General features: G+C 39.0%; 26 protein-coding genes, 2 long non-coding RNA genes and 1 pseudogene across 43 annotated transcripts; 12 read left to right on the top strand and 17 right to left on the bottom strand.

The window, feature by feature from the left end:
- The first annotated feature begins 12,447 nt into the window (after positions 1 to 12,447).
- On the top strand, positions 12,448 to 13,284 carry LOC131301112 (uncharacterized). The gene is made up of 2 exons (XM_058327263.1): positions 12,448 to 12,701; positions 12,817 to 13,284. The coding sequence occupies exons 1-2, from the start codon at positions 12,592 to 12,594 to the stop codon at positions 13,043 to 13,045; spliced, it is 339 nt and encodes a 112-aa protein (XP_058183246.1). The 5' UTR covers positions 12,448 to 12,591; the 3' UTR covers positions 13,046 to 13,284.
- A 5,042-nt stretch (positions 13,285 to 18,326) lies between these two features.
- LOC131299794 (ammonium transporter 1 member 2-like) lies at positions 18,327 to 47,535 on the bottom strand (annotated as a pseudogene).
- On the top strand, positions 31,696 to 35,939 carry LOC131301113 (uncharacterized). Its single transcript, XR_009191168.1, has 5 exons — positions 31,696 to 31,877; positions 31,995 to 32,356; positions 32,681 to 32,809; positions 32,987 to 34,521; positions 35,701 to 35,939. It is a non-coding gene; the product is annotated as an uncharacterized LOC131301113 (long non-coding RNA).
- A 10,356-nt stretch (positions 47,536 to 57,891) lies between the features above and the next one.
- LOC131301109 (GDSL esterase/lipase At5g33370-like) lies at positions 57,892 to 62,702 on the top strand. The gene is made up of 5 exons (XM_058327260.1): positions 57,892 to 58,353; positions 59,417 to 59,544; positions 60,250 to 60,492; positions 61,804 to 62,056; positions 62,186 to 62,702. Exons 1-5 carry the CDS (start codon positions 58,098 to 58,100, stop codon positions 62,416 to 62,418), a joined length of 1,113 nt encoding a protein of 370 aa, XP_058183243.1. The 5' UTR covers positions 57,892 to 58,097; the 3' UTR covers positions 62,419 to 62,702.
- A 762-nt stretch (positions 62,703 to 63,464) lies between these two features.
- On the top strand, positions 63,465 to 70,685 carry LOC131301106 (110 kDa U5 small nuclear ribonucleoprotein component CLO). Its single transcript, XM_058327256.1, has 11 exons — positions 63,465 to 63,638; positions 64,523 to 65,289; positions 66,393 to 66,461; positions 66,659 to 67,852; positions 67,946 to 68,044; positions 68,134 to 68,292; positions 68,516 to 68,601; positions 68,676 to 68,874; positions 69,267 to 69,377; positions 69,795 to 70,001; positions 70,279 to 70,685. Exons 2-11 carry the CDS (start codon positions 64,540 to 64,542, stop codon positions 70,375 to 70,377), a joined length of 2,973 nt encoding a protein of 990 aa, XP_058183239.1. The 5' UTR covers positions 63,465 to 63,638; positions 64,523 to 64,539; the 3' UTR covers positions 70,378 to 70,685.
- An 870-nt stretch (positions 70,686 to 71,555) lies between these two features.
- On the bottom strand, positions 71,556 to 74,241 carry LOC131301107 (basic transcription factor 3-like). The gene is made up of 6 exons (XM_058327257.1): positions 73,420 to 74,241; positions 72,987 to 73,054; positions 72,532 to 72,680; positions 72,386 to 72,442; positions 72,201 to 72,239; positions 71,556 to 72,060 (listed from the first exon to the last, which is right to left on the bottom strand). Exons 2-6 carry the CDS (start codon positions 73,052 to 73,054, stop codon positions 71,822 to 71,824), a joined length of 552 nt encoding a protein of 183 aa, XP_058183240.1. The 5' UTR covers positions 73,420 to 74,241; the 3' UTR covers positions 71,556 to 71,821.
- A 558-nt stretch (positions 74,242 to 74,799) lies between these two features.
- LOC131301108 (basic transcription factor 3-like) lies at positions 74,800 to 77,815 on the bottom strand. The gene is made up of 6 exons (XM_058327259.1): positions 77,657 to 77,815; positions 76,589 to 76,656; positions 75,666 to 75,814; positions 75,516 to 75,572; positions 75,330 to 75,368; positions 74,800 to 75,169 (listed from the first exon to the last, which is right to left on the bottom strand). The coding sequence occupies exons 2-6, from the start codon at positions 76,654 to 76,656 to the stop codon at positions 75,000 to 75,002; spliced, it is 483 nt and encodes a 160-aa protein (XP_058183242.1). The 5' UTR covers positions 77,657 to 77,815; the 3' UTR covers positions 74,800 to 74,999.
- Positions 77,816 to 79,579: 1,764 nt separating this feature from the next.
- On the bottom strand, positions 79,580 to 83,648 carry LOC131301105 (NADH dehydrogenase [ubiquinone] 1 alpha subcomplex subunit 6). The gene is made up of 2 exons (XM_058327255.1): positions 83,207 to 83,648; positions 79,580 to 79,961 (listed from the first exon to the last, which is right to left on the bottom strand). The coding sequence occupies exons 1-2, from the start codon at positions 83,417 to 83,419 to the stop codon at positions 79,776 to 79,778; spliced, it is 399 nt and encodes a 132-aa protein (XP_058183238.1). The 5' UTR covers positions 83,420 to 83,648; the 3' UTR covers positions 79,580 to 79,775.
- Positions 83,649 to 87,541: 3,893 nt separating this feature from the next.
- Positions 87,542 to 91,340, top strand: LOC131301104 (uncharacterized). The gene is made up of 4 exons (XM_058327254.1): positions 87,542 to 87,821; positions 87,955 to 88,158; positions 90,511 to 90,777; positions 90,876 to 91,340. The coding sequence occupies exons 1-4, from the start codon at positions 87,816 to 87,818 to the stop codon at positions 90,927 to 90,929; spliced, it is 531 nt and encodes a 176-aa protein (XP_058183237.1). The 5' UTR covers positions 87,542 to 87,815; the 3' UTR covers positions 90,930 to 91,340.
- A 2,788-nt stretch (positions 91,341 to 94,128) lies between these two features.
- LOC131301103 (U-box domain-containing protein 9-like) lies at positions 94,129 to 96,932 on the bottom strand. The gene is made up of 2 exons (XM_058327253.1): positions 96,442 to 96,932; positions 94,129 to 95,443 (listed from the first exon to the last, which is right to left on the bottom strand). Exons 1-2 carry the CDS (start codon positions 96,739 to 96,741, stop codon positions 94,361 to 94,363), a joined length of 1,383 nt encoding a protein of 460 aa, XP_058183236.1. The 5' UTR covers positions 96,742 to 96,932; the 3' UTR covers positions 94,129 to 94,360.
- A 4,382-nt stretch (positions 96,933 to 101,314) lies between these two features.
- On the bottom strand, positions 101,315 to 111,544 carry LOC131301102 (uncharacterized). 3 transcript variants are annotated; one of them, XM_058327249.1, is made up of 13 exons: positions 111,364 to 111,544; positions 110,684 to 110,722; positions 110,501 to 110,592; positions 110,291 to 110,414; positions 109,110 to 109,196; positions 108,290 to 108,392; positions 107,845 to 107,952; positions 107,019 to 107,119; positions 106,372 to 106,437; positions 106,199 to 106,286; positions 104,903 to 104,963; positions 102,589 to 102,652; positions 101,315 to 101,624 (listed from the first exon to the last, which is right to left on the bottom strand). In XM_058327249.1, the coding sequence occupies exons 2-13, from the start codon at positions 110,714 to 110,716 to the stop codon at positions 101,499 to 101,501; spliced, it is 1,053 nt and encodes a 350-aa protein (XP_058183232.1). In that variant the 5' UTR covers positions 110,717 to 110,722; positions 111,364 to 111,544; the 3' UTR covers positions 101,315 to 101,498. The 3 variants fall into 3 exon arrangements, with proteins under 3 accessions (XP_058183232.1, XP_058183234.1, XP_058183235.1); XM_058327251.1 differs by having other exon boundaries at positions 111,330 to 111,506; XM_058327252.1 differs by having other exon boundaries at positions 111,342 to 111,506.
- A 3,491-nt stretch (positions 111,545 to 115,035) lies between these two features.
- LOC131301101 (uncharacterized) lies at positions 115,036 to 129,937 on the bottom strand. Of its 2 annotated transcripts, none has more exons than XM_058327247.1 (9): positions 129,420 to 129,937; positions 127,855 to 127,946; positions 126,966 to 127,666; positions 126,060 to 126,130; positions 124,881 to 124,970; positions 124,566 to 124,757; positions 124,346 to 124,447; positions 122,462 to 122,597; positions 115,036 to 115,675 (listed from the first exon to the last, which is right to left on the bottom strand). In XM_058327247.1, the coding sequence occupies exons 1-9, from the start codon at positions 129,801 to 129,803 to the stop codon at positions 115,512 to 115,514; spliced, it is 1,932 nt and encodes a 643-aa protein (XP_058183230.1). In that variant the 5' UTR covers positions 129,804 to 129,937; the 3' UTR covers positions 115,036 to 115,511. The 2 variants fall into 2 exon arrangements, with proteins under 2 accessions (XP_058183230.1, XP_058183231.1); XM_058327248.1 differs by lacking the exon at positions 115,036 to 115,675 and adding an exon at positions 121,913 to 122,333.
- Positions 129,938 to 132,919: 2,982 nt separating this feature from the next.
- LOC131301100 (uncharacterized) lies at positions 132,920 to 134,636 on the top strand. Its single transcript, XM_058327246.1, has 2 exons — positions 132,920 to 134,168; positions 134,218 to 134,636. The coding sequence occupies exons 1-2, from the start codon at positions 133,744 to 133,746 to the stop codon at positions 134,240 to 134,242; spliced, it is 450 nt and encodes a 149-aa protein (XP_058183229.1). The 5' UTR covers positions 132,920 to 133,743; the 3' UTR covers positions 134,243 to 134,636.
- Positions 134,637 to 135,504: 868 nt separating this feature from the next.
- On the bottom strand, positions 135,505 to 144,710 carry LOC131301099 (protein PELOTA 1). The gene is made up of 16 exons (XM_058327245.1): positions 144,421 to 144,710; positions 144,117 to 144,199; positions 142,400 to 142,475; positions 141,026 to 141,100; positions 140,889 to 140,945; positions 139,725 to 139,770; positions 139,470 to 139,545; positions 138,673 to 138,748; positions 138,543 to 138,575; positions 138,377 to 138,445; positions 138,063 to 138,169; positions 137,644 to 137,716; positions 137,459 to 137,497; positions 137,000 to 137,094; positions 136,427 to 136,533; positions 135,505 to 135,943 (listed from the first exon to the last, which is right to left on the bottom strand). Exons 1-16 carry the CDS (start codon positions 144,469 to 144,471, stop codon positions 135,870 to 135,872), a joined length of 1,137 nt encoding a protein of 378 aa, XP_058183228.1. The 5' UTR covers positions 144,472 to 144,710; the 3' UTR covers positions 135,505 to 135,869.
- Positions 144,711 to 146,397: 1,687 nt separating this feature from the next.
- LOC131301098 (uncharacterized) lies at positions 146,398 to 150,965 on the top strand. 2 transcript variants are annotated; one of them, XR_009191166.1, is made up of 5 exons: positions 146,398 to 146,541; positions 147,594 to 148,873; positions 148,986 to 149,107; positions 149,209 to 149,329; positions 150,608 to 150,740. XR_009191166.1 is itself a non-coding variant. In XM_058327244.1 (4 exons), exons 2-4 carry the CDS (start codon positions 147,595 to 147,597, stop codon positions 150,824 to 150,826), a joined length of 1,620 nt encoding a protein of 539 aa, XP_058183227.1. In that variant the 5' UTR covers positions 146,398 to 146,541; position 147,594; the 3' UTR covers positions 150,827 to 150,965. The 2 variants fall into 2 exon arrangements, 1 of the variants encoding a protein (XP_058183227.1); XM_058327244.1 differs by lacking the exon at positions 149,209 to 149,329 and having other exon boundaries at positions 150,608 to 150,965.
- Positions 150,966 to 153,091: 2,126 nt separating this feature from the next.
- LOC131301097 (probable UDP-arabinopyranose mutase 5) lies at positions 153,092 to 156,642 on the top strand. 3 transcript variants are annotated; one of them, XM_058327243.1, is made up of 3 exons: positions 153,092 to 153,315; positions 154,949 to 155,078; positions 155,307 to 156,642. In XM_058327243.1, exons 1-3 carry the CDS (start codon positions 153,199 to 153,201, stop codon positions 156,359 to 156,361), a joined length of 1,302 nt encoding a protein of 433 aa, XP_058183226.1. In that variant the 5' UTR covers positions 153,092 to 153,198; the 3' UTR covers positions 156,362 to 156,642. The 3 variants fall into 3 exon arrangements, with proteins under 3 accessions (XP_058183226.1, XP_058183223.1, XP_058183224.1); XM_058327240.1 differs by having other exon boundaries at positions 153,285 to 153,416; positions 155,167 to 156,642; XM_058327241.1 differs by lacking the exon at positions 153,092 to 153,315 and adding an exon at positions 153,329 to 153,466 and having other exon boundaries at positions 155,167 to 156,642.
- A 591-nt stretch (positions 156,643 to 157,233) lies between these two features.
- LOC131301096 (sterol 3-beta-glucosyltransferase UGT80A2-like) lies at positions 157,234 to 169,180 on the bottom strand. Its single transcript, XM_058327239.1, has 14 exons — positions 168,765 to 169,180; positions 167,061 to 167,236; positions 165,878 to 166,120; positions 165,250 to 165,361; positions 163,773 to 163,943; positions 162,499 to 162,562; positions 162,185 to 162,242; positions 161,901 to 162,078; positions 160,890 to 161,020; positions 159,990 to 160,092; positions 159,790 to 159,866; positions 158,464 to 158,511; positions 158,221 to 158,370; positions 157,234 to 157,678 (listed from the first exon to the last, which is right to left on the bottom strand). The coding sequence occupies exons 1-14, from the start codon at positions 168,958 to 168,960 to the stop codon at positions 157,493 to 157,495; spliced, it is 1,893 nt and encodes a 630-aa protein (XP_058183222.1). The 5' UTR covers positions 168,961 to 169,180; the 3' UTR covers positions 157,234 to 157,492.
- Positions 169,181 to 174,204: 5,024 nt separating this feature from the next.
- LOC131301094 (uncharacterized) lies at positions 174,205 to 184,185 on the bottom strand. Of its 4 annotated transcripts, none has more exons than XM_058327235.1 (6): positions 184,045 to 184,185; positions 183,180 to 183,280; positions 180,345 to 180,422; positions 180,111 to 180,182; positions 176,476 to 176,573; positions 174,205 to 175,258 (listed from the first exon to the last, which is right to left on the bottom strand). In XM_058327235.1, the coding sequence occupies exons 1-6, from the start codon at positions 184,072 to 184,074 to the stop codon at positions 174,723 to 174,725; spliced, it is 915 nt and encodes a 304-aa protein (XP_058183218.1). In that variant the 5' UTR covers positions 184,075 to 184,185; the 3' UTR covers positions 174,205 to 174,722. The 4 variants fall into 4 exon arrangements, with proteins under 4 accessions (XP_058183218.1, XP_058183219.1, XP_058183220.1 ...); XM_058327236.1 differs by lacking the exon at positions 184,045 to 184,185 and adding an exon at positions 183,373 to 183,551; XM_058327237.1 differs by lacking the exons at positions 183,180 to 183,280; positions 184,045 to 184,185 and adding an exon at positions 180,535 to 180,667.
- Positions 177,476 to 179,549, bottom strand: LOC131301095 (uncharacterized). Its single transcript, XR_009191165.1, has 2 exons — positions 179,413 to 179,549; positions 177,476 to 178,980 (listed from the first exon to the last, which is right to left on the bottom strand). It is a non-coding gene; the product is annotated as an uncharacterized LOC131301095 (long non-coding RNA).
- LOC131301093 (uncharacterized) lies at positions 184,048 to 188,174 on the bottom strand. Of its 2 annotated transcripts, XM_058327234.1 has the most exons (4): positions 188,158 to 188,174; positions 186,969 to 187,098; positions 185,849 to 186,581; positions 184,048 to 185,689 (listed from the first exon to the last, which is right to left on the bottom strand). In XM_058327234.1, exons 3-4 carry the CDS (start codon positions 186,503 to 186,505, stop codon positions 184,484 to 184,486), a joined length of 1,863 nt encoding a protein of 620 aa, XP_058183217.1. In that variant the 5' UTR covers positions 186,506 to 186,581; positions 186,969 to 187,098; positions 188,158 to 188,174; the 3' UTR covers positions 184,048 to 184,483. The 2 variants fall into 2 exon arrangements, with proteins under 2 accessions (XP_058183217.1, XP_058183215.1); XM_058327232.1 differs by having other exon boundaries at positions 184,048 to 186,581.
- Positions 188,175 to 194,348: 6,174 nt separating this feature from the next.
- On the top strand, positions 194,349 to 206,359 carry LOC131299793 (uncharacterized). Its single transcript, XM_058325370.1, has 7 exons — positions 194,349 to 194,946; positions 195,919 to 196,037; positions 196,138 to 196,654; positions 196,985 to 197,080; positions 202,789 to 203,256; positions 204,947 to 205,065; positions 205,167 to 206,359. Exons 1-7 carry the CDS (start codon positions 194,668 to 194,670, stop codon positions 205,684 to 205,686), a joined length of 2,118 nt encoding a protein of 705 aa, XP_058181353.1. The 5' UTR covers positions 194,349 to 194,667; the 3' UTR covers positions 205,687 to 206,359.
- An 8,388-nt stretch (positions 206,360 to 214,747) lies between these two features.
- On the top strand, positions 214,748 to 219,283 carry LOC131301092 (F-box protein PP2-B1-like). The gene is made up of 3 exons (XM_058327231.1): positions 214,748 to 215,311; positions 216,845 to 216,963; positions 217,064 to 219,283. Exons 1-3 carry the CDS (start codon positions 215,027 to 215,029, stop codon positions 217,581 to 217,583), a joined length of 924 nt encoding a protein of 307 aa, XP_058183214.1. The 5' UTR covers positions 214,748 to 215,026; the 3' UTR covers positions 217,584 to 219,283.
- Positions 219,284 to 219,444: 161 nt separating this feature from the next.
- Positions 219,445 to 227,476, bottom strand: LOC131301091 (uncharacterized). Its single transcript, XM_058327230.1, has 8 exons — positions 227,306 to 227,476; positions 226,848 to 226,871; positions 225,679 to 225,784; positions 225,481 to 225,549; positions 222,361 to 222,854; positions 221,286 to 221,547; positions 220,409 to 220,617; positions 219,445 to 219,579 (listed from the first exon to the last, which is right to left on the bottom strand). Exons 1-8 carry the CDS (start codon positions 227,308 to 227,310, stop codon positions 219,513 to 219,515), a joined length of 1,236 nt encoding a protein of 411 aa, XP_058183213.1. The 5' UTR covers positions 227,311 to 227,476; the 3' UTR covers positions 219,445 to 219,512.
- Positions 227,477 to 228,755: 1,279 nt separating this feature from the next.
- Positions 228,756 to 234,627, bottom strand: LOC131301089 (uncharacterized). Of its 4 annotated transcripts, none has more exons than XM_058327226.1 (9): positions 234,451 to 234,627; positions 234,220 to 234,368; positions 232,513 to 232,615; positions 232,279 to 232,341; positions 231,569 to 231,631; positions 231,255 to 231,455; positions 231,082 to 231,166; positions 230,706 to 230,923; positions 228,756 to 229,111 (listed from the first exon to the last, which is right to left on the bottom strand). In XM_058327226.1, the coding sequence occupies exons 2-9, from the start codon at positions 234,333 to 234,335 to the stop codon at positions 229,019 to 229,021; spliced, it is 942 nt and encodes a 313-aa protein (XP_058183209.1). In that variant the 5' UTR covers positions 234,336 to 234,368; positions 234,451 to 234,627; the 3' UTR covers positions 228,756 to 229,018. The 4 variants fall into 4 exon arrangements, with proteins under 4 accessions (XP_058183209.1, XP_058183212.1, XP_058183210.1 ...); XM_058327229.1 differs by having other exon boundaries at positions 234,220 to 234,350; positions 234,451 to 234,609; XM_058327227.1 differs by having other exon boundaries at positions 234,220 to 234,347; positions 234,451 to 234,606.
- Positions 234,628 to 237,425: 2,798 nt separating this feature from the next.
- On the bottom strand, positions 237,426 to 240,655 carry LOC131299792 (receptor-like protein 7). The gene is made up of 2 exons (XM_058325369.1): positions 238,027 to 240,655; positions 237,426 to 237,874 (listed from the first exon to the last, which is right to left on the bottom strand). Exons 1-2 carry the CDS (start codon positions 240,653 to 240,655, stop codon positions 237,426 to 237,428), a joined length of 3,078 nt encoding a protein of 1,025 aa, XP_058181352.1.
- A 7,228-nt stretch (positions 240,656 to 247,883) lies between these two features.
- LOC131301088 (uncharacterized) lies at positions 247,884 to 248,547 on the bottom strand. The gene is made up of 2 exons (XM_058327225.1): positions 248,383 to 248,547; positions 247,884 to 248,285 (listed from the first exon to the last, which is right to left on the bottom strand). Exons 1-2 carry the CDS (start codon positions 248,447 to 248,449, stop codon positions 248,128 to 248,130), a joined length of 225 nt encoding a protein of 74 aa, XP_058183208.1. The 5' UTR covers positions 248,450 to 248,547; the 3' UTR covers positions 247,884 to 248,127.
- A 1,279-nt stretch (positions 248,548 to 249,826) lies between these two features.
- LOC131301087 (isopentenyl-diphosphate Delta-isomerase I) lies at positions 249,827 to 256,003 on the bottom strand. Of its 2 annotated transcripts, XM_058327223.1 has the most exons (6): positions 255,621 to 256,000; positions 253,745 to 253,800; positions 252,139 to 252,230; positions 251,086 to 251,188; positions 250,852 to 250,989; positions 249,827 to 250,475 (listed from the first exon to the last, which is right to left on the bottom strand). In XM_058327223.1, the coding sequence occupies exons 1-6, from the start codon at positions 255,899 to 255,901 to the stop codon at positions 250,222 to 250,224; spliced, it is 924 nt and encodes a 307-aa protein (XP_058183206.1). In that variant the 5' UTR covers positions 255,902 to 256,000; the 3' UTR covers positions 249,827 to 250,221. The 2 variants fall into 2 exon arrangements, with proteins under 2 accessions (XP_058183206.1, XP_058183205.1); XM_058327222.1 differs by having other exon boundaries at positions 250,852 to 251,188; positions 255,621 to 256,003.
- A 4,229-nt stretch (positions 256,004 to 260,232) lies between these two features.
- On the top strand, positions 260,233 to 263,434 carry LOC131301086 (tyrosine-protein phosphatase DSP3-like). 2 transcript variants are annotated; one of them, XM_058327221.1, is made up of 5 exons: positions 260,233 to 260,576; positions 260,697 to 260,790; positions 261,744 to 261,801; positions 261,952 to 262,041; positions 262,084 to 262,812. In XM_058327221.1, exons 1-5 carry the CDS (start codon positions 260,302 to 260,304, stop codon positions 262,293 to 262,295), a joined length of 729 nt encoding a protein of 242 aa, XP_058183204.1. In that variant the 5' UTR covers positions 260,233 to 260,301; the 3' UTR covers positions 262,296 to 262,812. The 2 variants fall into 2 exon arrangements, with proteins under 2 accessions (XP_058183204.1, XP_058183203.1); XM_058327220.1 differs by lacking the exon at positions 262,084 to 262,812 and adding an exon at positions 262,874 to 263,434 and having other exon boundaries at positions 260,235 to 260,576; positions 261,952 to 261,995.
- Positions 263,435 to 265,361: 1,927 nt separating this feature from the next.
- LOC131301085 (protein METHYLENE BLUE SENSITIVITY 1) lies at positions 265,362 to 266,027 on the top strand. Its single transcript, XM_058327219.1, has one exon. It carries the CDS (start codon positions 265,494 to 265,496, stop codon positions 265,809 to 265,811), a length of 318 nt encoding a protein of 105 aa, XP_058183202.1. The 5' UTR covers positions 265,362 to 265,493; the 3' UTR covers positions 265,812 to 266,027.
- Positions 266,028 to 271,234: the final 5,207 nt, after the last annotated feature.

Here is a 271,234-nt window from a genome sequence, read left to right as displayed (position 1 = left end):
TTGATTTTTTTCATAGTACAACATAAGTCGAATGCGGATCAAAAAAAAAAATCATAAGTCGAACGAAACAAGCGGTAGTTCATTTATTTATTTATTTATTTTTGATCCGTTTGAGCTTTGTTCACTTATATATATAACAAACCGATCTTCAAGATCTCAAATTTAAACTCAAAGAATTTGGTTCGTTTGTCATCCCTACGTCCCGTATCTTTGTACAAATAACCGTACTAGTATTATTCTTGTATTTGTATTATTACTATTTTTTTTTTAGGAACACAAACATAACAATATTTGTATTATATTAATTATGGGATAAGTAGAGTATTAGCTCAGAGAAATTCGTACGGTCATGTTGTGGTCAAAGAAACTCTCGTGAATCTAATTCGTTTCCATTGGAGGAAACAGCTTTCAGGGTCAAGATTCTTGTCATCCTCTGTCCTATTTTTTAAATACCAATATTAGTTTTTTCGTTTTTCAAGATGATCCACTAAAATTTTAAGAATTAGTGCTTAATTTTTTATTTTTTAATAACCAAGTATTTGAGCCAACTTGACCATCAATGAAGGAAATGGCTTCTCTGCTGTCTGGATCTAGATTCGAAATATAGACTGAGCAATCCGTGTAATCTCGATCATTGTGACAGTTTACTTTGGTTTTCGATTAATCTCAGTAATTAATGCGTTTTGGGTCTTGACATTTATTCCATCCACGGTGCCTCCATATTGCCAAAGCCAAGACAGAGATCCCCATCTTTTCAACCCATGCTAGCTATATCTTCTTTGAATACCATGATTGCAATGGCGGAGCCAGGTTTTAAAGTCGGAGGTGGCACTAAAAAATATTAGTATCACTAATATTTAAAAAATGTACACATGTTTTGGATCCTAAAACTTTGATACACAAGTCCTACAATATCTGCAGTTCAGATCAAGGGGATTCGGGCACACAATTGTCTAATTTTTCTTCAAAGTTCATTCAGATTCAAGGATCCTAAAATCTTTTTGAAAAATTGGATAAAGTACTTACGATTATCGAATCGGGCTAATTTTTTTGTTTTTTTGAAAGCCACCCAATCAAGTATTTTAAAATAGTTGAACGGTTAGGATCATATAAAGGTAGAAAAAATAATTTTTTGGGTCGAAGCTGACCGGGTGATGGCACGTGCCACCCCGCCCCCTTAACAGCTCCGCCACCGTGATTTTAATTCTTACGAATGAGTTTGTTCTTTTGTCCAAAACGTAAACACAAATTTATGGTCTAAAATGCCCATCTAATGCTCTGAACAGGGGAGCTATATATAACCTATATGTTGGTGGTTTTACTATTTAAACTTATAATTTATTAAACGAAAAGGTATGCCTAAATGCTACTAACATGCAAGCGACGAACCATACATAAAGTTGGAAGGCGCGCGTTCCTACAGTTTGCTACCCACGGTGACGGTAGGGACAAATATGGTAATTGGCTATTCAAGTTGACGTTCTTTCAAGCCTTATAAAATCATGAGCAACACTACGGGCATAGGCGTGAGTGCATAGATACAAGATTGGATCTCTCTTAATATGAGAAGCCAAAGACTTGCAGGGCATGGTAACAATATTCCTTGGCACATCTTGTTTATTACCTCGTTATGGCAGCTTTGGAAAGATCGAAACAAAAAAAGCTTTGATAACATTGACATCCCACCGCTTACCAGTGCCAAGACTATTATTGCTTATGCCCAAGAAATTGTGGATGCTTTTAAGTCCCCTCTCACTAATGGCTCGACAAGAACTTGTCTTAATTCTTGGTCTAACCCATCTGCAGGAAATGTCAAACTGAATACGGATGGATGCTGGTATGAATCGAATGGAACAGGAGGGTTTGGAGGATTATTTAGAAATCATATAGGAGATTGGATCATGGGATACTATGGCAAGCGAAGCTTTCATTCAAGCTTGGAGGCAGAGCTATGGAGTATATACAAGGGGCTGGAAGTCATACTAGAAAGGAAGCTGGAAAATGTGAAGATTGAATCTGACTCTCTCGTAGCGGTGAACCTCACCATGGAAGGAAACCCAGGCAACCACCCCCAGAGTGTGCTGATCAATGAAATCCATGGCCTTCTGACTCAGACTAACACTACGATTGGGCATATCTATCGTTCGGCCAATCAATGCGCCGACCACCTTGCCAGGATGGGTGCGGAACGCACAGAAGAGCTCGTGTTTGTTATGGACATGCCCATCGCGATAAGGGAATTTGTAATTAGAGATAGCCTGAATATCAGGCAAGTGCTTGACTAGGTTGCGAGTTCTTGTGCTCTAGTTTTTAAAACTCTGGTTGTACTCTTATGTGGTACTCTCTTTAAGTTTTATTGAATTTTCCGCTTGACCGGAAAAAAAAAAGATCCACACGCGGATGTGTTCAGGATTATTTAATTCGAATGGATCTCACATTATACACGTGAGCTCCCCCCGTATCGAACGGCTTCAGACATATCTGTGTTTGGATTTGTGCAATTCCGTTTGTGTCTGAAGCATTTTTGAATCATGAAAAATGATTTCTAAGAGGTTGGTTAATTCCTTTCTAATTCCATGGTCTATGTTGACTTATTATTCCTGAAATTTCGAGTATATTTTTAACACATGTACGTGTTTGTAGTTCAATAATAATTTGGTCCTTTGAATATATAGAGTCACAGTCCCTTGAAAAAAAAAAAAAGAAAAAAAAAAACAAATATAGTGTCACAGTCACCATAACTTGTCACGATTTCCACCTTAAAATTAAGTTGTTCAATTTCAGATTAAAGTACATTGCTAGTACAACATATTAATCGGTACCAAATCGTAATCACTTGCGTTTACCGTTAGCCGCATAATAAACACGAATATTGATATAGTCAAGTGGATCGTTTGAAAATGAAAATTGAAATTTCTACATTTGAAATGGTTATGTATCAAACCGACGAGTTAAATTAGATTTTTTTTAAATTTCTTTGATGAACTAATTAATTTGTTTTATTATAAACTTCTCGGTTTAATTAATTTAATGATCTTACCTAACGTAAAAAAGCAACCAATTCCTTGGGTTTTTGAATTCTGAAAATAACAAAAATTCTCTCATTTTCCTTTCCTTGTTCTTCATTGTCTTTTTTTTTCCCCTTCTAATTTTGCCGCAGCTAATTAATTGGAGAAGATTCAGTTACAAAACCAGCAATTAAGTACCTTAGATTTTTCATTTTTTAACTAAAGCATAAGTTAAAATTCCAATCCGTACCCGTAGTTACATTTACGACTATATGCGTCTAGTAGAATGAAAAATGTAGTAAAGAAAAAAAAATAAAAGAATGAATTACCATTGACAGTCAATTGTACGGTGTGTGTGGGGCCCCATGATGAGCGTAAACAATAGAATAATGGCTCGTATCAATTAATAAAAGAGGTCGTATCCAACCCGAAATCGTCCACGAAAAATTTGGTTGAGCTCGAACGAAAAACGAGAGAGAGCACTACTTATGAAAAGTTTAGCAGATGGAATCCATGAATTATCAAATTGATTCTTTTTTATTTACCGTTAAATCCGACAGACCTTGTTCGAAGTCTTGATAGATTATTGTCTTGTGCAGCTGCGAATCGACCGCATAATTGCTCGTGATCGGTGACGTTAGCTGATAAGGATTTTAAAAAGAAATTAAATGAAACGGGCTAAGTATTTTTTTAGTTTGTGGAGTTATTTCCAGTTCCATATACTAATTTTTATGCATATATTCTTCTACCGTTTGAAAAAAAAAAAAAAAAAATTGATGACGGTCAAGACAGTGATTAGTATGCAATTTATTACTAGTATTATTTGGATGGTTGGTGCCCTTTAGAGTTATTGATTAGGGAAATAAGCCCTTTGCGTGTCTTTAGGGGTCACAGTTGACTCTATTAGCCTACTTGTTTACTATTACAGTGTTAGATTATGATGATCACAGATTAGGGAGCCACAACTACTCCAGAATAAGATATTGAGATGTGGATTACTAAATAAATCACCCTCAAAAAATCTTTCTTCTTTATGTGGTTTTAAATCTATTTTAACATTGACGAAACATGCCAAGAAATTAAGTTTCTCAACACGATCAATCTAGCCAGGGCGATTGGCCAGCCGTGTAATGCGTGTGAGTCTCGTATGCATTGTGTGAAACCCACTTGCATTGGACGCTTCCGAGAACACATTTGTGTCTAAATCTTATTTCTGTAGCGCTATTCGCACTGTATGTACATAATCTTGCATTTTTGAGTTATAACATGTAACAATACAGAAATGAATGTCATGAAATTAAAGCTAGCTTTTTGTAGGATTCATTTTTTGGCTTCAGAAATTACTACTTCTGAAGTCAAACTTCAAAAACATCTCGATCAAATTGTCAACTTGCCCACCTAATATGTAACTTAAAAAATAGTAAAAATGACGAAGTGTAACTTGGACAAACTAGCAAAATTTATTGGAATCCCTTCTGGATCCTGTTGGCGAGATTAAATTAAATAAATATAGTAAAAAAAAAAAATGCACCTTAGAATCGCTATCCGTTGGCCGCGCAATTAGTCAGCGCAATACATAATCGTCCGCATCATTTGAAAGTGACATGGCTCCGGAAAGGAAAATAAGTGCTTATTTTTAAGAAGACAATTTCAAGTTCAAAAATCATGTGCTTACGCAAATTATTTTCCTATGAATATAGATTTTGTTTGATAAATCTCATTCAGATTTTTAATACGATGCAAAAAAAAATTTGAAAAATTATTTTTCATTTACATTATTTTTAAGTTTGAAAATGTGAAATAAGTACTTATTTTTTAAGAAGGTGTTCTGGAACGGGGCCTTTTTAGTTTTAAACACACGGCTTCTTTCGTCGGCTAGACAGATACTTTTGAGTTGAAGATTATTGTATGTTTTCTATGAGTTGATTGTTCAATTTAATTTACTTCTCATAACACTCGTAAATTAAACTTCTTTTGCTGATTGAAAATTGAAGAAGAAAAAAGCAAATTTACTTTGTTCCTAACGTGCAACTGGCTTAAGCCTTGAAATCACAAGAAGTCCAAAAAATTATAGAAAAATAAAAAAATCTCGATAACTAGATCAAATACGTCTTGATAAGTGGTCAACTTCCAATTATCTCACAATAAATAAACAATGTAAAGTGGCGTTTGCATATCATCAGAGGGTGTTATGAATTAACAATTAGTGGTAAAATAGAAAACGGAGTCACTTCCATTTGTCATGTGATGAACTGCCGAGCTAGTATAGTTGGTAAAGTTCATGTCTCGCTTTTGTGGCTGTCTAAGTTCAAGCCTTACAACGGGTGAAGTTTAAGGTTTTAGGGATCTTATATATTTTTAGGATCTTATATATATATTTTTAGGCTGTTTATATATCAAAAAATTAATTATGACCCTTTAGAATAAAATGATCAAAAAATTAAAATTTTCGCACCGGTTGAAACAGGTTGAAAATTGAAACACTTGATTTTTTTAGGCTGTTTATATATTAAAAAATATGGTAAAAAAATTAAGTGTTCAAATTTTTAATCTGTTTGACCCTGTGCGAAGATCTTAATTTTTTGATCATTTTATTCTAAAGGGTCATACTTAATTTTTTGATATATAAACAACCTAAAAATATATAAGATTGATTTTTCTCTTCCATGGTTCTTTTACGGTTCTCATTGAAAGCCTAAAGTCAAAAAATTAATTATGACATTTTAGGATAAAATTATCAGAAAATTAATATCTTCTCACTGGTTCAAACGGGTTGAAAATTGAAACACTTGATTTTTTTAGGCTATTTATATATTAAAAAATATGGTAAAAAATTTAAGTGTACAAATTTCAATCTGTTTGAACCTGTGCGAAGATCTTAATTTTTTGATCATTTTATCCTAAAGAGTCATAATTATTTTTTTGACTTTAAGATTTTCAATAAGAACCCTAAGAGAACCATGAAAGAAAAATATCAATATTTCCAAATTCCAACCAAACGACACCGTTTTGAGGGAGAAAGGGGGTGAAATACCAAGCTTGCCCTTGGTTTTGACGGAGGGAAGGAATGGCGTCAGCCGCAGGGACCATTTAAAGACAAAATTGATACTTTAGGGATGCAATGTTAGCAATTGAAATATTGGGAACTAAAATGGCAAGGCGGAAATACTTTGGGGACCAAAAAAGTCAAAAAGTCGGGGGTGAAATACCAAATTTGCCCTTGGTTTTAACTGAGGGAAGGAACGGCGTCAGCCGCAGGGACCATTTAAAAACAAAATTGATACTTTGGGGATGCAATGTTAGCAATTGAAATATTGGGGACCAAAATGGTACAGCGGAAATACTTTGGGGACCAAAAAAGTCAAAAAGCCAAAAAAAAATTGAAAAATTATTTTTCATTTATATTATTTTTGAGTTTAAAAATGTGAAATAAGAACTTATTTTTTAAGAAGGTGTTCTGGAACGGGTTTTAGTTTAGTTTTAAACACACGCCTTCTTTCGTCGGCTAGACAGATACTTTTGAGTTGAAGATTATTGTATGTATTCTATGAGTTGATTGTTCAATTTAATTTACTTCTCATAACACTCGTAAATTAAACTTCTTTTTGCTGATTGAAAAATGAAGAAGAAAAAAGCAGATTTACTTTGTTCCCAACGGGCAACTGGCTTAAATACGTCTTGATAAGTGGTCAACTTCCAATTATCTCACAATAAATAAACAATGTAAGGTGGCGTTTGCATATCACCAGAGGGTGTTATGAATTAACAATTAGTAGTAAAACAGAAAACGGAGTCACTTCCATTTGTTATTGTGGGCATGCGTGCCCCTTTTTCTTTGCTAGGAAGGGAGATTCCATTCTCCTTCTAAAAGAGAAAAGTGCCGGTTTGCGGCAGCGCTTTTAAGCTGGACGACAAACGCTCGCGAAAATACAGAGTCGCCACTAGGGTTTTGAAGGTTCGACACCCAAGGAACCGTATTTCGAAGCACTTGCCGCGCTGTTTGATTTGAAAAAGTTAAGGAACCAGTCCGTCATAACCATATCTAGGTTCGGGAGCCAGGTTACGAGAGGGGAAGGATTTTATGGCACCCCTCTCGCCCAATCCGAAGATCGGTTTCTACTTAGGCATTTGCGAAAGATGTTTGTTTGCGATTCTTTTTGATTAATCAATTCTTTAGCTAATTAGGGCAGGGGAGCAGTCAATCGGGATTTAAAACTGTAACATTTTGCAGGGTGTGATAGTTAATAGCATGGATGGATGAAATGACGAGAAACAAATGAGATGAAGTCAAAACACTGAGATTAGATACCAAAACAGCGTATGTGTGTGGGTTTGATATGATCAATGGCCAACTTACATGCATGGATTTGCCAGCATGCAATCGACCATCGCGCATCAAACCCACTCCATCGCGCGAGTGTTGGTATCCCACCAACAGGTTGAATTTCACCCCCTTCTGGGCTCTGGAATGGACCAGTGCACACCCAGGCCAAACCAAGCAGCTTTATATGTACTGAAGCGAATGATTATTACAAACAAGATTAACAGAAATAAATGTGACCCCTAAACAGTGGGGGATATTAAAACCAGGGCCAAGAGCCTAACTGCCCATGCAAGGGCAACAACTGGAAATAGAGGAATCATCGCGTGATGGAGTCAGACCATCGCGCGAGTGTCCTGACTGGATTTCCAGAAGCTGCTTTACATGCCTGGGCTCTGAGACATGTTCATAAACAACCTAGGGGCATTCCAAAGCAAGTAAAGGAAAGAAGTAAGTTAAGCTGATTAGTTTTAGCATGCCAAACAGTGAGACAACTTTAAATATATTTCACAAAAGGGAAGAAAAATCCTATAAATGAGAAGGACCAGGATCCCATCCCCGTGAGGACCATGTCGTGCTGACTAGAACAGTCGCGTGACGAAGTGGGTCACTCGCGCGTGGGAGAGCTGATCCAAGGCAACTCGTAACTTTGCTAGCTTTAGGACCAGGACTGGTATTGATTACCAGCCTTGGCCCTGCCAGCCCCCCTCAGGGATCAAAACAGTAAACAGTAAGAATTATACCTTTGCTTGAGTGTCTTGAAAGTGGCTTGAATAAGGTGGTGTAGATCGGAAAATGGGTATGTGGGAGTGATTTGAATGGAAGAAGTGCTTAGGCTTGTGTCACTTTCTCTTCCTTTTGAAAATTTTGGTAACCCTTTGAAAAATGGATCATGGGGGAGTACTTATAGAAAGAAGTGTTGGTTGGTGGCTAAACAAGGCAATGCAACTAGCCAACAAGGCTGGTTGCAATTACTTAGTGGAGAAGTGGGGTGCCAAAGGTGATGGGAGAGTGGGGGAGAGGTGGTGTAAGGGCAGCCCTGCAGAACGCTGTTTAGTCGACGAAACGGGGTTACTCAGGCCTGTAGCCCCCTGATCATCACGCAATCCAGCTGGAAAAAGGTGAAAATGACAGGTGTTGACCATCGCGCGAGAGACGGGTACCATCGCGCGAGTGTTTGACCAACACCGCGAAGGTCAACAGTCAAAACTTTGACTTTGACCACCACCTGGCAAGTAAATCATCGCGCGAGAGACCCAGTGGATAGCGCGATTGTCAAAACCGAGGCCAGGGTTTGGTTTTAAGGGTTTTTAGGGTTAAAGATGGGTTACCCACACTCCAAGCTCAAGCCATCTCATTCTCTCAAGACTGTTTTCGATCTGAATCATCATCGGGGAAATAAAAAATCGAAAAACGAAGTAAAACGATCAGGAAATCAGATTGGGGTGTCTACAGTCATGTGACGAACTGCCAAGCTAGTATAGTTGGTAAAGTTCATGTCTCGCTTCTACGGCTGTCTAAGTTCGAGCCTTACGAGGGGTGAAGTTTAAGGTTTCAGGGATATGAATAACCTTTGAGCTTCCGTTGACTCATATCTTACTAACTCCCGCTAACTGTACAATATTGGCAATAAAAAAAGGTAAAAATCAATTACGGTACCTCATCTAATCCCTTTCTAGTTCGGTCAAAGGCATGCTCTACATGCCGGGACATAGGAAATTTTACAAGAAATTACTTTTTGCGATCTAACGCCAAAAATCGGACTATGATTAATTGTGTGGAAAGCAAACCCATCAACCAACCAAACTAACCCCATTCAGGTTTTCAAAACTATACACGGAACCCTCCGTTAAAAAAGATATTTGCGTGGCCCGTGATTCGTCGAGCTGCAACCCTCCTCCGTTGGTTCGTGGGCTTCCTGTCTTCTCCTCGAGTCCTGCATAATGAACGCACGACTAAGACCTGGCCGGGGTTTACCCGGCAAGGCCCTCCGGCGAGAGGATGAGAGAATGTAGAGAATCAAGAGAGAATTTAGGGTTTTTGTAAGCGTAATGTCCGTACCTCCCAAAGTAATCATCCTTTAGTATTTATAGAGTCTCCCCAACTTGCTCTCCAAGCATCATCATGTGCCTTGCACAAGCCAGATGGCGTCATCGCGACCTCACATAATAGATCCGATAACCGTTTTGGCGTGAGCTGGCACCTTTCATGCGCGCTTCATCATTATCCTCTAGCATAACCGCTTCCGTCACGTGAAGGGCCACGTGACCCAGCGGGTGGCCGAGCCTTGTAATTAACCGAACCCCATTCCCGGCCGAACCTGGTATACGGCCGAGCCCGATGGGCGGCAAGTGTGAGGAATACGTCGACGAGTACGCCACCGACGGTGGCCAAGCTTGAATTACATACGGTGCCAGAGCTCCCTGAAGAATCTTCCCAACGGATGAGTCTCGGCCAGTAGCCAAACCTAGTTCAAGCATGGTAGTGTCGGCCGGCTGCGGGTGGTTGCGTTCGGTCCGCTACAATATTCTCAAGGTTGTAGTATTGCACAGACACATCACAGGAAGGAAGAAATTTCGTTCCTCTAGATACACGAGAAAAAGTCAAGAAATTCATTTGAATTATTTGTTGTCTATTTCTTGTCTACCACAAATAAGAGTGGATTTTCACTAATTCCTGTAAGATGCAAACTATGATATTTCGATGGCAACATTAACAGTGTCAAGATCCTCAGTCACGTAATTCTTCAAAATGTCACGTGCTTTCGCTTTCAATTTTCGCATTGTGCTCACGCTATTAATTCTCCCTTTTCATGAATCTTAGTGGCCTGTGATAGGTTTCAAAGGCGTTTTTCACATCGCACTCGCACTCCCGATTTTGCTCACGCACAGAAATTATGTGACTTAGCTCAGACCATTAATCTACTGTAATTATTCTGAAAGAGATTCGTGTCATTATAATTGAGACAGCAATTATAGTTGTTCCTTAGGTGGCCCTTCCACAAGATGAAGAATCTAAATGAGAGATGGAAAGTCCAAAGGGCAGCTGTGCTGGCCATTGCTGCCCATGTTCCTTTTATCTATTGACATTCTCTTTCTTTTCTTTTTTTTATGTCTTTTATTTATGTAAAATTACTAAACTATCCTTACCTCTTGAGTCACATTTTCTACTTGTAGGGTAAATGGATAATTTCACGTGAATAAAGACAAAAAGAAAGAAAGAGTGCCAAAATAAAGAAAAGGGTTCTCTCCCACAATATAATATATAATTCATGCAAACAATCAGGCACATCTCAAGTCCAACATGATTTTGTTTTAGAAACCATAATCTCCTATGAATTCTTTTCATTGCATATCCAGGGCCTAATAGCTGAGCCGCCAGTAATTTCAAGCCCAATATAAGGCCCAACCAAGGAATGGTTAAACTCTAATTAGTCACACAAATCGTGTGCGTGAAAGGGTGCAGGATCGCGAGTACGAACGTGAAAGCGTCTTTAAAATACATTCGAACCTAATAAAATTTGTGAGAAAAAAATTGATAGTGCGAGAATTGGAAACGGGAGCGCATGACATTTGGAAGACAGCAAAGTCTGGGCTTTCAGCTTGAAGGATTCCCAAAGAGTGTGTCTTTACTAAAAGAGAAAAGGGCAAAGTCTGGGCTTTCAGACAGAATGACATTTGAATGGATAAAGAAAAAGGGCTGTGTATTTTAGATCGTGGGCTGGGAAGAGAAGGAGGCCCATGCAGTTAAATTCTAACTAGAACTGCAAACGAGCCGAGCTACCTTTAAAATGTCCAGGTTTGTTAGGTTTGGTTTAATTAGATTGTATTCTAGAGTTGGAAATTTTATGGGAAAATGACGGCCAATGAAGTGTTTTGATAATTAATACCCGTCAAAAACATGCTGAGAACATTTATTAATGCAGAAAATGTTATTGGCAGGTATTAATTATCAAAACACGTCCTTAGCCGTCATTTTCCCATATTTTATTTGAACCTTCACGTGGAGATCACCATTAAGACAGTGAAGCCCCGTTCCGTTAAGGTTCTTTTTTTTTCAAGTACTTATTTTCGCTTTCTGAGATAGGCAATGCTTTGTCTTGCTCTTTCCTAGATCATATGTAGCCATGTAGGAGCGGCTACAGGATTTTTAACTCCGCGGTAACAAATTTGTATGCAAATTTGAACAACATATAAAATCAATATATATTTTTTTCGATTGAAAACTTATCAAGCCATGTTTATTGTATTCTGTTGAGCTACGTGATCTACTCGCTCCCAAATTTAAGTGAACTTTCATTTATTCTGGCTTTGGACGAACGATTCAGTGCAGTAAAAAAAATTTCAAATTATAGGTAGAGACATACAAATTTTCAGTGCATTTTCGCCCCTGATCATACGTTGTACTATATTTCTATTATTTTCATCTGTTTTGACAGAGAAAAGATACTTTAGGCCCCCGCTAGTGAGCAGTGAATTCGTCACTCAGAGATAGAAAAAAAAAGAAAAAAAAAGAAGAAGAAGAAGATATGAGGGCAACGGCTAGGTCGCGTTGAAGGTATGAAATAGAACCCATGTCGGCATTCAGTGTGTACAGTCAAAGTCAAAATTTTAATATCTCAAATCAACTCTTTGACCACCAGTACTATCCCTTCAGCATCTAGTACTCCTATTAATTACCAATTTTTTAGAATAAAATCAACATGTAATTTGTTTTTTACCAATTTTTTAGAATAAAATCAACATGTAATTTGTTTTTTCATGATGTATTATTATATTATGTTCTACATAAAACTACATTAAAAAAGCACCCCCATCTTGACATGTTGGATGTAAAATAAGTTTAAGCTCTCCAATTTTGGTCCCGTTCCGTAAGATTTTTATTTTTTAAGTATTTATTTTTCGTTTTACGAAATAAATCATTCTCTCACAATACATCACTTTTAATTTAAAAATAAGAACTTATTTAAAAAATAAAAACTTATTTCCTTTAGCGGAACGGTATGGGTCCTTTTCTTTTCTTTGTATGGCTTGTCAATTAGCTACCATTTTTTCCATCTCCATCAAACATCCCATTCTTCTGTTCATATATGCGTGTCTCTTGTTATATATATTCATACACACCAACACAAAAGGAAAAGGCCCAAAGCCCACAAAACATCAATCTCATTCATGTAATCCTCTCTCTCTCTCTCTCTCTCTCTCTCTCTCTCTCTCTCCCCTTGCATGCAAATCTCATTTCACTTCATTTTCTTCTTCTTTCATGGCATCACCCACCGAACCATGTTCGAGTACTCCCAGCCTCAGTATCATAGTCGAAAGCAATCCATCCAATTCGCGGTTATCCGAATTGGGTATTAAGTCATGGCCAAAGTAAGTATATATCCATTCACATGCATAATTTTAATTTCTTGGTTTTTTTTTCTTTTTCTTTTTCTTTTTTTCTTAATTTGTGTTTCTCTCTTAATTACTTCAATTAATCTTTCAGGTGGGGTTGTCCTCCTGGGATATACAAACTGAAGTTCGATGCAGAAGAGACATGTTATCTGGTTAAGGGAAAGGTTAAAGCCTACCCAAAAGGATCAAAGGAATGTGTCGAGTTTGGCGCAGGAGACGTTGTGGTTATCCCCAAGGGACTTAGTTGCACCTGGGATATCTCTGTTGCTGTTGACAAATACTACAAGTTTGAATCTTCATCCTCATCATCAACTTCTTAGATTCCCAACAAAATGGATTACCCAGTCGACGTTTGTAAAAGAGGCCTCTTCGAAATGTTCGTTGTCAATACATTTTGTTACGCTTCCCTTTGTTCAATGTAACGTTTCGTAGTCGTAATATTTGATGTTTGAAGAGCCTGCTGCTCTCCCTGGGTCTATCGATCTTTCTGCCTTTGTAATAGGTGTATAAGCAGGAAAACTAGCTCAATTCATAATCGAATTAAGATACTCTTTGTCCGGCAGGATCCTTTAAATTTTAAGCCATACGCTTTTGATTTGGCGTGGATTAAGCAGATTGCATCTTGAGTTATTGTGATCAAGGACGGAACCAGAATTTTACCCTAGCAGTGGCGAAATGTATACTAAAAAATTTTAGTGGTGGCGAGACTATATAAGTTGGGTAGAAATTTTTTTTTACATATAATAATTGTATTTTTTAAAATTCTTGTCGTGGCGGTCGCCGCCACTAAACCCCCCGATCCCATCATTGATTGTGAACATGATCCAAGTATTGAAGAGAATTGTAGGACTACTCAAGTGTTTTTTTTTAAACGGCAAGAATTTATTGAAGAAACTTGATAAGTTAGTGGCACTGTCAACTTAATTTATTGAATTTGATGTACGCAATTTCTTTTAACCCTGACACGTAGGTTGTCATATCGAACATTATTTTGCGGTGTTTTTTGCAGACAATTGAAATGTGTCTAGGGCCTAGGCTATACCCTTTTGAATTAAACTTGTTAATTGTACCTTTTGTTGGGTATGAATAGGTTTACCATCTCTCTCTAAAGCTTGTATCCAGTATTGATTCCAAATATGAAATCTCCGGTTTTCTCTTGTAAAAATTTTCCTTCTACCTTAGCCTCTTTAGTTCTTTTATCCATAGTAATATTTTCTGCCATCTTCAATGAGAGACGTACAAAGCCTACCATAAATGCTGAGAACGGAGATACACATCCTCTGAAATTTTGGTTAGAAATCGATGCTTCGAACATTTTGGATCGAACCTTAATTCGAGGGAAGCTCAATCGAAAGTAACCCTTGGTTTCAGAGGGGAGAGGCGGGGCATTTGAGCTCACAATGAGGGTTGAATCCCATTTGTATTTAACTTACTAATTAATCGACGAATATCCTCTATATCGCCTGGCCAAAAAAATATGGAATGGAAATTTACTACCGCCCAGTGGTCCTAGAGCATGACCTAACGTAGTCATGAGGCACTGATCTATCAAGTGTCTGAAATAGAGAAGAAAAAGGTCAATAAGTCAACACTATTTTGAAGACTTTATAGGCATGCTTTCAATGTTACTTTGAACCGGCCAAAGGCCTTGTAGCCCGGTGGCTATATCTCCTCGTTCTCTCACAGAGGAGACTATGGTTCCAGCGGATTGGGAAATTTTATAGTGTAAGGCCCTACATCACATCCTGTAAAGCGCACACGGGTGATCGATTTTGACAATGAATTGTTGAGATATGATTTTTAATTATGACCGGTTCACCGGTCATAATTAATTTTTGATCTGAACCGTTGATTGATGAGATCGACAGCTGCGTGTCACCCTACACATGCACTACACGGAGGTGCACAATAACACCCTCGGATCCAGTTCGAACCTCGTTAGAGGCGTTTAGAATTCAGAACTACAGACAGTTTCTGGACTTTTCTGTGAACTAACTCACTAATTTTGAAAAGTTACTTTGACTGTCAGCTACTAATTAAGTATATTTTGAAAGATGGGAGACCCATAATTTCCTATGTTCACAAAAGGCTCATAATTTCCTATGTTCACACTTGACCAATTCCAAACAATGACTAGCTTCCAAATGAGAGTGAGACAGCGTGTGCATTGTCCATATTCAGATGAAGCATCTTGAATCTGACAAACAGTGTATGTAAGGGTTCTTATAGGGAGTGGTTTTAGTAAGGTACGGATTCAGAAATTTGTATTAATGAGAGCAAACAAATTAATAAATTTAACCTGAACGTTTATAATTCTTTAATAATATATTTTTTGCTTGAAAAAAAAAACAAATTGGTGATTTTATATGTACCTTCATCTTGTAATTAACAAAAAGAGGGTGTGTCTGCACAAAGAGTGGGTGTGAAATTTTAGCGCTCTAAGAAATAGATCAAGACAAATATCCTCGTTAACAAAATCTAGAACAATTTTTGTAAGGGCAAAATTTTTATGATTGTCAATGGCATGCGTCAAAACACATTCGTCTGTGTAATTGCGATTATTTGATTATTTGATTATTGAGTTGTATTTTATTTATTTTGTTTTTAAAGTGTCTGTTTAGGAAGTGGAAGAAAATCAATATTGTGTATTTGAGGGTGAGTGTTTTCGTATAGGTAGAAAAGGAAAGAATTGCTCTCGGGAGAAGAAATTGGTGTATAGGTAGAAAAGGAAAGAATTGCTCTCGGGAGGAAATTGGTGCTCAAGAAAAGATTTGCTGGACATGGAAAGGATTTGCTGGACATGGAAAGAATTTGCTGCACATGGAAACGATCAATCGGTAATTAATATAAGCAATTTATTAAGGCACGAGATAAGGCATACTGCATGAAAAACGTACATTTTTGTTTTTGGGGACTTTTCAAATACAGAGAAAAAGAGGTAGACAAATGACTTGCTATTGATTATTGAAGAAACAAAAAGAAAGGTGCTGTACGTGCAATACATATTGGGTTTGAAGTTCAAACAATATGGTGGGGTTATATCTTCGAATCTTGGAGTAAAAAGGAGATTGATGAATCTTTGAGCGTTCAATACAACTTCAAGAGGTTTACAACATCAACTCAGTTAATCTCTGGGCAAAGTCCTTCTGTGGATTTCGGGAGGCAAACGGAAGGCTTGTGGATTCAAAGCAGCGGCGGTCAAGCACTGAGTGTGGTGAATGTGGATTCAACAAGTAAGTCTTAGGACGATTTGTGAAGATTCAGAATCGTAGGTAAGATTACTTGTAACCGCACAATGTTTTATAGTGTTTGATTCATTCCCGTGATTTTTTCCCATTTAGGATTTTCCTCGTATATCTTGTGTTCATCTCTTTATTGTTACTCGTTCGAGTGATTAGCTTATAGATTAATTGGTGGATTGATTTATTAAAAAGATTAAAAAAAAAAAAACAAATATTTATAAGCCTAGATGATCTAGGAATTTTCAATTTTATTAAAACATTGTCATAAATTGAGTGGGGGGCGTCCCCGGAACCCCACATAGATCCGTTCCTGTCTTCCTGATTTCATTGTTGCCGACGTGGAGAAATTTATAAAAAATGTCCTTAGTCTTTATTGAAATTAGGTGATACCCTCGAACATTTTTTCTTCTGTGATCAATCGAACATTTATCCTGTAACTTGTTCTGGACTATTAGCTTGTAGTACTATAGTTTTGATATTAGTTTTGATATGGGATCAATTGTTCAAAACATCACAGTAGGACCCGAAACAAGATTGAGTGTCAAAATGGGTGTGAGCGAAACGAGCCCCTTTTGATATATATTCCATCACAACATTATGCAGTCTGGTAGGGGGTCCGATCTCTTCTGCCCCGAAAATCCCTGTGCCGAGAGTTTTTCGGCTGTTGAATTTTGTAATTATTTTTAATATTTTAAATTCAACGGCTAAAAAATCTCTCGGCATAGAGAATCCTGTTTCCCTGGTGGGTAAATTCTCCCATCATCGATAGTTCAAGGCAAAATTAAAGGAGGCCGTGAAAAACATGTCAAAAAATGTCTCAATCGACAATCTTGAATGGGTTAGGTTGAGATCTATCTTATCTTGGACGTATATACTAATTAAGTTCAAAAAAATAATTATGGTTCGAATGTGTATTATGCATGCAAGACATGTGCACAATTAATCAGATAATACGATGTGATTTTAGACTAATTATGGGAGGCCTGACGACTCTTACCCTGATACTTGGGCTTTGTTTCCACTCAACTAAAAGTGGTAGTACTTTTTTCGTATTTGTTCAAAATAAATCGTGTTAGTTAGTTTTGCGCTAAATTTTTTTAAATTACTAGTTTGTCTCGATGAGAGGGATCAGAAAAGTAAAAAACTACGTATGACATTTACCCAATTTTCCTTGGAAATATCCTAGAAAAAAATCCAAATATCCTAGAGAGAGAGGGCTCTCGTAGGCGTTAGGGTATCCACAATCGCATAATCAAAAGTAAATAGGGTTTCTAAAGTTAATAATATTGGTGCAAAATATGACTCATAATGATATAATTAAACTTAGCAAGACTAGCTCCTTAGAAATAATCAAATTTTGGTTTTTAGATAACCAAAACTAACAAGTGTTTGCCAATAACTAAATTTAATAGACCCTACATATTCTCAATCAAATGCGCCAAGAAATCGATCTTAAGTTGTTTTCGGCGACTTTGAATTCTGGGCTTAGAACACTGGGGAAACTAGTTCCCCCCAGGAAATGAACCTTTAGTCTAATACATGTGATTGGGAGGAGAGAATTTTGTTTCACAAAACGCACAAACACATTATATTATTACAAAAATTGTGATTCAATAAGAAAAAGAAAAAAAACAAACTCGTAATTTACATACCACTTACATCCATGTACGAGCCTCAAAATCAAATATTGTGAGAGTCCCACATAAATATGAGCGTGTCTGTAAATATGTGTATGATTTTCGACGTTCGTTCTAATGACCCGAATTTTCAAGTCAATTTTTTTTAGAATAAAATAAAATATTTTATTATAATTCTTTTATAAAAAAATTGTTTTGTCATTCATTAAAGTGTTTGTATTATTATTATTTAACTCTGGGAGTTAGCCATTAAAACCCCTTTGATATTATAGGATTTTTTTTACTATTATAGAACCCTAGCCTTCGGTCCGTAATCCTAAAAATCTAGGATAAGATTATATTGGATTTTATTAGATATGATTAGGATAAGATTAGATTGGATTGGATTTGATTGGATAAGATTTGATTGGATTTTCTAAGATACTATATAGATTTTGTTAGATATTATTAGATTATATAAGATTTTATTACGATTATATAGGATATGGTTAAGATTTTGTTAGGATTATATAGGATATGATTAAGATTTTGTTAGGATTATATAGGATATGATTAGGATTTCTAGATAAGATCTAGATTGTTCTTCCACTAGTATAAATAGGAAAGTCCCCTCCCCTCCATTCCACACACCACACACAATAGAGAAAAGAAAGAGAAAATAGATGGGGAGAAAGAGAAGAGGAAAAAAGTTGGTGGGCTATTGATGAATGTGAAAAAATAGTTTAAGGCATTGATTCATAGACAATGCGGCCGGTCATATTTGAGGTAATCTGGAGAGTATACGATATGCTTCCTACTTTCGGAATCTTTTCTTCACTCTCACCTTTGTACTCCTTTTGATTATCTCGTGATTTTCGTTCAATCCTGTGGAATATTGTTGAAAAGTGGAATAATTGATATTGAATATGATGTTGTTGATTGAGTACTATGGAATTGTTTCGTACATGGATCGAGTGAACTCATGCACCAATAGCCTATCCAATAGCCAGAATGGATCGAGGATGACCCGGTGAGGAAGGAGTTGGGGGAGGATCATAGATCATATACTGAGGAGGACATGGTATAAGGTTTCTTGTGATTGTTGCTTCGACTTGGTCGATTATCGTATCTTGATTCCACTTATGAGCTTTGTTATTCTGTTCTATCATATACTTTCCGGATAATTTCTTTTTCAGGTGTGGAGCCGGATTAGTCGAAATTGAATCGGAGCATTTAAGGATTAATTTGGAGATGTCTTGGAATAGTTGATAATTTTGGAGCATCTAAAAGATTGTTTAGAAGGCGGCTTAAGTTTATTTTGATGATGTAATTTATTTATGGAGAAAATAGGGGCCTAGAAGCATTTGAAAATACAATGTATTTTGAAATTTATTTATAGAAAATAGCGGGGCGTTACATTCGTACTTATTCCTTCTCATACTTAAGATCCGACATCTGGGCCAACTAAGAACATCCATATTATTATTATTGGCATGTTATTCTAATTTCGAGTGACCCACTGAAACCCAACAACCCATAAGATTCGATTTGAGTTTTCACAGCAACGAAAAGGATGGTGGATCATTATAGGGACTCGAGCTCATGGGGTTGATCCTCTTCCTTGGAAATTGATCAGGTATGGTTGGTTTATCATCTTCATCGTGATACGCGTACGCACACCCTCCATGGCTCGTGAGATCCATTCCCGTCATCTCGTCCTCCCGCGATATCCGCAGTAGCTTCAACTTGTGGAGTATGTAGAAAAGTGGGGCCATGGTAACCATGAGGATCATTATAGGGACTCGAGCTCATGGGGTTGATCCTCTTCCTTGGAGATTGATCAGGTATGGTTGGTTTATCATCTTCATCGTGATATGCGTACGCACACCCTCCGTGGCTCGTGAGATCCATTCCCGTCATCTCGTCCTCCCGCGATATCTGCAGTAGCTTCAATTTGTGGAGTATGTAGAAAAGTGGGGCCATGGTAACCATGACCCAGACGAAGACCATCAAGATCTGTATCATCTGCGCCGCCAGCAACCTCACTCCGCCTCCCATCAAAAACCCAAACGGCCGCCCCGGTGCATACACCTCGCTCACATACCTGTTTGAGAAAATGATAATTTCAGATTCAAGTTCGTGTAAGAAATTCCTTGTCATTTGGCTTCAATGGAATATTGAAATCCTAAGTTGGCATTTTATTGGATGTTCTTGTTTGTTTTACAAAATTGTAATGATGAAAAGACTTTTTTTCCGGTTCATAAGATGGATTAATTGCAGGGTACAATTTGTCCGATCATAGATCACACCTTTAAAATTTGAACCCATGAATTTTTGAAGATTTTAAGAAAGTTATATTGCAAGACGTTATCAAATAATTTCGTTTCATTTTTCTTTTTGATTATTCTCAAAGGAAATAAATGATTTTAAGAAAGTTATATTGCAAGACGTAACTATGTGGTTGGTTTTATTTATTCAAGAGATAAATAATTTTTTTCATGAATATATAATAATTTATTTCATAAGATGGAACACCCATGCTGATCAAAAAATTTATTTCACCATTTTAGGCATTTTGAATTTTTAGTCTATTTGATTCACTTGTTTATTTTCTTTAATTTATCCCGGTCTAATAAGCAAGCAAATCAAACAAGCGCTTAGCCTACAATACCTTTCTTTGGCAAACAAGCCGGTGAAGAGTACACCCCACATGCCGCATCCGCCGTGGAGCTGTGCCGCCTCTAGCGGGTCGTCGTACTCCATCTTCTCAGCGAGCATGTTACACCCAATCAAAACCCAAGCCGCCACGAACCCACAAATAATAGCCGTCCACGGTTCCACCACCGCGCACCCAGCGGTAATCGCCACGAAACCCCCCAATAAACCGTTACAAACGTCCGTAAGATTCCAATGCCCAACCAATAACCTCTTGCCAAACAATGTCGTAAGCCCCGCCGTGCACCCAGCCAATGTCGTCGTGACAGCTGTCCTCCCGACCCCACTCCACTGCCCGTAAAAAGACCCCGTTGGTACCGTATGCAATCAAGATGGTTAAAAACGAGCCGGGGTTGAACCCGTACCACCCGAACCAGAGGACAAACGTATCGAGGACGACCAGTGAAGCACTGTGTCCTCGTAAGGCTACGGATCGGCCGGTTTTGTCGAACCGGCCAATCCTGGGGCCTTCAATAAAGGCACCCCACAGGCCGGCGAGGCCGCCGACCATGTGGATCACACCCGAACCGGCAAAATCAATGACGCCGGAGCCGAAAAGGAAAAGGAGGTTGCCGTCGGTTCGGAACGCGCTGGCCCACCCATCACTGGACCAGAACCAGTGGGAGACTACCGGGTAGACGAACCCGGTTAAGAAGGAAGTGTATATTAGATAGGCTACGAATTGGGTACGCTCAGCGATTGAACCGCAGGTGATTCCTGTTAGGGATTTGAACACTATAATCAGTACAGTATTGAAGTATGAACAAATTACATATAAAATGCGTATGTACATGAAAAAATGCGTCCAACAAAGATATTCAAATGTAAGAAAACATTCAAGGTAGTGGGACGTCATCCAAGTCGCGTTCGGATTTGTCCGGCCATGAGGACCCGGGAAGGGTGATTTGGCCTATTGCTCCGGTAAATCGTTGACAGACGTGCTATCAGGAATGTTTCCTTTCATTTAAAAAAAAAAAAAAAAGGCTGGATTATGTTATAATGGAATATGTAAGCACTAACACACCCATCTCAACATGAGAAGGCTATTTCGTTCTGATAATGATAGAATTAAAAATTCTGAATTAGTAGAATATGCTAATGTGCAAGAACAACTAAATTACTGGACAATTCCTCCAGTTCGTCATTCTGTTATATACAGGCATGGAATGTTTGAATTAAAAAGTAGCATGGCAATTAAAACTGTTGAAAGAACAGAAAGCCTGGAATTGAATGATAAGATAATTAATCTTATGGATCGCACTGATCTACTTGCACACATGCAAAATTATAGGTATGTTCATATAGGTTTAGTGCAAATCGCCCTTAAACCTTTAACATTACTAGGGATGGACACCTGTTTACAAGTCACTTTGCGTGATGGAAGGTGTAATAATTGGAGATCCTCAATTATTGGGGCAATTGAGACCAGCTTAAGTCATGGTCATGTTTATTTTAATGCTTTTCCTGATTTATCTCTATCTCTTACTGATAGGAATATAGGAGAAGCCTTGAATTGTAGAATCCAGACTAGAGGTTATGATTTCTTGCCTGGATCCGAAGTTATTGCTGTAATTTATAGAATTTATTACAAAGTTATGAATACTATGAATCCCAGGGTACGAATGATGCGCCCTACAGATAGAACTGTTTTAATAGAATCTAATATGTTGACTTCAAATGTTGCAACTAATAGATTGATTAATTGGGAAGAAATTACCTTTCCTGATAGTTGGACTATGCCTAATGCGGTTTCTCCTAGACCCATTAGTAATACAATTGAACAAATAGTTCAAGATAATGATGGCACGGTTTTCTTAAATTTTAGAAATTCTCAGGCCAGTAGCTATACGAGAAGTTTGAGTTCTCGTAATAATCAAACTCTATATAGAGTTAGCATACCAACTACCAGTCGACATTCGACATCAGAAATTCCAGAATCACATCATCCGGTGGAGGATGACAATTTGATTGGGATAAGATTATCCCAAAACCAAATACCTCATGGAGTTTATACTCACCAGAATAACACAGTAGAATCACCTACTGCTAGTGAAATGGCGTTTAGTCTTAATAATGATAATAGGGGCTGAACTTAGGAAGGAAATTAATGCAGAATTTCAACTCCCAAAATACAAAGAGTTTAGGAGTTGGTATTTCAATAAATATAATTCTGGTCAATTACAAAAATTCAAGAATGAATTTTATGATTTCCTTGAAAGCCAACAAAAAATTATACCTTTCACTCAATGGTTTTATGGAAGGTATTGGCTTGAATGTGATAGATCCATAAATGTTATACAAGATTATCATAGGAATTGGAGGTCTATGACGGGAACTGTGATTCGCACAGTTCATCCTCCAACTATACCTTTGTTTATTGAGGGCAATTCTGAGTCTGATCTACCTTTGGAACTGCTGCTTTTGTTAGACCCACAAGCACAGATCCAAATGAAAAAGTTTATAAACAGAATAATCATACTAATGCTTGTCTTAATACCATTGGAGACCAATTGGTCAGAATGGAAGAGCAGATAGCTCAAACTAGAGAAGATATTAGACTAATAAGTCCTAAGACCGGAAACAAGGAGGATGAGATTTCACCATCTAATATCCGGCCACCATTACCAATAACTGGGTTTAATCTCACAAACCCTAATAAAAATTCTGATTTACTTAAAGAATTACAAATGAGATTTAAGGGATTAACCCTTAATGCTATCTCTGATGACCACGACCAAGAGATGTCTTCTCAGGATGTGGTAGAATTAGAAAATTCTTTTCTCCAGTTTCAACATGAGACTATTAACAAAATTCAATATCCTAAAAATTTTCCTTATAGTGGAGCTGATAGGTATTATTATCCTGGACCTACTCCACAAGATATGCTTTATGAAGAATCTGGTTTTCAAAAACAGATGTCTTATAGTGGCAGGACTATCTATGAATGGAACATAGATGGTATGACTGAATATCAAATTTTTGGTGTTGCACATCAAATGATGATGCATAGCACAATTTGTACTAATAATAAAAATGAGGATAAGGAAGTAGCCGGTTGGATCACAGTTGGATTCACTGGTATGCTTAAAGGTTGGTGGGATAATATTCTAACCACAGACCAAAGACAAGAAATTTTGAATGCAGTAAAAACTACTGAGACTGGCACAATAAAGCAGGATGCTGTTTATACTTTTGTCCAGTCAATAATTTTACATTTTGTTGGTCATTGAGATAACCAACGAGAAAGAAGTAGGGAGCTACTTCAAAATTTAAAATGTCCAACGCTAACTCATTTTCGTTGGTATAAAGATGTGTTTCTTGCAAAAGTTATGCAAAGAATTGATGCTAATAGTGAGCATTGGAAGTCAAAATTTGTCGATGGTTTACCTTATTTCTTTGCTGAGAAAATCAGCAAGAAATTGCGTGACCAAAATAATGGTTTATCTATTGATTATAATAGGTACACCTATGGCCAGCTTATAGCCATTATTATTCAGGAAGGATTAACTTTGTGTAATGACATAAAGCTGCATAATCAATTGAAAAAGCAGAACCTAACCGGTAAACAGGAATTAGGACAATTTTGTGACCAATTTGGTTATGATCTTCCCCAGTATTCTAAACCTCATAAGAATAAGAGTAGTAATAAGACTACTCGAAAATATTCTAAGAAGAAATATGGGAAAAAGAAACATAAGGATAGGGATGAGCCATCAAGCTCAAAAAATCCTAAGAATACTGCTAGAAAGCAGAAAAATGAAGGTAAAAAGAAGGTCTTTGCCAAATGTTATAAATGTGGCAGAATAGGTAATTATGCAAACAAATGCAAGACCAAAAAGAAATTAGAAGAACTTCAATTAGATGAAGGGTTAAAGCAGACCCTTTACAAACTTTTAATTGATTCTAATGATTCTGATTCAGAAGATCAAATTAATGATCTCTCTGAAAATGAAGACACCTCTTCCACTTCAGAAGAGGAAGGAATCACTAATGACTGCAATTGCAATGGTATCGAGTGTTCCACTTCTGATGATTATTGGAAGGCAATAGTGGAAATGAATGGTCTCAGTGTGAATGTTCTAACTGAAAAACAACAGGGTCTTTTAGAAGTTATTGATCAAATTGATGATCCCCAGCTTAAGATGAGAGTAATTGAAACTTGTATATCTTCAATGAAAGAAGAAGAGGAAGAAAAACCCCAGCTTCCTAATGAAAATTATAGTTTGAAAATTATTCTTGATCGTTTAGAACAGGTGGATAATTTTAAACCTGTTACAATTCCTGATCTAAAGAGCGAAATTAATACTCTGAAGGCCGAGATTCGGTCATTGAAGACTTTTCAGAGCAAAGCTGCTCAAGAACTTTATGATATCAAGACAAGATTAGTTGTCTTGAAAAATAAAGGCGAATCAAGCAAAGTTGATGATTTGGCCTATTTAAATTCCATAAACAAAGTGGTTTACCAAAAATGGCATATTAAGGTTAATTTGGTAATCCATAAGGAATACACTATCAACAATATTATTGCTTTGGTTGATAGTGGTGCGGATATGAATTGTGTCCAAGAAGGGATTATTCCAACCCAATATTTTGAGAAAACTTCTCAAAGTCTCACTAATGCCAGTGGAGAAAAAATGATAATTAAATACAAATTCAATAATGTTTACATTTGTAATAAGGGAGTTTGTTTAGAAACAACATTTCTATGTATTAGGAATCTTCAACAGGAGTTAATCCTTGGAACTCTTTTTTTATCAATGTTGCTTCCAATGAAGACCAGCACGGCTGGAATAACTGCTCAGATAGGTGATCATGAGATATTTTTTGAATTTGTCTCTCCACCTGTTTACAAAGAAATCAATGATATAATGAGAAAAATTTCTCATAAAGATAAACAAATAAATTTTCTCAAAAAGGAAATTCAAATAATGAATATTGAAGAGGTTTTACAAAAACCCTTTTTAAAAGAGAAAATTTCTCAAATAGAAGAGAGTTTTAAAAATGAAATTTGTAATGATATCCCAAATGCTTTTTGGGATAGAAAGCAGCATGTTGTTTCATTACCTTATGAGAAGGATTTTAATGAAAAGAGAATTCCTACAAAGGCTAGACCTTCTCAAATGAAACAAGAATATTTGAAATTATGTCAAAATGAGATTGATAGTTTATTTCAAAAACAATTGATTAGAAAAAGCTATTCTCCTTAGAGTTGCACAACTTTTTACGTTAATAAAAACGCTGAAAAGGAACGAGGTGTTCCTAGACTGGTTATTAATTATAAACCATTAAATGAAGTCTTAATGTGGATTAGGTATCCCATCCCTAATAAAAAAGACTTATTGGATCGACTGAATAAGGCAGTCATTTTTTCTAAATTTGATTTGAAATCAGGATATTGGCAGATTCAAATACAAGAATCTGATCGGTATAAGACTGCATTTGCTGTTCCATTTGGTCATTTCGAATGGAATGTTATGCCTTTTGGTCTGAAGAATGCACCTTCAGAATTTCAAAATATTATGAATGATATTTTTTATCCCCATTCTGATTTTGCAATTTGTTACATTGATAATGTTCTAATATTTTCTGAGAACATAGATCAACATGTTAAATCTTAGAATTTTTAAAGATGTGATAAAAAGAAATGGTTTAGTTGTTTCTGCGCCTAAGATGAAATTATTCCAGACTAAGGTCAGATTCTTAGGTCACAACATTCACCAAGGGAAAATTATCCCTATTGATAGAAGTATAAAATTCGCTTCTAAATTTCCAGATGAAATTAGAGATAAAACCCAATTGCAAAGGTTTTTAGGAAGTCTCAACTATATAGGAGACTATTATAAAGATTTGGCTCAGGATTCTGCTCCGTTATATGACAAGCTTAAGAAGAATCCTCCTCCATGGTCTGAACAGCATACTAGGGCTGTTCGAAAAATTAAATTAAAAGCAAAGCAATTGCCTTGTCTAGCAATAGCTAATCCTGATTGGAAAAAAATTGTAGAGACAGATGCCTCGAATTTAGGATACGGAGGTATTTTGAAACAATATAATACTAATTCTAATAAAGAAGAATTAGTAAGATTTACTTCTGATTTGTTTAAAAATGCTCAAGCCAATTATAGTACCATAAAGAAAGAAATTCTTTCTATTGTTAAATGCATACATAAATTTCAAGATGATTTACTCAATCAACAATTTTTAATCAGGGTTGATTGTAGTGCAGCTAAACAAGTGTTGAAACAGGATATTAAAAATCTTGCTTCAAAACAAATTTTTGCTTTTTTACAGTCTGAATTATCTGCCTTTGATTTTGAAATTGAATACATTAAAGGAGAAAATAATTCTTTACCTGATTTCCTTACCCGTGAATTTTTGCAGGGATGAATCACAATAATTTTGTTTTGCAAAGAATAATATTTTTGCAATATCTAAAATTGCAAAGAGCTGTTTTCAACTCCCATGTGGAAATGACAATTTTAAAATGGCCTCATACTCGTAGTAATGTTCTACGATGGGTTCATACCAGAGAGGCATTATTGCGGCATTATAAAAAATATGGATCTGATGATGATGAAGACTGGGATATGGAATTTCTCCAGTTGACAATTGACAGGCTTCAATCGGAGCTAACATTATTATCTACTGCTTAATTTTGCAGAATGAACAGACCACTAGATAGAGGACGTGGTCGAGGAAATTCTTCTCGTGGCAGGGGTCGTCCAAAGGTGACCCAAGCAGAAGTAGAAGCCTACTTAAAGGCTCAGAGATTGCAGTATCCATCTCTGCAAGAGGCTAATTTTGCCTCACCATCATCACCTTCAATGGCGGAGGTCGTTCAAACTGAAGAAATCTTCAGAACCTCAGAATTGACTGAGACAATTATGATCTTGGAATCTCAGGATGAACAATTCAAAGATGATCCTTGGGAAATTAGGTCCCGATACATGGATATAATGGGATATCCAGTTCCTGAAGGAAAATATCGTTTTTGCTTTGAGCAAATGCTTATTCAGACAGGATCAGTGGAATTTAGCCACACCTACGAAAAAGTGGATCAAAAGAATGGTCCAATCAGTTATAGCAAAGCCATAATAAAGATGGTTATTCCAGTTCATAGATGGAGAATTCACCCACAAAAGTCAAGAATTTTGACTATGAAAAATGAGCATGGAACATCCACAGTCCAATATAATTATTGGGATTATATTGAAGCTTGGACCAAAGCATTTTATTATCAAAATCCCAAGAAGAAGCACTATTGGTTTTTTAAAATATGTCCAAAATCTGTTGGACAAAATGAATTCCCAAATTGGTTTATATCTTGGTGGAACAAATTTGGGCCACAACCGGATTATCTTCCACAAGATTTACAGGAGGAAATTGAGTCCTTTATGAAATTTCAGTCTCAATTATGGGGACCCAATATTTCGAAAGGAAAATTATTCCTTCAATCTATGGCATCTTGCGGAATCCCATGGATTTGGAGATGGGATATCCAAGTTGCCAAAGATAATTTTGGCTTCCCAATTTTGGAACGATTCTATCAGTACAAATGGTGGAAAGGGCTCCAAATTGAGGAGCAGCTGTCAATTATAAAATTGAAAAATCAAGAGCTGGCGAAGCAGGTTCAGCAGAGGGAAAAACCCTCAATCAAGAATCTGTTTTTGGAAATTTCGGCTCAAATTCGAACCATAAATCCATCCCTATCTGATGAAGAAATTGTTATTAAGACAATGGATTATATGAAAGATCAATTTTTACAATCGGTCAATCAAGCTTCCGATGATGCGTCCATGACATCAGCCACCAGCAATGAGGCTGACAGCAATCCTTTTGCTTGTCTTGCTGGTGAATCTCAAGACCCCTATGAAGAAGATCAGCATGAGCCCACATTGGGTGACTTTTGGGACAGTATGGTTGAAATTGTGACCACCCAACGCGTAAAGGAAAAGAAAAGCGGGATCAATAATGGTCGCTTAGACTTCAAATCAAAGGAGGCTAAATTATTGATGGTACTCAATAATAGAGTACACTTTAATTTTTGGTGAAAGGCTCAATAATGGAGTGTTTTCAAAGTTACTCAATAAAAGGGTAACTTTCGGTTTTAGGTGGAAAGATTGGGTGTCAATTATTTCCACTATTGTACAGTTGTATTGTAATAATTTATTTTCCTGTAGAGTCCTCTATATAAAGGACGCTTCTGCTTTTGTTTAGGCAGGTTTTTGGTTTTGCCCTCTCTCTCTGTAAAAACCAAGCTCTCGATCTCTCTCTCTCCCTTGTAATATTTGCAGTCTCTTTCCCTTAATAAAAAGGTTAGTTCTTTTCCGATCCTCTGTATTGTTTTCATTTCAGTAAATGATTAAGCTCAGCTCATTAAAGCTCGAGTTGAGCTTGATCTCAAGTTTTTGGCTCTTGTTTAGTAAACAAGCCGAGATCGAGCTTGACAAAGCTCTGCTCGACTTGGCACTTTAACCTTGGCCAAGAGTGTGAGGTCTCAAGTTCAAGTTAATGGAACAACATTGGCCTGTCGTAGTAATCTAACATACTAACATCCTACCGTGTGGGGGAAAAAAAAAACAGCAGAATGAAATCAGTCAAGGCTTCTTCCACGTACAATACCTGAATTAAACTTTTTTTTTTTTTTTTTGTTTCTGGTAAGTTGCCTGAAATAAACTTAACAACTTAAAAAACAATCCTATATATATGGTGAAAACAAATAAACTGATAGCAATAACTATTAATTTTTATTTTTGACATAATTTGACCCATTAAGCTCAGGGGAAAGAATTTAGACTTCTTTTAAAGATGAGAGATGCGGGTGATTTTATATATATTTTAAAAAATTATTTAATAGTCTTGAGGCATCAAATAATATTTAAAAATTGTACCCGCTCTCGACATATCGTGCCTTTAGTTGGACTTGGAGTCCCTGCAGTGCTCTAAAGAGCTGCAACTTGCAGCGCTTTAAAACGGCGCTGTTTTGGGCCAAGATGCACACAAATCCTCTCTCTGACCCATTTGTCCCCCCCTCCTCTCTCTCTCTCTCTCTCTCTGTCTCTCTCTCTTGTCAGACCCATTTGTCCTCTTCAACTCCAAACCAAAAATGTATAATTTCTGATCAATTTTGGTCATCAAGCAAATTTTTTTTTTTTTTCCTTAAACGACTTCAATTCTAAATCAGATATGGGAAAAATGCTCCTAACTGACACTCATTCCACTGGCACTCAAAGGACTTTTATGACTTTTTTTTGTCATTATTTGAATTTTTTCTCGTTTGTTAGTTTTGTGCCAAATTTTTTTTGACTTTTTGATTCGTCTCGATTCGGAAAAGTAAATTTTTTTTACTTTTACCGAAATATTTTGGGAAATAACCATTTTTAAGTAAAAAAAAAAAAAGGATTTTTTTGACTTTTTTTTGCTAAAAAAATGGTTATTTCCCAAAATATTTAGGTAAAAGTAATTTTTTTTATTCTTCCAATTTGTCTCGTCGAGGCGAATCAATAATCCACTAAAATTTGAAATAAAACAAACAATCGCAGAATTTTTTGAATAAGGACAAAATGTTTTCTAAAAGAAAAAGTTCTTAGCGGAACTTAAGATTAATTTGGAAAGGAACCAATTCATAAAATCTAGTAATTAAAGAAAGAGATCCAAGTAACCAACCCTTTTTTCATGGAGTTTATATTCTCGTTTAGAATCTCAGCAAACTAGAGTGAATCACAAGAATCCATAGAAAAAACCCAATCAACTATTAAAATTCATCAAAGCTTTGCTAAAAGTGTTCCTGTTCCTCTTTAGATATTACCATTAATTATAAGAAGCCGTTCCACTTTTTATATAAACCTTCCTTTTAAAAAAGAAAGTAATTTCAAATTCAAAAATTATGTTTTTACGCAAATAATTTTTCTACCAATATAGATCTTGTTTGAGAGATCTCATTGAGATCTTTTAAATAGTTCAAAAAAAATTGAAAAATCATTTTCCATTTTGATTATATTTGAGTTTGAAATTATTGTTTTTTTATTTGAGTTTGAAATTACCTTCTGTTTGAAAAAAAAAATTTTTGAAGAAAGCGAAACAGAGCCTAACTGCTCACGAACCTTTTAGAGTGGAGAACGAAAATTTGCAGAAGAAATCAAAAAGAGGACAAAGGGTAGAGAGAGAGTCTCGATATTAGAGAGAGAGAGAGAGAGAGAGAGAGGAGAGAGAGTCTGTGCGTGTCAAACAAGAGAGGGTAGAGGGTTTGGACCAAAACGGCACTGTTTTGACGGGCTGCAAGTTGCAGCTCTTTTAGAGCACTGCAGGGACTCCAAGTCCGCCTTTAGTTATCCCCTAACCCCACCAGTTAACGCCGCATACTGTTAAATTGTTAATGATGAGAATCAAATAAATTAGACAAATTAGGCTAGAAAAAAAAATATCAAAAGAATCGCTGAGCCGGTTCGAAAAGAGCAAACTTCTACATTCTAAATCGGATCCGTGGAACAATGGCTTGGTGGGAAGAGGTCCACTCCAGTTTTATTTAAGTTCAGTCCGATCCAATTTTGGGCCGTTGTGAGATGAGTGTCTATAACAATATCGAAATCATTTATTTTTTAGAACTCATCAAATATGTCATTCACGCAAAAAATTAACTTGATTAAACATTGATAGCTACATAAACGGAAACATACTTTTACAAGAAAAAAAAATGGGCAATTGTATAATTGCCCCCTTTTTCTGTATAAATCTATTCCGTTTATGTAGCTATCAATATTTAATCAAGTTAATTTTTTGCGTGAATGGCATATTCAATGAGTTTTACTAAATGAACGATTCTGCTCATTATGGAGCCCGCAACGAGCTAAAACTATACCGAACTGGACATTATCAAAACACGTTCTGGACCGTCATTTTCACCTAAGTAAAATGACCTCTTAGTAGATACATTTGAATCTCTTTTCTTGTGCAGTATATATGTTTGATGAACTTCTCAGTAGCTCCTGATGGTGGTGAGACCTTCCTTAGGACAAGTTCCTAGTGATACACGTGTTGGGTTTGTGAAGTCTGTTTTGCTTAGGATTGACACTTCTATGATGGGTTGAGGTTTGTGAAGTCTGTTTTGCTTAGGATTGACACTTCTATGATGGGGTTCAACCGGGGAACCACACAAAAAAAAAAAAACTTTTTGTTGTGCTTCAACGACAATTGACTTCGATGGTGGTGATGATTTCCACAATATTCAAAATGGTATGGTATTTGGCTTCAAACAAGCAACCAAAAAATTTTGCAATTTACCTCAGTACAACTGAGTTTTCTTCCGAACAGATGATCTTAATTTATTTGATACCCGATATCAACATTTACAGATGTCATATCTCAACACAACTTTGACCCCGTATCAACATTTACAGATGAGCAAACGGGGGTTTTTCACAATTGCGGACTCCTTCCGCATACTTGTTTATCTTGTCATACTCATGCTGCTCCTTCAGATGAAAAAAGAAGACCCCTGAGCCCCAGCACCCCGAGTACGAGGAAGAAGGCGGCTCTAAAATTCTCCTTTAGATGGAAGGATGACCAAGCTATTCCTACGCTATGTAAGTGTTGCTGACTCCTTTCCGTTTCTTATGTTAGAATCTCACGATGCACAATTACCATACGATATATGGAAAATTGGTAGAATCCATTGGTGAATCTATTTATGCTCAAAATAGGTGATGAACTGGTGAATCAAACAACTATGATCGTTGCATGTGGTGTTGTGAACTAGCGATATCTCTATCCTTTAGGAATCCTATGGGTACTTCTGTTTTTGATATATCTCAAAAAGTCAAAACTAACACAAGCTTCTTATCATGTGTCATTGCCCCGTTTCAGTGTCACCGAAGGCACTTCTGAAAAGACCTACTGCAGTGACTGCAGGCACTACTGAATAGACTGACTGAAGGCATTTTATCCTTTTGGTGTTGACGTATTCTTATCTCCATGCAAAATTGATCATATTGCTCGTTTTGTGGAACTGCCCACCATAAATTCCTCCGGAGAAGTCCCAGCTATACTTGTGGTTAATCTTCAGGTAATCTATTTCATTATTCACTCATCACTATGTTTTCTACTGCGTGTCTTATCAAACTTGTGAATGTCTAAATATCCGATTATGTAAGTATTACAGCCTAAGAAGCTTTATTAGACTTCTGTGTGAACAACCATATGTCCAATGAGAATTGGAAACATATTCAATATAATTTCATATTTGGCAGCTTATAAAGCTGACCTACACATATACAATGAGGAACACATACATATAAAGCATTTGGGATTTTGATTGACAGGCCTCTTGTTTCCCTTCTTGTTTCTCTCTCTCTCTCTCTCTCTCTCTCTCTCTCTCTCTCTCTCTCAGATACCCTTGTATCCTGCTTCAATCATCCAAAATGAACATGATGGAGAAGGAATGAGTTACGTTATGTACTTCAAACTGTCTGGAAATTATTTGAAAGCTCTTCCACTTCACTTTCAAGAAAATATCCGGGTAAGACAGACATCTTTCTACTTCATGCTTCACATAGATGTTTAAGGAATAGAAAATGTTCTTCATAAGGACCATTGCATTGTTGTGTTGTCGAACTACAAAATACCCTTTTGTGGCTATTACTTGTTGAGTACAAAATTTTGTAAGTAGTTTTGGTCCATGCTATTTCCACGACAGGTTAATTGATGATGAAGTTGAAAGGATTAGAGGTTTTCCTTTGGATACAGTTGCACCCTTCAGGGAAAGACTGAAAATCTTGGGTCGAGTGGTAAACCTAGAGGACCGTCATTTGAGCGCTGCTGAGAGGAAGCTTATGAATGCTTACAATCAGAAGCCTGTTCTTTCGCGTCCTCAGCATGAATTTTACTTGGTAAGTTTGTTTTGTTAAACTTCTCAAATACCTTATATACATTTGAATCTCATGCGTGTGCATGATTAGTAAGTTGAGCTTTTACGATATGTTGTGGAGTATCAAAAAGCCTCTGTTTCATTGAGTGGTTTTACATCTTTGAATCCTAGTACAAATGCTGTGAGAAAGAAGCCACATTCACCTTATATCTCATGAAAACTATGTCTGCCAACGAAAAAGTTACCTCTTACAGACTCATAGTCCATGTATAAGACGAGCCTTTTGCATCTCAATGATTGTCCCAATGCTTATGTGCCAACATAGTGCAGATAGTTCTAGACTTGGAGCTCTGTATCTCTAGGTTCAGCACTATGTTGTTGTTTCTGCTGGTGGACTATTTTGGTTGCTCTTTCAACTCCTAGATCTAGGGAGGCTAAGAGAGAATAGATTTATTTATGTACTCTTTGGAGGGCGAAGAGTTGTTCTGTTGTTTCTGGGCTTGGAGTTCCTTTGTTTTCAGGTTCAGAGCCTCTGAATTTGGAAACTAATTTCTGTAAGTTCACCCCTTTTGCTGATTATGCTGCTATTTGTTTCTGGACTTGGAGCTTTGTGTCTCCAGGTTCAACCTTGAATCTGGGGCTGCTGTTTCCTGTTGGGTACGTTGATAGCAGATGTTATTTGAGTTGCTCTTTCAACTCCTAAATTTAGGGGGGCTGAGAGTTCCTTCTTTTCTCTTATTTTGGATGAAGACACTTATACCAGTGCTGGTGCTTTCTGCCTCAACTAATTGGCATTATGACATGGTTATACATAGCTTTTCTCAGTAATTGTTTGAGTCCCACTTATTTCTATTGCCTATAATCCTTTAATCATGTTCATGATTAGTCTTCCACTTCAAAGAAATCCCCTTCTCTATGAACTCAATGATCAGTGTTTAAATAACTTCTGTTGTTCCACCGATTGCAGTCACATGCGGATTTTAATGAAGACCAAGTCGATGCTTTTCTTTGTGATGTCATGTGACTGATGATCTCTGTGACATAATGATGCCGCCTTCTATTAATGTTACTTCCTTGTAAGTGTGGGCTATAAGTAATTGTTTACTTGCGGTCTGGAAACACATAAGGGGGAAGTACATCAGTACATGGTCATCTTCTTCTTGTTTATGGTTGTTTCTTTACTTCTGGTTCAAACATAGTTTTTTCCTATCGTGTTGGGGAGTTCTTGTTTTGTCCTTGTTTCATAGAGTATGCCATCACTGCTTTTATGAAACACCTAACATGTTAAGCAGATTTTTATGTTGTCTGCAGTTTGTCTAAAGAAGATGCACTTGATACTATTGAATGTCAAGAAAGTATTAAAGGTAGCTATTGCTTTGTGTTGCTTGACATAGCCATCTTTTTCATGCTCTTTTTTTTTTTGAAAATTGCTACGATGGCGTATTATGGTGTTCTCAATTTGCAGCCAGATGGTCACGTTCTTTTGTGAGATTATGCAATAGGAGATTATGGTCAACTGTCCAAAATCTATACCTATTACAGCTTATTACTCCCTCCGTCCCAAAAAGAATGACAATTTTTGAAATCCGTATTATTTTTCATCACTTATATCTTTCAATCTATAATATTTTTCATAAGTTTAAAAACTTTGTATAATAGAATTAATCGAGAAGTATCAAACAAGATCCATATTGCATATTTTTTGAGATCCATATTGAAAGATATAAGGAGTTGAAATTGACACGGATATCAAAAATTGACATCCAATTTGGGACGGAGGGAGTAATACTTGTTTCCCGCACTTTTCCTGCTCACTACTAGTATTGTTTTATCAATGCTGTTCACACATATTTCTAACCCGCATGATGCACGAGACCACACAAGATACATGTAGACTCACACAACGACAACATGGATATATTTATGCCCCAATCATTTTTTTTTGTTTAAGGTTGTCTCCCAATCATTACACTTGGCCATGCTACACATGTGTAAGTAGAGAGAAGGGGGATAAGTTTTGGATAGGGGGTGTGTGTCCAAAATTAACGAGGTTGGAGGGGATTAAATAGTCCGGGCTCTCTTTTGTAAACAAACAAGGGATATAGCCTACGGGGGATATGTATATCCGGGAGGAAAGCCATGTCCCCCTCCTTATGAAGCCACATTTGGATCTCCTTTGTTAACTTGCCTTTGGCGTAGAGGCAATATGGTCATCCTACGACTAGAACTTCATGTAGAAAGCTATGAACCAAAAGAGTGTCGGACATGTGTTTGAAGTGTGTCCGGAGCGTGTCCATGTCTTGCACGTTTCCGACACCGATACTTTGATTCTGGCGAAGTTTTGTTGTTACGTAGGTTACATATAATTGATATTATGTAGAATGACATCAAAATTTGGGTTGGGTAGCTCGCTTAGCCACTCAAGAGTCATGTCATAATTCGTCATATAATAACTTGGAGCAAAATCTCTTTCTTTTTCAAAACCTTTCGTAGGCTTGACATGTTACATAATTGCATTTTTTTTTTTGGGCAATTTTGTACAGGTAAGTAAGGAGATGTAGTTGCTTTTTGGCAGTATACCAAGATATAGTTGAAGACTTTTTGGTAGTTAAATGGAACACTCTTTTTGAGTTCTTTTTGTCATTAGACACACCATGGATATGGATGGATGTTTTGTAGTTTGAGTGATGCTGTTAAGTTTGAAGTGGTTATTGTTGGAAGATGAATGTTTTGAAGGGTTTTGAAGTTGGATAGTGAATGTTAACTTATTGAATATTTGATTTGAATGATATTTTGCTTTTACGCAATTTAAGTTTTGCTAAGTTGAATCATAAGATACAAAAAAATTTGAAACTTTGTAAGCAGGTGAAAATAATGTGAAAAAGTGTGTATTGCTGCGAAAGTCCTATTTTTTGGTGACAAAAGGGATTGTCACTGTTGTGTGTTTACTACTACGATAGATTATTTGTGACACACAATTGGTTGTCATGGTAGGTATTTTTAGTGACAATTTTTGTCACAGAAAAATCTCTCTTCGTGACAGCACGGTGCTGTCATCATTACGTTCTGTGACATAATCACCTTTGTCGCAGAAAATCTCTCTTTCGTGACACTATATTGTTGTCACTGTTACTTTCGATGACAATTGTGTCACGGAAAATCTGTCTTCGGTGACACCAAATTCTTGTCACCGTTGACAACATTCTGTGACAATTACACAATTTTGTCACCCTTGACTTTCAGTGTCATGGATACAATGACACCTCTTCTTATATCACCAAAGATAATAGGTGACAAAATTTGGACTTTCGGTGACATTTTTACATGTCATCGAATGTGTTTTTTGTTGTAGTGTTTATTTTTCGTTTTACGAGATAAATTATTCTCTCACAACACATCGCCTTCATTTCAAAAAATAAGTACTTATTTCCCTCGACGGAACGGAACTTTACTTCACAATTGATCACTAGAATTTAGAGTGTAACTTCCCCCAACTAGTACCATAAAACTTAAATTTCCAACAATTACCTGCGAGGGCGCTGACGAAGGCGGATTGATAGAGGAAGAAGCTGTAGTCAAAAGACGGAGAAGGGACGCCGCTGAGCCCAAAGGAACTGTGGCCAATGAGCCCGTTGGAGGAGGAGCCGAAGGCGAAGGCAAAGCCGAAGAGGTAATAGAAGAGGCCGCCGATGGCGCAGTTGATGACGTTGGTGAGCAGGATGTTCATGGTGTTTGTAGCAGGCCGAGCAGAATGGCTCGTTCCATTCCGAACGTGATCTAGTAACCGTGGCCGAAGGTCGGCTACCGTGGCCGAAGGTCCCAGAACATGCTCGGTGCCGAGCATGGCTTGGCCGACGGTCCAGCTCATCCGCGTCAGAACAGCATCCATGGCTATGATGATGGTCGTGACGTCATCTGAACGGTTATGAGAACAATGATGGTGGCACGTGAAGGTGCCAGCTCATCATGAAAACGGTTGCAAAACCCTAAACGTGATGCAACAATGACATCAGCCGACGCGTGTCGAGCGTTGGTGCAATCTTGGGGACCAAGCGAAGGGTTTCCTATAAATATCCCATTATGCCTTCTTGGAAGAGGTACGCACAAAGAAAAACCCTAGCTCCCAATCTTTAACTCTTCCTTGCAAGAAAACTGACTCTTGCACCGGAGGGCCATCCCGGAGAACCTCCGGTGTGGTCTCTTAGTCGTGCTTCGTTTTGCAGGACTGGGAGAAGGAGACGAGAGCTAACCTCGAACCACCATTCAAAAAGGACGAACCACCTAACATGGAGCCCCACAATTTGGTGAACCCGACGTGAACCTTGATTTTCAGATCCACGGCGGCTCCTCCACCACCAGTCTCCTCCTAAGAAAAATGGGCGGAGCACCACCACCACCTCCTCTCTTTCAACCCCTCAGCTCCTCTTTGCACATCACCTCTGAAACCGGTATCAACGCTGCCTCCCCATCTCACCCTCCTGGATTTACTCCTCCAGGCGTAAGCTCTTCCATCCAGCGTCCAGTGGGCCTAAGTGAAGATGCTCTAGCATACGTACAAATGCTAGAACAACAACAAGAACAGACCAACGCCGATGTAGCCATCCTACGAATGGAGATCGAAAAGATTAAGGCCAAAGAACTTCCAACAGTTTCCCACTCTGGATCTCAGGGTCGGCGCCGGAAAGGAAATTTGCCGCCCCCTCCACCTTTGGGTACTGATGCATGGCCAAAAAGAATCTCAGTCCACGACCGCCTGGACCCACCATTGACAGACCATCGAACTGGGGACAGCGCTCGCCTTAGGCAGCAGCTCTCACCAGTTCATAAACGTCTCGGCAATGGTGCGGGACATACGGGCAGAGAAGGACGACGAGAGGGGAGCCCGCATACTGTCTTCTCCAGTTCATCGGCTGGAGACGAATACTCCCAGGGCTCCCAAAGCTACGATACCGTGGAATTCCAAGACAACGATCAGGCTCTCATCCCATACAAATTCGAACGACGAAGAAGCCGAACGCCGAGAAGAAACGGGAAAGGACCCCAGAGCCATCGGATCGAACAGAATGAAGTCCCTCGGGAAAAGGCCTATGAAGGACGAGCAACTAATTCAGTCAGCGCTCGGAGGCTAAACCGTGAAAGAAGCGTAAGTGTCGTCGTTCGGCAAGACGATCGCCCTAGCCGACGAAGAGTTTACCATACCGAAAATCTTCCAGAAGAAGACTACGGGAAGGTCACAATAGAAAAGAGGGAGAGGCGGCAGGATGAGAACGAACGAAAACAAAGAGAACAGGAATGCCGAGCATCAAAGAAGTCTCGAAACGCTCGGGAAGGTCTTCCCCCTCGGCCAACCCACGAGTACCAATTGAAAAAGCTGACAGAATCACCCTTCTCGGCAAAGATCCAAGCCACCTTGCCAAAGCCAGGTCTACATCTTCCAAAATTCCAGAAGTTCGATCCCAGCACGACCGAGGCATACACCCATCTCATCAGCTACAGAAGCACCATCTCATGCGTCACCGACGATGATGCCATCATGTGCAAAGCATTCCCCTCAAGTCTTGGGCGCCTCGGCTTGCTTTGGTTCAACCAATTGGAGGCTGGATCGATCCATAGTTTCAAAGAGCTTGAAAGAGCTTTTAACTATCGGTTCATCACTAGCAACAAGCAAGCTAAGGAAGAAGATGCCTTAGCCCAGATGAGAAAGAGGCCCGGCGAGACGCTTCGGAAGTATGCCGAACGTTACTGGCAGCTGTTTAACGAGATACCCGGTGTTGATCAATACTGGGCGGCAAGGAATTTTAAGAATGGTTTGGAAACTGGAAGCAAGATCTTGGATGAGCTGGCAATAAGGGCGCCTCATGGAATGAATGAGCTAATGAGGACGGTAGAGCAGTTCTGTTCCTACGAAGAGTTCCTCGCCGAGCGAGAACTCCAAGGAGGACAAAACTCAATTATACCTCAAAGCCTTCATGTCCCCACGCCCCAAATCGCACCACCGAAGCCTGTGGTCGCTGTCCAGCCAAAGAAGCAGGTCAACACAGTCAAGGTGGCAGACAAAAAGGGGCCGAAAGCTCATGACTATGTGGCTGAAACTACGGTTTTCAAAGAGCCAATTTATTTCCTCCTCCGTACGATAGAGAGGGAACCGTTCTTTGTCTGGCCGAACCCTCCCAAATTGAACACCGAAGAAGGAAACAATAACAATCGGAAGAGATGCTCGTACCATAATGAGCTCGGTCATTACACCACAGCTTGCGCTCCCTATAAGACACTTTTGGAAAATCTGGCGGCACAAGGACTTCTTGACGATCATATCGATTGGACAAAGACGCCGAGGAGACAGCCGAACGCTGTCGGACAAAACCTTATTCCGCGACCAGTCGGAGTAATCAACGTTATTCATGGATCAACAACAAAGGAGGCAGCAAGGCAGCTTCGGCAAGAGCTTGTCAAAGCTGAGAAAGTTACCCAAATTTTTTCCATCAATCGTGCTCCAAAAAGGGTCAAAATGCTTGAGCATCCTTGGTCAATCACATTCACCGAGCAAGATTTACAGCGTGTCCAAACACCCCATAGCGACGCTCTGGTGGTCACAATCCAAATCTCAACTCACTCTGTCAAAAGGGTGTTGATTGATCAAGGAAGCTCAGCAGAAGTAATGTACCTGTCTCTCTTTAAGGAACTCAAAATTCCTGAATCGTGCCTTCTCCCCGCTGAAGTTCCTCTGATCGGATTCAGTGGCACTCCCGTTTGGCCTCTTGGACGGATTACCCTCCCTGTTGTTACAGGCTCGGTTGCTTCTAATTTAGAGTTTGTCGTTGTGGACGCGCCGAGCCCATACAACGCGATCCTCGGCCGAAATTGGCTTCATTCAATAAAAGCCGTCGCCTCAACCTACCACCAGGTGGTCAGGTACATCGGCGCCAACGGTAGACAAGAAGACCTATTTGGAGATCAATTACAAGCCAGACAGTGTTACGTCTCGGCCATTGGAAGGTCATCATGCACCAGAAGAGTACATTGGGTTGAAGTCCCTGACAAACCTGTTCTTGAAGACGTCGGATCTCTTCCTGAAGAGAAATCAGTTGAGGATCTTACCAAATTCCCTCTTAACGAAGATGCATCACGTTATTTCATGCTCGGCGCTGGTCTATCCCAAGCCGAGAGTGAAGAAACCTTGCAGTTCCTAAAAAGTAACATCGAAGTTTTTGCATGGACCCCGTACGAAATGCCAGGCATTGACCCAAAGCTTATCCAGCACTCCCTCAAAGTTTCAAAATCAGCAAAACCTGTAATTCAGAAGCCTCGGCGGTCAGCCAGCATTCATGCCGACGCAGTTAATGAGGAAGTCGGCAAACTCCTCGAGGCAGGCGCCATCAAAGAAGTACAATACCCCACTTGGCTCGCAAACCCTGTGGTGGTGAAAAAGAAGAATGGAAAATGGAGAGTTTGCGTGGACTACACCAACTTGAATGATGCTTGTCCGAAAGACTGCCTTCCCCTTCCAAAAATTGATCAACTGGTAGATGCAACAGCGGGTCATGCTCGGCTGAGTTTCTTGGATGCTTACCGAGGTTACCACCAGATAGCCATGGATCCCGACGACATGGAGAAGACGGCATTCATCACACCCAGGGGCCTCTTCTGCTACCTAGTTATGCCGTTCGGCCTTAAGAATGCTGGTGCCACATTCCAAAGAATGGTATACTTGTTGTTCGGAATCCTCATCGGCGAAATCATGGAAGCTTATATCGACGATATGGTGGTGAAAAGTCTCAAGGCTGAGAATCACCTCTCTCATCTTGCCGAAGTCTTTGCAATCTTGAAGAAGCACAAGCTACGGCTTAACGCCGACAAATGCGCCTTCGGAGTCAGCTCAGGGAAGTTCCTCGGCTACTTGGTTACTCGGCGCGGTATCGAGGCAGATCCGAACCAGATCCTAGCTATTCAGCAATTAAAACCACCATCCACTCCTCGGGAAATTCAGAAGCTCACTGGGATGGCAGCGGCTCTCAACAGGTTTATCAGCCGCTCGTCGGATAAGTGCCATGTCTTCTTTCAAACGCTTATGCCGATGCTCTTGCTAGTCTTGCCTCGGCAAGCAAAGCATCTGAATACCGACATATCAGCCTCGGCGAGATCCTTGAGCCGAGCTTTGAAGTATCGGAAGAAGTATACAACATTTCCCTCGGCACAAGTTGGATGGATGAAATCATCTCATTTCTCAAAGATGATACTCTTCCCTCTGACAAAAAGGAGGCCCACCGTGTACGCAGCAAAGCAGCCTACTACTGGATCTCTGAGCTCGGCCAACTATACAGGAAAAGCTTCACTGGGCCATACCTTCGGGTAGTTCACCCAACCGAGGTCCCGATTATTTTAACCGAGCTCCACTCTGGTAGCTGCGGTTGTCACTCTGGCGGCCGTTCCCTATGTCAAAGAGCTCTAAGTCAAGGATACTTTTGGAAAGGAATGAAGAAGGATTGTGAAGAAGTGGTCAGAAGGTGCAAGCCTTGCCAACTTTTCTCCCCCATACCAAGGCAGCCCGCTCAGTCACTCCAACCTATCACTAGTCCATGGCCCTTTGCTCAGTGGGGCTTGGATATAGTAGGCAAACTTCCAACTGCCCCTGGGGGCTTCAAGTTCTTGATCACTGCAACGGATTACTTCTCCAAATGGGTGGAAGCCGAACCGTTAGTCACAACTACCGAAACTGACGTTCGGCGATTCGTTTGGAAGAACATTGTCACAAGGTTCGGCGTGCCTTATGCTATTGTATCGGATAACGGCTCACAATTCGTCGGTAAGGAATTAACTGGACTCTGTGCTGAATTTGGAATTAGATTCTTCAATTCAACCCCATCCTACCCCCAGGGCAACGGCCAGGCCGAAGCCACTAACAAGACTGTTTGCGCTGGCATCAAACGTCGGCTGGACTCTAAACGAGGAAAATGGGCCGAAGAACTTCCTAGGGTCCTCTGGGCCTACCGCTCCACCCCCAGACGCTCTACCGGCCAAACTCCCTTTGCAATGGCTTTCGGCATGGAGGCTGTCATACCACTGGAATCGAAGTTCCCGACCCTGCGCACCGAAACCTTTGATCTAGAATCTAACAATGATGCAGTGGCAACCGAGCTAATCTTAGCCGAAGAAAAACGAGACGATGCTCAGCTCAAGTTAGCCAACTATCAGCAAGAAGTCGCTCGGGGCTACAATCGAAGAGTAAGGCTTAAGAAGTTCAGAACCGATGACTGGGTCTGGAGGAAGGTTGTCCGAGCCAATCAAAAGACAAAATTCAAACCAAATTGGGAAGGACCCTACAGGGTGATTAAAGAGGTCGGCAATGGCTCGTACAAGTTAGAAGACAAAGATGGAAGGGAAATTGAAAATCCTTGGAATGCTCTGAACCTCAGGAAGGCCTACCTCTGAACACTCTCGTCGGTCGCACTCTATCACACCACCTATCAAGTCTATTACTTTTCCCTTACCAAAGTGCTGTACTTGTCTTGGCAGTCTTTTTAATGAAAAGTATCTCCTACTTCTGGAGTATCAGTGTTCTTCATATTTGATTACAATGATTCAAAATTTCAATCAGTACAAGCTCGGTATTCTAAACAGCTACAGCTACGTTCGGATTTCTTTACTGCAAACACGATTATGGCTCGGATAATTCGATTTCCAGCCACAACTCGATTAAACAAATTGGTTCGGCGATGACCACCCTTAGAACATTTACTTAACATATTGCCTTGGTACAAGGCTGGCATTTTGAGCCGAGCCTTATACCAGCATTGGGGCTGTTTCAAGTAAATCATAAACAACTCGGACAACTTAAAGTCCAAACAGAAAGCAATAGATGAACTCGAAAGTTTATCCTTAGTACGGCTATGTTCATAATTTGACTTGAACTAAATGGCCACATCAAACAATTACTCTACCTATTACCTTGGCATAAGACTGGCATTTTGAGCCGAGCCTTAAACCAAAGTAGGGGCTATCATGAGTAACTATCAAAACTTTCAAAGCAAGCCAAGGTTGCTTAACCTTCGGCAGCCAAAATCAGAAAATATTTCTAAGGCATGAAGAAATATTCAGTGCAATAACAAAGTTGAAAATTTTTCTAAGTCATTAAAACACAAACTTGAACTTGAAATTCAGAATCTCCTACCAAGAGGGCTCGGCTTAGTAAAACGTTCGATGCCGACCCCCTTTAAACTATTACATCTGGCATGGCAAAATCCCAAATGTTCGGTACCATCCAGTCCAAAAGCATAGTTCAAAATACTTTGAAAACAAAATAAAAACCTAGGGGAAATCCTAAACTGGGGTATCTTGAGCAGCCTTGTTTTGAACCTCGGCATGGCTCTCATCTCCTCCAGCCTTCTCCTGAGAATTTGCCACAGCCGCTTCAGCCATCTCTTCATCTTCATCGTCATCTTCAGGAGGCAACGGTAGGCACTCATCCTCGGTATACGGAAGCTCCAAATCAGGCACGGTCGGCTCCGGAAGTTGCTTTAGAAAGCCAGAATCGGCCTGAATGGCCATTACAGCAGCCATCGCCTCGGCTCCTGCAACATAACCCAGCTTGAAGAAGTCAGGAAGCCGAGCCTCGAGCTCGTCATTCACCATCTTGTGAGCAATCTGGGTGTACTCCAGCGCGGCTCGGTTTATTCCGGCCTCATAGCCTTTGGCGTCGGCAGCCTTGAGCTTCTCTTTTTCTTCTGTCCTCATCCGAGCAACATTGGCCTCGGCATCTGCCTTAATGTCGGCAAGCTCCTTCTTCAGCTTTTCCACCTCTGCTTCAGCATCCTTTGATTGCTGATCAGAGATCCTCCACTTGGTTCGGTAGGAATCTCGATCAGACCTGTATCGCTCTCGCTCGGCAGTAACTTTGGTGGCCTTGTCATATGCTTTCAAGGCAGCTTGCCCAGCCTGGCAATAATACAGAAGAAAAGACTTTCACTAAGAGGTTCCACTGTTAGTTGACAATAAACAAAGCAGAATGCAAATGATACCTGCACCAGATGAGAACACATCTCACCAAGACCCGGAAGAAGGTCGGTTGGAACTTGATCGTAATCCCTCGGCAAAGCCAGCCCTCTCAGAAGTGTGATAGCAAGGTTCGGCTCCTCCTTAACCGAGTCATTGTGAAGCAGAACCCTGCCATCAGGCATAGTGTATGAAGGGCTGAATTGGCGAAGGACAGCGGCCTCGGTGGCTGGATCAGTAAGATCAATGTGGGGTTCAACCAAATTCCCCTGATCCTTTGTTGAAGGGGCTTGAAGAGTGTCAAGAGGCACGGGTTGTGAGATGGTCGGCAGAACAACGTCCTCTGACGTCTTCTGTCTCTTCTCCCTCTGGCTTTGCTGCTCGGAAGAGCTTCGGCTTCGGCCAGGATTAGCCGTCTTCGTTGGAATCGCAGGCCTTGGAATGTTCCTTCTTGACATATCTTCGAAAGCGGGCTGGGGAAGTTCGGCAGAATCAAACGGAGTAAGCCACTCCTCTGCTGTAAATCCGATCCTCGGCAATCTCACCCCTCCTTGTTGCCTCTTCTTTCGGAGTCCGACAGAAAAGGAATCTCCTCTCTTCTTTTGAACAGCCTCGGCAGCGGGAGCACTGGATGTCTTCTTCTTGCTCTGAGCTACCTCCTTTCCTTTCTCCTTCCTCCTCAGCACACCTTTGTAGGAGGGTCGGTAATCAAGAAGGGTCGGAGCGTGTCGACAAACCTGGGCAAGCAGCGTCTCGTTTTCCTTCTCCCGAGAGTTGGTGTTGAGTACCTTGGAAATAGGGCCGAGCTCTGCAAAAAAATGTAGCAATTCAAGAAATACCCAAAGCAGAAGAGAAGAGAAAATAAAGCGTAATAGATAACTTAAGCACGTTCGGTCAAGTTACCTCTTGTATCAGCCACTTTTGGAACGGCGAACCGACGAAGTCCGTCGCCGAACTCAAAGTTTCCATGCACTTCAAGGTAAAAGTCAGCCCATTTGTCGGTGTCCGAGAGACCGTCTATCAGAGGCTGCTTTTTGGGACGCGTCGACAAATACCGACGGCCAGATTTCCCGTGTCTGGACATGGTATATGTGAAAAAGAGGTCCGTCGGGGTAAAGTCTAAATTGTGACTCTCGATCAAGGCAATCACCGACATAATGATTCGGTAACTGTTGATTGCAAGCTGGTGGGGTGCTAAACTAAATTTCCAAAGAATTTCCCTAAGGAAGGGGTGAATGGGGAACCGAAGCCCGGCCTCACAAATGGCCATTAAAGGCACGGTTATATGTTCGGGACGGTGATCCCTATGGTCTTTTATGTCTGTGCTTCTGACTCTATGAATCAGAACATCCTCGGGAATGTTGTATTTCGTTCGGAAAGCTGCATACTCTCCAGGGCTGCCGCTGAAATAATGAGCATAGGGACATAACAAGCCCTTGTCGAAAAGGTCGGCATCGCTTACAACCGATGTCGAAGCCTCGGCTCCTGACATAAGCCTTGACTTGGCTTCTTGACCCACTTGTGGGTCGGTTTCGGATTGGGTTTCTGGAGAGAAGCTTATCTCAGGCTCCGTAAGGAAGTCGTCGGCAGCGTACTCATAATTTCGCTCGGCGTTGGAATCGTCGGACACAGGAGAAGTTGCCGACATCCTTGTTGAAGAAGATACTACCGCTCGGCTATTCCTCAACCTACGCCACTCGATGAGTTCGCTGAGGAACTGACGATCGGATTCGGTTTCCGAGCAACCCGAGTCTGAAGACACGTCGATGACCTCGTGAGCCAGACCTAGGAAAAGAACAAAGGGGAGTTAAGCTATTGAAATATTCGTCGGCAAATGAAGCCGTTTGGAAGTTCGGTTCATCTTATCGGCTCACGAGTCATATTCTGATCTATACTGGGCTCGGTACTCCTACAAAGACTCCCTACGTTCGGCAAAATAAGAGTGTTGGGGAACGTTCGGTAATTTACCCCAACAAATAAATCGTTCGGCTGAGCCCCAGATGTCCTATGGGGGCTCGGAAGAACAGGATGAGTTCAGGGATGAACATCATCGTTCTCCCCAGAAATCCACTATTCACTAAGTACAAAAAACCCCAGAGTCATCCCAAAAACCCAGAAAATAAGCATGGAAAGCAAGAGAAAGAGTAAAACGATAAGAATCGATGACATACCTGGAGATTTCAGTTGATTTGGGGCTTGAAGTTGAGGATTTGGATTCAAGCTGAGCTCTGGAACGGAAACGAAGAGAGAGAAGGTCCAAGCGCTAGAGAGAGAAAGTGCAGAAGAACTTTCTCTCTCCTCCCTCACCGGTATTTATAGACAAAGCAGGCCTTTTCGAATTTCCCGCCCATCATTTCACCGCCGAACCCTTCGCCAACCTCTATGTGACACGTGGCGACTGAAGCCCTAACCCATGCCAGCCGTCTCCTCGTCTGCCTAGATGTCTTTTCAACTGACACACCCGTTCGAATACTCGACAGCTGTTACCCAATGTGGGGCTCGGATTCTTCTGCCGAAGGCTAAAGCTCGGCCAAGTTTTGAATCAACCCATACCGAGTGAAAAGCTTCGGCACGGGTTGAGGGGCTATTGTAGCAGGCCGAGCAGAATGGCTCGTTCCATTCCGAACGTGATCTAGTAACCGTGGCCGAAGGTCGGCTACCGTGGCCGAAGGTCCCAGAACATGCTCGGTGCCGAGCATGGCTTGGCCGACGGTCCAGCTCATCCGCGTCAGAACAGCATCCATGGCTATGATGATGGTCGTGACGTCATCTGAACGGTTATGAGAACAATGATGGTGGCACGTGAAGGTGCCAGCTCATCATGAAAACGGTTGCAAAACCCTAAACGTGATGCAACAATGACATCAGCCGACGCGTGTCGAGCGTTGGTGCAATCTTGGGGACCAAGCGAAGGGTTTCCTATAAATATCCCATTATGCCTTCTTGGAAGAGGTACGCACAAAGAAAAACCCTAGCTCCCAATCTTTAACTCTTCCTTGCAAGAAAACTGACTCTTGCACCGGAGGGCCATCCCGGAGAACCTCCGGTGTGGTCTCTTAGTCGTGCTTCGTTTTGCAGGACTGGGAGAAGGAGACGAGAGCTAACCTCGAACCACCATTCAAAAAGGACGAACCACCTAACATGGAGCCCCACAGTGTTCTTGGCTCGGACGGAGCCGGCGAGAGCATGCCGAAGCCGAGCTGCATCGCGAACACGAGGTACGCCGAGAAGAGGAGGTACGTGTTGTTGACGCCGTAGGTGGTGTCGGAGAGGTTGGCGGAGACGAAGGAGAACCCGCCGCAGATTGTGTTTGCGACGGCGGTGGCGTTGGCGACGGCGGTGCCGAGTTGGGTAACGAGGTCTGTGGCGGAGCAGGTGAATGCCGCCATTGTGGGGAGAGCTAGAGTGTTTAGTTTTTTTTTTAGATTAGAGAGTGTTTAGTTTAGTGAGGAGAGAGAGAGAGAGAGAGCTGTAGTGTAGACATTTGGAAGCAGAAAGTTTGCTGAGTGTGGATTATATAGAATCCAGAGAGGAGGGAGTAATTATTCAGCACAGAAGTGCTACATTATATTTTATGCGGACGCTGACTCCGGATTCCAGAAAAATATTAATAAATATTAAAATATCATTTTATGATGCCAAACCAACTCTAGTACCCTAAATTCAAAAACTATTAGATCAAAGCTGAAAGTATCGAATCGAATAGTGAGAGCTAGCTATGAAGCATGGATATTTTGAAATTAGTCGAGTATGGGTATCAGATGTCGATACGCACCCAATATGCCTCAATACATCTCTTGCATTTAAATAAATGTTTTAAATTTTGGATAGTGATACAGCAGGATACAGAGGGGCCGGGTTTAAATGATTTTATTTTTTTTGTTTAGTTAAGGATCAAGTAAAATTATTGGGTAAAACATGTAATAGTAATACTGCATACAAAAAAAAAAAAAAAAAAACAGAAAATTAGATACAGATTGAGATTTGAGAGAATAGATCGATAGTACATTCCATGGTAGAGAGGCCTAAGCACAAACCCTAAGCCTGCTGGACCTCAGTCTATTCCCATATTCAGTCGTTTCAGACGCAGATGGTTTCAGATAGAGATGCAAACGAACCGAGTCGCTCGTGAGCGACTCGTAGCTCGACACATTAGTGGCTCGTTCAAGCTCAGCTCGAAAGTTAAATGAACGAGCTTGAGCTAGGATAAGCTCGGCTCGAGTCGACTCGCGAGCCGGGCTATATATACTTAAGTTTAGGATTTTTATTGTTATTTCATAATTTATTTTTTCCGTTTTCACTTTCTAGTCAACCAAGGGAAGCGAGAGCACACGCGTACCAGTACACCCCCTCTCCATAGAAAAATGAAGGATATATACCTTCACAATCAAAATATTTTTGATTGTATTAGGCCTATGTGAGGATATGTACACATTTTTCGTTGGTTCGTTAAGGCTCGTGAACAAACTTGAGCTCGAGTCAGCCAAGGCCTGCTTGGCTCGAGCTCGAGCTCGTTAAGTTTTCACTAAGCTCGAGCTCGTGTTCGTTAAAAACTTAATAAACAAGCTTGAACACCGTAAAGCTCGGCTCTGTTCGTTTGCAGCCCTAGACTTTCACATGTACTCCCTCTCGCAGTCTCTCTCATGGGGCGTTTCCGTTAAACCAATAGATTGACTAAGTGGACTAAAGTACACATTTTCACGAATTTTTTGATTGGTCATTTTTCTCACATACATCAACTAAAATATCATCCAACGGAAACAATTTTAGTATTGATATTAACCTGTAGTCCAATAATAGCGGAAATGCACCTTTAATTAGTATCTCTCTCGCACTCATACGGTCCGACTTTATGTTTGTAATGCTACGTACACTCCTACCGACCACACCTCTCTCACATATGTGTTAGCCCCATACATTTAATTGTGGAATGGGTCTCACACATATGTAAAAGAGGTGTAATCAGAGAGTGGTCGATATGAGTATTCTTAAACTTATTGTGTTCATATCCATAGATTGGCGCACTTTACATTACACAATATCTTACACTTAACACAGCATACACCGCACCTTTAATTCTTTCTTTATAGCAAGTGAGACGGAGCCCAGCGGTAGGCACTTTGTACTCACATGCATTTGATCGGGGTTCGAATCTCACTAACTACAACTGACAACTATTGACGTTCGCAAAAGCCAAAAACTAATCAACATTTTGTATATGTACAACCAATGTACGCTAAGTACTATTGACGTTCGCAAAGCCAAAAACTAATCAACATTTTGTATATGTACAACCAATGTACGCTAAGTACATATATAACTCTTATATGTTTGTTTTTTTTCTAACAACAAAAAAAGAATTTTATTAATTTTTGAAAACAAATTATAAAAATTAAAAAAATTCGAACCACAGAGGCACCAGAAACCAAAAAAGAAAAATTATCACCCTCAGATGGCAAGAAGCCAACCAGGGCGTACAACCCCAAAGAAGAAGTACCACACCCCAAAATCCAACAATGGCAAAAAGACAGCTAAAAGAAAACCCAGTCATTATGTTGAGAATATAACTCTTATATATACATGCATATATGCATTGTTGTATGGAATGACTTTTTTCTTTGACATCTGCTTAATGCATGGGATTAACAATCCAAATACTCTTTTATTTTTATTTTTGGCTATATTTTTATGCCTAGTAAAAGACTAATAATAATGAAAATATACAATTTACACAGACATATCCCAAAGTATCTGTATCGTATTTTTTTGATTTTGCTGTACCATCATATCCTTGTAGTGCCGTATTCATATCTCGTATCTGTATATGTGTGCTTCATAGGTTGAGAGATTGCTCCAATACCAAAATTGAGAATTTGCCACACCATGTACTTTCGATAATTGATTAACCATCTCTTCACCTAAACTAATAAGTTCAAATTCCAATGTATAACATGATAAAAATAGAGAATTGTACAAATTCTTCAAGTAGTTCAGTTTTACAACTATATATATGGTATATATGTTAAAGTCAAAACACTAAACAATATCATAATTGCTTGTACTAATTGATAAAAGAAAACGATGTCATTTCCGAAGTACCAAAAAAAAAAAAACAATATCAAAATCCGATATTGTTGGCGAAAGTTGGGCAGAAAAAATGGGACCGGGAGAGTGTGCTGCACAGCTACGTGCTATGACCGGGGGAGTGCAGCAGTGTGCTGCACAGCTACGTGCTATGACCGGGGGAGTGTGCTGCATTGCTAAGTGCTGTGCGGCCACCGATGCGGCCTTGCCGACATCGGCCCGACGATCGGAGACGTCCACTGCATAGAGCTCATCGAGTACTACAAGTGTACCAAAAATCAACCCAATCAAATATTGTTAAGTACCTCATCGGAACACATATAATTCGAAAATAATGGATTCATTGGTTTTGATCAAGTGTTTCGTATCCTTTAGGATTCATTTTTTTCCAAGTTATATGTATTCCGATGAAGTACTTAACGATATTTGATCAGGTTGATTTTTGGTACACTTGTAGTACTCGACGAACTCTACATAGTGGACGTTTCCGATCGTCGGACCGATGCCGGCAAGGCGGCACCGGCGGCCGCACAGCACGCTGCACAGCACGTAGCTGTGCAGCACACTCCCCCGGTCCGAAAAAATGATAGAGATGATTAATCATAAGTTTAATTAGTAGAATCGAAATCCATGAATTATCCAACTGAATATTAATAAATTTTTAATGGCACTCTCTTCCTCCGGTCATATTACAAAATTAAAATATCGATACTGGTTACTAATCGGAGACCAATATGTTCCCAGGACGACTTTTTAGACGTACTAAATAATAAAACAAAACAAAAAAGTATTTAAATTCAACAAACTTTGATTTGAGGCTATGATTGAATTTTTTTTGTTGTCCCGCTGCGTATCATCCATGTTAGCTTGTAATTAGTGAGATCGATCATGATCATAACGATTTTATCTACTAGATTAATGAATTTACTCTCGAAAAACTATCGTTGGTGAAAAAAACCATATTAATTACTCGCTCGCCAGCAACACCGACGAGGCGAGATGTGGCTCTTAGTCCATCTGGTTGTCTTGGGAAGGTCCAACATTTGAGTCTGTGGAAAGACGTCGAACCCTTTAGGTTGTTAACTTATTAATTCCCCCGCTAACTCCTACTGATGCATTAGTATTGGGAAAATAAATAATATATATATATATATATAAATAAAAATAAAAAAACCTCATTAACGTTTTCATTTCGTTTACCGTTAACGTTTGGCACTTAACGTTTAGTCGAAAATGGAGATAAAATTATACTAGTAATAAGTATAACCAGGAAGTCCAAGGGTGCGTCTAGGTGCCGGCCGGGCGGCACCTTGTCAGTTGTCAATTAGTATAACAGTAAAAGGAGTGATTAGTGAATCATATGTGATGATCTCTTTATGTGAGGCAAAAAAAACCAAAAAAACTAGTCGCGGTCTTATTTGACGATTCGAGCCGTCCATTTTGCATATCATAAAATGTACATAATTAAAAATCGATTGGATAAGACATCCGTAAATCAATGATAAAATCATACAGTTTTTTTTTTTTTGATAATAAAAAAGAATGGGAGGGGACAACCAGCATAGCAACTCTCATTGGGCGTGACTATAGGGGCTCCCTACCCATCAATAGAATGTCCGATTCAAGCCATAGCTACCGTCCGGGAGAACGGGCCATCACCACAGCATCACTTTAGTGCATAGCTGGTGAAAAGTCCCCCTTTGGTCCGCAGACTGATTTTGAGCACCTGTCGAGACTCCAACCTCCGTCTGCGTTAAGAGGAGTAATGGCGAGAGTAGTAGCCCTCACCAACTGGGTTACCACATCGGTGGTAATCGTATAGTATTTATTGGAAGAGTAATTATAATTAACGATCAAATGCTAAATGTTTGTTGCTCTTAAGGCAACGCAGTCCATTCAAATAACCACGTCCCATCAATCATATCTGGATTTTTTTTCCAAGCAGTATATAATAACGAGAATTAGTAAGTTAGTCCACATGAAGTATAAAGGCTATACATAACTTTGAATCACAAATGCCCTCAATAGAATTCGAACCATAACCTCCTACAAGGAAAGGACCAGGAAATAGGGATGATTTGCACATAGAAAAAAGTTTGAAAAAATGAAAGGCTTGAATTTTCTAAAGGGACCGTGATGGATCCCATTCAACTTTGCTATCATGAGTAAAAAGGGGTACAAACTCCGCATATATATTGCTTTGGGACCCATTTCGAATTTTAAAAAGATGATCCGAACTATTCAGCTATAAAAATATATCTGACTGTCACAAGTGCAGCTATGAAAATAATTGCAGCGAAAGGTGTCATATAAAACCCTGTCTCCGTCACACCACAGCTTTAATTCGAACCTACATTAGACCAGAAGAACAAATCAATGCCTCATGATACAGAGAAGCCAAAGATATCATTATCAGACAATCACACTCATAGTTCTGAATACCGTTTCGGACAGAGTACCGATTTTTCTACTGGTACGATACGTACCGGTACCGGTCAGGTACCGGGTACCGTTTCGGATTTACCGCAACTACAATATATATAATAATTATATATAATTATAATTCAAAAAAATTCCCCATATCATACAATTCATCATAAAATATCTCTAGTCTCACATTGCTTAATTACAAAACTCTTTTCCACTTTAAATGACTTTGCACACTAGTGAACTTGTACATGAGAACCCAATAAGAGGTCTCGCGCGCTCGGAAAAATGTGCCGTGGCCGAAGACAATTTGGAAAAACTGATTCGGAAACCAATTAACCGGGTACGCGTCACGGGTTATTCGCGCGCAGGGGGGGTGCAAATCCCGGATTTGAGCCTCGCGCACGTAATATGGTTAATAACTATGGAATCACACTATGCCTCGTGATACAGAGAAGCCAAAGATATCATTATTAGACAATCACACTGGATATAGTTAAGATATCCAATAGCTTAACATGTTAATGTGCCAAACATCATAGGAAAACAAAATCGACGAACAATCCCTCAATCATACCTACACCCTGAACAACCCATTTTTTCCCTTCTGTCAAATGATTTACCCAATTGAGGGTCCTAAACATCTTTTATATGAACTTTGATGGGAGCTTCCCCACCAAATGGATATGAAGGTAGTCACCGTAAAGAAATTGGCGCAATAATATTCCATCTTTAAATTTTCGCCATGAAAGTAACTATTAGTAATTGGGGACTACATGGATTCTGTTGTTGTTGTTGTTGTTGTGAAAGCAACTATTAGTAATCGAAACTTGCAGAAGCGAATTTGTGTTCGATTTACCTCTGGTCCGAAATCGGGATTCGGGTGAATAGCATGCTTAGTCTCCAAGTATTATTAGTCTCCTGCAGCGAGGCAATACTACCAAGAGTATTTTCTTTGATCCACAGTTCAAAGGCTTTGATTTTTGTTTTGGAGAGAGAGGAAAGAGAGAAGGTATGCTCCCATTGTTTGTTTCGATTCCTGGAAAATGGTCTGCTACATGGGCAGAATTCACAGCTGACTCTCATCTCCAACCCATCACTTGTTACCCGAGCCAAAAAATGATTTTGTTTCCACCTCCATTTTGATACTTCTTACTCCCTCTGTCCTTTTTTAAGTGTCTTACTTCGTAACTCTAACTTATTAAGAAAACATATCATTATACCTTTTACGTTAATTTTTACCTCCACTTTCCCTACTTACCCTCTATGGAGACATCATCATTACACTTTTACTCACTAACTTTTCAAAATGGAATCTACTTTTAGGGGCAAAATGAAAAATGTATCAACTTTTACCCACTAACTTTACAAAATAGACACTTATTAAGGGACAACCCAAAATGAAATACGGAACTTTAAAAAGGGGACAGATAGAGTACAAAAGTTGGTGCCTATATTACCTTAATACATCATTTCTCTCTCTCTTTGGGTGAAGATGATCAAACCCAACCCAGATAAATGCATACGCAGGCATCACTCCAATCAACAAAAATCAACATTTATACACAAATCTATGAATAAAAATCGCAAAAATCAAACCTATATGCACCAACTCAGCCATGACCCACTCAGTCAACAACGCTATCATATCGGTTCATCAGAAAATCATTTCCTACATTCCATATCCCAATCAATGTAGGTGAGTCAACTCAGTCAATCAAACCCGTAATAGATAAAACGGTGGATACAATAGTTTTAGTTCTTTAAAATAACACTTCAGATTTTACTTAAATTCCATCTTTGTACAACATTGGAATATGCAAAATTTGAGTTGCGCCTATGGTTACTGGAAGATTTCAAATCTATTTGACAACATTGGAAGATGCACTTCAAGGGGATACACAATTGTGCTAGTTGAATTGGCATTATATCATGGTTGATGAAGCTCATCTAATCAACAGAAATTATAATCATTCAAACTTGATGTGTTTATATATCAATGATTATCGCCTTCTTAGTATTACGAGTACTGCAATGCAGGTGCGAGACCCCATCAAAGAGATCTCAAATCGATAGAATGTGGAAAATATGAGTTACATATGAACGATAAGAGTTATTGTATAACTCGAGGTTGATCTTTTGAGGCGCATGGTTAGTCTAAGGGTAGTCGTTACAGTAGGTATATCATTTCCTTCTTTTCTCCTGTCTCAATGTGAAAACTCTATCATGCCCTTCTGAATTCTCAATGAGCATACAGATTTGCCGTGATGAGAGATTTGGAAACAAATGAGAGTAATTAGTGTGAAGGAAGTGGATTGTATGCAAAGATGGATGATTTATATTATGAAACAAGAGAGTAAAACTTCTTGATCTTTTGGTTGATACAAAATGGCAAGGCTCATCCTCTATTTATATTGTTCCATGGATCATTCTAGTCCATTGATACTTTCTACAAGATATCAACTTGGGTGTATTCGAGGTTCAAGATATTTACTGTACATGAGATGAGTATCTAGATTTTTCTATGCTAATATCTAGATACCATAAGTGAGCCTCCTCCAGAAGCTAGATACATCTCTAGAATCTACTCTATCTTGGGCTTTACTTCTTTGGGCTTCTCTTGTATTTGGTCTCCTAAACCTTGGACTCCTATTTGGGCTTAACTTCTTAACACCTTGGGAAAATGACGGCCCGAAACGTGTTTTGATAATTAATACCCGCCTAGGACATTTTCAGTATTAACAAATGTTCTCAGCGTGTCCTTGGCGGGTATTAATTATCAAAACACATCATTGACCGTCATTTTCCCTAACACGTTCTCTTAATTCATAATATTCTTCATGCATTTTTTAAACCGTGAGAATTTCTTTGTTGATTATATCTATTACTGCGCCTTGGTATTGACAAACTCTAGTTGGATTTTCCCTTCTGTGTCATGTCTCTAATGAAGTGATGTCGAAGTTCAATATATTTTGGTCTACCATGAAATACAGGATTTTTATTGATTTCTATGGCTTACATGGTGTAACAATAAATAGTTGTAGCACCTTCTTCCCTGTGCTAGCTCCATATGATAGTCTTTTGCTTTTTAGAACTCTAAGACATAATGTTTGATCCAAGACAGAAAGCACATCCAGATGTGCTTTTGAGATCATCCGGTGAGCCTGCTAATCACTGTCTGCAAAGCCATTTAGCTTTTATGTCTGCTTCTTTCAGATATTTGATGAAAAGTTGGTCAAAAGTAGACCGATTCATACAGGGCCGGCTTAGAGGAGAAGCGAAGGAACCAAGCGCTTCTGGCCTTCAAATTTTAGAACAAATTTGGGGCCCCACTTCGATATAAGTTATCTATAAGCATTTGAAAGATTCCATGGACTCTCTTACATTGTATACTTTTAGGTTAGAGTTTTGTAACTTTTAGTAATTTTATTGTGCTTTTAAAATAAATTTTTTAACATGTAAGGGGCCCAATATTGGGAGTTCGCTTCTGGCCCCAAATAAGTTCGAGCCGGCTCTGGATTCATAGATCATCAGAGCCACCAAGGCTAAATCACATTTTCGCACGCTTCTACACATTTTAAGTTCCATTCGGCACTCATATCCCTAGTTCTAGAATTTTCATTCATTCTGTAAGAGTTTCACAGAGTTCATAACGCTTTCTACACTTCGTCAAATAATCAGCTACTGTTTAATCATGGGGATTCGCCTAAGGTGATGCTTGTCTAGTCACGAAGCCAAATTTGGTTGTCTACAACACTAACACTATCACTTGACGTAACGCGAGCTGCTAACCCTAAGCATAACCACATGGCTCAAAAGCTATAACTCAAAGCTACAACTCAAGTTAACCGTAGTTGGTAATATACAACTCAACATTTCTAGGGTATTGCCTAATATACAACTCAACATCACTACGGACAACAGGTGCGGAATTCTCTTCAGGAAGGATATCACACTTGACCACTACGACTACCAAACCACCTCCACCACCACCGTCATTTAGACTCCCCTTTACCCCACCAGTATGGTCCCTACCACCACGACGATGGACTTCTCCGTAATGCAATAGAAGAGTCACAGTCCAGTTCCCTGGGCTTTATCCCTTCTCCACCAAGACACGATTGTCGCTCTCGATCCTCCAGCTTCTTGAGAGTAAGATCTAGTACGTTCCCCTGAGGGATCGATAAATACTATTAAAGATAACAAGATTTTCTATTTACCTCGGTTGTTACACCTAACAAAGAGTGATTAGTGCCTTCTGTGTCCCTTTTTTTGTCCGGTTCTTCTCCGTCTTGTCCAATTTTGCTTAATTAGTTGGTTGTTGAGTATTACAGAATGGAAATGGAAAATTAAAAAAAAAAAACAAAACAAGAGACTTGTTACACCTAAAAGAAGAGTGATTTAGTGCCTTTTTCTCCCCCTTTTGGCTTTTCTCCGTGTTGTCCAATTTTGCTTAGGTGGTTGTTGAGTGTAATGAAATGGGAAAGGGAATTCTAAAACAAGCAAGTGGAGGAAAAAGTTCTTCGTTAATGACTTGAGAAATTACTCACTACGTACTCTTGACTTTTGTATGCAAATTTACTAGGTTTTTTTTGTAAAAGAGTGTGAATACTTAACGACACCGGTATCCAATTGGGTTATGTACGTATATATTATAACACGAGAACGGTAGGATCGGTTGCCCTGTTTCATTGGGTCCCCGCTGATGAACGGTAGGATCGGTTGCCGATTTAGTGGTTGTGAGCCGAATAGAGTCATAACAAAATAGTCCCAATTGGGTTATGTACGTATATATTATAACACGAGAAAGAGTAATTAAAAATTAATTAAAGGAGTCTTATAATAAAAACATCACAAACACCCAAAAGAATATAGTAGTATAGTTCATACTAACATACTAGAAGAATCCGGACCCACTTTGACAATTCAGGTGTTGGCAATTTTGGGATCAATCACACCATACCTACTTTTAAAAAATCGGGGGACGTCTCAATTAAAGTCAGAGGAAAGCGCGTGATATCTTCGGACTAACACAACAAGGCCCCTAGCTTTAGTTATGATGATACACACACGTGCATACCCATGCAGTACCCTGTTATTTAGTGCAAAATTATCTACGACTACTATTTAAGAACCTAGTTATCCCACAAGCTGCACCGCAGATTTGAATAAACCTATCTCCCAAACAACTGTTCCATTAAATATACACTTAACCTGTACAAAGATCTTGCTGTGTAGATTTTGTGGTCATTCTTAAATGGTCCTAACTGTGGTTGCATTTGCCGTCAAGTTAGTTTCATCTCTCATGTGAAACTACTGCACCCCCCCACCTCTTGTTTTCCAAGGCACTAACACCCCCTAGCTAGCTACCCCAAGAGTTACTCTTTCTTTTGTCTTTCCAAGGAAAATTTTTTCAGCCACCTCTCTCTCTCTCTCTCTCATGGCTGTGTCATCAGTAATCCTTGATTGTCTTCGGATGATTTCGTTGGGTTTGATTTTGGCTGTGGGACTTGTTGCTCCACAAGCCGAGGCCGCCAGGGCATTCTTCGTGTTTGGAGACTCTTTGGTGGACGCCGGCAACAACAACTACTTGGCCACCACTGCACGCGCGGATTCGCCTCCTTATGGCATTGATTATCCGACGCACCGTCCCACCGGCCGGTTCTCTAATGGCCTCAACATCGCTGATCTTATCAGTTGAGTACTCTAGTTATAGTACTTCTTTTTCTTTGTTTCCCATATCTATATAGATACCTTAATCACCTTTTTCTATGGAGCTTCCGCGTGCGCGGATATGCATGCATGAATGTCCAAGCATTTCAATTTTTCATCTCATTTTTAGCTTTTGGTCAAAAAAATTGGTACTTGTAAAGAAGAGAAGCATGCAAAATGTTTGTTTCCAAAAAATACTAATCGGGATTAATAATGATCGTTCGTAAAATTTTTGTAAACAATTTTTTAAAAAACTAAAAGAGTGGGTGTTAATGCTCTGCTCACCTTCTCCTTTGAACATTAGGTATTGCTGTTTTGTACTTTTCTCGAACATTTAAATTTGTCATTGATTGTGACCTAAGACACATACGTAATGCGCTTGCGGGTAGGAGTGTGCATGCAAGCTCGTGCATGACAGCTTCTTTCAAAAACCTCCCAAACAACCACGATTCCGTAAGTGTGCTAATTGAGAGCGACAATTGAAAGCAGAAGCGAATGCTATTTTAAAAGATTATGTACCTGAGATTGTGACACACTTAATGTCTTAATCCCAGTTGGTAATCTTAGGCCCACGCAGACATCACTAATATCCAAGAGTAGTATTAAATTACTGGATTCGCTGATGAATGCCACTTGATTGACAAACAAAAATGGTCAACTAACAATTTGACAAAAAGAGTAATTAGGGTGTGATCCACCATGGTCCCGTTTGACGATTCGAACGGTTCATTTTACATACCGTGATGCATGCATTATCATCGGCCCAAAAATCAAATTGAGTGAAAATCGACAAATTGAAATGATCGAATTTTACATATTTGTCAAAACAAAAATTAATATTCGTAACCTGACCATCCAGTGACGCCATAACATACCTTCGTACTTTACTTATATCTTTTCTGCGGTGTGCCTAGAATTTCGACCCGGTCGATAAATCCTTGGGTACATATAGTCCCGGTACGTCGACATTTTTATTTTATTTTTGACATAGAAGGATTTGCCAAGCATATTGAACCATGGTCCATTCCTTTATGCTTGATTTTGCAGGCCAGCTCATTGGTTCCCAACCCACATTGCCTTACCTGAGTCCGGAGCTAAGGGGACAGAAACTACTTGTCGGAGCCAACTTTGCTTCTGCTGGAGTCGGAATACTTAACGACACCGGTATCCAGTTTGTAAGTTTAACATTCCGCCCTTTTTTCCTTTGGTTTTTAGATAACTTGACTGTCCGGCCGGGCCAGCTCACAAGCGCCTCGACTGATCTTGGAGGACTAATTCCACCGCCGATTGCACCCTTGTTCCTTTGTTCTTTAATACTGTCTCCAAAACCAGATGTTAACTTCACCTATAAGAAAGATACTTGTCCTGGTGGCCCAATGGCCTTGGCATTTCAAATAGCATTCATCACGGTAGCCTTTTATGTCAAAAACAACAAAATCCCAGCAACAACGCTCGGATCAACAACACTTGTATCCAAAATCGTCTGACGTATATTGTACGTGCGCATCTGATGATTCCGAATAAAACAAGTGTTACCGGATCCTATCGTCCAAAGTTGTGTACTCCGAGCATTGCTCTGCAATTAACGCAAACGATCAAACTAGCTCCCTTTCTTACTCGCCACGATTTACGCAAACGAGTATACAAGCTCCCTCACTCGCCACAATTTATGCAAGCGAGTTCACAAGCTCCCTCACTCGCGACATCTGTATCCAACTATTCTTGCGTGGGATCCACACAATCTACGCGAAAGTTTTTTGTTTTTTTTTTTTTTTGGAACTTCTATGTGAGAGTTTGTATAACTATGCGTCTGTAGTAAAGTTGTTTGAATCGTTACACTTTTACCCTGGATTGAAATCCGAATTTATCGATCTTGGCAGGTGAACATAGTAAGAATATACCAACAGCTAGCAAACTTCCAACAGTACCAGCAAAGAGTGAGTGCTTTGGTAGGGAAAGACCAGGCTAAGAAGCTGGTAAATCAGGGGCTCGTTCTGATCACCTTGGGCGGGAACGACTTCGTCAACAATTACTATTTGATCCCTTTCTCTGCTAGGTCCCTTCAATTCGCTCTCCCGGCTTACATCCCCTTTCTCATCGCTGAGTACCAGAAAATTTTGCAGGTAAACACTGAATACTATTCTGCATCTTTTTCTTCTATCGCGTTCCGAGTTACTTGGTCCAGTTTCAACAATTTTGTATGCTCATTTGAACTTCTGTGGATATTTTTGCGATCAAAAGTAGTATGGTATATGGTATCGCACCATGTAACATTTGGTAATGTCAAAAATCCTCTGCCCTTTGATTTTAATTTAAAATGGAGGAATTCAAAAGATATTTAGAACTAGACAGACTCACAGCAACGCGACTTCATATATCCACTTATCTTTCAAGAATATATCTATGCAGTCGCTCATTGATCGTAGTCCAAATAGACAGATTTTTTTCGGAAAATGCTTGTCATGAAAATAAATCCCGAACCAATGATGAAATTCATGATTCCACATCGACTCCAAATGATAGAAATTTTATGGTAAAAACTTCTCGTTTGAAACATTACGGTAGAAAGGAACGTGCAACTTAAGCGACACGATCCATTGCGGATTCTTGCATCCGCTGCTTTATATAAGAAAAAATGAAGGTGCTCGTGGCTCGACGTACACCTAAGTAGGTCCTACAAGAAGTGATAACAGAAGAAATCAGTACAGTTCAAATGACCATGGGTCACGTGAAAGTAAGAAGACCGAAGAGAGAAGTCCTCCATGTGATCTCAAACAAAGCATTGCGTGGTGAAGTAAATAGACTTGTGAATCGCTGAGGCATGTAAGGCTGCCTTTTACCTGTCTTTTGTTCCTCTGTTTTTTCTGTTTTAGACTTGTGAACGACTTCATTAGACCTGCACAAGTTATGACCCAATTCACCAGAAAGTGCATGCTATATGTTTTGGTGTCGTGGCGTAGGTTTTGAGTCACAAGATTCGTCTCTGTTTCCATAAGAAGTATGTGTACCGCTAGCCTCTGTTTTACGATGAACATATGGATCTCTTCGGAAGAAACAGAGAAGACTGATCAAGATCTCGAAGCGTCAAAAGGCCCAAAACTAGTTGATCTTTTATTGCAAGTCTTGAAATGATTAAGCGAACTTGGAGAAAACTCGTGTCAATTTATAGAACTGTTTGGTGAATTTTGACTTTTATTTCAAGGAATTGTTTCATTAAATATTGAGATATCAAATCCATTTAAAATCAAGGAAAGAGAAGTATTTAGTCTCAATAAATCCTTTTAGAGTGACAATTAGAGCTCATTTTCTTAGCGTCCGGCCCGAAGGTAGGACACTAGCAATCCTTTTCGATCATGTTTAGTCATTTCAACTTGCCTTGCTTTCCAATTGTCTTTGAAAATGGAGCTAGCTTTTGAATTAATCCAAATGTGCAGAGATTGTACGATTTGGGGGCTCGTAGGGTGCTGGTAACGGGGACAGGACCGTTAGGCTGCGTGCCAGCAGAACTGGGAATGAGGAGCAGAAACGGGGAATGCGCGACTGATCTCCAACGGGCTGCAGCCTTGTTCAACCCGCAACTCGTCCAAATGGTTACTAACCTCAACAACAAAACAGGCAGCCATGTCTTCATTGCTGCCAATGCGCAGGAAATGCACATGGATTTCATCGTTAATCCTCGAGCATATGGTACGTGTATCCGCTTCTTCTTCTACTACTAAAACCCAAGTCTATTCAGACCCAGAAAGAACAATATCAATACCATTTTATTACAATAACAAAATCTTTGGCTTTTACCCTCGATTGATTGTTGGGCAGGATTTGTTTCATCAAAAATAGCATGTTGTGGGCAAGGACCGTACAACGGGCTCGGACTATGCACGCTGGCATCCAACTTGTGCGCTAACAGAGAACAGTACGCGTTCTGGGATGCTTTCCATCCGTCAGAGAAGGCAAACAAGATCATCGCACAACAGATCATGTCGGGGTCGAACAAGTACATGCACCCCATGAATCTCAGCACCATCATGGCATTGGATTCTATGGCATGAAAAATGTGATTGATCTCTATTCTCTAGCTAGCTACAAGAGAAAATCTCTCTCTACCTCTTTGTTGCCCAATATCTTTGATGATCACTCCCAGTTTGTTCCTCTACTTGTTTTTATCTGTTTTCTCTGTTTATGCTTTCTTCTGGGATAGCTTGCATTTGCTGGTTTTTTCCATCAATAATGGAGATATGTAGCAACAAGGGAGCAACAACATTGATGAACTATTGAGGGGATGTGTTTATCTTTGTTTTTTGGTCAATAAATAGCTCTAATAATGCTTCTCTAAGTGATTCGTGGGTGCAATTTATTGTTTAGAAATTGATAATTTCCATCTCATGCATTTTGTAATATTAGGTCCCGTTCCGCTAAAGGAAATAAGTATACTTATTTGATTATTTTTTGAATTAAAGGTGATGTATATTATAAGAGAATGACATGTCTCGTAAAATAGAAAATAAGTATTTTTAAAAAAGAAGAACCTTAGCTGGACGGGGCCTAACTATGTTGACCTTGTTAATAAAAACCTGGGAAATTCGCGAAGTGAAATTGAAATTTTTTTTGTGTTGTCTAGAATGACACTTTCACGAGTTTTGTTTGGAGAATTTGTGGAGAAAAAGGATGGATAAAGAAATGAGGCGGTTCCGGAGATATATATTTTAACACATAAAATGACACTCAATAAATCAGAGTCCCATGTTAATAATCGGAGCCGTTCAATTTGTTTGAACATATTTTTAAGGGTTCCAAACCAAAATCAACTCATCCGGATATCAGTAAGGGTTGATCGATGCATTTAGTTTTTTGTCCATAAATTAAAGACTAAATGATCAATCAAGCCCTTAACGATATCAAATGAGTTAAATTTTCACGGGACTTATCAAAAATATGTTTTAAACAAATTTAACGGCTTAACAATTCTTTCGTTTTCTTTGGAGAAAAAAAATGTACGTAATTAAATAAGATTAGCGAACCGACGTAGTACAGTCCAGTTTAAAATCTTAGCCGTTGATCTATCTGGATCTTAACCTTTGGATCATTCCTGTGACTACGCGTCACACACAACTAAAACCTCAGAAGCGCAGATTAGACCTAACCGCTCTTCTCAGTTCCTCTCCTCGTTCTGCTTCTCTCTCTCTCTCTCTCCACTCTCTCTCTCTCTCTCTTCGCTGCTTGTTGCGGTCCCGGCACCTCCTCCGCCACAACAGCGCCCGTAACGTTGAAGGTATGCTCTCTCTCTCTCTCTCTCTCTCTCTCTCTCTCTCTCTCTCTCTCTCTCTCTCTGTTTTAGAGTTCCATCTCGCGAGTATTGAGCTTGGATTCAGCTTCGGTAGATTATCCGCTAGTGTAGCATTGTGGCGTTCTAGGTTTAGGGTTTATTGTTGTTTCCTAGTTATTGCTGGGAGTGGAGAAAGTAAATTTGTAGCTACTTGCGGAGTTCGTGTTGCGTGGGGGTTTTTATCATCGAAAGATAAATTAAAGCGCATTCATCAACATCTCTTTTTAACGGTAGATTAGGTCCTCCACCACCTTTTAGGGTTAGATAGATTGGTTCTATTGGGCGTTGGATGGTTTTTTTGACCCTTCCATGATTCGTGTGAAGTAAAATATTTTGGTTTGCTAAATTAGGTTCATGAAAGTATAATAAATGAGATGCTTACGGTTGGTTTATTTTAGCAGAAAGCGATCTGTGAAAACATTTATATGTCTCCTAGAGCTTGGTTCAACCGAAAACAAGAGTTCATTGTAAAGTGTTTCTGCAGTGAACGGGGAGTTGAACTTGGTGGGGAAACGAGTGGCAAAACGGTTTTTTTGGATCGATGGTACTAGTACTAGGTACTACTACTACCACACCAGCACACAACACCACTCAACGATAACCACCACCCTGTTACCCACTTGTCACTGTCGTGTCCAACATCCGGCACCCACATCACTACCGTAGCCACTGGCACTATCATTACTAACCAAATACGAGAAACCATTTTGCGTGGAAATTTTCAAATAGATGATTTTCTTGGAAAATGTTTGCTCGCCGGAATGAGGTGTCATTGAGTCACTTAATTTTGTTGCCTGAAATAAGATGTCAATTGGTTGTTTTTGTCGCAGATTTGAAAGTAAGTACCATGGATGAAAGCTTGTACGATGAATTTGGGAACTATATCGGACCGGAAATAGAGTCTGATCAGGAGAGTGATGGGGTGGAAGCAGAAGATGAAGACCTCCCTGACAAGCATGCTGAGGAGGAAGATGCGTCCGACGGTGAGGATGCCCCGGGTGGTATCTCCAATGGGTGGATGACTACCACTAATGATATCGATATGGATAACCAGATTGTCCTTGCCGAGGACAAAAAGTATTATCCCACTGCGGAAGAGGTTTATGGGGAAGAAGTTGAAACGTTGGTTATGGATGAGGATGAGCAGCCCCTCGAACAACCCATTATTAAACCAGTCAGGAATGTAAAGTTTGAGTTGGGTGTTAAGGATTCATCTACGTATGTGTCAACCCAATTTCTTTTGGGTCTTATGTCAAACCCTTCCTTGGTTCGCAATGTTGCCTTAGTAGGACACATACACCACGGGAAGACTCTTTTCATGGACATGTTGGTTGAGCAGACCCACCACATTTCGACATTTGATCAAAATAGTGAGAAGCATATGAGGTACACGGATACGCGGATAGATGAGCAAGAGAGAAGAATATCCATCAAGGCTGTTCCTATGTCTCTTGTTCTTGAGGATAGCAATTCGAAATCATACCTGTGTAACATCATGGATACTCCTGGTCATGCAAACTTCTCTGATGAAATGACTGCAGCTCTCAGGCTTGCCGATGGTGCTGTCTTGATTGTTGATGCTGCCGAAGGAGTAATGGTAATTATCTTATATTCAAGAACTTTTGTATATTATATATATATATATATATATATATATATATATATATATATATATATATAACTTTGTTGCTTCAGGTTTTTTGTGGAAAAGTATTTTCGCTTAGTTGTATCTTTGAAGTCGCTCTTACTAGAATTTGGTTTGGGTTTATCTCTTTATACCGCTTACTGTTTTCCTCGATGATTGTACTTAAGACTGGCAATTGTTCCCTAGTCCCATTGTGTTGCTAGTAAATTACATGCCCGTTTGTACATTTTTACATTCTCTGTTTGTTGATTCATCTCCATCTGGTGGAAAGGAAGACGGAGGATTAATCTTGAGCATTTGGTAAATGGCAATTGGAAATGCAATTGTAGAGTGTTGTGCATTTTGTTATGATTAATCTTGAGTGTTTTGTAAATGGTAATTGGAAATGCACTTGTAGTGTGTGCATGCTGTTATGGCTTCCTTTCATTCACCTTTAGTCATGCTATAAATCTAGATGGTGCTCCCTGCTCTTTTTGTTTGCAGCCTTCTCTATGAATGGTTTTCCCTATGAAGTGTTACAACTTCAATGTACGAATACTTGTAATTGTCTTTCGTTTTGTTCATCATTACTCCAATTGCGTGAAGTTCTTGTTGTAATGGCTTTCAAGTATTAGGAGTGTGTGAAACACAAATAAAGACAGTGGATTCAACATACTTATTTGTTCCTAACATGTAGAATTCCCAACATTGTCATATCATCTTCGAAACAGAAGACGAAAAAGATAAAACAAAAGATGCTGAATTAAAACTTTAACAGTTCCTGCTAGGAGGGGTAATTCATTTTAATTTCTTTTGGTCCCTTGGTGTGTTATTTAGGCAAGCTTGTACAATTGGTAACCCTTCACATCCAACTACATGTATAGTTTCCGGGTGCTCATTGGCTGTTACAGGCAACCAACTCTATTACATGGAGCCATGCCTTAATTAATTGGCATTGTAATAGCCTTTTTCGGCAGCTTTCCATCATATAATCCGTATTTATATTTCCCGCTGGCTTTGTGGACTGAATGTGACTGCTGCTTGGCTTGACTTGTTTTTATTTCTTGCTTCATCAGGTTAATACAGAGAGGGCCATACGTCATGCCATTCAAGAGCGACTTCCTATTGTAGTTGTGATTAATAAGGTCAGATTTGATGCTTTTTAGTGATCAGTCCGCTACTAGTCCCTTTGATCCTACCGAAAATTATCTTCTTAGTTTTTTATTGTTCTTTTTAAGCAATAATCCTCCATAAACTTCAATCGGCTCTTGTCAGTTGTCACTATGTTTTCGCAGTGTATTTCTTAACTTTTAGGTTGACTTCGGTTTTTTTTTTTTCCCAGGTTGACAGGCTGATCACTGAACTTAAGTTACCCCCCAAGGATGCCTACCATAAGCTTAGACATACAATTGAAGTCATCAATAACCACATCTCTACTGCATCTTCAACTGCTGGGAATGTTCAACTTATTGACCCGGCTGTTGGAAATGTTTGTTTCGCAAGTGCTAGTGCAGGATGGTCCTTCACACTGCTATCATTTGCAAAACTATATGTCAAGCTCCATGGTATACCATTCGATGCAAATAAATTTGCCTCTCGCCTCTGGGGCGATAACTATTTTGATTCTGATGCCAGAGTTTTTAGGAAGAAACAACCTGCGAGTGGTGCAGAAAGGTCATTTGTCCAGTTTGTGTTAGAACCACTCTACAAAATATACAGCCAAGTAATAGGAGAACATAAGAAGAGTGTGGAGACAACTCTTGCAGAACTTGGTGTGACTCTCAGCAATGCATCTTACAAATTAAATGTTAGGCCTTTGCTTAGGTTGGCTTGTAGTTCAGTTTTTGGCTCCGCGACTGGATTTACTGATATGCTAGTTCATCATATTCCTTCGGCACTAGTAGCTGCAAGTAGGAAGGTTGAACATATTTATACTGGCCCCATGGATTCGTCTATTCGCAAGGCCATGGAAGAATGCGATCCGTCTGGCCCCCTGATGGTTAATGTAACCAAATTGTATCCTAAATCCGACTGCAGTGTTTTCGATGCTTTTGGTAGGGTTTATAGCGGTGAAATCCAGACAGGGCAAACTGTACGTGTCTTGGGAGAAGGCTATTCGCCGGATGATGAGGAGGACATGACAGTAAAAGAAGTGACAAAATTATGGGTATATCAAGCTCGTTATAGGATACCCATAAGCAAGGCTCCACCTGGTTCTTGGGTTCTCATTGAAGGTGTAGATGCTTCTATCATGAAAACTGCCACACTTTGTAATGTGGATTACGATGAGGACGTGTATATTTTCCGGCCCCTTCAGTTCAATACTCTTCCTGTTGTAAAAACAGCTACCGAGCCTCTAAATCCAAGCGAGCTGCCCAAAATGGTGGAGGGTCTAAGGAAGATCAGTAAGAGTTATCCTCTAGCCATAACTAAAGTTGAGGAGTCAGGAGAGCACACTATTCTAGGTACTGGCGAGTTATACTTGGATTCCATCATGAAAGACCTTAGGGAGCTTTATTCAGAGGTGGAAGTCAAGGTATGTTCAAATTTAGCTTTTATCTCCCACTGTTTCTTTCATTAATCCTCTGGTTCGTGTGTACTGAGTAGGTGTTGATGCATCAAAATGTAGGTTGCAGATCCTGTTGTCTCATTTTGCGAAACTGTTGTGGAGTCGTCATCGATGAAATGTTTTGCTGAAACACCTAACAAGAGAAACAAAATAACCATGGTATGGAAGTTTATTCTGATTTAGGTCTATCGAGAATATTCAGTTTTTCTAGAGTCTTGCAGTATGACCATGTAGACTTTATCTTCTAGATTGCAGAACCGTTGGAGAGAGGACTTGCTGAGGATATTGAGAACGGTGTCGTAAGCCTTGACTGGCCCCGGAAGAAAATTGGTAATTTTTTCCAGGAAAAATATGACTGGGATTTACTAGCAGCACGTGGGATCTGGGCATTTGGACCTGATAAGCAGGTAAAGTATATGCTTTACATTGTTGCTTCTTTAATAACCATGATTACAATACTCAACAAAATTATGCATGAGCCTCATTGTCTTTTCTTGTCCAGACCTCAAAGTGTTTTTCAATCTTCTCTCCTTTTTTTTTGAAAATAAAGTGTTCTTCAGTCTTGGGTATTGTTTTCCATGGCCCAAGTTTGTGTTTCCTTGTATAATCTGACAAATGTAGTTTATGTAGGGACCTAACATTCTGTTGGATGACACACTTTCAAGTGAAGTTGACAAGACATTGCTGAATGCTGTTAAGGATTCTATTGTGCAAGGGTACACTTCATTATCTCCCTGTCTACTTCATTGGTATAGATTTTGTGATTTTAATAAAGGATTATTCTGAGCAGATTCCAGTGGGGTGCCCGAGAAGGTCCACTTTGCGACGAACCTATAAGAAATGTTAAGTTCAAAATAGTTGATGCGAAGATTGCACCTGAGCCGTTGCACCGAGGTAGTGGTCAGATCATTCCAACAGCTCGACGGGTGGCTTATTCAGCATTCCTTATGGCAACACCACGGCTTATGGAGCCAGTATATTATGTGGAGGTAAGTACTCCCAACTGCTAAGTTAATCAGTAAGGTTGTATTTAGAACCTTAAGAAAACACATTCTAGCAACTTAGATGAAGCTTGAGAATCTGGAATTGTAGGATATTCGTCTTTCAATTTCCCTTGCAGCCATTGGACTTCTTTCCAAAGCATGTTGTAGCCGTTTATTAAGCATCAGCAGAAGGAAATTTTGTTTTAACTCTATTTTTCTTAACTAAAAAAAACTTATTATAACTTTCTTATCTACAAATCTCAATGATTTCTTCGTCCCAAAGGTGTTTTTTTGTCCATGATGGATCTTGTAAACTGTTTCAGCTTGGATCTGGCACATTCTCTTTGTTTAGTTTGTAGTTGGTGATATAACAAAGTAATCTTTTATTGCTGTTTCAGATACAAACACCTACAGATTGTCTGTCTGCAATATACACAGTATTGTCGCGCAGGCGTGGGCATGTCACAGCCGATGTTCCTCAACCTGGAACCCCAGCTTATATTGTCAAGGTATGGTTGTATATTTTCCCAAATTGTTAGGCACTTAGGCTACTCATGTTACTTATAATATGCATGGAAAGTGAGGATAGCTGATGACCTCAATTTTGCATGTCCTCCACTGCCAGAATATTCTAAGATGAAGGAGACTGGTGGTAGAAATTCACTACATCAGTCTTTTCTTTTTTTTTTAACATGTCACTACATTAGGTTTTTCCCCATTATGTAGTCATTCCTAATTTCTTACCCGTTAAAATGAATCTATGGGAATCTGAAAGACAATGAGCCATCATGTTCCCTTTTTTTTTTTTTTGATCTTCTGAGCCATCATGTTCTTTGTTTTGATTATAAAGCTGAATGTTCCTGTTTGAATAATAAGTTCGAAAGCAATCTCATTTATGTTTTGTTCGTTTTCCTTTGAAATTCCAGGCATTTTTACCTGTGATAGAATCGTTTGGGTTTGAGACGGACCTGAGGTATCACACCCAGGGACAGGCTTTCTGCCTTTCTGTGTTTGATCATTGGGCAATAGTACCTGGCGACCCTCTTGACAAGAGTATTGCCTTGAGGCCACTCGAGCCAGCACCCGTTCAGCACCTTGCACGCGAGTTTATGGTGAAGACAAGACGTAGGAAGGTATAAATTTACTTTATCGTCCCCATCCTTTCCCCATTCATAACTTGGAGTTGCTGTGTTTCAGTTGTTCGCGTACGTTGGTTTTACTATGAAACAATTTTGTGTTGTAATGTCTCACAAGATGTGCTCCAGAATGCACTTTCCCAGAACATGAAAGTGGATTCTCATACAAAATGGATGTTCTCTATAGTTTTTTAATGAAGTTGACATGAAAAGGATTTGTTGAACAACTAACGCATATGAGAGTGCTGAGTTGTTTGCATTTAATATTTGGCAGGGGATGAGCGAAGATGTGAGCATCAACAAGTTTTTTGATGAAGCCATGGTTGTGGAACTAGCTCAACAGGCAGCTGATCTTCATCTACAGATGATGTAAATGGGAGATTCTACGTTCTGTGCTCATCTCGTTCCATGTTTCCAGCAGACCTTATGTACTATATGAGTGACTCTTGCTTTATGCATCTCTTGTAGTCTCTCTTTTTTTCTTCAAAAGGCCATCTCTTGTAGTCTATGATGTACCGGCTTTTTAGGTTTTTTGTTATGACAATTTATGATACTTCATGTAACTGGATATAGGAGGAATGCAGGAAGAGCCAGAATAGATCTCAGCGTGATTTCCTTTGTACTTGATGTAGCAGTTGGCATATTTTACCATTTGGTTTATATTGAAGGAATTTCATGGCAGTGTTCTTCTGAATTTGCGATGATATAAGTTGCGGAAGAACAATGTTTCGGGCATGTCAATTTGTGGCGTAACACTTCTCAGGCTAACAGAGCGGTGAAAATGTACTACCTCAGGCCAACAGAGAAGCGAAAACCTGCTAACGTGCTGTGATCGGTCTGAACTTGAGGCCAATCAAGACCTACCCGTGAAAGGTTTTCAGTCCCGTTTTTGAAAATCTTTTTTCCAATACGTGCTCTCCTGGTATTAGGTTGAATGTTTTTCCCTTCTAGTCGATTCTAAGATGTCCGGCTTTTCTGCCTATAGAATTAATCTCGCTATTTTTTCCGGTGAGGTGTTTGACAGAAATTTAACTAAGTTGTTAACTGTGTAATTAATGCTAAAAAATCAGATCTTCCATTCTCAAGTAACACCTGAATTACTCGTGTGAGGTAAATTTATCAGAAGGCCAAATTGGTGTCCAGAAATTAGGATTATGCATTTATAGTTTGTTGTGGAGCAAAAAAAACAGAAAAAACAAAAAGATCAGAAGAGGGAAAACTATGATTGGTACAAAAACTATTGTAGGCTCCATTAGAATATCAAACATTTCAACAGAAAAACTAAAGAACTAAGAATGCAACTTATATTTTGATAAAATCCATCCTATCCACAGCACAGATGATGAAAATGATTGCCACTAGATGGAGGACCTCAGAAAAGGATCCCACATCTGACATCTCCTTGGACCTTCAAGCAGCGGTGAGAAATGATCTCGCATATATCTGTTGATACTAACAAGTTCCAAGGGAACTCCAAAACCCATGTCGAGAAATTTATATATTGGGCATAGATTACAAGTAAGCGAAACAGAAGAGAAAGCAAATCTGAACTTGGGAAATTGATAACTGATCATTATGATTCATTCTGATACATAGGGCTGATCCATTTTCGTTCGAAAGACCAACATGATCCTCGGAATTGATAACCAAGAGCAGTTGAACTTGAAAAGGCAATAGTTTTTACCACTCAAAAGATTGAACTTCCTAGTATGCCACATCAAACATCAAAGGGATCGCTTTTACCTTAAAACAAAAAAGAACAGATCCGAAAAACACTGAATACTAGTAAGAAATTGAACAAAATTATATAGAACTCCCTAAGTATGGGTGTGGCCCTCATGGGTGTGGCCCTCATGGGTGTGGCCCTCATGGGTATGGCCCTCATGGGTGTGGCCCTCATGGGTGTGGCCCTCTTCAGCAGCTGCTTCAAAGGTCTCACCAGCAACAAGTTCAGGGACCTCATCATCTTCTTCTTCTTGTATAGTGGTTGCAGCACCAGGAACCTGCTTCTGGAACTGCTCTGCCAGCTTCCTCAAGTTGTCCAAGTTATCTGGCCCTGGAAAAAAGAAAATACAGAGCAAGCATATTAAGCAACACAAATCACTCCGGTGTTGTCAAAATCTTATTAAGCCAAAAGCACCATGAGTAAAAAGAATTCCTTAAAATAAAGATACTGAAAGAGAGAACAGCGCATACCCAATTGGTTAATAATTCCAGGAAGAATATCTTGCAACTCTGTGGAAGAGGGGAAAAAAGGTCAAAGTAAGTATCTGGTTGCTGGTCGGGTCTAAAACTATCAAGGGATAACAGGATTTTCTAGGACCAATAAACATTTAGAGAACAATAATAAATGTGACGGGTAGAAAGCAAAGAAAACATACTCTTTGTTTGAGGAGATCCACTAACAACCCAAGTGTTGGCAGCAATAGAAGCTTGGACTGAAATATACAAGAAAAGCAATTAGTTACCTACGAAAGTGAGAGACAAATCTACAAAGCACAGGAACTTACAATCGAGATTGAATTACCTTTGGGATTAGTGAACTGGATAACTACGTCATCCTTAAATATATTGACCTCTTCAATTGCGGGTATGGCATTCACCCCTATTCTCTTCAACGTGCTCTGGAGCCTTTTGTCATCTGTCGTGGTTGTCTTGTGGACAGCCTTCTTCTTCCTGTGGTTGAAGACACAAAAGTATGCCACCACATATCAGCCATAGGAATACCACAATACTTCTCACAACAATTTCACCGTCGATAAATATGCAAAACGTTGATATTATTTCCAGCAATTAACATCATCTGATTGAATAACCATCGAGTAGGCAAAATGATTTCCACACTCCATTTCCAGCCTCCCGCACTCTGGGTTCTAGCCTCTTACAAGGGCCATACTTTGGGCTAAATATCGAGTGCAAATATCATTTCCCTGAACTAGTAGATATAAATTTAGAAAGCATGAAGTACATAGACAAACAAACCTTCTCATGCTACCCTTCCCGCCGGTGCGGACCGCACCGGCCATCTTCTTAAGCTTCTCAACATTCATCTGCAATTTTCAACATTGGATATAATTGAAAAAATGTACACTGATGTCCATAGTAGAGCTCGCATAAGATAACGAATGGGTGGAACAAATTTTAAAAACTTAAGGCATTTTTTTTTCATCTGCCCCAACAAGAACTCTATAGAGAAAAAGTATAATCCACTCTATAATAAAGACCATAAATAAAACACAACAAATGGGTAATCACCCAAAAAAGGGGGGGAAAAATCTAGAGAAAATACGGTGAGTTCAAGCAAACCCAAGCGTGCCTAGTTCATTTCCAAGTATCCATACAAAGGGGCAGAAAACGAAGATAAAATCAAACAAACATACGATCATCTACCAGAGAGAGAGAGAGAGAAGGGTACCTGTTCGATTAAGGACTTCTTCTTTTTTTTATCGCCGTCCGATTAACGATTAGGGCTGCTGCCTGCTGCTGCTGCTGGTTGCACCGAAAACCCTAGGCTGCGTACAAATTGGATATAGATAGGAGAAAATGACATATTACCCCTTAAGCTATCACTGTGTTTCATCTTACCTCCTCAAACTATCAATCGTGACAATGTTTCCCCCAAACTATTCAAATCCAGCAATGTGGACCTCCGGTTGGTTGTCTGTTAGCCAAATTGACGGGATAAACGTTGGGGCCATCCACAATACATTTGGGACATAAATAGCCCTCTAAAACTCTACACGACAAGATTATAAGATGCTTGAACCCTCTGAGGTGTTTTCCGGAGCCGCCCCCACGAAAAGGGTAGTCTTGAGGAGGGTGTTTTGGAAAGCTTATTTTTGCACATTCTTTGTATTTATGTACACCCGCTTAGGTTTAGACACTTTTGTATATATTGTTGATTGGATATGTTTGACATCATGGATGTGATGTCTTTTCCAACAATTTTCCATTCACTTTCTGCAGAAAAATGCATCTCAATTACGGTTTCTTGGATTTCTCAGGTGATGGAATTTGACACAACTGAGGAATGAAATGGGAAAGAGATCAGTTCGAGTATCTAACTATCTATATACAGACAAAAAGCTTCGAACGCTAGCAGAACCAAGCAAGGCTAAATTCTTTCGACCGGACCCGAGGATGATGACGAACTGGAAGATGTATGAAAGAGTAAAGCCTGTACATTAGCAAAGAAGAAAGCACATCAATATGACCAGCCCTTCTGTTTCAATTCAAAGGCAAGGTTTGAAGATGAGAATCAAGCCATGAACCGAAAGACAGTTAGAGAGACAGACAGAACTGTTTCCTCTCTCTCTCTCTCTTTTCAGAACGTTCATTTCATTAGTAAGTGAATGATCTTGGTCCAAATCATCCAGCAGCCCTCGAAATAAATGCCAAGTATGCTGCTTCAACCATTTTGGATAGTGAGAGCACGGTATCCACTATTCCACAATACTTAACACAACTTTTTCCTCGCATCAATCTCATAGGTCAAGCCAGCTGGTTAGTGGTTAGTCTTTACATAGACCTTCACACCACTTCGAACATTTTAATAGCAATATGAAACGCTGAAAATGCAACTAATTGACATATGCATGCTTTCAAATAACCACCATAAATGGAGGACGACAGGAAAGGTTCTTTGAAACCCCTTGGCCCGGCAAGCAAGAAATGATCTCCCACAAAATCTGCCCCTAATTCTAGCTAGTTGAGAATATCACGTTTCATAATGATAATTGTGCCGATTAATAATGTTCCACGAGACTCATGATCTGAAAAACAGTAGAGGAATCGATAGCCAAAAAACAGTTGATTTTTTCAGAAGGCAGAGTTTTTAACCAATCAAACGATCCAACTTAGTATGTCACAATAAACATCGAATGGATCACTTTAGCCTTCAAACCAAAAAAAAAAAAGAAAAAGAAAGAAAAAGAAACAACAGATCCAGAACACGGCAAAATAAAAAGAAATTGCACAAAACACATATCTAGCTCTCTAAGAAGTATGGGTATGGCCCTCTTCTGCAGCAGCTTCAAAGGTCTCACCAGGAACAAGTTCAGGGACCTCATCATCATCCTCTTCTTGTATCGTAGTTGCACCACCACCAGGCACCTGCTTCTGAAACTGCTCTGCCAGCTTTCTCAAGTTGTCCAAGTTATCTGGCCCTGGAAAAAAAAAAAAGGCAAATACACAACATGCATATTAAGCAACACAAATCATTCCAGTGTTGTCGAATCGTATCCAACCAAAAGCTCCATAGGTAACAACAAAATAGAAATCCCATTCCATGGAATAAAAGACACTAAGAGGGAGAACAGCACATACCCAATTGGTTAATAATTCCAGGAAGAATATCTTGCAACTCTGGGGAAGGAAAAAGAAAAAGGTCAAGGTAAATATCCAGTCACCACTGGATTTTAAAACTATCAAGGAATAAAAGGTTTCCAGGACAATAATAACATATAAAGAATATCATTAAGAGCCGTAGAATAGCAAGCAAAGAAAAAATACTCTTTGTTTGAGGAGACCCACTAACAACCCAAGTGTTAGCAGCAATAGAAGCTTGAACTGAAACATACAAGACAAAAAATGCCCATCAGTTACCAAGAAAATAAGAATCAAATGAACAAAAACCAGGAATGACAATTGTGGTTGAATCACCTTTGGGGTTTGTGAATTGAATAACTACGTCATCCTTGAATATATTGACTTCTTCAATTGCTGGTATGGCATTCACTCCTATTCTCTTCAGTGTACTTTGGAGCCTTTTGTCATCTGTAGTGGTTGTCTTGTGGACGGCCTTCTTCTTCCTGAAGTTGAGGACAAGTCTATTATAGTTATACAAGTTGAAGAAGAAGAAGAAGCTCAATGCCCCAACATGAAACGCTTAACATACAAGTTACACTATGCAATACAGTAGACATATCAAACAGCCTCATGCCAAGCACAAAAAATCAGGCTAGGCAGCCAAACGAAAGCTAAAATTCTTCGCCACAAATCACTGACAAATAACTAAGCGCTTAAGTCAACACCACAAAAAAGGATGAGTGGCCCATACTAACATAACTCCAACCCATTATGGCATCAGATTCTAGCATGTGATCAATATCAATGAGCAGATGTCACAAAAGCCATCCAAACTCAACAGTCCAGTGAATGTTCTATTGGGCTAAATATCAGACATAAGAAAAGCAGATACCAACAGAAAAAGAAAGGAAATAAGAGAAGCCTATGTTTTGATGGTGGTTAGAAACAAAAGGAACGAAATAATGAAGAATAGATCTTTGAAAATTTATAAAGAGACATATTTCTTTTAATGCAATTATCCAGCAGGGCATAGCACGCACAATAGCAAAGTTACTTATGGCTAATCTTTTCCAAATAGCAGAACATAGAACCTTCTAGCTTTTACCCTTAATTCGTAGAAATTTATATTCAGAGTTCCCTTCCGGCCTGTCACACTTTTTTCTTCCATGTTTTAGCCTTTTAAAAGGGCTATGAGTGGCTACAAGTTGAATCTGATTTGGATTGAATAGTTTAAAAAACATGAAAGCACACAGATAAAGTTCCATAGACAACTGAACCTTCTCATGCTACCCTTCCCACCGGTGCGGACCGCACCGGCCATCTTCATAAGCTTCTCTACATTCATCTGTAACAATAAGAACATTAAGGATATAATAAGAAATGTATACTGATGTCCATAGTATAACTCACATAAGATACTGAATGGGTGGAACAAATGTAAAAAGCTAAAGGCAAATTTTTCCAAATATTAACTTGTTGCCGCAGTTGTTGGCTAATGACCCGGGATTATTAAAAGATCTCTTTCTTTTGGGTAGCTTAAGCTTTTTACGAAAGGAAAGAAAAAGTCACAAGCGGCATAACACAGGCTTATACAATGAAATCCCTCAAAGGAGAAAACTATGTGATCAACCCAACAGAACACCCAGTCAAGAGCACGAAGAGAAAAGCTAAGTGTAGCACACATTAGTGAAAACCGTGCAGAACCCGCAACACTAGGTACAAAAACCAAAAGAAACGCAGGAGTTATTTTACCAAGCACACCTACAAGCATTCAAAAAAACTATTCGAAGAGGTTCTGGTTGGGCATATGTGAATATATGGTGTGAGGAAGGGCAGAAACGGGTAGCTGAGTTTGAGTGATTTTACTACTTTCCCATAACAGTTAATTCATACTGCAGTAAAATGTAGTGGCAAAATTTTGTTTCCAATTACGATACTATCAATAATCATTTTTGTGACACAGCTTCAATGAATTGTTTACAGGAACTGGTGTTCTCCCTTTATATATTAGAATAGATGTTCAGATATGTCAAGTTCTACTCAAAATCAGGCTTTTAGCAACCCAAGTAACTTAAACACAGTAATTACCCACAGAATCCATTTTAAGGAGCAAAAAACGCAGACAAAAAACCACAAAGATAAACCCTGCTATTTCCAGATAAATAACTATTAGAGGATCGTTGAGGGGTAATAACAATAACCCAAATTTCTCCTCAATCTATACATTAAAGCGATAGAAACCCAGAAATGCAAAATCAGATCTGATCTCTATTTACTTCCCTATAGCTACAGTTGCCCATGTAAGTGTCGACTAGAGAGAGAGAGAAGGGTTTAAGCTGAAGTACCTTTTGACAAGCTCTGGAGTGGGAGAGAGAGAGAGAGAGAAGGTCGTGGAGGCCAAGGAGAAAAGCGCGAACGGGGTTGCAAATGGATAACGTATGAAACCCTAGTCTCAGCCCAACACCTTCTTATTATACTGGGGGAATTACACCAACTTCCCATGAGGTTTGGGTTTAATCTCGATTGCCCCATGAGCTATTGAAAATTAAACTGCACCCCTTCTCGGGATTTGCCAGAAAAACGACAATTAACGAAAGATGTGAAGTTACGCCTTTGTCCTTCGTTACTGTATGATTCTCTCCCTATGTCCAAACACCGGCTCCAAAATGTTGTACTTCCCAGTAGTGAAGTCCAATTTTGTGACCTTGATTTAGAGAGCATTGGCTTTATGTCTACTATTTGTAAGTCAATTAAGTTTCATATAGCGATGAATTTTTAGGCTTAATGACACATGATATTTGAAATAATATGACTCACATTGAAGTGAATGTGATGTGATGTTAGAAATACAACACAAAAGAGTGTTTTTCTTGTGGTATGGACAGTGCTTGGTGGCTGATAGCTAGCAATCCAGGCAGTTAGATGGGGAATGATGGGTGGCAATTTATAGTGGTGGTGGTGGATGAGGAGCAGAGGGGAGGTAGCACACAGCAGGGTGGTGCTATGTGGCGAAGGCAACAAGGGTGGAGTGCGCGGGTGTGGAAAGAGAAGAAATAACGAGATGATTGAAAAGAGTAGGACAAAGAAAATATACTAGTAGTAGTTGCAAGGATAGAACCAAAATTTTCTTTTTATTGGTGTTAAACTTCCAAAAATTCAAGGATAAGCAACGTATTAGTGTGCAAAAGTAAACTCTCAAAATATGCAAAACTTAAAATTTTGCCAAAAAAATATACAAATTCAACAATAAATACTTTTGGTGTAGATATATAGTTCATTTTTATTTGATTAGCAAATAATAGAAGCCCAACTTGTATTTAAGATCTAAGCCATAATTACATATAACCCTATTTCCCTATACTAAAATTAGGTTGGGTTCTTATGAAGTGGGTTCCAATATTCTAGAATATTGATCTACGTATATATGGGGCATCATTGGCAATGCAAGGGATGGTATGGCACTTCACCCGTAAGCACTGATTCTCCACTTAATAGTTGGCCTTTGACTTTTTAGATAGGAAATTTGAAGTAGCCTCTTTTCATCAATCGGCCTTTGATTGTTTAAAGGGGTAGAATTAATCTTTTACAAATTCGAATGCTGATTTAAGTAATATCCTGACTAACCGAAGGGGCTACTTGAAAATACAATCATAAATCTCAAGGAGGGTGATGTAGTTTCCAATACATGAGGGATACTAATGACATCTGTGCTAAACTTGGGGGGAGATTGTTGTAATTCACCCTATTACAGTAGTACTGGTTTTGTATATAAATTGGCACGACAAGGGTAGTCTCGGTAGTTCACCCAATGGCCAGAGGGGTGACCTATTGACCTTCAAGCTACACACCCACCTTCTCTCTGCACACCCAAACAACTGAATTCGCTTTGCATTTTAGTAGTGATTTTTACTAGTTTAAGTTCCACCACCATTCCACCACCATCCGTGTCAAAAAAAAAAAAAAAAATGTTCCACCAACACGACCCCGGGCTATAGCATTAGCGGTATAACCCAAGTGGTCGTGGAGGAGGTTCTTTGAGGATGTGAAAAAAATCTATGGTTCAAATTGATGAGCAGTGTTACTACGTATGCCGACACATACCACAGATGACTTCATAGCAGTCCGATACATGTGAGACCCGCATTTGACAACTGTGAAAATATCAGTAGTTAAGATCTCTGGTCGGTGTCTCTAACATTTCCAATTCTAATATCCCTTGGTAGAAAAAGAAAACCATCAAAGTCCCAGAATGAAGTTCGGGGAAAAACTTGAGCATCATCAAAAGGTTATTCAGACTGAGGAGCGTTTTGAAATCTGAAATAAAGAACATGAATGTCTCCATCTAACAAGATTCAGAAAGTGCAACATTATTTTCGAATTCTACAGCCGAAACCACAACCCCATCCGAGGCAGGTCCCAAGCACAGCAAAATAAGGTTCAAAAGTTCTTATATCAAAAAAATGCCTAGAAGTAGTTGCCTTCGTAGAAGTTTTTGAGGAAATTGGAGTTGGCCTGATCCTTGCTTCCCAAATCCTGCACAAGGCCCCCGCTACCAACTACATATTGACCGATGATATGATGCCTCTGCTTTGCATGTTCGGCAACGTTGTTCAGCTCTTCTATCCCCTTGAACAGCAGCATGTCAATCACCTGCAGTGTAGTAACTAAAAGCAATCAGAAAGATGGCATACACTACTAAACTCCAACATCCCCACTAGGGCATATTAGAATTGCCAATTACTTCTAAGAAAGATGTACAAGGAAGTACAAGGGTTGCAAGCAAGTATAGGATGCATAGTGGTAGTGTAGCTGGGCTATTGGTCCTGGTGAAGTAGCTATCAAGTAAAGGCCGGGCGAGGGGTGATATATTAGAAAGCAGGTTCACTTCCGCAAGAGACCTGCCCAGCATTCCTTCCTAAGGTCTGCAATAGAGTAAGGGATGGGGTTTCTCTCGCTTTCGGCAAGACATGGCACAATCTTATGGTGCCACAATACTAGATGCGCACTGACCGTTATGCCCTCATTTAGTCAAATTGGTGCAGACTTTCCTCTCTCTGTTGTCTGGTACTCTCATTACATAGGACACCAAATACTCCTCTCTTCTTCCATCCCATCGGCTTCACCCACCATTGAGAGATGGTCATGTGCCCAGGCGGCAGCCTGCCTCTCTCTATCCTTTCTCACTTTGAAACCAACCACCAACCAAAGAGAAAACTTGAGGATGCCCTTGTCAGAATAAAGCGCAGTAGCACTATATAACCATGTCGCCGCATTAGCCCTCCCTTACTTCAAATGTGCATAATGCATTTGACAGATATCTATTAAGGAAGGCAAGCAAAGTTGTTGCAGTCCTCAAGTTCAAGTCAAAATTAACGAGTCAATTCCTCATAACTAATCATACTAGGAATGTAAAGCTTTTCCAACAAGCTGGGACTTCAAATTAAACCAAGTGTTTTATTTACTTCAACATCCTAAATGATGTAAGAGTCACATCTAAATGAGCAATCAGTAAGAAAAGAAAAAGACAAAAGAGACAAGAAAGAAAAATGCACACTAAATTGTAGAACTATCAATTTGGAACAAAAGCAAAAAATGATATTAGACACGACTTTTGAATTCGATGTATAAGAGGATTAGGTTTTACTCTTTACTCCAACAGCCCACAAAAAGGCTAATTTAATCAAAGAAAAAGTTCTGCAGGCAAATCATTACAAAAGAATCATATAGTAGTTTAACATCCATGTCTAGAAAAAACAACCACCTCCAATTTCACAAGGTATAATATTCACTGGATCCGGGAGATTTTCAATGATCATTACTAAAGTTGATTTATAATCTTCTCATTCTGATGTGATACTGATTGGTAGGACTAGTTATCTTTATGAGCTCATCACCATTCTTCAAACAAAGGACCACAGTCACCACATCCACCCAGGGTATTGGATTCTGCAACATAAAACACCATCATACCTAAGAAGTCCTCCATATTTGATCACCATTAAAACTTGTCGAAAGACCCTTTTGCTAATCCACCAACTACCAACCTAATTCCATTAACCAATCTGCTTCCTTTATGTGCTTGAAAAGCTATATTGACAACCGGAAATCGGACTGGGCATAAGGTTGCATGATAGGTCATGCCAATGTCAGATTGGAAAACGTATAAGTCATCTTCTCTTCATCTAGAGAAGTTTGTTTCATGTTTCATGTTTTTTTTCCCTTTTTGTCATGTAGGTGATGCAATTTTGCCTAAAACAGGTCGGAACTATGCACTTAAAACTAGGTTGGCTTGGGAGGTTGCCCATTGTGGTCAATATTAGATGAACTCAAATATAATCACAACCTCCAAGCATGAGACAATCAAGATCTGGATATAAGATACATTTCCAACAAGATTAGTTGAGTATGCATAAAGTTCAACCAATAATATCGAGGCCGTTGAGTATGAGACCGGACTGGAGTAATGAGTATCTTCCATTCACGTATGGGGATGGTTTTGGGAGATAATCCTAGAGTGGAGTCTTTTTGGCCGCTTGTGTCGAAGAAAATCGATAAGAGATTGGATGGTAGAGATACACCGCACCGCAGATACACAGTAGCGCAGTCCGTGTTGTGTAGCTTCTCTATTTCTTGTCCTTATTTACAAATATATAACGGTTGCAAACAAAACGGAAAACCATGAGGAATTTCAAATGGCTTCGTAGGGATTAAGGGAAACAATTCATTTACAAATAGGGAGGAGACTTCCATTCCAAAAAAAGAAAAAAGGGGGACTTGCCGTAGCAATAAACGTGAGAATCAACAATGCTATCCTTATCAAGTAGTCTTGAAGATTTCTCTTTGAGCATTAACCATTGTTGCAGTCCATTATCAAGAGTAAAGACAGGGTTCAAGCTAACGGGAAGATCACTAGGTAACCGAGTTCGGGATAATTGTTGATTGTCATAGACATCTAAGGCTAAGTTCAGTTCACCCTATACTTTTGGTATTTCTATACGTCTTTTACGAATTTTGTTAAATTCAAGTTTTATTTTTTGGGACAACCACTCGTCTCGACAATAGGAGTCTAAAAAGGAAAAAATTATGACACAAAGCAAAAAAAAAGGTTCATGAAAGACAAAAAATATCAAACAGCTGGTATTCTTTGTCTACAGTGTTGTCTTATCCGAACTTTTTTCAACTCCGGTCCACATTTTCGTACTTTTCCGATTTCCCTCGGCGAGACAAATGGTTTATACAAAAAATTACGACGATTAGCTAAACAAAAATTATGAAAGGAAGTTTTCGTAAATAAAAAAAAAAACTAAAAGACAAAAATATAGCGTGAACTCACCCTAACTCTCATGCCTTTCCCCCCTTTTCATGATTCTTATCCCTAAAGGAGGGTAACGGTGAGAGTGCCCGGGTTAGGGACAATGCTTTGATGCATGTTTCTTCTTTCCATGTCTTATTAGTCCAACATTTCTACTTTCCATTTGTTCCCAATAACGATTCCAACATTTCTGTGGCTTTTTCTCATTTGGCTTCAATTCCATGGAATTCTAATTTTGCAGATACCTTAACCATCATGAAACAGTAGAACCGATGTGTTTCCTTCAGACCCAATGTTAGTGATAGTGACAAATGAATGTACCACATAAAAGTTTCTCCTGTTCGATCCTAAAAAAATTAACACGAAAGAGAACCCACAAATTTTCCAAATTTAACAACTTGACAAGCAGAACACGTACAATCAACTGACTAAATACACAACTCGGAATCCAGAAGTCTGCCTGACCTAACAAAATACCAAGGGATTCTCAACAGAAGCGAACGGAGCCACAAATGAAGGCAACACAATACGTTATCTAACAGCACAACTACACATATATGCATGTAAATAGAGGAGGAGGTACCTTGGGGTTGGTGATGTGGGAGTTCTTGCGGATTTGGGAGGCGATGGAGGAGCGGAGCTGGGAGGGGGAGACGACGTCGTCGAGGTTGTAGATGTCAATGACGGTCGGGATGGATCTGCAAGCCGACCGGAAGAAGTCGAACACCCGGGTCCGAGCCTCCTCCAGACTCGCCGAGTTCGGCGCTACCTTCACGCTCCTCAGGGTAAACGACATCGTTTCTTTCCTTCTTCTTCCCTCCTTCTCCTTCTCCTTCTTCTGATGACTGATCTTTTGGAGAACCAGACGAAATGAAATCGAAATCGAAGAAATTGATTTTTGATGATGATGATGATGATGATGATGAGAGAGAGAGAGAGAGAGAGAGAGGTGTGGGTCGCTCAGGATTTTGGGGACTTTCTGGGTGCGTCTGTTTGGTCCTGTGATTGCCCCCCGTTTGGCTTCAGGGCTAGGCTAATTTTGGATTAAAAAGTTTTTATTTATTTATTGAATTTCTTTTTTGCAATTTTTTTGCTTTGCGTCAAACTTTTATAACTTACTAATTCGTCTCCACGAGAGAAATCGACAAAGTAAAAAATCATAATCGAAACTCATAAATTTTTTTCAAAAAAAAAATAAAAGGAGTAAAACTTTGCGCGGCAAATTCTTTACGGCCAAGAGTAATCTTCCGCGGTCAAGAGCAAAATTATGCGGCCAAGAGTAATTTTATCTTTTTAACTTATTTTTGTTTTTATTCAAAAAAATTTTACTTTTCCGATTCCTTTCGTCAAAACGAATCGATAAGTCACAAAATTTTGACACAAAACTAACAAATGCAAAAAAAATTAAATAAAAACAAAAGAAGAAGAAGCCAACTTTACTTTTTAATCCAAAACCACCCTTAGTAGAACAATGATTTAGAGAGTTTGTTTGGAACTAGGGAAAAGAAAGAAAAGAGAGATAATTTTTCCTTGTTTGGTTTGAGAATAAACAGAGAGAACGGAGAGAGGAAAAATAACAAAACAAATAATTAACACTCCGGTTGGGACTTGTGGAAAGTGTGAGAAAGAAAAGAAAAATGATAAAGAGAGAAAAATAGAAGAAAATCTAGAGGAAAATTCTACTATGCATTGAAAACTTTGTTTTTTTCTATTTTCTCTTCTTTTTTCTCTCAACCAAACAAGAAAAGGAAATTTTCCTTTCTTTTCATTTTTTCCCCATAAGTTCCAAAAAACTCTAAGCATAGTGAATTGTCATCTACACATTCCTCAAAATTTTAGCAATATCTTCTTCTTTTTTGGGTTTGAGAGGAAATAGAGAAGAAAATAACAAAACAAAGAACTAACGCTCCGTTTGGAACTTGTGGAAAGTGGGAAAAAGAAAGGAAAATAATTAAGAGAGAAAAATTCCACAGCAAGCTTTGATTTCCGTTTTTTTTCTTCTCTCTCTCTCAAGTTTCAACCAAACAATGGAAGGGATTTCTTTTCTGTAAGGTCCAAACAAATCCTAAGCACAGTGATTTTTTATTTTTTTTTCTATACTTTCCTTAAAATTTTCTCTTTCTTTATTTCCTCAAGATACAAACAGGACGTTAAGTTCGGGATTCGGAGATGACTAATCTGGGCTGTACGTTTCCAGATTGTGGCCCGGAACAAAATGGGATTGGATATCCTTGTTTGCATTTTAATTAAACTGGACCGGACAGTCCAACGGGATTCGGATATGATAGTCTTGGGCTGTTGTGAAAGACATACTGTCTCCGTCCCAATTTAATTATTACTTTTGAGAGTTCGTAATACTTTTCAATTGATTATATTTTGTAATTTATAATGTTTTAGGTGATTTTGAGAACATTGTATTATAGAACAAATCGAGATCTATCAAATAAGATACATATTTGATATAAAATTTATTATCAATTTAAAGATATAACTAATTTTTTTATCCAGTTAGAATAGAATTGGGACAAGTAAATTGGGACAAAGGGAGTATCTTATTAGCATGAAGCAGTTCCATTAGGAAGATTACAGATGGACTGGGCTGGCTTTGAATTTTTTGGGGTTGACGCGAACTTTTTTTAAATGAAACCTTTTATATAATTGACGAATAAAAATTGAAAGATTTAAAGAATACGATACGAGTATTCAAAACAATAATAACTGAAAGATTTAAAGAATATGATACAAACATTTATGTTGTGTTTGGATGAGATTTCAAGTGCTATCTTTGCCAAAATTCTATTACCGCTAAGATTTCTCCAAAGTCTGCATAAAAACATTTATGCTTCAAATTTAGGTCAGTTTGCGGGATTCGCATAGGTTTGGACTCCGGATTTTCTTTCGGATTTGATAAATTTCAGCAATACTTTAAATTAGGATTAGGAGCACTTAGGCCCCGTTTTCGAAAGAAAATAAATATTTATTTTTTAAGAAAATAATTTTAAGTTAAAAAATTATGTGTTTAGATAAATAGTTTTTCTATCAATATGAATTTTATTTGATAGATCTCATTGAGATTTTTTTACGATGCAAAAATAATTGAAAATTTATTTTTTATTTATATTATTTATGAATTTAAAAATGTGAAATAAGTACTTATTTTTTAAAAAGATGTTTGAAATGAAACCTTAAACAATTTAGAAAACGTGGTAGCCAGAGCCAGGCCCCCTACCTACTCCACTTCCCAACTTTCACTGACTTTTGTTTCTTTCTCACTCCAATTAGTCAACCTTTGCTCCACATGTACACACATGCACAAGTAATGGACCCCACTCCACAATTATCAAAATTTATTAGGTAAACAACTCATGATAACTCGTTGTGAGATAGCCTTTCCTATTCTTCTAAAATGATTACAGAAAACCATCATTTTTTAGAGTACTGCTATGGGTACCGACGGTACCCATAGGGAAAATGCACCGACGGCCACCGGACGGCCGTCTCCGGTCACCGGACGGCCGATCCGAGCCGTCCAAAAATTTTAAAAAATAAAACCGAGTGGCCTTACGCGAGAATCAATGGCATCCGAGGTGTGTAGGGTACTTGATCCGAGCACCCATTTTTCGTGTATATTTGTATATACGTGTATATACACGAAAAAGGGGTACTCGGATCAAGTACCCTACACACCTCGGATGCCATTGATTCTCGCGTAAGGCCACTCGGTTTTATTTTTTAAAATTTTTGGACGGCTCGGATCGGCCTTCCGGTGACCGGAGACGGCCGTCCGGTGGCCGTCGGTGCATTTTCCCTATGGGTACCGTCGGTACCAATAGGATTTCTGCATTTTTTAATGATGTTGCATTGCAATGGCATGTCTTTAGATATTAATCATTTTAACTCGAGGGGTACGTTGATCTGGTAGTTAAAGTTCGGGGTTTTCTCCTTACTAAGGTCTCAATATTCGAAATCTGAGCATCTCCAATAGCCTCAAGTGGTTTCTCGACAAATTGCGGAGAATTTCTCACTTTCACTAGCCACCAAATAACACAAACCCCAACAACCTAAGCAAAATAATCACATAAACCCTTATTTTGTGAACAACGGCAACCTCAATCTCAAAACGATGGCAATCAAAATCTCAGCAGAAGCAAGTGTTCTTACATTCACCGACAATGACGACGGCCCATTTGAGAGAGAGAGAAGAGGAGGAGGGCAATTGTTCTTACCTTTGCTGGAGCCAACGACGAGGGCAATTTGCGGTTAGATCTGGTGGCTTTGAAGGCGGAGAGAGAAGGGAGGGAGACGGTATTTTGGACGTTTGCCTTATCTAAGAGACGAAAAGGGGGAAGTGAGCTAGAAGGCTGCTGGAGATGCTCTTAGTTGCTATCAACTCTCTTAAAATCGGTCCATAAAAGTTTTGCTTTGTATTTAAATAGGGCCTCCACTAATAACGGTGGGATTCCATCAAAATTGGTCGAAACGCGTGTAAATTGGCTCCAACACTTGGTTATGAAAAAAAAAAAATCATTCAAATAAGCCTTTAATTTGCGTGAAGCAATAAGGGATGTACATCAAATCAGGTGTCTTTCATTTACGTAATAGTAAAGATTTTGTTCCTTTGAAGGTTTCAACGGAAATTTTTTAAAGTAATAATTAAAGAGATAAATAGATAAAATTTATTAGACACCGTGTTTACAGGTTTTAAGTTTCTTATCCCTGCGGGGCTGCTATAGCAAAATCGTTGAACTGGTATTATTTTGTACCAAGGATGCTTCTTTTACTTCTGTTATCTTCATACAGCTGAATCCGGCTAAACAAACCCGAAAAAGTCAAAAAGGTGGAGCACCTTTTTTCCACATTTTCCCATGCCAGTGGTCCAGGAGTCAAAACTAAACAACACTTTCTTCAAACTCTCTTTTTTTTATCTGACACTTCCTTCAACCTTCAATCACTGTCTTTTGTTCCTTTCTCTAACTACAAACAGTACTCTCTCTCTCTCTCTCTCTCTCTCTCTGTCCTGGCTCCTAGTAACAGAAGATCCGGCCAATCCACATACCTTCCTATTCAACACTTTAGCTCTCTCCCTCTCATCCTTTCCAGCAAACTCAACCTTCTTCTCCAACTTTTTTGTTGGTTTTGTTTTCTGGTTTAATCCTCTGCTACTTGCTAGCTTCCATACCAAAAATCACATTATGAGTGTAAGTAATTCCAGTCCATGGTTCTTTTGCCTTTTGTTTTACCTCTTCACTATGCTTCTTTTTTTCTCCGCTAAAATCAATAGTGTTAGCTGTAGTTAGTAACGTTTACGTTCGTATGAATGTATGCATACAGGAGGGGAAGGGGTACTACGTCGACAAACGGAGCGGTCAAATTCCGGCGTTTGGGAACTGGGAGTACGTGAATGATCTGCCGATCACACAGTACTTCGAGAGCGCTAGGCAAGCCGGTTTGTTTCGGTACAGCAACTCTAGTTCCGGCGAATGTGCTGCTGATCTTAATTATTTCAAGGAAAAGCCTACTCCTCTAAAGCAAAAGGTTCCTCTCCCTCTCATCTTATCGTGGTTAATAAATTATAATCATTCGTCTCAACGAGGTGTCTCTGCGGTCCGAGGTTGGACTCCTAGCTAAGAGCCCATCATGTGTAATTTTAGGTGGCCAAAAATACTTTTAATGGCTTATAGATTTGTTGAAAATTTCTTTCTGGAAAGAATAGATTCTTCCCCATTCCGGATGGTTGAGAATTTCTAGTGTAGTTTTAGCTGTCCATTGCTTTCCGATTGGTAGTAGTAACTAAATTCATTTCGAAATCATACCAACTTAGATTTTTGGCATGATATATGTTCTTGATGTGTTTTAAAAAGTGGACGGTTTGAATCATCGACGTGGGCATGAAAAAAGTCTGAGAGGGGGCTGAAACTGGATCGTCAAGTCCATTTTTAGCACCAGAGAGATCCGATCTGGTTTGTTGGCTTTATGGGGCCAACATTCACCCTCTACTTGAGATGTTTTCTGCTGATGTGGGGCAAGCATAGGGAGGACTAACCTCCTTCACCCCGTCGGTGTTGTATGGACAGCATTGCGAAGCGCTTCATGTATTTCTTTCGCTTAGTGCAGGGCTTTGCGCTGCCCTTTAAAGATTAACTTGCACCTTTCCCTAACAGTAATTGCTTTTAGGTGAGTTGGTTAGCATCTCATCTGATCCAACAAGTGGTATTAGAGTGAGGTTACGAGTTCGACTGCCAGATTGGTGCTGGGGGAGATTGTTGACTTTATGAGTGTCAGCATCCACCCTCTACTCGAGATGCCCTCTGTTGGAGCGGGGCAAGCATGGAGAGGACTAACCGCCTCCACCCGTCAGGTGATGCATGGACAGTACTGCGAAGCGTCTCGTGTCTACTTGTTGCTTAGTGCAGGGTTTTGTGCTGCCCTTTAAAGATTAAGTTACGTCTCCTCTAACAACAATTGCTTTTAGATGAGTTGGTTAGCGCCTGTTCCAACACGGTTCCAATTCAAAAAGCATCAAATTGGTGGGTCACTCGACCAAGTAATGGTACCTAATTGTGATTCACGTGGGCACCCAGCTCATCAGCTGGGCGTTGTCCAAAACTGTTCGGTTCAATGGGCCAATGGCCAATAATTGCCCTTTGCCCTGTAACAAGGTGGGGTTCGGCGTCTGACCTACTACTTCCTGGCCCATTTGAAACCATACAAGCCAGTTCATGGGCCTGGGCCCGTGAACACTTAACATTTCTTCTTCAACATGTGAGACACTTGGGTTGGAAAAATTCAAGGGTGAGCATGGTCCGGATTGGTTCGGTTTTATAGTAAATCAAGAACCAAACCAATACCTACAGATTATGAATTTAGAGAACCAAATCAATCCACAAAAGGCATAGAACCAAACCAATCCAAACCATATAAATACGGTTTGGTTTCGGTTTAAACCACAGTTTGCTTTGAACTAAACTATCATCTTCAAAAAATATTTAAAGTACTTAAAATTACAAAGATAAATTAAAAGAAAACTTGTATTAAAACCAATTCCATTCAAATTATCAAAACACACTAACTTCAACCAACTAATTAAGAGTAGAATACTAATAATTGCCCCAAGTCTTAAACTAAGAAAATGAAATACTGGTATATAAGTCACTAAATGAACAAACTAAGAATATCAACTATTAAAAATCTTAAGATAGTTTAACCAAATAAAATACCAAAGATAATTCCTAAAAACTATTGAATTGAAATAAGGCAGCAAAAGGGCAGTGGTAATAATAATCTACCTAATAAAACACAAGGGTGTGGGAACCATACAAACACAAGTTGAAAGAAGGGCTGAGATTCATTTGATCTAAAGGCTGATGTGTGCTCTTCAACTCTTTTAAGAAAACACCCACACTCTTACAAATATATTACAAAAAATGCCATCAAATGGTGGATAGTGCCGAGCAAGAACTAGTTAAATTATATAGAAATGTATTATACAGTTCGGATCAGTTTGGAACCATGACCGTGACTGTGAATCCACAAACCAAACCATATAAAGCGGTTTCTAATTTTTTTAAACAATGATCAAACCACACTACTAAAAAGCCAAACCAAACCTTTCGATTTGGACTGGATTCGCGGTTTGACAGATTTTTTGCTCACCCTTGGTAAAATCATTTTGATTAAAGAGGTGCGCATGGCGTAAGCCGGCTCGGACACCTGAGTTTAAAAAAAAAAATCCATTTTCATTAATCAATCGTGAGATAGTAATTTGTATCGAATATCTGCCTGTTTATCTATCCATTTGTTTTTGCCTTTGCGGTTTATTTCAAGTGGAGACATATAAATTATGACAATGGATGTTTAAGATGTGGGTTGTGGCTGGTAACATTGCAGACAAGGAGTACCCTTAGTAACAAAGGGTACCCCCATGTTGAGGATCAGAAGACGAATCAAGTCAAGAAGAAGATCAAGCAACTCGGTGACGTGACCGAACCGCCAAGGAAACAGCTGCACGAGTACCTCCCCAAGCACAACAACAACAACATCGCCGTACGTAGGCAATTACAAACTAGAAGAACCACCACCACACCCAAGGTGGTCAGAGCGGTTGATGAAGACCTTTACAAAATTCCGCCCGACCTCCTCCACACTTCCAAACAAGTACGGATATATGTCCGATATTAATTGTTCACTCTAAAAAGTTACAATGGTGACATAACATTCTTTTGGTTCCTTTTTCCTAAAATGTTGTGGTGCAGAAGAGAGGGCTGGGGATGTTCTCAAGATGCTTAGTGCCAGATTGTATGGTCTAAAAGTTTTAGCTGCAGAGGCAGAGTTGCTATTTTCTTGACAAATGACAGAAGCAGATGCAATATTGACAAGGCTTATCTGAGTTGCATCAAACCTCTTGTGAACAAGTTCTATCCAAATGCTTTTCCATGTTCAATTTTGATAATTGTCTCAACTTGTGATCTCACGCGATTGCAACTGCCGGTGATATTTGTTCTCTCTCTCTTTCTCTCTGTAACGTTTGGTTGTACCAGTGAACATAATTCCCAACACGTAGTGTTCAAAAAGTTTGTAGTAATCTTTCGTATGTATAATTATTCTCTCATGAAATTCTAGGGCTTGTAGTTACAACTGTGGCTGATATCCTGCCACAAGATAGAAACACTTCTACGTGATTAAAAATACTAGTTTTTATGAGAGATTTTACTACTGGATATCCTATGAATGTTCAAGGATACGAATGTCATTATCATCTTTAGACGAGGTGCGCTGAAGCAAATACAAACACTTTATATAGTTGTTTGATCGTTTCCACTCCCTTTGTAAATCTGTTCACTAATTTAAATCAAAACCCAAACCCAAAAAAAAATAAAAATCAAGAACAACTCCGAAACCACTCTTTACAAATGTGAGCGGAAGTATGCATTCTTCTGTGGAGATGAGGGACAGAGAATTGGTTGAAGCTTTTAGAGACATCAAAACTCTGTCTTCAACCAATGGTTTATGGCGAAAAGTCCACATTCACAAGTTGGTGGCAATGGAATCTTGTGGCAAGATAAGCATTTCCCTAGATGTTACACTCACTAGCATTTTCAAAAGGAGTAGTTTTAAAAAAAAAGGGAATATAAAGGTCCCAAACCATATCTTACCACCTTGCACCAATGCCATGGCATTGCTTGTCAAACTCAAAAAAGAAGAATAGTCCCACTTTCCATGGACCACCTAATCAAAAGCCCACAAATTAAGATAGGTTTGCTGACAAATCTACACATATACATGCAACTTTTTATAAATACCCAGCCCTATTAAATTGAGTAACTATTTAGTAAGTATCAGAGTACAGCCATGTGGTATTCTAAATCATTCCAGTACCATACGCTTGGTGGATTTGCTCCTTGGACAATTGATCAGGGTTCGATTCTGCGTTTGATCGGGCCGGGAAGCTATTGGGGATCTCATTTGCGTACCAACTCAAGATATGCTTATGGGACTTTTCTTGACATAGTTGGAAATTCCTATAACATAATAAAAAATTCAATAATCTTTGGAAAAGGAAACCGTTTAGATTAAAAGCCATAGTGCTGATACCTAAAGCAATGAACCAGATACCTAAAGCAGTGAATCAAATCATATTTCTGTGCCAATTTTTCCCTTTTCCCCTCCCTCTGAATCAAACTTTTCCTTGCCATAATGTTTTAGTTCCTATCAGTATCTATGATACAAGTCGGATCCTAGATGTAGAAATATAAGAAGATGGACCTTCTTCCCATCAAAAGAAATGGGATTATCATATATATTATATACCACATTATATACGATACGACACTAAATAAAAATTAACCAAATTTACCCAATGTAGAGGCAAGCAAGAAAGCTGCATAAGTGAATATATAACCTATAGAAAAGTGGGCTAATCCAACCAATCTTGCTTGCACAATGGAAAGTGCCACTGGTTTATCTCTCCATCGAATCAAATTGGAATTAAATCTTTGTCAAAGTTAGACAAAAATCTAGATGCTAATCTAGAAGAAAAATTTAGATTTTCTTCTAGATGAAAATCCGGAAGAAAATCGGATTCCCGTGGGTTTTGAGTTTCCTTCTTTGTTTATTAAATCTTTGTTAGATTTCAACAAAAATCTAGACAATAATCTAGATGGAGATAATACAGGATGGAGATTAGTTGAGGTACGCGTAAGCGGCTCGAAAACCCTAACAGTTGGGAGTAAAAAAAAGATGAATATACATACCCTTGGAAATCTACAAAGGGCCCAGGATTACAAAAGAAAACGTGAAAAGCTAAGGGGACGTTTGGTAGGGAAAAGCACCTTTCGGATGTCGAACTATGGAAATGCGGAAATCCAATATGTCAGTATGTCACTATCCCCCCATTGAAAGGATCCATTAGCAAAGTTCACCTTAGAAAATTGTATTGAAAAAAGATATGTAATTTACAGGAATGTCGCCCGAAGGTGGCAGCACTGGGCTTTAAAAATGGCATCCTCCAATCATCTCTCAACCCAACCACCGCGTCGGTGGATGATGACAAACAGCCTCACTCTAAAAGCAACCCTACCGATGCTTGACTGGCGGAGGCTTCATTTCCTTTTAATTTGCCCCAAAATCACTCGATATACAAAAGGGTATTCAAATCCTTCACTATACTTGAAGCAACAGTGCCTGGCCTTGGATTAGAAACAACAAACCAGGGCCCGTTTGTTTGACCAGATGGAAACATTAGATCGAATTATATATCCAGTCCGGAAGTTGAGTCCAGAAAACATCAGTGTATAGGCCGGTGTTACAAATCATCAGCTTATAGTCCGGAGTTGGCTGCTCTCACAGAACGTATAAGGCCTGTTTGATTGGTCGGAGATCTAACCTCACAAAGTATGAAATATACGATACCATGGTTCCGGTTGTGGTATTCCCTCATCACTATTAGTCTGATGCGATTACACATCTCATCACTATGAGTGCCGTCATACAAACCAACTCTAACTACTTTATTTTGGTCATGGCCATTTAATTCTTGATGTTCCACTCAAATCATTGTACAGGAGAGAACGAAGGAAAATTAAGTCTGGATACTCCGGACTCTGCCGACACTCAGAGATTGGCTGTGACAGCAATGGTAGAGACCCTACATGGTCCCTCATCCATTAAAATCATGTAATTTGGCTATAAATCTTATTTTGTGTTTCAATCAGATCATAGCAACAATATTAAACCTAATAAAGTAATCATAAGAAAGACCAATCATGTTTTTTTCCCCTAAAAAATAGCAGGTAAGCAGGAATCAGCAGAAGACTCGGAGAGTAGAACTCACCAGTAAGGCTATAGTGTATTTACCTGCACCAACGTTTTATGCTACAAGTTTCTGCAAAGAAATCAGATCATGGAAGAAGTCCTGTTTGCCACCCCCAAAAATTGAAACACAAAACAAGAATTATAGATATAACATAACATGTTGCAAGCAGGAATTCTCGGAAAAATTCGAAAGAGTAGAACTCAACAATAAGGCGAGTTTATTTATCCGATGCAAATAGAGTGGCAAGTACAAAGTCTCGTGCTCATAGCGCTTAGCAGGGTATTATTGTCAGGATAGTAAGAAAAGGAGGATACGTGATATTTTTACAGGTGAGAGATTCGGGATTCTTATGTACGGTGCCAATTGAAGAAAAGGGTATGCATAAAGAGCGAGACAAGGATATACAAAGGCTCAAGGGACTATATATCAAGCAGAAAGCGAAAATAATGAAGCAGTTCTATCCAGCCTCTCAAGGATACCAATTGCCTTCCTCTTTGCCCTTGAAGTTCCGGTTTCCGCAAGCCTAGATAGAGTTCCACTGGCATTCTCTTCTTCCCTAATCTCCCACAACTTTGACCGATCATTCAAACATATTGCGTGCAATATCACAACACAATTTTCCTTGTTGCGTTCACAAGTGTTCTCTTTCATAATGCTAAGCAAGCAAGAAATAGCACCGACCTCCCCCATTTCCTCAACAGCCTTCTGATGGCGGGAAAGAATCGCAAGAATGGCCAACAACTCATCAACAAGTACTCCGTCCATAATCTTCTTTAAGATCACTCCTATTGCTCCTTCGCGAACGGCCCTTCCCTTATTCTCAGGGACAAGGCATAAGTTGAAAATCGCCGAAGCAGCATCTTTTATGGCTAAAGGGTGCCCTATTTCTAAAAGACCAATTAAAGGCCCGAGAGCACCGGATTTCCCAATAATGTGCTTGTTGAAATCAAGAGCCGATAAAGTAAAGAGAGTCGCGGCAGCACTGCTTCTTGTTTCAACAGTACCAAATTTCAAGGACTCAATAAGCAGAGGTATGACCAAAGGATTCTCCGCAACAAGCTTCTTGTTATCGTCGTGGATCGAGAGATTGAGAACCGTTGCGATCAAATCCTCTTGGAGATCAGGATTGGTATTAGCCCTCCCGGGTGAGAGTGGATACAGCAACTGGGGAATGGCATAAGTGGACTCACTAAAAAGTGCACGAAACGACGGCATTCGCTTTGTCAGTAGCCGAAGCTGTTTTGCAGCCTCTTTTTGGTCGGAAAGGGAAGATGACATCTTCTCCAGCAGAGAATTCAAATGTGTCCGGTCTGAGCCGGTGATTACATCGTCGTCAGAGTCGCAAACGGGGTTTGGCGGGTCCATCCCATGATCTTTGCACCATTGCGAAATCATATCTCGAACCAAGTGATTGGGGGTGAGAACTGTGTGGGAGAGGACTTGCTGGGTCTGTGGGCATGTTCGTTGGCCATCTTTGAGCCACTTTTGAATGGATGACCGATCGTAAGTCTGCCAATTCGAAAATAGCATTTAGCGAATCGAAAAAGCTCAATGATATCATGAATCAGTATTGGAGTCTATTGGTTAGCTGGAACAAATGGCTGCTAAACAACACACTCAGAAATCAGAATTAGAATAGCTGTAAGGTTACTTAGTAGCTGGACCAAAAACCAAACGAGAAATTCAAGCAAGCAAATCTAACATGTGAATTCTACCAAACACACCATAGCATCAAGAAACAGTCAATCACAAGAAAGAATCCTGACACAGGAGTATATATCATTCAGGAAGACTTTTTATCACCCTGTACCCTTGCCTAGTCCATTGGGTCATATTTGTGACCCTGAATTCACGGACAGACAAGTGGGCCCCAAGGGCTATGAGGGAGACCTATATGTTACTGTACTTGGAATTTCATATCGTACATCATTTCTAAATTGTGATGCGTTAAGGATAGGCTTTCGTAAAATAGTAACAAAATAAGTACTTACGCTTCCAAGCAATAAGCATCCAGCAAAACTCGATAAAAATCCCATAAAACTTAGTACTATTTGCTAAATTATTCATACAGGACACATTTCTAGGAGCACGATGACCGGTTTTTCTTGTTTTTACATTTTCTCACAAAAATTCAACTCTCTTATATTTCTACCTTAACATTGATTTTATGGATAAAAACATTGGGATTGCTTTGAATGCTAAATTTACCGTCTTGGTAAAGCATACCATACTTCCAAACGTGCCTACCAAAACATTCATTCGCTAGGGTACTAGCGTTTCCTGCGCTCTGAACTGCCCATTAGAACAAAGCCACAGGCCCCCACTCTTTCTTACCCATGACCCTTGTCGTACGAAGAAATTGCTAAGTTAGATTTACGAATGCATGTTTTTCCTCACAAACACAAAAATTCAAAAGGAGCAAACAAAGAAAACGAACAAAAAACGGGGAAAACAAAAGCAAAAAAAATACAAAAAAACGGAGAACTATTCATAAAAGGGGAGGAAACCTGTCCGGTGGCCAAAACAACGGGGTCCCTCATGAGTTCTCCAGAAACAGGGCACCGGAATTCGTCCGGAACGACGGTGGTCGCGGCCCCGTCAGCGGCGGCGAGGGCAACAGAAACGAAGCGACGCTTCAACTTCAAAGCCTTGAGAGAGGACAGAGTCCGTAAAGCCCTATCGGCGGTATCAACGGTGCAATCGTCGCCGTCGATTATTGCATCAACGAGTCTCCGCAGCTCTTTCTTCAAGTACGATTCTTCTGCCGCCGTTTCGGCCTCCGTTAACCCCGCCCCTGTTTTTGCCATGTACAGTTAATCGCCGCCGCCAGTAGGAGAGAGAGAGAGAGAGAATTGAGAATTTGTCAATTTGTGATACTACTGGTGTGGGACTCTGTTTTTCTTCTTACGGGGAATGAACTTTGGGAACATATACATACAAATTGTTTCCGCCCAAGCCTGGCTTTTTTGGACCGTCCCTCTCCTTTGGCTTTTGCAAACGAGGAGTGATAGGGATAAAGAAAATTAGCAAAGAAAATATCTTTAAAGTGTACATGAACGGCTCAGATGCATACACTTTAAGGGTATTTTCTTTGCACCTAGCATTTCTTTTTGCAAATTACAGCACACGTTTGAAGAATTTTTGGATGCCGGGTGGGTACCAAGTGGTGTCCGTTAGGCGCATCCGGGCCATCTATTTTGGTTTTAATGGCTCGGATTTGGAGAGAAAAAGAAGAGAGAGAGAGTGGTGGGATGAGAGGAGAGATAGGATTTCAATTTGGACCGTCTAACACACTTTTGGATGGTCCGGATGGACTGTTTGGGCATCACGTGAGTACGGCCACGTGGTACCCACCAGGCATCCAAAAATTTATCATATTATTCTAAAGAGACATAATTAAATTTTATCTCTAAAGTTCTCATAATTACGTTTCTGCTCCATAAAATCTTAAATAAAAAGGCTAAGGGTTTTTTTTTTTAATTTTTTTACAATACGTTGCCGTTTTATGGGGATGGGTAGGGGCTTCTGTGCCATGGAACAACAGAGATCCGTGAAACAAAACGGTAAACATAGCACCGCAGATATTTTATTTATTTTTGGTCAAACGGAAATGGAGTATGTAGCACCCTGATATGTACTTGCATGAATAAAACACAAACATTCTCCAATTTGAAGAGCTGACAGCTAGCCGCACTGATAAATAGAGGTGGTTCATGTGTCAAAACCACTAGAGATTTTTCAGTGTCGAGCAGGTACCACGTAGGGTACTTGTCCGGTGCATTCGAGCTGTCCGACATATTTTTGGATGGTTCGGATTAAAATCATCTTTCTCTTTTCATCTTAACACTTTCTCTCTTCAAATATGAGCCATTCAAATACAGAATGGACGGCTCGGATGCGCAAGCGGGCACCACTTGATTCCCGCTCTGCACTGAGTTTTTTTTTTCCAAAAGCACCAGCAGGAGCCACGAAGACACGGGATTGAATTTGAGGAATCTCGAATTGTCAATTTCTTACTTGGGACTCTTTCTTTGATTTTTCTTTTTCTTTTTTTTTTCTGCGGGTGAAATCAGCTCGGTTCAGTTCTGTTGGGCTCCAAGGATTTGGTTACACAATGGCACTCCCTATGACCGCTTTAAAAATAAACTTGCGGGTGCGATATCGAATGTCATAAAAGACTTAATTGAAACCTTCGCTAACACTGATTGGTTTTAGGAGAGATGATAGAAAAACGGTCCGACAAGTAATATTAGAGCCAGAAAGTCATGAATTCGAATAGCGGAAGCGTGAGGGAGGAAAAACGGTCCGAGAAGTTCGGTTGGCGATTTCGGATATTTAGGATGGTACGGTCTAGAAATGATGAAAACCACTGAAATGTTTGTGGCGGTTCACTTTGGTCGGCTTTTCCGATTTTTTTGGGGTTGAATCTCAAGACTTCAAAAATATCAAAACCCCCTATTCAAGACTTAAATACCATAACTCCTGTCTAATAGCATCCACAGTAGACTAATTAAAATTGAATAATCAAAAGTTGGATTATCTATTTATGGAGTTGTTAAAGTTAATAATATAGATGTCTACAGTAGCATAATCAACATTGAATAATCAAAATTTGTCTCATCACATTTTCAACCCGTAAAAATCTAAAAATTGTCACCATATAAAACAATTTTTTAAAAATAATTTTCAAACTAATAAAAACAGGTTATTAGAAATAAAAAATAAATTTTTGAAAAATTTTATTTTGAAAAAACACTTTTCCGAAAAAGTTAAAAAAAAAAAACAGATTTTGAAAAAAAGACAATTTTTTTTTAAATAACAGTTTTTGAAAAAAAAATACAGTTTTAAAAAAAATAGTTTTTTGAAAAACGATTAGCTGTTTTTGCAAAAAAAAAATTTCTTTTAAAAATATTTTTCTTGGAAACATTGTTGAGAGAGAGAGAAAGAAGATTTTGGTTATTGGCAAAATCTTGCTATTTTTGATTATCCAATAGCCAAAATTTAATGAATTGCTAAGAGATTATTAAGTTTGATTATGCCACTATGAGTATTTTTTTAGAAAATATTGTTAATTTTAACAATTTTATTATTTTAATTATTCTACTGTAAATGCTCTAAGACTACTAAAATACCCTATCCAAAGACTATTAAATATCAGAACTCCTGTCTAAGACTGCTAAAATATTAAAACCCTTATTACTCTATCACTTCAATCGGTCCTACATGTATATTTCAGTTTAGATTGGTTTGGGAGTATTTTTAGATACCCGAGACCGAACCGAAAATTAAAATTTGTACTCTTCGAAAACCGAAATCCACCGGGACCATTTTCACCCCCTATTTTTAACTTGATTGTGGTTTGGAATACTCCTATTTGTCCCCAATTTCGTACATATACAACCAGACAAAACCTTGAAATTGGTCCTCCCCCCCTTGTCAAACGGGCTTAAGTTCTTTCTCTCTTTTTTCTCATCACTCAATGGTCGAACCTATTTGTCTGCATCTCGACTAATTTCGAAATTCTGAAGTTAACAATCGGACAAACTCTCCAATGGTCCCGTGACTTGGAATATATGGCACTGTAAGATTCGAACATGCAACTTTTATGGAAGACAAGTGGGGCTTATATAGTTAGTATGTACTAGTTCACAGTTTTGAAGCACCACCCGTGGTTTCTTGAACTCATTTGTCGGTGGGTTGCTTCAAGAATTTGAGCATATTTTCGTTGTGTGGAGGGCTGTAAATGAACCGAACAGTTTGCGAGCTCGGCTTGTTAACCCTCAGCTTAGCTCAACTCAACTCAACTCGTTTAGTAAACAAGTCGAGCTCGAGTTTTCGGCTCTTTTAGTAAGCTAGCTGAGTGGAGCTCAGCTCTTTAAGAGAGGCTCGGATTGATTAAAGAGACTTGTTTAATAGTAAATGACTAAGCTTGACTCTTTCAAAGTTAAAGCCGAGCTCAAACTCAAATTTTTGGCTCGTTTAGTAACAAATCGAGCTCGATAAAGTTCGGCTCGGCTCGTTTGCAGCCTTGTGCTCGTGCAACCCACGGAATTTAATATCCAGCTAATCAAATCTTTTACGCGTTTTATAATTTGTTAGACTGAGTGTCTTGAGTCTAGCCAATCGAATCTTTTCGCCCATTTTTTAATCAAAAGAAGCGTAGCCTACACTATTAACTACCAAATCATATCTTTCCATGTTCTTCTTTAGTTTACCAATATTGAGAGTCTGGGTCCATTTGGCCTAATTTTTGTTGACTTTTTGTCGGTGTCTTTTAAGTTATTTTCTCTTAATTTAACTAGATTTAAGTATAACTTTTACATCACAGCGTTCGGCTCGACGAGGGAAAACGAAGAAGCATAAAAATACATTCTAGAATTGAAAATTTTCATATAAAATAACCAAAAAATACTTGAAAGACTAACTTTCCGAGAAAGATAGTCTCTTAGTGTCTTTTTGGTCGTCTTTTGTAAACTTTTTTCAAATTTGGACTTTATTTTGATATTTTTCCGGTTCCTCTTGTCTAACCGAATCATGTAAGGTAAAAATTATATTAAAATCTAGCCTTTACTTAACTTTTTTCAAATTTGGACTTTATTTTGATATTTTTCCGGTTCCTCTTGTCTAACCGAATCATGTAAGATAAAAATTATATTAAAATCTAGTGAAACCTTGAGAGAAAACAATCACGCTAAAAGTTAGGCAAAAGGGGGCTCTCCAGTCAAAGCTTTTAGACCATTTTTAACCCAGAAGAGAACAGAACAGTTGCTAGTTGCTCCTAAAAGCTAGTAGAAGAAGATTTTTTACAATGCCAAAACAATTTTTGTTAGCGTCAAAACGTCGGTGTATAAGAACGTTGTACCTCGCCCATGGTATAATTGTTTTATACACTAAAAGTCTTGACATTAACGAAAAACAGTTTTGGTATTAACATTATCCGATTATGAAAATGTGCATTAGACGATGAGAAACAAACAAGGCTGGTAAAATAGGAACAAATGCGAAGAGAAATTAGCTTATCTTATATAAGCTCTCGTCGTATTGTAACTTTGCAATCGATCGCGTTTTCCAAATTCAATTTCGCACGTTAAATAACACTAGCATTGTGGGTAAATGACACTAGTTTCGATAAATGGCACGCTCGCTACCACTCTGATAACCTTACTCCATAGTTCGGGAACATTTTCAAGATTACGCACCCTTATTGGTTGCGCACACAATTGCGCACACAATTGACACCGCGTGTTCCAAACCAACGGAATGAAATAGCTTCTCAGAAACGGAATAATAAGGGCCCCGAGTAACGCCACCCCTTCTGGTCAAGATCTCCAGGCACGAATAAGCAAGCTGCAATCTAACTTGGTTATGGAACCGTGAATATGACTGAACAAGAAGGGCATATTAACAACAAAACCTCCGGAAAGTAACACCAGATGTGAAAGTACAAAACCTGCAGTATAATCCATACTAACCACCGATAAACATGTGGGCGAGCAATTGACGTCATTTTCCATCCAATTGGGGGAAAAAACATACGTAACCAAAAGAAACAATAATGAACACCCTAGCGACCCCTGGTTGGGCGACACACGTGATTTCGTTTACGAGCATGTTCTTCGCTGTGTAGCTGTGTCCGACAAGCATACCCGTACCAGCAATCTTCCCTCTGAGATGCATCTGGTGGTAGAAGCTACAACAAAATAAACAACACGGTAGCAACAATAAGATGCTATCATGCTAATAACGCACAAAAACCAATGTAGATGGATAAAGAAAAACACTTGGAAGCTAGCAAGGAGCTAATTCACATAATGAGCAATGAAACCATCATTACTTCATTAGGTAATCAGATACCACATTTGGATGGATAAATCGGATGGATAAATCTTCCCCGTTCCGCTAAGCCAAATAAGTACTTAAAAAATAAGAAACTATTTCAAGCTTAAAAATAATGAGCTTACGAAAATAATTTTTCGATTTTTTTGCAACGTTCAAAAGATTTCATCGAGATCTATCAAACAAAGATCCATATTGCATATTTTTATATTTTAGGAAGCCCATTATTTTTAAAAGGCCTAAGCGGAACGCACCCTAAGGAAGAGATTATCAAAGACTTGAAACAAAATGCAGTACGATGGACAACCAGAGGAAGAAAACACATCCGAAAAGATAGTAGCAAAAAGAAACTACAGAGTACAGTGATACAGATACACATCTTGAAATCACATCATTTTATCCTCAACTATTCTTTATCAGGGAACAAGAGATTATTATGCATGTCATTTTCTTTTCCTTTACTACAGAAGGCTAAACGTAAATATGAATTAGCAGTTTGGGGCTTTAGAATCCCTAGATATTAGAATTAGCAAGTTTAATATCTGTGTTTGGATGTGAAGGCAGAGGTCAGACGATAGTGGAGTGGGGAACCTAATCTCTCTCTCTGGCTTCCCTATCATCATTCTTTCCTTGGAAAATCCCTGCACAAAACTATGATCCGAGCAAAACCTAATGGAGGAGGGTCAAATGTGGATTGCCATCTTCTATTCTTAGATCCAAAGTATTTCTTCAAAATTGCATCGTGTTTAATCAACAAATCAATGAGTTCAATAATGATCAGCGTTAAATATAACTGCTTGAATTAGGAAGATGCATACATGTCTTGGCATTGAAACCCGGAACCAGTACAAGAGAAATGAAACAAATTTGTCATAGCAATCGCTGCAACCAAAGAAAAGAACAATCAGATGGCCACAAAAGAAGAAAAAAAAAGAGCATGCGACCAAAAAAAGAACACGATAATCAAAAAATACAAATTAAAACGCCAACATGAAAGCATTCAGAACAAACAAATCAGCCACACACATTGCCAAGTAATGCCATAATACCTGAAATGCAAAGGATGACCGAGTAGGGAAAATGATGAGGGATGATTCCAATTGAAAATGAAAACCTTTCATGTTGAAAACTTGGGTATAACCGTATAATGATGGTTTATAGCACTATATATGAACGGAATGAATAAACTTGACCACCAACTCATCTAATAAGCTGTTAGAGAAGGGTATATCACTATTCATATCCTCCCATATTTAGGAACTTCCTTTAGCCTGAGAAGGCATGAGCATGTGAGAACACACATTGAAGCAAGTGTGGTTAGCTGGTTGCAAAGATTGACTGTAAAGCTATGAAATGAAAACATCCTAAAACGGAGAGTCACCACCATGCAACACAAAGCCTAGAATTGCACGTCTCCAACCTCCTGACATCGTGTCAGATAAGTTTATGTGATTTTTTACATTGTGCAAGTGGCCCACCGATGCTGTTGAGCTCAGCCCTAGGGCTTGGGCTCTGCTCGTCGTGACAATGCTTTGATCCTCGGGAAATGAGGATGCAACATTAATAGGTGGTCGATGTGTCACCACCTTAGTTGCATGAAGCGGGAGCAGGTGCGGGGAAGCAAGGGCAGCTAGAAACTCCCGAGGTTGGGATTGCCTATATATGTTATACTAATATTTGACATTCCAGTTGAATAATTAAATAATTTAAACGTATTAGGGTAAATAACTAATGTTTACGTTTGCTAGGGGTAAAACTGAAGTACTAAACAATTAAGAGGATAAAAATTGAGGATCAAACTGAAATACTTTATAATTATAGGGTAAAAAGTGTCAATTTGTGAGGTATGTATATATATAGGGGCCGGTTCCGCTCACACCCATTTTGACACTCAATCTCAGCCGCTCATTCAATGGCTGAGACTAAAACACAATCTCTCCTCCCTCTCCCCTCCCCTCCTCACCCTATCCCTCCTCCCTTTCTCTGTAAACCGATGTACCCTCACCGACACCTCCCCTGGCCCCTCCATCTCTGGAGAGTCTCCTCTCCGGCACACCCATGCCCGGCGAAGGTCCTTTTCTCCGGTGGCTCCGGACTGTTCCTTCCTCCTTAAAATAGGAGCTACTCTATTTCATTGAGTCTGCCAATGAGAAGGCAAAACTGGAGACAAACAGGAGCGGAAAATTAAGAAATGGAGAAAAAGTTAAAAAAAAGAATTAGATCTTCGAGTAAGCTACGACTCTATTGGGCAAGGAAATCTTCATAGCCCACACAATTTTGGGGCCGTTTGGGGAGGAGAAAGAAAAAGAAAGGTGGAGAGAAACATGAGTTTCTGGGGAAGGTGAGGAGAGAGAGAGAAGAGAAGAGAAGAAGAGGAGAAGGGGATCGCCGGAATTTGGGTTGCCGGAAAATGAGGTGATGGAAAATGGGTTGCTGGGAAATGGATCGTCAGAAATGAGGTGCCGGACGGAGTGGGGTGTGTTGTGGGGAAAAGGTAGAGGGAGGAGGGATAGGGTGAGGAGGGGAGAGGAAGGAGAGATTGCGTTTTAATCTCAGCCATTGAAATGAGTGGCTGAGATTGGGTGTTAAAATGAGTGTCAAAATAGGTGTGAGCAGAACCGGCCCCATATATACATATATACATGCATATACGTAAGTGCGCGTCTCAGCCCTAAACGATCAGAATCGAAACCCCCAAAATCTGAAATCGATCACTGATCGGTGGCTCCGGCAACCACAAATCTGAAATCGAACAAAAGTCAGCCAACCGCTTCAAACTGAGAGAGAAATGTGTTCCTATCTCGACGGAAACGTGTTTTCGTTGAGCTCCCAGCTCAGATACGTTGATTCACGTTTCTCGATGAAAAGAGGCAGTACTTGTTTCCTGCAACTAAGGCCACCTCACAAAGGCAGACACGTGGACTATTCTTATTGGGGATCAAGCAACCGTGGTCATGCCACATGGAGGGATCTTGTGGGTGGAGGAATAACCGGGTAACCATCTGATGGGGGAATGCCCTTTGGTGGGGCTGGAGCCATAATTTCCAGTTTAGCCTTGAAGAAACGAAGATTGGGTAATGGTAAACGTACAGGTGAACCATCTGCAAGTTCAAAGGTACAAAAAAAACTTACTTGCAAATACGCGTTCCAGCATTCATCATCTCAGCATGATTCAAAGGCATCCTGGTAAGATCTGCAAGGAAAATAACGACATCAAACTAGAAAATAGTACTGAAAGTTGAAAGATTATGAACATACACCTAATATACTAGTAGATGGTGCCACCCGAAACAAGTATCCACACCATGCGTCAAAGTTTAAATGTGAAGTTCAGTCCCACAATACAACAAGACAGTTAACTATCAGCTTGGTAATTTGGATCACAAACCAGATTTGAAACAATTAGCGGAAGCAATAATTTGAGAATTTCTTACTCCCAAAGGACACAACACAAATTCACAACCAAGGAATTAATCATAGATCATAAAATGATAGTTCAGGAAACCATTTTTTTGTGAGAGAGAGTGAGAGCAACAGAAATTTGGACACACAGCCTCCGAGGATGACTTCAGCAAAAAGGAATTATCTTAAATGTTGTTAAAGGATGGGTAACAAATTCTTCATGGATGGACTGTTCTGCCCCCAACACACGCAAAATAAAAGGGTATAGTTCTGGCATTATGTGATAGTGCACGATGACATGTCTGACCCCATACCCTGTTCAGCAATTGGACTCTTGGCTTTATAATAGAAGTCTATTTTCTTGCTTCCGGCATAGATATGGTGATGAAATCCTCCTTTTCACATACATCCATCTACCCTCAAGTAGATCCCTTAGTAGTAACTCCTAAATTACAACACTCCCTCCATCCCATTATGTTTGTCCATCTTCTACAGTTTTGATATCTCAGAAAGATTTATCAACTTTGAAAAGTCAAAGAATACAAGTTTCCGAAAGTATCCCTAACAAGTAAGATAATGTGAAATGTTAACAAGAATGTCTTCAAGTTCCAATTCCCACGCTGAGCAAAAAAAAAAGTTCAAATTCCCATGCTTTAGTTCTTGTAGTTCAAATTCCAATGCATCAGTTGCATATCCCCATTAAAAAGTTAGAACTTCTAATAGGGACAAAATAAATTGAGTATCATACAAACTACAATGGACTTGAATGTGGAAGTCATTTCCATGTAATTGTATCCAACTTCTAGATACACATCCCTGAACTGTATCACAAGATTGGGATTTCAGAAGGCCCAAAGCTTAGATTCAAAATCACATATGCTCATACTACCCCAGTACCCCTACATTAGAAAATATTAAAATGCAGTTACTATGCATACTTCTCAAAGCATAAATGTGGTTACTTAATATAATTATAGTAACAAGAAGGAAAATGAAAAAACTGCAGAGAAAGAAACCTATGATTACCAATTTCTCTGTTGTTAAACTTCGTAATCCAATCAGAGATAACATCCTGCAATGTTTTCCCCATCTGTGTAATACACCTTTCTGTAATCTATAACCAACTGAATTGTGAGTCTATATATCCGTTAAAAGGTACAATACATCTGAAAGTTTGAAAAAACATATTAGATACATACATCTTGTTCATGCCGATTGTTTTCATGTGCGCATGATGGAATTCTAGTGAGGGTACGTTCTGATATCTGCATGAGCGTATAAAATAACAGGTATCAGCCTATAGCAGCACACTTAGCACAAAACTAATACACATATAACTTCTTTCCTCTTCTATGCCCCAAGGCCCTGTTCAGTTGCTAAGAAAGGAAAGGAAAGTATGGCAATGTTTTTACTTTTTGTATTTTTTAGTTGTTCAGCTAACTGGGCATTTGTGGGACCCATGACAATTAAACTTTTCAGAAATTTTATTGTTGAACTAGTTCCCTACACAATTAAACTACTAAATCTTAATTTTCTTCCAAAATTCTTTCATGAATTGAACACATACGTTTAGTAGGTGTATTTTATTTTCCTTCACTTCACTTCACTTTTCTCGGGAATACTTTATTGTACCAAATTCTTGACAACTGAATGGAGCCTAAGTATCAAAAATGGATATTCTATAACTCTATCACGCCATAGAATGAGAATGGTTCAAAGTGGAATGGGAATGCCATATCAGTCATCGACCATTCACATGACTATGGATCCCTAACCCACCGCATACTTTGTCCATAACAATGGTAGTTAGGTAAATAAAACACATCAAGAACAAGCTAGTGCTTACAGTTTTGAATGTCTCAGGACCGCAAACTGGATTAGAGTTACTTTCAGTAACACTCTGAGCATACCAATAAGCACCACAAAATGCCCGATCGCAACCCAAACCTGCAAGTTACATGGGAAATTAGAAAACATCATGTAAAACCTCACCGCTCTCACTTACAAGCACGCAGTTTAAACTACTAGACTAATTGCACTACAAAGTCAATTAAACATACCAGGGAAGACGGTAGAAAACTAAAGAGATTATCATTTGGGGCAAGTGTCAACCATAGATGAAACAAATTTGAGAATTCTCTATGAAATATGAGCAACATAAACCTGTTTGAAAAAAAAAGTGACGAGAAAATAACCTTTATCAGTTGGAAAAAGCAAAAAGAATGCTCTAGACCTTATCCTCTAGGACAACTCAAGCCCAACTTTTTAAGGTACTTTTTAGGCACTTTCAAGCATAAGGTAAACATCCTCAACCTTCACTATTTTAAAGAACCTCAACAGCTTTCTCTATTTTAATGAACATGAAGAGTTACACCTCATAAGCAAATTTCTGTACAAGCAATGAAAGAATAAATCAAAACTATTTCTGAACAGGACATAGTACATTGTGTGATAATCATCTTTACGACGGACAGAATGCAAATTAAATTGAAACAAAACCTCAATATGTTCTCAGATTAAAGATTTTGACGACACTATCAAATGAACAAATAAAACCATCAAACAATACGACAGCAATGCAAATGTCCTAAGCATTTATTCCAGAGCCAAGTAGGCTAACACGTCCTAGGATAATTTAAAGAACACCAATAAGTATGTCGATAAGAATTTACACTGTTGCGGGAATCTTGTATTGGTTCTAGAAGGCATCATCCCTCCACACGCTTGACACTGCAGATGGATAGTGTTCTCGTTGCACTGGAACCCAGCAAGCTCAGTAGCTGATGGATGCACAAAATAAGTTTTTTAGGAATAAATAACCAAAATTCAAGAAGGGTTGAAAATTACAGTGAAACCGGTAAGACAACCATGATCAATAGTTTAGAATCCACCGAATAGCATCAGTGAAGGCCACATATATGAGCCATGTTGTGAAATGTAAAAACACACTAAAGATCCTTTAAGGGATAAGTTGAAATTGGCAGATGGGGGAACATATACATACTAACCAAGTAAAATAAAAAATACATGTACAATGCATACAACTGCAACACACCACATAGTGTGCAACATGAACCATTGAGGATTTTCCAACATGAATAAAGGGCAGTTGTGTACCACACTGAGGGCATGAAAGATCTACAACGCCACTATCTTCACTATCTTCATCTCGTGCTGGACGTGCCCTCTTCCGATGAGCATTTCTTCCCATGCTAATGACCTGACATTAAATGAAGTAAAGAAACATAAGTAAGATTACCTAAAAAAAAGACATAGTTGAGAATTTAAAAGTTCAGTATTCTCAGAGAGTTCAGCTGCGACTTAGTAGGGTTCCAACCAACCTGCGCTTTTAAGTGGCTTGGCTAAATTATTTCTGCCCAGCAGGCTAGGCTTGGGATGTAATGGGTCTGGACAAATAATCAGGCAAAGAGACCCCAAGTCCCTTACTATTTTGTGGGCTGTTTTAAAATAGCAAAAAAAGTTCCACTTTAAGTGCAACAAGGGCGCAACCTCAGCACGCATTGGGTAAACGAAAGTCAGACCTATCATCACAGCTCACTTCTCGAACTAAATCTATCCACAGAAAGGAATTATCCTCAGATTTCTCCATTAGCCAAAACTGCAAGCCAGGTAACAATGAAAGCTAAGTTTGTACGTAGCTGTCTCTTCATTTATTCACCACGTCAAGCATAGTAGCTAATGTCCATGGCTTCCTCATCCTTTATGCCAACTCGTCCAACACTCATAAAATTGAGAAGTCAACACTAGCATCACCCAAGCCACACAAGAACAGGCTCTGAAGTCTGAAGGCTTTGAAGATACAATGTTCAAGAGTTCCAGAAGAGGTGACTTCAATCAAGGTACGTTATACTAATCATGAAAGTATAAGAAACCATGAATTCAACTCCTATGAAATCATTGATAATAGTACACTTACAAGAGGTGACTTTATTGATGCATAGGAATCTAAAAGTGCAACTTCGTCATCAGAACGTTTTAGGGAAGAATCAGCTTGCATAATATCCTGCAGGCAAAACGGAAATTACAGAAGAAAAGACACGACAACTAGATCCAAGAGCAAAGTTCTAAACAAGTACGTAGAATGACATGGTCTAAGAACGCCAAACCATTATGAGCATCGCCAACAATAATATACAAGAAATTTCAACCCGACAATCTAACCAGAAAGTGCGGAAGAGGCAAATTTAAAGCGAGCTGAAGGGAGCCCTTCTTCCAAAAGTAATAAACAAACATCAAGACCTCAAGTATTGACAACTACCGAAAGCTTTCTATTATGGAAAACAAAACATCCAAGTAAATTAGAAGTAAATAACAAATATCACCATACCAAATCTGGAAGAAAAGTAGAAATCTCAAGTAATATCAAATTTCAAGCCTCGGCCCAAATAATTGATTTGCTTCCACATCAGGTTTTATTGCTCCCTAAGCGATTAATATGGAAACCGACAACTGCTGAAGTTAGTATTCGTCTTAAATTCTTTCATACCATAAATTTCTTTAGGACTCTTTTCTTGATTAGACATTATCATACTTAAAGAGTTACCGTCCACAATCTTACATTAGAAACTTTACATAACTGCACATGGATCGCCTATGCCCCAAATTCTAACAGGTACATATTGTAACCTATATGGCTATATGTATCAGCTAAACCGATGTGATATGAAAAATCCCTTCAATTATGTAGCCAAGTCCCTATACTGTCACAGTTTCTAGCAATTTACATTCTAGTTATCCCTTCACTTTCAATATGCTTTGATAGAGTAGTTAATTTGCAAATGATTCCTACTCTAGGCATTAAGAGTAAGAGGGCATATTCCCTGAAACTAGTATCATTTCACTTCACACAATAACAATCTTAACTTGCTAACAATTTTTTATAAAAGCTCTAGGAAAAAGAAGGGGAGTTCCACGAGTCACATGGAGTTTTTATAAAATTATAAGTACAGACTTCTGCCTACACAACATAATCTTTTCCCTCCAACTCGACCTAAACAAATGCTTAAAATCTTCAAACAGACTAACCAACGACTGCAAATATGCCCCACAAATGAGGAAACTTAAGAAAAATAAAACAAGAGTAGAAGATGGAGCTACCTCCTCAATATTGTGCAAGAAATGATTCCTCGAAACAAATTGGACCACTGCTCTACATTGTGGACAAAGAACACTTGAATGTTTCTCCTGAGACCTTCGTAACCACTCTGAGAAACATCCATTGCTGGGGGGAAAATTCACAAAAATACGTTTTAGAAAAACAAAGGTCGAGGCAAAAAGCTATGATGAGTTCATGATCAAGTTACAAACCAGAAGTTGTGGAGGCAGGGGGCAGCCGTGACAACATCATGCCAGATGTTTAAACAAATACTGCATTTGGCATGTTCAACATCTAAAGAAATCTAGCATGAAGAAGGAGAGTTTCACAATTAGCATGCGCAGACATGCGTAACCTACAAACCAAATAAAACCACACTATTGATGGTCATTCACCTTTAGTTGTTTACTGGAAGATTCCTCGTCCATTACTACCTGTAGCAAATACACCAACCAACGGACACAATAAAATCAAGGAGAGAAGATACAATAAAACAACCATGAAACACTAGATAATATAAAGCAAAGCACATACTCCCAAACTAACGAACTGGAGAAATACCCATTAAGAAAATGTCTTTTCATATCCAACGCATTGGACATAATGGTAATTAGACCATCAAGGACATCCCCAAAATCATCCTAATCCCAAAGTCTCACATCCCTCAAGTCTCATCAACAAAACCGATATCAAATGCAGATATATCACACACTCGCGCGAAGTACAAGTTCTACAAATGCAAAACCATTACTTACAAAAAAAGAGGCTACTTTTTTCACAAAAGGACAATCTTTTTCCGCAGATTAAAAAACCCATTGATATCTAGTTAAAACCCACACAAAAAAAGTTTGATTTTTTTTATAAAATTCATTCCTTTTAAGTTCTCGTTTATGCGTAGCGGCCAATCTTTTTAGAACGGATAGAGTACTCAATTTTCTTGAATTTCCTTGCAGAAACTACATACTAACTGGACCGTTACAGACGTATTATATATTCAACAAAAATCTAGGTCGAAATCAAGTTGTAAAGAAAAACCAATACCCTAGTTTGTACCAGAACATTGAAGAAGACTTACTGGCGCGGGTTTAGGGGTGGGAGTTCAGATCGTACGGCCGGCTGTGGATGACTTTTCCTTCTCTGTTGCTGGTGTTTCTCTTCAATTTCCAGAAATTTATAAAGAACCCTTTTTGTGGAGTATTCAGAACCCGACCCGAAATCGAATACAGGAATTAACGGATACGTGCTATGGACGACTGACAATAAACCATATGAACCTTACCATTCGGCTAAATAAGTCAAGTAGTTTATATTTTTTGTACTTATTTAAATTTTTTTCAAATTTATTAGTTTTTCGTCAAATTTTTTGGAGATTATTGCATCGTCATGACGAGAGGAATTTAAAAAGTTAAAAAATATGATGATTGAAATCCATTTTTTTTAATAAAGACGAAAAAATTGGCTTATTGGCTTATTTTTATCTTTATTCAAAAAAATTAGGTTTCGATTATAATTTTTTACTTTTTATTAGATTCCTCTTATCATGACGATGCAATAATCTTCAAAAAATTGATGAAAAACTAATAAATATAAAAAAAATTTGAATAAGGACAAAAAATAAATCACTTGGCTTATTTAGCCGAACGGGTTACACTCATATGTGGTTTAATTATTTCGCAGGGTGTTTGGGCAAAATAAGTCACTTGGCTTCCCTTTTTTTTTGTCTCCATTCAAATCTTTTTCGTCAAATTTTTGTGAATTATTTATTAGTCAGAGGAATTAAAATCGCGAAAAAAATTTGATTGAAAAGGTTTTTTTTATCGTACTCCTACCTAATTTTTCAACTTTCAATTCAATTTTCAGTTTTATCAAACAACACCTAAGAGATAATCCATCCCCAAGGACAGACTAAGGGGCCGATGAGTCCCGACTGCCCTACCCAAGTTGTTAATTGTGTCCAAACTAGTACCAAGCACCTTTCATACATGAAATATTCACTCACCCAAATGTGATGATGGAAATGGCCGCATGTTCATCTATGCCAAATGTAACTCTTTTCTTCCTTGGTTTTGGACGTTCTTAATCTGACTTTCTCTTCTTGGGTAAGAGAGAATTTTTTTTTTTTTTTTCAACTTTTATCAATTCCTTCTCATTCAATGGTTTGAGGCACTTGGGGTTGTGTTCACTCTTCATTTTGAGGATGTGATGGCTTTCTTTGAGAAGGATATTGTAGGGGTGTTGTTGTGGGGATATTTTTATTTGAGACACCTGAGTTTGCGTTTGTTATTCATCGAGAATGTCTTTGAGGATGTAATGGTTTTCCTTGAGAACAATATTATAGGGGTATTGTTGTGGGGATATTTTCGTTTGAGACACTTGGAGTTGCGTTTGCTGTTCATTTTGAGGATGTAATGACTTTCCTCGAGAACAATATATTGTAGGGATATATATATTCGTTCGAGGGGTTTCGCGTTCGCTGTTCATTTTGAGAATGCAGTAACTTTCTTTGAGAATTTTTTTTTTTTCTTTTGAGAATTATTTGATGAACCTAAAAACCCAATGCTTCTTTGGACCCAGGGGCGGAGGGACGGTGGTTTTCTTAGATATTCTACCATAATGCCCTCATAGATGCTTGACTCAGAGGCGGCGTTACAGCTTGGCTTAATTGTTCAGTTAAACACCCCACGAAGTTGAACAGTCAATGCCCTCATAGACTTCTCTCTCTCTCTCCATTACCTTCTAGCCCTAGGTAAGTTTTCCCCAAAATTTCTTACATAAGTATGTTAATGGTTTCCATTAAATTGTTTCCATGTATTTGGTATGAATAGTTTTTTTTTATTATTATCAAACTTGTTACTAATATATAAGTTCTTTTTGTGATTTGAACTGTTGGTGCTAGTGGAATTTAATTAAGTACTATATGGTTGGTCCTTAGAATGAAGTTCAATACTTTTTGACCTTGCTAGTTTTTTTAATAGGAAAAAATATTCCATGTATAAATTTTTGTTCTTGAGTAATCTTGACCCACTAACGACTAATCCTAGCTCCGCTCCGGTTTGGACCCCTTCTTTCCCTCATTTCGTCACTCGAGCATTTATGAGTTCTATTGTTCCATCACGATCCTCTTCCATCATGTCGCCAACGGGAATAGGGTTCATAAATTGTCATTGGATCCATAATTTGAGTTGAAAAGTGTTTTTCCACGGTCTTAAAAAACAAAATTGCTATTAGCACTTACCTCTCCACAGATCAATGCAATGATCCCATGTGGCAGCGTCAGAAAGGAGGTCGATCGGGGCGAACCTGTCGGGTTTGACTACTGGACAAAGAAAAACCTATGTACGACAAGGCGTCAAAGACGCAATAGTAGAGAACGTTTGAAAAGAGGTAGCCCAGATTAAAGGGCTCGGAATATCGAAAGAACCAAGCCCAACAATCAGAAAGGAGGTCGATAGGGGTGAACCTATCGGGTTTGACCACTGGACGTCATTCAACCGATGACGTCTAGTGGTTCTTCAGTAAACACAGGCTTGGAGTGGACCATACAAGCACAAGGAATAAAACATTTCTTTATGTACTTGAATCCCATTACTTAAAAATGGACAGGTTTTTTTTTTTTAATGGGAAAATGGACAGGTTTATATCCTACACAAATCTGTTTGCACAATACAAAAGCATGTAAACTTTCTATAGAAATTAAGATCCCCAGAAATTGCTGAGAAAATATAGTGCTCATTCACAGGGATTGGGATTCTAGACAGTCAAGCTTGCACAGAACTTATGCAGGTAGAAAAGGAAATCATTACAAGAAACTCACCAGTTCAGGATGTTTTCCAATTCTTGAGCTTGTGTTTTTTTTTTTTTTTTAAATCTTTTGCCAGCTGCGTAAGCCTCCCAATCTTTTTTGACACCTACTTTTAAAGAAATAATTGAACCGCATTCCATTCAAAACTTGAAAAAAAAAAAAAATTTCCATGAATGTGCGAATTTTTCGTTAGGTTTGTCATACAGCCTACGAGCTTTTTGTTTGTTCCTTAATTGATTTACTTTTTCAGGCTGATAAGCTGTTTAGTTTGTATGTGAAGGTGAAAGGTAGGGAGGGACCTGAGGGGCCATGCTCCCCTAAATCTTTCTAGGAGTAAAATTTTTTCACTGTTCCTACATGAAATTTCGCATATTCAATGGCCCTTTATTTGTGAGGTTTACAGGATTATATATGCAGTTCAAGCTCGCGGGGAAGCTGTTGGATCAGAGTATGGCTGCAATTTGGCCCAAACCTAAGAGTAGTGCTACATGTACCGACCTCCCCGGTACCGAAATCGTACCGCCGGCCGCCGGTGGGCCGTCTCCGGCCACCGGACGGCCGATCCGAGCCGTCCAAAAATTTTAAAAAAAAAAAACGAGGGGGCCTACGCGGGAATCAACGGCATCCGAGGTGTGTAAGGTGCTTGATCCGAGCACCCTTTTTTCGTGTATATATGTATATTCGCGGGAATATACATATATACACGAAAAAAGGGTGCTCGGATCAAGCACCTTACACACCTCGGATGCCGTTGATTCCCGCGTAGGCCCCCTCGTTTTTTTTTTTTAAAATTTTTGGACGGCTCGGATCGGCCGTCCGGTGGCCGGAGACGGCCCACCGGCGGCCGGCGGTACGATTTCGGTACCGGGAGGTCGGTACCAATATCATTTCTGCAAACCTAATGGGAGGTTGGTAAAATTAACCCTAGAGAGAACTTGAAAAGAATGGTACATAACGTATTCATATTTCCTTTCTCAATATTATACATCGTTACATTCTCAGAAATTTACAAAGAGCCTCTTGGTTTCAGATTTCAAACCCCTTGGAGATCAGATCCGAAGCCCCCGAAATGTATTTATGAAGTAACAAAAGGACAAAAAATAACCCTAATTTCAATACAACTAAATTCAATACAATGTACAATCGAGGGAAATGTCCTCCATATCAAACATCACAATGGAATGACGTCCGAATAGATCTGTGACTAAACTAATCCCCCCAAGCAGTGAGTCGCCTCCATAAGCAGGATCTGGTAAATGGTAACTACCATAGTGACATATCCAAATGCACATCCTTCGACATTCCATAAATCTCGTCTTCCGAAGGTCAACTTGCAACACATTCTTTTTCTTGAAGGTTTGCAAAAATTTAAGCTTTATGGAGTTTCAGTGGCTTTCACTCCTTGGTAGTACTTTGCAACGCTATCTTTCGCTTTTTTCTCCTGAAGATGAGGCTTTCGTTGTTAAAGACTGAAGCATGCATTGAGCAGCAGCCAACTGCTCCCTCAGCATGACATTGTACTCGTAGAGACGGTCAAAGTTCTTTTTGATGTCAGACATACTGATTTCAGAACCACCCTTTAATTCTGTGATCGTAAACCAAGAAGGTTAATTGTACAAAGCATGAAAGCACATAGAAGTGACAGCCTGAGATAATTCACACATAATTAAAACAGTGAAGAACTATGATTGATACATAAAAAAACTCTTTACCATAGTTCAAGATTCCATTTTCCACCTTTTTACGAGAAAAGCAATTGTTCAAACTAGTATAATAGTATAATGCAAGTTGCTCTCAAGTCTCCATCTAATACTATACACCATATTAGCATTCAACTAAACATAATGCACAAAAAAAGGTATCTGGTGCGAGATACCGTTAGCAATCATGTAGTACAAATTTTACTGAATGATGCCTTCAATTTGGCATCAAATTTTGATATATTAACATCCTGCCTTGCTTCATATTCTGATTAGAATGTTGATTTATGTTCTGCTAAGTGATCTCAGAGATTGTGCTACACTGTAAGAAAAGGAAAAAGAGAGGATTAACTTCACCCATATTCACACGCGATGCCATAAGAATAGATTATCTGTACGCGGGTTTGAACCTTCACTGGTTGGGCAGTACAGCATTATATTATTAATCGATGGTCCAAAGTTTTCTCTGTTGCTGTGCTGCTATGTCTTGAATACCATAAGCACACGTCTTTGTTTCAATACCCAAGCATTTCTGACTTTTCTATTCTTCTGCAATCTCTCTTTAGTCTATAGTAATAATGTTTGCATTTCTTGAAGCATAACTTATGCACACTAAACGTGTTTTGAAATATTTATGGGATGAATATATCATGTACATTAGAATGTTCCGCAATTGTTTGCATTTCCTAGAATGCAATTAGTATGTCCAAGTTATCTTGATGTTCAAGTCTTGACCTATGAAATATATGGTCTTTCATTTAATTAGTGTTAGATTGCATATTTTTTAGTTACCTCAGAATAAATTGTTCATAAATGTTATAGATATACACTCCATTTTTCTTCAGATATATTCCTGTTAAGTTATGGGTTTATATGTAATTAGTTGTAGTTTACATTTAATCTCTTATGTAAGTAGATTAGGAGATAAGGGTCTAATGTGTAAATTAATGTTTACATTTGTATAACGTAATGAGAAATAAACCCTAACTTTTGGGTCTCAATTTCGGTGTCCACGTTTTCACATGGTATCAAAGCTACGATCTTGATCAAATGTCTCAAACAAACAAAACTCCTTACCTACCGACGATCTACGCTATGCCACTGATCCTCGCTGACTTTGTTTTTTTGCTTCTGCACCTCATGTTACCTCTAGAACTACCGTACGACATCCGACAGGTCTGGATCTTGCTCACTGAATTGTTTCCGACCACGAACAGACTCGTCTAACGCCGTACAACCCTCGAACAGCTGCTGTACGACTCGTTTCAACATTTCCACCGCCGTACGCCACTTTCCAACGCCTACGATCTATTGGGTAACCACGTAGGTGGGTTTTTCGATCAAGCCCAATTGTTTTTCGTTCAGTTCCGACGCCATACGACTCTCGAACAGCCTCCCAACGCTGTACGATCTACTGGGTAACCACAAAGGTTTTTTTTTTTAATCAAGCCAATACGTTCTCATTCAGGTCTGAGGTTGTTTTTCTGTCCACGTAGGTACCGTATAACGCACTGCTGGGGCAGAGTTGGTGATACCCATTTGGACTTGGTTGAGGTATACTTTCTGCTTTTTCTGGATTTTTAACTTGCGGCATTGTCAGGGGATTCCAAAAATGCTTCTGCTAGTACAAAGAATGAGTTAAGTCGTGTAGGAACTCTGGATAACACTCCTCTAGATATTTGTCATATTAAATTGGATGGTACCAATTATTTGGTTTGGTCTCGCACTTCTACTTTAGCCATCGAGGTCAAAGGGATGTCAGAGTTCATTGAGGGCTCTATTACTCCACTTGTTGAGGTTGTTGAACTTAAGAAGTCTAAATCTCAGAAATCGTTGGTCATGACCTGGTTATTTAACTCCATGAGAGCTGATATTTGCCATACTTTCCTACTTCTTGATACTCCGCATAAGATTTGAACTACTGCTGCCCAAACCTATTCGCAACAAGGTAATGATGCACAGTGTTTTGAGTTGAGGAAAAAACTCCGTACATTGGAACAAAATTATCGCTCTGTCGCTGTGTACTTTGCTGACCTGAGTAGAGCTTGGGGGGAATTTGATTATTATCAGGGCTTTCAAGCTGTTTGTGCTGTGGATGCTGCTAATTGGCTAAAAAGGATGGAGAAAGAGCGTGTTTATGACTTTCTTGCTGGTCTTGATCTGGAGCTTGATCCGATTAGAGTGCAGGTATTGGGTCGTGCTCCGTTTCCATCCTTAGGAGAGGCCTATTCTATTGTTCAGCAGGAGGAGAGTAGGAGGGATGCTATGTTGCAACCTCCTATTTCTAATCATTCTGCCCTGGTTGCTACTCCTCAGGATCATTTTGGTTCTGATAGTGGGCCTATTCTCCAGAGTGGCAAGTCTCAGTCTGGTACTAGCAGCGGGCCTCTTGATCGTGCGTCACTCCAGGGTGATTATTGCCATAACACTAGTCATACCAGAGATTTTTGTTGGAAGCTCCATGGCAAGCCCTCTCGTGGGCACGGGGGTGGACGCGGTGGCCATGGTCGTGGTCCGGTGCGTTCTCGGGCCCAAGCTCATGTTTCGGAGTCTACAGTTGGCACCTTGCCTGATTCTGGGTTCAGTTCTGGGATTCAGGCATCATCTGATCATGTTGGCGGTTTCTGGCTCAGGTTGATTCTCCATCTACTATAGCTTCCTCTTCCACAGCAGCTCCTACTTCATCCTATTTTGCTCACACAGGTATCTCGGCTAGTGCATTTACTGTCTCTTCTACTATTCCTTAAATTATAGATTATGGTGCCTCAGATCATATGACTGGGTGTTCTGGTAAGGATAAGGTCCGAATAGCAGATGGGTCATTCTCTGCTATCTCAGGGAAAGGATCCGTTCGCTATTCTCCCTCTATTTCTCTCTCTTCAGTTTTACATATTCCCAACTTTGCCACTAATCTTATGTCTGTTAGTAGCCTTACTCGTTCTGCAAATTGTTCCGTGACCTTTTTTTCTACTCATTGTGTCTTTCAAGAACTGGATATAGGGAAGGTGATTGGCAGTGGTAAATCACATGATGGCCTCTATTTCTTGGAGTCTGCACCTCGCCCACCCATGTCATGTGGTCTTGCTCTGCAAGCAGATACGGGTCCAGCTCTTACTATGTTGCATCAGTGGCATAGTAGATTGGGTCATCCATCCTTTGGAATTTTAGAGAAACTTTTTCCTAATTTAATAAAGTATTGTTCTATGAATCAGTTTTTTTGTGAAGCCTGTGAGCTTGGTAAACAAAAACATTCATCTTATGCACCTATTAATAAATGGAGTGCGTCTCCTTTTACAGTTATCCATTCTAATGTTTGGGGTCCTTCCCCTGTTACCTCTCTTAAAGGTTTTCGGTGGTTTGTCACTTTTATTGACTATTATTCTCGTGTTACTTAGGTGTATTTACTTAAGTCAAAAAGTGACGTCTTTTCTTGTTTTAAATCGTTTTATACCATGATACGCATTCAATTTGATACGAATATTAAAATTCTCCGTAGTGACAATGGGACTAAGTATATCGATAGGAATTTTAGGGCATTCCTATAAGAAAATGACATTCTTTATCAGACGACTTGTGTTGACACTCCACAACAAAATGGAGTTGCTGAACGCAAGAATCGTCATCTTGCTGAGATAGCTCGCTCTCTTTTATTCACCATGAATGTTCCCAGATTTTTTTGGGGAGAAACGATTTTGACTGCTACTTATCTTATCAACCGTATGCCATCTAATGTTCTCCAATTCAAAACTCCTATTGAGTGTCTTCCTCACAGTTCTCGTGTCACCACTCTCCCACAGCGGGTGTTTGGTTGTGTGTGTTTTGTTCACGCCCTTCATCCCTCTGGGGGCAAGTTAGGTCCTAAAGCCCATAAGTGTGTCTTTATTGGATACTCTCCTACTCAAAAGGGTTATAAATGTTATGATCCTCAATCTAGAAAGTTTTATGTCTCTATGGATGTTACTTTTTGAAAACAGTGTCCTTTTATTCTCCATCCACTCCATCTCTTTCAGGGGGAGCATCAGCAGGAAGAGATGTTTACCTCTTTTTATAATCATGGTGAGGGGGAGAGAAAACAATTTAGAGAGGAACCAATATCTGCTGAATGAGCAACTCATGACATTGGTGACAATATTGAGGAAATACCACAACGGCTGAAAGGGTCTAACCTAAAGACCTACATTAGACAGAAGAAAGGAAAGTCTTCATGTGTAATACCACCTTGTCAATTACAATCTCCTGCTCCAGTTCCGGATTCCTCATCTAACTTATTTGGTAATGAATCTTCTCCTATTGAACCTCCCTTTATTGAGTTTGATAATCTTCCTATTGCCCTTCGGAAAGGTGGTAGGTCATGTACTCAACATCCCATTTCTCAATTTCTCTTATGATCGTTTATCTCCTTCGTACCATGCATTTGTTTCGTCTCTTTCTTCTATATATATTCCACAGAATTGGCAGGATGCATTCATAATACCTAGGTGGAAAGGAGCTATGGTAAAAGAGATGACAGCTTTGAAAAAGAATGGCACTTGGGAGCTAGTATCACTTCCAGGAGGAAAGAAATCAATAGGATGCAAGTGGGTTTTCACTGTTAAGCAGAATGCTAATGGTACAATTCAGAGATACAAGGCAAGATTTGTTGCCAAGGGTTTTACTCAAACCTATGGTATTGACTATGAGGAGACATTTGCACCAGTAGCAAAAATGAACACTGTGCGAGCTCTGCTTTCTTGTGCTGCCAATTTGAATTGGCCCATTCACATGTGAAAAATGCATTCCTCCATGGTGAGTTAGAAGAGGAGGTGTATATGGACGTACCACCAGGTTTCTCTTCCTCTGAGACTGAAGGGAAGGTGCGTAGATTGAAGAAGGCCCTATATGGGCTGAAACAATCACCTAGAGCGTGGTTTGACAAATTTTCCGAGGCTATGTTGGGGTTTGGATACAAACAGAGCCATGCAGATTATACTATGTTCATCAAGGGAGGCGTTGGTAAGATTGCTGTCCTTATTGTGTATGCTGATGAAGTGATGATATAATAATGATAGGCAATGATGTGAATGAAATTCTTAATCTCAAAGAGCTCAAGAATTCGAGATTAAAGATTTAGGATCACTAAGATATTTCTTAGCATGGAAGTGGCAAGGTCTGATAGAGGTATTTTTATCTTCCAACGAAAGTATATACTTGATCTTTTGGAAGAAACAGGTATGTTGGGTTGTAGACCTGCAAATTCTCCTATTGAGGTGAATCATCATCTTAGTGGCAATGTGGGGGAGTGCACTGACAAGGAGAGATATCAGCGACTTGTGGGTCAACTGATATACTTAGCTCACACTCAACCAGATGTTACTTATGCAGTAAGCGTTGTTAGTCAGTTTATGCATGATCCTCATGTTTCGAATCTGGATGCAGTTTATCGGATCTTGAGATACCTCAAATCAACTCCAGGAAAGGGAATTCTGTTCTCTAATCATGGTCATTTGCGATTGGAGACATTTACTGATGCTGACTGGGCTGGTTCTATGGATGATAGACGCTCTACTTATGACTATTGTACTTTCATTGGGGGAAATTTGGTTACTTGGCGAAATAAGAAGCAATAAGTGGTCGCCAGGTCTAGTGCAGAAGCTGAGTACAGAGCTATGGCTCATGGCATTTGTGAGCTCTTGTGGCTCCAAACCGTGTTACATGATTTGGGAATTACTGAAAATGGTCCTATGAAACTCTACTGTGACAATAAAGCTGCCATCAACATTGCTCATAATCCTGTTCAACATGACAGAATAAAGCATATAGAGATTGACAAGCACTTCATCAAGGAAAATCTGAACGCGGATTTGACATGTATGCCTTTTGTGAAATCTGAAGATCAACTGGCTGACATATTCACAAAAGGGCTTGATAGCAAGAGTTTCCACCCCATCGTGTTCAAGTTGGGCTTGATTGATATCTTCGCACCAACTTGAGGGGGAGTGTTAAGTTATGTGTTTATATGTAATTAGTTGTAGTTTACATTTAATCTCTTATGTAAGTAGAATAGGAGATAAGGGTCTAATGTGTAAATTAATGTTTAACGTAATGAGAAATAAACCCTAACTTTTGGGTCTCAATTTCGGTGTCCACGTTTTCACATTTATTTGACTTTGTTAGGAGAACTTAGAAGAATGCCCTTCCTTTTTCTGATTTTCTTGTGAACGACTGCTGACTACATAGAAGGGCATCATGTAACTTTGCCTAATAAGGACAAATTCCAGAGTGAATTGTCCATTTTTCTTTAGTTACCTCAGTGAATAAATTGTTTGTATATGTGATAGATATACACTCTATTTTTCTTTCGAACAAATGCTAACAAGAAAACACAACCTCTTCGCAATTACTACCACAAGAAAGTAGCCCCTAACAGGCCTACCGTGTCATTCATATTTTCAATCACAGGTCAACGTGTCTTAGTCGTGTCGATGTTCATGTTTGTATAATTGTATCATGTCAAATGCCCATGTCCATGTTACTTGGGTTTGATCAGTTTCAGGATAAACAAATCTGCATTAACAAGGTAAATGGCAGGCTAAATTTATCTATCCTTTCAATTAACTAGCAAAAAGATAAATTTAAGGAAAAGAATGGGATGGGTAAAAATTACCCTTCAAATATTAAAGATGGGTCGTTACCTAATGTAGGAGGTGGAGGAAGCAAAGAACCGAGAGTAGTAGAAGTTGCTCGAGCCTCAGGGAGATTACCCTCATGCGAAGCATTATGTTCATGTTTTCCATTACTCACAGCTCGATAGACTTCACTTTCCAGAACCTGGAGCTCTCAAGCAAGATAAACAGTTAGCTTCCCACGTTTAAGCAACACTTCTCAATCATAAAAGCAATCCAGATTGAAGAATATGAACATGCATCCACAAAAATCAGCACTGGAATAACATTTTTTTTCTAAAGATTTTTCTTTAGGTCATTATCAATTGTGAAGCATTCATAGCATTTTCAGCCACTTTTCACTGAACAATCTAGTCCCACACTTCATTTCTGGCTCTAACTACAAGTTATCTCAACGCCCAGTTGAACAATAAACAAAATATTTCATCTAGTCCAGGAAGAGGCTTTGTGTTCCCCTTTTTCTTTATCGTTTTTTTCCTTTGTTTTTGAGGGTGGTGGTTTGATGAGTTGGGGAAAGCTATCAAAGAGTCTATCTTATCCGATTCCCCAGCCCACTCTCTTTTATAGGTCCAAAAGCTTCATAGAATTTTGTCGAGGTAAGGAATTTGCTAATTTTTTGAAGTGCCTTTTTCATTGCAGTGCTATACCTCTATGAAAGCCGTAACAACCATGCAGAATGATACCAGGGAGAAGCTGTAATTTGGCAGGAACAATAAATATGAAAAATGAAGACTTTACTCAAAATATAGCTGATTAACTTCTGTCATTTTTCAGTTCAACAAAGACAAAATATTTACGGGGGAGTGGGGAAAGAAATAATTAACTACCGGTCCACCCCTATAGATTGAACCCAGGACTTCACAATTGGGAGTCATAAGCTCCGGACAATGTATTTCATTAGCTGACAGCTTCAATGCCGATAAAGCCTTTCTAAAGCAGAGCAACAAAGAATATGCACCCACATTAGAGAGACCAGTACATATGTGGAAATCCCAACATGGAACAACCACCATAGCGACTCCTTTGGAAAACGCAAAATTCACTAATAAACGATCAAGTACTTTAAACGTCAAGATGCCAAGACACTACCAATTGCCAACAAAATACCCCCAAGAGAGCATCATGAAGTTCATTCATTATGGCACGACCTCCCTAATCTTCAAACACTGTGTTGATCCCCACTAGCAACGCCCACAGGAACATAATGCGCGATCAAAGCAACCGCCTAACCACTGCATCAATGTCAATTCACCAGAGTACCAATGTTCCAATGCGCACACTCACTATGGCAAACCACAAAGATCAACTTAAATTCTAAAGGCTCTCTCAAAATAAGAGAAAATAGGTGGACTATTTCAAAAGCTCTGAGAAATCCCCCAATTAATGTATGCTTTGAGATTGGTGCAACCTCAACAATGAAGATATGGATCCTTGATTGCAAAAAGAAGAAGAAGAAAAAAAGCAGCGGGACAAGGATCCTTAAAATTGAGTAACAAAAGAGAACCAGGGGTGGGGTGTGACACTTTTAGAAGAAATTTGGGAACACCTAATACAATGACAAGAACTGAGAAAATCAAGGGGGTGTAAACTGTGAAGACATAATTCCTAACAAAGAGGATTTTGCTTCCTGCAAAGAACAAGTCTGAAGATTTGTACAAGTCAGTAGAGCCCCCAGGCCAAAATTTTCAATGATGGCTGCCTTCATATAATGCCCAACACTTTAACAGATGCATAAGCCAGGAAAGAAGACAAATGCAGACTAAATTAAGATGAAGCTGGAAACTGCAACTCAAGATTTTGTTTTTCTTTTTTAGGGAGAAGCTAAACTTACAAATTCAATAAAAGACAGCACAAATAGATAGGAGACTGCAATGAAACAAGAAAGCAGCTCACCGGTTTCCCTCTTGAATCTGAAAGCATCCCTTCCATGTTTGAGGGAGATTTACCTACACAAGATTGTGCCGCTTGAGTCTGTATTTGCTCTTTAACAGCCTTCTGTGGAATAAAATTCCTTTATCTTATCAGAATAACAAATTAAATCTAGTAGGACAACATCAGTTCTGTATTGTGGCTAACCCTAGTATTACTATTAACATGAATCACCAACTATTACCTTCTCACTAGGCAAGATGACGTTTCTGTTAAAACTCATATTGTCCGTTCTGTTTCGTCGCCTTCCCTTAACTGATGATCCACTTTTGGGCAATGACTCAATCATAAGAGTGGTGCAACATGTCTTCCTCACATTGCTGTAATCATCATCCAATGTTTTGCTACCCCACGTGTACATAACATATTTTCTCAACTAGTTGGAGAAAACAAATAACTGTCAGCTAAACACAGAAGATAACAGTAAAAAAGAGAGCAAAAGGCTACATAGAAATTAAACAAAATACAATACAAACTAGTCTCTGAAATAAGAAAGTACTTTATCCCAGCGGTCTTGAGCTTTTCTCCGACTTCTAATCTTTCGCATCACACTATCCTCATTACGGAGCTTCTTGATTCTGTACTCGCACTACAAACTAAAAAAAGTCAGAAACATCTGGAAGAAATAGAATGTTCGAGATAGTTCTATTTCTGTTCATTTCGATAAATTCTACTTCATTCATTTCAAAACTGAAGCAACAACACACTAGAAGAAATTATGCATTTCTCTTTCTCTGACAAGATAAAACTTTGATTACCTAATGACTCCACATTTCCCCAAAAAAATGAAAAGTGGTGAGCTATGAAGCACCGACACCTCTAAAGGTCGAAGTATCGTAGTGTCAGGACACGGGGACACGGGGACACCGCGGGACACCTCGGAGATACGTACGGGACACGCCACGTGGCGTGTCCCATATTTTAATATTAAATTTTGAGGGGGACACGGCTGAGGACACGGCGGGGACACCGATGGGGACACGGAAGGGGTCAAACTGTAATTTTTTTTTAAATTTTGGGGGCCAAACTGTAATTTTTGAAAAATTTGGGGGTCAAACTGTAATTTTTTTTAAAAAAATTTGGGGCCAAATTATATTTTTTTAAAATTTCTGGGTGCTCAACTATAATTATTTATTTATTTATATATATAAATAAATAAATAAATATACACGTGGCGTGTCCCCCGCCGTGTCCGTGTCCCCATTTTTTTAGAATTCCCGTGTCCCGGTGTCGGTTTGGTGTCCGTGTCCGTGCATCATAGGTGGTGAGCAAAAGACTAAATACCCCAACACTGATTCCAAAGAGCTGACTACAATGCCATTTGAACAAAACTTCATAGTCATGCAAGGGGAGCATGCATTAGCTAATAGAAAAATCAGGTATGCTTTACCGATTATTAGCATTATGACACTGTTATATGTGTGGATACTCTTCAACGTTTGGCTCTTGTTTGTGAGGTTTCATCGGGATACAAGGCAGTTACCAGGTGATAAGATGTAAATCAGGTATAGATACTAAATTTCGTGAGGGTAACATCATTACTTCTCACTTCTTAGCAATACCTACTTGCACTATATTTCAATTGTTAACACCAGATCATTTAAAATCGTAACCATTAGAGACATGAGAAAGATCGTAACAATCACATGTGTAGGAAGAGAATTAAATGGAAACATACTTGCACCAAGAAGTAGAAAAATATCCCAATACTAATGCAATAAAGGCCACCAAGTTCAGCAAGGAAGCTCACTGCATTCTTCAAAGAAAGAAGATAGTATTAGATCATTGATTGGAAAGTACTACCTTTACTAGTAGTAATATTTAGAGCAAAAATTGGTTGCAATAAATGTAAAGCCAATCTTGAACATGGAAAAACTGAAGGTAGATAAGGCTTGGTTAGAATCGCCAGATGAGCAGATATTTCAGAAATTCTCCAACTTAAGTCTGACCTAATTAATCAAGTTCATAGGCATTACAATAGTAAAAGGAATATCAGGCTTGGCCCAATCTTTCACTTTAAAAATCTTTATTGTTAGAGGATGCACCATGATTTCGTCGCACTCATTTTCTCTCTGCACTAAATTAACTCTCTATTCTCTGATTACTCGCAAATATGTTGAACCTTACTCCATGACTTACCCCTATTGTCGGAAATGAATGGTTGGTTAAATCAAGATTTCAAAACCTGAAGTTAAAAAAGGGTTCAGTACTAGAAGCCATCTCCAAAGGAATCACGGACATCAAAATATTAGGAAAACATTTCTAGACAATGAAACCTAGAGATCCCATTTTCTGAAAAAGTAAAGTGCTTGCCTACCCAAACGAGAAAGGTGACTACAGATTGGGAAATCTGATACCAATCCTCTCATGGCCACACGAGATTCCAAGATAGCACGACTCCCTATAGATTGGTTACCTATGGCATGTACCACCTTTAGGAAAATGAGTGGCATCCCAATAGTACCCATGAAAAAGAAGGTTAAATTTGACAAAGAAAGACATAGAATGATGGTCAAGACTTTTTGAAATATCTGGTAAAGAACATAAATAAATATGAACATGTAAATGATCAGAAACTACTTACCAGGTCCCAAAATGTTCTGATTATCAACCTCGACGACATAGGCTGAGAGAAAATCAACGTACAAAGTGATATTGATTAGTCCGTTATTAGGGCTTTGAAGTGAAGCATGGAGCTGACTTATCTCACTATAGTATGAACCCGGAAGAAACTCGTGAAATAGTGGCTGGATGAGTTTAAGATCGTGCAAGTTACGGTAAATTCGGGGAAACAAATTAAACTTCAATACATTTGGAACTGGCCCTCTATATGTAACCGGTCTGTCTTCACTATTGCTTGCATTCTTTACCATCCCACTGACAAAACTCAAATGTTTTCCACTGGCATGGTTCTTTGCACTGAGGTTGAACTGAAATCCAACAGCAGCTGCAGGGCTAGTTGGAAGATCAACAAACAGCCATGATATATACGAATAGTCTCGAAGAAGCTGACAATTGTCACACTTCAACACTATAGTTGGTCCCATAGTGGTGTTCAGGCATGAATAGTTAGCAAAGGATGATAGAGGAGCAACTCTGTAGTCTATGAAGCCTGGGTTCCCAATGGCCAAAGTACCAATGCCACGTAAGTGTGAACAAGTCATACTAGAAACAGTTGTAATATTGAATTCCATGTCATTGGCGAAGGATAATAAATCAGGTGCATTTGTTGCTCTCACATTATGAACCTCAACCGTTCTCTTTGATATAGTTTGAAAGAGCAACCTGTGAAAGTAAAGAATAGTTCATTCAGCCGGATTCGTATTGATCTGGAATATTGGAATGGGCGAATGAATTATGAAGAAAAAGATTAAAAAAACAATTACATAATCCTTTACATGACAACACCACATCTATGGATATGATTCAACTGAACACCATAAATTGAGGAAAGAAAGCTATCAATTACTCACGTGGCAAATAAACCAATAAATAGAATCCAACTTGCCATTGAGAAAGCTCCACCAAGTTCCGTTTTCCGCTTCGTAACAACCTTCTGATCATCCTACATAATTAGTGATATTAATCTATGTACCTAAAAACAAAGAGAAATTACATTCTAAGAAAGTGTGTGTGTGTGTGTGTGTGTGTGTGTGTGTGTGGTGGTGGGTGGGTGGATTGTGCTAAGAAGTCACTCTGGCTATGAACATGATGGTTAACCACTGAAGACCAAAGCAAAGCGTCAATACAAAAGGAGAATTCAGATAGGGTAAAAAGAATAACAAAAGAAGACGTTTTTTGATTTTATGCAACAGAAATGGAGTCCCAAACGCACCAAATAAATTCTCTACCCAATTAAGCATTAATATCCTCCGTTCACAGCTAGCAAAGCACCAACTTCCTGCTTTACTCTTCTACATCAACTTTAAACACCCCCCCCCCCCCTTTTTTTTTTGTGTATGCATGTGTTTTTTTGCTTGGTAAAAAGAGTTCACAACAGCTCTATTACAGAGAACTGATAGAAGTTTCAAGTTTCAGCTGTCGTTTCTCAATTTCAGTGAATGTGCAGCCAAGCAAATAGACCATGAACATTTTCCCATCTTTTCTGAAAGTTCAGATATTTCTTAATTAACATCGACAGTGACTTCCACACTCACCTAGTATCGCCTCTTTTTTTGCTTGCATTTATTTATGTGAGATTACAACATTGTCATTAATAAATTCCTATAAAACCGATAAATTTGAAAGTTTCTAAGTACATTCAGAAGTTCCTCAATGTGCAAAATCTTAACCATCCCTATTGAGAAATGAATTCGATAAACCGTAAAAAAAACCCGAATATCAAACGGAAATCAGTCCATGAACTGAGAAGTAAAAGGTGGGGAGAGAGAGATTAGTATTGATTCTGCTCTGCTAAAAATCTACAAGTCTCCCAACTTTGTTTTTGGGTAATGTAGGGTGTCCGGGCCAGCTTTGCATGCACCTCCTCGGACTAATCCCTATAGCCCCTCCCATAGCCGTTTCACATGCTTATGCGTGGGGTGAGATGGCCCCAAGAGTTGCTCACAAGGAGAATCGAACTTGAGAACTTAGGAAGGAGCAAACCCTTGGGGTTATAAGTCTATTTGTCCCAAATTGGTAAGCAAGTTGAACAAATTGGGACAAAGAGAGTATCACAACATCTTTTTTCCCCCATAAAATCAACAAACTTTGAAGTTTCCAAGTAGATTCAGAAATCCCTCAACGTGCAAAATCTTTCCACAATCCCTAAAAAAATGTAAAATAAAACGGAAATCAGTCCAAGAACTGAAAAGTAAAGTTAACCCCAAGGGGTTGGACTGGAGGTCAAGTCTTGAGACTTAGGGGACTGCTAAGGTTTCAGGTTCGTAATCTCAAAGTGTTATGACTCCTTTGGGAAGCTTTGCTCCAACTTTAATTGGGCTCCCCTTGCGAGACGGCGGGAGTGCACGTACGCTGGCCGGACATTGTAGTTATAAAAAAACTGGAAAGTAAAGTTGGAGAGAGACAGAGAGAGTACGAGCCAATGGCGTGTGGCGAAGCAGATGTCCAAGCGGCTAATCCACCACCGGATCTGGAACCAGACGGTGCGCCCGTCGCGCAGCTTACCGAGCCGGACGAAGAAGCAGAAGGCGAGCCACGAGAGAAGGAGGACCAGTGTGGCCTCGAGGAACACGGCCTGGGACTGGGTGAACCTCTTGATCGAGTCGAACGCGAATATGGTCTCCGGGAAGGACAGGGTGTAGTCCACGCCGGAGGACGTCACCCACTCGTCGCCGAACACACGGAACAGCTGGCAGGTGGCGGCGGTGGCGTTGTAGAGGCACCCCGGGTTGCACGCGCACAGGGTTTCGTTGTAGGGGAAGGAGTTTGGTGGGCACGGAGGTGATGGTAGGGACGACATGCTTTGATTGGGTAGAGAGATAGAGAGAGAGTATGATTGGGTAGAGGGGGAGAAGGAAGGAATGAGAGAGAGAGAGAGAGAGGTGTTGAAAGAAGGATTTGCTGACTGCGTTGACGTGCTGTGGGAGAATTTGCGAGTTGCTTCTTTGGTCTTCTGTCGTTGGACCCCATTTCAAAGGCAGGAGAAAAATGGAACAAGGGAGAAATTTCGGAAGGTAAAGTGTATTTAGGAGTACAGAGGTGGTGTGATAAACGAGCCCGACCAGATGAGCTGGTTTGAAAATTTAACGAACTTCAAAACATGTCCGAGTCAAGACTCTCTTAATAAACTAGCCCAATGTTGAATGAGCAAATAAAATCGATCTCGAATAATTTGAATTATTAAAAGAATCGTACGTTGAACGAACTGCGTAATACGTTGTTTGAGTTGATTTGAAAGATTAACGAGCTTTGAAAATTTATTCAAGCTTTGTTTGTTTGTGTAACAACGTGATCTTGAAGGAACTTTTAAGGAACAAATACGTGCTCGAACTTGCATAGCGTCTATATTTGGTCGAATGGAATTATATTCAAATTGATCGCATGTGAATGGCATAGTAAAACATATATGATTTTAATTAAATATGGCTCATATACATAATTCTACAATAAAAAATGTATAATATGGAGTATAGTGCATGGTATTATTAGTAGATTGAAATGTTCAATGAATTTATTCCCTTTCAATATTAGTTCCGTGTTTAGTGTACAACACACTTTGGGTTGCTCGGGCTCTGATTTGATCCAAATCATTTTATTAATCGGTGGAATAGAAATATTCCTTATGCAACCGCGTAAAAGAGTTAAAGCTAAACAAAAAATATAATTAGATCCCATTTTGGATCCAAATGGGTGGTTGTTAATTACAGTATATACAAATAAATTAAATAATGTCCAAGATGGTTGCTCCCAAGGTATTATTATTATTTTGAGATACGCCATTAACAGTGTCGTAAAAAATTAATTATCTAAAGAATCAGATTGCCAATTTTTGAAGCATTTAACAGCCACGGGACAATTTAGTACTGTTTACTAATTTTAAATTCTAGTTGAACGCCACAATATATTCTTAGAGAGCCATTATTCACGGCTCTCCGCAATCTTAGCCGTCTAAAACACTTTTGGACGGCTGAGATTAAGCGCTGTAAATCTTATTCACGGCTCTTCCATGAATAAGATTTTCTCATATTCATAACTAATAAGACAACTAATCTGACTTGGACCATACTTTAGAACTGTGCTATTCACACCGATAAAGTGAGAATAGATTATCCATATGCTTTTTGCGGGGCTCATTTCGGGTTCCGCAAATATGATTTGAACCGTTAATTATTTTTTAAAATATTTTCTTAGGGATTCTTGAAAAAAATTATTCCAATTGGATATCAGTAAATATTTTCTTAGGGATTCTTGAAAAAAATTATTTCAGTCGGATATTATTAAGAGCTTTTTCAAAATTCGTAAGGTGAATTAGTTGGTTTCACACTACGAATTTTGAAAAAGACTTTACCGATATCTGATTGAAATGATTTTTACAGAAATCTCCAAAAATATGTTTTAAAAAAATGAGCGATTCAGATTATCTCTGCGAAACTCAAAATGAGCCCCGCAAAATATTTGTGCATTATCTGCGCCAATTTCCTCCGTGATTAGAGGTTTGAACTTTTTTATTCTCCTGCCTCATAGGAGCCACCTTGATATGTTCTGTACTCTGTACCTTTTCTTGATATGTTCTGTACTCTGTACCTTTTAAGTATTTTCTATTTCATTTTTTAAGAATCTTTAGATTTAGATTCTCGAACAACCCTGCTAACCACACATACATCTGTACACAGATTTTGTTATAGAGCCCACCATGGATTCCACACAAATGATTCGAACCGTTCATTAGATGTAAAATATTTTTTCAAGGGTTTCCGTAAAAAATAAGCCCAATCTAATACCTATGGGTGCTCGATCCAATCATCTAAATTTTCATTTAGATTTTCGGGTAATGAAAAATTAGATGATTAGATCAAATATCTATAGGTATTGGATTGAGCTTATTTTTTACTAAAATCTTTGAAAAAATGTTTTACATTTAATGAACGGCTCGGATCGTTTGTATGGGACCTATGGTGGGCCCCATAACAAAATCTGTGCACAAATTATCTGTGTGGACAGATTTACCGATTCTCAAAATCTTTTGATAAGAATTTTTTGCAAACACTCAGCAACAGTTTTTTAAAAGCTAAAATCTGCATCTAGAATTTTTCGTGAGTATTGCGCTAACTTTTTGGTAATTTGATTTTTGGTACTCCATTTTTTGATAAGCAAACTTTAATTTTTGTCTTTTAGTGTTCATTCAAAATACATGAACACGCGCGCGCGCACACACACACACTATATATATATATATATATATATATATATATATATATATATATAAGTGTGATTATTAATAATTGAAGTGTCAAAATCATTTCTCTAACTTTTTCTTAGATTTTAAATTGAAGATTGTTGATTATGCTTCAAAAATATGAAGAGTGTTTTTTTTTTTTTTTTTTTTTATCGACAACTATGAAAAGTGTTTTGTTGCAGTTTTGAATTAATCTATCAATTACTAATTAATTAAATTTATTATTTATTCTCAACACACTTAATTCACATTCACTAAACCACTGTTACCCATTTCCCCGAATTAAGCAAACTTTTTATCATCACATTTAGAAAAAAAAATATGACGATGAGAGCGCAAGAGGAAAAGCTTTGGGGAAAAACATGAAAAGCGATGCGTAGATGGGTAAATAGAACATTGCGGCAACCAGACAAAAGTTTGCGGTTATATGCAAAAGGTTTGCGGCCACAACTTAAACAGAAGCGTGTTTTCGGTTTACGTGTTCCGAATTAACAAGAAAGCGTGATGCGTAGGTGCGCTTAAAAAGTTGTGGCCACCAGCATAAAGTTTTCGGCAAAAAGAAAAAGTTCGCGGCCACCTGTAAAAAGTTTGCGGCCATAACTGAAAACAGAACCGTGTTTGCTGTTCACGCTCTCCGCATTCCTCCTTCCCACGACAAAGAAAGACACAGAGCTCCGACGAAATTACTTTCCTATTAAGAAACCCCACCCCAAAAGCTACATCTTCATTCTCCACTCTCTCTCTCTCTCTCTCTCTCTCTCCTACACAATTCACTACCATAATCAATAGATCTCTTCAGTATAGCGATCTGTACATGGAATGCTGCATTCTTTTGCATTTTTCGGTAAGTTTATAATTTGAGTTGATTCTGTCTTTCTAATTGAATTGGTCGGTTTGTTGAAGAAGATTGGAAAGCCACCACAAGGCTAGGGTTAGGATTATTAGGAATTACATATCGAATTCAATTGGTTGGCCTTTTCAAGAAGATTGAACGTTTCCTACTTTGGTAGGTTTTTTTTTTTTTACATAACTCAGGTGGCCGGGCCTTTGGGCCAACTTTCGTGCGCCTAGACTAATCTTTAAGTGACCGACCAATCACACCGTCAATTTGTAGGTCCCAATTAAAGCCTCTGTAGGTACTGACCCGAAAGCAATTTGATAGCACCAAAGAGAGACCTTAGGAGAGAGAAAATTCTTAAGTCTCAAGCATTGATCGGTAAGCCAACCCCCTGGGGTTAGGGTAGGCTTTGTTTTTCCTTCTAATTAGTCATATATGCATAGGGTTGAATTCAGTTGGTTGGTTTAGGGAAGAGAATGGAAAGCTAATGCAAGGCTAAGAGGCTGGGGTTAGGGTTTTTGGGTGAATTAATTTGATTCTGCATTAGCTTGTTTGTTGAAGAAGTTTGAAGAAGTTAACACTCTGAGGGAAGGCTTAGGGTTGTTAGGGTTTAAGGTTTTGACAGAACGGATTTTCGAGTTGGAATTGAATTAAATCAATCGAGATATGGCATCTTTGGATCCTGAGATTGTCGAAAACATCGAAGCAGAGAGGAATAGGATGGAAAAGCAACTTGCGTCCCTCACTTTAGCTGCGAGGAATAATATGGAAAAACAACTTGAGTCCCTCACTTTAGCCGCTCCGGACGCACATCTCCGCGAGCAGCTGACTCCTTTAAGTGACAAAGATGAGGAAAACTTTGATCCGGAGAGGAATAAGATGGAGAAACAACTTGCGTCCCTCACTCTAGCTGCTCCGAACGCACATCTCCACGAGCAGCTGACTCCTTTAATAGACAAAGATGAGGAAAATTGTGATGCCATGGACTGCGATCAACAGATCGATGTTCCGAGTCAGTTGCCAATGATGGAGCCAGCAAATTATCGTTACTTATCTGAATTGTCGAACGAAGAATTTGAGGATCTGCTCAAGTACACAGCGAGCAAAAAAAAAGTACACAGAGCCAAAAAGAAGAAGAAGGTGCACAGCGAGCATAAGATTATGAAACTTCCGCTCAGAGCCAAGACAAGACGCCTTCGGAGAGGGAAGAAACAGCTTTGAGACAGCTCACTGACGAGATGCCTTTGCAGAGGGATTGATGCGTGTCATTTCAACTTGATTGCATTACGCCGTTGCTCCTGGAGCCCGGAGACTCTCTACTCTCAATCCTGCCCTTGGTGAATGATTTGGTGTCTGTCTCTCAGAGAGTTCTACAACAAGATTCCGGTCCATTGACATCATCGACACTCTCGTAGTTTCTTCCGTCTAATTAACATCAGAATAGTCTTGTCTTGGTCAAGGTTTTTTTAACAAGTTGTTTTATGAGTTAGATGAGTGAGTTGGTTCGTCTGTGTACCCATAAAATTCAGTTGAATATTGAGCCTCTGGTTGTTCATGAAGATTACTTTGCCCCTGTTTTGGAGATTATTAATCTGACTTGAAGCCAGGATATGGTCCTTAACCCGTACATAATTTGAATGGAGTATCATATTCGTTATATAACTAGCTTCACTCAAGAAACATGAGCTCAAAGATACTGGCAAATCACGAGGCAACAAATCTCCTGTGATAACCAGATGACCGGACCAGCTTGCATGCACCTCGACCGATTCTGGGATCCTGAATTAATGACCGGACAAATCTTCCAGTGACTTAAATTCGGTCAATGTACCGGCAAAGCGATTAGAACATTTCCAACAGCTCTCCTTTCTTCCGTGTTTAATTATTTGAAGGTGTCAATATAGAACCCACCCTCCATTAATAGCATCCCCAACACCCCTCCTGAAATACCAAAGCGCAGCCCTGGCTACCTAAGGGGGGGGGGGGGGGGGGGGGGGGCGGTGGGGAGAGTCCTCTTTCACTCCTCACACATTACGGATACGTTTTATGCATTTCTCAAAACTCTAGCCCGAACTAGAATCTCGTTTTGGTCAAACATCGCCAAAGAAGAGAACAGCCTCTGGCCTCTGGTTTTGATATGCATCTCCCTATAGGGCACCATATGAATAGAGATGTAAAGCATGCGCGTGTGCATGAGGAATGAGTATGCAGATTCCGATTATGAACTTGAGTTCGTTATGGGATGGCCCCGTGAGAGGAGCTTTGTGAGGGCCATCGGCGATGATGGCAATGGAGGATCTGGCAGTGGTCTGTGTTGATGTGCAAACTAAGGTTTGAACAACGGAGGAGAGAAAGAGATGAAAAAAATAAAAACGAAACGAGAATAACACTTGAACGAAGTAGAGAAACAACTGCAACAAGACTGCAAAACCAAACGTAATTATCCACCAAATGGATTGCCAAATTATTGCAACTCGGATAGCTCACTAAATCAGTTAATGTACAACAAAACAGTGTATTTTAAACTTTATTACAATTAGGAGCTCACCAATAAATACCATCACTAAAGGGAAGAGGGGGAGGCGCCGAGGCAGCAAACTAGGAAGCTATGATACAATGCAGATATCCGATAAGACAACGAATGTTAATTGTCCCAGAACTACACATCCATAAGCTCCCCCAGCTTCACAAATAATACATCACCTGTATGTTGACTGTATAGAAAACCCGGTATAAATAAAAGCAGCACGACAGAGCATAAATGAGTAATAAGCTCACGACCCCGTGTTTTGTCACATCTCTATGTCTTCCAAGTCCGGCAGGGGGAAGCGAAGGATTGCTGCAATACCAGTCAGCTGCGCCAGTTCTGTGCCCCAATATGATCACAAGATTAGAGATTGGAAGCTAAGATTGGTGAGAAAAATGCAAATTGGAAAAAAAAAAAAAGCAAGAAAGAAAAGCAACAGATCTAATCACAAATCTTAAATAGCTCCTCTACAATAGAAATGCCTTCACAATTTACATCGTTATATTTCATTTTCATTGGGCACAAAGAAATAACTTCAAATAGATATAAAATCTACGAGCCTAACTAAGAGGTTTCGAATGTCGATGCCCTACCACTGGGTTGTCCCAAACCTCATTCAATGATGTCTTTGAAACTTCAGATCATTTCCTATTATCAAGGTTTAGCAATTCTAGCGGGACATATCTGAGTATATACGGGAACAATTGAATCTAATATACTTTGGTATATCACCAGCCAGGAATTCTAAACATGACATTGATGATTAATAAATCAAGAAATAACATATCACAAAGGTATATACAATGAAGAAAATCCACTTACGTTCCCCAGACACATGCATGGACGAGAATATGTGAGCAGTGCCCCCCGAGGCCTTCACTGATTTGACAAAATTGACATATTTTTTCCTCGTCACTACATCGGCATTCCTGTGAGCGAGCATTTGCCATATGAACATTCAAAAATAAGCGAAAAAAGTTGATATTTAAGAACTTTGTGAAATAGGGTTTTAGAATAATGCATGCCAAATTTGAAAGGAACGCTCAAAGATTAGGACAAAGAAAGGCGAAAATAGCAAGGTAAAAAGCTTTATCAAAATATGTGGTAGTAGGGAGTGACTTATGTTTGAGAAGTATATGGTGTGACTGTCCAAATTTTTTTTTTTTTTTTTGGGGTCAGTGTTACTGTCAAATGTTAAGAATACCAACTTCATAAATAATACAACTTGATAATAATCTTAAGCGGGAGAGGGTAGAATGGTTACTATTGAATAATAAGTAGGACTCATGGCCATTATCAATGAATTCTCAGGAATTATGTGGCCTTTGGAAGAGAAAATCAAGAGTTAATGCACTTATACATGTTTCTATTGTCTGTGCATCTGATATTACTGACCTGAAAAGCTCATCTGTGATGAGAAGGGTTTGGACAGCCATTCTTTCATGGGCAACCTCAACATGCTTTGGTCCATAGCATGCACGAGCAGGATCCTACAAAAAGCCATTCCAACATAACTGCAATTTAAAGAAAAGAAAACTTACGTACATTGGTTTAAGCACGCACAACACACAAATGTATAGAGTCCTAACGCCAATGCAAGTTGTTTCCAGGACATAAATACTACCAAATTAGTAACGAGTGCCGAATATGTTACTGTATACACATGATAGCTGGTACGCTTTTTCTTTACTAGTTGTTCAAACCCAGTTCCATGAATTTTACCTCATTAATGAACAACAGAACTGCCCGAGTCTTTTGACTTCAGGATAACTGTGTATGCATTTTTTGTTTGGCATCACATTGGCAAACAAACATAATGCAAGCAAAATATTCAAATCAAGAGTAGAACCTTACATTTGAAAGCATGGTGAAAAAATCTTTAAGGGCGCGGACCTGAATAATTGGAAGGAAGAAATTGTCACTATCCTGACCAATATGAACATTTATGGACAAAAAAAACAAAGAGAGACAGAGAGCGCTATCGAACAACCAAAAAAACCAAACCAAAATTATTAAACAAAGTGGGCCTGCTAAGCTACCTCTTGTGCCGCTTTTGTATCTTTTATCATGTTCATAACATTTGGAGCATCCAGAACCTCTCTCAAGCTATGCCTGTACAAGAAATGTGATATAAGGAACTATATGTACAAGCTTTACAATATATACGATCGATACCAGTAATAAACAGATGCAAGTAATATTTGAGATGTATCAAGCACTAGTACCACCCAAAAAAAACTACTGTTCAATGTTCTAAGCATCTAAATTTGATATTACCAATTAATGGACAAGACTTATCAGGAACAAAAACCAATTAACGCACAAGATTGCAAAATGTTCAGATAACAAACAGAAATCAATTCTAAGTGTCTACTTACCATATGACATTACAAAAAAAAAAAGAAGCTAATTAGATTAAAAATATTTAGCTTCAGAGAGAGAGAGAGAGAGATCATACTTGTATCCCGAGGTTGTATGCACAAGGATTATGCGTGACTTGTTCTCAATAATAGTTCTCAGTTGTCTCCTTTCAGCCTCCAACATTAAATGCCGATGAAACTGATCCTGAGCCACAAAAGAGAAACAATTCTCATATCTGGTAAATGCCCCCTACAACATCTATTTTCTCTCCCTTTCCATCCTCAGTATTCTGAATTTCTATCAATTTCCCACAATTTATGTTTAGAAAATAACAGTAAGAAATTCAGCCTAAATCTAATTAATTCCTTCCCTCCGCCCCCAAACAAAAAAGTGGAAAGTTTTATGGCAGACCTTTGTGAAACCTGGACTTGCAACCACCGCACAGCGAACAACCTTGAAGTCAATGTGTTTCAGGAAAGCCTAGAGCATATAAAAATGCATGTTAGCCATCACATTCAGTGACTTTATAACTCAGTAAGAATGGAAACGAATCACAAAGCAGGATAAATGATCTCACCTGTAAAACATTCTCGAAGAACTTATTCAAAGCCTGTAAAGGAAAACAAAAGTAGAGGTAAAAATCAGTATTCTTAATGACTTGAGAGACCATACTTCGGCTAGAACATTGCTAAAGCCAAGGAACATACTTTATCATAGCCAGCAACAGCAGGCCCATGTTTGCGAGGAATTGAAGCTTCTATTCGAGATCGTGTAGTTGTGACACTGTTGCAATATTAAGCCCTTCAGTGGTTTTGACAGTCTCGATAATGTAAAACAAACAACTTAGGCATCCTGAGAAAAATATCTACATCACAGAATCTAAAAACTTGCATACACAAGTCTACGCCACACAACCTAAAAAACATGCATACACCAGTCTTCATCACATGATGCAAAACTTGCATGTTTCATTCTTGACAAACCAGATTAATGTTTCATGTTTGGTTGCAATTTTAGAATAGCTTAGTTTATGTTAAAGAGTAAAGACCATTGGAAGGCCCTTAAATTTCACCAAAAAATATCTGATTCAATTTCCAAGCAGAAAAAGAACAGACACAGACAATTTAATCAACAATGCTATTGACTCAACAAGTAAAAATCTGCACAAGATTCTTACACATGGAGAATATGAAACACAAAAAAGAAACAAAACCAATGGTAACCGAATGTTACATTAACCCAACAGTCTACCTTGTTCAAAAACTACACGGTCTCAAAGTTCCTAACAGCATAATCTCATCAATGAAGCACAAACTCGTCATACAAAAGGTTATGCAGAAAAAAGGAGAAGAAGATAAATAAGAAAAAAAAGAGTCTGCAATCAACATAGCATGGGTGGTGTACGAATAGAAAACAATTGAAAAGCCAGTTGCCAAAACGAATCACTACTAAGCAACTCCTACGAAATTCTGTACCAGATGTCAATCACAACAAGTAATGCTACCTTTTACCAACAAGGAAGATACTTGCCAACCCCTCCTGCATTAAGACCACACCCAGATCGGCACTTGCAGTAGGGTCTGAAATCAGGAGAGAGAAAGCCCAAGTCAAGATCAGGGAAATCTAATATTAACCTTTGTTATGCAAACAGAAACATGACTGAGTTCGAATTGATTAAATGAAGGGTTTTCCTAAGATAACCAATTTTATGGTCTCAGCATTCAAACCCAAATAAAATTTTGATGTTGAAACAACATACCAGAGGCTTGACGGAGAACATCTAATGCCAGTGAGTCCCAAACCTCCTGGAGATTTTTTGACACAAAACTAGCGTCAGCACAACTATACTTGTTTCCTCTGTGAGAGGTACAATGCCACTTATACTTAAAACTCAAAATATTAAACTCAATTCCGGCCTCATATAATCAAAATAATATGGAAGCAATCGCAAGCTTGACTTATCAAGTTGTGGAGCAGGCAAGCTGTATGCTCCTAGTTTTTACAAGAACACTTTACCAAATTTTTTTATACCGTTTTGGCCTGTGAAAGTGATAGCACACCACATTTTACTGGGATAACAATGTAACGACCATTAAGGGTGAAGTCATAAGCAACAGATCTACTCGGCGAACAATAATGTGATCTAAGCAATACAAAATGAGGCATCGGGTTCAAATTATATCCTGAGCTACGAAGTATGATATGCAAAGGCACATCGAAACAATAAAAGAAAGGGAGATGCTGATATATGAGAACACGCACATGTAACCAGTAACATATTCATTCAAAGCAAGAGAGAGAGAGAGAGAGAGAGAGAGAGAGAGAGAGAGAGAGAGAGAGAGAGAGACATTTGCCTAGGATCCAACATCTTCCAAATACTCTCCAGAAATCATAAAATAAACTGGTGGTCCGTAACTCAGAGACACTCTCACTATCCTTCGTTCTTATTGAACTGATTAGGGTTTTGTTGGAAAGAAGGAAAGGCCCTCAAAGGTGGATACCTCTTTAGGGGTTGAAATCCTATGTCTAACCAAGAAATTGCAGGAGGTCTCTGACACCAATAGTGGTCGGAGATTTTGGCAAGTTGAGAGGTGGCCAGGTGGGAGCAGGGAGATTTCTGAAGTCAAGGTTTTCAATCATAAAAGGAGAAGACATCCATTCTGAAGGGTGGGATTCAGCCATCCATGGAAAGCTGCAGGCTAATGTTACAGTGATTTCCTTCCAATTATACCAAAGCATCAAATCAGAATCAGGGCTTTTTTTGTTTCAACCAAAACAAAAGAATATGAGTTTAAATAGTTTGAGATATGTCAGATTACAATGGCCTGTACCACAGGGCCAGCATGCATAAAGTGGCTAGACAAAGAATTAGGTACAAGTAGTTGGACATCAATATAATCATTAATCAACAACAGAAGCATACCTTTCTTACAACAAAAGGTCGATGCAGCTCAATTTCAAGTGTATGGAATGCCCCTATCTGCAGCAGGACATGGTATGATTACAGCAGCAGTTAACACAATTCCCAATATACATGTACAGTATTCAAGCCACGCCTACCTTAACATGCTCATTCTCTAGGATATTCTTGCCACGTATACGCAAGACGGACCCCTCTTTGTCATAATCCATAGCCTAAGGAATAATACACAAGCACAATCATTGTTAATCATAAGATCTTAGTTGGAAATGTATGAAGACAATCGGCAAGAAAGCGCAGCGTCAATGTCAAGCTATCAGCATATGCATGTAAATAAGCTCATATATCTATTTAGGTCATGTATAGCTATTACAGAAGTGTGAGTTCGTATAACTCTAGAGAAGATAGTGCAGACTCTAGAGAAGATAGTGCAGAGGCCGTAACTTGGGCATACTTTAGGTTGGAAAATTTTATTGAAAAGAATAAGAATGTAAAAGCATAATAAACATCTGCAGCATGTAAGATATAGCCTCAGTAATTCAGCTCAGGTCTGATGCCAATGTTGCGCACATAGACTTCTTTAAATCACCTCCAGGGAATCATAATGGAGATCCTTTTTCCCTATCACAATGATGTGGGTTGGAAAAAGATTTCGCACATATGCTAGACACCCAAGCAAGTTCTTGGTAACCAAATGGCGCAGCCCCGCGAAGAAATCCAATACAACCTACGACACTCGCAATGTATTTATCAAGCAAAACATTTCCATGTACAAAGACATGAAACCATATATAATAAATGCCATCTCATGCACTTATGACGGAGAGGACATCATGCTTTTACGTGTTCTAACAGTCGACCTAGGGGGTGCCTAGGCACTAGGCAGCCACCCATGCCAAGATTTTAGGGTCTGGGCGTTGATTAGGTGTTTTGTACATTATTAATCGCCTAGTCAGCGGTTCTACTTGTAATTTTAAGTATTAGGGTACGTGTGTGATATTTGGTTCAGTGTTATTTTAACAAACACAATATATATGATAGTCTTATGTCATTTCTTACTCAAACTTCAGGAGAGGTGAGGAGATATATTCTTTTGAAAAAATAAAAAATCTGACTAATCTCTAGGTCCCAATTAGTCCCCAACTAGTCAGCCTAGGTGCTAATTGCCTCTCTTCCACCCGACTAGCGCCTAGCGATTTTTAGCATACAGTGTTACGATATTCCGAAATTATAAAAATCCAGTATTCCTAGAAGTGTGGGAACTAAGGCTCCTTCTAAGCACTGGTTTTTACAAATGGCAGCACACATAACAACCTACACAATTGATTACTTCGATTTGGAAATCATAAGCCATCTTCTGTTATTTGCCAAGCTGCACTGACTTCTCTTTTTATCAACTTCATTCTCAGTGAATCACTCTTTACTCCAAGAATTTGTTCATAGTAATCAAACAAAAACTATCCCACATTCTGGCACTGACAAGATATTTGCTAATGGACTTAGCATTATCTCACCTCAACTTTTATTTCCAATTTCAGCTTCACACGTTCTGCATCTCGTCCTCCAGAGGCCGCTTCTCTTAGTACTTTCCTGCAACAAGTTGATCACTACATAAATGAAAACTGTTTAATAAAAACATGCTTAAATAAACCCAACGGGTTGAGTTCACAATCAAATTTTCTGTGCATATATGAATAAGCAGCAAAATATCAGTATTTCCGCAACATGAAAGACAAGAAGACAACATATAAATATCTTCAATATATCAGGAAAAGTTGACCTCACAATAGATACGAAAAAGTAGTTCAGCATATCATCCCAGAGTGCAACTTAAATGGCCATATGCAACATTAACCTACAACCTAGGAAACACAGACACGCGCAGAGAGAGTGTCTGATTGGTCAAACGGTTCAGATACTCCTAAGGTCCATGGATTTTGCTTGTACATGAGTGAGATGCAACTAGTGTCTTGGAACATACTGATAGTAAAATGAGGAGCGAAACAATTCATACCATCGCCTCCCTTGATTTCATGGATGCTATTCACAAAGCATTGAATTGAATTATGATCTTCTCACGGAAAAAGAAGATAAAAGTTCCATCCATTTTGCTTCTTTAGTATCCATTGAAATAAGCTGCTCGGTAAAGTCTTCTTTTATCAAGCATACTTGGGAACACAACTACACAAGTGGCTTTTTCCCTCCGTCATGCCCAATGAGTATTTTCCCCTCACTGGATACTATATTTCCCATTTCATTTGCAAAATCTGATTTGCTACAACAATTACACCTCCTGTATATATGCACTGTCTACAGGAGAAGCCCTCTGGCAAAATTTTTTTACAGAGGAGCAAAAATACCCTAAGAACTGGGGGGGAAAAAAAGAAGGAAAAAAAAGACAAATTAAATGAAAAAAGAAACAAAGACAAAAAGAGCAGATAAACAAGTAACATCACTTCAAGTTACGAATCAGTAACTCCACCCCTTGAACAGTTCATTTCCCGGTCACCACATCCAAGCCGTCTTACTCTCCCCAGGCAACCCCTACTTCAACTAGCTTACAACTTCCTCACCAAACATGGGATAATCTTAACACTTGAAACACAATTTAACTCCATACCACTCATCGAAGGTGTACGGGAAGCAATCCACACACAAAAGAAACACCTTGTGGACACCTTAGTCTACCAAATTCCTTTCAAGGAAAATAATGCTCCAAAACAACCAGTAGATGAAGTAATAAACTGTAATAGTGCCTGAACCTAACCTGCATTATCTGCTCCATCATATACCAAGCTAAAAGAACACTCTATTTACTACAGCCAATCCTGAAGAGTTAACACTAAAGTCTAAACACCCCCAGAATTGAAAGAGAGATAATCCTACACTAACATCCCACAATTTAAAAAACAAAAACCCACAAAATCCCTTCCCACAACAAAAACAAAGGGAATTGTTCGACAGGTATCATTGGCAAAAACGTAAAAAGGACCCCAATTTTATCCTTCCTCAGTTCCTCTTGGTCTTAAGAAAGCCAAGTGCTTTTGTCTTGTCCTGCCCCAAGTTTCAAATTTTCTAGTCTAGTCTAGTATTACAAACACTAAAATTTATAAATAAAAAAAAACTGTTATTTAGTACTGCACCCGAAAGCTTGAACCTTTTACGACAAATTCAAAGAGAAGAGAGAAACACATTTAACAGTAAATCTAGTAAATTCAAAGAGGGAGATACCTAACGGTAACGGCTAGGACAGTGTCGCCCTCAGCTATGAGATTGTAAGCAAGCCATAAGTCGTCTGCTTCATCTGGAACCATCTGCACACCACAGACAAAAACGAGAGGAAAAAACACCAATATCAATCAGTGAAAATTCACTACGCAACACTCTAATTACGAAAAACTCGAATCAAAGACAATAAGAAAAAACGACGGAGAAAGTTTCTGTTTTTTTCCCGGGAAATTAGACTAGCATGTGTGCGTGCGTGAGAGAGAGAGAGAGAGAGAGAGAGAGAGAGAGTTGGGAAGCATGTGAATACCTTGACGCTACCAGGGCCATCGGGAACGAGGTCTCTACGAACGATCTTCATCGGCAACAAAAACAAATACGCTGGTCTCTGAATACTGAATCAATCAAAACCTAAAGTAAAACTCTTATCTCTACGAGCGCAAGGTAGAAGGCACCGACCGACGCAGAGGGCAGATATATGCATATGGAGAGAGAGAGAGAGAGAGAGAGAGAGAGAGAGTTTTGCTTCCGAGTTTGGGTCGGGAAAGAAAACGATACCAGTTTGGTTTTGGAAAGGAAGTGACGTCACATTGGAGACCCAACTTGGTATCTGGCCGACACTAACCAAATAAAAGGTGCCCCTGGAGGTGTCAAATGGACCGGATTGTCACGGCACGGTATGAACAGGGCATACAAGTGGGTCTAGCACCGACACGGTTCTGACGGGCACGAAAGGGCATAACGCACAAAATACTAATTTTAAAGCCAAAATTTTATAAATTTCTTATTTATACTATAACATAACATTTTATATTTTTTGTGTTATGAATATTTAACACTTTACGGAGTTTTTTTCCTTTCCATTGAAAGTCGATTGGAGATGTGCCGATATGAACAAAGCACGAGACCAACACGATTAGGTAAAAGGGCCGACACGACACAATACGAAACACGGTTGACACGGAGCTTAACGGGCCCAGCCGTTTTGACACCTCTACCACATGCAAGGACTCGGCTCCTCTGCCGTTTCATCCTGTTTGTTCCTCTCAATAATTGAAGTTCTTTATTACAAAAAAAATTCTTCCCGGTACAAAATAAAAAATAATAATTAAAAATATTTTTGAACGATTGAGACTACACTGATTGTTCTCGGCAACTCAATCATAAACTCTAGAGAAGCCTGATTCTTTCCTCAAAGGAAAAAGCTAAACCAGCCTACATGTGCATGCTGAACTTTAGTTTTTCACATCGGCCCAACCCCAAAGGTTCTGTTGATTTGTGATTGAGTTGATGAATAATAATTATTCCTGATAAAATTTTAGCATAAGAGACAATAATTATTGCATTCATTTGGTAGAAGAAATTTATACGAAATTTGAGAATAATAGTTTATTTGTGTAAAAAGCTATTGTAAAAATAAGATTCTTACAAAATCTCGTGCTTTTTTTGCATGATAAGTTTTGAAAGAAAAAACATATAGTGAAAAAGGTTAGAAATGTGGGTTTCATAACTTTATGCTACATAAACTCATGAAAAAATTCAAAAAATTGGACATATCTGTACCTTTTTTCCCTTGCTTAAAACTTAAATGAAAATTGAGAAGTCCATGCAAGAAAGAGAGTGTGATGAGTCGATTTTTGGCGTGCTCAGTCTCGCCAACTTGCAATGGAAAATTTGACACTGGTGTGATGCGGCCAACAGCCCTCTAATAGCTAAGTCAGATTCTATGTGGAGAAAGATGTACTCAAACTCAAGTTTTATTCTCAAATGGTCACTTTTTTTCTAACAAATAAAGATTTGACATTGCCTTAAAAAATGGCACCGGCAAAAGGTAATTTCAAATCCATGTAAGATATGACCTTTCAAATAGCATTGGATTGAAGCTGGTGTTGGCTTTAAAAATGACAACTCTTCCGCATGTAGGATTTGATGATTCCATTCGAAGATGCTCCAAGTGTTTTTAATAATCGGACATTCAGATTAATTTACGCACGTGTCGACTCTTTTTTATTGTAATATTTTTTTTTATAATTGAATTTCCAGACTAATTTATACACTCGTATGACTCTTGTCCAACCTCAGACCGGGCAGGCAAAGCTTCTATTTTCAAGGCGTTTTTAGTGTTCCGTAGCCACGTTGAAATGCGCAATCTAATCCTCTTTCTCTCTCTCGGAACATGCACTAGATGCTCTGCATGCAGCTGCTCTCTGGCTTCTCCACTCCCTGCACCTGTCTTCTCCCTCTTTCCAACGCGTGTCACGGTAAAACCCCTCTCTCTCTCTCTCTCTCTCTACATGAGATGAACACAAACCCACCTCTCCCACCCTGATGTCCAAACCCCCATTTAGTTGTAGACTTGTTCTCTCCATCTCAAAAGCTCATTAATGACTTCAAAATAACTTGAGCTCTACTGCTATAACAACAGCATCAGGTACCGTTCTTGAGCACCCTCTGTTTATTTAGGCTGTTATCTTCTGGTAATTCGTTGTGAAATTCTCCGTTTCTGTATTTGCTGAACAAAAGCTGCTGATCAGTTGTTCTTCCTTTTCAATTTCGTTATATATTTATGTAGTTCCTCTGAAAGGAAGAGCTAGGGATGTATATTGTTTAATTATTTTCCGCTGGTAGATCATCGATCAAACGTAGAGGCTTCGAGGGTTGAGAACACTTGAGAGAATCTGTTTGGTTGGCAGATTTATGTTTTCGAGGGATTTTTTTTATAACCAGATATCTAGGCCAACTTATCTTCGGCTAATCCTGGGTCCATAAACCCATCGTCCACCACTGCAGGGGCCCACTTGAAGCCAGAGCAAGTACTCTCTCTTGACGGGCTCCAAAGTAGTTGAATCAATTGATAGCACCTAAGAGGTTCTGAACTTAAAACCTTTAGAGAGAGCAAATCCTAAGTCTCGGGACCACTAGGGATTTTCTATCTTATTTCTTTGGGGAAAAAAAAGGTTTTTTGGATAGAAAAGGAATTAAACAGTTCTCCCAATTTATTTTCGGTCAAACATTAATCGAGTATACATGCGATGGAGAAGTTTGCAAAAATGGCTTCTGACTTTCTGTAAAAGTTTGAGAGAGTGAAAAATTACTTCCAAAGAAGTAAACAAAGTTTTCAGAAAATTAATTATTTTTTGCAGAAAACAGTTCTTAAAAATAGAAAAAGTTATAGTTTTTATAGCAAAACAGTTTTCAGGAATTCAAGAGCACTTTTTGGGGGCTTTTTTCTTGAAAAAAGGGGATTTTATTTTACCGAAAACAGGTTTGAAAAATTGGTAACCACAAAATTTCTCCAATTTCGTAACTAGGAGATGGTTAGTAGAGAAATTTAACCATACCAATCCGGTTCGTTGGATCACGGATGGAAGGCCCAAGCGGTTAGCTGTAATGGTCCAGTTTTGTTTCAACATGATTCTTCGCAACTAAACAGAATAGAATGTTCCTGATCTGATGGATGACGTTGTTCTTTGTGTTTGGTAGGATGGACAATCCAAGTGAGGAGTGGGAAGTCCAGAGACACTCATCATCAGATGGAAGTAACAGCAAGGTGAGTTGGATTCTGCACAAGGGTCTGAGCCTGGGAAAGAAGATTGTCATCACCGGTGTCATGATCTCATCTGCTCCCTTGGTTCTCCCTCCGCTTGTGGTTATTTCTGCACTCGGGTTTGCATTCTCCGTTCCTTTTGGGCTGGTCTTTGCAAGTTATGCTTGCACTGAGAAGCTCATGAGCAAGTTGCTTCCTGGGCCAAGATATCCTCTTATGTTGGGGATTGGAACACCAACCAAAGGAGAAGTAGAAGAAGAAGAAACGGAATTTGGATTTGGAGATGGTGAGTATTGGCGAAAAGGTGATGAGATCGATGATCAAGAACTAGTGGAAGAAGTAGACAACGAAATTGTGAAGGACTTGGGGTATGATTTAGAAATGAATGCAGATGAATATGGGCGCAAAAGCATTGAGAAGGATGACGAAGAACCAAGGAATGGCGTAGATGAAATAGTCAATAAAGATGGGTATGAGAAAGATGTGGGTGAAGATGTAGAGGGAAAGGATAAGGAGCCATTGGAAGGGATTGAAGTGAAAATTGAAGGAATCAGAGAAGAGGAAAAGGACGTACCAGTAGTAGAAAGAAGCAAGTGGGAGAAGCCAGTAGATGTGCATCAAATTGAAGTTGTGGTAGGAAAAGCTGAGAAAAATGGAGATGTGATTAAAGGAGGAGTTGTAGATAGAGACCGTGCTGATAAAGTGAAACTTTCCAATGAAGAGGAGGATTTAGCGAGAGTTACTACAGGATTGTTACAAAAAGTCAGGGATGAAGGTGATGTTGGTGATCCTGTGGAAAAGGACAAGTGGCAGAGGAAAGAAATAAGTGATCATACTGCCAAGGACATGGATCAGAAGAATTTGACTATGGCTGCAGAAACAAAGAAACCATCGGAAGTCAAAGGTGTGAAATTGGAAAAACTTATTGGAAAGATGAAAGGAGGCAAGAAGAGAAACAAGGGGCCTAAACAAAATAAGGAGATTCGAGAAAGCAGAACCGAAGAACATGTGGACGCCGTATCGGGGGTGGTGGAACAAGTTGAAGCGGGTATAAAAGAAGACAACAGAGATGAAATGAAGGCGGAGAAGGTTGTGGTAGTAGAGGAACCAATTGGAGATATTAGTAAGCCAATAAAGGGGAACACACTTGTGAATGCTGATGACAGACATGGAGCCAGTGACGAGCGCTCTTACACAACCGCTGAGAATCCTGAAGGTATATAGAGTGTTAGAAGCAATGATGCCGTGTGATATTTCCTTTCACATTCTTTCTTGAATCTTAGTGTGGTTCTGACTTTCTCTGAGCATATGGCTCAAATCATCTGCAGAATATCAAAACATTTCAGGTCACACTTCAGAAGGGAATGCAGGTTCTTTGGAGCTTCATGTCCCGGCAGAGGATCCCAAGTCAAAACATGCTGGAATTGATATCGTTATGCCTGTTCGTAAGGTCAGTTCATAACCAATGTTTCCTTTCTCGTTTCTATGAGATGGTGAATGAAAAAGATTTGATAATGTTGTTTCTTAGCCTATTGTGTGTGAGCTGGGCAGGAAAACGTTTGAAAGTGCCACATGGGTCCAATAACAATTTTATAGTCGACGTCTCTTGAATATCCAGTTGTTTTGGGCTCATCTTTCACCTATGCCACATCTAGCCATGACGGGAATGTTAGTAAGTGTAACGGAGTATTGATTCTTCTTGTTCATTACGAGAAACAGTTAATCAATATTTGGGTATATTATTGTCTGTTGTTTTTTGGTGGCCAGTAGTCTTGGTCAAATATGCGTACAGTGTTGGATAGCTTGACATATATTATTGAACCGATTTTCTAATAGCTTAAGCTCCTGGTACAGTCGTGGGTTGACATGGCGCCAAGCTTTGGTTTCTGGAAGGCTTGGGTACATGTTTCTATTATTGGTTAGTTATTTGTCCCGGGGAAGGTTCTGGTTGAGCTGTTGAGTGAATATAATCATGCCCCAGTTACTCCCACATAATTGACGAGATCAGTATTGCTATGGAATCAATACGAAATAAGCACTAAAAATCCGCGTGAGCATCCAACATCGGTTGGGGCTGTCGTCAGTGTCCTCTCGCTTCGATCCATAACCTTATTTCGAAGCGATAAGAAATAAGTACAAAAGATTGGTGTTTTTGTGTGTGTCAGCCTTACAGATTGTCCTTGGCTGCTTTTTGACCTGCACTATGGTGTCAACCTCATGTAAAGGATTGCTACTTTGTGGACCTTATTTTGAAGTAAAGAACAGATAAGCACAACCATAGGCACGCTTTGTGTAGGCATGCTGATTCTAATACCTAGTTGCTGGTGGATTATGTAACTTATATCAGTGCCATCGGTTTGTGTGGTGTTTGCTAGTGACCTTGCTTGCAGCACCATACACTTGGAAATTAGCATATTGTTGTAGTTGAACCAAGCACTCCAGTTCCGGCATGTCTAGCAGTTAGGACATTTAGCTACGTGTATTGCCATTTACGTCGGATTTTATCATGGGAGACTTGGCCAAAAATCCTTCATATTTACGTTTTTTGAGCTCAAGGACAAACACATTTTGCAATCAAACATAAGGACAAATGTGCCTATGAAAGTGCCCAAACCACTAAAACCCTATAATAGGAAAGTGCACCCGAAAACCCTATGAAAGTGCCTAAACATGTTTTGGCCTTATGACTTAAAAACTCAAAAAGTTGAAGGACCTCCATTGAAAACTATTTTCCTGGTGTCCTTTCCTTAAATGAAAACTATTTTACAGTCCTTATGGCTAATTTTCCCTTTTATCATACCACCCCTGTAGTCTCAGAGCATAATGACCTGTCGTGGACTCATCTGATTATGTGGATCTCCATTCTTGTTTTTTCCTTTCTTAATTTGCATCATTGCTAAGACTTTACATGAGTATTTGAATTGGTTTCTGATAGATCATTCTCTTGTAGGTGCCACTAAGCGAGAAGAAAATATGGGAACATATCAAAGCACTAAGAGCGATAGTGGGATATAAAGCTGCACCCCATGCAACGTGCGTCGAGGAAATAAAAGCCCTCTGCATCTTCACGGGAGTAGAGCCACCAGCTGCCTCATTCAAAAACCCCTCTGATCTTGTGGAGGTGAATGACAGGCTCCAATTTCTCATGTCCATTGTTGGAGTGAAGTAGAGGTTATTGTTTCATTGTAAACTTTCTTGTCAGTTGTTTGTTAAAGTTTGTTTGCATCGTTGGGGTATTTGCGTGGAAGGACCTGAACACTGCTTGTAGTTTGGCTAAAATGGTGCTGCGGAAGGCTATTTGTTTGTTCTGTGCTGTTAATTTTTGGTCTTTTCAATCTCTCTTCCACATGCACTCACAAGTGCGCCCGTACACTTCTGCCTTCTTGCTTTTTGGATCGGTGAAAGTCAGTATTGTTAGAATAGTACCTTGGAAACCTCCTTTCTTTTGGCATAGGTGCCAAAAGAATGAACACCAGCCTTCATTTGGGAATATTTCCAGGGGATTGGTTCCCGGGTGTCCCTTGTGTCCACCCTAGGCTATAAGTGTGAGTCAAGAATATTCTCTAGAGATATTAGTTTTCCTATCATTCCTACAAACTGGATAGTTTGCGATTTCCTTGTCATCTCTCCGTTCAGTGTAACACTGTTGGATATTGAGGCTCCATTTGTTTGGACGTATAATATTTTTCGGTAAAATGTTTTATCTATTTTTCGGTGTTTGGTTGTGTAAAAAATGAGGAAAATATTTTACATGTAAAACATTTTCCATCAATTGGATGAAAATGACTTACCTTTATATCTCCGGTAAGTTATTTTCCGAAATGAACCCGCTGCCTTCTACTGCAATTCTCACTGCTCAGTTTCTTCGATCGTCAGTCCTGACCCATGTTCAATTCTAATAATCTCATATCTCTCTACCGTTTAAACTCTCCATCTCCCTCTCTATACTATTTTGTTGATTTCCAAAAATATTTTCAAGTGTCAACCAAACTCCGGAAAACAAAAGTTTGAAGTTCGTTTTCTGAAAAAATATTTTACATGAAAAACATTTTACATCGAAGCAAACGGAGCCTGAATTTAAGAATTTTTTAAACAATGAATTTGACAATTAAATGGTAGAAAGTGAGTTTGAAAACTTCTCTCTACTCATTAAATAGGGTACAATGGTTAATGGTGGGCACATACTTGTGAAAGAGGAGCAATGTCCCTCCTGAACAGGTTATTGGGATATAGATGTAGATGAAGCATTTTTCATTGTGTCTTTCTGGGGATGGAAATTAGGCACATATCGACTGTCGATGTGGGAGGACGATATACATCAATTAATAGATGCACTTTTCAAAAGCTTTGAATAATTGTCACTTTACTTGTCATTTCGGTTATTGAATTAAGCAATTTTTAAACCACAAAAAGTGGGAGTCGGAAAACTCCTCTTCACGTCAAATAAGAAACAAAAATAGGTTAACATTAATAACGGTTTTGTTCATTTGGAGTTTTCAAAATCACCACCTCTTCATTTGGGGTTTTTCAAAATCGCCTCTTTCACATCATGATTTTTCGATTTAAAATGTGACATTTCTATAATTTAATTATGCGGGTGATCCTGATACAAAAAACTAACGAGTAAACAGTAATGCCAAAAAAATTCGATCATAGTGGATGTTAAAAACACTTTACACCAAGTGCATTATACGAGGGTCTTATATATATTTAAAATATATTAGCTCTAACAAAAGCAATTTGACAATACTATTTTCCTATGGATAAAGAATAATGTTACGAACATAGACGAAAGTATAAAGATCCAGATACGAAAGTATAAAGATCCAAATGCAGATGTGATTGAAATTTTCTGATCCTTAGTCACATAGTTATTTAAAAATGGCCTTCACTCCCACTCCTAATTTCCTCGCACTCACAATTAAAAGCCCTTTCATGCTAGCGTGACGGGATCCTGTAGGGCGCATCTGGGCCGTCCATCTCAGCAATAGATGGCTTGAATTTTAATCCAAACAATGGACGGTTCGGATCAATAGGAGTTCAGATTAAATCCGAGCCGTTGGTGCTAAAATGGACGGCCGGATCAGCCGTCCTACACGACAGCACCGTAGGAATCCCCAATCCTCGCGGGACTTATGTCCGACCCAAGTGTAATTTTGTTCATCTTCCTTAATAGAGGATGAACAATACCCTTTTTCTTATTGGTTGAAAATGGTTTGGACCCCATCACAAAGTGATGTTATAAATGGTGACATTAATTTGTGATTGGGTCCACACTATTTCAACTAATAAAAAAGAGGGTTAAGTGGAAGGTGAACAAAACTCAACTCGTCCGACCCACATGTGCCCTCCCAATTCCCAAATTATGTCCGTACACCTAAAACGATTTCGGATTTTTACATCAAATCCGCACACCGTTAATGGATCTGGTCTGGTTGACCTTTTAGGCGTACACTTTTATTGTATTGTCAGCAAGAACCTCGAGAGAGGAGAGAGAGAGAGAGAGAGAGAGAGAGGAGCAGAAGGAGGAGACTCGAATGAATGAGAACCCCGCCTTCCCTAGTTTCGCTCGCGATTGACGCTGCCCTTATTAACAACCTCTCCAACTTTTCAGATCTCTCCCCAATCCCCGAACACATCCTTCTTGACCTCTTTCTGGTACCCCACTTCTCTCTCCTTCTCCTTATATATACCCATCTTCGCATATTTCCTTGCTTAATTCTGTATGCGAAATAATCCACGTTTGAGCTCTTGATTTGGTACAGTATTGGGTTTTGATTTATGAACTCTACTCCGCTCTCAGATTGAGGTTTTTCTTTGCATTATTTCCTTTCTGTTTGTTATTTGTTTTGGCTGGTTCAGATCTTGTTTTGAATGGATTATGTTCTTTTTCTTCTGTTAACATACATTGGGACTAGTTGAGTGTAATTGCACCGGTTTTGCGAGGTTCAAAACCCTAGAGGCCTAATCGCTCCCAATTTTCCCTCAGATGATGTTAAATTGGGCCTAATTAGTTACCCACTTGCCCTCGGTGGCTTTTTGATCCCCGATCGCATCTGAGGTGCACGCGGTTCACGGGTATTAAACTCCCTTTCACAGGATTGCCAATTAGCCAAATCTTGGTTGGTCACTGAGATCGTCACTGTTTTACTCCTATTGTCCCAGGAAGTTTGCTTCTTACGTATTTTTGTATCTCGGGTTGATTCAAATGCAAAATATGTTAGCAGCATGATAAGTTGGAGGGTAATTTTTTGAAGTGCAAAATGCAAATCATGAGTTTCCACTTTCCATGTCTTAACCGATCTCCCATTACATGCGGGGCATTTATAGGAGTAAGCGTTTGTGGGAGGCACACTTGTTGTAGGATGAAGGATTGTAATACATAACTGGCGTATGGATTAATAAACCGTTGGCTAAAAAACTGTTAATGTATTCTACCTTTTTGTGCAATTCTAATATGTATGTAGATACTAGATAGGATACATTTCAGTATCTCAGGGTACATTTTTTATCAAATGAATCCTGTTAGACTTGCTCTATTTTGAGAAATGTTTCTGCCATTTTTCTATTTGTCTAGTCTTTGAGTTCTTCTATGTTTCTGCTATGTAGAATTTATAGATATTCACATTTCCTTTTGGTTGGTGCTAATTCGGCTGAAGAATTTCCGTTTTTCTTGAATGATATGTCTAAGTTGATGGTGGCTAAAGTAGTTATCCACAACAACCATCTTTTAGGATGGGATGGGTACGGGGAAGCTGCACTTTGCAAAGCTTACTCGAACTAGACATCAGGTCTGGTAAGGGGGCACGCCAACCAGTAGGATAAACCCTCTTGGTCTTGCGCAGACACTTGCAATTTGAATATGAGAAAATGAAATAGGACCTGTGTATCGGTCAATTTTACCATTACATATGTTGTAGTTGCAAGCTCTCTCATGATACACGTTATTCAACCTCCTTTAATGTTCTTAATTCCTATGCATGCTGCTAATGCTTCATTGGTAATCTGAATACAACAACGTTTAGTCTGATTCAGTGATTTGTTTATCATTACTACTGATTTTTTTTATTTATAATTGGTTAGAGAATTTATTGCTTATAAATGACCCCACGTTTCCAAAATCCTGGAATCGCCACTAGGCCTCTTGATTGTTTTGAGAGTTTTGTGCGTGTACACCCCCACAGACATACCCACCCATACAAGAGCGTTTCTTTCTAGTACTGTAGTTATCCTCTCCCCTTCTGGTAATATGAATGTCTTTTCATAGTTTAGTTATAATGTCAATTGGCAGCGAACTTTGAGAGCTGGGAAGCTGACTGAAAGGATTTTGAACTTATTTATTGCAACTGGAAAAGAAGAAGTGCTTTCTCTTATTGAGTCCCTTAACATCCAGCATGTCCTGACTCCTGTCCTACCAACTAGTAAGTCGTTCATGTATAATATCCGCTGTACACCAATTCTGGGAGATTATTTTCTCATCTCTCTGACTGAGAAATTCTTTTTTCTCAGGATGCTCTGAGAAATTTTAATATTGTTGGACGCTCTGCAAGCACACTTCTGTAATTCGAACACAAAGCTAAATTTAGGTGTTGCTGAACAAGTTTTTCCGTCAGTATTTCTTTAACCCCAATATTTGACAATGTCTCAAGAAAGTATCATGGATAATGAGGTTGATATTGTTATTGGTGCTCTCCACTCTGATCTTACATCCTTCATGGAAGAGTGGAGGCTGATATTCTCACGATACCACCTCATAATTGTCAAAGATCCTGATCTCAAAGAGGAACTCAAAATACCGGGTGGTTTCAATCTTGATGTCTATTCCAAGTCTGATATAGACCGAACTGTGGGCTCTTCCTCCGCGACCCTTCTCTTTTCAGGGTACTCATGCCGCTACTTTGGTTATCTAATGTCGCGGAAAAAGTACATTATCTCAGTCGATGATGACTGTTCCCCTGCCAGGGACAATAATGGTGATTTAGTCGATATTGTGGCCCAGCACATCACCAACCTTTCAACTCCAGCTACTCCTTTTTTCTTCAACACACTCTATGATCCTTACCGCAAGGGAGCTGATTTCGTTCGTGGGTACCCCTTTAGTTTGAGAAATGGGGTGCCATGCACTCTTTCGTGTGGTCTGTGGCTTAATTTAGCAGACTATGATGCACCAACACAAGCCCTAAAGCCTGAGCTGAGGAATTCTCGATATGTTGATGCTGTTCTAACCGTTCCTGCAAGGTCGATGATGCCTCTGAGCGGAATCAACATTGGTTTTGATAGGGAGCTTGTGGGTCCTGCTTTGTTGCCGGCTTTGATGTTGGCTGGGGAAGGAAAGTTCAGGTGGGAGACAGTGGAAGATATATGGTGTGGAATGTGTGTGAAAGTGGTGTCTGACCACATGGGGCTGGGGGTGAAGACTGGGCTGCCGTATGTGTGGAGGAAGGAGAGGGGAGATGTGGTTGAGAGTTTGAAGAAAGATTGGAAAGGAGTGAAGCTGATGGAGGAAGTGGTGCCTTTCTTTCAGTCGTTGAAGTTGTCGCCAGATGCGATTTCGGCTGAGGATTGTGTGGTTGAGATGGCTGCAGCAGTGAAGGAGCGGCTCGGACCTGTGGACCCTGTGTTTGGTCGTGCTGCTAATGCCATGGTGGACTGGATCAAGCTATGGAAGGTGGCCGGGGCCCAATCTTCACTCAGTGTTGCCTAAGAGAGAGTTGGTGACTAATTATTTTTATTTGAAATCTTCTGATTTTCTTAGGTTATCCTTTGGATTCTTCACCCTCATAAATTAAAAAGATAGGTGGTGAATTAAAAAGATCACAAAATGTTCTGGTTTCTACTCTGGAAATAATTGCTTGCTCTTAGAGCACTCTTGTACACCAATCAACTATATCACAATATGTACTTCATGCGTGTGTACGTGTGGCAGAATTTGGTTGGTTCACGTGATGGTTTATCCTAAGAGCATCCACAGTGATTTTGCTAGTAGACAGATAATTTGGCATGCTACAGTATCCTGAATGTTGTAAATTTGACAATCCTGCTCTAATGGCAAATTTGCATCTCTAATTCAATTGGAATTTGGAAAGGTTATTTGCTGAAATTAGGAAATGACATATCAGATCGTACGAGAGCCTTTCTGTTGGGTTCCTGCTAAATATGGCCAATGAAAAGTGACAATGTAGACACTCGGATTGAAGTATGGTTTTTGCGGTGAGAATGTTGTTCTTTTGTTTAGCATTAAGACAACAGACAATTGCGATGTTGGTCTCATCCAGGATGTCATCGGAAGTATTGGCTACAGTGCCAAAGGTAAGCTTCGACAATTTCATTTCCTGTCTTTTCAGACATCACTTGATGTACATTGTTAAGCACCCCTACTGGTAACTTCGAAAATTTCATTTCCTGTCGTGTATCGTTGACAGTGTGCCTGCAGGTTTGATTAATTCCCTGTATTACATTTTGTTACTAGCTTACTGGGACTGCATTGCCCAAGTTGCCAAGTCATTTAGTGATTCGTGAAAAATACACTGCCGCTCATTTACAATCAACTACCGTATCTGCACTCTGAATGCACCTATCAAGGTTAATGGAATGTAAGTGGACAAAACAATTGCGAACTCAATGTGTGAAATGAACTCTACCAACCTGATGCATCTCTAATAAAAACAAAAACAGAATACACGAGAAAAAATATCAAACAAAGACAGCAGTTTCTACATAGCATCATCTGTTATGACAACAGAAGACTTATAGTGCCCACACTTATGCGATCATGCTATTGTCGAGAGGGAGGGGCCACCAGTCAGAAAAAATTCCGAAAATTGGACCCTCGAAATCAAGAGCAACCAAAACATCGCCTAATAGAAAATGCGCCTGATTTAGGAGGGGGTAATTGGTTGGAATCACGATAAGCCTCAGTAAGCCTGTTGCCGGGAAATTGTTTATAGAAGGCTTTTACTGCACCTGTCACCCCGTCCTCATGTTCCATGGCCTTGGCCATTTCCACTGCACGTTCTTTCACCTGCACATGCAAGATAAGAATACAAGAATAAGCCACCATTATGATATTCAAATTCAGAATATGAGCATTACGAAAGTGTAACAAATCTGGAATTACTTATCAATCTCCTAAAGATAGATGCTGAATGCAAAATCCAATTCATTTTCTCCTGAGGACCTCTATGAAGACTATGCCGTATTAATTACAGCCCTGCGTGGCCGCATAACTTACAAACACCCTGCACCAAGTGTAAAAGTACTAAGTGTCAGACACTCAACACTAGGATGGGTGAGCGATACGTGTCCGGCATTCTAGTTGGACACCCACCTAGGAAGCGTATTGTGGGGTTCAATTTACCTAATAACTATGGTTGGAACGTTTAGGCATGAAATGCTCTATAGCTCCTTGCAAACACCATTTAAGCCGCCAAAATACGAGAAATATACTAAGGGATGGGAATATTTGGGATGAGAATTAGATAAATCCTACACTTGGATGCTTACCCTCACCCGTACAGAGCTAACAATAATCTGGACAAATAGGTCAGAGTAATAAACAATTACCATAGGATCCTGCATGAAATGTATTGCTTTAATTAACTTCTCACGTGAGAACTCCTCGACAGGGATAGGTGCAGGACCTAATCCCCTGGCATGAACCCTCTCTCCCCAAAATGGTTGGTCTCCAAAGAAAGGAACAACAGTTGTTGGGCACTGAATCCAAATGACAGGATGCACACAGGATAAGCAAGGGAAATAGTTGAAAAGTTGAAAAACAGTAACTTTCCCAGGAAGTCTGTTACTTACAGCAGCTTTAAGACCTGCAGCAGTTGTTCCTGCACCCCCGTGATGCACCTGTGGAAAAAAATTCAAGAGCGCCGGGTAACATTTGATAGTAGGAGCAAAGCCAAAAAAATTTCTCCAGTGTAATTAAACCATGGAACGAATCGATGAAATTTGCTTTACCATCACCCTTTCCATCAAGTATTGACATAACTACTCTTTAGCCGTAATGGTAACGGTATTTTGCGGCTCCAGTTTCAGTAAGATTTTTTATATTCATCATCCAAAATCAGTCACTATGTGTCACAGAAACAGGTTCCCAAGGACAAACCAAACCCAGTCAAAAGTAAATCAGAGCCAACATTGAAACGAATGTGAACATGTGAATTCAATATATGCTTGTGAAGTGAAGTCCCACATCGCTTGGGTATCAAAGTACTATGAATAATATCAGCGCGAGGACACCCTCACTTCAATAGCTACCTTCTGAAGTTGAGTTCTATCGAAGACCGTGTAACATGGTATAGAGCCGGGTATGCCAAGGATGGGTAGGGTGCTTGTCCCTGTGTCCCTGGCCTGCACGCGGCAAGTGAGCACGTTGAGCGTGAGGGAGGGTGTGAAGTGAAGTCCCACATTGCTTGGGTACCAAAGTAATATGAAGAATACAAGCGTAAGGGCACCCTCACTTCAATAGCTAACTTTTGAGGTGGAGTTCTATCCAAGACCGTGTAACAATGCTAACATAACCACTTGTCATAAACCAAGTTTAAGTAAAGAAACCGCAAGTAATCTGTTGCTTCTGTTGAAAAGCCAGGGCTGGAACTTTCATTGCATGCAAACATGGAAAACTTGACAACAGCACCAAAATTATCAGGCAATCCAAGAAAGGAGAGCCCTAGATAGTTTTGCCAAAGATCGCTACCCAAAAGAAGTGACGCATGGTAGACGTAGACCTATGTTCACAAGGAGTGGCTGACCCTTAGATTGAAAGATACTCTTCAATTTCCATGGGTTAACAGGATCGCGGAAATAATTCTGATTAAGATCAACGACAACTAACTGGTTATGTACATGTCATTCTGGGTGTTAGAATTGGAGGAAACCTCCTGATTACTCAGACTAAACAGTTGCTGTCACAACTATCTTTGCAAACATGACAGTAAGCTTTTACAATTGCATCAAGCAATAACCCGTAACCGGATAAAAATGTACCACTATCCGACTATAAACGTTGGTTTCCTCTGTCATATTCATGTAATCTAGACAACCATACATTATCAAGATTCAAGAAGATTATGCCACATCATTTCAAGATAACGAAATACAATGAGCAAACTAAGAACATCTTACCACAGCAGCACATCGTAAGAATAACCAGTCATGAGGGCAATTGTCCAATAGGTACACAAAGTCCTTCGATTCTGCCACTGATAAAGAAAATTAGCTACATATTTTCCAATCCTGCAACGTGGGCAGCTGAATAGCTGCAAAATTTATGGAAATTGGTGGCTTGAAGCTACATAGTATCAAAGGAAGGGTCCCAGACTTACAGTTCCCCAGGCCACCCCAACCTTTGTTAATGACGCCTCTTTGACCTGTCAATTCTAGAGCTTCAACAATTATCTGGGTCATTTTCTCTGGTTCTTGAACAGGCTGAAACAAATTCCCCCCCAAACAAAAAGAAAAAACAACATAATTAAGGAAAATAGAAAGGTACTATAATGTTGATAAGTCAGAAGAACTACGCATGATGCTCTCTTTTATCATTGTAAAGCCCACGAAAACAAAAAAAAATCTGAGTAAGGGAAAACTGGGTCAAAAAAGCATAAAGGAACGATTTTATTTGCATTTCCAGTTGCTCTGAAATAGAAATGTTCTGAGACATGGAAGTGGAGTTAATATGTGCAAAGGGAATGGTGAGAATTGAGATGAAAAAACAAGAGCTTAAGTCTATCCATGTGTGAGCAAAAAAATGAAATCATCAATTGAAGATGTTTAGGGAGACATACATACGTCAAAATTTATAGAAAAATGTAACAGAATCGAAAGGTGATAGTTAATGCGGCCCTTTCTTTAATCTTAAGGTAAAATGAAGTCAACTGAAAATATTTAGCATCATAAAACAGTGTTGTACAATTCTTTACTTCGGTAAAATAGCATCGAAGGTTCCATGGTGATATTAAACTAAACATATATGCTCGTAAACTATCATAATGGAAGAACATGCAAGCAGTTCGATCTTTCAACCCAAGAATAGTGTACTCTTTCTCCTCTTTCGCTTCAGTCTTCCCTCTCCAATTACGTTAGGATAAGCATTTAAAGCTCATTCACTCTAACAGATACAACTAATCTATATCTATATGCCACTTCTATTCTGGATAACTATCTTTGTAAATTGTAAAACAAGCCCATATTACTTACAACAAGAAAATACTCGGGATGAAACTCACAAGGCTACCGAATCCAATGTAGATAGGCGCTCTACCCCTTTCAAGCCATTTCACAAGTGAATCTGGAGGTGCATAATTTGAGGCAAGGTCCAGGAAACAAAAACCGACCACGTCAATCTTAGGTCCCCAATCTGAGAACACAGAACCAGTATATTAAGGTGTCCTTCTTACTGCTGCAGAAGCTTCTTTGCCCAAAAGACGTGATGAATGATTAATAAATTTTACATGCTGACAGAACATCAAGAGAAATGCAAAGGAAATGATAGGACCAGCTATCTAATTCCCATGGCACAAAGAAAACAGAAAGGATAGACCTTTCAAACAAAACAAGGGAATACTGGAAACACAAAGAGTCATAAGACTACTATTCCCTGACCAAGGACAATTTATTTAAAGAAATAACAAAATCAACCTTGGACCTGTTAATAGTATTCAACTTAGCTGGTGCCTGGTGGAATTATGTAATCACAGCCCCAGAAGTGTTAGCCAGAATACTCTGACTCCCCCTTCGGATTGGAGGGTCTTTTAAAGAAAAGAACAGAAAGGATTAGAGTTTCTTGCCAAATCACTCATTTGGAATGAGTAATTTGGTAAGAAATGGAGGGAAACGTGCAAAAATGATATTTTTTAATTGGCTCCTTCACCTTTCTCGCATTTGGTGAGAAAGGGCTCCCCTTTCTTATCACATCCTTTCTCACAATCCAAAGCGGCTGTGAGGGATGAGGGTGGGGGAGAGTGTACTTGCTTGGGACATCAACACGAGGTTCCGTGTAGGAAAAGGAGCCATGAAAGAGAAACAAAATACAATACCAATAAGAGAAAGAAAACAAAAATTCATATGGAGTAGAAATTAAAATAATACCATTAGCATACTTAAGTATCTCTAGAATCAAATGTAATGAAATAACTCCTTAAATTTTCCAGGATAAGCTAAAACATAAATCCACCATACGTGCACACTACGTTCTCTATTCCAAAAGTAGCAATGCAAATGGTTAACAGGGAAGTGACCTTTTGGTTTAGGAACAAGATGAGGACTCCATATGTATCCATAAGGCACATCCGAAGGAGAATTATAAGAACCACTTAAATAGGTCACAGGCCTTAGCTTCAGTTTTTTCTTCCTAAATTCATTTATCAAGTCTCGTATTCCAAGCCAAATTAATGAGTCAACAACGTAGTACGATAGCTGCAAAAATCATCCATCTTGATTTAGAAAGGTCAAAAAAAGCAATAGAAAAGGTCCTCTGAAATTAGTGAGTTATACTCATGTATGGGTACACGAACCGCCTTACTCTATATCCAACTACTTGCTTAACACGTGAAAGAGGATGCGGAAACTCGCTTGTAGGCCTGCAAAAAAAAAAAAAGAACCAAGAAGAGGTAAAAGATAGGGAATAAGTAGCAACCAACTAAAAATGAACATGCCTACTTGGCAGTAATGCACAAAAGGTACCCTAAAGTTACATAGTGACTACTATATGATGCTGGAATAACTCGGAAACTTAACAGGAATTTTTAAAAAAAATGTTTTAAGCATTAAGCCATTTCCCCCTTCCCTACCCAAACAAAAATATGATAACAAAGGAAAAAAATTTACAAAACTTACGTCCAAGGCATCGTGAAAAATATATGGATTGGTACTTTTAGTGCCTCAGCAACATGTGTATGTCCTGAAGAAGTATTTTTCTAAATGAGGAGTCTATTAAAATATTTCTACTAAAACACGTTATCAAATTGAACTGGTCATTCAGTGCAAAAACAGAAGAAAAGAAAACTAAAAACCAACATAACATCAGAACCGATGTGATATCAATCACTTAAAAGGAACATAGAAGCATTACGAAATTCTGAACATAGTGGAGCCCATAAAGTCTGAGGACATGTCAAAACTGTCTAAAGCAGATTAACCCAATAATGTCAAACCTGAAGGGAAAGTGAAATTTTGCTTAGGCTTTCCTGAATTTTAACCGTGTAATTTCCAGCATGACTTCTATCTCAAGCATGGTTTGGAGTTAAATTCATCCAACAAAAATTCTCTCCAACTACTTGTTCTACTTTTACCCCCCTCAAAGCCTCCAAACCATGTCTATGTCGAGGACATCATCAACAAAATTGTGGGGTCCTAGAAGCATTAGTCAGTTAGAAAGAACTTGCATTGTTTTACATCAAACTGGGTCCAACCCTTTTATTACTGCATTTATTAAGGTCGGGCCCAGTTTATGCGAGGAAATACCACTACACTTTAAACTAACTCACTGAAATAAGAGACGAGAGGAATACCCTATGCTGGAATCAGAAGTTGTTACTTGTTAGTTCTTGGACTAACATAGGTTGGAAATTTCATCACTTTAATGCAGATCAGAAAAGGAAGACGCTACTGAGAGGAGTACATTTTCACCCTTCAAACTTGGTAGCCTCATGAGTTCGAGATTCTTTGTCGGCCAGTAGATCACAGTGCTTTGTGGGAGACACGATAAGAATGACTAAACCATTTCTCCCTAGTCCCTTCCAATATTAGATTTTTTTAGACAATATATGTGACTTAAACAATCAAGCATGCGGTTTCCAAATTCAAACTAATACCTCAAATATATCTCTTCTGGTATTTGTACAATTACTCAATTTATTGTAATACCATTCATCATTCTCCATTGCCCTGTATTATTACTTGTTACATCACACCCCTGCTACTTATTTGAATGTCAGACTGAGTAGTTGTTCAAATTCCTCAATCTATCATTCATCGCTCTCAATTGTCCTGTATTATTATTACTACATGTTACATTAGACCCCCACTAGTTTTCTGAAAGGATTCAATTAGGCATCACTGTATGAAGTTAAAGAAACACGGTGATACCGAAATAAATAATCAGACATTACCATATGCTGGGGGATTGGAAATTATTGCATCTACTTTAAATGGAACATTAGTCACTGGATCGGGTTCTGTGCATGCAGGAAGTAAGGAAAATATGATGTCTTTAATTTGACGCCGCTGATTTGGTATTTCCGAAGGTCCTGATGGCAAGAACCCTTTATTTTTTACCATATCTGCACAAAGCATTCAGATTACTATAAATTAACAACTGTTCTAACGTTTCTTCTCCTTTCAACTTCTAACGAAAAATGCAATCTGTGCCAATATTACGCAAAGAAAAAGTAGCAGTAATTGATTCTTCTTTTTAGTTGGTCAAGGGTCAATCATGGCGGCAGGAGAGGTCCCACTGGAGGGACCCCACCCATCCGCGGCTAGTAGGCAAATATGAGAACTAAATTCTCTCCTGAAAAGTTGAAAACCAAAGCTTCATAGAAAACATGTTAAGTTCACACCTTCATTATAACCCAACCTTCCAGGACAGGGAGATCAAGAACTAAATCCTCATGATATGGAAGCAATCCAAACAGCATGACCAAGGAAAAGAAAATGAAAACTTAACAAGAAGTTCTTATCAGATGCCCAATAAATGAATAACACAAAGGATAAGTAACTGAAAAATCTTCTTAAACCCCAGGAATATAGGCGCAGCCGTACAGGAATCGGGTCCAGATTAACTAACCCACACAATTAATTTAACAGAATATAAATGAATAGCTAGTCTTCACATCAGGTAGCGAAATAAATAAAGTAAAATCATAATAGGAACATCTAACACCATAACATCCACTAAATAATTTGATAATTGTCTATTCTTGCCAAAGCTAACTTATCCTACTATCGAAGTTGACCATTCTGACTATGACATGTAAAAAAATTCATCCTCCATGTTATGTATCATCATTCAAAAGAGTACTGCGTGTGTGCATAAAATATTGGCTCGGATAATAGTACAATTTGACTAGTTTATTAATGGAAATACTCTTAAGTTTGAATATTTTTCGTCAGACATCAACATTAAGAGACAATAAGAAACCCCAACATCTACCCATGTAAAAAAAGAAAACGGTAAGGCACCAACAAAAGATATTCTAGAACCCTTGTGACTTGACGCTTCACTATGCACACGTCACTTTTATATAATCAAAAGCAAGTGCAGGAAAAAGATTTAAGTATTTGAAGAGAACTATCTCTGTAATAATTCAATCGATAATAAAAGAAAAAGAAATCACATTATGACTATGGAACAAAAATAGTTATTTGGTTTCTTTGTTCCATGATAAAGCCCTTGAGGTGCCTAACATGGTAAATTTCTAAGAGTCACATTAGAGGTACTTTCTCCAAAGACCAAAAGGTTTTAGGTCGTAAATCTCTTCTTAAGTAGAAAAAAGGCTCACCCCTTCTTAGGAGCTCAATAAAAGTTCAGATATTAGTCTTTGAGGACCATGTTGGGTGTATATTAGTTCTGATTGGGTTACTTACAACCGGCAAGAACTTTTGGATCTCCACCAAGAGCGAAAAATTCCAAACCAGCAGCGAGCACAAACTCCTCGAAATTAGAATGAGTAGCCAATCTCACTCTATGACCATATTCCTGCACGAAATATCGACTTGTCTCATATTTTCTCCAAGAAAAGGTTTCCGTTCTACAACAACGAAAGTTGCATGGTTGATATAAATGCACTAACACAATGACAAGAACTTTAAGATTCAATGGTACCAGAAGCCACAATGACAAAGACACTCTAGACATACTACTACTCAAATTCACGCTTGGAGGTGAAGTGTCATTTTCAAGCAACCGCCAGCAATTATCTACAAAGACACTACAGATATGCTGCATCTCAAAGGCTTGCAAAGTAGAGTATTTCTCCAGATTCCCGTATAAGCCTTTTGAATTCCTCTCTTTTCACGATTCTGTCTCCTTCCTCTTAATTTCCAAAAAGATCAGAGCAAACGACCAAGACTTTCAAAGACAATCTAATGTGATCATCTTCCCATCACAAAACTCATCATGTGAACATTTACCAATGTGATGCTCAAAGTGATGTACTCTAAGCTTAAAAATATAAATCGGAAAACTACACAAATAGGACCAAAAATGTTTAACCTGTAAATGCTTCCCAATGGCCACAAATGGCTGTACATCCCCCCTTGTTCCCACAATAAGCATAACAATTTGCAATGGAGGTAGATCTTGAATGTCTGTTGCATCAACAGATTCTTTACCAGTAGCTCCATTATATATTACTCCACTTCCAAAATCGAGGCTTTCAGGTTTAATATCTCCTGGAACTTCAAACTGCACAGTTCCATCATCTTTTATAGTAGCAAGTCTATTCAGCCACTTGACCTGCACGTTTAATGGCTTATTTTAACTACACGTTTAATGGCTTATTTTAACTATCAGAGCAATTACTAAACTAAACATTTACAAACAAACTATAAATTTATGGTCCCATCAGGAAGAAGGTATACAACATTAATACAATAATATGCCAATTTCCTACAAGGAAAAGAGACATTATCATCCTTTTTCTCAAAAAGAAGAAGAAGAAGGTAGATAAGGAAAAAATAACACAGACATCAATTGGATTGAAACACAGACAATAGAAGACCAAAAGAGTTAGCAAACCTATGCCATGGCAACTGTGGGGAAACATAAATATGGGGTATAGCACCAAACTTTCCGATAGCAGGGCATCTGAACTATGACCCAAAGCTAATGTGCATACAAAAAAGAACACTTGCTATTAAAAAACAACAAATAAGCAATTAAGCATCATGCCAATCATGTTCAGTTGACACTACACTGCACAATATCCAGAACAAACAGCACCTGATTCCAACTGAAATCAGTGAAGAAGTGTGAGACCTCAAACTCAAGCCAATTTTAAAGGACTCCAGAGTCCCTGGAGTCCTTTGCATGTGCTCAAACCAACATCAGTATCCCCTTAAGGCTAACTATTGATGTAATTAGCCTGTTCTTATAGTGGTGGAAAAAGCTTATCTTTGAATATTTCACTGAAACATAAAACACCGCCATGACTTTAAAGGAGATCATCCAAACCCAACCCAATACATGTGTGAAGGAGTAAAATAACATGAGGAGCACATTTGGTAATCAAATATCAGCATTAAGCTTCAAACAATACAGATAGAATCTTCAATCCTTATGATTTCATGAAAAACTGGATGGGGAAAAAGAAAAAGGGGAGAGGGAAAAAAATAGAGGAAAATCAGAAGTAATTGCAAGCTATATTGAAGTTGAGATTAAGTGCGATGTACTTAACCTTCCTTTTAATAGGAACTTTTTCATCAACAATTTTTGCTGCCAATACATCAAAAGTCTTCTTCCGTCCACGTCCCCGGGTTCTAGTAAGTTGACTGGAGGCCGACTCGGATTTAGCTGCAGTTGAGCTCTCAAAAGGCACAACATTCTGACTAGGTACATTCCTATCAATTAACCCTGAGTATAGCAGATTTGGAAATAGAATAGCAGAGAAATATTAAAGCTGAGGAAGGACAGAAAACAAAACCGTAGCTACATAAGTAAAAGTAGTACTCTAAGTACTAATGTAATGGATGAGAATAAATGCCAAAAAAGAAGTTGTTGCTACCAATGGATGCTGTTAGAGACGTGCCCCCCATCAGCTCTCTAAGTCACCCAAGCTTGATCCATATACTCCACAAACCTCACCACCTACAGCCAAGTGGTTTACGCTTGTATGCTTGAAAAGTCTAACATGGAGGCAGGGATTACGTGGTCTCTAAGAAGGGCACGGTACAACAACCAACTGGTGACAACAGGTGAAGGAACAATAGTTGGCCTTTGAAGCTCCTTGGTCACTCCTAAAACCGTGTCCAACACATCTTGAATGTGTCTTAACTAACCACTAAATGTACCATATCGGACACTTAACCGATACTTCATGGACACTTGTGAGAGAAATTTAAACCATTGTATGTCAAAAGTTGGAAGGAAAAGGAGCAGGGAAGGGAAAAATAATACAAAACTCCACCAAAAATTGGACTACTGAATTGAAAAAGATCCATTCAATAGAAATGGAAGGTATAGAACTATAGTGTCAATTCCCACATCTTGATCTAATATAAATCTCCTTCTCAAATTCTTACATTCATTCATGAGGTTACTTACATTAGTTCCACATTGTTTCTGCAGCATGAGTCTAACTTTCAAAATAGAACAAAAAACACAAGTTTGTAGTAGATCTACTGCCTTGTCAATATTGTGCTATTGTGATCATTTATCAGAGGAAATTGGTTATCACTGACGAAACTATTAGTAGATTATGTACCCAACGCACCCCTCCCAAACTATTATTATTGGTTATCACTGTGTCCGAAACCTTCCGATGCACATGAGCCCCACACCATGCACGCGGGTCCCACACTCATTGGACGGCTGCGGACACAGATGTGTGTCCAAACCATTTTCTAATAAGAAAGCACCACACATATTGCTCACAGCAATTTCCAATATAGATAGACGAAATTGTTAGACAAGTGCACCGATTTATTAATAATTCGGACACTCTTAACGGAGTTATTTTATTTTTATTCTAACTCTCAGAAATTTAAATTTACACTGGAGTGGTATATCGTGCTACAAATAAGGAGAGGTCCACGTGCATTGTATATTCCAGAGCTAGGCTTGTCTCGAAGAGGAACTGTTCTACTCATAAAAAGATACATATATACAATACACAATCTTATAATGAATGTAATCAATACTCGCGAGGACCTCCTATTAATAGAAGGTTCGCAACAACAACAAAATAACTACAACAACAAAATCGTCTCAAAGATAGGACAGCAATATGTACTAGGGTTTACAACAACAAAATCGTCGTAATACCCGCAGTAGTCGAAAGAAACTTCGTCGAAGAGGTGTCCAATACTAAATTGAGATTTCACCTTCAAAATAGTAACTAGGACTGAGGCTAACAAGAGAAGTAAACAATGAAATTGAGAACCTGTTCCAGTTTGCGAACAGGTTAAAGAGTCTGCGATCGCGGCAGCAGCTCCACTCCGGTCGGCATCATCATCTTCTGCTTCTTTAATTTCTAATTCAACATCCACGGAGACCTCGCTAGAACTACTCGACGACGAACTCCGTCCACGGCCACGGTCAATGTTGTCACGGTGGTGATTCTCCGGCGACTCCGCCATCTTAAGAAAGAGAAGTTAACAGGGAGAGATAGAGAGAGAGAGAGATGGTGGATTGCGCTGTTAGATACTGTATAAAGAAAGGCTTTAAAGATGGTTTTGGAATGTATTCTGTTTTTCTCATCAACTCACATGGCGGAGTTTGCACTTTGCAGAGCAGTCGGTTGGTTTCTCCTTTTGTTCTTCTCATGATTCCTTCCAGAAAGGAGAGAGAGAGAGAGAGAGAGAGAGAGAGAGAGGAAACCGTGGGTTGAGACACGTCTTCGAATCATTCGGCCACGTACATATGGGGAAATTATTTGATGTGCAGTGTCCCAAATTCTGTCTTTAACCATAAAACCCAGTTTAGACTTAGTTTTGGTTTTTTTTCAATTTTCATGTGTGCCGATCATGTATCAAATAAAATCCGATGAACACAATTTTTGGAGTTGAGTTTTGTTCACCCTCCACTTAAGAGAGTGAACATTGCCCTCCTTCCTATTGGTTGCAATAACGTGGACTCCACCACAAAGTAATGTCATGTTTACCAAAAAGTGTATTGCATGGTGAGCATGACATCACTTTGTGGTGGGGTCTACACCATTTCAACCAATGAATGAGAGAGAAGGTAATGTTCACCCTCTTTTAAGGAGGGTGAACAAAATTGCACTCCAATTTTTGGTATGATTAAGGTTCTCGCCGAACTCTACAAAATGAATGAAATCGATCATCCAAATGCGATCGAAAAATGACTGAAAAATGAGAAATGAACCGAAGGAGATACCATAGGACTTGATATCCTTGAAATACCTAAAAATTTCTCTTAACGATATTAGCCAACCGCGGGATAACGGGCCTGTGGCAGAGTGGCAAAAAAAGATACTAACCACTGACGTTACCGGTGACCAAAAAAAAAATTTACGTCAACCACGGGTTAGGATTGTACAAGTCAGATGAGAGGTCAGTCCGAGCTGTCCGAGATGAACGGCCGGATGCGCTCGGCACCTCACTTGACAGCATCCCTAGGTCGCACACAAATATACAGAGATCCAGCTTGAAACATCTTGTTAGATCATATGTGTGAGCGTTTTTCTAATCATTTTTTTGTGTGTTTTAAATACATTCATCATATATCAATAAATATATGATCGCACCATATCTATCTTGACGTAAGTGATTTCCAATCTAGAGTTTGAGTTTATTTTTTCCCAAGTTATATAAGTATCGAAGTCACATTCATGATGAAAACCCAATCAATGGAGTACAAATTTTTTGACACAATTTATGTTCTCAACAAATTTTAAAAAGTTAACGGTTCCGTTCTCGTAAAAGCTTACAAAATCATATATGTTCCGCTCTCATGACTGCTATGGCTTCATCAAGTATGTTTTTTTTTCTAATGTGAACCCACCAAAAAGTTAAGTACATCCCTGCCAGACATTATATTGATCTGATGGAACCACTCTTTAGTTAGGTGACCCACATAATTTAGTTTTAGATAACCTAAATAAGATCAGACTGGCCTACGGACTCTGTCACAGTATTTTTTTGACATTTTTCATAAATTTCTTCAAATGTGTTAAGCATCTCCAGCAGCTCCTAGCCATTTTGGCTAGGTAAAATGCTAGATATTAGTTTAGCTAGCCACTTGCTTAAGTCCCCCCTAGACTAGGCATTGGGCTATGCAGAGGAAAAAATTCCAACGGCTTGCTACCCAACAGTGCAATCAGCAAAATTCAGTCCTGATTGTTCTTTGAAGAATCGAGTCAGTTGCGTTGTCGGTTGATGCAGTTGCTTTGTCAACCACCAGTATCTTGCTTCTCCTCGAAAGGGCACGGGCACTACCCAAACAGAGCAGTTGCCTCTGTGGCTCTGTCCCATGCGCTCCAGTTTGAACCATCTTCCGCAACTGAAATAGCAAGAGGGCTCGCCGATTACTAGATCAGTAGAGAAGGTAAAGTATACTGCATTTGCATCATAAATTTGTGGAGGGAGAGGAAAAGGCAATACAAAGTTACGGGAAGACAAATGAATAAATTTGGCTTCTTCACTTCATCATGTTCTCGTCTTTTCATCTTACATTTTCCTTTCCCACCCTAAATTAATGATCCCACACAACCTATGTAGCAAGAGAATTGTCTTCTAACCCAATGAGTCTGAGGCCCGGTTCTTTCTCCTGAACAATTTCACTAAGCTGACACTTTCCAAGAACCTTGTGAAGAAACGAATAGAGATCACGAAATTGTTAATTGCAAAACTCATATACTAATACAAGACACACGCACGTGCGGAGAGAGAGAATAGGATTCACATATTACCTCCCATATTTCTTTGTCGGTATGCTGAGATAAAGGATTCAAATTGTATCTCACAGTTCCGTTACAAAGAGTGGCATCTTTCGGTATAATCCCAAAATGAGACCTCAAATCATGAAGTCCAAGCGTCGATATGTCTATTCCATCAACTACAATCTTCCCACCTGAAGGCTCCACTAGACAGAACAAAGCACCTATGAGAGTAGTCTTCCCACTTCCAGTTCTTCCAAGTTCCAATAATACCAATTTTTGTGCCCTCCTGCAGATGTGCAACTTAACACACGAAGAACAAGTGGTGCATCTGGCCTATATCTGATCTGTTTTAACATCATGTTTTGTTAGTTGCTATGCTTATCTTTCTGTTAGTTTAAATGTTAATGGATATATTTGCTGAATTCCAACGGCTTGCTGCAAAAAAAAAAGGGTAAACTTCAACTGGTATTCTTTTACTGGAATACTGTATCCAAATTTCTGGAAAACTGTATCCAAGTTCTATTCTTTTTACTATTTGGACCACCTAGTGGGACATTATATTTGGAAGACAAAGTCGTGATTGAGAGCTTATGTTAGTGGGACACTAGCCCTCTACAAAGAGACACAGACAGGCAGACCCCACACAGACCCGCGTACTTGATATTGAAACACCTCCATTGGAGCAGAAACTTAGTAGCAGCAGAAAACTTGAAACAAAACCTGCATACTTGATATTGAAACACCTCCGTCGCAGCATCAACATGATATGGGACAATCCACACTTTCAGTCAAACATCGAGAACATCCAAGGCCATAAAATCCAGTGGACCATGCCCAAAAGCATGAGAAAGACCTGGACACAAAAATACATAGAAAGGCCACGACACAACATACAGGCCATATAACTTAGAAGCTTGACATACACAGACTCAGACTCAAGAGAAGACCCCAAGACACGAACAGGACTCACCACACAACCCAACTACAAGACATACCAAATACGGACAGCCCAAAGTACAGAGACACCACCCAACAAACAAAAAGAAAGCTGACCCCAAAATAAAAAGGACTCAGAGACCCATACAGGACACACACCCCTCAAGGACCAAGAACCCAAAAGAAAGACACCAAGACCCAAAATAGGAGACGTATGGGCATATGCAGATGGTCAAAGGGAAGACACATCAAGTGGGTTCATGGGCCTATGCTGGTGGTCAGCCTATCAAAGTTAATTGGGCTTATGCTGGTGGTCAAAGGGAAGACACGTCAAGTGGGTCCACTTTGTGTTTTCATGGTTTTTTCAATGTTTAATGTTTAAGCATTTATCAGCAGGGCTGTTTAGTTATTTAGTGATTTGAATGGCATTGCTACCTGTTATGCAGGTCACTATAACATTTTTCCCAATTGGCTGGAAGACCAAGTGGTTTGCAAAGGAGAAAGGAAGCGATACCTACCGCTACATTGGTGGTTATTGGGAGGCTAGAGAGAAGAGGAGCCTGGAATTCATGCCCTGATATCTTTGGTCATTTCCCTTCTGATCAGGTATCCGAGTGATTGAGTATGTCCCCGAATCCTTTTCTCAGTATTCCTCTTTTTCTTATTTTTCCTTGACAGAATAGATAGACAGCCGATGGCCATTTAGGTTGGTGTCACATTCATGTAAGTAAACTAGACACAAGTGTGGCAGCGTGGCAAAAATCGGAAAAATTTTCATTTCACGACTTGCAGCAGTGATCAACCAATGGCAACTGCTTTGCTTCAAAAAGCAACTGCCACATCCATATTGCAGTATCCAATTCCAAAGACAGCTACTTGCCATCAAAATACTAAGTACCCATTTCCTATTTCCTATCTATATTACGGGAAGGTACCAAAGAAGCTTAGGATGTTCATCCAGAGAAGTAATTATTTGTGGCCATGTCCTAGAAGATCTTATTGACAAACAATTCCTCTCCACATGGTTACAAGGAGTAGGCATTAACGGGAAAAGAAAAAAAAATGAAAACTTATGCAAGCAAATCCAAATAAACTAATAGAGAACATGACAAAGGAAATAACAACTTCCATATCAACTGAACCCAGGATCTTGGAAAACTGTCCTAATGGGATTAACCATGGCTTGATCTGGATTTCACAGTTCTCAACCTTTATAGGGAATTGTGGTAACCCTAGTTTTACATGTAATTTAGGTACCAATTCTATAATTATAATCTAAATCACACAAATAATCTTCTCTGATTTCATACCCCAATTAACATTTATGAACAAATTACAGAATCTAAACCCGAATCATGAAGTTGAAATTAATTTCGGGAGAGAGAGGAATAAGGAATACCTTGTCGATGTTGAGGATGATGAAAAATCTCCACAACCCTAGTGTTTGCTGCTTGTTCAAAGTGAGGGAAAGCGAGTGATGATGAAGCTTTGAGCGGGAGTTGAGAAAACGAGGGAAGGAGAGAGGGAGAAGCGGAAGAAATCGACCTAGCGAGGCTAAAGTACTTCGCTAGGAGCAGCAAGGTATGGTAGCTCCACACCAGTTTGCCGACTGTGAAGCTAGCCTGCTGGGTTTGCCGTTTTTGTGCTTTGGCTAGCTATTATAGCTAAAAGCTCCAATTGCTTAGGCAGTTGGAGATGCTCTTACAGCTTTAGGAACACTTCCTAGAGGTTTCTTGGTCCGAAGTGCACGCAAGCTACCCTAGGACGCTATTACCCAAAAAAAAAAATTCGGAAGAGTTGCAAGTTTCAGGTCAATGAGCAAAATGTTCAATCACCTGTACACAATGCATCAGCATCCCTATTTCCAGCCACAATTGTCAAAATTTACGAGCAAAAATGGAACTACCTAAACTTAGATGCAAAGTGCAATATAGTCATGCCATTTAACGGCGTGATAAAGAACAGAACATGTTCAACTCCCACTGGAAAACTAACAGGACCAGTCAATTTGCACCAGAAAAGAAAAAGCAAACACTACAAAATCTACACACAAAATAAATTACCATTATAAGTAACACACCAGTAGTTCAACAAAACATGACAGGTCAAGAAGCTGATAGACCACCCTAAAAGTCACAATAAACACAACAAACCGGCTCTTTACTGAAACCCGGCTTGAGAAATACATCACAATTTTTATATTACCACCAATAAAGGATACTTCTTTCTTGACCGAGAATGATGGATTGAATCCTGAAAAGCTCTAATGCCTTAGGATATAGGACCAAGTTTATCTCCTGCTTTACAAACCCTAGCTACTCCAGTCTACAAGTTGCTATCCCGCAGAAATGTATTTTGTTTATGCAGCCACCAAGTGACCTACTGTTATACTACCAGGTGTACAACCTCATTAACCCTCTGATCACCAATATGAGAGAATGAGTTCAAAGGCTTGAAAATTTATGGAGGTCCACTGATGATCCATCATACGAAAAGCCTTGAGAGCTCATCTAGATATACAGGGAGACCGCTTTGCAACATTGACCATACTACCACCAAACCTTACTCCATTCGCTTCATTTCACTGCATTTAGAAACAGATCCGTCTCCCGCAGATCGAAGTCCCAACGCGTGCGCAAACATTCTCTTTGCTGCTCCCATATGCTCCTCTTTCAAGTTCTCTTTGTAACCACTCACCTCACTTCTTTGTGGTCGAGATGTTCCAGGCCTAGTACATGCTTTAAAGTTGCTGAGTTTTGGCGTACACTTTCGATTGGACATGACGTTGGCCTCTTCAGGAGTTTGAATGCTCAAATTTGTACCCCCTTGTTCCTTCTCTTGAATATTCATCCCAAGAGTTACCTCTCCATATTCCTTAGTATCCCTAAGGCTGAGTGCTTGATTAGATGGGTTGATTCTTCCCCCAAGCGCATGTGTGATCATACGGTGGGCAACTACAGGATTGCTTCGTGGCTTCTGCTTTGTAGGTTCACTAGTTTCACCATCATATTTTGTAAAGATTCGCTCGCGGGCAGCCATATAAGCTGTTTCCCTTTCCTCGAGTGAAAACTGATCAGTAGTAGTTTCTACCTTCAATACTGAAACATATAAAATAGGTAAGATTTTCAAGAAATATATGCACATGTAAATGCAATACGCATAGGTTTATGTATATATATACTAGTTACACATATAACACTTGTGCATGCATATAACCAATCTCCTATTGTTGGTAATAAATTTTTGCCACATCTCTCTCTCAAATGATGATGAAATCACATTAGCAGTCACAGCTCAGGCATTTGGAAACCCAAACCTAAAGATCATTGCAGTTATCTCAAATAGCTTTAGAAGATTTTTTTTTTTTTTTTTGGGTTTTCAGTGACTTCCTTAGACTTAACATGAAGCAACCATAAAGTGAGGCAGTTTTGAACTGATGAACAGCTATAAAGATTACACATAGCATTGAACTTTGCATTCACCAAGTGATGTGGGACTTGTGACCACCCATCCAGACGTCTACTTGGACTCTTTACTGGAGCCCAGGCTTTGATACCACTTTAATGACCCGCTCCTGCCTTGTACAATATTGTCCACTTTGGCCGCCAAAACCCATGGACTTCCCAGTAGGCGACCCATCCTCGCACTGTTGCAGGATGAGCACACTTAACTGTGAAGTTCCAAAGGGCTTCGGCACCCTCACAGCTTTAAAAGCCTTGTACAAGGTTGGGTCATGATCTACTATATATAAAACTCAACTTTACATTCACCAGGCGATGTGGGACTTGGGACCACCCATCCAAACGTCTACCGGGACTCCCTACCGGAGCCCTGCCCCAGCCTAGCTATGGGGTGTCACATATTCTATTTATCTAAATTACCTTTTGTTTTTGGTAGTGCTGTCACTGTCAGCATTCCGAGGGGACTAACATAGAAGGGTTTCATATGCAGCTTCGTATGGCTAAATGGCATGCTTAAATTTGTTGCAAGACTAGCAAGTTTAACATTCAGTGCCTTCAGCTACTAGTTCATTCCAAGACTTCCATTGCCACGAGTCCTTCACTCTCTCAGCCTAGTCAAGACAGGGTTAATTACATGATAGCAATTGAACTCCTCAATTCATTCCACTGTCAGATATGGTCCAGAGTCCCTTTCTCAAACACGAAACGACATTCTGTATGGTACGGAGTTTGTGGTCAACATGGTTGGTTAATCATGCAAATACCCTTCTTTTTAGATACAAAATAAAAATCGAATGTATTTTCTAATACTTTAAACGATCTAATGGTCTTGCACAATACAGAAAAAAAAAAACCTGTTGAAGCTTGGTTTCTCCTTAATAGTTGGTGTGATGTTGTCGGAGGCCGAACTTCATCATACTGCCACAATAAATCACTGACGAGGATGGGTGGTCTGTAAATAGTAATAAAAGAGAAGATTAGAGGGGTAAAGACGACAAGATGAGAAACAAAACCTGTTACCAAAAGTTCAAACTTCACAAACCACACTATATCCTTCTCTTCTCCATTTATATAAACAGGACAATCCTCTATTTTGGGGGTATTAACTGGAAAAAAGAAGTTGCATTTTTCACAATAAAACAAAGTTTCCCATTGGTTCGCAGCTGTCCAACCGCTGCAGGTGAAATTCTTTCAAATAAACTATAACTAGCAAATGAGATCCAAGAATTAGAAGCCCTGCCAGATAGTGAAGTGCTCACAACAAAGAGAGACTCTGCAAAGTCAAAAACAGTTCAGAGAGATGAATAATTGAATGTACATGCTGAAAATTAAAGGGCAGAGCTATTAAGTCTCACTCCTTATACAAGCCTAGGGCAATCACGAAAAACATTTGTGTGAGGTTGCCACAGGCACAACCCTATACATTGAAGCTTGACAGCATGAACCTCTACCCAAAAGAAGGAAGAACTCAAATGCATAAATGTAATTATTCAAAGGAAGAGCATTCCATAGCAGATGATAGCAAAACATTTTATTTTTCAACCAGTCAATCGCTGAAACATCACAAACAGTATATTTGCCAAAGGCTAGTCAAAAGAGCAAAGCCTGGTAAAACGACTAGCTAGTCAATTATGCAACTCAGATCTAAGGTCATAGTATTAGATGAGGTATAAGGCATCATATTTGCTCCTACATGTGTTTCAGGCCAGTGTTGCACTCTTTTATGCCCTAGAAAATAATACACACCTTTGTCCCGCCTTAACAATGCTATTGTTCAAAGCATCTTAAACAATATCCTAGTAACTGCACACAAAGAGTGCATCTCTGGCTTCAGAAGAATATTAGTGTATATGCTTTATTTTTTCCATTCAGCGAGTTTAGCCAACCTCAATTACAATCCTCTGCATTAGCATGCAATTTTCATTAATTTCCTGGAAATTAAGACATGTTTACTGAACCTCACAAAATTCAAGAGATCAAAATGATTGAACACTTTCTGACTTGGCATACCTTGATTGGCTAGATGGTTTTGAAAATTCCTACAAACGAAAATCAAGCCAACCAGTTTGACTTTTGGATGATTGATTTATCATTAATATGCAAACATAATTCGAAAAGAGTGCCACCCGTATACATGAGAAATATGCGCAGAACTCTACAGTTGAGCAAATGCAGCACATCAAAGCTGCACAAAAAGCACCCCAAAAAAAAGCCAACTGTTGAGAACCAATTATAAAAAATGGCCAAAGCTCTACTTCCAAAACAAAAAGAGGGCCACCGCGCCTTCAAAAATCAGTTCCTCTGTGTCCAAATAAAACACATCAAACCTCAAGGCCACAGCACCAAGCCTTTTCCTCCCTCTCGTCAATTCTAGCCCCTCCCCCAGACAATTGAAGCTCCAAAACATGACAGGAAAACCCACGTTGTCGCAAAAGAAAGAACAAAATCTTTCAAGGCTCCCCAGTCAGCAAACAATGAATAATGAGGTGATCCACCGACTCACCATCGCTTTTGCAAAACATCACAAACTGACATGGACTTGTTCATCAGATAAGGTTGTCAACAGTAAAAATGTGCTGCACTCTACCCAAAGAACGCAACCTTTGTCGGTGCCTTTGTCTCCAAATAGCCCTATAAGTTAAAGCACTACTCCTACCACCCACCAAAGCTCTATAATTGGACTTCACCCAAAGTTTGCCAGCTTTGACCCCACCTCAGCGTCCCCAAAATAGGCAGCTCATAATGTAACCCCAACAGGCACAACAGCTCTTCTACCTTCAGTCACTCGACTCTAAATGCGAAGCACTATCCCAAAAAAACAAAAAAGTGTTTCCCTTCCTCCTCAAGTGGTGACTGACCACATCATGTCTATTGACTGGTATTCCTTGAAAGAGCTGGAAAATCACCTACAACCTAGCATCTAGGCCCCGAACCCAACTCCCACAGCGCTGTCTGCGCCAAACCTCGAATTTAACTGAAACTAACGTTTTCTCCTAACTTCCTTCCTATGACCAACCCCATAAGGCACCTGCTCACCTTCAAAGACATCCAAATAAAGTCCCAAATTTCACCTGTACGACTGTCCTCGAAATTTCCCTCTTTTAGGCATATAAGAGTAGAGCCAACTCCCCAAAATCTCAATCCCTGATACTCATAGGAGCACAAGCCAAGTATCCCATAAGATGATAAATCAACTATTCACCAACTTCCCCCCCCCCCCCCCAAAGAAAAAAAATCACAAGAAAACGCCCACACATCCACCCGCTCACCATCCACCCAAGCAAATCCCGTTTCAAACTTGTCTGCCATTGCTGATAAAAAAAAATTACTTGTCCGCTATAGAGGCAGGAATAGTGAACCTTTATGAAGTACCGACACCTCTAGACGTCAAAGAATCGCAGTGTCAGGACACGGAGACACGGCGGGACACCTCGGAGATACGTACAGGACACGCCACGTGGCGTGTCCTATATTTTAATATTAAATTTTGAGGGGGACACCGATGGGGACACGGCAGGGGCCAAACTGCAATTTTTTTTTAAAATTTTGAGGGCCAAACTGTAATTTTTGAAAAAAATTGGCGGTCAAACTGTAATTTTTTTTAAAAAATTTGGGGCCAAATTATAATTTTTTAAAATTTCTGGGTGTTAAACTATAATTATTTATTTATTTATATAAATAAATAAATATACACGTGGCCTGTCCCCCGCCGTGTCCATGTCCCCATTTTTTTAGAATTCTCGTGTCCCGGTATCGGTTTCGCTGTCCGTGTCCGTGCATCATAGGTGAACCTAAAAAAAAATAGATAGGCAAGCTAGACAGCTTGCTTTTAATTAAAGTAAATTCGATATCCCTCAAGAATTAGAGTCTCTTCCACCCACCAGCCACTTTCAAAATCTTTCTACACTTAAATCTCATCCACGCTTACCTTTGAAACAGGATCCCAAAGATGGGGAATGGCTCCCCATTACAACCAGAATAGAGGCAAGGGCATGAACACCGGGGACTCACCAACCGAAGGCAAATCTGACTTGCCAACATTCACCTTCAACAAGAAACCACTCAAAACAAAGAACATACAATGATGATAAACTGGTAGTGTCAAAGTAGAAAGTACCATCAACAACTAGCAAATGTGTAGCTGGAAAGGAGACAACGCCCGCCCATCCCACTGGATAACCCTTTAAATAGTATCACTTCATACGCCTTGACCTTCCTCAATAACATCGAAGTACTAGAAGATTAATTTCCTTATCAACTTACTTTGCAACCTCAAATTCAAGCATATGCGATAAAAATACATGGAAGGAAGCTACGTTACTTTGCCTAAACTAAAATATAAACCTGTAGATATGTGTATTCCAGTGGGTCTGTAAGTATGCTTCATGATAACATTGGCAAACATAATGCACACATATACAGGCTTCATGCAATGGAAAAGTAACGTGAACAATTGCTGCAGGCAGCTCAGGCTCCAGTTTTCACGTACATTGATGTCTCCGGACAGCACTCCAAAATTAAATGTCGATCATCTCCTTCTCCAACAGATCGATGGCAAAACCTAGCACAGTTGAACAACCCATTGAAAACTTCAATGTTAAAAAGGCCATTAGGCAGAGTAACAATGGCATCTTATGATCGACAAAATATATTCTCCAAAATAAAGATAGAACTCCAAAACTTAAATGATAATTTGAAGAGCAAAAAAGATTAAAAGAAGTACCCAAAAATATCAGCGAGACGATGCAAGAGAAGGCGGTTGTAAGCATTCATTGGTTCTAACTCCAGCACCCCATCCGATCTGCAATACAACATCAACATTTAACACACTCCTCACAACACAGAATCATGTATAAGCCATGTTAGATTCACGAAACATCAATGAAAGAAGGAGCTCATGGAAAGAATCCAACTTCAAACTTATGATCTCCTACGATGGCACAAACTCGTCCAGCTTCTTTCCCTTCCCATGTCCACTTCCAATGTCAGTACCTATGTATTTGCGACACGGACAAGGACAAACACCGACACACAAAATTTTCGAACAAAAGAGGACATGGCACACCTGGGGGACACGTAAATTCAATAAGACTTAATAAAAAAGAATCTGTAAAAAAGATAAATGTTTAATTTTTTTCATAACATACTTAGCATTTTATTATTCCACACTTCATGCATCACCATTATAGCACACGCACAAATATTCCACATTTTATACATATTCTCGCTGAAATAAGAGTTTGAAAGAGAGAAAATAGGAGAGGAGAGGACAGAGAGACCTACCATTTATGTTTTAATAACTATACTAATAATTTTTCTCCGCCCTTAAAACTTGTGATTCTTATAATTTCGACCCACTTAAAATGTTTTTATAATTGCATGTTGTCAAAGTGTCCAGAAAATGTCTTGAGCATGTTCTTTCTTCTTTTCTTTTTTTTGATAAGTAAATAATTATATAAAAGAAGGCATTAAGGGAATGTCGCCCGTATACAAATAGGCCACAAGACAAAAAGGCCCTATACACTTCCCAAAGAAAAAAAAGCTCAAACCAATCTAAAAATTGCTGAAGAGAAGGATCACATTCTCTCTTGTCCCAACTAAACAAACTATTCACCAAAAAACTTTTGATTCTAAATAAAGGCTTTTCAACCCCTTCAAAGCATCTCGAATTTCTTTCCCGCCAAATGATCCACATTAAACAAAGAGGGATCAAAAACCAAACTTGCTTCCCCCTCTTTCCAACTTTTGTACCTCTCCTAGCGATTAAGAGTTCCATCACACTCCTCGACATGACCCATCGCCTAGCAAACCAAGAAAGTACCATAGTCCAAAGCTCCCAAGCCACCGGGCAATGAATGAGGAGATGATCAACCGACTCCGCATCTCTTTTGCACATACAACACCAATTGACAATGATTCTCCACCTTCGGATCAAATTATCAATGATAAGAATCTTGCCCTGAGCCGTACACCAAATAAAAAAACTCACCTTTAAGCATGTTCTTGGGGTGTCCAAATGTGTTGGGAGAGTGTCAAACAATAAATAAAGCAAAAACTTTCCGGACACTTTGAAATTGAGTGTCGGACGTGTCTAAAGCGCGTCTTGGAGCGTCCGAGCATGAAGAGTGTCAAGTGTCAACCAAAAAATAATGCAAAAAAAGTGCAACCCTATTTATTCATAGCTCGGTCAAGGGGCATAATACGAGTTAAATCGCAAGCTAACATACGTCTTTATTATCCCAACCAAGTTATGAAGTTAATATACATCCCACATCACCTCACATTAGAGGTGGTCTAGTGGAACACGATGCCCTTGACAAAACTCAATAGAGAAAACAGATTCCTGTAGCCGACCCCAGTTAAGTGGCAAGGCTCGGTTTGGTTTGGTCGCATTGACTCACATTGCTCTCAATATGGATGTGTTTTATGTTTCCTAGCTGGTGCACCTGTCAGCCTTCGTTGTACAACATCAAACCATCTAAATAAAAGTTTCCTCATTTCATCTTCGATAATCCATATATCTACTGTTTAAAGAATCAATTCAGCCCAAATTTTCCTGATTTAGCTGCAGATCCAATCAGAATCCTTATCTCAGCTAGGTTCCCATTGCTATATGATACTACCGCCTCTGATATCTCGCAGATATTCCCTCTTGATCTCAAGGGTATATGACAGTCAAACTAGCTCTGAAACTTGTCCTCCATTCAGTCCATCATATATAGTGAGTAACTCAAACACCAATATGTCCCTCGAATCAATGGTCAAGCCTCGATATCAATATTAGACACTCTTTGGTGTTTGTGGCCTTCAATAACAATCCATACATTAACGTGATGACTTTCAGTATAATTTAGCATCCTCTTGATTCTGGAGCTTATCATTTAGATTTTTATTCAACGTTCACTTCTAATTTTGTTTAATCAACTTAAGGCCCCATCTGGAAAACACGTTTGGGCATTTAGATTTTATTCAACGTTCACTTCTGCTTTTGTTTAATCAACTTAAGTCCCCATCTGGAAAACACGTTTGGGCTTACATGACAATACAAACTGTTTGGCAATCGTGCAATCCCTTTTGTAATGGTAACCAAAAGTGCAAAATCATGTTTACCAAACGTCACCATGGCATTCATCCCTTTTAGTTGTAATACCTGTTGTGCCTAACACTTGTTTAAAAAAAACAGTCGCAAAAAAACCACCACAGGATACCAATGTTAAACAGAGACATGGAATGCGCACTAGCCAGAATTTTGCTTGTGCACAAAAACCTAAAACACTCCATGCTTTTGGCCAAGAGGTTGTAGACAGACAAGTAATGAATACACACACAAACAATTCAAAGATTCAAACACAACAACGATCTTGATCCACTTGAGCTAAACTTGGGCAATTTGGAAGTTGTTGTAGTTACAGTGCTCAAACATTGATTTACTAGCTTCTCTATGTTGCACAGTTGCACAACTCTTCTAGAAAATGTATGTGTTCCTGTTATTTAACCCAATAGCCTGTTTTTGAGCAAAACTAAATTTAAATCACCAATACAGTCAAAAGAAAGACACCTTGGATCCTCTTGAAGGAAATTTATTAAGGCTTCTTCCATAGAAAGAACAAGGTGCTTGCAGGGAAGATTGTCCTTCACAAGAAAAGCCAACTCCTCAACCTGCATTTTCCTAACTTGAATTAATAGAGAATCAAGTGGCTCGAAGAAAACATCCATACACAAGAAATGTAAACAGGGCACTATTAAATTACATCTCTTGCACATTCACATGACTTCAGCGGTGGTTTCAAGAAGGTGTATCAACTATCAACTACCCACCAACACCACTAGTAAGTCCCCTTGATAGAAGAATACTAAATGTTTTGTGGAAATTATGGGTCCATAACCTAATCATATAGCCTGTCATCCATCAAATCAAGCATTCGAAGTCCTGCATAGGAAAGAAGACACTTATCTTGTGTGCACCCGTGTGTGTCCATAACATACATTTAGATAGAGATTCAAGGAGGGAGGGAGTTCAAGCACACATAGTATCCAACAAGCAACTCGAACAGTAATATTTTGAGAAGTACAAACTTGCTTCCATCGCTAATAAGTAGAGGTAGATGATTTATCCCCAATTGGTGTTAAGGCCAAGCCCCTTGAGATTGGATTTTCAGTGGGTTTTGAGGTGAGAGTATCTTAAAATAGATGGGTTTCGAGAATTATGTGATGGTCCTTTTCTTGCTTTTTCGAGGATTTGCATTCCTTTTCTTTCTTTTTAGCTAAAAAAAAGGTGGATAATCTAAAAAACTATCATATTTCTACGGCACAGTATTCAATATAATGCTGCTTCATCTTCATTTCTCCATGTCAAATAAGAGAAAAACCTTGAAAATAAAAGAAACATTAACACCAGCAATCTAAAAATCCAATGCACTCACATGAAAGAAGAAAGGCATCACTGTATGCATAGCCAAAACAATGAGGAAGAACGATGATCAGCTCAATGTCAAATAGAAAACAAAATAGATACTTTAACTTAACAATAGAAGGTTCCTTCTAACAGGTAGCTTATATGGACCCAAAACGGGGAAAGAAAACAAATAGCAGAGAAAAGCATAAATTCAAATGAGAATATGTCAATTTTCTGAAGAAACTATGCTTCAGCCAAACAGCAGTCTCTGTAACCAGCCCTTCAATCACCTCCAAGCCCATCCTAAGAGATGAAATCATGCCCAACAGAAGAACGCATGGCTGAACCACCACCATTAGACTAACAAAACACGCTTCCATCAAAATACCTTATGCATCCACAGAATCCAACAGTAGTCCTTCCAGTAATTCCAAATCAGGCATTTAATTTTTAATTACTATAGCCAGTCAATCAACAACAGGTTTGCTATCCCAGGCCTCTCTTGCTTCAATTAAATCTGGGCAATATCGCTTTGAGAGAACATCAACTTGTTCAGCGAATGACTTGATCCCATGTTCACCGATGTGACTGACCATTTGGTTCCACCGCCTGCGACATATATCTCCAGATCTATGTTCAAGAAGATTGTCCCAATCCACATCTTCGATGCAGCTTTCATCCAAGCTAAAAAGTGCATCAAGCATACGAAAGTCATCAGTGTCGGCCCAAATCCCTTCAGCCACCATAGGTGATGTTAACTGATTGTACCATTTCAAACAGCAGACTGCATCTGTTCGAGTTGACAACTTGCCACTAATTGCAGTCCAGCTGATATTATCCCTCAACATGCCGTATTTTGTCTTCTTTTCCTCAAAAGCCCTCAACTGCAAATCCATGTTCACTAAGTCAAATAGACCCTGGTACTCGTCCTGGGACCAATGCCCTTTCTTCAAGTTGGGAAATTTTATTCTGCGCCAAGTATCTTTCAAGTGAACCCTGTGTTTGTTTAGTACATCAGCCAACTCCTTCCATTTTGGCCCATGTTTTTCATGATATTCCTTTATTTTTTCAAAATCTTCATCAGTCCATGTACGTGTTTCATCTCTTTCAAACAAAATATGAGCTCGGTAATATATAGCCTTATAAGGCCTACTACGAAAAGCAGTTCCAATTTCCCTCCAACAGTTTCTTATTTGGGGGAAAGAACCGCAGTGCAAAACCATGTGCAATCCCTCAACTTCATCCAAGTTATGAGCCCGTATATAGTTAAAAACAGCCTCTTTAATTCTCAGATCTTCTTCAGGAGTAAACCGCTTACCCTGCACTAATCCCTCTTCCTGGTTCTGTTCTTTCCCCTTACTCAGACCATCAGATGAAGGGAAAACTTCTACATCACCAGAAAATCTAACTTTTTTAGATGTCACCTTAGGTTTAGGATCTTCAGGACAAGTTTCGACAGATTGGGGCTTCTTCCTATTCCCTTTGTTGCCATTTTTTGTCACCATTTCCATTGTCTTTTTTCTAATTGAATGAGCTTTATCTTTGTTGCCTCCTAAATCTTTATCCTCAATCATAGTGCTTTCCACGCCCAGTTCTTCAGCCATCATTTCTCGCACCCCACCACCCAAATCATCTTTACCCTCTTTCTTCCCCTTCTTCCTCTTCTTTTCCACCTTCTCACTAACATCCACATTATAGTTCTCCCCCACTTTCCCAACCTTTTCCGCTGCCACATTTTTCTTCTTCCCCTCAGCCATCATTTCTCGCACTCCACCACCCAAATCTTCTTTATCCTCTTTCTTCCTCTTCCTCTTCTTCCTCTTCTTTTCCACCTTCTCACTAACATCTACATCATAGTTCTCCCCCACTTTCCCAACCTGTTCCACAGCTTTACTTTTCTTCTTCCCCTTGAAATCACCAACCTCCTTGTCCCTTCTCCCTTCACTATTCTTGTTCTTTTCAATCTGTTCTGTCCCATCCTTGATTTGAGCAATACTGTCATTCTGAGAGCTTCTCTGCTCCTTCACTTCCTCATTTTTGTTCCTCTCATTATCCTTCAGGCTTTCCACTTGAAAAGAAAGAGATTCATTTCGATCTTTCTTGCTACCTACCTTCTGCCTCTTCTTTTCTTTTCTAGCTCGGACTTCGTTATCATTTCTTAAGTCCTTTCCAACCATGTAAATCTCTTTATCTGACTTACAATTATCCTCAAGAAGTTCTAATTTCCTCTTTTTCTCCTTCTTCTTCTCAATTTGTCTATTACCATGGTCAGCTTTTTCATAGAGCTTTTTGTCCATATGCTCATTACGAGAACCATCAAGTTCAACAACTGTCGAAATCTCAATTTTCTTCTTATACTTCTTCTGTCTCTTATCCTCTTTGCTCTGTTCAAAACCATCTTCAATGACGGTATGCACTGTACCAGGACAGTAACTCACCTCTTTTAAAGCATTGATCTCACTCTTGTTTTCCTTAGACTCTTTCCCCATCTTCCCTCCAATGGCTGCCACTTCCACACTTGTCCCCACGTGTATACTACCTCTATCAAGCTTCTTCACTATTGTTCTGCAAATAAGAAGAAATTACACTGGTAAGTGAGAAGCCCCATCGCCTCCATAGAAAAATAAAATACTCAACAGAGAGTAAAATTTCTGTTCTCCTACTTCGGTCTATGTAATTTCCAACACCAGATCTCTAGAAGAAGCGAGAATATTACCCACACCATTCACCACCAAAACAAAAAACCATCACATAATCAATTCTCACAACCCATGTATTTTAAGCTTATAGAGTGTTAGACAATATGATGGTCAGATGGTGAAAGAAAATCTCAAGGCGCTAAATAAAAACTTCCCAGTTCCTAGACACTATTTGCTAAACCGTCAAATTTCACATTGTGTTTTCTGAAAGACCTCAAAGAGAAGACAATGAATCATCAAGATGTCTGCATACCATAGTTCTAAACACCATTGGGTCATCTCCCCGGCCTCTGAGATGGATGATACATCCTGGTTACACTGAAATGAACTGAAAATCATAACTGAAGCAGCCAGCTCCATGACAAAGAACCAAATTCTTGTACCTATTTAGGCACCAAACGAAACCAGGTCACAAAATTCTCAATGAAATGCTGTCCTCCTTGATGAAGCCTCTACGCCAAAGTGGATTCAACTACACAACATTGCTTCAGTTTATGAAGCCATCAATAAACCATACTGCTACTGTATCCAATTTTTCCTCCACTCATCAGCTCCAGAGAGAAAACTCCTTACTCCAACCTTATATAGCCTCAGCAATGCCAAAAGAACCTTGACGGAGAATCTCCTTCAGTAGAATACTTTTGCGATGCTTTCGACTATTTAAAGTGGGAATTCAAATCATGTCAACCACACAATGTAATAAACACACCACCGTCCCAGCAAGCAACAACTCAGTTTTGCAACCTAAGATGACTGTTTTGGCTTTCCTTTTTCCTCCTTGACCTTTCATTTTCCCCCCGTGGTTCGTCTACTCCTTCATAGTAAAAGAACACCCTTTTCCCAGCTTAAAATGCACATGGGCTACGAGGCTCGGAAAAAGCATAAAAAAATTCAACAAACAGAACACTTGTACAGAGAAATATGAACAAAGAATGGTAGATTTCAGGAAGAATGGTGTTTTTTTGGAACATGGTGTACGATATTGTCAACAACAAACCATTTCTGGAAAACAAAAGTTAAACATGACAAGAAACACCACGCAATTCAAACACATCACAAAGGTGAGATACACTATCCAGTAGCCACAGAATGTCCCTAACCCTTGAAATAATCCTATTGTTGTGTCCGCAAGAACCAAACATGTTCATGCACAAACCAGAGGTAACCAAAATTACCTGTAAAATTAATTTCTGCAGGAAAATCCGACAACAATAGGATTGTAAGAATTAAAAAAAAGAAACGACTGTAACCAACTGTAAGAAAAAAAAACCAAATTCAAGGATTGTTAATTACTTCAAACCGAAGGGATTCAAACGCTAATTCACGGTACTAAGACACGGAAAAAGACAAAATTTCAAGTAAATAGCATAATCATATGAGATTGCAACAAACAGTCAAAAAAGGGGAGGGGGGGAGAAATCCACAACGGATTAGCTGCTTACCATTGCGAATTGGGTCAAACTCATTCTGAAAGTGTGTGGCTTGATTAACAGAGGTTTCAACTCTCCCGTCCACGATGTTCAGATATGGCAACCAAACCTAGATCGGCCGAATGTAGCTCTTGATGAGAGAGAGAGGGAGAGAGAGAGAATTCTTTTTTACGTTGTGGCTGTGAAGACCTGGAAAAGACCTAGTTTGCGTGTAGTCGTGTGGTTTGTAAATTACAGTTATTTCCCCTGACGTTTTTGACTGATTACATTTGGACTTTGTGGTTTTGAAAAGTATAGACAGGTCCTTGTAATTGGTTTGTGATTACCATCTCTGGTGACCGGTAGCAAGACCGTTAATAAGGTAAATGTCTTTTATGAAAGAAATTATTGCTTTCATAAAAGACATGTTGCCTTGCACCGTGTCTTTTATGAAAGGATAATGAAGGTAAATCGTCTATGCCTGGCTATTAACGAACGTTTGTTAAGAGTGGGTTTCAATTAAAAATTGAGAGCAACTTTTTAATTTGTCTTTATTAAAAAAATCATAGTTTTTAGTTTTGCATCAAATTTTTGTAACTTATTAATTCGTCTCGACTAGAGGAACAGAAAAAATATAATTTTTTTTTATTGAAACTCATAATTTTTATGAAAATGACCACAAAAAAAAGGTCAAAAAGACAATTTTTTGACTTTTTCAACAAAATTATAAGTTTCGATCAATTTTTTTTAGTTTTTTGGTTCTTCTTGTCGAAATGAATGAATAAGTCAAAAAATTTGACGCAAAATTAACAAATATAAAAAATAAATAAATAGAGACAAAAAAAAATCACTCTTAGCTTTTTAATCCAAACTCACCCTAAATTATTTTAAGTTTTATCTATCTCGATAGTTGGTACAACAATGTAGTAGAGATGAGTGATTGTTGCAGCGATTCGATGACCTTTTCTTTTTCTAGGTCTTTTACCATTAACTTGGAAGAATATGATTTACCGACAAGTTTTTCCCATTGACTAACAAATACTTTTATTTTTTGAATTATTAGCTTGTTTTTCAAATGGATAGGAATGCACAATATTGGGTGAAGTCATAATTAAACATAACCATATCTTAGTAGTTTTTGAATAGGTTGATCCAATGTATATTTAACAATATTTTTTTAAACTAGCTGTTCATTATTTTCAATTTGAATTGAGAAAATCATATCTTAGTAGTTATTGAATAGTTATTGAATAGGTTGATCCAATGTATATTTGACAATATTTTTTTAAACTAGCTGTTCAATATTTTCAATTTGAATTGACAAAATTATTTATCGCCTTTCATTTGTAACAATTTTTTAAACAATCGCTTACCCAATCTTCAAATTATGCATCTGTCTCAGAAGTCACGAGCACAACACGCAGTACATATTATATCATTAGAAATTGGTCACGCCTAAAGGCACGGCACAATGCTTTCTAAACATAGTCTAAATGAAGTATCAAATTCAACTTTTTTGAAGTTTTATTTAGATACAACAGTTGTTTTTAATGTCATCTCACATGAGGTGAGTCCCGGATATGCTTTCTAAGCAATTATTGCGGCCAAGAGTAATTTTGTGAGGCCAAAAAAATTTCATCGCGGCCACGAGTAATTCTTCGCAGCGAGTAATTCTGTGCGGTCAAAAGTAATTCTTGGCAGCTACAAGTAATTTTTAGCGGCTCGCAGCTAGAAGTAATTCTTTGTGAACTTCTAATCTCAGCCATTGGCTTTAATGGTTAAGATGGAGAGTTTGTTTTTTTTGTCCCCGAAATGCTCCCATATATTCTTCAAATTAGCACATAATCTGGAAAGTTTTAGTATTCTTTTCTCTTCTTCTTTTTTTTAAATCACAAAGATATTAATATATAATTGTTAGGAGTAAATAAACTCATACGACAATTGTGTAAGTATGTGTAAAAGATGTGAATACTTTACTGAAAGGAGAATAATGAGCTAGCTTAAACCATTGTATCAAAATAATCATCAATTGCAACAATTTATCTTTTGTTAAGTATGGATAGATCATACACCCTTGTGTTATGTATTATAGAAAATTAAGTTGAATAATAAAATTAACTCCAATCTAAAAACACAAGCACATGCATATTTTCATTGGCTTTCAACTTTCAACCCGATGAAGGCGAAGATGAAACTATGACTTGGAATCAAAATGCAATAAAATCAATACGCTTGCTGCCGCCAACATATTGAATGAATCAAATAACCAAATATATAATTAATTAGTTTCTCCCCCTCAATCACTTAACAACTAAACAATTACCAATCTGAACACATTTCAAAAAAAGACAGGGTCCACATTGTGAGAGAGAGAGAGAGAGAGAGAGAGAGAGAGAGAGAGAGAGAGAGAGAGAGAGAGAGAGAGAGAGCGCGCGCGCTAAACATGCATGTGTATGAGAGAGAGAGAGCAGTTTTGGATTCAAAATTGGAATTCACTTTAGAATTAAAATGTGAGGGAGAGAAAGACAGACCTAGATCATGGTAATCGTTTTTTACTAATAACTGTTAGGAAAGTAAGAAAAATCGAAAATAAAAAATCAGAATAAGATTAGGAAACATCAACTTTAGTTTTTTTTTTTCCATCCTTCTTCCAAATATTCATTCATTCCAAATATATTTCTAGTCTTACTATCTATAAATCTCAGCCATAGAAAAATATGTACAAATCTGAGGGTCCAAAGTATGGAGAATTTAAAAACCCCTGCTCCATATTATATGACTAGTAATTGTCTGTGCCTAAAGGCACGGTGCAATACTTTTTAAACATAATCTAAATGAAGTATCAAATCCCACTTTTTCTAAAGTTTTTTTTGTGTGTGAATATAATGGTTCTTTTTAACGTCATCTCACATGATGTGAGTTTAGTATATGCATATGGTCCCACTTCATGCGAGAGAAACATTACAAATAATTGTAAATTAGAAAAAAAATCCCTTCTCCCAACAAAATCAACTTCTCCAAAAAATTTATTTTAAGAATAAGTTTCAAACATGGTCCATCTAACTAAGTTCATAAAATAGTCTAACACAACAAATGTTACCAACTCTGTTTAATTCCCGTTAGTTGCATTTAGGGATAACATCAAAGATATTAAGAATGTATAATCATACAGGATTACAACTCGAATTCAATTTTTTGAACGTTCACTCACTCAAATGACACCCCTATCGCACTTGTTTATTTAATTGGCAAAAAAAATAGAAAAGCAAAATAGTTCAAATATTACACATAACCAAGTAAGGAGTAGAGTTTAAAACTCTATCTACCCCAAAAGACTCTAACAAAAAACCTATAATCTTCAATCCTAGATAGATCATGAAACTCCAAATCATTCAAACCGACGGCTCAAGTTGTATTGAACAACAATTTTTGTTCTCTTACCTATTAGTTAAAAAGAAAAAGAATCTGATGTGAAGAATTACTATCGGCCGTAAAGAATTACTCCCGGCCGCAAGGAATTACTCATGGCCACAAAAATTTACTTCTGGCGCGAAGAATTACTTTTGCTACAAAGGATTACTCTTGACCGTAAAGAATTACTATTGGCTGCAAATAATTACTCCTGGCCGCGAAGAATGACTTCTGCCGCAAATAATTACTCCTGGCTATAAAAAATTACTCCTGGCCGCGAAAAATAACTCTTGGCCGCATCGAATTACTTTTGGCCGCCTCGAATTGCTCTTGGTTACATCGAATTGCACTTAGCCACATCAAATTACTTTTGGCGGCATCAAATTACACTTGGCCTCTAAAAAATACTCTTGGCCGCATCAATTCGACGTGGTCAAGAGTAATTTGTAGCGGCCAAATTTAATATGATGCGGCTAATTGCAATTCGATGCAGCCAAGTGCAATTCAATGCGGCCAAAAGTAATTCAATTCGATCAAGTGCGATTCGATGCGGCCAAGTGCGATTCGATGCGGCCAAAAGTAATTATCGGCCAAGAGTAATTATTTGCAGCCACGAGTAATTCATTGCGACCAATAGTAATTCTTCGCGAACAAGAGTAATTCATTGAGGAAGAGAGAGACTACCATAGATCGCGATAATCAGTTTTGACTGATAACTGTTAGGAAAGTAAGAAAAATTCAAATATAAGAAATCAAAATAAGATTAGGAAACATCAATTTTAGTTTTTCTTTCATCCTTCTTTCATATATTCATTCTTTCCAAATATATTTCTAGTCCTATTATCCATAAATCTCAGCCGTAGAAAAAATATGTACAAATTCGATGGTTCAAAATATGGTAAATTCAAAAACCCCCATTCCATATTATATAGGTAAATACTCCACTAGGCTGAATAATTATTCAGTGCTTTTGGAGCACCTCGTAGTGATATCTCAAACTCTTATCTACCACACATTTGCATGGGTTTCAAATATTTGCGTTGAGGACCACACAAGTATGTAGTGAATAAACATTTTAGCACGTAATGCGGTGGAAAAAAAAAGTTTCGGGGCACGGTGCCCCTGGGGCACTTAATCATTAATTTTTCCTCTGGTCCAGTCGGGCTTTAAGATCAGACAGAGTATACGATACGCAGACATGCTTAATAGACAAGCAAAAGGCTAAATAGTAAAATAAAGCAAATTAAGACGAGACTAGTAGTAGTATATTGATAATTAATGTCCGGGGGTTTCGGTGGCGGCCAGCGGCCACCAATTCAGACGTGAACACCGCGGCACCCCGGAGATTTTTTGTAACACATTGGTGGTGGAGTAGTCCTTGTGGTAGAAAAGGAAAAATTATATTTACCAAAAAAAGATAAATGGAAATTTATTAGTTGCTCTGGAGCACCGCCATGTGATTTGGGACACTGTCGTGTGACGCTACAACGTAGTGGCGACCCCGAGAACTTTTATCAGGGTGTTCAAGGATTACCTTACCTCTACTAGTTCTATTAACCGGTTTTATATTTATATATATATATATACACACACACACACAATTTTATACATTATTTTAAATAATATGATAAAAAAATACAAAAGCACGTAATATGTTATACTTGATTGTTTTTGGCATTTTCTTATTTATATTTTGAACTGAGCAAAATTAAACTAGTGCATAAATACACTAATAGATTTTTAAAGAAATTTTGGGGTGAATAGCTTCGCATGGATCTTTTTGGACATATGCTCTTGTTTTGATATGGAGTCGATTGTAATTCAAAGATAAATTAGAGCACGATACCGATATCAATAAATTATTCTTTCTTTCCCTTTGTTTTGTATTTTGTCGTTCAAGGTATGTACTTTGGTAGAGGTTTTCTAAGGGTTTTTTGAACTTTTTCTTGTTTTTGTCCTTATTTGAATTTTTTTCTTGTTTGTTAGTTTTGTGTTAATTTTTTTTTTGACTTTTTGATGTTGAGATGAATTGAAAAAGTAAAAAAAAAATATTTACTTTTACCAAAATATTTTGAATAAGGACCACTTTTAAGTAAAAAATTTATTTTTTTCTTAAAAGTGGTCATTGTTCAAAATATTTGGGTAAAAATAATTTTTATTTACTTCTTCGTTTCGTCAAAAAAAAATTGGCGCAAAACAAACAAGCGAGAAAAAAATTTGAATAAAGACAAAAATACTAAAAGAAAAGGTTCTTAGCGGAGCGGAAACTTTGTTTTAAGCTAATGCATTAAGTATTCAAGTGCAAATTAACTAAATTGATGGGTATTTCATAACATATAGGAGTAATAAGTGTTCAAATGAGATTTGAGACAAAATTAAAGTCCCATTTCACTTTCTCAAATAAGTATTTAAAAAATAAAGATCTATTTTTAAGTTTAAAAATAATTGACTTACGAAAATATTTTTTTAATTATTTTTCAGGATTTGCTGACCTAAAAGATCATGTGGAGACGGAGCCGCCAATGCTCCAATGGCATCTACCACCGCACATTCACGTGAAGATTAGACGAATGACCTCTGCGTGAACGTAGGGTGCAGAAGAAAGCACCACGTATCGGTGATCTGCGACATTGAATAAGGTTTTTTCCAATTTTGACATTGAATAATCACTCTTAGAGAAGAAGAAAAGTCACTACTAAGGAAGCAAGGCACGTGAGCTATTGTTGGCCTGACCATTCAATGAAGGCCCTTCACATGTTTATGCGGATATCCAAACAGATACATTTGCGTGTAAAGCCAACCGCCTTCGCTTTCCACGCCTTCTGTCCCCCTCTCTCTCTCTCTCTCTCCTCTGGATGCGGTATCTGCCTATATATCTTTCGTAAACGCTATACCTTAATGGCGAAGCTTTCACGACCCGTTGCCATTCCCTTCCTATAAACACGTCCTCTTTTCACCCATATGCGATACCGGAATCCCATTCCAAGATAAGACAGAGAAAGCCATAAGCGAAACGCAGATTCTCTTTCCAATATATACACACACAAACACAAACATACATACATACATACAGACACAGAGAGAGAGAGAGAGAGAGAGAGAGAGAGAGAGAGAGAGAGAGAGAGAGAGAGAATGGCGGTGGTGGATGTGTTGCCGGAGGGGTGCATAGCGAACGTGGTGTCTCTAACGAGTCCCCAGGACGCGTGCAGGCTGGCGGTGGTGGGTTCCACGTTCAAGTCGGCGGCGGAATCGGATGCGGTCTGGGAGAGGTTCCTGCCGTCCCATTACAAGGACATCATCACCCGAGCCGTTGATTTTCCGAACCACACTCCTTCTTCTTCGTTTGCCTCCAAGAAACAGCTCTATCTCTGGCTCTCTGACCATCACCTTCTGATCGACCAGGGCACTAAGGTAAATTTCGCTTAGGTTTGTCAATTCCGTTCGCTGTTACAAGTGAAATGTACTCCATTAACTACCAAAACTGAAATGTATTATTAAATGCCAAAACTTAAGGACAAAGGCATACCATAAAAAAATTAAGTTTTTTTTATACCTCATGGTCTGGGCCAGCTTACCGCTTACGCACTCTTCGACTAATTCTTAGCACAAATCCTCCCACCCAATGGAGCAAAAGCTCCCTATGGAATATTATGCATTTTTTAACAACTTTTTTTTGTTACACAGTGGTGTAAATTGGAAGTACTCATATTTTATTGCTCATTAGGTACACATTTTATGTCATCAGTTAGGTAATATTTTTTGGAAATGGGTACCTATACTGCAGACCCTGTAGTGTGGCATCCGATCCATTCATCTCGACAATTAATAGTTCAGAGATTGCATTGCCTAGTTTAAAGCAGAGTAGACTTGTCATACGACTACGAAGCTGAGTAGACTTGTCACCAATCAATGTTAAAAGAGATTGCATTGCCTAGTTGAAAGCTAAGTAGCTTCCAACATTAAAAGCATCTCATCCCAAAATATTTTTTTCCTAATGTTGAGTAGACTTGTCATACGACTACGAAGCTTCTGCTGCATATGCTTGTTTTCCTGTTGATGTTGTTGTCAGGCTTGTGACTAGAAACTTTGAAAGTTTGAAGATTGTAGTTTCAAATGCAGGAGCAAATGTTTACTCAATGACGATCTTTTGAGTAAATAGAACATAGGAATATTGCTTATTATTTGTCATGACCAAACTATTGAACACCAGAAACATTTCTGCAATGCTTGTAAAGTTGTGGCCTGCTGGAAGTTTTAGCTTTAATAATGGTTTGGAGGTAGTTCAACTACTGCATTGCATTTGTGCTTCAATTTCTTTCGCCACCAGATGGCTTATCACGTTGTGGTAAACGTCTCTAACTTGCTTTCCATGGGCATAAACAGAGCTTTTCGTTGGAGAAATCAAGTGGAAGGATATGTTACATGTTAGCTGCACGGAACCTCACAATTGTATGGGGCGACACACCCAGCTATTGGAGATGGATATCCATACCCGAGTCCAGGTTCGTTTTTCTACTTCTTTTTTCATTTCTTGAAAAACCCTTCAACTTTCTGAAAATCTTCATGATTGTTGACAAATCATCATAAATTCACAAAATACAGGTTCTCGGAGGTAGCTGAGCTTATTAACGTGTGCTGGCTTGAAATTCGTGGCAAGATAAACACAAGCATGCTGTCCCCAAACACAACCTATGCAGCTTTCTTTGTATTCAAATCAACTGCAGGAGCCTACGGATTTGAATACCATCCTGCAGAGGTGGCGGTTGGAGTTAGTGGAAGTGAGAGTGAAACTCAATCTGTTTACTTGGACCCGGAAGGAGGGCAGAGGCTGCAAAATCAGATTGTACCCAGGAACCCTGTCTTTCGTCGCGGCTTCAGCATTGGTAGCAGGTGGAGGCAGCGTACAACCTCGGTACTCAACGGGGAGAGCTGCGATAGGAAATACCCAAAGGTGAGAGGAGACGGGTGGATGGAGATCGAGATGGGTGAATACTTCAACAAGGGTGGTGGTGGGGAAGATAGGGAACTGGAGATGAGTGTGATGGAGGTAGCGCGCGGTGATTGGAAGAGTGGCCTCATTGTTCAAGGGATTGAGATCAGGCCAAAGGTTGTGGACAAATAAAAATTACCAACGGAGAAGAATTGCTTTTGTAGTAGAGTGAAGATATCTATCTTCCTGTAAAATCTACTAATTTCCATTCCTCCAAGCTCTCTCTCTCTCCTGGGTATTTGAATGCTTTCACCTGTTACGTACTTGAGAGAGAGAAGAATCGAAAACTAGCATCATCGAAAAATGGACAACCGTGATCTGTCAATTATTTTTAAAGTTAAACCTTCACGGTCGTCTATTTTTCCGTGTATAAACTCAACTTTTGATATACTTATCGATGTCCGGACAAACTGATTTTTTGCGTAAATACATTATTTTAATCTTTATCTATCTCAATAGTTGATACAACAGTGTAGTAGAGACGAGCAATTTGTTGCAGTGATCCGATGGCTGTTTCCTTTTCTTGGTCTTTTACCATCGACTGGGAAGAAGATGGTTAACCGAGAAGCTTTCCCGTTTACTTTCAACACAAGCTCAACCAAAAGTTTTTTTAAAAATAACGTTAAGTTTAGCAAAACTTTTTTTTTTTTTTTGAACTGTTACTTTGCCTTTCAAATGGATAGGAATACACAATATTGTTTGAAGTCGTAGTTAAACATAAAAAAATATTTATCTGAGTAGTAATTGAATAGGTTGATCCAATGTATATTGGACAATATTTTTTTAAACTAACTATTTTCAATTTTAATTGACAAAATTATTTATCGCCTTTCATTTGTATCAATTTTTTAAACTATCGCTCACCTAATCTTCAAATTATGCATCCGTCTGCTGTATCGAAAACGAAATTGAGAATATAAACAAAACAACAAGCGAAAATCAAGAACACAAGATTTACGTAGTTTCCCAAATTAGGTATGTCCACGGGAGAAGATCTAAATGATCCACTATAAACGGGGAGATAACACACAGAGCCGGCTTTACCCGTAACTCTTGTTGAAGCATCCAACTATTGATATCTAGAGACAAATCTCCGCCGGAACCCGATAGGGATACTAAAATCCTAGGTGGAACCCAATAGAGAATAAGCCAAAACCCTAATATCTAATCTTCAATATGAGGGGCCTCTTCAATAGGATTCACTCAAAAAGTCCAATGCTTAACAGAGACAATAAGGCTCTATTTATAGCCCTTGAACCAAGACCCAAAATCCTAGCAGCCCCAAGGCTCCCTATTATAAGAAAGTACAAAAAAATTAGGTAAAAACCCACTTAAATGCGTAGCTGCACCCAAGGCTGCCTATTATAAGGAAGTATAAAAAAAATTAGGTAAAACCCCACTTAAATGCGCAGCCGCACCAAACCAGCCTTGCTGGTCCGGACCAGCTTCGGACCACCACTGTTGCAAAGCTCCAACACGCATAGAGCCTCGTTGGTCCGGACCATAGTGGCTGAAAGTTGATTTTCCTCCATAAGCTCGCTGGTCCGGGCCAGACTGGACCAGAAGCGGACTAGAGTTGTTGAGAGCTCCTTTTTGCTACGCGCACTAAATTTTGCACATTTCTTCAAACGTCTTGAATTCAAGGCAAAACTCCACAAATCTCCACCTTGGCTCGAATTCCCTCAAACTCAACACTATAGACAATCCTCTCATTCAATCGCTCATCTCCTCTCAAAACCCCTCACGTGGCCGCCCCCACTGGACAATTACCGATAACCAAACAAAACCCCCCATGGGGTTAATCACCAACCGGCACATACGAACAAGGCTCAAGCACGACTGCTTGACCTTGTAAACTCGACTCAGAAAACCCAGCCGCACATGCCTCCAAAATGAGCTTCCATCTTCAAACGGGCACCTCCCATCCAACGCATTCCTTCCGGATACACACAAAGATCTGCTTAAACTCCTCAAGAAGTTAATTACCGACTCCACCACAGAGTTAATTACCGAATGAGTATACCGAAAAACGTAGTAGTTTCCTCCTCAAACTCTCAACAAAATTTTATACTTCTCCTCCAACAAAAGACCATGAATAATCCTTGTTGAACAAACTTCTCAACTTCGTATCGAGTCGCCGTTAAAACGATCACCAATTGCACAGTACGCAGCGGAAAACGAAAGCCTCGAATTGAAAACCCGGTGCTCTGATACCAATTTGTTGTGCCGAAAATGAAATTGAGAATATAAACAAAACAATAAGCGAAAATCAAGAACACAAGATTTACGTGGTTCCCCAAATTAGGTACGTCCACGGGAGAAGAGCGAAAGGATCCACTATAAATGGAGAGATGACACACAGAACTGGCTATGCCCGTAACTCTTGTTGAAGCATCCAACTACAGATATCTAGATATAAATCTCTGGCGGAACCCGATAGGGATACTAAAATCCTAGGTGGAACCAAATAGAGTATAAACCAAAACCGTAATATCTAATCTTCAACATAAGAGTCCCCTAGGGACCTCTCTAAAGGGATTCACTCAAGAAGTCCAAAACCTAACAGAGACAATAACCCACCCCCCCCCCCCCCCGCCCCCCCCCAAAAAAAAAAAAAAAAACAAACAAACAAACAGAGACAATAAGGCTCTATTTATAGCCCTTGAACCAAGACCCAAGACCCAAGACCCTAGAGGCTGCCTATTACAAGGAAGTACAAAAAAATTAGGTAAAAACCCACTTAAACGTGCAGCCGCATCTAAGGCTGCCTATTATAAGAAAGTACTATTATAAGAAAGTACAAAAAATTAGGTAAAAACCCACTTAAACGTGCAGCCGCATCTAAGGCTGCCTATTATAAGAAAGTACAAAAAATTAGGTAAAAACACATTTAAACGTGCAACCACACCAAACCAACCTCGCTAGTCCGAACCAGCTTTGGATCACCACTGCTGCAAGCTCCAACACGCATAGAACCTCGCAGGTCCAGACCAACACCGGACCAAAGTGGCTGAAAGTTGATTTTTCTCCATAAGTTTGCTGGTCCGGACCTGGACCAGAAGCGGACCAGAGTTGCTGAGAGCTCTTTTTTGCTATGCGCACTAAATTTTGCACCTTTCTTCAAACGTCTTGAATTCAAGGCAAAACTCCACACCGTCCTTGACTTCACGAGCACAACACGACATATTATAGCATACTTCGCTAGCCCGAGTAATTATTCAGTGCTCCTAAGACACCTCGTAGTGGTATCATAAACTCTTATCTACCACACATTTGCGTAGGTTCCAAATAATTGTGGATGAAACCACACAAATATGTGATGGAAAAATAATTTCAATAATGCTACACACACAACAATCCAAACACAATCTCTCACATACATGTGGAACCCACGCACATTTTACCTGCCCTAAATTATTTCAAAAATATTACTCACACAACATAAAACACAACCTGTCACATACATGTAGGACCCATCTTGTGAGTACCATTTTTGAAATAATTTAAGGCAGGTAAAATGTGCGGTAAAAAAGGTTCTGGGGCACGGTGTCACAGGGCGCTGAATAATTTTCCCACTGGCCCAGTCGGGCTTTAAGAATTATGATATGCACGGTACGACATGCTAAGTAGACAAGCAAAAAAAAAAATTTGCAGTATATTATTAGATGCAAAAATAAATAAATAAATAAATCAGGTCAGACACGTCGTCATTAGAAAACGAAACGAAAACAAAGCCGAGACTAGTTATATTGATATAATTATTAATGTCCGGGGGTTTTCGGTGGCCGCCACCAATTCAAACGTGAACACCGTAACACGGTTCTTCAGAGATTAATGTTTTGTTTTGTTTGTGTTTTGAAATTTTATTTGAAAAATAGTAAAGGTAATAAGTGAAGAGAGATAGAGAGAGAAATGTTAGAAGTAAGGAGAATCTAAGGGGTATTTTTTGATTTTTTTTTTTTTAAAATGAAAGAGAACAAGGCAAAATCTCTCACACATTTGGTTGTGAAGTAGTCCATGTTGTAGAAAAGGAGAAATTATATTTACCAAAAAAGAAAAGAAAATTACCTGTTACTCTGAGAGGACTATCCTGTGATTTGAAACACCGTCACGTGACGCTACAATGTAGTGACGGCTCTAAGAATTTTTATTAGGGTGTTCAAGAATTAACTTAGCTCTACTAGCTCTATTTACCCGTTATATATACACATAATTTTATACATTGTTGCAAAAAAAACGATAATTTTTAAATAAAAAAAAACATAATATGTTACAATTGTTCTCGGCAATTGTTTTTACATTTTGAGTTGAGCAAAATTAAACCGGCTTGTAGGAAATAGTGGGGTGAATAGATTCACATGAATCTTTTTGGACATACGTTTTTTGGTTTTAATTATAGAGTTGACAGATACTCCTTACGTCCCAGTTTATTTGTCCCAGTTCTATATTAACTAGATAAAAAAATTGGTTATATCTTTAAATTGGTAATGAATTTGATATCCAATATGGATCTTGTTTGATTGATCTCGATTTGTTCTATAATACAATATTTTCAAAATCACCTAAAACATTATAAATAACAAGATATAATCAATTAAAAAATAACACGAACTCTCAAAAGTGACAAATAAATTGGGATGGAGGTAGTACTATTAGATGGAGTACTTTTTTTTTTTCCTCTCTCTCTTTATATTTTTTGTCATTCAAAGTATGTACTTTTTGTAAACTAATGTATCAATTGTTGAAGCCTGAATTAATGGGTATTCATAGCATATGAGTTGAGTGTTTAAATCAGATCTTCCACAAAATTATTACATGTAATGTACAAAAATATAAAAAAGCTCTGATCATCTAAAAGAACATACGGAGCCGCTAATGCTCCAATAGCATCTACCACCACATATTTCCGTGAAAGCTACGACGGGATGAATGAACTCCACGTGAATATCAGAGCGTGGAGGGAAGCACCATGCATAGGAGCTCCACGACATTGAATAATCACTCGTAGAGAAACCCATTAAGAGCCCGTTCCGGAAGTGAAAAAAAAAATTTATTTTTTAAAAAGGCAATTTCAAGCTCAAAAATTATGGGTTTATTAAAATAAAAAAATATGCAATATGGATTTATTTGAAAGACTCTCGATGAAATCTTTTATACGATACAAAAAAAATTGAAAAGTTATTTTTCATTTACATTAATTTTGAATTTAAAAATGTGAAATAAGCTGCTTATTTTTTTAAAAAAATTTTATAACGGGCCTAAAGGCGCAACACGTGAGCCATTGGTGTTCAGTCCATTCATTGAATAGGTGTTCGGATAAATAAGCCAAAATGGCTTATTTTTTGTCTTTATTCAAATTTTTTTCGTATCACTTGGCTTATTGTCATTTTTTTGGGGATTATTGCATCCTCATGACAAGAGGAATCTAAAAAGTAAAAAATTTTGACCGAAATCCAATTTTTTTTGAATAAAGACGAAAGTAGATCAATAAGCCAATTTTTTCGTCTTTATTCAAAAAAAAGTAGATTTCGGTCAAAATTTTTTACTTTTTAGATTCCTCTTGTCGTGAGGATGCAATAATCTCCAAAAAAATGACAATAAGCCAAGTGATACGAAAAAAATTTGAATAAGGACAAAAAATAAGTCACTGTTGCTTATTTATCCGAATGGGCCCTAAATAAATAAATAAAGGCCCTTCACATGTTTATGTGGATAGATATATATACAGAAATCCTATTGGTACCGACGGGTACCATAGGGAAAATGTACCGACGGCCGCCGGACGGCCGTCTCCGGCCACCGGACGGCCGATCCGAGCCGTCCAAAAATTTTAAAAAATAAAATCGAGTGGGCCTACGCGAGAATCAATGGCATCCGAGGTGTGTAGGGTACTTGATCCGAGCACCCATTTTTCGTGTATATTTGTATATACGTGTATATACACGAAAAAGGGGTGCTCGGATCAAGTACTCTACACACCTCGGATGCCATTGATTCTCGCGTAAGCCCACTCGGTTTTATTTTTTAAAATATTTGGACGGCTCGGATCGGCCGTCCGGTGGCCGTCGGTACATTTTCCCTATGGTACCGTCGGTACCAATAGCACTACTCATATATATATTTCAAAAGCTACATTTCCGTGTACAGCCAAACGCCTTGGCTTTCCCCGCCTTCTGTCCCTCTCTCTCTCTCTCTCTCTCTCTCCCTCTCTCTCCCCTCTGGATGCGGACGTACTGCCTATCTTCGTAAACGCTGCACCTTAATGGCGAAGCTTTCAGGACCCGTTGCCATTCCCTTCCTATAAATATAGGTCCTCTTTTCACCCGTATGCGATATCGGAATCCCATTCCAAGATAACATACAGAGAGCCAAAAGCGAAGCCCAGATTTTCTTTCCAGTATATATATACACACAAACATACATATAGAGAGAGAGAGAGAATGGCGGCGGTAGATGTGTTGCCGGAGGGGTGCATAGCGAACGTGGCGTCTCTGACGAGTCCCCGGGACGCGTGCAGGCTGGCGGTGGTGGGTTCCACGTTCAAATCGGCGGCGGAATCGGATGCGGTCTGGGAGAGGTTCCTGCCGTCCCAGTACAAGGACATCATCACCCGAGCCGTTGATTTTCCGAACCTCACTCGTTCCTCTTCTTCTTCTTCTTCGTTTGCCTCCAAGAAACAGCTCTATCTGTGGCTCTCTGACCATCCCCTTCTAATCGACCAGGGCACTAAGGTAAATTTCGCTTAGGTTTGTCAATTTCGTTCGCTGTTACGAAGGAAATGTATTAACTACCAGCAGCACCAATCCTACCGCCCAATGGAGCAAAAGCGCTCTATGGAATATTATGCATTTTTTTTTGGTTTATCTTACACATTTTTTAGCAATATTTTTTTTATTACACAATGGTGTAAATTGGAAGTATATGTGATAATGCTTAGTTTTAACGAATAGTACGTATATTTTTGGTACATGATACACATTTTATTTCTCATTAGTTACGCATTTTTATGTCATTAGTTACGTAATTGAAAAATCCTATAGTGCAATGCCCTACAAGGCACTCTGTAGAACGCACACGGGCCATCAATCTTAAAAATGAATGGTTGAGATATAATTTTTCATTTTTGATTTGAACAATTGATTGACGAGATCGACAGCTGTATTCCGCCCTACACATGGACTACCCCCGTGCACTACAGCACCCCCGGATCGCTCGGCAATCAATGGTTCATATATGTTTGACCAGTTAGAGTGCTTCAGCGAATCAAAACCATTGATTGCACGAACAGTCGGATCGATGTCGCATCTGGATCCTTTTTTTGGATGAAAGTATGAATAGTGGTGTAACGAATAGGGGTGTACAGTAAACCCGAAATAGGTACACATTTTTTTTGATACTAGTTTCGTATGTACCAGGGGATTCCCCAATTTTTAATACTATTTGACCCTTCATTTTTCACTTGCTTCTCTTCAGTTCATATTATTGAGTTTGGTTACTTGCTTTTTGTCTTTCCTATATAGAAACTTGGGCCTGTTATGTAAAATCACCAAACCAATAATGATTGGATTAATAGTACCCCACAGTGTTTATATATTCGAGCCATGTTTAATTCAGATTGTTGATATTCTTATCGAACACGGAATGTTTTATGGCTTTGAATGCGTAGTCTAATTGGGTGTATTATACGGTCAAATAGGTAGGACCTTTAGGTAATAACTTCATGTCCCTTGTGTCCTACAACTAAGTTCCTATCGGCAAAATGGAGTTTTTGTTCTTTTGGTTCCTAAGCTCCTCAATGCGGTCTGAGAGGAGGAGATGGGGGAAAAAATTCTGCCATTCCACTTTTTGACGGCAATGGAAATGTCAAAAGAGATTGTATTGCCTAGTTTAAAGCTGACTAGTAGACTTGACATATGACTACGAAGCTGAGTAGACTTGTCACCAATCAATGTCAAAAGAGATTGCATTGCCTAGTTAAAAGCTGAGTAGCTTTCAACATTAAAAGCATCTCATCCCAAAATGTTTTTTCCTGAAGTTGAGTAGACTTGTCATACGGCTACGAAGCTTCTATTGCATATGCTTGTTTTCCTGTTGATGTTGTTGTCAGGCTTGTGAATAGAAACTTTGGAGGTTTGAAGATTGTACTTTCAAATGCAGGAGCCAATGTTTATGCAATGACAATCTTTTGAGAAAATAGAACATAGGAATATTGCTTATTATTTGTCATGACCAAACTATTGAACACCCGAAACATTTCTGCAATGCTTGTAAAGTTGTGGCCTGCTGGAAGTTTTAGCTTTAATAATGGTTTGGAGGTAGTTCAACTACTGCATTGCATTTGTGCTTCAATTTCTTTCGCCACCAGATGGCTTATCACGTTGTGGTAAACGTCTCTAACTTGCTTTCCATGGGCATAAACAGAGCTTTTCGTTGGAGAAATCAAGTGGAAGGATATGTTACATGTTAGCTGCACGGAACCTCACAATTGTATGGGGTGACACACCCAGCTATTGGAGATGGATATCCATACCCGAGTCCAGGTTCGTCTTTCTTCTTCTTTTTTCATTTCTTGAAAAACCTTTCAACTTTCTGAAAATCTTCATGATTGTTGAACAAATCATCATAAATTCACAAAATACAGGTTCTCGGAGGTAGCTGAGCTTATCAACGTGTGCTGGCTTGAAATTCGTGGCAAGATAAACACGAGCATGCTGTCCCCAAACACAACCTATGCAGCTTTCTTTGTATTCAAATCAACTGCAGGAGCCTACGGATTTGAATACCAACCTACAGAGGTGGCGGTTGGAGTTAGTGGAAGTGAAAGTGAAACTCAATCTGTTTACTTGGACCCGGAAAGAGGGCAGAGGCTGCAATATCAGATTGTACCCAGGAACCCTGTCTTTCGTCGCGGCTTAAGCCTTGGTAACAGGTGGAGGCAGCGTACAACCTCGGTACTCAACGGGGAGAGCTGCGATAGGAAATACCCAAAGGTGAGAGGAGACGGGTGGATGGAGATGGAGATGGGTGAATACTTCAACGAGGGTGGTGGAGGGGAAGATAAGGAACTGGAGATGAGTGTGATGGAGGTAGCGCGCGGTGATTGGAAGAGTGGCCTCATTGTTCAAGGGATTGAGATCAGGCCAAAGGTTGTGGACAAATAAAAATACCGACGGAGAAGATTTGCTTTTGTAGTAGGGTGAAGATATCTATCTTCCTATAAAATCTAATTTCCATTCCTCCAAGCTCTCTCTCTCTCCTGGGTATTTGAATGCTTTCACCTGTTACTTAAGAGAGAGAAGAATCGAAAACTAGCATAATCGAAAAATGGACTACCGTGATTTATCAATTGTTTTTAAAGTTAAATTGTTCACGGTCCTCCATTTTTCCGTGTATAAACTCAACTTTTGACATACCTATCGATGTTCGGACGAGCTAATTTTTTCATAGATACATTATTTTGTGGGCTCTACAAGATGCACGATTCAAATTTTTCAAAAAAATACGCGAAGAGGACCCACACGGACTGTCCGGACAGCCCCTTGTACGTTGAACCTGTATTGCTTTTATCATGGAATTACCAGTACTGAAAATACTCGTATGCTAAGGCAGTACGGAGTATGTCTTTTATGAAAGGAGTAATCTAGGTAAATCGTCTATGCCCGGCTACTAATGAAGGTTCATTAAGTTATTTTAAGCTTTATATATCTCGATAGTTGATACAACAATGCAGTAGAGATGAGCAATTTGTTGCAGTGATCCGATGGCCTTTTCCTTTTCTTGGTCTTTTACCATCGACTGGGAAGAAGATGGTTAACTGAGAAGGTTTCCCGTTTACTTTCAACACTAGCTCAACCAAGAGTTTTTTTAAAAGGAAATGATAATGTCAAAACTCTTTTTGTTGCCAAAACCCAGAATGAATTTACACTTAAATGACTTATTTGCCCTCCTAAATACTAACCCATTCAATGCTAGCATACTGTTGCTTCGTCCTCTGTTTCTCATCCCTAATTCTACCATCTGATTATTTTATCTTTTTGCAACTCAACTACAAACAACCCCGATTTTATTCTCCTCATTTATATACCCATAAATCGATTCGGACAGTGTTCTTCTTTCTTTACTTTCGAAACACAGTTTTATGACCTTTATACTGGTCGTTCATCTCAAATTTGAAGGAAATCGGCCCACTTCGTTAAACCCACTCAACTCTGCAATGGAGAATGCAACTTCTTCTCTCACCTAATTCGAGTTCCTCAAATTACAAAACATATTCGAGCTTCGAAAGTAGCTTCGATTTATAATTAAATCCGTCAATTGGCGATCAACCATTGACGAACCCGTTACTTGAACTGGACCCAGATTTGAATTGGGATTGCTCATTTACATTCAGAATAGGTTTATTCAGAGCTCAAGCTCGAGAATTGCATCAAAAGCAGAGGCCACGGGGTTTTTTGAAGTGGTCCAACAACCAACTCGAGTGATTTCATTTGTCGTGACTTGACAAGTCAAGATCGATCTAAGCCTGTATCAACGACTAGCTAAGGATTTCTCACTCTCAAGCTTGATGAGGACTTTAATGGTGTAGGATGAGTTGGGAATGGGGAAACAGAGCAGCAAGGGAGGAAGAAGAAACATTGAAAAGAGGGGGAGTTGGTGTTGAAGGATGGGTTATGTGACTTACAAGTTACAAGGACGAATGGGTCAGTTACGAATATATTTAGTATGAGTTTTGGAAGCAACAAAATGAGTTTTGGCACAAATAAAATGGGTTTTGGCATTATCATCTCTCTTTTTAAAAATAACGTTAAGTTTAGCATTACTTACTTTTCTTTTCTTTTTGAACTGTTACTTCGCTTTTCAAATGGATAGAAATGCACAATATTGTTTGAAGTCGTAATTAAACATAACCATATACTCCGTATATCTTAGTAGTGATTGAATAGGGTTGATCCAATGTATATTGGACAATATTTTTTTAAACTAACTATTTTCAATTTTAATTGACAAAATTATTTATCGCCTTTCATTTGTATCAATTTTTTAAACTATCGCTCACCTAATCTTCAAATTATGCATCCGTCCTTAACGTCACGAGCACAACACGAAATATTATAGCATACTTCGCTAGCTCAAGTAATTATTCAGTGCTCTTGGGACACCTAGTAGTGGTGTCTTAAACTCTTATCTATCTCGCATTTGCATAGGTTCCAAATAATTGTGGCAAAAACCACACAAATATGTGGCGGAAAAATAATTTCAAAAATGCTACACACACAATAATCCAAACACAACTTTTCACATACATGTGAGACTCATACATAGTAGTTTATTCAAAATGAAGGGCCTTTATTTATTTATTCAATGAATGGACTGGCCACCAATGGCTCAAGTGTTGCTTCTTTAATGGGTTTCTCTACGAGTGATTATTCAATGTCGTGGAGCTCCGATACGTGGTGCTTCCCTCCATGCTCTGACATTCACGTGGAGTTCATTCATCCCGCTGGTCTCACAGGAATGTATGGTGGTAGATGTTGTTGGAGCATTAGCAGCTCCGCATGTTCTTCTAGGTGGTCAGAGCTTTTTTATGTTTTTGTATATTACATGTAATAATTTTGTCTAAGATATGATTTGAACACTTAACTCCTATGCTATGAATACCCATCAATTCACGCTTCAACAATTGATACATTAGCTTACAACAAAGTACATACTTTGAATGACAAAAACTATAAAAAGAGAGAGAGAAGAAAAAAAAGAAAAGAAGTACTCCATCCAATCGTATCGGTATCGTGCTCTAACTTATTTTTGAATAGCAATCAACTCTATAATTAAAACCAAGAACATATATCCAAAAAGATTCATGTGAATCTATTCACCCCACTATTTCCTACAAGCCGGTTTAATTTTGCTCAACTCAAAATGGTAAAAAAAAAAAAATCGCCGATAACAATTGTAACATGTTATTATTATTTTTTAAATTTTTTTATCGTATTTTTACAACAATGTGTAAAATTATGTGTATATATAATGGGTTAATAGAGCTAGTAGAGCTAAGTTAATTCTTGAACACCCTAATAAAAATTCTTGGAGCCGCCACTACATTGTAGCGTTACGTGACGGTGTCCCAAATCACATGGTCATCCTCCTAGAGTAACCAATAATTTTTTGTAAATATAATTTCTCCTTTTCTACCACAAGGACTACTTCACCACCAAATGTGTGAGAGAGAAAATCTCTAGAGTACCTTGTGACGATGTTCACGTCTGAATTGGAGTTGAGTTTAAACATTACCTTCATTTTTATTGGTTGAAATGATGTGGATTCCACCACAAAGTAATGTCATGCTTACCAAAAAAGTCAGTGAAAGTATAACTATAAATATAGCTTAGCCTATTCATTAGTTGGTACCTACAGGGATTAGCACTCGGTGAATATGAAAGGGGTGTTTGGCAGGAGCCTATTTTTTTGGCTTTTCATTTTTATTTTTTTGGTTTTTTTGATTTTTGAATTATGGTCAGAATATATTTTGAATCTGGTAGAGTGATTTAGATAATATGTGCAAAATGTATTATGTAGGTCTTTTTGTTAACCAAAATAAGAAAAGTCAAAAAGCTCCTCCTACCCTCTTTCTCACTTCTCTTCTCTAAACCACAATTTGGAGAAAACATTCTGGAAAATGCGTTTTGGTTGGCCCTCGCCAAACACACAAAATTTAAAAATCCAATAAGTAAGGTGCCAAACACCCCCTTAAATTCTCCATCCATCCGGGGGTGTTTGGGAGCCCACTTTTTGGCTTTTCATTTTCAACTTTTTGTCTTTTTGATTTTTTGGCTTTTTGGTTAGAATGTAGTTTCAATCTGGTAGAGTGTTTGGATGATCTGTGCAGAATGCATTTTGCAACTTGATAGTGTTTGAGAGATATGTGATAAAAATGAATTATGACCAGATTTTTTACCATATTGCCATTGTTTATTTATTATGGGATATATTGTAAATAATGGTTTAATCAATTTTTGTAAATTTTTTCGTTTTTAATTGTATCAGCACACACAAAACTTTTTACACCTTTCTCCTAAAAAAAAAAAAAAAAACCTTTTACACCCTTTATATATTAAAAAATATGATTAAAAAATTAATTGCTCAAATTTTCAATCCATTTGAACCGATGTGAAGATTTTATTTTTCTGGTCATTTTATCCTAAATGGTCATAATAAATTTTTAGCTTTAAAATCTTTCAATGAGCACCCTAAGAGAGTTCTAAAATCAAATACAAAGGATAATTTGGTCCTTTCTTCTCTCAGCTCATCAGAAGTGGAAAAGGACCTCCGACCTTCTTTTTGACTTTTGCTCTGGATCTTCATAATTGGAAAAATCATTTTGACAAAATTAATTTTCTTCCCTACCAACCAAACACCCAAAACTAAAAAAGGAGAAGTCGAAAAGGTCAAAAAAATAGGCGCACAAACAGGCACGAAGTTACATGTCTACGACTTCTGAATAGAGAGAGAAACAAAAAAAAGAAAAAGAAAAAGAAATTAAACTCTCCACATAACCGATAAATATAATGGTTCTACGTTACGCTAGATATCCCAATCTTTGTTACTACCTCTTATAACGCCGTGTTAGGGAATGAGCTAGTGTTAAAAAAAAATACTCTGTTGACATGTGAAGCATTTCAAATGAACAATAGAACTGGAAGAAAATATTTGACAAATTTAAACAAGTTGGCAACGCATTTCCATTAAAATTTCTGAACGGATCAATGATCAAATAGCTCAACTCATCAACATGCTATATATCGGTTGAATCATATTACCAGTATGTGTATTTCCAAGTGAACCACAAGGCCGGATTCACAATCTTTGAGTTACCAACACACCTATATTATAAGCTAGCTAGAGATTTGAAGTTAGAACTCATGGAGGCCTATCGAATATCTAATAATAAGATAGTGCACCCACTAAGCTACATTCTGAATTCGTCTCTGATTTTGATCAATTGAGTCAACCTCAATCGGTGTGTATCCTTCTTGCAACAAGCAAATTAAGATGAATATAAATTTAATGTCATTTTGATACGTTTCCTGCCCCTATTGCATGATCGCTAACGTAATCAAAGGTCAACCCAATAGTAAAATTTTGATTCACTGGCTCGCAGTACTCATGCTGATTTGACACTACCGATGTGAAAAAAACGAAAACACTACAGTCACCGGCCGGCCACCGACCCTGTGTCGGGTCTACTCCGGGCCCCGCACGAATGATCCGAGCCGTTCAATAATTTAAAAAAAAAAACCCGAGTGGGCTACGTGTGAAATAAGCTCAATCCGAGCTGTTCCAAAATCAGATGATCCGAGCCGTTCAAAAATGAAAGTTTGGAATGAGCACGTACACACATCGGATTGAGCTTATTTCTCACACAGCCCACTCGGTTTTCTTTTTTTAAATTATTGAGCGGCTCGGATCATTCGTGCGGAGCCCGGAGTGGAGCCCACACGCGGTCGGTGGCCGGTCACCGACCTTGGGGTCGGTGACTGTAGCAAATGTAAAAGTACAGTGAAATGTACGAATAATGACTAGTTTTTCACTGTATTCTTACATTTACAGAAAAGAAAGGGCAAATTTCACTGACCTCCCCTGAGGTTTCTGACACGAACAGAAACCTCCCCTGAGGTTTCTGAAATGACACTGTCCTCCCCTCCTTTACCCGACAATACCAAGAGACCCCCCTGCCGTTAACTTTCCGTTAGAAAATGGATGGAAAAGGTGATGTTGTACTATACTTTTTACAATACCTATACTACTCTCATCAGACTCTTTACCCCTCTCATTTATAAAATATAAAATACAAACATTTCTACACTTTGCGCTCATTTCACTTTGAGATTTTGTCCTTATTTAAAAGGATTCATATTTGTTAATTTTCTGTCAAACTCTTGTGAATTATTGGTTCGTCTTGATAAGAGGAATTGAAAAAAGTAAAAAATTAAGACTTTTACCAAATATTTTGAGAAATTCAATATTTTGGGTAAAAGTAATAAATTTACTCTTTTGATTCCTCTTGTTGAGACAAACCAATAATCCACAAAAATTTAACGCAAAACTAGCAAATATGAAAAAAATTCAAATATGAACAAAAATCAAAAAGCCTAAAAATCTCACAAACAAGCCTGCAAGAATAAATAAATAAATAAATCAGGTCAGACACGTCGTCATTAGAAAACGAAACGAAAACAAAGCCGAGACTAGTTACAGTACTCCCTTCGTTCTAATTTACTTGTTCCAGTTTTATTATAGTTGGATAAAAAAATTAGTTATATTTTTAAAATAATAATGAATTTTATATCCAATATGAATCTTGTTTGATGGATTTCGATTTGTTCTACAATATAATGTTTTCAAAATCACTTAAGACGTAATAAATTACAAGATATAATCAATTGAAAAGTGGCACGAACTCCAAAAAATGACAATTAAATTGAGACGAAAATAGTAATTATTAATGTCCGGTGGTGGCCACCAATTCAGACGTCAACATCGTCATGCGGTACCCAGAGATTTTCCCCGTCACACATTGGTGAACCTCTCTTTCCCGGTTACACATTGGTGGTGGATTAGACCCCGTTCCAGAAACCTTCTTAAAAAATAAGTAGCTTATTTCACATTTTCAAACTCAAAAATAAAGTAAATGAAAAATAATTTTTAATTTTTTTTTCATCGTATAAAAGATCTCATCGAGATCTTTCAAAAAAGATTCATATTGTATATTTTTAAATTTTAGTAAATTCATAATTTTTGAGTTTGAAATTGTCTTTTTAAAAAATAAAGACTTATTTTTTGTTCCGAAACGGAGCATTAATCCTTAAGAGGTGCTTTTCCCCCTCTCCTGGCCCGTCCCACTTTCCCAACCCTTTGTTTTTCTTTGGTTTTTTTTTTTTGTTTCTTCCTAATTTTCAATTCTTTTCTTTATTTGTTTCATTTCTCGTTGCCCACCCCCCCCCCCCCCCCCCCGGTTTTTTTGTTAAATCATAATTTTGCTGCCTTATCTTGGCACACGAATTAACATTTTTGTCTGATCTTTTGTTCACACTTCAAGCATGAGGTGTAAGCATTGTCTCTAATGAATCCGACGGTTTTTTTTTTCCTTTTTTCCCTTTATATATTAAAAAATATGATTAAAAAATTAAGTGTTTCAAATTTCAATCCGTTTGAACCGATTGGAAGATTTTAGTTTTCTGATCATTTTATCCTAAATGGTCATGATTAAATTTTGACTCTAGGGCGCTCGTTGATTAGACCTAAGAAAATTGTAAAATCAAATATCTCTTAGGCCTAATCAACGAAAGCCATATAGTCAAAATTTAACTATGACTATTTATGATAAAATGATCAGAAAACTAAAATCTTTCCACCAGTTCAAACGGATTAAAATTTGGAACACTTAATTTTTCAACCTCTTTAGACAGTTTATATATTAAAAAATATGGTTAAAAAATTAAGTATTTCAAATTTTAATCTGTTTGAACCGGTGGAAAGATTTTAGTTTTCTAATCATTTTATCCTAAATGGTCATAATTAAATTTTGACTATAGGCCTCTTTTTTATTAGCCCTATAAAGTCGTAGAATCAAATATCTCTTAGGGCTAATTAACGAGAGTCCCAGAGTAAAAATTTAATTATGACCATTTAGGATAAAATAATCAAAAAATTAAAATCTTTCCATCGGTTCAAACGGATTGAAATTCGGAACATTTAATTTTTTTAAAAAAACTGAATTTTATAATTTAATAAATAAAGAAAGAAATAAAATAAATAAAATAAAGGCAATTGATAAATAAAGAAAGGAATTGCGGGGGGTACTTTGGGAAACGGCGGTGGGGTCCGGGGGGTGTGGTGTTAGGGGAGGGGGGAAAAGTCATTTGCTTGTCCCAGTGGTAGAAAAAGCAAAAAGTACTAGTAGTTGTTTAATTTGGGACATCCGATTGGCAGCTGTCAATTCGGAGATTGCAATTTTGTTCATTTTTTTTAAAAGATGGTGAATATTTTCTTTTTTTTTATTAATTGAAATGGTGTAGGTTTTATTACAAGGTGATATTATACTTATCATGCAATAACTTTTTGATAAGCACGACATCAATTTGTGATGAGATTCACACCATTTCAACCAATAAAAAAGAATATCTTCATCCTCTTATGTGGAGAGTAAACAAAATTCAACTCCGATTCAGACGTGAACATCGTCACGCGGTAATCCAGAGATTTTCTCTCTCACGCATTTGGTGGTGAAGTAGTCCTTGTGGTAGAAAAGGAGACATTATATTTACCAAAAAAGGAAAAAAAAATTACTGGTTACTCCAGGAGGACTACCATGTGATTTGAAACACTGTTACGTGACGCTACAATGTAGTGGTGGCTCCAAGAATTTTTATTAGTGTGTTCAAGAATTAACTTATCTCTACTAGCTCTGTTTACCCATTATATATACACATAATTTATACCAAAAAAGATAAAAGATAAAAAAAAAAAAAAAAACATACAATTGTTCTCGACAATTGTTTTTACATTTTGAATTGAGCAAAATTAAACCGGCTTATAGGAAATAGTGGGGTGAATAGATTCATATGAATCTTTTTGGACATATGTTCTTGATTTTAATTATAGAGTTGATTGCTATTCAGAAATAAGTTAGAGCACAAAACCGATACCATTAGATGGAGTATTTTTTTCTTCTCTATCTCTCTCTTTTTATATTTTTTTATTGAAAGTATGTACTTTGTTGTAAGCTAACGTATCAATTGTTGAAGCGTGAATTGATGGGTATTCATAGCATAGGAGTTCAGTGTTCAAATTAGACCTTAGACAAAATTATTACATGTAATATACAAAAATATAAAAAAGCTCTGTGGAGCCACTAATGCTCCAATAGCATCACATTTTCATGAAAGCTACAACATGATGAATGAACTCCACGTAAATGTCCGAGCGTGGAGGAAAGCATTACGTATCGGAGCTCAACGAACATTGAATAATCACTCGTAGAGAAGCTCATTAAAGACGCAACAAGTGAGCCATTGGTGGCCAGTCCATTCATTGAATAAATAAATAAATAAAGGCCCTTCACATGTTTATGTGGATAGATATCCAAAAGCTACGTTTCCGAGTACAGCCAACCGAACGCCTTGGCTTTCCACGCCTTCTGTCCCTCTCTCTCTCTCTCTCTCTCTCTCCTCTGGATGCGGTATGTGTCTGCCCAGTATGCCCATCTTTCGTAAACGCTAAACCTTAATGGCGAAGCTTTCAGGACCCGTTGCCATTCCCTTCCTATAAATATTTACACGTCCTCTTTTCACCCGTATGCGATACCGGAATCCCATTCCAAGATAAGATAGAGAGAGCCATAAGCGAAGCGCAGATTCTCTTTCCAGTATATACACACACACACACACACACAAACATACATACATACAGAGAGAGAGAGAGAGAGAGAGAGAGAGAGAGAGAATGGCGGCGGTGGATGTGTTGCCGGAGGGGTGCATAGCGAAAGTGGCGTCTCTGACGAGTCCCCGGGACGCGTGCAGGCTGGCGGTGGTGGATTCCACGTTCAAGTCGGCGGCGGAATCGGATGAGGTCTGGGAGAGGTTCCTGCCGTCCCACTACAAGGACATCATCACCCGAGCCGTTGATTTTCCGAACCTCACTCGTTCTTCTTCTTCTTCGTTTGCCTCCAAGAAACAGCTCTATCTCTGGCTCTCTGACAATCCCCTTCTAATCGACCAGGGCACTAAGGTAAATTTCGCTTAGGTTTGTCAATTTCGTTCGCTGTTACGAAGGAAATGTATTAACTACCAGCAGCACCAATCCTACCGCCCAATGGAGCAGAAGCTCTCTATGGAATATTATGCATTTTTTTTTGGTTTATATTGCACAATTTTTAGCAAATGGAAGTATATGTGATAATGCTTAGTTTTAACGAATAGTACTATATTTTTGGTACATGATACACATATTTTATTGCGCATTAGCTACACATTTTTATGTCATTAGTTACGTATTCATTTTTTGGAATCGGGGTTTCTATAGTGTAGACCCTGTAACGTACCATGTAGTGCTGTAGTGCGGCATGCAAGCCGTTCATCTCGGCAATCAATGGTTCATATATGTTTGACAAGTTAAAGTGCTTCAGCAAATCAAAACCATTGATTGCACGAACGGTCGGATCGATGTCACATCCGGATCCTTTTTTTGGATGAAAGTACGAATAGTGGTGTAACGGATAGGGGTGTACGGTAAACACGAAATAGGTATACATTTTTTGATACTAGTTTCGCATGTACCAGGAGATTCCCCAATTTTTAATACTAATTGCCCCTTCATTTTTCACTTGCTTAGCTTCAGTTTCATATTTTTAGTTTGGTTACTTGCTTTTTGTCTTTCCTATATATAAACTTGGGCCTGTTATGTAAAATCACCAAACCAGTAATGATTGGATTAATAGTGCCACACAGTGTTGTATATCTCGTTGGTTATATATTCGAGCCATGTTTAATTCAGATTGTTGATATTCTTATTGAACACTGAATGTTTTATCACTTCGAATGCGTAGTTGAATTAGGTGTCAAATAAGTAGGACCTTTAGGTAATAACTTCATGTCCCTTGTGTCCTACTACTAAATTCCTTTTGGCAAAATGGAGTTTATGTTCTTTTGGTTCCTAAGCTCCTCAATGCGGTCTGAGAGGAGGAGATGGGGGAAAAAATTCTGCTTGTCCACTTATTGACGGCAATGCAAATGTCAAAAGAAAATGCATTGCCTAGTTTAAAGCTGAGTAGACTTGTCACCAATCAATATCAAAAGAGATTGCATTGCCTAGTTAAAAGCTGAGTAACTTCCAACATTAAAAGCATCTCATCCCAAAATGTGTTTTTTTCCTAAAGTTGAGTAGTCTTGTCATACGACTACGAAGCTTCTACTGCATATGCTTGTTTTCCTGTTGATGTCGTTGTCAGGCTTGTGAATAGAAACTTTGGAAGTTTGAAGATTGTACTTTCAAATGCAGGAGCAAATGTTTATGCAATGACGATCTTTTGAGAAAATAGAACATAGGAATATTGCTTATTATTTGTCATGACCAAACTATTGAACACAGGTAACATTTCTGCATTGCTTGTAAAGCTGTGGCCTGCTGGTAGTTTTAGCTTTAATAATGGTTTGGAGGTAGTTCAACTACTGCATTGCATTTGTGCTTCTATTTGTTTTGCCCCCAGATGGCTTATCAAGTTGTGGTAAACGTCTCTAACTTGCTTTCCATGGGCATAAACAGAGCTTTTCGTTGGAGAAATCAAGTGGAAGGATATGTTACATGTTAGCTGCACGGAACCTCACAATTGTATGGGGTGACACACCCAGCTATTGGAGATGGATGTCCATACCCGAGTCCAGGTTTGTTTTTCTACTTCTTTTTTCATTTCTTGAAAAACCCTTCAACTTTCTGAAAATCTTCATGATTGTTGACAAATCATCATAAATTCACAAAATACAGGTTCTCGGAGGTAGCTGAGCTTATTAACGTGTGCTGGCTTGAAATTCGTGGCAAGATAAACACAAGCATGCTGTCCCCAAACACAACTTATGCAGCTTTCTTTGTATTCAAATCAACTGCAGAAGCCTACGGATTTGAATACCGACCTACAGAAGTTGCTGTTGGAATTAGTGGAAGTGAAAGTGAAACTCAATCTGTTTACTTGGACCCGGAAAGAGGGCAGAGGCTGCAATATCAGATTGTACCCAGGAACCCTGTCTTTCGTCGTGGCTTCAGCTTTGGTAACAGGCGGAGGCAGCGTACATCCTCAGTACTCAACAAAGAGAGCTGCGATAGGAAATACCCAAAGGTGAGAGGAGATGGGTGGATGGAGATGGAGATGGGTGAATACTTCAACAAGGGTGGTGATGGGGAAGATAAGGAACTGGAGATGAGTGTGATGGAGGTAGAACGTGGTGATTGGAAGAGTGGCCTCATTGTTCAAGGGATTGAGATCAGGCCAAAGGTTGTGGACAAATAAAAAATACCGACGGAGAAGATTTGCTTTTGTAGTGGAGTGAAGATATCCATCTTCCTATAAATCTAATTTCCATTCCTCCAAGCTCTCTCTCTCTCTCTCTCTCTCTCTCTCTCTCTCTCTCTCTCTCTCTCCTGGGTATTTGAATGCTCACCTGTTTCTTGAATTCACAATGTGGAGGATTTTGTTGGCTGGCTGCAAATCGGTACAGGCGGCAAGTAATTTTAGGCTTTTGTTTTTGGGTAGTAGGTTTTTCTATCTTTTTTGCTGTATTTGCGAAATTGGGTTCTAGTTTTGCCGCAAGATCCCCCTCAGGTTGGCGGAATCCAGTAGTGCACGGATGCACTATAATGGTTATCTATGAAGAGAGGTAGAAGGGGCTGTATTAGTTGGCTTCCTATGTATATAATTTTCACATTCTATCGTATTTCATTTCCATGTATATAATTTAATTTTCACATTCTATCGTATTATTATCACAAACAAATTTGTGAGCCCAACTTTCTGTACTTCTTGAACTTTAGAATGTTGTGTTACTCGTGCTGTATTTTCTATGCTAGAGATTGCGTTTCCTCTCTATTTTCTAGTCCGGTCCAAGGGCGCGGATTCCACCATGAGCTTAGGAAAATGGGAAACGTGATCACCCGCCTGAAGACTCTAACACAAGTTAACAGGTTGCCCTGAAAGAAGAAAATTGTACAGGATTGCTTAGTGCTTACATGATACGGTTGGGATTAAAACACCCACCCGCCTATTTGATATAGAGCATACCCATTTCGGTCGAGTATAAACAACAGAGGCAACACACGAGAACCGAACAGGTTGCTCCGAAAGGTGAATGACATCTCTGGAAAAGGAAAGGGGCTAGGACACCTAATAATATAACCTGTTCATATGAGAACCTAACAACACACACCTCCACAGATTTCAGAAGATGATGACGCGTTACGAAAATCAAGGAGTCCACTTTAGCCGAGGACACTAATATATAAGTATGCACAAAAATATAAGGCACTGACATTCTCAAAACTATACTCCAGCCTTAGTACATCTATTAATAGATCTGTAATCAAAATACAAGGTTGCAGACCGACCGTGCACACCAAAACAGGAAGTAATAATTTCAAGAGGATACAAAGGCAATGTTCAGCCCTCGTCCACAGGTGAGTAAAGCAAACATAACAACTAACACATGAAAATAACTTATGCAGCATGCCTGGTTTATTTCTCTTCCAAAATACTATGAACTACGCTAATAACTACGACAAGAAGGCTTGAAAACTAAGTTACCCAAACCTACTTAGTTCAGCATAATTTCCAACCATGATGTTGGGATATAAAGTCGTGACTTGAATGGAGCAAAACATTGAGGATATGTTTTAAGAACATTTCCGCAAAAATCCTGGGGTTTGGCAAATCTTTCCAGATCATTCAACAATTGCCGCCTCCACTAAGGTCAGACAACCGAATAGGTGCTTTTGGAAAGAACAACGCAAACCACAGAAAGCCGAAAGCAGTGATCCACTAAGAACATAGGATGCGTGTGTAGCAAATTAACCACAGGCCACGCACACTTAAAGTGGGTACGACAAATGCAAACCACAGGAAACCACAGGCCAAACCCACTTAAAGAGGGTACGACAAACGCAAACCACAGGAAGCCAAAAGCAGTGATCCACTACGAACATAGGATATGTGCGTGTGTAACAAATTAACTGCAGCACAAACCCAATTAAAGACCACATAGTAAAATGACATTATTTAAGTGATAAACCATCCAGGTTTCAATCAAAGCACACAACATTGTCTTAATCAAGAGCATCGTTTTTCCCCCTTTTTGGTCAATGATCTAAAATATGGCATGAGGCTCAGATATATCAACCGTACATAGCTATAAGATGACAAGGTCTGCTCAGCAAGCATCAGGCACAGTTATTCCTCCTCTTCGGCCTCCTCCAGCCATTTTACAAACGGTTCAAGAGCTTTCACAAAGGTTTGCCTGCATCAATAGAAACCGCACAACAATAAGCTGCAAATTCCACCGGTTCCCCGTAACCCAAAAAATGGCGATAATTTGAGAGGGCAGTGAGCTTTCAAAATTCCATAGGGAATAAAAAATTAGGAAATTTATAGAAATGGTCATATCCTAGTTTCATCCGAGTCTCATTTTCATCCTTCAAGTATCAATTACAACTCTTTTGACCTTCAAGTTTGGTTTTCGTACCAAGTTGGTCCAATTGATAACGTCTGTCCGCCAATTTGGTACGAAAACCAAACTTGAAGGTCAAAAGAGTTGCAATTGATACTTGGAGGATGAAAATGAGACTCGGGTGAAACTAGGAGGACCATTTCTATAAATTTCCCTAAAAAATTTGTAGTCAGCCATTGACATGTACAAAAAGCACAAAGTTTGACAGCTCCCTCCCTCATCCCCCCCTCCCTCTGTGTGCGCGTGTTAATACCTGAGTCCAAACCTAATACGGGTACACATCAGGGGGGAAAAACCCTAATGAATACCATCATACCCACCCTTCAAGAGCACATGGTATAATACTTAACAGCAAAATGCCAAAATATATAATATTTATAGATCTCCCCTATGTAGGACAAGCCCTCTAACTAAGACGGGGAAGGAATAAGAAGAAAACACATGATATCTGTGTTTATTATCATACTTTACCCTGATGGAAGCCTCTGGCATAATTTCTTTAAAATTACTAAGAGGTTAGAGTTTGCACTAGTAATACAAAATTTCCTCATAAATATACCATTTTGATTTCAACTTTGATAAACTAATAAACCAACTACAGAAAAATGAAAATGCATACCTGCCCTTCGGGTTTGTTCCTTTACGAAACCAGTGAAGAATAGTATCTTCTGCAAGCACATCCTGGTCATATAAAGATCTCACAATTTCAGGGAACAATTTCATCAGCTTTGCATCCTCGTAGCATTGGACCTGGACTTTGTAAATGAGCTCCAGCTCAAGCTTTCCACTGGTGCAGAAGGTATTCAACAAATTTGCCCATGTTTTCACCTGAACATGAAAGGTGAATAATCATCAAATTTCAAGCCGGCGACCTAGTCAAACTTTGGAACAGGCACACAACCATGGGGCCCCATGTATGACCCAAAAGTAGGATTGAAGTAGCATCCTCCAATCCTAGCACATGCAGCAGTGTTGGATCTGATCACAAGGGCTTAACATGTTTTGAATCATCTATCCATCTTTTAGTTCCCAACAAACAAGAATATTGTATAGAATTGCTTACATGATGGCCCCATAGTAAAATGTATTCCATAAATCACTAACCGTGCATGCTTTACCCAAAGTCTAAACTTAACATATCGATTTGTGAACTGACAACTCGGCATTCAGCCTAATCTTGAACTCGTTCAATTCATCTCATACAGTTGACTTTTCTTAAAACCAAATGCAAATGAAAATTCAAAAGGCCATTCTATTTCGGCTGAAACAGATGAATAAAACCTTGATTTCTCCGAGAACAGATGAAACACAAGGTGTAAAGAGACCACACAAAACATGTAACATTGACGAACGAGTCATTTATCAAATCAACTATTTCTTTCCACATTTATTTTAAGGTTAGCAAAACAGGTTTCATAAAGCAGGAAATAAGATTAACAATTAATAGCAATATTTTCCGTACAACAAAGAAACATTAACAAAGGTATAGCGTATACCTGGCGCAGAGCAGCATTAGCATTCTGCTGTTGATTCTTCCCAGACCATTGCACTGCATCCATCAAGATGTCCCATAAAATCTTCACAACCTCAAAATCAGGTAATTTAGCCTCTTTAACATGCTGCTTCACAGCTTCAATTACTTCAGGCATATCAGTCTCCTCTGCTATCAGGGTTGTTAGAGCAGATTTCATTTCTTTCAATTTCACCTCAAATGTCTTCTTCTCGTTATATTCAACCAAGGACAATAGACCTGCCTTGCTGAGGTAGAAAAGATGTGAAAGAGAGTTAAATCCCAACTAACCCTTGAAGGAACAAATTGCGGTGATGAATTTTGGTTTTTGTTCTCTATCCAAATATATATATATATATATAAAATCACATATCTTCAACAAAACAAGACTATTTGTTTTTCTTAGCAACTATGTGAAGAATTACGCATCAAAGATCACAGAAACGCAGCTTTTAAAAAACAGGCTTACAGCTTAATTAAAAAGCTCACCAGATTACGTATTTCGAAAGCAATGCCAAGTACAACCCTAATCTGATAGAAGGCATCTTATCAGAAACAAAAGCCCCCTCTACCAGAATTAAGTAGAACACAGACCTATTAATATAATTACATTGACTACTAAAATATCAATTCTCATAGGCAGAGCCATCCACAGTTTAATTAAATCCTAACTTTTTTGAACTGTTAATTAGTCTCTGAAACTAAAAGATGACATCGATCCATGACATCAACAGCGAATAAATATCTGTTGACATCACCAGAAACATCTACGACATCCAACGAGGAAACAAAGTCTCCAACACAAGAAAAACAGGAGGAGATGTACTAAATCTAGAAAAGATAGTATTCTTCCTAGCTGCAACATTAGAACCTAAAATATCTCCGCATATATGTCTGTATGTACTATACTAAAAGCATTCAGCAACCTACACGGCCACACCGTAAATGGCACTAAATAGTCGGACTTATATTGCGCAGCCAGATTGAGAGCGACCTTTCAAAATAATGCAAACATATGAAAACCCTCTACGACAATCATGTCTATGTAACAAAACACTTACGTGAAATGCTCTGAAAATGCTTCAGCAGACCGCTTAGAAGATGGGAGGAACTCTAGAAGATTGTCATCCATTTTACCTCGCTTCAAAATTGCAATCAAATCATCAAGACTGTTATCGACTAGGTATTCCTTAAAGAAGTCCGTTATGAAAGCAAGAACAAGCCCTTTGGCCACAAGATTATCCTTGAGCAGTGGCTGGAAAACAGTCTCTGGGGGTAGACCAGACAGCTTCTGGGAGAACGCAAGTGCTGTGAAAATTGCCAGCTTCTTCGTCTCATTTTCCTCAAAAAGCTCCAACGACTGGAGGAATCTTCGCATGACATTTTCAAGATTCTTTATGAGAAAAGGTCTTCGCCTCAAAATCTTTTGAATGTAGATTACAGATGGCAAAACTGCATCACGTGTAGGCTCACAGTCTATTATAGAGTAAGGATGGCGGTCCCCCTCATCAGGTTTAGTTGTGCCAGGTTGTGTTCGGCCACCCGTGAAGACAACCTGTGATAATAATTGCAAACAGGACCGTGTCAGCCAAAAAGAGTAAGAGTCCAAAAAGGTGAAGCAATGGGGAGTTGAATGAATACATAAATCGAATAAAACCTGACAACCACATAAGACTATTGAAAAAGGTCAATACCCTGTCGATTCAGGATGAACCATGCCCTACCCATTCTCTGAGCTAAATTTTGACACCCAAACATTGTGAATTTGTTACCAGTATTTGTTATCTTTTAGTGTTCTTTACGAGTACAGATCTTAAAAGTTAAACAAGAATAACGGGACAACATTATAGCAGAAGATCAAGAAAAGACCATGGGTAAAATATAGCTCACTTATTTCGCAGTAAGGGATTTCTATCCTTCACAACAAGAAAACCAATATTACAAATCTCAGAAAGCATATTACATTTATCATAATCATTAGTTTTTTTTCCCATACTTCGTTGTTATTGCATATTTGCAACAATTAAGGCTATGCTTGAATAGGAGAGCCAACTTGAGAAAAACAGGTTCAATCCTCCCTCTAGCCAACAGTAAATTCAAGTCTGCCCCTTCCATACTTGCCTAGAAAAAGAAAGAACCCACCGCTTGCCAAAACCAATCCTGATATTACTGACAGTTACATGCACCTCGACACTGACCTCGTTTATGCCTCACTTTTCTGTTTCAAATTCCCCCTTCAGGTAGTTGACCGCTAAGGAGGTCAATAAAAATTGTTGATGTCAGCAGGTTAATTTTTCTTCATTGCCCTTGTGCCCTTTTTCAGATGTCTATACATAAATACCTCTCATACCCTTACCCTTGCCCTTACCATCCTCACTAATATCCCTTATTCCTTATCCTTCACATCACCTAGCCTCACCATTTATATTGATCAGCCATGGAAAACAAAAACATCAGCCCTGGCTACCATTTTTCATTAACCGTTAAGCTAATCAACCACCACATTGACACTTCACTGCCGCCATCACACGCACCACCCTGCCCCAGCAACGCACGCCTGTCATTGGCCACTGCATTGCACCATACTGTCGTTCAATTGCCACAACTATCCCATGTCACTGCAATCAGTCTCTCTAACGCAAATAGTGGACCTGCTGACGCTGGTGACCAACTGCAACAGGTAGTCGAAAGTGACGATACTGTTTGTTGTGGTTTGCTAAGACCGATTAAGCAATGGCTCACGTAGTGTGTAGTTGTGGATTTGTAATAGAGGTAGTTTCTGTTTGTTCGGTGGTTTGCTGTAGGAATCATGCTGGTGATGGAGTTGGTGAATGGAGTGGTTCTGGGATTGACAGCGGAGGAGGGGGTTTAAATTTGATGTTGTGTGCTGCAGGCTGTTGGGGTGGTTTCAGTGGGGTTTATGCTATGGGTTTGAGCTGGTGAGTTTCTATGAATGGTTTGTGTGTTCCTGTGTGAAGTCGCTATGGTTACATGGCAGAGAACTGTGGCTTGCAGCGGCAGTTTCCACCTGTAATAACTGACCAGACTATTGGTTATTTTAGTGGTGATAAATTGGTGATAATGGTGGTGGAACACAATGGTTGCAGTAGGAGAGAACGATGGGTTGCAAAGGGGGGTTTGCGCCTGCGATGAGTTACTTGCCAATTTATCAGTTTAGAAGGGGTAAAGTGGTGGTTGCTGTTGTGGACATTGTGGTGGTGCAATTTTGACAGAATTTGATTGGTTTATTGATATTTTTTATTGTGCCTGATCGGTCTGATCCTGAATTAACTGAAGTCCTTCATTTGATCTGAGCTTTAGTGGTGAAAGGGGTGACTGGGGCAGTAGAGAAGAAAGTGCTGCTATTTGGTTTGGGATTTCGTGAAGGTGGGCAGTTGTTTCAGCCGCTTTGGTAGCAGACATGGCGTTGATGGTGGATGTTGCAGCTGGTTATCCAACGAATGGAGCAGTGGGCTTAATAGTGAGGAAGTAGGTGAAGTTCGGTGGGGTGTGTGATAGGAGAATTTGCAGAGGAAGATCTTTGGACATAGAAAGTGTAGGGTTACAATGGGGAGGATGAGACTGTATATGGTGAGGTTCATGTTATGGGTGGGTGGACTTCAATGTGAGTGGATTGTTTCAAATAAGACCACTGAAAATGTACCTCATGTTGAAAAAGCAAAAGCACATTCTTTGGGTAAGGCATCCAACAGACAAGTTCAAAGGGGCTCACTGTCATTCCTGAAACCACTAGGCAATATTTGTCGTCGTTAGTAACCTCTGCTGAGATCAAAGTACTAGCCAAAGAAATTATGGCTCTCTAGCTAAGAGGGTCTGCTAACAAAAGCATTACCCACTTTGAGGGAAAACTAAGGAGGGTCCAGATTTTTAGTTAGAGAAATCTGACTTACGTTAAAAGTTCTAAAGGTACTTATAGTCTCCAGCTTCTACCTTAACAACTGAACTATGTCTTCAGTTCAAAATGCTCAACTACTTAAAAGTTCTAAAGGTACATCAATTAAGCACTAAAGAATATTTTACATGAAAATTTCACTCCAAATTCAGCAGTTAAAGCATTTGGCACTCCAATGTGACAGATGAGACATTCAATGTTTCATCCCAACTTCCTAAGACAACACATCACTTCACCGAAAGCCAAGAAAAAAGATTAAGATACTTGCCTCAAAGAAGGTATCACCGTATCTCGAGAAGTCGAGGTCTGAAGATTCAAGGCTCTTAGCGACAAGTTCCTGCATATAGGGGAGTTCCTCCATAGGTAGATCATAATGACCAAAACCAATTGACAAAAGCAAACAAATACAAACGGAAGGAGAACTCAACAGTGATATGATTTCATAACATTAAGTGTACCAACTTACCAGATCACCAGCATTATCCAAATAAATCTGGACCACTGCATCTGCAAATGTTGCAGGGTCCAGAGGAGCCGCAATATTCCGTTTGCGGGGCTTAATCCGCGTACCACTGTAAGTGCACCCAAAAAGATTAAAAAAACAGTTTCAGAACAACAAGACCAAACAATCCTCAGACACTATGGTTGGCACTTTTCCCCAACAAAGATACCTACCCACCACCCGGAATGTGCATGTGAGTTAAAGCAGCTGACAAAAATCAAAACAGTGTCCATCCACTTAAATACTCGATGCAAATGAGTCAACCTTCTTTTTACTCGATGCTAAAGACTTCAACATCATCAGCACAACTTAGACCATGATACTAGGCGAGCTATTTTGCACATCTCTACTGACCAGTAAGTCATTCATATTTACATCTCATAGTGAAAGTGAAAACCAATTGACCACAGTTCACTTATTTCTTTCTTCTTTTCCCTAAATTATCAAGCAAAGCAAAGCAAATGCCTAAGCATAACTAAAACGAGCTTTTTGCAAAATTAGCATATTTAAGTAATGCAAACATTACTAAGAGGGGCCATGCCAGCACTGGTCATAACAACCCATCAATCGTAGTCATTGTGCATTACTAAAAAAAATAAGGTGCATACCTAGACTCTATCAAAATTGTGTTCTTCCAAGTTTTGGAATATCTCTGTACTCAAATCATGTTATATCTACATCTAGCCAGATTTGCCTCAATATCTAGCCAGTATGTCTTTTCAAGCCACATCGCCCATTTGGACATACATCCATGATCCATGTATCGGAAGAAAAATAAGAGGATAACCTAGAGGAATTTAGATCTAAACCTTCTAAAAGGAGGCACCTTTACTTCCAAAAATCATAGGGCAGTTGATAAAGAGTGCACAAACAAAATCAAAGAAGCGCTCAAGCCTGAATCACTCACTTCCTAAGCATAATGCAGTACCACAATTATGAAGAATCAACCATGCCCTTACAGAAGTGTTTGAACTCCACTTCCTATTATCAAAAAACCCTCAAAGAGAACAACAAGAACCAAATTCTTGGTCTAACTACAGAGTATTGTGCAAGATCCGGGGGAAAAAAACTTCGGGAGACAAAATAAACAAAGATGAGACCAAGAAAAGTGGTAGTATAAAAGAGTAACTTACCCAAGAGTGGGTTTCTCCTTCGAGCTGCAAAGATTGAAAACAACACAAGAAAAAAAACAAATTAAATGGTAGCGCCCTTGTAATTCGGGAGACAAATAAAAGCAACAAAGAAACAAATAAAAATTAAATCAACTGCTGCAACGCCAAAGATCACGTGACATAAAAATAAGAGACAAAATAACTTTCATTATTTCCCCTCAGGGAGAATGAAAAGACAACAAATCAAGAAACCCTAGCCAACCAAACTCGGCGATAACTATTCACATATACAGAAAATCAACCAACGGGGAGAAAAGATCTAATATTTACGCAAGAATCGCCAAAATTGATCGAAAGAAGCGCAGAAAAAGTTGTTCTTGAAACGTAATTCGTCGTGGGTTCGAACAGATCTGAGAGAAACAACAAATTGAAAGCCAAAGGAGAAACGAAAACAGATCAATGAAGAACGAGAGGTGTACCTCATAAACCAAGATCGAGGGGAATCGAAGGGGAGGAGCGTCTACGGCTCTCGGCGTTTGAGCTACGATTCAGAGAGAGAGAGATAGAGAGAGAGAGAGATTTGGGAAGTACGTTTGTGGGAAGATATTTATTAATATTTATCTTCAGCTGGGGGAGAGAGAGAATCAATGAAAACATATAAAGAAGGCCAATTTAAGTGAGTTCACGCTATTTTTTCGTTGTCTTCGGTATTTTTTTCACAAGAAATCACTTTTCGTAGTTTTGTTTTTTAGTTTTCTGTCGAATTTTTTGAAATTAATCGTTTTTTTCAATGAGAAAAATAAAAATATATATAAAAATGTTATTTTTTGATCCGCAATTATAAAAATGTTGAAAGTTAAAAAAAAAATCCACATAAAAAGACATCGTAGACAAAAAAAATAAAAAAAAAAATTCAACCTTAATGAACTTTTTTTTTTTTTTTTTTGAAACTGCTCACAAATGATTATTTAGAAAAAATATTAATTCAACAATATTCAGAAAAATGACAAAAATACTGGAACGAAAAATACAAAAAATATTAGGGTGATGTGGGTGATTCTCATTGCAAAGATTAGAGTGAATTACATTGAACCATCTCAACTGTGACCCATTTTAGAGTTATCCCTATACTTGGGTTTTCACATTAAACCCCTTATGTTAGGGGACAATTAGGGTTTTGGATGAAAATATGTCATTTGACCAGCATGACTACTTAAATGAATTTCCTAAGACAAAAATATCATTACTTGGTATGTCACCGACGTTTATCAAATGAACGAGTCTATTATTAGAGAGGGACCTATGTGAACATGTAAGCAATGTTCACCCACTTATTAGCATTTGAACGAGTCATATGTATCGTTGCACACCATGCGTATTGAAATAGAAAAATTAAAATCTAAATAGGCGTACACCGCACATTCCTATGTGTGTATTGTAACACTTTGATTTATAAGAAAGTAAGACCACGGCCACTGGCGTGAGACTAAACCCCGTGGCTTGACATGAATTTTGCATGTATCTGCATCTAAGAATTTAATCCTCGATCTCAAAGTAAAAGGAGATGACAACCCGTTTTCGGGCGCCCGATGTCTTGGATGATCAAAACAAAAAATAAAACAATTGGTCAATCACAGGGGTCATATGGGATCGTTAGCTCATTTTAACAGTAACATTTGTTATCTTAATCATGCAAATGGAGTAGTTTTGAAACATGGTACAGAGGGAGTAGTCAAAAGAAACTAGACAATCACGACAATGGAAAGACAAGACTTATAAGCCGATACCTTCGCAGACCCAGTTTATAGCTGTCGGAATTTGAGCTGGGTTTAGGCTCAAACCGGGTCGCCCATGTGGTCATAACCCGGTGACCCATTTTTTCCTCTTTCTATTGATTATCATCCAGTTGCAGGAATGAAGACGAGCAGGTTGCAATGAGGACAATCACATAACTGATTAAAACAGGTTTATGTTCCTTCTGAGGAGAACAAGATATGATATCTACTTACGAATTACACAAAAATAGATTCGAAACAACTTATTTATGAGACCACGGTACCATTGAACAGCACAATCCATCAAGTGAAACCTTCCATGACATCAGAAGGTTTCATCTGGCTAATAAAAATTACATCACATGTGACTTGTATCCCCAGTAACACAATTCAAGTATATCTTCCGCAAACGACTGATCAAGAATCCTGGGGAGTTTCAAACCTAGTCGGAGTGTCAATACCCGCCATACAGCAAAGACCAGATATCAAAATTATAAGCAGAACAATCCCCTGAAACATCACAAGAAACAATCAAGCGTAAGTGCATCGTAACTGATTTTAGATAATCTTCTAAGCAAAACACAAACAAGGGTCAAGGAAATCAGCAGAACTGATTATTAAAGGGCACATTTTAGAGTTGTTTTGCCATGCAATCCATCAAGCCGCTGCAAATCCTTTGTACAAGCTTAACTGACATGCTTCGACATCTTGTACTGAACTTTGCAGGAAATAAACCTTGAATTTAATTACTACGTAGGACAAGTATTTTAAGTGCACCTATATTTAGAATTACATTGTGATGATTCAAATTATTATACACCGGCCTTTGAGTAACAGGCTTCCTTTTTTGCATTAAATTAGCTTTCCCATATGACTATCATTTTTTTCTTTCTCAAAGTTTCTTGGTCTACACCCAAAAAAAAAAAAAGCCTCATTTTTTGGCAAGTGAAATTGGGATGGTCAATTATACATAGAAATGGAAGCCTAAGGGCAAAGCCCGATTCTTCTACATCAACAATAAATCAATTATCTAGTTTTCCATGCGGACTCAAGGCTTTGCACAAGGATTGGAGTGTTCTTCACCTACACGCTATCTAGTTGTAGTGTTGTATTCTGCTGCATCCCACCCACTCCATAACATAGTGGGATGGTAGTTCTTCATTACACATTGCCAAACCCTCTCAAACTACTACACCCTATCAAGGAATAGTGAAGTTGTTCTTCATTTGACATTGGCATTGCCGAACCATCTGAAACTATTAACTCCTATCAAGCTTGGCAGAACAGGACTGAGCTGACCAACCTACGCTCTGCAACTTCCTGCGTTTTCAGCTTGGTTCTCTTTCTGTTAAGAATTTAGGTGGTTGGTCCTCAGGAAGAAAATCCTTCTGCAAGGAGGAGGGGGCTACATGGCTATATGTGGAAAGATAACCTGGAATTGCAGGAGGTTGAGGTGAAGTTGAACTGTTGAAGAGCCCAATCTATTGCATCCAGATGGTACTTAAGGGGCTTCAATTAGTTCATGGTGGTGTCTTGTGAAGTTAGGAAGTTTGTTCAAAGCATAGAGAAAGATGGCACAGCAATGGAAAGACATGAAAAGGATGGGGATGAGAATTGCGAGAAGGATTACTTGTGAAATGGATGGGAAAAACTGCTTTGCTCAGCTAATGAACACGGATATTATCTACCTCTCATGAAACCAAAAAAATACTTACCTGTCTAATGAGCAGTGTTCTCAAAGTCGGTTGCCTAGGCTGACTGGTTCCTGCCTAGGCACTAGGCAGTGGTCCAACGCCTAGATTAGGCAGTTGACTAGTCGGCGCCTAGTTCCCGCCTAGGCGCTAGGGGGCCACTAAGATTGCTTCTGATCACTTATATGTGGAAGGTCTGGTGGTAGGGTGATTGTATGCCACCGCCCGACCCCTAATGATGGTCAAACTTGCAATACAATCTGGCTGACTAAAACCTACGTAGATTGTCCGAATGAGGGTTGTTGCGTACCACGTGACTCAAAAGACACAACACTGTTGTTCACACAATCAATATCTACAACAAACGAAAACATCTATACTGGTTAACGTATATTTCACCAAAAGCAACTTACCACTAAGATTCCCTCCAAAAGGGATGATTTTACGAGGCAAACTCCATCACAAGCAGTGGAATTGAGTGATCCATTTCCTGAGGCACTTTCTGCAAGAAACCTTTCCACCTCCCGATAAGAAGGATATTGCACTGGCCTCAAAGGATCAGAAACATAGAGAACCGTGTACCTTGCCCCAGACAGCTCCATAGAACTGATAAGCTCAGAGAGAATCTGACCTGCATGTTCGACAAACCTTTCTCATAAGAAATTCAGGCAAAATGCCTATTTTGGATAACATGACACTTTACAACCCTCAAAAGTTCCTAAATCCTACTATCTTCAATACAAGTACAATATTAAGTTATTAACACAGAGATATTCTGAAGTAACACACTTTCAGAAAGTGAGCTTCGCTGGCAGAATACAGCCAAATCTGCTTGCCCCTTCTGTCTCTTTTCCATCCTCGAAACCAAATAGTCCTGCTCATTTTTCAGTAAGAGAACAGCGTTAAATGTTTCCCAAACTTTCATACATTCCAATGAGTGTCAAACACCACGGATTTCTTACCTGGAATGTTTTAAGGTCTGAAAGTTTTTCATAATTTCCACCATCCAATGAACAGGACTCCATGAAAGCAACTTCAGCCGCTAAGTTATGCCCACAAGTTTCTGCAAACTCTGTAATCAATGAACTTTCCAGCGCCTCTTTCTCTTCTGAAGCAGCAATGTAGGGGAATGCCAAGGAAAAATTGGCACTTGTGAAAGATACCTGCTCGACAGATGGAGTGCCAACCATTAAGCACATTTATAGGCAATGCTATAGGGTTTCAGAACCTTGACCATTGTTTCTAATAGATGAACTAACTCAACAGTCATAATTACCTTGAGAAAGTCCACAGCTGATGAGTCTACACGTTTGGTACCACAACTCTCCGACAATTGTAACTGCAGATGAGAAAATGCAAACGATCAGTTGACATTAACAAGAACGGCAGCACAAGGATTACAATGCTCTCTTTTGAAAATTTGAGATTTCTAATGGAGGGTGACACAGGATAAAGAGTTAAAGACAGAAGAGGTAAAATGTATGCTTTCTTTGGAAGCTTGCATGACACATGCCAGATTGACTCTTGACGAGCTAATTCCATGAGACCTTTGGAATTTTTCACTTTCCCACGTAGTTGTCTAATTAATTTATTCTAGATTACTTCTGAACTCTTTGTCCTTAATTAAGTAATGTAACCAGTAATGTCCCATAGGAGACCCTCAAACGGCAAAGGTCACATTCATTATTCCATCAGCAAACTGCTAGAGATACTTTTGTGTTCATGTCTTCTTTACCAACCCATAGGGAAGAGCGAGGGGAAAAAATCAAAGCCAACAAATGGAAAGGAAGTGCACAAACTATACTCATATTCACTTTATAAAAAACAGGTACACATAAATAACATTTACAGTTTGCGCCTTCAGAGGAGTGCGTGAACATAGTTTTACCCTAAAAACTTGATATTTATCTTGCCAGAGACTATTCAACAAGAAGAAATCAAAGTCAGAGATCCAATTATTCTTGTTTAACTTTTCCGTACTCTTACCTCTCTCCCAACAAAAAGAAGAGCCACATCTACAGAATGTTGTTGAGCTTCCTTTCCCGAACACTGAAAGAAAACGAAACCAGCGTGAGAAACTTGAGGCTGTAACATAAATAAGTTATCCTTGTTTTTTGGTTTCTCCTCCATGGTTTTTGGTTGTAAAGAAGTGGACCGATGCAAAGAATTCTAAAAAGAATGAAAAATGAAGTCAATTTGGAAGGCAAGAACATGCAATACCAGTATGTTTAACCAGCCCCCTTCAGACAGAACAGACTTGGCCAAATCCTTTGCAGAGAGAGTTTGATAATTTACTGCTCCCTTCAATCCATTGCTTGAAAATCTGCAGCAATATAGATTAGGAAGAGATTAAAAACCTAACAGAGGAAGTGGGACAAATATGCAGTATAAAACATACAATGATGTGCAGTATAAAACATATAAATATACAATGATATATAAATATACAATGATCGTATAATATAAACATATCTTTCACAGAATTATGCAAATCATTGTTCAATGTTTACAAGAACTTTCAACACACAACACACAACACAAAACACGCATATTATACATAGGATAAGACCATTTTTTTATGATGAAACGGCATGGCATATCTCTTGTTTGTTGCTTCTCATTTTCCTCAATAATCAATGAGAATGCTTACTAGTACATAGAGTTCCGTAGTTGCAAATCCCCGAAGATTTAACAATTGGAATTCCAACATTGGTATCAGGTTATCAGCTGCGAATAATGGTGGTTATTCCTTGAAATGCTTGTGGATGAAGTTGAACCGAGAAAATAGAATGTGGAAAACCTGTGCCAGGTAGTAATGAGAAGATCGTGACTTGAACTGTGGTACTCACTTTGTTAAGAAAGAAGGAGAATGTTGAAGCCCTGAAATACAGTATGTAACCCCTATAAAGGTAAAACGAATGGAAACTCCAGAATCATTACCACTTGTAATGGAAATGGATTCTGTTATCGCAATTAGCTTTAAAAGGGCTCAAGAGTCCTTTTTATATCATGTTAGCGCTTGCCAAGTGTTCTAAATGGCGCTCGGTGCTAGTCGGGCAGTGACCCGCCACCAAGCGCCTAGGTGCCGCTGAGTGATTCAGCATTTTTTTTTTAAAATATTTTTAAGGTAATCAAGCTCCGCCAAATTTCCCTTAGCCACCAAGCTCCGCCAAGCTTCGCCAAATCTCCCTATCCGCCGCCGAGGGTGAAATCATGATGCCAACCTGATGCCAAGGCCGCCATTTAGAACACTGGGCCTCTTGGTATGAGGTCTTATCGTGCATAACTGGCGACTAATTGCAAGGATCACAAAGGCCTCGGCAGGATCCATAATTAGTTAAATACAAAGTAGGTCACTTAGCCAATAGGAGAAGTATGGCTCAAGCAATATCTTCCTCCAATGGAATATGGACAATTGTTACGATACGAGAAAAGTGTATGCGAGCGTGCGCAGCAGTGCTCACCTATTATAATGCAAATGACCATTGTTAAAGCATCCAACTCAAAACCAATTGGCAATGAGTGGAGAGGCCACTCAGACTCATATACTAGTTTTAAAAGCGATAATTAACGATGTGGGACAAACTACAACACTCCCCCACACGTGCGACCCCCAACTCGCACGTGGAGAGGTAAACAAACGATCACAACAACCAACGATGCAGTTATGGCACAAACAAGAAGGGGAACAAATTCTCCGAAACCCTAGCTCTCATACCATGTAAAGCATCCAACTCAAAACCAATTGACAATGAGTGGAGAGGTCGCCCAAGCTCATACATGAGTACTACCATCTCCCAATTGCGGAATAAGAATCAATCCAATGAATCTACTAAAACTCGTAGATTTTAAATCTTCGACAAGAAAACGAAAGCAACAGTAGATTGACAGCAATTCATCAAGAAACAACAAATGATGGACGCGTACCCATCTTCATGGGGCGACCAGAGAAACGCAGGGACGGTCGATGGAAGGGTAAGCCCCGTTGGAAACTGAAGCGCAACAAGCAAGACCGTCACCGCTGCCACCGCAACTTCTCTCATCTTCCTACTAATCTGCTGTGGAAATAACAACTACTGTGTTCAATAACAAATCGGTTAGGGCTAAGCTATCATCCCCGTGAGAAACCTGAACCGGAAGAATTCTTCCAAAGCTTACCTGAACCACAAATTCGTTCACGTAAGAAATCTCTGAACCAATTTAGGGTCGAATTTGAGACAAGACGGAGAACCGGTCGACGGATCTGATTTTTCGGTTGTTTGATTGTGGGAGAATAGCAATAGCTGTGGTGGATCGGAGACCGGAGAAGGGAGGAGTATATTTCACGTGTAACACCCTTTAAGTTTCTTCTGTATTTCTGTTTCGACCCTCATCTTCTAATTTTGACACATGAGCACTATACTACACCCGGTTGAAAACTTGAAACAAAACCTTCCATAATTCTCGTATTAATTACTCCATCCGTTTTCTTTTAAGTGTTTGACTTCGTAAATTTAACTTTTTATGAAGACATAATCATTATACTTCAAACAATTCAACTTTCCACAATTACCCTTATGGAGACATTATGATTAGGGGTGATATCGGTTCGGTTTTTTAGAATTTTAGCAACCGAAATATCGGTTCAGTTTTCCATATTCACCTACCAAAACCGATCGAAAGGGATATCGGTTTTGGTTCATTCGGTTTTAGGTTTTAAGTTATGGGCCTCTTTGGGCTTCAAAAAATAGAACAAAGTAATGATTCACACATATATTGGGCCCATTTGAGCTAAAAATGCAAGATTTATATCTTAACACACTACAAAATCATTTGGGCCAAAATACATAAACAAATTTCATACTTTTAAACCTTCATTTGGACCAGTAAATTCCAAACCGAAAAAAAATTATGATCCAAATTATAATTCGGTTCGGTTCGATTTTTTGGGTTGAAACCTCAGTAAAACCGAAAACTGAACCGAAAAAATAAATTTCTATAAACAAAAACCGAACCGATTACTTCGGTCAGTTTTTTTGGTTTTTCGTATCACCCCTAATTATGATTATGCTTTTTTTTTCACCAACTTTTTATAAAGGAATCTACTTGAAAGAGCCAAATGGAAAATTGACTAACTTTTGCCCCACTAACTTTTTAAAATGAATAGCCATTAAGATACATGAAAAATGGACGGAGGGAGTAGTTGTTTTAAGGTTTGTTTGGAATTTCAGGAAAGAAAAGAAAGTTAAAAAGAAAAGAAAAAAAACCTTGTTTGGTTTTCAGAGAGAAAACGGAAAAATTGAGTTCAATACAAAATGAAAATTTCCTCTCAATTTTCTTCCATTTTCCTCCGAAATCGTTTTCCTTTCCTTTCCTTTCTCACTTTTCACAAGTTCCAAATGGAGAGTTAGTGTTTTTGCTACTGTTGGTTGGCAATATAGTTTTTGCGACTGTTATTATTAGTTTGTCTTAGAGAGCAACCCGTTGCTGTTGGTTGGTACATTTGTTATTATTTTTTCTACTAGTTCAACAGAAATGTACGAGTTGGCATTTATAAAATGCAACATGAGTAACAAATCAAAAAACTAGAATAGTAGCTACGACTAGTATTTTGTGTGGTTTAATTTGTAAATTGTCCAAACTGAAATGTCAAATTTGATGACCCCTGAGTAAGGGTCATCATTTCATCATTTAGCCTGCCGGTCCGCGATCTGTTCGAAGCCCGCTCAATCCATTGGGCTATTACCCGGCCCAAGCCTGTCCAACGGATGGGCTAACCCAGTCTCGAATTGTTAAGGGTCAAAGCTTGGGCCTAGAGATTTTACTCTGCCCGCCTGATAGCCTGAAAATCACCCAAAGTTTAGTTTTTATTGTTTTTTTTAAAGTTTTTCAGCGATTTTGGTGCACAGATGGTTGCCGGGTTCAAGAAATTTGAAGAAATCGGTGCATTTGTATCTTCAAGGAGTGGATTTGGCCCTTGTATGTTAAGGAAGAAAAAAAAACCCACCAAAAAGAGTAAAAAAATACTAAAATAATCACCAAATCAACTAGTCGGGCTCGGCTTTGGCCCGTCAACCTGTCAATTGGACTAGTTCGTGGATTGAGTTTGGGCTTTAACTTAAGATACATAGTCCTGCCCACCCGACCCGCAAAATGGAAAACCTGCTCGACCCATCCCGTGAACGGGCTTGGATAGGGACTGGGCCGGCCCGGCCCAATGAAATACAATATCAAATTCATAATGGTACATAATTGTCATTTGGTATCAATTATACATGTCTTGAATGATATAAAATGGAAATCAAGACTCCATCTAAGATATGGCTCTTTAGATCGATTTTTGAAATGCGCATGTCTAAGTTAACTATATATTTTTTTTTATAACATCTATTCATCGCTATGTCATATGTTTTTCTTTCTTTAACATATACTCCATCTATCTTCATTCTTTTGTCCCTCGTCAACTATATTTTTTTTTTTATAACATCTATTCATCGCTATGTCATATGTTTTTCTTTCTTTAACATATACTCCATCTATCTTCATTCTTTTGTCCCTCGTCTTATCTCAATCGGATAAAAAACTAATTATAACTTTTAATTGGTAATACTGTTTATATGCAATATAAATCTTATTTGATAGATCTCAATAAGTCATTTTAAACGATGTTTTCAAAATCACCTAAAACATTATAAATTGCAAAAAAAAAGGCATATACTCTCAAAAGGAACTAAAGAATTGGGACGGAGGGAGTACCCTTTTAAACGATGTTTTCAAAATAACCTTAAAGATTATAAATTGCAAAATAAGTGACACAAACTTCCAAAGGAGACTAAAGAATTGAGACAGAAGGAGTACTATCAACTATTGATGCATGCATATCTTCAATTTCTAAGCTGACTGTTACTACTTTCACGATCTTGATCCAACACAGTTTATCTTTATTGATAAAGATTTTACATATTTTACAATACAAGATTCAGAAACTTAGAAAGATCATACACGATTCGTAAGCCGATTTTACAACTATGCTTGCACATTTCAGGTCTGTTGCCTTGCATTTGACACACGCCGCCCTTACCTGATTTTGCTTTATGGAAACAAGGTGAGCCCAGTAAGAAACACAAGCACGCTCTGCTTAGAACACTTGGCCTTCAGCGGTGCTGGCGTTTGTGAAGCTGGTTTCTATTGTCTCTTCCTCTTTGATGTCTTGCTCGCCACTCTCGGTGATGGAGAATCCTCAAAATAACTCTATCAACTGGTTTGTAGTAGCATTGTCTCCATCTTTTCGAATACAAAAGTGGCCCAACAATAACTCCAAACCCCACAATATACCCCAACGTAATGGTTATGTAGACCCAGTTAATCTCATCCTCCTGAGTATATGACTGCCTACCCTCCAATGTTGGCAGTGTCGGTTTGGCTTCCTTGTAACAATCGGTCAACGGAAATCCGCATAATCCTTTGTTTCCGTCGAACGAAATACTTGAGAATGTTTGGAATTGATAGCCTTGTGGTATCCTACCAACCAGTTGATTATATGATAAGTTCAGGACTGAAAGAAACGTAAGCCTTGCAATTTTGGCGGAATGCTCCCATTTAACTTGTTACATGAAAGGTCTAATGATTCAAGCTATGTCAAGTTTCCAAGTTTTGACGGAATTTGACCCGAGAGAGCGTTTCGCGATAGGTTGACTACGTGGACGGAACTCAGAGGCCCGATTGTATCCGGTATCACTCCTTCGAAACTGTTGCCTGAGAAATCAACGGAAGTGAAAGCCGTTAAGATCTTCACCAGCTCTATCTCTAGCCCTTTTACGGTTACAGTTACTTTATCCTGATAGTAGAAGTTATTTAAGTTCAGGTACACGTAATGCAGGTGATTGAGATCTGGTTTTGGATTATTCCCATCAAGCATCATTGCGTTCCAATGTAGGAACCATTCCGGAGGCAGATCACCGCTGAAGTTGTTCAAAGCTATATCGATGATTTGAAGCTTCGGCCACGTAGTACTATTCAGCCCTGGACATCTTATGCCCCCTTGAAAACCATTGGACCGCAAAACCAAGACATGCAAATTGGATGAGTTTTTCAAAAAGCAAGGGAAATTACCCTTAATGTTGTTGCTGCCAAGATTCAAAACCTCCAATATGGCGCAATTCGACAGAGATTCTGGAACATGCCCTTCCAAATGGTTCCTATTCAAATCCAGCGTCTTTAAAACACATTCTTGTGGGAATGTTCCGAATATATTGCCAGAAAGACTGTTGTTCCCCAAATTCAGCACCCCAAGAGTCTCAGTGCAATTTTCAATCAGACATTGTGGTATACTGCCACTTAACATATTGTTGGACAAATCAAGAACCTGAAGGTAGCTCCCATTGCATATGGATTGAGGGATAGGTCCAGTGATCGCATTATTGGCAAGAGAAAAGAAATTAGCAAAGGATATGCCTCTGCCAATTTCACCAGGGATAGTAGTGTTGAAATTATTGCTGGAGTAGTCCACATAGATAGCTGTTTCTGGTGGTAATGGGATATCACCTTGGAGCTTATTGGAATGAAGGTCAAGAACACCAAGAATAGGCATGATATATGCGCTTTGTAAACCCACTAGGAGATTACAAGAAAGATTCACGTGCTGAAGACTATTATACGCATGAGTTCTATTTCCCACATTCCAAATCCAATTGGGTATTACCCCTGGAATTTGGTTGTCTGCAAGGTCTAAATGGGTGAGTCTCGATTGGTTCATCAGTGCAGGAAACTTCCGCAGATTGCACGAAGCCAATCTCAATACGTTCAGCTGGGGAAAGGAAGACAAGCTAGAAATATCGACACTTGCATAGACTGACAAGTTGTTGTAAGAAAGCTCAAGTCTAGAGAGATTTTGGATTCTTTGCATAGTTTTTAGGTCTACGATGCCACTAAAATTATTGAAAGAAAGTGAGAGGATTTTAAGCCCTAGAAAATCAAAGAAGTAGGAGGGGATAGGACCTTCTAATATGTTACTACACAAATCTAGTGTAACCAGCTTAGACAAGGAGCCATTTGGAGGAAACCCAGAAATTTGACCACCAAATTTGTTGTTGGAGAGCAAAATTTTCTGCAGAGAAGGAAGGGAAAACAGAGAAGAAGGAATATTCCCATTGAAAGAATTGTATGATAAATCTATGTACACAAGATCCAAAAGCCCTTCAAAGTATGTGGGGAAAACTTCACCTGTTAGTGCATTATGAGAGAGGTCTAATAAAGTGAGATTTTTGGATCCCTGAAACGAAGGTATTGGACCACTAAAATTGTTGGATGAAAAATCCAAATAAACAAGCTGGCTAAGGGTCGATAATGAATTTGGAATCGCTCCGCGGAAAAAACACCCCGGAATCTCTATCCTTGTTAGCTCCATCAAACTCCCAATGGATTCCGGTAAATTCCCGGAAAAACCGGTGAAGCTAAGCACCAGTTCTCGAAGGGACCCATTTTCGGGAAAATCAGGTAAAGAACCATTGAGTAGTTCATTGCTTGCCAAATTCAGAGTCTCCAGTGTATGTACCTGCTGTAAAATGTTCCCCGGAAACGTCCCGTTCAAGTTCGAAGAAATAAGAATCAAAACTGTCAAATTCCGGAAATTCGCAAAGAAATCAGGGACCGGAGACGCGAGATTGTTACGACTCAGATTGATTTTCGAAAGCTTCTTGAGACTTTGAAGTGAAAAATCAATAGGGCCTGATAGAAGGCAATTTGACAAGCTCAAAACTCGCAGATTAGGCATTGAAGAAGAAATGGCCTTACCCCACTCAGACCCATTTGCTGATATGTTCACCCCATCAAGATAAAGCTCCACAACCCCACTATGGTTACCAAAAAGTGTTGACAAATCAGGGTTTTCAATTTGCAATCGAGGAGGAGTTCCAAAAAATTTCAGAGCGGATAAATCAAGGATAACCAACCCTGTTAACAGCGATAACCCAGTTGGGAGTTGCCCAGAAAACCCAGAATTTGACAAATTCAAATACCTCAGATTAGTGAGGTTGCCAATATTTGCTGGAATTGGGCTGGAATTCAAACTGTTGTAAGCCAAATTCAGGGTTTCAAGATGGCTGAGACTGAAAAGGGGACTGGAACGGTCGATTCCGTTCGAGATCGATTCGCTGTGCAAATCGAGACCCGTGACGCGGCCGTTTCGGTCGCAGGTTACTCCGTTCCACTGGCAGCAATCGAGAGTTTGAGTCCAGTTTGTGAGTATGGTGGAAATTGATGGAGTGAAAGTGAGGGTGTTTTTGAGTTGGAGCAAGAGTGATTTCTGTTCTTCGAGACATTGGCCTGAGACCGAGATTGCGAAAATGGGTATCAAGAAAAGCCAAGAAAGTAGCGGAATTCTCATTGGGAGAAATTTTTTGGTTGAGTGATTATTGGCCGACCAAAGTGAGTTATAGGTTTGGCACGGCGGCGAGTCGGCGACGGGAAGTGTCAAAAGTGGAGGAGGAGGAGGAGACTGGAGACTGGGATGGTTGGACGGGGAGAGAGAGAGAGAGAGAGAGAGAGAGAGAGGAATTCTTTGAATCTTTGGTACTCCCTCCGCTCCGTTCCGTTCCTATTTTATATACTGAGAAATTTTTGGATGTGGGTAGATACCGCGTCCCGTGGTGTCGAGCACCTATATTCGGATCGTTCAAAAGTGTGTTGGACAGTTTAGATTGAAACACTCTTTCTTCTCTCATCCCACCACTCTCTCCAAATTCGAATCCGAATGCGCTGAACAGACACAACGTGGTATCCGCTTGCACTAAAAAATTTCTCTATATACTAGTGCAACTTTTGTTTTTGCGATGGTTCCAAGGGACTCAGTTCCTAACTTGCTATCTAGGTCGGTTACATCCAATCCCATCGAGTTTTTTGTTTTTGTGGGTCCATTCCGGACCACAACAATGATTAGAACCGTTTATTTTATAGAGTCCGTCGACTTCTTCAAGCTCGAACAAATTGAAGTTCGGATCAATAACTTAACGAAACACATTTATTTTGAAACAAATGGTTCTGATTATGTGTGCTCAATGCAATTGTTTCAAAATAAACTTGTTCCGATAAGTTATCGATGGCAGATAAAAAAAGAAGAAGTTATCGATCGATATCTAATGAACTTGAATTTCTTCGCGCTTGAAGAATTCAACGAGCTCTATAAGATGAACGGTTCCGATCATAATTGTGAGAACCCACCATGGGAATCAAAGTCCCACATTGGTGGATTGTGGAAAGTTGATATGGTATATAATGAAACGCGTCGAGCTATTGTATAACTTGAAATTAACTTTTTGATCCACGTGGTTAGACGAAAGGTAAAGCAAATCAGCTAGCGCAGGTCGTGACAATTATTGTGGGCCTGAAAGGGCCCATAAAAGTAACTAGATGGGATTGGATGTAACAGAATTGGACAGAACTGAGTTCGTTTCCAAGAGTCCGACTATGGGTTCCGAAAGTTGAGAAGTACCAAATGTACAACGGCACGTGGGTCCACTTACGGATCTCACATGAATGATCCGATCCGTTTATAAATTTGAAAATAGTTTTTTGAGTGGCTCTCCTAAAAAAAACAGCTCAATTAAATATATTTAGGCATTTGATCGAATCTTTGAATTTTTCATTCAGGATCCTAAATTCTGAAATTCTGAATGAAATTTGAAAGATTGAATCATCTACTAACTTTCTATACAACAAAAAATATGAAGTATGATAAGATACTACAAAATTATTATTGCAAATTTACTCAAGCACTAAGTATAAATATTATAGTTTCTTGTATATACAAGAAGATTATTTGCAAGGGACATCAAGTACGAAGTGTGGTCAGGAATTCAACTCCTCTAAGATTTTAATAAAACTATTCTAGCAATACTAGTTTCTTCGAATAAGCTTGGAGCTTTTTTTATTTTGTCCTTATTAAAGAGTATTTTTGTATTTCTTAGTTTTGCATCAAACTTTAATAAATTATTGGTTCGTCTCAACAAGAATAATAGGAAAAATAAAATTATGAATTTTACCCAATTTATTTTGAAAATATCCAAAATTTAGCACTTTTAGCCCCAAAAACTGAGCTAAAAGTGTTAAAATTTGGATATTTCCAAAATTTTTTGAATAAAGGTTATAATTTTTTACTTTTCTAATTCCTCTCATAGAGACAAACCAAAAATTGACAAAAATTTGATGCAAAATTAAGAAATGTAATTTTTTTTTTGAATAAGGACAAAAATAATGAAGCTCCAAGTTTATTTTGGGAAAGTTACATTTGCCAAGCGAAGAAAAAAGAGTCGGGGACTCCGGAAAAAATAATAGTCTATCTATATTTTTGTGTACATATATATTATACTATGTGTTAACGGGTTTTTTTCTAATTATCAGGTGATCTTGTGCACACCTTGACTTATCATGGGACGCAGAAGTTAAAACTCGGGCAAACCTCCGGTGGTCCAAAGAAGTTGATAGCACCTAAGAGGTTTCAAATTATATTTGTTCACGCTACTTGATTCTTCTATATTCTTGCTACTTGATTCTTCTAACTAAGCTTACACTCATATATAGCTAACTAGGTAGTAAAAGCTCCATGTAGATCACTAGCCGATTGTTGGAGCCTATCCACGTGGCCCAAAATGTTTAAGCTTAAGTTACTAATTGTAGCTTACATAATTCCTTATAAACCCAAGATCACCCATGTAGACTACCGATGTAAAACAAAATATTACAAGTGCGGTCCTCATATTGTGGGCCAAATCCAATAGTTTGAAAATGTAGTCATGCTGGAAACTAGTTTCTCTGAAAGTACGATGTTATTTCCTTTGATGTGTTATACTGTTATTAGTTTCTATGAGGTCCCATACATATATTTTATATTTGTCTTCGAAGACCTAAACTCGGGGGTTCATCGGCCATTGCTTGAAGACTTTGACCTCTATACTATGACTATCGCAAGTTTTGGGTCTTTGGCCCTGGTCCTTCATTCTTGCTTTTGATTCTCACATATTTGTACACATTTGATTATTAAGGTTATTGATTCGATTATTGTCACCTTTTGTATCGTGACACTGAAAATATTTGGCTGAAAGTCATGAAATAAATTGAAGTGTTTTGGCTCGATTTCGGAATTGCTTTGGTGTTGTCTAAGAATCCCGCAATTCCGCCCAGGCAAAATTCATGTCCGTCTGGGCGGTCCGTATGTACAATCGTGTTATTTGGCTTCGGTCCTGCTATCTAAAGTTTCTGTCTAAGCAGGAGTCATGTTCGCCCAGACGGTCAGGAGCGCTAAAACGCGGAAAGGCTTCTTTTTTAGATTTTTTTTTTGGATTTTCTAACCCAATTAGGTTTTGTTTTGGTAGGCAATTTGTTTGTGGCTATAAATATAGCATTGCTCTCTGATTTAGGTTTGGACTTTTTTAGTGAATCCCTCTAAGAGGTACCTAGGGGGTCTCATCTGTAGAACCTTTAAGGTTCTTTGGAAGGTCTTGATCATTTGTTTCTGGTTACCCCTTCTATGGTGGATTCTGCAGGCCTCCAACCATTTGGGAGATTCTGCTGGCCTCTCCGACCATTTGGGAGATTCTGCTGGCCTCCGACCATCTGTTTCGGCAATTCTTTCTGGTTGAAATTGTACGGTTTCGTGAGAATCATCTGAATTTGTGTGACATCTAGTCCCGTCTTGTCACGACCTGCGCCAGGTGACCTACTTACCATCCGCCTAACCACGTGGCTTAAAAGGTTAATCTCAAGTTATACAGTAACTACTCACGTATCATTATATACCACATAATATTTCCCTAAGTTGTCGATGTGGTACAACTCTTTCCCAAGTGGGTTCTCACAATCTCCCCACATTGGCTGCAACGTCCTCATTGCACCATATGGTCTATCACTTCCACTCACCAAGCGATGTGATCTCCCCACATTGGCTGCAACGTCCTCATTGCACCATATGGTCTATCACTTCCACTCACCAAGCGATATGAGACAAGCCCTGCCTAAGCACGACAAACACCTCTCAAGCTCCTTACTTATTGGGCCCACCAAGCATGCCTTCTCGCGGGACCCGCCTCACACTTTCAATTGGTGTCGGCCCTGATACCACCTGTCACGACCCACGCCAGCTGACCTGCTTACCATTCGCCTAACCACATGGCTCAAAAGGTTAATCTCAAATTATGCAGTAGATACTTGAGTTTCATTATATACCACATAATATTTCTCTAAGTTGTCGATGTGGGACAACTCCTTTCCAAGTGGGTTCTCACACGTCTGTAGAATCCCGTTCCGTCAGTGTCTCTTGGTTAAAAACCGTAGGGAGTTTGTGAGACTTGATGAGAGAGAGAGATAGTCTATATTTTGTGAGAGATTTCAATCGAGTTTTTTATTCGGTGAGAGAACTTGTATTTTAGGTTTGTGAGGGCTTTGTTTGTTTGTCACCATAGTTGCTCTTCGGAGCATCGTTCTCTTCACATAGTAGAATCGTCTCTTGTTTCCTTGCATGCGGAGTAGGTTTACGGCCGTAAGCCGAAACACGTATATCTTAGTCTCTCTTATATGTTTTGGTTTATTGTTTGGTTTCTCCATTGGTTTTTTGCATATGTTTGGTTTGGTTATTTTTTCAATATCATGGCCATCAATAATTGTTAGGTTGCGGTTGGGTCCTTCGGAGTTCCGCCACACAACACTAATCGATGCATGTGCAATCTTACTGGATTGCAGAATTATGAGAAATGTATGATTGACTACTTTACAGGTAGCCCAGAGAATTTATGCTGCTTGAATGACCTATACAGATTTTGGCTTGGATGGTGTTTGACATGTTATCGAGATGAGCCGGGCGCAAGGCTATAAATGAATTGTCATCTCGGTTCGAAAATGTAGTCATGTTGGAAACTAGTTTCTCCGAAGGTCCAATGTTATTTCCTTTGATGTGTTATACTGTTACTATTTTATAGTCTTGGCCTTCAAAGACCTAAACTCGGCTATTAATTGCTTGAAGACTTTGACCTGTATACCACCTCAAGTTTTGGGTCTTTGGCCCTAGGCTTTCATCCGTGTCAAACCAGTTGTTGGAAAGTTGGAAACCTACTGCACCACCAATTTTGTTAATGATTTACTGCACTAGATCCTTTTCATATGCTTATAACCAAACTATAAATTGTGTTCCCATTTTCCATTTCATCTGTTAATAATAAATAATTCATCTTGTTGCTAGTGGGATAAAGCTCAATTCTGATGCACCTGAATGTTATGGTATATGTTACCGTAATTGGGGTGTGAATATTGTGTGGATGCGTATCTAGGTATCGGACGTCTCAACCTAAAGATAGAGGGTACGTAAACGAGGATTCAGATTTGGGTACCAATACGGGAATAAATGACATAATTAACTTTTATTATGTTTTTGTAACTAAACAATTGAAAAAGATGACGCAATTATATTTTTTATACTTAAAGTTATGGACTCAATAGTACTTTCTTCTTTTCTTCATATTTCTACAAAGAAAAGCAATAAATTTCACAATTGCGTCATCATTGAAAACACCGTATCCGATTTCTATCCCATACCCGTGTCGTGTCGTGTCTGCACGGGGTACTCCAACCAAAATGATTGATCCATATAACAAAGGTTACGTTCGTAGTTACTTGGTACTACAAAAGAACTTTGCAGATTTGCTGGATTCCTGTTCCTGTTACTATGTGAAATATTCTTAAGTTTTGTCATTCATTGTGCTTGTGATGGCTAGAAAAGTTTATCAAATAAAATTCATTTCCTTTGCTTTTTGCAGCACCACATGAAAAGAATCAAAATTTGGCTTGTGGACTCCGGCATCAAGAATCATCGATTGAAGACTTTCAATCTCTACTAGAGGTCGAGCACACGCAATGTGTAAGACAAATTTTAATAGAAGTACGCATAATAACTTTCGATTCATTGTCTGATCTTTCATAATGTCATATTAACTGTTTAGTGACCGATCGGATGAGCGGCTTGCCTTCTTCAATTTCGTTTCCATTTGATGTTTGTGGTTAATCAGCCGGAAGGTGTTCCAGAATTGATAGAAGCTTAAGAAAAGAGTTGGAAGCCAAATTAATAAGGGAAAAAAGCAATTTCAATTGTGGTAATCTTGTAGGAGTACTGCCTGTTGGATAAAATGGAATTTTAATTATTAAATTAAAAATCATTTGGGAGTGAATTAAAATTGACTCTGAAACAATCACATGATATTTGGTTGAAGTATGGGTGGACCTCAAATTCATGTTGGTGGGAAACAAAAGAACACATGGATTTACAGTTTAATGGTGGACCCATTAAACTTGTATTCTTGTAAGGGAAACTGTTGAGAAAGATTTAAGGTTAAAACTTAATTTCTAACGGTAAAGAGGATTCCAATGGGTATGACTTTTCATGGGTAATTGCTTGACATTACCTGGTAGGTTAACGAAATGGTGTGCCCTTTTGATTGATATCCGTTCACCGTTAACCATCGTGTCCCAATTGATTTGGGTTATTGGATCAGTCACTTCCCTCCTACGAAAGGTCACCATAAGCACTATAAACGGTCTCATTTGCATTCTTTTTAAAACCACCGGAAAAAATTACAAAGCACATATATCATATTCATATTGAATCTGAGAGAGAGTACTGCACAAGTTTGCGTTTGCCCGTTGAACAGATTGTAGTGCTACTTCCGTTCTTCAAAAATCGGGTAATCCTGAGAGGCAAACGTTCAAGAGACCCAAGAGCACCAGTGTGGAGAACTAATTTGCTTGATATAGTATTATTCATAAAAATACTAGCCTCGAATGCCAATTTCCGGATGCCTGAAATTGGTTCAGTAAGTTTCTAATCTTGTTTATTTTCGGTATGTTGCATATTTCCAGTGATAAACGAATCCCGTTTCCAACACTGCCTTCAACCGCTCAACACTAGTAGAACTTTAAATTTGAAGATCCAAGAAACGGAAATGCAATGCCAAGCCCAGCTCAGTAATCTGTGGATACGAAATCGAACTCAGTCGCACGCAACGTGTGTGTCAAAAGACTCGAAATCTGTGGGCGCCGACGGTGAATCCTCTTCCAAGGGTGCGCTTCATCACAAAATTTCATCTTCTCTAGGGTTTTCAGTCACTGAGCTCTCCCCCCCTTTGAATCGATACCTATAATACAGAGCGTATATATTTACTTATTGTATCGTAAGTAAGGCAACGCATCCCGGTGCTCAACAGAGATGGAACCTAGCCTGAGACAGCGGTTACGGTCAAGTATAGAATGTATTTCTCCTTCATTTCTGATGCGTCTTTCCTTACTTTACTTTTCGTTGCATAAGGGCCTCTTAGCTTGTTCTATGCCATTTTGTTCCTATCCCTGAATTTTTAAAAATCATTTTTTGACAAAAAAAAAAAAAAGTTCAAAAGTGCCTAATTCGCGGTCTAAGTATCGGCAGTAAACCGGTTTGTAAATTGGAAACGGGCTGATCTATAATGGGAACCGGCTGATATGCATGCAATTTTCCATCTCACTAGTATATCGGGTGTAGCAGTATCGAATTTTGAAGGGCTCAAAAACCGATACGCAACTGCTGATTAAAATCCGGGTTATAGCGAAAAACTATATATCATTCAGGCCATTCAACAAACAGGTAGTACGCAATTATTCATGTCCCATTCACGCAATTAACCCCTCCATCAACACAAACCACAAAACCCATGTAGCCCGTGACGTGAGTAGCTCAATTCCATTCCATAAAGCAACTACCGCAATGAAATCTTGACAAAAGTGAGACTGAGAAACTTGAGGGTAAAAGACAATAGGAACTAAGAAGTGAAGTGGGGGCAATGGGATTCAAACCGCCTCTGATGATTTCTGGTCTCCAATGACATCAGGGGAAGTGGGTGAAGTGTCTGTTACTGCAGAGTCGACGCTAGTGGGTTCTTCTGCTTGGGGATTCATGATCTTCTCCATGTCTCTCATTCTAGTCCTCGCAACATTGGTAACCAAAACTGCAACACAGGGTGAGTATCATCTGACTGTCTATCCATGTACGCATACATATGTATGGAGAGAGAGAGAGAGAGAGAGAGAGAGAGAGAGAGTTACTGGCGGCAGTGCCCAAGGTCCAGAGCCAAAGTATCTTTACGCCGGGACTCTTGTCCTTCCACCACATTCTTTCCTTCTAGCTTTTCTTGTGTTTCTTTCTCTCTCTACTTGTGCAGTATAAAATCGCAAATGCTGCGACTTCCCTCCCAACTTCGTTTTTTCCTCTGCTTAAGACTGTTACTCGAAACCGGAAAATCGATCGAAACCGGAAAAATTGGACCGGACCGGATTTTTTAAATCGGTTGAATAATTTCGATCTAGTTCCGGTTTATAAAATTTTATAAACCAGAAAAATAATTTCGATCCGGTTTATGTGTTTTAAAAACCGGTTGAAACCGGACCGGTTATATATATGTATAATATATACATACATACATATATATATATATAAACATAGGGGAGGGGTTGAATTATGGGTTTTTGGTTGATATTTTGTGGTGTATATTGGTCTAATAAATATATTTATTATATAAAAACTATTTTTATGGGCTTAATTATGTTTTTATGGGTTTTTTTTTAATGTATTGGGCTCAAAATTGATCCTTTTTTGTTGGGCAAAAAAAAATGGTTGAATTATAGATTTTTTGTTGATATTTTATGGGTTGAATTATGAATTTTTTGATGTGTTGAGCAAAAAATATGGCCCATGAATGAAAACCGGATAAACCGGACCGAAACTGGTTGAGCCCGTCGAAACCGGACCGGTTTTATCTCAACTGGTTTCGGTTTCTAAAAATCTCAAACCGAATAACCGATTTCGACCTAAAAATACACCCAAACCGGTCGAAACCGGACCGGTATCACCCCTACTCCTGCTGCTGCTGCTTTCTCGTTGCTGCTAAGCAGAACTACATGGAGAGAAACTTATTCACCGTGCCGTTTGTTATGGCAATTAATGGTCCAAAACACATTTGAATGCGTGCAATTGAGCGCCGTAAATTATTTTCACGGCCGTTAAAAAAAATTCTCAAATACATGGTTCTTTAAGCAGTTGTACATACTACATATCTCTTCCCCCCATTTTTTTGCGCTCAATCTCACTGTCCAAACTCTTCCCTAGAAAAGTTCTTTTAAAATCTGAACCATTAATTATCGAAATAAATAGTAAGATTGAGCGTTATTGAATGCTACCCCAAGTCCTCCTAATTGATGCAAACACTCCTTTTTTTTTAGCGGGTGAATTTGCGAAAAAATCCCCTCATACATACATACATTTTTTATAAATTTCAGAAACTATTTTGCAAATAAGCAAATTGTAGCGAAACGACATACTAGCATTAAGCAAGGAACAAAACGATGAATCGCTTTGGAAGTTGGAACCACCTGGTGGCGGCATTTAATTTTCCTCAATTTTCTTTATTCTTCTCAACTACACAATCTGTAAAAGTTTGTGCTCAAACTAGCACTGAAACATCGTCAGAACCAGAACATATCTTCAAGGAAGTGAATCAAATTTTCCTACATTGCCAGGAGAAACAATATTCATTTGAACACAAATGGAAACAACCGGAAGTTTACGGTCAAAATCCAAATCAAATCTCCAATATTGCCAGGAGAAACAACATTTATTCAAGTAAAAATGGAAACAGCCGAAGTTTACGATCAAAATCCAAATCAAATCACACATACTAGGACAAAGTTTTTGTTCAGCTCTCAACCATAAGACCATAAGCCACTGTATAACAAACAAAACATACAGACATTCTTCCGGGCAAGAATAGAACGGAACATAATTAGGTGACTGTAACTCACTGGCATATCTGCGAAACAGCTTATTTACCTGCAAACTGAAATGCAAATTTATATTGTTGAAGCCACTGGAGATTAGCAAGATCCAATTTAAGTCAACTTGTGAATGGTTTTCATGTCAGCAGCTTCCTGGATCGTCCCTTTCTCGACGTGGTCCCACCACTTGAACAAGAAGTTGTCCACAACTAATCTGAACCATGGAGAAAGCTTCAAACCCCCCTCACCAGCATCTGCTTTTCTTAGCAGTTCTTTCAACTCCTCCCGATTCACATATTTGATGTCCGCAACTTCATCAGGGTTCGGATGCACGTTAACATCCCGGACAATGAAGAGAAGGTAGTCAACTGCCAAAAGCAAAAGGAAGGGCTTAGAGTCATAGAAAACTAACCCAAAACCAAAAATTCATGACCAGCTGTTTTCAAATACACAACAATAGAATCAAATGATGACGGATGCAACAACAAAAAGCGGTGACTAGCCTCGCTTACAAGCTGCAATAGAAGAAATAGTTCACTATGGGACTTGGAAAACTACTGCTGGTAGACACTATCATTCTCTTTTAATTTCCGACTTTACGACTATAATAAGGTCAATTTGATATTCAGGAAGCAGTGGTCCGATGCATCATGGTATTAGCTCTGGGGAAGGGGGAAAAAAGGACAGCAGAGCAGCAGATGTAGCATATTAAAGTTCAGATTGATATAAGGCAGGAAGTATTACGTTCATGCTCTCCCCACTTCCCATCAGATGGTGCCTTGTAGAGCATGCGCCCTAGTGGGGTGAACTGATCAACTGGCACATCTTCAGCAGGAATACCCAGTTCATCCAAAAGCTTCCTTTGTGCAGCATTTCTTACCCCTGAAGAAGTGTTAGAAATCAAAGTCAGGAAGTCCTGCAGGATGAGATTACGTGTGTTGAAGAATGTGTAAACAGAAATAGAGGAGAGGGAGATACCAAGAGCATTCTGGTCAATAAGCTCAGATTCTCGGTACAGTGGATGGCTGCAGCAAGTGTTTGTCCACACCAGAGGGAAAGTTACCTTTGTTGCAGACCTTTGCTGTTCATGCAGCAGATGTTACGAAATTAAGAACATTGAGATTGTGATAGTAACTAACTAAAACCAAACAAAACTTTCAAAAGATGACCGTTCGCAAGATAATCAAGGTCAAAGGAGATACATGAAACTGTAGAGCCATCACCTCAAGTAAAAAGGTTGTACCAGTGCAAAAGGGTCACAATAATAGCAGGGGAGAGAGAGAGAGAGAGAGCGAGAGGAAGCCTTATGCCACTATTCTGCGGAGAGGCTTGATACCTGGGACTTAAGCAAGCACTACAATTGCAGCTAAGTGAAGGTGTGGATAGCACTTGCCATCTTCCAGGTCACAACCTTTAACCGTAACACATAGAAAGGAAAAATACTTTCAAGGGAAAGCTAGATGTAGCCTTTCCGTCGGGAAAGATGCCAAAGCTTTATAGTGCTCTGGTAGTTGAAGGTACAGATAGTTGGGGTTTACCAATTAGTGACCCCCAAAAATGGACAAATTCCTTTTCTTAAGAGGATTGCCATTCTATTGATAGCATTTTATATGTATGTGGTTACAATTATTATCTAAGCTCCCAACGTGCCTATCAAATGTAGCACCTGGAGGCCAATTAGATAGTTAGTGCCCAAGTGAGGGTCTCCACGTACACGGTGGATATGCCCCTCGTATTAAATAGAACCAGATATAAGGTGCCGTTTTAGGGTTCCACTATTTGATCCATATAGATCAAGATGACGCAAATTGAGTTTGGAAGAAGAAGTAAACATAGTCACCTTGGACATCAAAGAGGTTGGACACTGTAGGTAGATCCCCTATTTTTTACTAAGAAAACTGTGGGAAAATTCTCAAAACCTCTGTTTCAATAACTTGCCAAGTAATAAAAACCAAAACGATACCTGGGTCCCAATCAGGTGGGGTATTGACTCATATTTCACTTCTATTTTAATGCAACTTGAACACATACCTGAAGCAGTAACTCATATTTTGAGTTAAACAGAAATACACTGAAAGCTCTGTGCAGCAAATTTTCAGCTTCAATTTTTTCCATCAAGTGGCCTGCAGTTTATAAAAGGATGGAAAACTGACAAAACCTAACGTGGATAAACAAAAACAAAAATCGGATGAATGTAGTCGATATGCACAAAAACTTAGCTGCAAAACACAGTATGTACCAAACATGCTCGAGGAAAAAGAGGTCTTAGTCGAATTTCTCCAGGACATTGCAATATGAACTAGCTGTAAGATTACATGGTATCTCTTCTTTTCCTCCACATCAGGAAAGATAGATGCAATGAAAGAGATGGCCAAAAACATAGACAATTTCTTTCTATCACAAGTAATAAGCTCAAAGCCTTATGCACTTCAAATGGTTACCGGTTGGAACCCTGGGGATTACCTGAGAAATCATGGTTCCATTATTTACGGTATTCACACGAATTGTAAACTGTGCAAGCCTCCAGAATGGCAACAATATTAACACACTTGGCCATGCATGTACCAATGGTAGTCTTTAAATTACTGGAAAACAATTTTACTAGCAGAGAACTCTGCAGGCAGATCTCTCCAAAGTTTAACAATAGGAATATAAAACACAAGCATTTTAAAGTGGTGCACCAGATCAAGTTCACAAGTAATCCTATACCTTTATTCTTTATTCTTTTTTGTCTTTTTATATCCCCAGAATCTCACAAAACATTTTTTTGTGTCCAAACGTGCCCTCAAGACACTTCTCACATCTTCATCTTGAGCTATTGTAACTTAAATGAGAAAATAAATAATCTTCTAGGAATTTTCAGTTTCTTTTGTGTTGAAAAACTAGGAATTCTCACATTTTGGCTGTGCGCTTTTTCATGAGCAAAAGAAATAACCATAGCCAATTCATTGGAAGCAGGGTGTCGCCTTAGTAACTCATTTCAGACTCCCCCGGAATCATATTATAGCCCAAAAAAACGCCACAAACACAATGTTAAAGAAACAAAAATCAACAATGGAGCATAAGCAAAGTGAACGCAAATTTTACATCTCATTCGATTGTCAAGTCCTCTAGGCCATATTATTGGTGCGATTTGCCCAAGAAGATAATGTAGCGGAAAGCCTCTAACGAGATTAGTATGGTGTTTGGTTATCAAAGGGTAGTAAAAAATTTATAGCAATCAGCATTTAGTAGTATTCAAGAGCTAACTGTACTAGCACCCGGACCACATCATACTTGCAACTTGCAAGTATTCAGTTACCATAGATGCCAGATTGGTCAGAGACAAAAATCTAGCAATATTGTGCTAGCATTCAATGTGTAAGCACCCCTGATAAAAAAATAACAACAAAAATCTTGCAATTATTTAGTTACAATAGATGCCGGATTGGTCGCTTATCGGCAGTGAAGGAAAATTATACGACTATGCACGAGTAGTAGTATTCTCAAATTATTGGATAATAGGAATTTAAGGGTGATATTTCAGATGTTCTATAAAGAAACACTTCAATAAACAATGTGCAGGATGAAAGGAAAAACTAGGCCCATTCACTCAAAACATTTGACCCACAAAGTTATGCACAGGAAATATACTTACAATTGTATTTGGTATCATGACCAACAACACGATCATTCTCATCAACCAAAATACATCTGCAAAAATTAACGTGCAATAGCTTTAATCGAAATCAAGGAAGCAAAACAAAGTTAAAGGATCTTTAACTCCACCAAAAGTACTTTCACTATTTCACACACAATGTACTAACAAAATAACAGAATTCAGTAAGTGATATTTTCACAATGTATTAATACAAAAGCATCCAACATGTAATAAAAAGACTACTCCTGAGTCCTGACATTAGAGACCCCTGCAACATATGAATGCCATAGTACATAACCTAATTTCCATTATTCCACTACACATGTCATCCATTCAGTGGAACCTACTAATTGCATCCACCATGATTTAGCAACGATCAATGCCTCTGCAACAGCCACCTTTTTTCATACACCGCCAAACTCGAATCTTCTTCCACTTTGCTTGGCCCCCTACGGTCATGGTCATTTGACGCGAGCAAAATTGCCCAAGAAGCTAGTATTTTGTTTTGAAAAATGTGAACCATTTCCCCTCCCGAAAAATATTAGCACAGATAATGCACATATTGGCAACATGTTATGCAGAATTGCTACTTTGAAGTTTCTCCAAGCAGCTCCTCCTCTTCAAAAGAGAAATTTTAATTTCAGAAACAACTGCCAAAAGCTGCCTTCAAAGAGACCAAAAGTTATTTTACAAAAGTCAACATTATTTTAACTTCCCTCTCGAGGATGGTGAAAACAAGAAAATGACACATTAAATTACTACCTCCGTCCCGAATTGCTAGGCTTATGCGAAAAGTCATTTAATTTTCAAATCAAAAAATAAAAGAAAATTAAGCTATGATTTTTACACCAAATTAAGTATTAAAAAAAATTATGCACATAAGTATATTGTTTTTCATTCAAAAATTGCATGTCTTTTCGTAGAGAACCAACCATTTTAGATTTCGTAGTTAACAAACAATTTGAGAAAAGAGTACCACTTCCTGTTTTGATCTGCAAGAGTACTACTTCCTTTTTAGAAAGCCACAACCATTATCAAGACCTCATCATCCAACGAGGCCCCACAAAACCAGATGACCAGATTGCATTGGAGGCGTCCAAAAATGTTTTTTACCCTTCCAAATCTTCTTTTCAAATCAATAAAAATTTCCATAAGAATCCCCGTTCGATTTAACTTCAGATGCACGCATCTATATCCAGCTTAAATTGCCCATGACGAACACTGATCCTCTGTACCGAGAATCCTCGGTACTGAGGAATCTCGGACCGTTGGATTGTGTGGGGAAAAAATCCGAGATTCCTCAGTGCAGAGGATCACCTGCGGCCCATAACAGATTGAAGGCTATAAAATCTAGTAATCTGCTAAGAGAACCAAAGAACCTTAATAATTATTCCCTTGGTACTATGATCCTTAAACAGTGGTTCCAAATAAAACCCATCAATCAAAAGATTCAAAACTATTAATCCACCCAGATCAGGTAAAAATCCAAACTTACCACCTTGCCAAGACCAGATCAACGCCCCGCCCTCCCAACAACTAATAAACAAAAACAAACCCAATTTCTTACAGCCCCTTTTGGATGGTGAGAAAGGATGAGATAAGAAAGGGAGCCTTTTCTCACCAAATCTTTGGTGGGGTTGAATGAGAAAGTAAGGGCCAATAAAAAGATTTCTTTTTTGTATTTATCTCTGCATTTCTCACCAAAAATGCTCAATCCAAATGGGTGATTTGATAAGTAACCATAACCCTTTCCTTTCTTTTCTCACGAAACCCCTCCATCCTCATCACATCATCCAGACACAAATCGAAACAAGCAAATCAGAACCCACAAAAACCCACGCCCGAGTAAACCCAAAAGGTGCGATACACTTACTCGTCTTCGAACATGAGGCGCCTCTGGACCTCGTCCATCCCTGCATCGACGGCGGCGTCACCCATGGCGGTGCTGGAACAAAGGCAACGGCGGGGGGAAGAAAGAGACGATAAGAAGGCGGTGCGGAGGGCGAGAGAAGGAGCGGTGGTGGTAGTTGTTGGAGGAGAGAGGAGCTGAGATCTGGGAGGAGTCCAAGAGGAGCGGAGTCGAGTAGTACGACTACTAGTGGGGACGGATTTTAATAAGAATAATCGAGGGATTGAGATTCTCGCCAGCGACATCTTTCGGCACTGCTATTCTTTGCCATCAATTGTTGATTTTCATTTTCTTTCCTTTGAAAATCCGCCCACCCATATTGACGGGCTTTCTTTTATTGTAGTATATATATAACTTGTAGGTATGAGAAGTTTTTTTTTTTTTTTTTTTTGTGTTGGCGGGTACCGCACACATTATACTTCGTCAGTGATGGTCCGGAGTTCAGAGAGAAAAAAAAAGAAGAGAGGTAAGGAGGTTGGGTGTGAAGAGACATGAAATAAATTTGGATCATTCAACACACGTTTAAAGGTTTAAATTTGAATCATTCAACACACGTTTAAAAATTTGGATCACCGACAAATACCACCACATAATATTCACTCGGCACCCTCTTCTGGCCAAAACTCTATGACATTGACAAGGTCCATAGTTTGTGAATTTTTTGACCTCCGTGACCCACGTGTTGTGTGGGAGTATGGGTTTTTTTTGGTAAAATATACGTAACTTGTAGGAGTATATAAAGGAAATTTTTTACCTAGGAGAATTGGATGAAATGGTCAACATGTTTGATTTTTAGTACTACCATTTAGAATCATTGAATTCTTAGCCATAGTAAATTTGCGGTTGAGTTAACCAGAGACCTTGGAAATGATTCCCGGCGTAGCTCGCGCCAGGAAGTGCTGCGGTAACGGGCTTATTTTTTCCGATTTAGTAGTTATCTAGCAGGAATATCTCCGAGACGAACGTTCAACGACGGATAAGGCACACACGATGAGAGATCATTATGGCGGTTGCCGTTATGGCAGTTGCCTTGTTGAGTAATCTGCCAAACAATAGCACATACAAATGCTTGCAAACAAAATAAAATTCCAAGTTGGGGTCCTCTTCAACAAAGTCTATTTATTCATTTAGTTGGGAGGCCTTTTAATAAAGTCCTTCTGGCCGATTAAATTTTTAATTGCGTTTGAACTTTTAATAAAGTCTTTTTAATCGATTAAACCTTTAATTGCGTTTGAACCAGCAGCATCTGCGTCACTCTTTCAGATTCATTACGAGATACTTGCTTTTATTTCATCCATTAGCGGTTGTGATTGATCCCTCTATCACAAATAATTTTGCGGTTCACTCTCTATTTGCACAAGAAGGCCTCAAAAACCCTAACCATAGCTTCGGACACTACATTCTAAGTATTGATACTTATATAGTGGAAAAACAAAGTGATTCACTTCCCGTTTTGCATTCAATACCAACCCTAATCTCTATGAAGGTCACGCAAAACAAAGTTTCAATATCATCAGTAGTACTTATGAAGGTTGAATCAACCTTCACCGTGGGGCAGATTAGGTTAATGCAATAAAAGCGGGGTTTGGTTTAGGTTGTTGCACATTTTAATGGTAAATTTGCATAATTAGCTGATTTGAGATAATCGCCTCAACAGAGTACATGGTAAATCTTGGGCCTTAGGCCCAACCCAATGTCAATTGGTAAGTCTTTAGTCTTAGGCCTGACCCAATGTCAAATGGACTTTCAGTCAGGGCTGCAAATGAACCGAGCCGCTCGCGGCTCGGCTCGTTAGTGGCTCGTTCAAGCTTGACTCGAAAGTTAAACGAACAAGTTCGAGCCGATTTTTTCAGCTCGTTTTGTAAACGAGCCGAGCTCGAGCTAGGATAAGCTCGGCTCGAGTCGGCTCACGAGCCGGGGTATATAAACTTAAGTTTAGGATTTTTATTGTTATTTCATAATTTGTTCTTTTCGTTTTCAGTTTCCAGTCAACCAAGGGAGGTGAGAGCACACGCACACCAGTACACCCCCGCTCCATAGGAAAATGAAAGATATATACCTTCGCAATCAAATTTTTTTGGTTGTATTAGGCCTATGCGAGGATATATATATACATTTTTTGTTGGTCCGTTGAGGCTCGTGAACAAGCTTGAGCTCGAGTCAAGCCAAGGCCCGCGTAGCTCGAGCTCTACTCGTGTTCGTTAAAAACTTAATAAACAAGCTTGAACACAGTAAAGCTTGGCTCGGCTCGTTTGCAGCCCTACTTGCAGTTCAAAAAATAATAGTCCATTGGGCCAACTAGCCCAATTGTTCTTTCTTCTACCGGCCTATTGTCCCTCATCTTTTATGAACAAGAAGCAATTTCTCTCATTCCAAAAAGTTCGAAGGTAGTACAAGATTCAATCACAAAATCCAGGTATGAACCAAACTTATCCAAAATCTAAACACGAGCATATGCACTAGCAAGCTCAATGACATATATTGCGCAAGCAAGAGATACCCACTTCTATTAACACAATTTTGGGGATGAAATGGAATTTTCTTGGAAGTAAAGAATTTAGATTTGAGAGAAAAGTATCAAACCATCTCCCATGAGATGTAAGATTGAGATTCATTGCGGTTTCATTTGACGATTTAAATCGTTTATACATCCCATGTCTTGTAATTTTAGTCCATCTCTTCGCTTCGGGCTGTTCCAAAATACATGTATATTTTGAAAAGTCAAATTCAAAATCTGTATATTTTTCCAACACATCCTTCGTAGAATTGACTTTGAAGGGTTGAAATACACTTTTGATTAGGCTTGAAAGTGCATTAAATGCATGGCTCCTTAAACAGTTGCAAGTTTAAAAAATAAACTGAAATTATGGGACGAAGCATGTATTATGAATGTGAAAATTCTTCGTACAAAAATTCAACTTGGTCGAATTTGGATAAACAGTTGTGTTTTGGCTTAATAATTTAGTAGGATTGTTTCGTCTATTTAAACTTTTGTCGCCTTAGTTAGTTTGCGTCGTTTTTAAAATTTATTTCGCCTTTGTTAGCTTGCGTCAATTAGCGAGAGATATTATAACACTGTCAAACTATCTTTTCTTTGAAACAGTTTTAATAAAATACAGCTTGAATTGTGAAGTAAAATTAAAACGAATCTCATGCTCAAGAAATTTAGAACCACTCCAAAAAAGCACACCCCAAAATAAGGGTGGGCATCGTGACATGTCATGTTCGTATTGTGTCATTTTGTGTTCATGTCAGAATTTTTCAACCCTAACCCGACTTGTTTAGCTTTTCGTGTTATCTTGTCATGTCATAGTCATACTTGTATTTCGTGTAAAAAATAACTGACCACAACCCGCTAACTTTGTATCTGGTTCGTGTCGTGTTGTCGTGTCATTTCTCACGTCGTGTTGTGCCATCTCGTGTTTGTGTTAGAATTATCTCAAATCTGACCTGACTTATTTAGCTTTTTGTGTTATTCGTTCTCCGTATCAAAAATATCTGACTCTAACCCGCTAACTCTGTGTCAATTTTACGTCGTGTTCAGTGTTCTCGTGTGGTGTAAAAAATTTCCACCCCTACCCAGACTCGTGGGCTGTGGTGACCCAAGGACTCACAGGGTTGTATTGCCGCAAAACTGTGACGTTTTAAGGCTAGAAGAAGCAAGGGGAAAAGGGACTGCGAGGCTATGTTTAGTGGGAAGCAGAGAAAAAAAAAATTAAGTGTTTTAATTTTCAATTCGTTTGAACCAGTGCAAAGATCTTATTTTTTTTTATCATTTTAATCTAAAGAGTCATAATTAATTTTAACTCTAGGACTCTCATTTGTTAGTCCTAAGAGATATTTAGTTATACGACTTCTTATGATTTTGATGGTTAAAATCTTATTTAAGCATACTTAATTAAATTTTAAACTCTATTTTAATATACTGAATTTCATTTTTGTCAAAAAAAATAAAATTCTCCTCTTAGTTCGGCTCCTCCCGAGTGGAGATCCTGACTTCGCCCTTGCATGTTCCAACTCCGTTTTCTCTCCGAAACAGCCAAAAAAATTTGCTCGTTCAAGCTCTGGTACTAGCTGCGAAATAGCGCAAAAACAGTCTCAAACAAGCCACCAACGGAGCCCCGTTGTTGTGCGTTTGATCCGATGACCCGACTCCGTAACGTGCTAGGACCAAGGTAGATTAATTGAGTATATTTAGTTCCTAGATGTTCGTTTTAGTGGATTATAATGCTAGAAATCCTACCCACGCTTCAAAAAAATTAGAACAATTAATTTTTTTTATCGACTTTCCACCTAACAAGGCCTTGCAGGCTTCTTTTTTTTTTTTTCTTACTTCTTCCAGCAACTAAACGTCACAGTTTTGCGGCTCTACAACCCATAGGCCCCCTACCCCAATTACACAAAGACAATGACAAGAATCTAGATAGGAGTAAAAAACTCTCTCTCTCTCTCTCTCTCTCTCTCTCTCCATAAAAAGGAAGAAGATTAACCGTGAGTTTTTTTTTTTTGGATCAGCGACTAACCGTGAGTTGGTGTCCCAATCAAAACAAAGCACGGGAACAACTCAGAGTTTCTGTTTAATTTTGATACTCCCTTCAAGCTCCCAATTCCATTCAGAAAAATAGTACTCCACTATTCGATAAATATGCAAACAAGAGAATTTTATCGTTCCTCGTACAGCAGAGCAGAGCAGGGCCGCACCCCCGCCCGGAGAAGAAGGTCCACAATGGGGCGGTTGATTGTGGAGAAAGAAAAATCGAGAGAGGAAGAACGCGAACAAGGAGAAGGAGGAGGAAGAGACGACACCGTTTTGGTTCCGCCCATTAACTTCTCAATGGTCGAAGAGGGCATCTTCAGATCTGGCTTCCCCCAGCCCTCCAACTTGCCGTTCCTCCACACCCTCAATCTGCGATCCGTCATGTCTCCCTCTCTCTCTCTCTCACACACACACACACACACATTTTTTCTCGTGTGTGTGTTGCTAAATGTATGCGAAGTGGGTATGTGTATTTGTTGATTGTTTTGTTGATTTTGTGGCAGATATTTGTGCACGGAACCGTATCCTCGAGAAAACTTGGATTTTCTCCAAACCCACAAAATTCAGCTCTTCCAATTCGGAATTGATGGGACTAAGGTATTCCCTCTTATCTCTCGCTAGAAAATCATGGGTGTTTTCAGTGTTTCCAGTTATTTCTCCAAAATCAGAGCGTAGCATACCTCGAGTTTCTTGATTTTTGGAGGCACAAGGAGCGCTGTTTGAGTGGTAAAATTTCTCTATATATATTTGGTAAAAGTTATGTTGGTCTCGAACCCTCCTCCATAGCCCCATTGTTGGGATTACGCGGGTACTGTTATAATCATGGCGTAGCGTACCTCGAGTTTCTTTACTTTTGGAGGCACAAGGAGCGCTGTTTGAGTGGTAAAATTTCTCTAAGAGCAACCGTTTTGTGTATATCTTTGGTAAAAGTTATGTTTGTCTATAATCCTCCTCCGTATGTCCATTGTTGGGATTACATGGGTACTGTTTATAGTTGCATTTTTATGGTCGAAACTTTGGGGAAACAAGAAGGGAGGAAGAGAAAACAATGATTTTCTTTCCCTCCGATTTTTGGGTCTTACTGGCACAAAGAGAGGATCAAGAAAATTCATGTGGAAAGTAGAAAGCGCACTACCGTTTATGCCTTTGAATCTTTCTCTTTCTTTTTGTTAGTGTACCATTTTCTATCTTGCATCTTTTCTTCAAGGAAAGAAACCAGATTCTCCTCTTTTTGGTTTGTGGAACCAAATCAAAAGAAACAACCTAGTGTCTCTGGGAAGTATTTCGATTCCCCTCTCTTTTTTCTTTCCACAAGTGGGTTATAATTGCTGTTTTGTTTTTTACCATTTGAACTTGAAAAGATACCAGGATATACATGTTGGAATAGTGATGGATGATGATACTAGCTTACTGGTTATGGCAGTTCTCTGCAGATAATGTCTTTGTTATTGTATTTTGTTAAAATGCTGTGAACGCCAATAAGTAATACGAATTGTTCCCTCTTCATTGCCTTGCTGATTCTAATTTTGTATAACCATCTGCGTCTGCAGGAGCCTTCTGTTACTCTTCTCAGTAATGTTATCACGGCGGCTCTGAAAGTCATTCTTGGTACTGAATTGTGCATACACTACTTATCATACTATTCTCACTTTAGCTTTTCTATTACATCAGTCCTTCTCATTGTTTCCCTATATGTCAAACTGCTCTTATTGTACTTTTTGAATTAACTTAAGTTTCCCTCCCTTGGTTTCTATTCAGATGTGAGAAATCATCCAGTTTTGATTCATTGCAAACGAGGGAAGGTATGGCACAAGTTTGTATCTTACCAGCATCAGCTGTTAGATAGGAGTATTGTTTTTTGGCACGTACGTACTTATAAAAAAAAAAAAGTATTGTTTTTTTGGCACTTTATGTTGTTTCACTTCACTCGTCGTATTTGTGTGGCTTTCATCTATACTTGTTTTCATCTTCGCATGTGTGCATGTGCATGTTCCAAGCGCGGGAGATCTCATATTCGTCAGTCATCGAACCAAAAAGCACATCTTGCTAGCATTACATACATTTTGTTGAGGGTGAATCCATATTTTCTCAAGTTCCACTGACTTAGACGAGCTTCCAAAAAAAAAACATTTGGAAGTTTCCAAACGATGGCATAGGCTACTCATTCCTTCTTTCTTGATTATAGGGTCTTTTTGTTATTGGCCTTCTTTTCGTACATGGGTGGCCTTCCTCCCGTGATGCCTTTTCTCAGTTATCTATTTTATTGGTGTTTGTTGGGAGACTTAACTAGTTGGTTGTCTTTTGTCTCCTATAGTTTAACATTCCTTGTTTGAGAGGAAGCTGTCATTCTTACCTTTTGCTTTAATTTTTTTCCTTTCTTTTGAAAAGTTGGGTTTTTGCGTTCTATTAGTTTTTTTGGTACAGAAACAGTTATCTCAATTGTGTTATAAACTTAAATTGTCACTACTATTTTTTTTTCCTTTTTCAATTTTTGTTTAGTTTTCTTTCATAGATGTGTTTGTTAGGGTCCTAAGTAAAACATACATGGAACAGAAAATAAGGTTTTTCCCTTTCGGGGAATTTTTCAGTTTGCTGGTTTGTATGATTAGTGTCCTGATTTTCGTATCCTGATTTTGTTTTGAGGTGGCTTCCACCGCTTACATTTCTTATTATTCTGCAGCACCGGACAGGTTGTCTTGTTGGTTGCCTGAGGAAATTGCAAAACTGGCGTTTGTGTTCAGTGTCGGAGGAGTACCGGCATTTTGCTGGCTCAAAATGGAGGGCGACAGATTTGAGATTTCTGGAGACTTATGATGTCTTGCCCCTGAGGCACTGCCTTTACAGCGTTATCTACCGGTACCAAGGATATGGTTCGAAGAAGAGACGATTGATTTACAATGGCGAGAATGTTCAGAAGCCCCGGATACCTTCAGTTTAGCAGGGACGGGACCGTACAATTTTGAACTCCTTTCAGCAAACAGAAATTTGCACTTCCATTCTTTGTACTTTTTTAAACTTCTACATGGCTTTTCGTTGGGCATCATATTCTTACGGCTTCTGTAAAATCTTCATCGAGAGCATTTCAGAGCGAGTCCCGGCCTTTTTTTAGGGACTCCTGGTGATTCAAATTTTTGTCACAGTGCTAGCGTTGATTAAGCTTGGCATTGTGTGAGGGTGTAAAAGTAGCACAAGTTTTCAACTCAGGCTATTATGGTCATGGAGTTCTACAATTCTTTCAACATGAGATGAGCTCAATACTGTTGAGGGCTTTTTATATTGTCATGGGATGCTAGATTTACAAATTGAGATTAGCATCTTTTATTTTATAGGCAGAGATTAGCTTAGTTGGTCATCCTTGCAAAGACGTAACTGACGAGCAATGATCGAATTCTGTTGAAGAAAGGGTTGATTGTTTCATGCAAAATGATGTGATCTTTTGCAATCTATTCTCTCTTTACTAAAATGTGGATTGTGTCATGTAATTTTAAGAAAAGATTTTTTTGGTACACAATTTTAAGATTATTGGAGCCTCACATTGTGGAGGGTTGTTTTTATTGAGTTATGGAGTACATTAAATTCATTTTGAGCCTCTCTCTTCTTCACCACATTGACGCAGAGTCTGAGAAGAAGTGTGTGGATACATCAATGTGTGGTGAAGAATGGGCATAATCACTCCTTATTGTGATGTTGCTACTCGTTTTGACCTCTCTTTTTTTAAATCTAAAAAAGTAAGTAGTTTGAACTGTTTTATTTTTTCAGTATTTTGAAAAATAAGTGAAGGTGAAAAACGCTTTTAAGCTAAGAGCATCTCGAAGGGTGGGAGAAAAATCAAAACTAGACTATATTTAAAAATGCATATTAACAAAAGTCTTTCTAAGAGAGATAGCAGCTCGTATTTTGGTGCAGCCCGCTTTCTCTCTCCAAGTTTGAAGAATCATAAATAATTCTTCACACTTTCATCTCGTCAAATTTATGATTAGTAAAAAAATTAATTTTTAGTAAGTGGGTCTCTTAAAATAATAAAAGTACTAACATTTAAGCTTTGAAGAGTCTCTTGGAGTGTACATATTTACGGTGACTCTTCAACTTGCCACATGTGTCATAGAACTGCATGTGGTGTGAGATTTTACTACCTACTTTTAGGATGCTCTAATTTGAACTTTAGTTATTTTCTACTGAAATAATAACGACAAATAAAAGTAAATTTTGTGTTACTTTAACCTCTGTTTTTTCTTTTTTTTTAACAAACCAAATACAGTCACCTGTGGCTGTTTTACAGAGGGATAAACTCCTTTCTATGATGTATTGTATTTTAGGAGTACTATTTTTGCTTCTCTCAGTAATTCTGATCCAATTGTTTGACTATGATTGGGGATTTGTCCAAAAAAGGCATGATTGGATGCCTGGGGTGATTATATTCCCACAACCAGTTTTCCCATACCCACATCTTTCAAATGCAACTCTTAAAAATTCCCAACTTTGAACCTTTTTCTTCAAACTTGCAAACTTAACCCATAGACATAGTCACCACCACCAAGTGTTCCACCTTTAACTGGGCGCTCTACTTCTTCCAACCACACCTCTCTATCCTCCTTGTCATGCCCGAACACTACCTTCACAGCATCTCCAAGTAATATAGCAAATTTAATATTAAACTACTATTTGAAGGCTTATATCAGCAAGCAAAAGACACTCCAATAGAAGTACCAATCTTGATTCATCATTTTTTTTTTAGCTCTATATTTTTATATTCTTAGCAATTTGGTACGCTCTCAATCATTGCTCTACGCTCGCATTCTCAGTCCTCGCTTTGTGCTTACAATCTCAATCATCACTCTCGCTCATTAATGCCGTTTGAAATGCTTTTAAAAGACGCTTTCATATTCGCACTCCCGTTCACGTGAATTATGTGACTTTAGGGTGAAAAGCAATGGATAGATGGGTAATTCATCCAAAAATAATTACAAAAAAATAAATGAGGAATGCTACATACACAATTCTCGATCATGCATCGAACAGTTTCGGACGCAATTGTGTCTGGGATTGTTTATGTAGATTGTAAACTCCGGGAAAATAAAACCCAAGAACTGAGGAAAGGATGGGTTCCACGGGAAGGAAAATAGGTTGAGTGGTGCGAATAGAATTCGTGGCAGTAGTCCAATTTGGCGTGGCAATAGTATCAGCCCATCGATTATATTCCCAAGTCTATCGAAAACAAAAACTAGGGTTTTCAGATTCCTCTCTCTCTCTCTTCCAAGTTCCAACCCACACTCTCTCACATCACCTTCACGCAGTCGACGATGACAGGGAAGGCGAAGCCAAAGAAGCACACGGCCAAGGAAATCCAGTCGAAGGTGGACGCAGCAACAACCAACAGGGGCGGCGGCAAGGCGGGGCTCCTGGACCGTTCGGGGATCGAGAAGGGCGGGCACGCCAAGCTGGAGTGTCCCCTGTGCAAGGTCACCGCGCCCGACATCAAGACGATGCAGATTCACCACGACTCCAAGCACCCCAAGATCCCCTTCGACGAGTCCAAGCTCAACAACCTCCACGCGACCGTCGCCGCCGAGTCCTCCTCCAAGCCCCGCCCCGGCATCCGCGGCAGCCTCAAGAAGTAATAATAAAACAAATTTCACAAGAAAGAAAATCACTGTGCCCGCCGTGCCCTCTCCCTGTTGCCCTGTTGCCCTTTCCAAGGGCAACGATTATATAATAATATGTTATTACTAGTGTCAGTGGAATCCGTGTCTGGGTCTGGTACCTGTGTTGGTTATTGTTGTGCTTGGTTGTGGTTTAATGTCTAAGCTTGTGGTTATGGAGCTTATTATGGTTCAGCTTGTTCTGGAATGTGTGGCTTTCTTTACTGTTAGTTTCTTAATGCTTGTGGGTTTTGTTGCTTTTTTGTTTTGTTAGTTGTAGTGTGACTTTTGTCATTTTTTTTTTGATAACTCAAGTGTTGGGTTAGTGCCAGTTTACACACACCTTGACTAATCTTAGGGGCCAATCCTACCCGTAAGTGGAGCCCAATTAAAGTTCGAGCTCTCTATGGACTGACCTCAAGAGAGTTGACAGCACCTGCGAGGTTTCTAACCTCAGATCCCTGAGATCTTAGGAGGGAGCAAACCCCTTAAGTCTCGGGCCTTGACCAGGTCAACCCCTAGGGGCTTCGTTTCCATCTTTCTTGCTGATGATATGCCCAAAGTATATAACATGATTTGCTTTTACTTTCTGCTTGTATGTCTTACCCTGTGTGCCTCTTTTTCCCCTGATATCTGTGATAGAGATGCTTATTTTTCTCTCCATTTCTGCTCATGGATAGTGCTGCAAATGGGCTTGGTTGTAGTGGTTGATCGTGATTTCATGATGCTAAAATATTGATGGGATTGAGGTATGAAGAAGAAGGGGATGCATATCTAGGATATGGTGGAGATGAAAAGCCGCCCAGTTCACATGGTGGGGATGAAAAGCCCTAATTTTGGTGTCATGCTTGATAAGATCAATGATATAGGCGTATAGCCTACAGCTCTTATGTCAAGCCGTGAAAGATGCTGGTATTCTTTCGTTCTAGAGTTAGTGAGTTAAAAATAAGTCGTGCCTACCTATTGTGGTGGTGTCCGACCTCTGGTGCAGGCCCCTTGGGCCCGCCTGTCGTAGTGCTGGGATCCGCGGCGAGGCTCTTGAACCTGCGTCAGTTGGGCTTGCTCCCACATCGGGAGTTTGGGTTTGTGTGTGTGTGTGGTGTTTAAAGAGTTCACTCTACCTCTCCCTAGTCAGCAATTGCCTATGTGAGTTGGTAGGTGAAGTTACCCTCTTGCCCTCCCTAAAAAAAAACAAAAGAGTTAGTGAGTTATAGTTGCCCCTAAATTGATCTTGTTAGGGCTAGACTGTCATGGCTTAGAAATACAACGTAGAGAAAATAACTACACTCCAAACTGATCTAGAGAATCTGAGAATGGGAAAGCAAAGAAAGGAGAAAAAAAGTCTAGCCACGTAGAACCCTACAGTCATTGTTTGCAGTCCCCAGGGGCTTGAGCTTTTCTGTTCTAGGCCGGTCGATCATTGAGAGCCATCCATGGAATGAAACTATACATAGAACCGCAACTAGAAAATCAGACCAGCTCCGATGCAACTAGAAAACCAGGTCAAGCTTGGATGCAACTAGAAACCAAACTAGCTTGTACCAAGACACAACCGAATGCTGAGCTCTAATGGAGTTCTGTGGCAGGGGATGGAAATCTGTAATTAGGAGAAATAACCTATACAACTGCATGCAGAAATGTTGGCTTGTGAGAAAAGGGATTGGATGCTGATTGCTGAGTAAGCTCTCTCGAAGGCCAATTCCAGCATCAATTATCTATAACTAGAGAATACATAATCAAAGGAACATTGGGATGCCACCTCTCTAACCCAAGCAACGTGGTATTGCCATTTCCCATTTTTTGCTCTAGTAACAGTCTCGCTGTTCCTCCTGATTTTTCCCCGGGGGTGAGTGGGTGAGGGGAGGGGAGGGTGTGCCTGTCATTGAAGATTGCCTTTTGCTTATTTATTTAGGTTTGAAATTTGGGGTCTAGATATAGTATGTTTAGATGCCACTAAAAATTAGCAAGGGATCTTAAACACGATGATGGTAATGTGGAATGGTTCAAGAGTGAATGTTGCAGTTTTAGTTGAGTTTGATAGCTAGATAATACTTGGTTTGAGATTATTTGGATTAAGATGCAGATCAATTTGGTATGGGTATGTACTCTGAATGCTTTTGTAGAACATTGACTGTAAAAGTGATTAGAGTCAATAGACATTTGATGTATACACCGCTTCAAAAAGAACAGAGAAGGAAAAGTAAATGGGGAAAGCCAATTGGCAAGTGCATTTGTTTCTTACCTAATGTATATTGTGCAAAATTTCAGGTAAGATTGTTAGATTGTGGGGTGGTTTGATCATTGGAGAACTAGTTTATATTTTGTGATTGAATGAAGCTTGTTATAGGTTTTGATCGGAGGATGATAGGAATTGTTAAAGGTTTGAGAAATCAGAAGGAAGGAAAGAAAGGTCTATCATATCTGCGGTTTGTTGAGGAGGAAGCTGATACCTTAGTTATCATAAAAACTCATGTTACTCGACTCTTGTCATGCTGCAAATCTTTTGAGCTGCGGTGGGGAAGTTGGAGGTTTTCCTGTTGTACTGAATAAAGTGTTGCAGGACACATCAATGATCGTGCACCTTCATTTGAGCTCTTTGAACCTTTAGGTCATCTATATCTTCATTCAGATGCTTATCAGCTTGTGGCATTGTATTCATGGCAGAAAGGGCATCTAATCTTATTGAGAGATTTGCCTCTTTTTTTTTTATTTTGATCAGTAGGGTTCAGTTTCTTGTTGAGGTGAGAGCTTGGTAGAGGCAAAGGACTATGTCGTGTCGATCTTTCAGGTTTGCTTTTGAATTGAATATGCCACTGAATGGCAATGAGGTATCCTTTGTTCATTGCTGCTTGTTGCCATTTGCAGAGATTTTGCATCTTTTATCCTCGCACAGTTCTAAGTTAAAGGTTACCATGGATTCAGTAGTGTTGAAAGTCAAGTGAGGAGAATTTGAATGTTTAGTTAGATGGAAAATGAATACCGGAATAGTTGAGATTGGATCGACCACTACAGGCGTGGGAATGTGAGAGAGGAGAAAGGAATTCCTGCTCAGATACAGTTGTTCCTGTCAAGTCCATTGGGTTTCTGTTGTGACGCATATAATTCTTCATAAGGAAAGATATCTCTTAGTATTATTTTGTGGTTCAAGTTTGGATTCCTTTCCATACGATAACATACAGGATTTTAGTCTTTATTTTATTTTTTATTTTTTTGATCGAAAGCCCATTTCATTAACAGCCAAAATAGGCTAAGTACAGCGAATCCATCTTATTACAGAGAAAGGGAACCTCCATCAAAACCATCACCGAAGGAAAGACACTAAGCACAGGTGACCTAGGAGCAGCGATAAAAACCGCAAAGCTAGTAACTAGCCCTGTGCACGACTCACCGGCACAAAGGGTCGGGACACGAGGGGCTAGCCATTTAACAACTAGCCGCCCCAGCCTGATAAAGGAGCCCAATCAGAGATAAACTATACAAGCCGATGGAAACAGGAGTAATAAACAGACAAGAAAAACATGACCACCATGGATGGAGTCCACAAGCACGCCGGTCACCTCCAGCCGAGAGGAACCACCCGGTGCCGATGATGGAGGTACTGACTGATCTCGAACCGAAGGAATGGAGAAAAACATCTCCAGCAAGCCTATGCTGGCACGACAAGCTCCGGACACGGAGATCGAAGTAGGAATCCCGGGCAGAATCTCCGATCACCGGTCACACGGCACCGATGGCCGTGGAAGCTCCCTTGCCGATCACCCCCTCTGCTGACGACGAAACCTAGTCTACGGCCATGCCCCTTAACCTTATTTAGTCACCACCAACACCCGCTCCAACTGCCGCAGGACCACCCAGCAACCAGATTAATCGCCGAACACAAACTCCATCCAGCCACCGCACAGCACCACACCAGACAAAATGAGAGACGGCAGCAAACAGCACGCAAAACTTATTTGCCCACCATCACCACTCACCGGATTTGGGAAATTAGACCGGTACAAATCCAAACAAAAAAAAAAAACAGAACGGAAAAAGGAAAAACCCCAAATTCCAACCTCACCAACCACCCACAACCACCACCGCCGCCGCCCGACGAACACTGCTACCAGATCAGGAGGCCGAGGGGAACCGGAAAAGACCGAGACCACAAGCTTCTAGCCTGGGACTCATCTCCCGGACCACACCCGAGACCCATCCCAAACAGAGAGGGTTCGAACCAGGAGAGCAGAGAGGAGAGGAGAGGGAAAGGAAAAGGAGAGGAGAGAAATGGGTGGGAGGAGCCGGGGAGGGGAGGAGGGGAAGAGAGGAGGCGGCTGCCCCCTCCCCCCGGCCAAAACAAGTTTCAGAAGTTTGAACTCTGGATAAGGTAGAGAGAGAAAAGTTAGGGAGAGAGGATATAGTTGCGTGATTGTTGATGATTTTAGTCTTTATTGGAACTGCTAATCTTTCTGGGTGCTCCTCATCCGCTCATAAAAGGAACCAATTTGGCAAGTTTAACTGTGATAGTAGCGGTTACAGATCATGAGAGTTTTGCCATTTGTTGGATCTTTGTTTTTTCTTGCTTCAATTTATTGTTGGAGTTTTCAGTTTTGTAGAACTGGTCTCTATGTGTGGGCGGGGGCCGTGAATCAAGAAACCAGCTGCTCTCAGCAGTGCTACGGGCAAAAGGTCCGATACAAATGTGTCTGGAGCCTCCTGATTGCACGTGGGATCGATACAAGTCGGAGTATCTGAATCCGTGTCCAAACATCTTGGACCCAAGCATTTTTCTTTCAAGGAATATGTTGAAATCATCTTTGACTGGAGAACATAATTAGGTTGCGTGGGCCATATGAGCCAAATGATTTGAAATCATCTTTGACTGGAAAACATAATTCTTTGACCGGATAACATAATTAGGTTGCTTTGGCCATATGAGCTAAAAGATCCAATTTTGCAAATCAATTGGTATAAAACATACCTTGTTGAACAAAAGTTTGTAGAGTGGGTTGCCAAAGGATTTTTGTTTACTTTTCCTGGAGAGGGATTGCCGAAGGTAGGACTTAATCTACATTAACGGGAGCAGTGTTTCATTTTATGCCTCTATCCAGAAGACTCCTCTACCTTTGGGCTCACAGCAGTATTCCAAATCGTTAATCAGATGAACGACTTAGATCACACGTCTGGGGTGGGCAAAAAAAGTTTTCTTTGCTTGTATCCAATGTTTGATTTCCAGATTACTGTGTTTGGTATCACTACACCCATTGCTTGATCACATTCTAAACTAGCTTACCCTTCACCTCAACAGTGTCAAATACTCATCATGACTCAAAGGAAGATTTGTGACTTCACCTCGAGCGAAATTGACATCATTTTTCTGGGTGATTGTTCAAAAACTTCGGCACATAAAAGCGCACTCCTTT

This window comes from Rhododendron vialii, chromosome 9a (assembly GCF_030253575.1).
Source record: "Rhododendron vialii isolate Sample 1 chromosome 9a, ASM3025357v1".
NCBI lineage: Eukaryota > Viridiplantae > Streptophyta > Magnoliopsida > Ericales > Ericaceae > Rhododendron > Rhododendron vialii.
This window is presented reverse-complemented; position numbering and strand designations above follow the sequence as displayed.

Excerpts from the sequence above, each read along its gene's own strand:
- LOC131301093 (XM_058327232.1), bottom strand. The coding sequence starts at position 186,505 with ATGGGGAAAGAGTCTAAGGAAAACAAGAGTGAGATCAATGCTTTAAAA.
- LOC131301109 (XM_058327260.1), top strand. The coding sequence starts at position 58,098 with ATGGCTGTGTCATCAGTAATCCTTGATTGTCTTCGGATGATTTCGTTG. Across the intron at positions 58,354-59,416 it reads CAACATCGCTGATCTTATCA|GCCAGCTCATTGGTTCCCAA; the intron begins GTTGAGTACTCT and ends TTGATTTTGCAG. Across the intron at positions 62,057-62,185 it reads CGTTAATCCTCGAGCATATG|GATTTGTTTCATCAAAAATA; the intron begins GTACGTGTATCC and ends ATTGTTGGGCAG.
- LOC131301107 (XM_058327257.1), bottom strand. The coding sequence starts at position 73,054 with ATGAATGTTGAGAAGCTTAAGAAGATGGCCGGTGCGGTCCGCACCGGC. Across the intron at positions 72,681-72,986 it reads GGGAAGGGTAGCATGAGAAG|GAAGAAGAAGGCTGTCCACA; the intron begins GTTTGTTTGTCT and ends CTTCAACCACAG. Across the intron at positions 72,240-72,385 it reads TGGATCTCCTCAAACAAAGA|AGTTGCAAGATATTCTTCCT; the intron begins GTATGTTTTCTT and ends CCTCTTCCACAG.
- LOC131301098 (XM_058327244.1), top strand. The coding sequence starts at position 147,595 with ATGGACAATCCAAGTGAGGAGTGGGAAGTCCAGAGACACTCATCATCA. Across the intron at positions 148,874-148,985 it reads AACCGCTGAGAATCCTGAAG|AATATCAAAACATTTCAGGT; the intron begins GTATATAGAGTG and ends AATCATCTGCAG. Across the intron at positions 149,108-150,607 it reads TCGTTATGCCTGTTCGTAAG|GTGCCACTAAGCGAGAAGAA; the intron begins GTCAGTTCATAA and ends ATTCTCTTGTAG.
- LOC131299793 (XM_058325370.1), top strand. The coding sequence starts at position 194,668 with ATGGCGGTGGTGGATGTGTTGCCGGAGGGGTGCATAGCGAACGTGGTG. Across the intron at positions 196,038-196,137 it reads ATATCCATACCCGAGTCCAG|GTTCTCGGAGGTAGCTGAGC; the intron begins GTTCGTTTTTCT and ends CACAAAATACAG. Across the intron at positions 197,081-202,788 it reads CATCGACTGGGAAGAAGATG|TGGCGAAGCTTTCAGGACCC; the intron begins GTTAACCGAGAA and ends GCTGCACCTTAA.
- LOC131301087 (XM_058327222.1), bottom strand. The coding sequence starts at position 255,901 with ATGTCGCTGGCGAGAATCTCAATCCCTCGATTATTCTTATTAAAATCC. Across the intron at positions 253,801-255,620 it reads CGCCTCATGTTCGAAGACGA|ATGTATTTTGGTTGATGAGA; the intron begins GTAAGTGTATCG and ends TAATTTTTGCAG. Across the intron at positions 251,189-252,138 it reads AATATGAGTTACTGCTTCAG|CAAAGGTCTGCAACAAAGGT; the intron begins GTATGTGTTCAA and ends CTGCATGAACAG.
- LOC131301100 (XM_058327246.1), top strand. The coding sequence starts at position 133,744 with ATGGCATCTTTGGATCCTGAGATTGTCGAAAACATCGAAGCAGAGAGG. Across the intron at positions 134,169-134,217 it reads GAATTTGAGGATCTGCTCAA|GTGCACAGCGAGCATAAGAT; the intron begins GTACACAGCGAG and ends AAGAAGAAGAAG.
- LOC131301091 (XM_058327230.1), bottom strand. Across the intron at positions 225,785-226,847 it reads AAGGAGAAACCCACTCTTGG|TGGTACGCGGATTAAGCCCC; the intron begins GTAAGTTACTCT and ends GTGCACTTACAG. Across the intron at positions 220,618-221,285 it reads CTAATGCTGCTCTGCGCCAG|GTGAAAACATGGGCAAATTT; the intron begins GTATACGCTATA and ends TTTCATGTTCAG.
- LOC131301092 (XM_058327231.1), top strand. The coding sequence starts at position 215,027 with ATGGCGGCGGTGGATGTGTTGCCGGAGGGGTGCATAGCGAAAGTGGCG. Across the intron at positions 215,312-216,844 it reads TAATCGACCAGGGCACTAAG|AGCTTTTCGTTGGAGAAATC; the intron begins GTAAATTTCGCT and ends GGGCATAAACAG. Across the intron at positions 216,964-217,063 it reads ATGTCCATACCCGAGTCCAG|GTTCTCGGAGGTAGCTGAGC; the intron begins GTTTGTTTTTCT and ends CACAAAATACAG.
- LOC131301099 (XM_058327245.1), bottom strand. The coding sequence starts at position 144,471 with ATGAAGATCGTTCGTAGAGACCTCGTTCCCGATGGCCCTGGTAGCGTC. Across the intron at positions 140,946-141,025 it reads TAGAGAATGAGCATGTTAAG|ATAGGGGCATTCCATACACT; the intron begins GTAGGCGTGGCT and ends GTCCTGCTGCAG. Across the intron at positions 138,576-138,672 it reads CTGTTGCTGGCTATGATAAA|GCTTTGAATAAGTTCTTCGA; the intron begins GTATGTTCCTTG and ends TTTCCTTTACAG.
- LOC131301089 (XM_058327226.1), bottom strand. The coding sequence starts at position 234,335 with ATGAGAGAAGTTGCGGTGGCAGCGGTGACGGTCTTGCTTGTTGCGCTT. Across the intron at positions 231,456-231,568 it reads CAGCTGTGGACTTTCTCAAG|GTATCTTTCACAAGTGCCAA; the intron begins GTAATTATGACT and ends TCTGTCGAGCAG. Across the intron at positions 229,112-230,705 it reads TTTTGGAGGGAATCTTAGTG|GGGATTGTTCTGCTTATAAT; the intron begins GTAAGTTGCTTT and ends GTGATGTTTCAG.
- LOC131301106 (XM_058327256.1), top strand. The coding sequence starts at position 64,540 with ATGGATGAAAGCTTGTACGATGAATTTGGGAACTATATCGGACCGGAA. Across the intron at positions 68,293-68,515 it reads CATTTGGACCTGATAAGCAG|GGACCTAACATTCTGTTGGA; the intron begins GTAAAGTATATG and ends TAGTTTATGTAG. Across the intron at positions 68,602-68,675 it reads AAGGATTCTATTGTGCAAGG|ATTCCAGTGGGGTGCCCGAG; the intron begins GTACACTTCATT and ends TATTCTGAGCAG.
- LOC131301086 (XM_058327220.1), top strand. The coding sequence starts at position 260,302 with ATGCAAACAAGAGAATTTTATCGTTCCTCGTACAGCAGAGCAGAGCAG. Across the intron at positions 260,791-261,743 it reads TCGGAATTGATGGGACTAAG|GAGCCTTCTGTTACTCTTCT; the intron begins GTATTCCCTCTT and ends CTGCGTCTGCAG. Across the intron at positions 261,802-261,951 it reads GGCTCTGAAAGTCATTCTTG|ATGTGAGAAATCATCCAGTT; the intron begins GTACTGAATTGT and ends GTTTCTATTCAG.
- LOC131301105 (XM_058327255.1), bottom strand. The coding sequence starts at position 83,419 with ATGTCGTTTACCCTGAGGAGCGTGAAGGTAGCGCCGAACTCGGCGAGT. Across the intron at positions 79,962-83,206 it reads CCCACATCACCAACCCCAAG|GTGATTGACATGCTGCTGTT; the intron begins GTACCTCCTCCT and ends ACTACACTGCAG.
- LOC131301112 (XM_058327263.1), top strand. The coding sequence starts at position 12,592 with ATGGCATCACCCACCGAACCATGTTCGAGTACTCCCAGCCTCAGTATC. Across the intron at positions 12,702-12,816 it reads GGTATTAAGTCATGGCCAAA|GTGGGGTTGTCCTCCTGGGA; the intron begins GTAAGTATATAT and ends TTAATCTTTCAG.
- LOC131301094 (XM_058327235.1), bottom strand. The coding sequence starts at position 184,074 with ATGCATACAGTGATGCCTTTCTTCTTTCAT. Across the intron at positions 183,281-184,044 it reads TGATGCCTTTCTTCTTTCAT|GTTGAGGAGTTGGCTTTTCT; the intron begins GTGAGTGCATTG and ends AGGAAAATGCAG. Across the intron at positions 180,183-180,344 it reads CGTCTCGCTGATATTTTTGG|GTTTTGCCATCGATCTGTTG; the intron begins GTACTTCTTTTA and ends CAACTGTGCTAG.
- LOC131301101 (XM_058327247.1), bottom strand. The coding sequence starts at position 129,803 with ATGTCGTCCCTACCATCACCTCCGTGCCCACCAAACTCCTTCCCCTAC. Across the intron at positions 127,667-127,854 it reads TTTATTGGTTTATTTGCCAC|GTTGCTCTTTCAAACTATAT; the intron begins GTGAGTAATTGA and ends TTACTTTCACAG. Across the intron at positions 126,131-126,965 it reads TCAGAACATTTTGGGACCTG|TGAGCTTCCTTGCTGAACTT; the intron begins GTAAGTAGTTTC and ends TGAAGAATGCAG.
- LOC131301104 (XM_058327254.1), top strand. Across the intron at positions 88,159-90,510 it reads CTACTCCTCTAAAGCAAAAG|ACAAGGAGTACCCTTAGTAA; the intron begins GTTCCTCTCCCT and ends GTAACATTGCAG. Across the intron at positions 90,778-90,875 it reads TCCTCCACACTTCCAAACAA|AAGAGAGGGCTGGGGATGTT; the intron begins GTACGGATATAT and ends GTTGTGGTGCAG.
- LOC131301088 (XM_058327225.1), bottom strand. The coding sequence starts at position 248,449 with ATGTGGTGGAAGGACAAGAGTCCCGGCGTAAAGATACTTTGGCTCTGG. Across the intron at positions 248,286-248,382 it reads GACCTTGGGCACTGCCGCCA|TTTTGGTTACCAATGTTGCG; the intron begins GTAACTCTCTCT and ends CCTGTGTTGCAG.
- LOC131301085 (XM_058327219.1), top strand. The coding sequence starts at position 265,494 with ATGACAGGGAAGGCGAAGCCAAAGAAGCACACGGCCAAGGAAATCCAG.
- LOC131299792 (XM_058325369.1), bottom strand. The coding sequence starts at position 240,655 with ATGAGAATTCCGCTACTTTCTTGGCTTTTCTTGATACCCATTTTCGCA. Across the intron at positions 237,875-238,026 it reads CACTTCCGTTGATTTCTCAG|TTAAATGGGAGCATTCCGCC; the intron begins GCAACAGTTTCG and ends TCATGTAACAAG.
- LOC131301108 (XM_058327259.1), bottom strand. The coding sequence starts at position 76,656 with ATGAATGTAGAGAAGCTTATGAAGATGGCCGGTGCGGTCCGCACCGGT. Across the intron at positions 75,573-75,665 it reads TCAATTCACAAACCCCAAAG|TTCAAGCTTCTATTGCTGCT; the intron begins GTGATTCAACCA and ends TGTATGTTTCAG. Across the intron at positions 75,170-75,329 it reads TGGAATTATTAACCAATTGG|GGCCAGATAACTTGGACAAC; the intron begins GTATGTGCTGTT and ends TTTTTTTTCCAG.
- LOC131301097 (XM_058327243.1), top strand. The coding sequence starts at position 153,199 with ATGAGAACCCCGCCTTCCCTAGTTTCGCTCGCGATTGACGCTGCCCTT. Across the intron at positions 153,316-154,948 it reads TCCTTCTTGACCTCTTTCTG|CGAACTTTGAGAGCTGGGAA; the intron begins GTACCCCACTTC and ends GTCAATTGGCAG. Across the intron at positions 155,079-155,306 it reads GACTCCTGTCCTACCAACTA|AAAGTATCATGGATAATGAG; the intron begins GTAAGTCGTTCA and ends CAATGTCTCAAG.
- LOC131301103 (XM_058327253.1), bottom strand. The coding sequence starts at position 96,741 with ATGGCAAAAACAGGGGCGGGGTTAACGGAGGCCGAAACGGCGGCAGAA. Across the intron at positions 95,444-96,441 it reads TTGTTTTGGCCACCGGACAG|ACTTACGATCGGTCATCCAT; the intron begins GTTTCCTCCCCT and ends TCGAATTGGCAG.
- LOC131301096 (XM_058327239.1), bottom strand. The coding sequence starts at position 168,960 with ATGGCGGAGTCGCCGGAGAATCACCACCGTGACAACATTGACCGTGGC. Across the intron at positions 163,944-165,249 it reads TCCAAAAGTTCTTGCCGGTT|ATATGGTAAAAAATAAAGGG; the intron begins GTAAGTAACCCA and ends TGCTTTGTGCAG. Across the intron at positions 162,243-162,498 it reads TTTTTCACGATGCCTTGGAC|GCCTACAAGCGAGTTTCCGC; the intron begins GTAAGTTTTGTA and ends TTTTTTTTGCAG.
- LOC131301102 (XM_058327249.1), bottom strand. The coding sequence starts at position 110,716 with ATGGACGAGGAATCTTCCAGTAAACAACTAAAG. Across the intron at positions 104,964-106,198 it reads GTTTAACAACAGAGAAATTG|ATCTTACCAGGATGCCTTTG; the intron begins GTAATCATAGGT and ends TTTTCCTTGCAG. Across the intron at positions 101,625-102,588 it reads GGGTTTCAATGCCAAGACAT|CTTCTACCACCAGATGCATC; the intron begins GTATGCATCTTC and ends ATTTTGTTGTAG.